This window comes from Pristis pectinata, chromosome 3 (assembly GCF_009764475.1).
Source record: "Pristis pectinata isolate sPriPec2 chromosome 3, sPriPec2.1.pri, whole genome shotgun sequence".
In the NCBI taxonomy this organism is placed as follows: domain Eukaryota; kingdom Metazoa; phylum Chordata; class Chondrichthyes; order Rhinopristiformes; family Pristidae; genus Pristis; species Pristis pectinata.
In genome coordinates, this window is record NC_067407.1 from 57843130 (window position 1) to 58054206 (window position 211077).

A 211077-nucleotide genomic window follows, 5' to 3' on the forward strand; every position below is an offset into this window, starting at 1 on the left:
TACATCTGCTGCTCCTGTGACAACGCAGCAATTGCTGTTTTACTGTAAGAATCATCTTTCAGCTTTAGGTTCCATGCGATCTTTCTTCTATCCTTGTTCATCTAACCTGTCTAAAGATGAACAAGTGTAGAAGAACAAGGAACATAAATGTTGTCTGATTATCATATTTCCATACCGTTGATTTTGTGGAACAGAATGTAAAAGGACAATTGCACACAGTTTCTCCAAAGTTGAATTGATAATTGTGCACATCGTGCTTCACTGATTCATAAGTACTGTACCAATAAAGCCTATACAGCTCATCTTGAGCTTGCTGATATCGAACATCAGCAAGAAGGACAGAACCAGAAATAGTGGGAACAATGTTCTTCTCTCATATTCCAGGCAAGAAATCCACAGGATCAGAAATAAGGTTAGACCATAGGACCATAAGGATATAGGAGCAGAATCAGGCCATTTGGCCCACTGAGTCTGCTCCGCCATTTGATCATGACTAATTTATTTTTCCCTCTCAACCCCATTCTCCTGCCTTCTCCGCATAACCTTTGATGCCCTTACTAATCAAGAACCTATTAACCTCCCCTTTAAATATACCCAATGACTTGGCCTCCACAGCCGTCTGTGGGCAATGAATTCCACAGGTTCACCATCCACTGGCTAAAGAAATTCCTCCTCACCTCTGCTCTAAAGGGATGTCCTTCTATTCTGAGGCTGTGCTTTCTGGTCCTGGACGCTCCCACTACTGGAAACGTTCTCTCCACGTCCACTCTATCCAGGCCTTTCAGTATCCAGTAGGTTTCAATGAGATCCCCCCTCGTCCTTCTAAACTCCAGCAAGTACAGGCCCAGAGCCATCAAACGCTCCTCATACGTTAACCCTTTCATTCCCGGGATCATTCTTGTAAACTTCCTCTGGACCGTCTCCAATGCCACCACATCCTTCCTTAGATATGGGGCCCAAAACTGCTCACAATATTCCAAATGTGTTTTGACCAACGCCTTATAAAGCCTCAGCATTACATCCTTGCTTATATATTCTAGTCCTCTCAAAATGAATCCTAACATTGCATTTGCCTTCCTTAATACCTACACAACCTGCAAGTTAACCTTTGGGGAATCCTGCACCAGGACTCCAAATCCCTTTGCACCTCCAATTTATGAATTTGCTCCCTGTTTAGAAAATAGTCTGCACCTTTAGTCCTTGTACCAAAGTGCATGACCATGCATTTCCCTACCCTGTATTCCATCTGCCACTTCTTTGTCCATTCTCCCAACCTGTCCAAGTCCTTCTGCAGACTCCTTGCTTCCTCAACACTATCTTCCCCTCCACCTATCTTTGCTTCATCCGCAAACTTGGCTATAAAGCCATCAATTACGTCATCCAAATCATTGACATATAATGTGAAAAGTAGAGCACCCAACACCAATCCCTGAGGAACACCACTAGTCACTGGCAGCCAACCAGAAAAGGCCCTCTTTATTCCCACTCTGCCTTCTGCCAGTCAGCCAATCTTCCATCCATGCTAGTATCTTTCCTGTAATACCATGGGCTCCTATCTTGTTTAGCAGCCTCATTTGTGGCACCTTGTCAAAGGTTTTCTGAAAATCCAAGTTAAAAAGCATCCACTGATTCTCCTTTGTCTACCGTCCCTGTTACTTCCTCAAAGAATTTCAACAGATTTGTCAGGCAAGATTTCTCCTTAAGGAAACCATGCTGACTTCAGCCTATTTTATCATGTGCTTCCAAGTACCCCGTAACCTCATCCTTAATAATGGACTCTAAAATCTGACCAACCACTGAAGTCAGGTTAACCAGCCTATAATTTCCTGTCTTTTGCCTCCCTCTTTTCTTAAAGTGTGGAGTGATATTAGTGATTTTCCAGTCCTCCGGAACCATTCCTGATTCTAGTGATTCTTGAAAGATCACTTCTAATGCCTCCACAATCTCTTCAGCTTCCTCTTTCAGAACCCTGGGGTGTAGTCCATCCAGTCTAGCTGACTTATTCACCTTCAGACCTTTCAGCTTCCCTAGCACCTTCTCCTTAATAATAGTGACTACACTCACTTCTGGCCCCTGACTCTTTCAAATTTCTAGCATGTTTGCTGGTGTCTTCCACAGTGAAGACTGACGCAAAATATTTACTCAGTTCGTTCGCTATTTCTTTGTTCCCCATTACTACCTCTCCAGCATCATTTTCCAGTGGTCCGATGTTCACTCTTGCCTCTCTTTTACTCTTTATATATCTGAAAAAAACTTTTGGTATCCTCTTTTGTATTATTACCTAGCTTACCTTCATATTTCATCTTTTCTCCCTTTATTGCTTTCTTGGTTGCCTTCTGTTGGTTTTTAAAATCTTCCCAATCCTCTAGCTTCCCACTAATTTTTGCAATATTGTATGGCCTCTCTTTTGCTTTTATGCTGTCTTTGACTTCCCTTGTCAGCCACGGTTGCCTCATCCTCCCTTTAGAATGCTTCTTCTTCTTTGGGATGAACTGATCCTGCATCTTCCGAATTACTCCCAGAAACACATGCCATTGGTGCTCTATTGTCGTCCCTGCTAGGGTCCCCATCCAATCAACTTTGGCCAGCTCCTCTCTCATGCCTCTGTAGTTACCTTTACTCAACTGTAGTATCGATACACCCAATTTTAGCTTCTCCCTCTCAAACTGCAGGGTGAATTCTATTATATTATGATCATTGCCTCCAAAGGGTTCCTTTACCCTAAGCTCCCTAATCAAATCTGGTTCATTGCTCAATACCAAATTCAGAATTGCCTTTTCCCTAGTGAGCTTGACCACAAGCTGTTCTAAAAAGCCATCTAGTAGGCATTCTACAAATTCTCTCTCTTGGGATCCAGTGCCAACCTGATTTTCCAGATCTACCTGAATATTGAAATCCCTCATGACCACCATAACATCGCCTTTTTCCATGCCTTTTCTATCTCCTGTTGCTAATATTACTCCATTCCAAACTAAATTCTCCATTGACAGAAGAAACAACATTCATTCTTTTCTCATGTATTTACCCAAAGTCAAATCAAATCGTTGAGTTTATTGTCATGTGCACAAGTACGGTGAGGCACAGGTATAATGAAAAACTCACTTATATAGGTTAAGTTTGGTCCAGTGACATCCCACTAGAAAAAAAATGGAATAATTATCCAAATTTCTCATGCCAGAGCATAATTAAAGAATCATATGAATATTTGACAAGCATAAGAGTGGACACAATGGGTTAAATAACCATGATTAAACATGGGGGAAATTCTGGTTGCATACAGGTGATCTTATACTGAAAGAAATAATTCCTATTTTGGTCAGTGTATCTTAACTTTTCAATAAGTGCTACTGTGATGAAGAATAGAACATTCCTCAACCTTATGCACTTGCTCTCAATCAGCATCAAGGAGAACTAAGTTAAGAGAAGCAAAGTTTAAAGACAAGAGACACTACGTTGAATTGATTTTCAGAAAGATCTCATGCTACACCAGCCACTCAGACAAGACTTCAAATTTAGAGACCAGATCAAAGTAGTTTTCTGCTGTCAGGCTAAAGCACACAGGATATGATATTCTAACTTATCCAGCTTCTTTCATATAGAAAGCTTACAGCCAACAATAAAAGACTCCAGTTAAATCATTCTGAGCTGTTTATAAATTATGTATGTAAAAGTCCAGTTGCCATTTCCCAACACATTATATATACAATCAAATCATATACTCTGAGTCTGTGCTTATGTCAAATGTAACTTTATTACAGTTACAAATGAGAACTCTTTGTGCACAAAAGGGATGAATAAAGAAAGAAAGACATACATAGTCTCTTCGTGACCAGAGGACTTCCGAAGTACCTTACAGCCAATTACTTTTGAAATGGAAAAGTCACTGGTGCAGGGTGGAAACTATGACAGAGAATGTGCACACAGTTTGTACCCCCAAACAGTGATGAGACAATAGCCTTTTCATTTGTGACGTAAGGTAAGTATTGAACAGGACACTAAGGAAAGCTTCCAGCTCTTCCTTAGAGCACTACCTCAGGATCTTTTACATTCACAGATGGGGCCTCAGTTCAATGCCTTATTTAAAAGACAGCAGCTTCAGCAGTGCAGCGTATCCTCCACACTGTACCAGAATGTCACCATGATTGTGTGGTCAAGTCTCCAGTACACTTGAGACCACACCCTACTGACTGAAAGATAAGAATATTACATACTGAGCTACACTAACACCCAATTAAACATGAACAATGCACTTTCCTACAGCCAAGTAAAGCAAGTCTGAGGTGCACTTAAAGGAAGTAGCTTACATTACCATTGAAGCTGTAGTTATCTTATCATTCATGGTTGCATTGAGGATTAATATTTACTCAACCATCATACGCTCAGGATCACTATAATAAAGATATGGTGTTATTTCAGTAATACTTTTCAACCCGCCATGGTAGTCTATGCAGGGTCAAGACCAGCTATAATTTAAGCCAAGAAGAATTTTTGAAATGGATGTTACACCAGGATGAGCAAATGTAATTCAGTTGACATTTTAGTCATATATTATGTTCTTACCATTATATTTCTAACATGAATCCCAATGTTTGAATGTATTGAAGGAGAAGAGAATTAAGAGTGACATGAGGAAAATCTATTTTATACAACATGTGGTTGAAATCTGGAATGCACTGCCTGCAGATGTGATGGAGGCAGGTTCCATTATGGCCTTCAAGTGGAAATTGTATATATTCATGTACATATATATATCTATAGAAACATAGAAAAAACTACAGTACAATTCAAGCCCTTCGGCCCACAAAGCTGTGTCGAACATGTCCCTACCCTAGAAATTACTAGGCTTACCCATAGCCCTCTATTTTTCTCAGCTCCAATAACTTTAAGTGGCTATTAGCCAGCAGAGGAAACGCTGATTCCAACTGAAAGAAGTCAATGTGCATCTGCTGGAAGGGATGAACTGGCCAGCTCCACGTCTGCTGTGTGAGGTTGTGACCCGCAGTCCTGACACATCGAGCTGGACTTCATCAGAACAATGTCCAGATCAATCCCAGGCCAATACGTCTCTGGCCACCTTTATGTGACAATTCCCAAATGCTGAGTATGGATGTCACTTGGTATCCCCATTTGTAGTGCCTGCAGAGTCAACACTTCAGGTAACCTTGACTCACTGGCAACTTATGCCAACTTTTCCAGAGGAAACTATCTCCTCCCATCTTCAATTCACTCCAAACTGACAAGGTTTATTTTTATATTTCTTCACCTTTGTTGCCAAGTCCCACCTTGCTCTCATTTTCAATGGTCCATCTCTGACTCTTTCCTTTCTCAACTTCTCAATCTCTGTCTCAGGAATAGCTCAGCAACTAATTTCCATGACAAGACCACAGATTCCCACAATTGCCTTGAGTACACCTTCTCCCACTCTGCTTCCTGGAAGGATTCTATTCCATTCTCCCGGTTTCTCTAATTCCTTGTATTTGTTCTGAAAATGAAACTTTTCACACCCATCCTTCTGAGCTGGTTTCTTTTTTCCTTAACTGTGGCTTCTCCTCCAACATACTTGACAGGATTCCTAAACATGTCTGCTCCATCTAACATGTTCACCCTCAGCCTCGCCAGCCTCCACATTCAATGGATCATCCTTCATAATTTCTCCTATGATCAATCTGAGATCATATCAGCCCCTTCCCTTTCAACATTCCAAAGGAGCCAATCCTTCTGTCACTCCCTGGTTAATTTTTTCCATCTCCATTGACATCCATTCCCATTCTTGGCACTGCAGGAAATGGAATGCTTGGCCTTTTGGTATTGGTATTGGTATTGGTTTATTATTGTCACTTGTACCGAGGTACAGTGAAAAGCTCATCTTACACCTCTTACCTTCCCACTATCTAAGGACCAAACAGTCCCTCCAGGTGAAGCAGGGATTCACTTTACATTTTCCAGATTAGCATCCTGTGCTCGTGATGGGTCACCTCTAAATTGAAGAAACCAAATGCAGATTGGGTGACCTTTTTGTAGAGGACTTCAGTCCTCAAGCATGACCTGAAGAGCAAGCACAGCACAAGCTTCCAGTTCCCTGTCACTTTAATTCTCCATTCCACTCCTGCTCTCTCTTTGCCCTTTTACATTGTTTAGACAAAACCCAATGTAAGTTTGAGGAAAACCACCACATCTTCCCACCAGGAGTGTTACAGCCAATAAGACACAGCAATAAGTTCAATAGTTTCAGACAATCAGAGGAACAGCACCTCATATTCTGCCAGGGCAGTTTCCAACCTAGCAGCATAAACATCAAATTCTCAGACCTCCGGTAACTGCTCCCCCTCTGTCCCTTTTTCCTTTTTCTATTTTCTCTCTCTTCCTGATCTACCTGGCCTCTATCACCCTCTCTCTTTCCCCTCCACCATCCTCTCCATCTGCCCATTACCCACACACTCCTCTCACTGGTTCCCCTCCCCACCTTCCTCCCTTTATTCCATCCTCCGCTGTTCTGTCCTATCAGATTCCGTTATTTTCAGCCTTTTCTCATTTCCACTTATCACCTCCCAGCTTCTGACATCATTCCCACTCTCCACCTCACTCACCTGCCTATCATCCCCCTCTTACCTGTATCCACTTATCACCTGCCAGCTCTTGCTCCACCCCTTCCCTCCACTTTTTTTATAATGGCTATCTCCCCTTTTCCTTTCAGTCCGAATGAAGGGTCTTAACCTGAAACGTCGACTGTCCATTTCCCTCCATAGATGCTTCCCGATCTGCAAGGTTCCTCCAGCATTGTGCGTGTTGAATCAGCCCTTCTGGTTTGTATTGAAAATGGCCAGTTCTGCAAATGGTCATCAATCTGTAACATTAACTTGGTTTTTATCTCCTCATGAATATTGCCTCTGACCTGCCGGGTTTGAATATTCTCCATGTGATCACGTGGGAGTTTCCTCAGGGTGCTCTGGTTTCCTCCCATATCCCAAATACCTGCAGGTTGGTAGAACGTAGAGCATAGAACGTAGAAAAACTACAGCACAATTCAGGCCCTTCGGCCCACAAAGCTGTGCCGAACATGTCCCTACCCTAGAAATTACTAGGCTTACCCATAGCCCTCTATTTTACTCGGCTCCATGTACCTATCTAACAGTCTCTTGAAAGACCCTATCGTATCAGCCTCCACCACCGTTTCCGGCAGCCCATTCCACACATATATAATATGTGTGTGTGTGTGTGTGTGTGTGTGTGTGTGTGTGTGTGTGTGTGTGTGTGTGTGTGTGTGTGTGTGTGTGTGTGTGTGTGTGTGTGTGTGCGCGTGTGTGTGTGTGCGTGTGGTGGAGAAAATATTTCAAGGCTACAGAGTAAGAGCTGGTGGATGGAACTGCTCTGATAGAGTGTTGGCATGAATACAATGGACTGAATGGCTTTCTTCTGCACTGTAAGCAGTCTATGACTCCATGATAAAGGCAACAGTTTGTATAAACTCATCATAGTGTTTTTCTTTTCATTATTTATCCATAGGATACTGGTGTCATTGGCAATGCCAGCATTTATTGCCTATCACTGATTAGTTTTAGAAGATGGTACTGAACCATCTTCTGAAAAGTGGGTTGAAAAGTATGACTGAAATAACACCATATCTTTTTTATGGTAATCCTGAGCATATGATGGTTGGGTAAATATTAATCCCCAATGCAACCATGAATGATAAGATAACTACGGTTTCAATAATAATGTTCCACTGATGTCTGTGTGGTAAAGTTACTCCCATGGTATTATTGACTGTGGAATTCTGGGATTTTGACCAAACAATGATAAAGGAAAGGCAACATATTTCCAAGTTGGGATTGTATGCGACCTGAACAGATTTGGAAGTTCTAGTCGCGCTATGTGTCTTCAACCATAGTCCTTCCTGGTGGCAGATGTTGTGGGTTTGTGAGATACTTTTGAAAAAATCTTGGTAAAATTCTGCAGTGCATCTTGCAGATGCTATAGACTGCAGCCACAGTACAAGGGTCATGGATGGAGTGAATTTTTGCGATGGAGCAATGATTAAAAGGGCTGTTTTGTCCTGGTTGCTGTTGAGCATTTTGAATGTCATTGATGCAACTGAAGAGTTACTTCCACCAATTATTCCCTTCTCGACTACTGGTATCCCAATGGGGCAGATGTACCATTGCCTTGAGATCACCTGCCATCTGTGCACTGGACCATCACTGTTTCTTCCACTATTGACAATGCTTAAACTAATTTAGGTATATAAAAATAAAGCTATACTTACCTTTCTCTTGACAGATGAGTTGTGCCAGTTAACTTGGCACAGGTATCTTGCAAGCTGGGAGATCCACAGGAGTTAGCAGTGTCCTTGTGGTATCCCCCAGCACAGTGGAGGTGTCCCATGACCAGCGCTTTGCTAGGCAAGAAGTTATGCCAGAGCTTCCACTCTGGGATAACCCTGTTATTTCAGTCAACACATTCAGCAGAAGATTTTTCTATTATAAACTTGATTACAGGAACTCATAATGGAAAAGATAGATTTTAAATGTAGTTATAGAGCATTTAACACACATATATTACGGTTATTACATTGCCATCACAACTTTTTGCCGACTTCTGACAAGCAACGGATAAAACAACGCACACAACTAGTTGCATTATGGAAACTTTGAACTCCCTTTTACTATTGTTCTCACCAACAAAATACAGTTGGATATTACTCAATTTCCAAACTTTCTCTGTGACACCATACATTCTCAGGGGAACTTCTTTTCAATTCATGAATCTACTTGTCAGCAGTACAAATAGGGTGCCACTTTCCACTCATAGGAATACGCTGTGCTAAAACATCCAGAATATATTTCATCCAACCTTTCAGATTTACAAAATTTCACTTAATAAAACATTTTCTGCAAACTTTTTGTTTATTGAGGAATGGCTTTATTTCTAGAAAAAGGCAGTTGGTAAAAATTTAAAAGATTAATTCTGATTACATTTAGTGAAGTACTAGTGAATTCATATCAACAAGAATGACTCAAGCAAAGTACTGCAGATGCTGGAAATCTGAAATAAAAGCAGGAAGTCTCAGCAGGTTAGGCAGCACCTGTGGAGAGAGAAAAATATTCACTTTTCAGGTTAATAATCTTTTGTCTGATGTGGGGAGAGTTTGTCAACCTGAAATATTAATTCTGTTTTTCCCTCCATGATTTTATTGTCTTACCAGGGGAGATTTTTCCAGCATTTCCTGTTTTGATACAGGATTGTCATACGATTATGGTGGGGAAACAGGACCAAAGGGAATGGGGATCATAGAATGTCGCTGAAGAAGAAAGGCATTCTCAGTCTCTATTCTATCTCATTTAGGTGGCACAGCGGGTCTGTGCATTGCATCAAACCATGGCAACTGAGGATAAGGAATACGTGTCAACAATGCCCACATCCCATGAATGAACAGATAACCAATGGCAGTGAGTGAGTGAATTCCTTCCTGTCCTCTCAAATAGGAAGCAACCCAGGAAGAAAACTTACTCTATCACCTATAGCAGAACAAGGGAGATATATTTCACGGATTTCCCTAAAAGGTGGAATGCTGGGATCTAAAGGATGAGTGCTGGGACCACACTCATTCATTATTTACACAAATGAGTTGAAAGCAAAATTTGCAAGTGATACCAAATGATGTGGGTTATAGGCATTGAAGTATAGGTTGCACCAAGGATGAATGAAACATGATGCAAAAAACTCTGGAAAACATGCAACACTTAGCAGGTTTGTGGAACATGAATTGAACATGAATAAATGGGAAAAGTAAAACAACATGACTGATACACAAAGATCGGAGAGGAACAGCAACAGGATCTGTGGGCACAGCTGAACAAGTCCTTCAAAGCAGCAACATATATCAATAATGTAAAGAGGTAACCAACAGAGGTATTTAAGATTATGAATGGGCTGGGCAGGGTAGATATGAGGAGAGCTTTTCCCCTTGTGGAAGAAGCCAAAACTCAGGCCCAATGATATAAATGAGAACTAATGAATGCAACAGGGAAATAGGAGACATTTCTTTAGAGAATGATTAGAATGAGGGACTTGCGACCACAAGATGTAGTTGAGGCAAGTAACCTAGTTGCTTTCATTAGGAAGCTTGATGACTACATGAGAGGAAGGGTTTTCAGATGAGGTAGATCGAATGTGAAGACAGTATAAACACCTTGTTGGCTGGAATGAGCTGCTTTTGTTTTGTATATTTTTCAAATTCACTGGCAGGATAAACAAACCAAAGCCAGTGTCCTCTCCCAGACCAACAGTCCCAGTATTAAGGCCCTAAATACGCTCCATCAGCTCCATTGAGCAAGCCATCTCCCATATCCAGCACTAGATTCACAAAACAGATAATCTATTCCAAGCTCTGTCATGGGATGAGATTACAGAGTGGACAGATGGAAAGGTTTAAGGATGATCTCCAAGCCTAGCTGAAAAAGTGAAGCATCCTCACCGACTCGTGGGAATCCCTGACCCGTAACTGCACAAGAGAAGATGAGGATTCAGGTTGGCATTGAGAACCTTGAGCCTTTGTTACAGGAGCACAGAGAAACATGGAGAAAACAGTGGAAGGATCACTCCACCTCCCACAGTAACCACCTGTTGCCCAGTTCCTGCCCACCTGTGACAGTCTGTGGCTCCCTCATTGGCCTTATCTGCCACCTCAGAACCCACAGCCCTGGAGTGGAAGCAGATCACTGTCAATTCTGAGGGAGTATCCATGAAGAAAATATTTTGTGTATCCAACATCCATGAAAATAACTCAGAGAAATTAAAGCCATCATATTTAAACTTTGTAATCTATGGAGGGAATTTTAAAATGTAGTGAGAACTGGAAATCCCTGGATAATTTCAGCATTTCTGTGGCTGTTTCCATTTTTACAAGGCAATTCACTTGAAAAACAACAATTCCCACTGGAGAATTGGAGAGCAATGCTCGGACTGACCAACAGTGTCACTACTGTGCAGAAAATCGCAACTAGGTTCAAGGCTTGTTTTCGAAAGCAGATGGAAGTAAGTATATCAAGGTCTTTAATTTCCAGAATTGTTTCATAATTAAAATCTGATGACAAATCAGATTTACATTGGCTTTAAAGGTTTGCAGAAAAACTGCAATACTGCAGGGTGGCTAGTGGTGGCGATCCTGAACTGTTACATCATTGTTACCACCAGAAAGTTGAAAGCAAAACTCCTGGTCAATATGTTTTTGTTTTAATTCCTCCCACTTTCCTGCCTGTCTTCAAAATACAGTAAACATTTGATAATCCGCTATCTGACTTTTTTGGAAATTCCAATGGTTTGGCATCCAGCTCACCAGCTGATGTTTGCTGTGCTCCCCACCCACTCACTGGGGCCCTATTCCCACTCTTGCTTCCACTCAATGGAGCCCAGGTTCCCACCCTCCCTTTCAACTTAACTTGTTCTGTTTGCTGTGCTCCCTTTAAGAGTACTGGGGCCCTGTTTCTCACGCTCCCTTTAAACTCACTGGGTTCACTGGAAAAAATACTATTCTACTGTGTAACATTTTAAAGAAAAGGTGAATTAAATGTATGTTAGAGCTCAATAGTACAACAATAGTCCAGAAACAATTTGTAGGTTTGCACCATCAAAGTTCTGAGTGTGCAGGATTAACAGAGTTCTACCTATCTTGATTTAATGAATAACTGGCGTGTACATTTCTTCCATTTGAATCTAGAACTAGGGGTTACTGTTCAAAGATTAGACAGAGATGAGGTAAAGTTTTTATTTACTCTCAGAGGGTTGTGAGTCTTTGGAACTCTCTTCCTCAAAGGGCAGTGGGAGCAAAGCCCTTGAATAATTTTAAGTTTGAGGTGGACAGAAAGGTGTGAAAGGTTAGAGGGGTAGCCGGGAATACAGGGTTGAGGTTGTAGTCAGATCTGCCATGACTTTATTAAATGCCAGAGCAGTTTCAAGTAACCAAGTGGTCTAATTCTGTTCCTGAATTATATATTTGTATGATTGCATGATTTTTTGGGACCCAAAAATCCATAGGAATAATTATCTCCGGGCATGCTGGTTGGTCCAGTGTGTATCTGAATCCTAATGGTTTCCTTGACATCTTCACAACAACAACTTGCATTTATGTGGCACCTTTAGCAAAACAACATGTTCCATTGCTCTCCACTGCAATATTCTCAATCCCACTTTGTCACTGAGGCACTTTAGGAGACATTTGTATCAGAAGCATTGGCAAACTGGTAGGTTTTAAGGAGCATCTTGAAGCAAGCTAGAGGTAGAAAGATTTAAGAAGGGACGGCAGATTTTAGTGAAAATCAAAGAAAATTGTAGGTGCTGGAAATCTGCAAAAAAAAAAGCCACGAACTACTGGAAACACAAAGCAGGTCAGGCCCATTCTCTGGAAAGAGAAACAGAGTAAATATTTCAGGTCTGAGACCCTTTGTCATACATTCAGATAAAGGGTCATGGATTTGAAATGGTAAGCAACAAGATGCTGGAGGAACTCAATAGGTCAGGCAACATCTGGGGAGGGAAATGGACAGTTGATGTTTCGAGTCCAGTCTGGACTGGGTTTCAGGAAGTTAACATTTGAAATGTTAACTGTTTCTTTTTCCATAGATGCTGCCTGACTTGCTGAGCATTTCCTGTTTTTAATGCCAGATTTTAATGTCCAGAATGTCCAGACAACAGAAGGTACATCCAACAATGGACAAAGTAAATTGGGGATGCTCAAGAGACCATAATGTCTATAGAAATATCCATCTCTAAACAAAATTTCTGTTCAAAATACAAGTTCAGGGCATTTGAGACTGTGTCCTCTGCTGTATTGCTCTCCTGAAGAATCTAACACTTGATTCAAGTTTTGAGCATTAAGTTCAGGGCATCTTTGATATCTACTCACTTGGTGAGCTGAGGCAACTAATGCAAACCAATAGCGTTGAACATATTCTCTAAGCCAGTTGGAAAGTGTATGCCATGGTTCATACGAATAATAAACTGCAACTAAAATTGCAATTACAATGGGTAAACCATCTCTCTTAACCAAATAATTGCCACACTGAAGGATCACAATTAAGGGCATCTTGAAGGAACCAATGCTGCAATTAGTCCAAGAGGTTCATCTTGGCTGCTGTTGTTCCGCAAATTGGACCATTCAGCTTTCTTATTTGTATTGTTGACAGCTATGCGTTGGCAGCCAGCGGCATCAAAGAGATTTATGTAACATGCCCTGCTTGTTGTCTCAAAGGAAGATATGGGGGTGGAATTGAAGTGATGTTAGTAGTTGGAATATTATCCCCTCTTTTTAAAAAAAAAGCAGCTGTAGCCGAGCAAATGTTAATTTGGTTGCGGGCTCCAGTAAGTTCTGGCTTTGTCTCCATGGTTGCACGGCATTGCCCTTGCTGTGATTGGTAGCTGTGCTGTCGACTGCTCGGCTTTGGCGCTGGTCTGCCGCCCGTCGCTGCCGTGAGCGAGGCTCAGAGCAAGCGAGACAGCCTGGGACGGCTCACGGCACCCAAACCCACTCAGCTGCTGCTTCTTCCTCCTCCTCCCTGCCACACTGCAGCAGCGCTGCCCAGCTCCCTCTTGCAAAAGAATAAAAGCAGCGAACGGTGAGTGCTCGTTCTGTTTTGTGTGTGTGTGTTTAATATTAAACTCCTTTGTCCTCGTGTCTCGTGTGCTTTTTGCAGCCGGGGGCTGGGTGAGTTAAGGCGTTTGCGCTCAGATTTTCCTTGTAAATGTCTGGTTGCATTCTCGACAATTAATTTGCAATACTTTATCGCTGGTGTTTGTGTATTTTCTTCTTCTTTTCATTCTCTCCTCAATCTAATTCAGATCCGTCTTCAAAACGTGCACAAAAAAAATCTGCTTGAATGGCACACTAAGTGATTTCTTTTAAATTGCAGTTTTTTTTTCAAACCGTTTCCTGCTGGAGCAACAACAAAAAAAAAGAGAATGGTTTATTTGCTACCAAAAAAGAACCGTGGTTAATGACTTATTTGCACGCAGCGTTAACACAATATCGGAAGTGTGTTGAGAAATTATCTCTGAAATTAAGCGCGTTAATGCACAGGTCAGAACGTTTTCATGCAGTGTTTATGTGGGAGAATATGATTCTTTGGAGAGTGGTTTCCTGTGGGTCAGTCTTTCGCAGGCCTCTGGGAGTCGATTGCCTTGTAGTTGGTGAGAATCCAAGCAAAATGAACGCACAATCAGAAAACTACAGGAGCTTGGTCTAAAGAGGGAGGTACGCCCAACTCATGTTAACGTGGGGGGGGAGAACAAAGTGGGAAATGCACGTGTAAATATTCGTAAAAAAACATTATTTCCACTTGGCAGGTTTCTCATTTTTACTCAATCGTGTGCCAGGGTTTTAGGAGAATCTGTCTTCACTCCCTGAAACACAAACTACTGTAAGAATGAGATGAGTGATGTGTTACAGTTGAATATGGTTGTGTAGGTAGGTCTTCATGAGAATTAATGTATGCCTGAGAGAGTGGGGGACTAACTTAAATTCAGTGGATGAGTGGGTTATGCGTGCCTTGCTCATTGCAAGTTCTGGCTAGATTTATGACATCATCTTGCCCGTGTATTCCGTGGGTAAATATAACCAATGCATCCGATGTGTCTGCAAGTTTATTAGTAATGTTTGAAACTGCCCTGCTTATTATTCGGCAGCTGTTAATAATGTAACTCACCCAATGGATTGCACTACTGATCTGCAATTGTTTGCCGACAGGAAACAGTCTGATCTGGGAAAACTACTGAGTTACAGAAAGCATACTGTTGCCAAGTTTTTTTTTAATCCAGTTGCAATTTACAAAGTTCCCCCATTAATATATTAATGTTTTTGTGGCAATTTAACAAAATCCATTTTGTTGGTTGTGCTGCAGCATTTCATTAAGTAAAGGTTTATTCATCATACAAATATGTTTGTGGGATGATTTATGGTTTCTGCCTAAACTCTCTTTAGAGATTTAGAGAAATTACAGAAAGTAGTTAAAGCATATTTGTTTTCCTGTGTTTGGGGAGGGGAGGAGGATCTTTGAATTTGTCTGAGATTAAAATCAGTTGTTTTTCTGTTATGTATATTGAAATTTTTCCTACAGGCTTTATAGATACAGAAGTGTTTTGCAAACGTTGATTTGTTTACAAATCTAGCAGAATGCAAGAGTACATGGTGTCATAAGATCTTGCTGTCATTGCTGTGTGATGGAGAGAGGTGGCCAGACCTGTTTTTTTTCTGCTCATGCTGTTTGTTCTCTTATCTCTGTTTAAGAGCCCTCAATTTGACTGACTTTTTTGTAGCCAAAGCGTTGTTGTCATCTACACAGCTCAAAACCCGCAGTGACTTGTTGACTCCTGATCCAGCATGCTGCCTACAATCTTCACTCTTATAGTGGGGCTTTGGAATGGTTTGTTCTAGATTAACTTTTTAGAACTTCCATGCAGCGTTTCTTGTTTTGCTCTTTAATTATGTTCTGATGAACACCTTAACTGTTCAATTCCTGCAAGCTCGTGGTGGTCAAAATTGCTAACATTGAACATAATTTTAAAATGAACTGGGTGGAATGAAAGCATCTGATTTTTTTCCCCTTTCTCATAAGACAACCCAGGAATTCTGGATTCATGCCCAGATAGTGACTGACAACGTGCTTGTATACCTCTTCTATTTTCTTCCTCTTTTCCCATTCAGCATTTATTCTGCCCACTCGTGCCCTGTTACCACCTCTTCGGTTTTGCCTTCCTTTCTGCTTTTCCTCCTATGCACTGAAATGTATTTCTCCATTTGAAGTGCCAGGACTTGTCATTGCTGCCATAGCAACAAGCATCACCGATCCTTAGCAAGTTGCAGTGTAGGAGGAGCTCATTGAGCTAGTTGCATCTGGCCAGGTTTTTTTTGAAAGAACGCTCGTGCTTGGTCCCTCCACCTCTGTTTTTTGTCTGCACTCTGTAGTTTCCGGTAGTGTGGGGGCAGGCATAGTAGTGTAGTGGTTAGTGTAACGCTATTACAGCGCCAGCGAGCCAGGTTCAATTCTGGCCGCTTTCTGTAAGGAGTTTGTACGTTCTCCTTGTGACTGTGTGGGTTTCCTCCCACATTCCAAAGACGCACAGGTTAGGAAGTTGTGGGCATGGTATGTTGGCGCCAGAAGCGTGGTGACACTTGTGGGCTGCCCCCAGAACACTCTATGCAAAAGATGCATTTCGTTGTGTGTTTCGATGTACATGTGACTAATAAAGGTATCATCATCATCATCATCATCCAGGAGGACCTTTGAGCACCCCACCACCACCCCTCTGATCCTTTTTCCCCTCAAACCTCCTCCCACCTGGAGGATCTGTCTGGCATTCCTCAACTGGAGGACCTCTCCAATCTTTTCCCTGACCTGCCCCCATCCCAGAGGACCTGCCTGACATCCCCCTCCTGGAGGATCAGTCCAACCAATAACCCTCTCTTCTCCTCCCCAGCCCTCCTTAAAATTATGTAAGGAATCAGCTCCTACCACAGTCTCTGGTAAGGTATTTCGTATCCTTATAAATGGCAGAAAGCCCATGGGAAAAGGAACTAAACTGTGCTGGTCTATCGAGGGTGTTTTGGACACCTTGTACTTTAGAGTTATATTGTTTCTGTTGTGGCCTGTGCCTGCCTCAAACTTCAGATATTGTTTACCATACAAATGGGAGGGGAACCCATGGCCGCTTTTACTGGCTTTTTTTTTGACCCCTCTTCTACTTTTAAGTGCAGCTGCCAGCGGAGAAGGTGGGCAGGGAGCAACTCCGTGTCAGCTCTGCACCCGGCAGTCGTGAGGTGTGGCTGGGTTGGGGGTGGTGTGGTTGTCCTGCTCTCAGAGGGAAGGGGTCTAGCCCACGTTTGGCATCTCTCTCTGTCCTGGCACTGAAGCAAGCACAGCATCACCGCTGTGTGGTGACGCAGCATCTTGCTGTGGTAGCTTGGCAGGCAAGACTATTGTGTACACGTACATAGCGGTGTGAGCATGTGTCTGCATGACTGCTAATCTCAGTGCATTGTCTCATTCCACTGAAACTGGGAAATGATCCACAGTCTGCCAGCAGACTGTAGAGTGAGGATAAGGACAACGTAACAAGAAATTGTTTTTGTTCCATGTGTTTTCTTCATGTTATTTCTATGGTTATTTTCTGTTTAGAGTCATAACACTGCTTTGCTATCTACTGGTTTACTCTGGTATCTTTTTTTCTTTTGATCTTGTAACTGTTTGGTCTATTATTTGTTATGGTCCGTCTTGCTCATTGTCAGTGAATAATTGTGATCCTTTTATATACCAGATGGTAGCAGTGATCCCACAAAAATCACTTTGCAGACTCAACTCGCGAGTAAACCTGGGGTTAGCGACAGGAGTTGGCCATTCAGCCCCTCGAGTCTGGTTGGCCCTAGACCATGTCTGGGTGGTATCTTAACTCCATTTTGCTCTGTTGTTTCTATAATCCTTAACACACTTGGCTAACAAAAATATTTCTATTTCCGTTTTAAAATATTTATTAGACCCAGCCTTGACAATGTTTTGGATAAGGGTATTTAAAGAGAAAGTTGATAAAGTTTTGAAAGATCAAGGAACAGAAGAGGCATTGAGGTCTGTGACAGATCAGCTGTAATCATATTGAATGGCGGAGCAGGTTCGAGGGGCCAAGTGGCTGACTGCTTCCAATTGTGTTCGTATTTCAGATTCTTGACACTTTGGAAAATACCTCTAAACAACTTAGCCCTAATTCTGAGGCTGTGGCCCTTGATCCGAGCTCCCCTACCAGAGCTGAGCTTTTTCTTCTCCAACTACCTAACCAAATCCTTTAATGCATCTCATTCAGACCTCTAATTGAATATAAGAACACGAGAAACAGAGCCATGGGAGAGATTATCCTGTGTTGCACTGTCTTCAAGGGAAGTCAGTCCTTCCTTGAAGACCAGAGTTGGCACAGTCCTTTACCTCTATTCTTGCTGATGCCTTATGCAATTACAGCAAGACTTACTCCAACCTTTCACAGTAATGCTTGCTGTACCTCTATGTGAACTTCCAGTGTTTTGTGAACCAACACACTCTCTCCCTACACAGGTGTTTACTAGTTTATTATCATTTCAAATATTGTTTTTTCTCTTCCTACCAAAGTGAATAAACTCTCTTTTCTCCACATTGTACTCCATTAGCCATCTTGACCTGCTTCTATCCCTTTGCAGACTCCCTTGTGTTGCAACTCACTTTCCCAGCTGTCTCTGTATTGGCAACTCTGGGTAGGCTACACTTAGCAAATTCATTGTGGTACATTGTAAAAGGAAATAAAGGCTGGCTGATCATGATGACTCATTATTTAACTTTTTTTCATCCCAGTGTTGTGGCTGCCAACACAATCTTCCTGAAGTTCAGTCCCCAGAGAGTATCAAACTAAAACTTTTTTGATAAGTCTAACATACCTTCCACCCCTGTCTCCAGCATATTGGGGTTAAAAAAAAATCAATGTTTTGTTATCCTGTCTCTTTTTGTACCTGTCCACCAGCATTATATATTTTGTTCCCTAAACCTCTCTGCTTCTCCACCGTTCATAGTCTCTCAAAGCCCTCAATTCCATGATTATTTTTTTCAAAACTTTATCTACCTTTTTTTTTGAAAGTACTGATTTTTTTTTATTAAGGGGAACCTTGCATGGCCTGCTTTACCCATTTAAAGGAAGACATCCATTTATTAGAGCAGCTTTTACAAACTCAAGACCTTGCTGCGATCATTACAGCCAAAGAAATACTTCAGAAGTACAGTCATCACTGTTAAACAGGAATCTATCAATGTGGCTTTGCCACTTTTTGCTCCCATTTGCTCTAATTCCATGCCTGATAGAGCTTTGCCAGCAAACCTGGATGGGCTGCATTCTGTTTCTTCTGAGCCATGTGATAAATCCTAGGCTCCAATTTAGTGGGACATATAGAGCCAATTGGAGTATGCATTCTTTATTCTCTCCTGCTTCCTCACTAATTCCATGCCAGTGATTTAGACCTCTGTTTTCATATGCTTTTCATTCTTAGTTTCTGAGAATAGGTTTGCTTTCTGAAAGTTCACACCAGTATGCCATCTTTGGACACTCCCTTATCAACCACGCTGACGATCTCTTCTAAGGGTTGTCTTGGTGAATTTGATGTTACCTTAACAAATCCACACTAGCTCTCTGATAAGATTCTATTTGTTCAAATATGTAGTCTCTGATAACAGATGCAAGGAGGTTCCATGCACAGACATTAGACTACCAGATTGTTTAATTTTCTGGTTTGTCTCTCATTCTTACTAAATAATGAAATGACATGGTAGTTTCCCAGTCTAGTTGTTCCTATATCAAGGGAGCTTTGATGCTTTAGTCTTCACCTTCCAATTTCCTCACTATCCTACAACCCCTAGGGTAAAAGCTATCAGATGCTATTGATTTGTCTGTTTTTAGTTCCATTTTTTTTTTGCTCCTACAATTTTATAGATTAAATCTTCCATATTCTGCCATTTGATTTATTTTTTTAAATTTTTCTTTTACATTTCTGGTCGTGCATCATTTTACTTTACACAAATGGAGCTTCCCTTTCGAGAGCATGAACATACTGACTGTTGACATAAAAATTTGAATGGGAAATGTTGCTGAAGCAATTTACAGTCACTAATCCATAATTATAACAAGGTACATGGCCTTTGCAAGATTTTAAATATATGTGGAGGTGTTAACCTTCCTTGGTGTTGTAACTCATTGACAAAGATCTGAAATGAAACTTTTTTTCCTGGAGCAAGATCTATTTTTTGCCTTGTAGTCTGTAATGTATTCTGCTTTATATTTGTTTTATCGCCCTATCTGTTTCTGCTGCCTGTACCTCTCATTCTTTCTCCCTAACAAAAGCAGCCAGATACAAGGCAGGGATCCATCAGAGAATTGGCATAAAACAGATTGGCCTTCTGTTGTATGCAGTGCCTAATTCCTACTTCCACTGCACTCAATAAAAATAACATTGGGCATTGCATTTAATCTGCTACTGATCTGTTATCACTGTTTTGTCCACACCCTGGGCCATAATTTTTCAATTAAATTTTTTTTTTCTTAAGGTCGTTCAGTCGTGCTTTGCTTTTGTGAAAGATACTTTAGTCATATGGAGACACGAGAAACTGCAGATGCAGGAATCTGGAACAAAAAAATAAACTGCTGGAAGAACTCACCACGTGAAGGCGAAGGGATGGTTGATATTTCTGAGACAGCAGCTGGCAGATAATGGCTGGAACCAATGAGTGGGTGGGAATGAAGAGCTGAGGTGGGTGGGGGGGGAGGAGAAGGGATGGAGAAGGTGAACAAAGGGAGAGAGAGAAACCAGATGGACTGGGGAAAAAATAGAGGTGTGGGTTACCTGAAATTGGAAAATTCAATGTTCATACCATTGGATTGTAGGCTACCCAAGCAGAATATGAAGTGTTGTTTCCCTCATTTCTGCTTGGCCTCACTGTGGCATTAGAGGAGGCCGAGGACAGACCAGTCAGAATGGGAATGGGAAGGGGAGTTGAGAAGATGTGCAACCAGAAGCTCAAGGTGACTGTTGCGGATGGAACACAGGTGCTCTGTAAAACGGTCGCCTAGGTTCTGCTTGGTCTCGCTGACGTAGAGGAGGCCAAATGTAAACTAGAAGAACAATACCTCATATTCCACTTGGATAGCCTACAACCCAATGGTATGAATATTCAACTTTCCAACTTCAATTAATTCACTCCCCCTGTGTTCCTTTTTTCCTCCCACCAGTCCACCCAGGTTCTTGCTCCCTTTGTTCACCTCTTCCATCCCTTCCTCCCTCTGTATCCTCCTGTTACCTTGACACTACCCTCCCCCACCTGTTTCCATCTGCCCATCAACCCTCCCTGATCTGGTTCCACCTATTACCTTCCAGCTCATTCCACCCCCCCCCCCCCCCCCCCCACATCTATATACCGGCTATCTTCCCTTTGCACACTCAGTCCTGTTGCAGTGTCCCGACCAGAAACGTCAACCAACCCTTTGCTTCTACTTCTGCTGCTTTACCCGTTGAATTCTCCCAGCAGTTTTTTGAGCCATATTCCTGACCTGCCATTTGCATTTGTTTTTCCCTTCTGTTCAGTGTCCCTCTGCTCTACCCTCTTTCATGTTGAGAATTAGATTTTTGACCCTGAAGAAATTGTCTGTATGAGTTCATTATTTGGGGAGACAACTGAGGAAGGTGGTCTGTACTTGCGAAAGTACAGGTGAATCTCTTTTTTATTCTCTTGATTAACTACTAGAATTCTACCAGTCATACAAGTCTTGTGCAAGTTGGTTTTGTTTGGCTTTCACTTTCTTTTTTTTGAATGGAACTGTGTAAAGTTTTGATTATCCGTTTGTTATGAAAGCTGTATTCATAGTCCCACTACACTAAGTGAACAAAGTCAAAATGACCTCCTGTCTTGCCTTATTCATTTGGTGGGAGTTTCTTTCATTACCAAGAGGGTTCTAATGAAAGTGGAAATTTCCAACTAAAGGTACAAAGAAGTGACAGTGCCGGATTTTAAATTTCTTACTTTCAATAATTTTTCCCAAAATAGGTGCCAATTGGCACTAAAGCCAATTTTCCTCTTTTTTTTGGAAAGGTGTAACCTTGTTGAGTGACCAAAATATCTCACCCAAGCATATATGGAAACAGGATGACCACAAGTTTCATCTTGCTTCATAAACTTAATCGTCTGCACTGCAAAGTCATTTTTGGAAGGAGGTCTGTAAATTTGTAATTTTGCTCTCTTCTTAAAGCAACTCTGTCCAAGTTAAATTGTCCAGTAACTTCAGCAGTGTTGGGGTTTTAAAAGAGGGCCCTCTGCCAGAGTGCAAACTCTCTCATGGTTACTTCGACCTGAACCTTTTGGCCATGATTTGGCAAGTGGCATTTTTGCATCTTGGTTAGCATGGTGTTTCGAGACCCACGCGCAGAATCTGGGCTGATGCTCTTGTGGCTTTGAAGGAGTGCAGAACTGATGGAATTGCCCTCTTTTGACATTAGACTGAGGCCCCAGATGCCTGATGGGGTTGATGTAATATGCAACTTGAAGTTCTACCAGAACTGGTTATCTACTATTATTGGGCCTTTGTTGGAATGTAACAGTCACAGTCACAGTTACACTCCCTCAGTAATTGACTGTGCAATGCTTTGGGGTGTCCTGAGGTTGTGATAGTAACCATTGAGAACTATTTTTATGTTGCAGCAGCTCAAACCTGTTTATTGCAGAACTCTTTTTAAAAAAAAATACATTACATATTTCATTGTGCAAGGAAAATAAAAAGTATAGAACAATTTAAATGACCATGTAAGTTTGTGCTAGATCGGTGTGTAGGAGTAGCTTCTGCTGGTTTGTTGCAGATTGTTACTGGATTTATTTCTATTTTGTAAATTTTAAAACATGCGATCTGCAGGTGGGAGCCATAATTTCTGTAGGAAACATTGTCATTGAGCTGCTAGCATTTTTTCTCCTCCCACACAACCTGCGGTGTTCAGGTATGCTCTAGGTTTTGCCATGTGTCATTCAGATTACCTGTGTGCCTTTTCTGAGGAAGCAATGGGAATTTCAAAAACTGGTTTGTCATATAAGTAGTGGGTGGTCCTTGGCCAACTAGATTTCTCGGTTAATGTAGATTACCAACCAGAGAGTGACAAAGAGGGAGACCAGGAAGTGATGATGAAATTCTTCAGTATGTGAGGCAAGCAATTTTGTTTTTAAATATTGCATTGATTGTCTCCTGGTGTGAATCCCTCTTGATCCATACTTGGTTACTTCCTCAAGTCAGGGAAACTGACAAACTCTGTCATTGCTAATCTAGAGGTGGCCAATGTGACCCCCTGTTGTACCAGTGACTACTTGTCAAAGGTGCTTTCTTGGCCATAAATTACCTTGGGGCATTCTGTATGGGGGAGGGGGGGTAATTGGTTTTAATAAATTTTTTGTGTGACGGAAAGTGCAAGAACTTGGACTTTTGTTGTGACTTTCAAAGTCCCTAGGATGGCTGAAAGGCTGCAGGACCCAGTGAATGCCTTTTGAAGACTGTTGCAGACAATGGTAGCAGCAAGCTTGCATGAAACTCAGGCAGCAGATTGGTGAAGGACTAGTTAAAAGCCTTTTGGTGGTGGTTGAGTGGGTTACCTTTCCCAGAATATTAAGCGGGTCCTTCCAGTACTGCTGTGTATTCTTTTGTTTCCAACTGGGAATGCAGATAGGGTCTTGGTTTGAAAAGCTATACCTGTGACAGTGCAAGATGTCCGTAAACAATGCCTACCTGGGTTTGGCTATGCGTGTGAGCTCTGTAGGACAGTCTCTGTGATTAGGCTCTGTTTTCCTTTCCATGAATATGGCTGAGATTGGTATCTTGGCAGTATGATCGAGTCTTGCATTTCTCCAAAGCCCAGCATGGGGAAAGATTGAGCATTGATTAATCCGGTGCTGAAAGAGGGAGCCATGCCAACAGTTCAAGGAGTTACCTTTACTGTATTTAAACTATCCATGCTGATTGAGAATTCAGTGATGGACCCTCAACGAAAGCTTTGTTGTTCATGTGATTTTTGTTTTTAAATAGAATAAGTAGCCACTCAGGGACATGGTGGGGCAGGTGCATCACTGAGATTGTAAATGAGATAAACAGAGCTGGATTGCGGCAATGTGGGATAACTATAGAACTATAGTAAATTTGGGCAACCGGAATGAAAAGTGGTCCTAGGTTCCTGCTCCTGATGGCCAGCCTACTTGTGTACATGTGGTAGCATCAAAACCAGTACCATAGTGATCCCTTGCAGCCTTCAATTTCTTCTGTTTGGTTAGGGAAGTAGATGTTGCTTGGAAGGTCAACATTTATTGCCTATTCCTAATTGCCCTTATAAGGGAACAGAAAGAGACCATTTGGCTCTTGAAATGAGTATCCTGCAAATCCATCTCCGAGGGTGGGTAAGAGTCTGATATGGGCAACACATCAGCAGAGCTAGAAGAGCCGCTGTCTGACAGCACCAGAGACCCGGGTTCAATCCCGGCCTCGGATGCTGTCTGTGTAGAGTTTGCACATTCTCGCTGTGACCTGTGTGGCTTTCCTCTGGGTGCTCCAGTTTCCTCCCATATCCCAAAGAATTGCAATTCAGGAGGTTGATGGGCCTTTGGAAGTTGCCTCTAGTGTTAGTAAATGGTAGAATCAAGTGGGGGTGTTGATAGAATGTAGGGAGAATGGGCTTAATGTAAGATCAGTGTAAATGGGTTGTTGATGGTCAGTGAGGACTTGTTGGGCTGAAGGACTTTTCTGTGCTGTTTCTCTCTTGTGATTTAATGGCGTTGCTGTGGGTCTGGAGTTGCATAACTGTCAGACTGTGTAAGCACAGTAGATGTCCTTCCTTGTAGGACTTGAGTGAACCCAGATTGGAGTTAATAAAATTTGGATTACTCTATGGTCACCATTAGCTAAGTTCTAAATATCCGGGCTGAAATTGTAGGGTTTGAACTTCTGCCTTCACATCACTATTCTTGGCTGGCCTCTGTTTTACTAGTTCATTACAATAACTACAATGCTATTGTAACCTGTCAGAGTCTTCTGTAGAACATAGAACAGTACAGCACAGGAACAGGCCCTTCAGCCCACGATGTTGTTTCAAACTAATTAAGCTAATAATGCCTAGTTACACTAATTCCTTCTGCCTGCAAATGGTCTGTATTCCTTCATCCTCTGCATATTCATGTGTCTATCTAAGAGCCTCTTAAACACTTCTACCATATCTGCCTCCACCACCACCTCTACAGTGCATTTCAGGCACCCACACTCTCTAAATTTAAAAAAAACATCTTGTCCCACACATCTCCTTTGAACTTTCCCGCCTCATCTTAAATTAATGTCCTCTAGTAGTAGACATTTCGACTCGGTGTGGGGGAAGATACCAGCTGTCTACTATATCTATGCCATTCATAATTTTATGAAGTTCCATCAGGTCCCCCCTCAGCCTCCGCTGCTCCAGAGAAAACAACCCAAGTTTGTCCAACCTCTCCTTACAGTTCATCCCAGGATGCTACCTGGATTAGCGGGTAAACCTCTTATGTACCCTCTCCAAAGCCTCCACATCCTACATATAATGGGGTGACCAGAATTGAATGCAATCCTCCAGATGTGGCCTAGTCAGAGTTTTATAAAGCTGCAAAATAACTTTCTGACCCTTGAACTCATTGCCTCGATTAATAAAAGCAAGTATTTTGAAGAGAAGGAGGGTGAGGGGAGACATGATAGAGGTGTACAAAATATTAAGAGGAATAGATAGAGTAGACAGTCAGCGCCTCTTTTCCAGGGCACCAATGCTCAATACAAGAGGACATAGCTTTAAGGTAATGGGTGGGAGGTTCAAGGGAGATATCAGAGGGAGGTTTTTCACTCGGAGAGTGGTTGGTGCATGGAATGCGCTGCCTAGGGTAGTGGTGGAGGCAGGTACTCTGGTCAAGTTCAAAAGATTGTTAGATAAGCATATGGAGGAATTTAAAATAGGGGGATGTGTGGGAGGAAGGGGTTAGGTAGTCTTAAGTGAGGTTTAAAGGTCGGCACAACATGGTGGGCCGAAGGGCCTCTATTGTGCTGTATTGTTCTATGGTATGCCATATGCAGCCTTTCCCACCCTGTCAATTTGTGTGGGTACTTTCAGGGAGCTATGGACTTGGACCCCAAGATCCCTCTGTACTGTCTTGAAGCTCAGCTGAAAAATGAACTCTCAGTTGGCACACTGAGGGCAGCAGGAAGGAATTAATACCTTTCACAAACACAGTATCTTGCCAAGGTATCACAGCCAATGAAGTGCAAGTGAAAGTCTAATAATATTAGAATTGCCAAGGTCGGTTTTGGTCTCAGTGAAGAAGTTCCAGAAACAGCACTGAGATGTGTCAGCAGATGATTCTTCTCAATGATGAGTTGAAGAATAAACATCTGCCAAGGGGACAATGTGAAGTTTGCATTCTTTCATTTCAAGTGGCGCCCTGGTATCTGGGAGCATGGAATTTGACCTTCTCATCTGAGAAATGTACTATTAACTGGTGGCATTCTCTGCATGGATATTGAAACTGTCCTGCTCGATCAAGAGATGAGGTTGATAGGGTGGAGGGAAGAACTTGGGAAAACAAGAATCATTCCTTACAGCGGCTTTTATTGTGAGTGGTTATCCTTTTAATTTTGTGGTGTATCCTGTATATTCCTTCGGTCAAGGATGTATTTCACTTTGTGTTTAAATGTAGGTTAGCAACCTTGCTGTTTTAACTTGATTTTTGCAGCTGCTTTCATTATAGTGTCATTATGTGAAATGTATGAATGGAGGAAGAAAAGACTTCCTTGCCTTTTATCAGTTAAAAGTGCATTCCAGTCGGATTACCATTGTGCACAGAATATTCATAATTTTTGACCCAAGTCGATTAAAAAGGACAACTGCTGGATAAGTGCCTAGCTTCAGATGCTGCTGTTGGAATGTTACAGTTATGAAAAGCTGGTTTGAAATTACCACAGATGTCCTTAAATGAAAGAGACTTCTGTTAAGGAAGCAGTTGTTTTGCATTTGTCACTGTCGTGTCCTACTCACTCAATCTAGTTGCTTTCCCACTGTTGAGGAGCCTGGGGAAATGTGGAGGATGGGGAGCTCCCAAGAAATGGAAATTTTAAATAATGCACCTATCAAGTTTAAATTTTGTGTGTGTCTAACATGTGGATAGATGTGGTCTTTTGCATTTGCTAAATCACAGTGGTAACTACACTATGCGAAGGATTTAATTGACTGTAAAATGATTTGTGATGACCTGCATTCAAATCCACACTTATCCTCATTTACTTCCTTTTTCTGTCTCTCTAAATGTGCTGTGTAAGATGCCCACATGATTTCTTGCATCATCTGCCGCAGTTAAAAGTAGTTTGTGTAATGTGCTTGCCAATGTTGCTGAGAGATGGGATAAGGTGCTGTAGAGATATTGTTTATTCTTTTTAGTCCAGTCCTTCCAGTCTGATGACCTCACTTTGAACAATCAGTGAGGCTGGATCATCAGACCTAACAAATAGAAGCTGGCAAAGGTCATTCAGTCCCCCTCCTGTCGATAAGATCACAGCTGATTTTTGTTTTGCCTCCATATCACTTTCTTGCACCGACCCCACATCCCCTGATTCCCTTGATATTTAAAGATCTATCAAACTCTGCCTTGAATATGTTATACAAGTGAGCTCTGCATCCTTGGGATTTGAAAATTCCATAGGTTCACTGCTCTCTGGATGAAGAAACTTGTCATCTTTGTTTTACTTTGAGGCTGTTACTACTTCTAGATACTCCAGCCTAGGGGAAACATCAACACCCTACCTACTCTGTCAAGCCCAGTGAGAATTTTGTACATTTGAACGAGAGCCTCATTCCTCTTGACTCTACAGAGTACAGGCCCAGTCTGTATAATCTCTGGTGTCACAACCCTTCCATCCCAGGAATCACACTAATGAACCTTTTGATATATTCCATCTGTTGCAAGTCCGTCCGTCCTTGGGTCGAACAAACCTGTACACAATATTCCAGATGTGGTCTCGCCAGGCTCTTTATAATTGAAGCATGTCTCCTGTACTCGGTTCTTCTTGCAATAAGGACCAATGTACTGTTGATTTCTTAATTGTTTGCTGCACTTGTATAATAACTTGACTCGGGTTCTGGTGAGCACCACACCTTTCTATCTCAAGTAAGTATATGTCTTTCTATTTATTCTACTGAAGAGGATGAGCTCTCAGTTTTCCATCTGCCATGTCTTTGCTCAGTCATCTAGCCTCTGCATCTCCCTCACAACCCACGCTGCCTCCTAGCTTTGTATCATGTGCAAACTTGGTTGTATTGTGCTTGATCCCCTCTTCAATGTTATTGCTATGGATGTGAACAGCTGAGTTCCCAGCACCAATCTCTACACCACACCCTGGTCAGCCTCGCAATCCTAAAATGGCCAGTTTATTTAGAATCTCTGTTTTCTGTCTCTTAACCAGTCCTCATTCCAAGTCAGTATGTTGCCCCCAAAACCTGTACACTTGAATTTTGTTTGTAATCTCTCCTGTGGCAAGCAATCAACGATCTTCTGAAAGTCCAAATGTACCCAAAATGGCACGCCCTTGTACATCCTGCTGGATATAGAACTGTCAGTTTGTCAAAATGATTTCCTTTCATAAATCCACGTTGACTCTTCCCAATCCTATTGCAGGCTGAAACTCTCTAGTCTGATAATATGTAGTCCGGAAACTCCCGTGGTCCGACATGTTTTGAATCTGGCACTGTAAGTTTGCAGAGTGGCCATCAGGGCGGCTGTATTAGCAGTGCAAAGCCAAGCTTTGTTTATATTTATTTTCTCTGTTTCTACAGCATTAAGTATAAATGTAAGTACAGTACACCTTTTCAATTGTATTGGTTTATTATTGTCACTTGTACAGAGGTACAGTGAACAATGTCTTGCATACCGTTCATACAGATGAATTCATCACAGTTAGTAGAGTAGATAAATTGAGTTAGTACAGAGTGCATTGAGGTAGTACAGGTAAAAACAATAACAATACAGAGTAAAGTGTCACAGCTACAGGGAAGTGTATTTCAGGTAGACAATAAGGTGCAAGGTCATAACAAGGTAGATTGTGAGGTCAAGAGTCCATCTCATGGTATAGGGAAACCGTTTGGTAGTCTTATCACAGTGGGTTAGAAGCTATCCTTGAGCCTGGTGGTATGTGCCCTCAGGTTCCTGTATCTTCTGTAAGCTTCATACTGTATTTCATGAAACAAAAACTATTTCTGGTGAAATTAATAGTTTTATTTCCTGTTTTAAGCCTTATTCCACTTACAAAATCGTATTAAATATGCAGAGTGAATTGGCAAGCCCAGGGTAAGGCAGTGTTTACGTGAGGGGTTCTTGGGGCAATTTCTGTGTCTGGATTTTCTGTGGTCTGGCACCAGTGAGGTCCCAAGGGTGCCGGACTAAAGAGTTTCAAACTGTATTGTTTTCTAAGTGCTCTATTACTACTTCCTTCATTATAGATTCCAACATCGTTACCTCCAATTCCTTTGATTAGGCTGCTGATGTTTGGTGTAAAACTTGTCATTTGTGTAGCATTAAACCTTCCATGTACTTCATGCAAGCTGCTTAACCTAAAGTTGACAGCTAACCATCTCTAGACACAGTTTGGCAAGTTGAATTTTGTGTGTGTGTGTGCACGTGCACTTGAGCTACAGGGCACCAGTCAGTGTACGGTGCCACCACTACAATATACTATAGCAAGTGTGCATGTAAGGAAGGACTTGGGCTTCAAACACTGTATGCCTGTTGGGAAATGAGCTCTGGGATCTTCACAGGTGATCCCAATGTCCTCTGCCTCAGTTGTACACTCCTCTCTCTTCTATTGCTCTGGTTTATCACTTCTGACGGCCTGATGCCCCATCACAAGTGGTTGGCCCCAACTCCCATTACCCATCTACTGCCCTTGGCACACCAACCAAGTGTTCCCAATGTGACAGGAGACTGTGCTGTAGTGTTATTCCCTGGTGACTTTGCAACTAATTCATGGGATTTGCAGATCTAACACATTTTAGGCATTGCATGTCATTAGAAAATTGCCCCCTCGCTGTCTCGCACAAAACTAGTTTGGCCCCCTGCAGTGTGTGCTTCATTACATCTTTTACAAGCTTGGGAGAATTGCTAGTGTGCTTTGTTCAGCGTTGCATTTAGGAACGTACGTTCTTAAATGAGGTATTGGAGGTCAATTACTGTAGTCTTGCAGTCCATCAGTGCTTAGGAGATAAGTAGAAGGTGGGAGAGCTAAGTGGGGCTGCAAATTAATTTTCTTAACTGTAGTAATAAAACAACTTTCCATCAAATTTTACTGAGCTTCCTTTGGGAGTTATTTAAGATGCTGGAGTGGCTGGTCTAGACCAGTGGAATTGGTCACCATTTGCTTTGCCAGTTTGACATTATTGATACATTATCCTCAACTGCACATGCCAGCAAGGTATTGGACCACCGTTGTGATTGAACAGTTGTTTCCAGAAAGAGGGTAATGGGTAACAATTATCAAAGCCAACCCTGAATGGTTTTCTTCTCCTCTCCTAACCCTCAGACACAAATCACTTCTAGCACACAGAACTGGACTAAACATGAGTAACAGACCAAGAGTCAAACCCTTAAAGCTACTGGACTCCGTAGCTGCAACAATGACCAGGAAGTTTCTCCCCCACATGAACCAATTGAGAACCTCAAACTAAACTGATGACTGAAATACTTGCTCTCTGCCATTGCACCTTATAGGAAAATAGTTTTTTCCAATGTTTACCTGAGAATGAAAAAGAGAAATATTTTGACAAAATGTTTTGCTTAATGTTAACAGTTGGATAGATATATCCTTGAATGTTCTGATAATTGACTGGTGATAGTCGTAACTGAGGAAATTAGTTTAGTGCAGTATTTCTCTATTTAATTAAGCACTGAGCTGATTTTGCTTAAGTATATTTTGATAGGATCATGAGGAACAGGATGATGATCTAATGAAGGAAGGAAAGCTTTTTTTTGTTGGCACCTTTCACAAGCTTGGAACATTTCAAAGCACTTTGCAGTGATTGAGGTGCTAACATAATGTTGAAAAATGTCTCTATTGTGCATAGCCGGGTTGCACAACCTTGCGTTTATGACCAGGTAATCTGCTTCGGTAATTTTGGTTAAGATGCACAGTAATAAATAATGGAAAATGCTGGAAATACTTAGCAAGTCAGGCAGCATCAGTGGAAAAAGAAAGATAACGTTTTGGGTCTGCACCCTTCATTAGAACTGGATAAAGGAGAAAAAAGCTTGGAAGATATCTGGTGTTTGTCAGTACATTGGGGCACACTCCCCTACTGTAATGCCTATTTAAGAGGGCAAAGGTTGAATGGCTTGGTTTAATGTCACATCTAAAAGATGCGTCTTCAGCATTGCATCACTCCCTTCAGTATTGCACAGGACTATCAGCCTTTACTCTGTACTCCAGACTCTGCAGTGAGATTTGAACCCTTGGCCATCTGAATTAGGTGAGAGTGCCATCAACGGAGCTGTGGCTGACTGGAAGCTCGATGTGAGTGTCCTTTAACCTGCTCTGAATGTATATGTGATTATAGGATGTGTGTTCACTACGAGTACCCGTGGGGATGTAGACTGAGGAGCAGAAGCAATGGGCTGTCCTCATTGGGCTTCAGTTGTGGCATCCAGCAGGAATAGAGATGAATGGAGCTCTGGATGCAGATAGCTTCCATTCCTGATTCTGCTTGTGATATGGTGATACCTCATGAGTGGCTTTAAAAAGAAATTGGATGCTTGCTGATTATTGCAAGGCAAATATCCTTTGAAAGAAAGGAGAGTGCTTTAACATGAATATCCCTGTGGCATCCCTCAAAACAAGGGGAGTCATTGACTTGAGTGGTTCACAAGTAGTGGTTAGCTGTTTAGGGAAAATAAGAACTGTCTTTGCTCATTGAGTTATACATTTTGAAAATATCCCTGAAGAATTATGGATGAACAGTAAATGTGTACATTCAGGAATCGTCAATAGAATCTTGGCAGTGTGTGGGACACAGATGCAGGGATGTGGTGGGAATGTGTATTTAAGGTAAAGTTCAGTCATGATATTAAATAGCAAAGTAGGCTCATAGTGCTACCTGGTTTATTCCTACTCATTTTTTTTAGTTATTCGTATTGTAATCTGTAGAAAACTGTTTCCTTTTTAAATGTTTGAGGAGAAACTACTGGAGACACGAGACTGCAGATGCTGGAATCTGGAGCAAAAAAAACAAGATGCTGGAAGAACTCAGCGAGTCAGGCAGCATCTGTAGAGGGAAATGGACATCTGACGTTTTGGGTTGAGACCCTTCGTCTGGACCTGTCTATCTGACCCACTGAGTTCCTTTAGCATTTCGTTCTTTGCTTGAGAGAAACCCCTGATTTTAGAAAATCCTGCCATAATAGGCCAGACTGTTTGAAAAAACAGTTTTGTAATTTTCTTTCAGTAAATTGGCCAAGGCAGCAAGTTCAGAGACGTTTGTCAGCACTGCAGCTATACGGAGATGCACAAAGTTCTGCCGATTCTGGAATCTGGAGCAATACACAAAAAGTGCTGGAGGAACCCAGCAGGTCAGGCAGCATCCACGGAGGGAAATAAGCAGTAGATGCTTCGGGCCAAGACCCTTCATCAGGACTGGAAAGGAAGAGGACAGAAGCCAGAATAAGGTGGTGGGGGGAGGGGAGGAGCGCACACAGGCAGGTGACAGGTGAGTCCAGGTGAGAGGGGGATAGTAGGTAGGTGGGTGGAGGAGGTGGAGAACATGTACTTCTCCCCCTCCCCACTGATCAATTGTGAAATTTATTAAAGACTCCAGTTCATATTTTGAGGATCACTGCAGGTGAAAAGGAAAATTATACAGACTAATCATTGTCAATACTCTGTGATCAAATTACTCCTGTTGTAGGAGGTGTATTTCATTTTGCTCCTGGAGTTTGTTGAACTCTTTTTTTGTTTTTAAAATTCTGTTGAATTTAAGTTTTTATTTTACGATTTTAAAAGCTGTCCCGCCAGCTTCACTTGCTAGTGTGCTTCCATATCTCTTCATTCCAAACTCTTGTCCTGTTCAGCCCACCATTATTGCCTGACTGGACTCCACTTTGGGATCAACAACAACCACCCCCCCCCCCCCCCCCCCCCGAAAGGAGGATCATCTATTCACACGTGGGATTTAGCCAGCTTTGACACAGGTGTTGGTAATTACATTGCTGTCCTGACTTCGGAAGAAATTTGGATAACAGGACGATGGTTTGGAATCACTTCAGAGTTGCTGCTGCTACAACTTTTCCAGCATTGAGGCGGAACCCCACCTCGTGTGTGACTAACTTCCTCTTTGATGTTCATCCAAGTCTGTTCAAATTAGATGGCAGTGTGGCTGCCTGCAGTGTGATATAAACTCTCGGCCTTATGCATTTCATGAGAGTGCTGTAAATTCATGGCTGACTTAAGTGTTGAGAGTATCCTGTAATGTGTGTGCTCACGCTGTATGCTCCTCTGAGAATGTAGATTGAGGCAGAAATCATGCACTGAAGTCATTGGGTCTCAACTGTGGCATCCAACAGGAGAAGAGCTCTGGAAGTAGATAGCTTTCCTTCCCTACTCTGCTTGTGATGTGGTGGTATGTTAAGACTGGTTTAAAAAAGGAATGAGATGTTTGCCGATTTATTGCAAAGCAAGTGTAGGTAATCCCCATGTTGAGGAGGGGTGGGGGTGATTGCATTCCCAGAAAATGGTCCGTGTCGCGATGTTCCATAACGTGAATCCATGTCGTCTGTGCGTGCTGTTACGGACTCAGTGAAAGTCCCTTTAAGATAGAGAGTGTGTGTGTATGTGTGTGTGGGGCGTGCTTACGTCAATAGAAGATAAAGGACGTAATGACGTTGAAGAAGAAGAAGAAGAAGGAGAGAGAGAGAAGGGAGAGAGACACCAGCCTGCTTGTTTTCTCTATCGATGGATGAGAAACAATAACTGTGTTTACCACTGAAATCCATGTATGGAAGTTGGAAGTAATCCGGTGGAGTTCACTTTGTTGCTGACCTGTAGAAGGAAACAGGTATTTGTATGTGGACGACCACGGTTCGGATGCTTTTCGGGGTGAGGAAGTCACTACCGAGTAAACACTGAAGTGTCGTTTGGGTTCCATCGTGGAACATTTGGATTTCGTATTTACTCTCTCTCTGTTTTTCTACATCTACATCTTATCTTCAGACAACGGTGGTTGTTGAAGAAGCCCTTGCTCATGTTTCACCTTATGGCTTGCGGAACTGAACTTTAAGAACCATTCCGGAACTGGGAGTTTTGGACTTTGTCACACACACACACACGAAGAGTTTAGTTTTGGGGTTAACGTTCGAGGTTTAACATTTTTGAATTCTAACATACTAACATTTTTACTTTTATTTTATGTATTATCATAAGTAGTGATTAATAAAATAGTTTTTAACACTGAATCATGCTCAGTGTGTTTCTTTTGTTGCTGGTTTGTGACAGTGCCTCAAGAAATGTGGGTCAAAAGGAAGTTAATTTTACATTAATTTTTTTTGCATATGTTCTGTAAGGGAGAATTTTATTCTGTACATCAAACTTTTGGGTCATGATTTATGAATTCCCTAAGTGTGGATTTCTGTAACTCGAAAAGCAGGGGTCACCTGGGTCCTTTGAAAGAATGGAAAGTACTTTAGTGTGAGTATCCCTTCAACTTCCTTCAACAAAGGGTGTCATTGACTAAAGTGATCACAAGGTGAGGCTGGTTTGGCTTCTCTCTCTGGTGCTCTCCCTTCCTTTCTGACCTCTGTACTTCATCCTCCTTTCCTATCCCGTCAAATTCCTATTATTTTCTTGAGCTGCAGCCTGAGTTTCTCACTTAAGGTTTTGTTTTCCCCCTTATTCCTGATGACAACTGATGCAGAGTCACAACCCAAGATGTCAACTATCCCTTTGCCTCCACAGATGCTGCCTGACTCACTGACTTCCTCCAGCATTTTATTCTTTGCTCCAGATTCCAGCATCTGCAGTCTCTTTTGTGTTTCTGCTTTCAATCTATGCTGTTGGTTTTGACCCCTTAGTTAAAGTAAATGGGGACTTCCTGTTTTCTAACCAGGACTCTTGTAATGTTATTCACTTCGGTTATCTCTCCTCTGCTCTGAAGGAAATAACCCCAGCTCATCCAGCTGTTCTTCAGAGCCACAATTTTCCAGTCTTGGCAATGTCCCAGTAAACTCCTCTGCACCCTCTTGAAAGCAGTCAAATTTGTAACTTGGTGGTCAGAAATATACTCGGTGTTAATGTACACCCACCAACACCATCTCTTCAAAACTCTCAATTCACTGGAATGAAAAGCAAACCCACATCAGAGGCCCTACCAAGCCAGCACTTCCCCAGAATTGAGGCCCCATTTATATTCTGTAGGCTGCATTAGGTAGGCCACATTGTTTGCACGTTGCACGCCATACTCTAGAAACAGGATACTCTGCAGCTCTGCCGTGGAAAGAAATTACCAGGCAGAATGGGGGAAAAGATTCAAGGATGCGTTCAACATTTTCTTGAAGAAATGTAACCTCCCCACTGACCCCTGCTCAAAGTGGCGAAGGAGCTTTGGGAATGGCATTGAGAACCTCGAGGCCATGCATCAGAATCACATGGGAGCCCTGCATACATTCTGGAAGGAGTGAGCCACCTCGCAAACTGCCCACCTCCCCTCTTGTTGGGCACCTCCTGCCCCATCCGTAGAAAAGTCTGTGGTTTCCACAGTGGTCTCCTCAGTGACCTCAGAACCCCCAAAACCGGAGTGGAAGCAAATCATCCTCAATCCCGAGGAGCTGCCTGAGGAAAAAGATGCAGTACTCAACCCGTGGGCTAACCAGTGTTGTATACAGTTGTAGCATAACCTTACCACTTGTGTATTCTATCCCTTGGCATATAAAAGAAACTGTCTTGTCTGCTTTTGTTACCACCTTATTGAATTTTCCTCTAAGCATCTGAAGACACAAATTTCAAAGTCACCTGTTCCTCCACACCACTTAACATCCTCCCATTTAATGGAAATTCTCTAGCCTTGTTCCACTTTCCCAAAAATATTACTGAACGTTGCTCTGGATTGAGACGCAAGAGAGACTGCAGATGCTGGAAGTCTGGAGCAACACACAAAATACTGGAGGAACTCAGCAGACCAGGCAACATCTGTGGAGGGAAATGGACAGTCGACATTTTGGGTCAAGACCCTTCGGCCCGGATGACCCGAAACGTCAACTGTCCATTTCCCTCCACAGATGCTGCCTGATCCACTGAGTTCCTCTAGTGCTTTTGTGTATTGCTCCTCTGGATTCAATTCCATTTGATACTCTTCAGTAAAGCTTTCCTCCTCGCTGTCAACTGCACTGCCGATTTCTGTATCATTTGCAAAATTCTTTTCTGGTTGACATTCACCAATGTTGTCTAAATCATTAATATGTCCTGCTGCAAACAGCAAGAGACTGAGCTGTGTGGAACCCCATGGATAAAAACTTTCCAGTTATTAATTATTCCTCTGCTTCCTGCCACTGAGACAATTTTGGATCCAATTTGCTGCTCTCTCTTGGATCCCATGGGCTGCTGTTTTAACCACCCTGCCAGGTGGGGCAAGAGAAAATCTTTTGCTAAAATCCACATAGAGGAATCAAATCCACTGCCCTCATTGGGCAATTTTTAATACCACCTCATTTAAAAAAAAATCCATTGAGTTAGTTACCCACGACGAGAATCAAAAAGCAGCAGATCCTGAAATTTTAACAGAAAATGTTGGAAACATTCAATAGGCCAGGCAGCAACTGTGAACAGAGGAAATGTTTCTTCCTTCTGAAATGTTAACTGTTCTTCTTTCCACAGATGCTGCCTGACCTGAGTGATTCCAGCATTTTCTGTTCTAGTTTGCCGTGACTTTTCCTTAAGAAACATGCTCACTGGCCCCTTATATAATTTTCTACCCTACTAAAATGGAAGTTGATACTGGATTCCAATCATTTGACAACTACTAACATTAATCTAACCGATTTGTAATTACTTGCTTTATCCTTTCTCCTTTTTCTCCTCTCTATCCTCTACTCTCTGCCCTTTTCTTTGCCCTTTTCTCCCCCCCTCCCCCACCCCAAGTTTCCTCACCACAGCACAACATTAGTAGTCCTTCACTCTGGCTCGGCTTCTGTTGGCAGAGATGGTTGGGGAAAAACTGTCGTCGGATCCTCTGCCATTTCACTCTTGCTTTCATCCAGGCCTGCTAACTTACCCACTTTCAAAGATGATAAACATCTTGATACTTGTTCTTTACTGTGTTTGTCCCATCAATATTTCATACTCCTTCCCTTTAACTGGAACATTGAGCATTGAACCATTCTTCAGTTAAGCTATTTGCAAAGTATGACTCAAATCCTTTGCCTTTTCTTTGTAATCCCATCTCTTTCCTTAGTTGTCATAGAGTACTACAGCACAGAAACCATCTGGTCCATGCCGTCCTGATCTTCTACCTAGTCCCATCTACCTGCACCCGGACCATATCCCTTCAATCTCCTCCCATCCATATACCTATCCAAACTTCTCTTAAATGTTACAATTGAACCCGCATCTACCATTTCCACTGGCAGCTCGTTCCACACTTGCACCAGTCTCTGAGTGAAGAAGTTTCCCCTCAGATTTCCCCTTAAATATTTCACCTTTCACCCTAAACCTATGTCCTCCAGGTCTAGTGTCACCCAACCTGAGGGGAAAAAGCCTGCATGCATTTACCCTATTTATACCCCTCATAATTTTGTATACTTCTGTAAGATCTCCCCTCATTTTCCTGTGCTCCAGGGAATAAAGTCCTAACCTATTCAACTTTTCCCTATAACTCAGGTCCTCAAGTCCTGGCAACATGCTTGTAAATTTTCTCTGCACTCTTTCAAGCTCATTGATACCTTTCCTGTAGGTAGTTGACCAGAACTGCACACACAACTGAATTATGAGCACTGCCACGAAAAGTACTCTGCGAGAGACTATCCTTCCACCTGCCCAGCTTCATTCTGAGAAGTAAATCCGGAATTGCCCCACGTCCTCCTCTTTTTGGGCATGCTGCATACAGTTTTGGAATTCTGCAAACTCTATATCTTTTAAACTCACTGGATCCCAGTTAACATTGGGGGCAATTGAAATCTCTAACTAGTATTGCCCTCTTGCTTTTATGCTATTCCACTATGGATTGTTTAAAGATTTTATGGTACAATCCCAATGGTGTGGTTGCTTTTTTAATATTGTCAGTCTTCACCATCAATAAGTGTCTGTTCAGCTTTTTAAAAACTGCTAAATTCACTGACAACAGAGGGAAGGCCCTGCCCTCAGATTTGCGTCTGCATTGCATCACTTGTTGCCAAGCTGCTGTTTGGATCTTGTTACTCAACTCCTGGGTGTGAAGGGCCAGCAACTTGGGGCCTCCACACTGAGCTTGGGTATATTGGAGAATATTGGGACAGTGGGCTGTGTGCCTCGTCCTGACTGGCCCAGTATCATCTTCAATGACTTGATTTTGTATAATAACTTTCCTGTCAAGAGCCTTGAGCTGTTTCATAACAAGAAAGACAATGTATGTTATTGGTGCCATATTAGATCAGTCCTTTTGTATTGCTAAACCAACAATATAAATGCTTCCCTCATTGGTACTCTCCCACTCCCTTTCAGAACCATCTATATCAGCTACTTCTTTAAAATGCTCTTTCTTTGATCCTTCTCCAATAATTCTTCACTGCCCAAAGTCTCTGAGGGTATTGTTGTGTTGGAAATACCTATCAGTTTTTCCCATAACTACATTGGATTCGTTGCAATTGGGTTTCCATCATATTGAAGTGGCCCAAATTAATGTTACAAATTGTGAATGGTGGTGTATCATTTCTCTGTCCATATCAGCATCTCTTCCAGCTGCCAACACATTTGGGCCACATCTTGTCATCTTCTGGTGCCTTTTTTCTTTGTGATATTCTCAATGAATAATTGAGGATTGTGGTTGCAGTGTTGTAATTGTTTCCTCATTGAGTAATCACTCTGCAAATTAGTATTGGTAGTTTTGATACTCCAGGTGTAGCTGTTCATAACTTATTCACAATGTGGCTGTTTACAAATTTGTTAGTCTTGCTCATTCATGTCTATCTTATCCGGCAGCTGTTAGTGTGTGCTTTTTCTTTCCCGATTGCTCACGTTCATACTGGGGCAAAAGCCATGTGAATTATGTCTGCATCCCCTTCACTTTACACCAGACCGTTTTATTCTAACTTGTTCTTCTAGCAATTTGTTGTTAAATGAACGGTGTAGGACACAAGTAGTTTTATGTCTAAACCCATGTTTTTATTTAAACTGGAGTTACTGGATCGATCTTACTTTCCTGCACAAAATGCTACTTCAAATTAATGCTCAGTGGTTTATTTTGTGAAGTATGCTGCTTCCTGCAATATTTCATGTGGGGAGGGGGGGAAATGGTGTTTGTACTTTTTTTAAAAAAGATACAGCATTTAGAGAGGGTGGTGGAAGTTGATTCAATAGCGTCTTTTAAAAGGGAATTGGATTAAAGCTTGGATTTGTTGACTGATACAGCACAAAGGGAGGCATTCAGCCCATTCTACCTGTGCTAGGGCCAATCAGTCCCCCTGCCCTTTCTCCAAAGCCCAGTAAATGTTTACCCTTCATGTACTTGTCCAATTCCCTTTTGAATGTTCCCATTGAATCTGCTTCTGTTTCTTTTGCCAATCACCCCAACTTTATGGTTATGGACCCTACTTGGAACAGTTTCTCTTTATTTACTCTATCAAACCTGTCCATAATTTGCACACCTCTATTAAATATTTTTAAACCCTTTATGCAAAGGGACCATCCCATTTTCTCCAGTCTTACAACATCCCTTGGACTATTCTAGTAAAACTCTTCTGCAAGCTTTCCAAAGCCTCTGTCTTTCCCATAATTGCTCTTGAAAGAGAAAAAAAATTCTTTTTACACCTATGTAGTAGGAGTTTGGGAGCAAAGGTGAGGGTGTAGAGTTGAGAATCACATCAACTATTGAGGGAGCTTAAGAATGGACTTAGGAGAGCTAGAAGGGGCCATGAGAAGTCCTTGACGAGTAGGATCAAGGAAACCCCCAAGGCATTCTACACATTGTGAAGCATAACTAGAGTGAGGGCAGGACTAATCAAGGATAAAAGAGGAAACGTGCCTGGAGTCAGAAGAGGTAGGGGAGGTCCTTAATGAATACATTGCTTTGGTATTTAGCAGAGAGAGAGACCTTGACGTTTGTGAGGATGGTGTACGACAGACTGATATACTAGGGCATGTCGATGTGAGGAAAGGATGGCTGGAACTATTGAAAAACATTAGGATAGATAAGTCACCGGGGCCAGACGGGATATATCCAAGGTTATTTCGGGAAGCTAGGGAAGAGATTGCTGCGCCTTTGGCAACGACCTTTGCGTCCTCACTGGGTACAAGAGTAGTACCAGATGATTGGTGGGTGGAAAATGTTATTCCTTTGTTTAAGAAAGGAAGTAGGGATAACCCTGGGAATTGCAGAACAGTGAGCCTTCCTTCAGTGGTGGGCAAATTACTGGAGGAGATTCTTAGAGACAGGATTTATGGGCATTTGGAGAAGCATAGGCTAATTAGGGACAGTCAGCATGGCTTTGTGAGGGGCAGGTCATGCCTCACGAGACTGATTGAATTCTTTGAGGATGTGACAAAGCACATTGATGAAGGTAGAGCAGTGGATGCGGTGTACATGGATTTTAGTAAAGCATTTGATAAGGTTCCTCATGGAAGGCTGATTCAGAAAGTTAGGAGGCATGGGATCCAGAGGAACTTGGCTGTGTGCATTCAGAATTGGCTCGCCCATAGAAGACAGAGGATGGTGGTAGATGGAGTATATTCTGCCTGGAGGTCGGTGACCAGTGGTGTTCTGCAAGGATCTGTCCTGGGACCCCTGCTCTTTGTGATTTTTATAAATGACTTGGATGAAGATGTGGAAGGGTGGGTTTGTAGGTTTGCTGCTGATACCAAGGTTGGTGTTGTCGTGGATAGTGTAGAAGGTTGCTGTAGATTACAACAGGATATTGATAGAATGCAGAGCTGGGCTGAGAAGTGGCAGTTGGAGTTCAACCCGGTTAAGTGTGAAGTGATACACCTCGGGAGATTGAATTCGAAGGCAGATTACAAGGTTGATAGCAGGACTATTAGCAGTGTGGAGGAACAGAGGGATCTTGTGGTCCACGTCCATAGATCCCTTAAGGTTGCCACATAGGTCGATAAGGTTGTTAAGAAGCCGTATGGAGTGTTGGCCTTCATTAGTCGGGGTATTGAGTTCAAGAGCTGCGAGGTGATGTTGCAGCTCTATAGAACTCTGGTCAGTCCACACTTGGAATATTGTGTTCAGTTCTGGTCACCTCATTATAGAAAGGATGTGGAAGCTTTAGAGAGGGTGCAGAGGAGATTTACCAGGATGTTGCCTGGATTGGAGAACATGTCTTATGAGGATAGGTTGAGCGAGCTTTTCTCTTTGGAGAGAAGGAGGATGAGAGGTGCCTTGATAGAGGTGCACAAGATGATAAGAGGCATAGATCGAGTGGACAGTCAGAGACTTTTTCCCAGGGCGACAATGGCTAACATGAGGGGGCATAATTTTAAGGTGATTGGAGGAAGGTGTAAGGGGATGTCAGGGGTAAGTTTTTTTTTACACAGAGAGTGGTGGGTGTGTGGAACGCACTGCTGGCAGAGGTTATGGGGGCAGATACATTAGGGACATTTAAGAGAGTCTTAGATAGACATATGAATGATAGAAGAATGGAGGGCTATGTGGGAGGGAAGGGTTAGCTAGATCTTAGAGCAGGATAAGATGTCGGCACAACATTGTGGGCCGAAGGGTGTGTACTGTGCTGTAGTGTTCTATGTTCTATTGTTTTGAATGTTGGGAGAGGTTTAAGGGGCAGAATAACCTCCTATTGTACTTAGTTCAACAGGGAACAGTATGACTTGCATTGGTGCCCCTTGGGTTGAGATCCTGGAAACTATGTGGATAAGTGAATTGTAATGATCTCTATATCACAACAGTGACTGCAAAGCAAAAGTACTTAATTAACTGCTGAAGTGCTTAAGGGCATTTTGAGATAATGAACACTGCTAAATAAGAGAATGTTTACTTTTTCCATTCCTATAATAGATTTTGGTGAAGAGCAAGTCAAGAAGGTTGAATGGCTCACTCACGTTTCAGGTTCTTAATGCCTGTGGGCCCTCTATCTATCTTGGATGCTTTTTAGCGCATGGATGCACATTCTAGCCCTTGGTACTTGTGCCAATTGGTCATTGTTTATGACCTCCATGTACTATTGCAGTGTTATTGAGCTGCGGAAGGTATTAATATAAGCCTATAAGTCATGGAAGATAGTAACATATGCCTTTTTAAGTCGAGGATCAAAACTGTAGATCAGTGTTTTATTTAAGCATGTCCTTTACCGCAGTCAACTTGGAATTGGTATATTCCAGTCGGGACTTGTAATTGCTGGTTTTAATTCCTCTTTCCAAAACCGCAAGTTGTCGACACTGGTAGCAGAGAGGTACTTGTAAAGACATGTCCTCCATCAGAATAAGCAGTAGAATTGCATCAGGCTTTCAGGGTGGCCAAATGCAATACCACTGCTTATTCAACTTCCCAGATCTCCATCCCTTATTCCCAGAAGGAAATACGTGCATGGCACAACTTTAAAATGATTCCAAAGTGAGACTTGGTGGATAGATATGCACAGGTTTGAACAAAGTGTTAAAACAAATCTATAAGGCACTTTTTTTTCAAAAATTATGTTCGAGTTTCTTGGTGTAATAAACTGGTAGAGTCCAAAGGCATAAAAGAGTTGTGTTAATCCTGCTGCAAATCACTGGTTAGGTCTTGGTGAGGTCAGCACCATATTTTTGGAGGGATGTTGATGACTTGGAAGATTTATTGGAATTATCTGGAAAGAGAAGCTACTTTTATGTGGGGAGAGAGTAGAGGAAAGGGAGCAAAGGTATTTCACAGATGTGTTAAGATTTGATTTTTGACAAGAAAAAAATACGGTGAAACTGTTTCTGGCAGTAGAACAGTTGGCATTGAAATTATAGTATAATTGGCAAAAGTCAGGGAGGAAATGAGTTTGTTTTTAATTGCAGTAGAAGGCTGTAGGAGCAAATTCGGTAATGACTTTCAAGGGGAAGATGTATGGATACTTTGAAGGAAAATTCTTAGAGTAGGACTAATTAGAGTTGGCAAGGCTCAATGGGCTGAATAGCCTTTTTGTGTTTTATGATTTCATGAGATAAATATGTTATCCAATGATGGCCTTTGGGGGAAAAATATGTCTAGACTTGACCATGGGCAGTTTTTAGTATTTTTAACAATCTTGACACAAACATGGATGTTTATTTTTTTGGTATTTTGACATTTATGAATGAATTTTCAGGCTTACACAGTGCTTGGAATATAGGGCAGACAATATCAGAAAAGCGGACATTACATAACCGCCTATCGAAATGTATGTAAATAAATACTATAGATCTTGCCTGCTTTAAATGATTGATCTCATTTCACGCTTGTGTCATGTTCATAAGAAATAATTGAAAAGCACAAATATGACCTTGGGCTGTCAGCTCTATTTTAAAAGATTTGGGTAATGGTCAATTTGTTAATATACATTCTGATTATCAACAGTGAAAATATTTCTTTCATCGATCTGCGACTGCGGGTGAAATGGACATTTATCGACGTTGGCTGCTGTTTTTTTTAAACAAGTGCATTCTGCTCAGCTGAGGCATGTGCTGTCTTTTTGAGGTGCTCAAAGGCCGTGAATTTGTGTGCTTAAATAATCCAATTTGCATGGAGCAGTCTTGTCACATGCAATTCTCAATGCCAAGGTCACCGTGAACATAGCCACAGAAATCTTCTTGGCTTTTGCCAAAGCCAAGTGTGCACGAGAGCTGTATGGGTGATTCTTTGGATGGATGAGAACTTAATGGTGTAGCACTGAACCAAACACACCAGGTGGGTTCCACGTTTGATCCATATCTTGTGCCCAGGTATCCTGACGACTTAACTAAGTTCACGTCATCTTTCCTGACCTGTTTGCTACCCTATCATGTGCGTGCATGGGGCTGGTTTAGCGTCGCTTTCTGGTGTGTAAGGACAGAAAAGCCTCAGCATCCTTCACTAGTGCTCAAACATCAAGAAATAGTGATTGGAATGGGCAGTGTACTGTTGTTAGGGTTTGTGGAGCTGTATTCTTGCACGCGAGGAAGAGGGAGGAAGAAAAAAATGAGCAAGAGAATCAGTTCTTTTAATCCAGGAGGAGACCATTCACCAGGTCGAGTCTGTGCTGGCTCATATAAGATCAGACTTGTTCGTTCCACTTCCTTCCTCCTTCCCCATGGCCCTGCAAGTTATTCTCTCTCAAATTCCTGTTTGGTTTTTTTTTGAACGAACTGATTCTGTTTCCATCGTCCTTGCAAACAGTAAATTCCAGATCACAGTTACTTTCTACAGAAAGTAAGTTTATCTTCACATCCCCTTGTATTTAACCGAAATTTTAAATCTGTATTCCTCGATCCTTGAACCATCCAAGGTTGGTTGAGCCTATTGAACCAATTGAGAGGTGTAGGTAGGTGGTATCATTTTCCCAGCGTAGAAATATCTAATACCAGAGGGCATGCATTTAAGGTGAGGGGGAAAGTTCAAAGGAGATTGGTGGGGCAGTTTTTTTACACAGGGGATGTGGGTGCCTGGAATGTGCTGCTAGGGGTGGTAAAGGAGGCAGATATGGTAGAGGTGTTTAAGAGGCTCTTAGATAGGCATGTGAATATGCAGAGAATGGAGGGATATGGACCACGTGCAGACAGAAGAGATTAGGTGTCATTAGCTTAATTAGTTTGGTACAACATCATGGGCCGAAGGGCCTGTTCCTGTGCTGTATTGTTCTGTGAATAGGAACAGCATGTCTCTCTTGACCTTGGCCAAACTGGTTCATAAACCTCCATCAAATCTGTTTTACTCCACTGTCCTCAAAACTTTACTTTCATTTAAGTGGTGACCAGGTAAAATGTTCAATGCACTGGCAGCCTGCAACAACGGGTTGCATTTATTTATCATGGAAGCATCTGTTAATGAGAGAAGCATTAATTCTTGTGGCTATGCATTGTATACCTGCGAGAGTATGATGTCTTTAAAAATTTTTGGAAAAAGAAAAAGATACTCTTGGATGAATTCTCCAGTGCTAGATAGTTGTCCTAAAATTCTTTTTCTTTCCTTGTTTCTGGATTAAGGAAAGCCTTGAATAATCTTGAAGGCAATGAGTTTTGTAATAGTGTTTGGAATGCATGTCCCTTTTCAAAGCACTGTGGTTAATATCATAAGGCAGTACTGGTTTTCTTTTGTTATTCGCAGCCTGAATATGGCTTTTGAAATATAAAATTAGAATATTTTCAAAACTTGAGCTGTATATTGAAGGATCCTATGAAAGATCTCCAATAGAATCATGTTAGTTACCGTGCTGTAACTACACTCTTATTAAATCCATAAAATGTGCTGAGAGATTTAACTTTTTCATTACCACATCACACATCAAGTTGAAGAAGTAGTCTTCTCAAAATGTTTTAAAGATTTGTCTTTTGCCACTGCAGCCAACTGGGTTAGAGTTGGCATTTTTTAAAATCTTAATAATATTAAGAAGATTCAATTTCTTCAACTTAAATATGTGGTTGTGGTATGGAATGGTTAAAACGCTCGGTACATTTCAGTGACCTAAAAATGTGCAGTTACAGCATGGTAACAAACATGATTTTGTGGTAGGTATGAATAAATCATAAACTGAACAGTAAAGCTGTTGTTCCCTTTTCATTCTAAACAGTCGCATAGGCCAGGGTCAGTGAATTGGTTTGAAATAAGCTACTGTGTAACTTCAAGTCGAGTTGCCAAATGAGGACATTGGGTAGTTTAAAACTTCTTCGGCGTGGAAGCTCTTGACTGATGTTGCCACTCGTGGCTTCGAGTTTGCTAAATCCAACTTCAGGTTCGTGCATTGTAGTCAGCCCAGTTTTGAGCCTGTTGAACTATTGCTCTACAGGTTTTGTTTTCACTTGCTCAGTCTTCCATCCGGTTGTTGCATTATGATTCAGTATGGAGTTGTCATCTTGTGTTTGCTGATCTGAACTCCCACTGTTGCCGAGCTCCATGTTTCTTCAGATTTTACTATCATTAAGTGGTGACCAGTGAAAGTGTTCGGTCCACTCGCGGCCGGCAACAACAGCTTGCATTTACTTCGCACATTTAACATGGCAAAATCGTCTAAAAGCAGTTCACGTGGACTTTATTAATAAAAACTTAGCATTAGGCTGCCAAGCTAAAAGGATGGGTGACTAAAAGCTGTAGCCACATCATAAAGGTAGAGGTTTAGAGAGGGGGTAACAGGGACTGACCCACCGAGGCAGGGCTGCAAAAGTGAGATGAATAACTTGAGACACAAAAGACTGCAGATGCTCGAAATCCGGAGCAACACACAAAGGAGCTGGAGGAACTCGGTGGGCCTCCCACTCCTCCCCCCCCCCCCCCCCCCCCCCCCCCGCCCCCCACCTCACCTGCATCCTACCTTCTGTTGTCATTCCCACTTTTTTTTTTCCCCCCCTTCCTCGCCTGCCTATCAGCCCCCTCACCTAGATCCACTTATCACCTGCCTTCCACCTCTCGCTCCACCTCGTACCCCCCCTCACCTAGATCCACTTATCACCTGCCTTCCACCTCCCACTCCACCCCGTACCCCCCCTCACCTAGATCCACTTATCACCTGCCTTCCACCTCCCGCTCCACCCCGTACCCCCCCTCACCTAGATCCACTTATCACCTGCCTTCCACCTCCCGCTCCACCCCGTACCCCCCCTCACCTAGATCCACTTATCACCTGCCTTCCACCTCCCGCTCCACCCCGTACCCCTCTTCCCCCCCCCCCCAACCTTTTTGTACTGGCTATCTTCCCTCTTTCCAGTCCAGATGAAGGTCTCAACCTAAAGCGTTGACTGTCCATTTCCCTCCATAGATGCTGCCTGACCTGCTGAACTCCTCCAGCTCCTTTTGTGTGTTGCTCTGAATGTATAAATGATTCAATACAAAGTGGTGCAGCTCGTAGAGCCGCTGGCTTAGAGTGACCCTGGTTCAGTCTGTGTGCTGCCTGTGTGGAGTTTGCACATTCTCCCTGTGACCGCATGGGTTTGCTCTGGTTTCCTTCACATGCCAAAGACATGCAGGTTGGTAGGTTAATTGGCCACTGTAGATTCCCCCCCCCCCCCCCCCCCCCCCCCCTTAGTGTGTAGGGGAGTGGTAGAATCTGGAAGAAGTTGATGAGAATAAAATAATGGGTTTAATGTCAGATTAGTGCAAGTGGATGTTTGATGGTTGGCGTAGTCTCAATGTAGTATCTCTCTATGACTCTACTTTTGGTTAAGGTATTTTGGTCTGGATTCGGGTATGTGCCTGATATATCCTACAGCAATACAAAATATGTTTTCTAATGTGGAGCTTTTCCTTTTGAAGTTGATCTAAAAGGTGGTTTATAGTGTTGTAAAACTGAGTTGAATTAAAATCTGAGTCCATAAAAAAAAAATCCATGAAAAACGATCCCTTCCCTCTGCTGTTAAGAGCATATACGCTTTCAAAGCCTGAAGAGTTTTGCTTCTCATTAAATACTCTCAACAGCTTAACTTTGGAAGAGTAAAATGTTTTCTAAATATAGGGTTGGATGAACAAAGTCTCAATCTGTGTCTGTTTAAGTTTGTAGTTTGAAGTCTTCACTCAGCCAGCTGAGCTTTCAATATGCCCATCAAAAAACATCTTTTAAATGGCTGCACTATTTAAAAATGGAATGGGGGAAAGGGATCTTTTTAGAATCTGTTGACTCCAATCCATACATGGATTTGGTATGCTCTGTCTCACTCAAGGTTTTCCATATCTTGAATTGTATATCAGTTTCTTCAAAAAAAAAAGTCAGTGCTTCAGTTCATAACAAATGAGTTATTCATTAGTTACGCAGGTTTAGTAATAGTTATTGATGCACTTTCTCCTGTTGGAGAAAGTATTGGTTTTGCATTTTTTAATTCCACTTAAGAAATCCATTTTGAGAAATCTTTAAAAAGTCATTGTTAGAAGTTCCTTTTGAAAGGCTCTTGTAAAGCATGGAAGATATAAACGGCAAAAGCAGACGTTACAAGAAGAGGTATCATCACCACCACTACCATCCTCTTGGCTGACTCAAATTTTAATGAAATGGGAGCTTCCTGATGGTGTATGTTTGGCCATTTGTGGGAACTTGCTTATGCATAAGCTGTATGTTGTGGGTTTATGAAAAACAGAATTTGTTTCTAGGGATATGGATGAGCCCATGGATCTTTAAATTCTGCATTTTCATGAATCTCTACAGACTGAGATCAGTTGATGCTTTTGTTTTATAGCTAACATTCCAGAATGACGTACCACCACTGGTTATGGTTAAGGTATCTCAGATAGTTAACTACATTGGGATATTATTTGTCCATTGTTTTTTTTGGTGTGAAAAATATTTATAAGGTTTTACATGGTGCTCTTCATATCCTTCTGCTGCCCTAGACACCATTATGGCTGCTGCAGTAACTTCTGAAGTGAACATGTCAGAATGAATTGGTAATTGGTTTATTATGGTTATGTGTACTGAGATACAGTGAGAAGCTTTTGTTTGCATGCCATCCAGACATCATTCCATAGGTAAGTACATTGAGGTAGTACAAAAGAAAAACAAAAAGGAATGCAGAATATAGTGTTACAGTTACAGAGAAAGTGCAGTGCAGGTAGACAAGTGCAAGGGATATGACAAAGTAGATTGAGCGATCAAGAGTTCATCCTTATCATACAAGAGATCCATTCAGTAGTTTTGTAACAGTAGGATAGAAGCTGTCCTAAAACCTGATGGTACGTGTACACCGATGTACATATCTTCTCCCTGATAGAAGGGGGGAGGAGAAGAGAGAATGACTGGAGGAAGGGATGTGGGAGGGGTCCATGATTACATTGGCTGCTTTCCTGTGGCAGCAGGAAATGTAGGCAGCCAGTGGAGGGGAGACTAGTTTTCATGGGCTGCATTCCCAACTCTGCAATTTCTTGCAGTCTTGGGCAGAGTAGTTGCCATACCAAGCTCTAATGGATCTGAATAGGATGCTTTCTAGAGTGCTTCCGTAAAATTAGTGAGGTTCATCAGGGACATGTGAACTTCCTTAGCCTTCTGAGGAAGTGGAGGTGCTGGTGTGCTGTCGTGGCCACGGCATCTACATGCTGGACCAGGACAAGTTGTTGGTGATACTTACACCTAGGAACTTGAAGTTCTCAACCATCTCCACCTCAGCACCACCTCACCACTCCACCCCACTTCCTGAAGTCAATGACCAGCTCTTTTGTTTTGTTGATATTGAGGAATAGGTCGTTGTCTTGACACCATGCCACTAGACTCTCTATCTCCTTTCTGTACTCCGTCTTGTCGTTCTTTGTTTGATATTCAGCCCACTACAGACTTCCAAATGGAGTTGGAGCAGAATCTGACCACACAGTCATGAGTTTATAGGGAGTAAAGGGCTGAGGACACAGCCTAGCGGGCACCAGCGTTGAGGATAATCATGGTGGAGGTGTTGCGTCCTATCCTGATTGCGATCCCTTGGTCAGGAAGTCAAGGATCCAGTTGCAGAGAGAGGTGCTGAGTCCTAGGTCTGGGAGCTTGGAGATGAGTTTGTTTGGAATTATGGTATTAAAGGTGGAGCTGTAGTCAATAAATAGGAGTCTGATGCAGGTGTTTTTGTTATCCACATGTTTCAGAGACGAGTATAGGGCCAGGGAGATGGCATCTGCCATGGGCCTGTTTTGGCGGTAGGTGAATTGCAGTGGGGTGAGGTTGTCTGGGAGGCTAGCATTGATGTGTGCCACAACCAGCATCTTGAAGCACTTCAAGATAATGGATGTCAGAGCCACTGGGTGGTAGTGATTAAGACGCATTACCTAATTTTTCTTTGGCACCAGGATGAAGGTCTTCTTAAAGCAAATGAGAACCTCTGGTTGGAGTAGGGAGAGGTTAAAAATGTATGCAAATACTCCCGCCAGCTGATCTAAGCAAGATTGGTGGATACGGCTGGGGCCTCCATCCGGGCCATTCGCTAACTGTCCACACTTACCACAGATGTGGAAAGTATGAATTTACTTTCTGTGGATCCCCCTGTTGTGAATTCATTCTTTGAAACCAAAAAATTCCCTGAAGCCATCCTGACACTGATCGCAAGAGCTGAAACTGACTGTTTAGCTCAAAATAACATTAACAGGTGAACAAAACATTTGTGATAGCAGGCTAAGCCACACCCTTGCTTAGCCAGCTGCAAAAGCTGCCCGAAACATTCAAAAACAATTGAACAGACACTCGAGTAATTGACAGTTTTTATATTAAAAAAACATTCAAGGTGAAAAGCTAGAAACACAAACTTCAGAATGCAAAAAATAATTTAAAATATTGAAGAAACCAATTAGTTCTTACTTGTTTAAAAAAAACAAAATTCCACTAACCATCCCATGTAGCTGTTTCTTTCTATTTTGATTGAGTGGACTTGCTTTTCCTACTTGAGGTCAAACATGGAGCAGATTCCAACGTTTCTAAGTGGATGGTTAAACATAGTAATTGAAAACTTGTTTTCCAAGTTCACCTGTTTTTCCTTCACTATAATTGTATTTCACTGAGGGACTTGGCATTGAAACAGATGGAAGGGTGTGAAGCGTCTATACTTGAGTGATGTGTAACTGCTAACTTATAATTAAAATAATTAATACCATGTACATCTGTAATTACTGCCAAATAAACTTGATGCTCAAAATTAGCTTTACAAGTGTGGAGTCTCTTCTATCTGTGCCTTTGAATTATAGTTGTAACTCTGAAATAATTTCAGTTTGTTTTACATTATCCTCTGTCAGACCATTCTACCTGACATTCTAGTCCAAGTACTGCTAGTCTTTCTGGTTCTCCAATGTGGTTTTGGAAACAAAGATCCTAGTCCCCCAACAAAGGTATCTCGCAAGTTTAGTATTTTTGCTAACTTGTGTTCCAGTGCGGGAAAAAAAACACAGAAGACCCGTGGCTAAGTGTGTTGAATGGCTAGCTCTGTTCACTTACTGCTGACTGCAAAATCTGAACCCTTCTCTTGCATGTACGTGCATAAATCCAACAAGCTTAAGCAGAGAAGCCCTTTATCATTTCATACCTTCCCCTTTCTGGGTCCTTGTCTTTTCATGTTTTCTGGATTAAGTTGAAATATGAAGAAAGAAGTTGAGTTCTTAAGAGTATTGCAGTTTTATATAAATTAGATATAAAATTATATAATATATTCAATCTATAATTTTATAATATATGCAGGATTTCTGGTTTCTGATTTGCCACTCAGCAAACATTTTTTTTGCATTGAAACTTGGTTCTTGCAATAGCTGTTACTTTGAATTTCCTCAATGAGGGTTTTGCCAGGAGGGCATTGTGAAGTGTGTTTAGTAGAGGAACAGTATAGGTATGAGATACTTAAAACATAATCATTTTCTCAGATCAAGTGAATATGCTTGCACCGCCTCCCACATGCAACTCCTCGCTCTCTATCTCTTGCATAAGGCTGGAAGCTCAACATTGAAGAGCTGCAAAGAATTGCTAAAATCATTGTTGTCCTTTCTATTGCAGGGTCGGTTAAGAACTGCTGTTTTATCTTTCTGGCTTAAATTATAGGATTTTAACCATTGGAAGGATGTGGTTGTGCTGAAGAGTGTGGAAGAGATTCTGTCTGAATTGGAGGACTTTAGTTATGGAGAAAAATTAGATAGCCTGGGTTTGTTTTCGCTGGAGCGAAGGAGGCTAAGAGGTGACCTGATAGAAGTATATAAGATTATGAGAGGTAGTAGAAGGTCAGAATTTTTTTTTTCCATGGTAGCCTATCAAAAACAAGAGGGTATAGGTTTAAGGTGAGAGTAAGGAGTTTTAAAGGGGAAAAGTTTTTTAAGATATCTTTATTAGTCACATGTACATTGAAACACACGGTGAAATACTTCTTTTGTGTAGAGTGTTCTGGGGACAGCCCGCAAGTGTTGCCACGCTTCCGGCGCCAACATAGCATGCCCACAACTTCCTAACCCATACGTCTTTGGAATGTGGGAGGAAACCAGAGCACCTGGAGGAAACCCACGCAGACACAGGGAGAATGTACAAACTCCTTACAGACAGTGGCTGGAATTGAACCCAGGTCGCTGGCGCTGTAAAGCGTTATGCTAACCGCTACACCACTGTGCCTGCCTAAACAGAGTGGTTAATATCTGGAACTCATTGTTTCCGATTCCATCCCCATCTCTGACAATTAATACGTTTAAGGTACATTTAGACAGACACTCAAATAGGCCAGGCATAGAAGGATACAAACCTAATGCGGGCAAATGGGATGTAGATGGGCAAAAAGGTCAACATGGACATGGTGGCCTGAAGGGCCTGTTCCTGTGCTGTACAATCTGTGACTCTCTATGGAAGTTTATGTGATGTCTCAACACAGTAATCTCCTGGTTTGGTTTAGCAGATAATAAAACAATTGCAATGATGCTAAATGTCATGCAATGAAATCTATTTAAATATTTAACAGCCTCAGATTAATTGAAAAGACTTGGAGTACAAAATTGTTGCTTTAGCACTGAGGAAGCAGGGGGGTCATCATGCTCCATAGAAGCTGTTCAGTAAGCCTCTCTCTTTAGGGCCTTGTTTTTTCATTCTTCTGCAAGTTAAATTAAGAAATAACACAAAAGCCTTAAAAAAAAATTGTTGGTTACTTTGGATTCTCAAACCTTTGCAGTTTGCTTTTACTATTGTAACAAGAGGGGGGAAACAAAAATCAATGCTAGCCAACCTATTAATGTGATCTCAAGGAATAGTCTGGATTTTAATTGTAGGCAGGGCTATAATCTGATCTAATGCCAATGGGCATTCTTCTTTGTTTTGAATCAGTTCAGTAATTATTATTTTTAAAAAGTTTTCTGTACATGTGTGAATAATATTGTATATTCTAGTTATTTTTTCACAGTATATGGAGGTTGCTAGCAGGGGCCTGCATTTATTGCCCATAAGTTTTCACTGAATAATTTGCTGAGTCATTTCAGATAAGAGTTAAGAGCCAAGCACATTGCTGTGTGTCTGGAGTCACCTATAGATTAGATGGAGCAGAGATAGCAGATTTGCTTCTCCAAATTGAGTCAGACAAGATTTTAACAACAACATGACTAATTGATTCAGAGTAACCTTGATGGATACAAAATTGTGATTGCCCTATCTAAATATGCAAAACCTTAATGTTTAAACAATTACCATCCACTGATAATGTGATTATAGCTCTTCAAAAAAAAACCGAATGCAATGAAAGAGTAGCCTAATTCACCCGGCCCTGGTCAGAAATTATTCGGCAATTTTTTTTCCATTAGGTCTAATTCAGTATAAAAACAATCAAAACAATGGAAGCAAAGTCTACATTTAAATAAAGATAAGAAATCAAACTGCATTTGATCTATATTTGGAACTCCTCAGCACCACCAAGTACGAACAAGGAGGTAACCGTTCATATCACTGTTACAATAGCATTACAGAACAAAAACAAACATTTTGCTCAAAGACAGCAAGGATAAATCACTACTCCATTACCAAAGTACATTTATTTGATCTTATGGCAGTAGACTGTGTATAATTAAATCAGGTAATTAAGATTGTGCAGCAGAAATGAGTTTGCTCAAGAATGTTAATGCTTGGTGGTGGATTTTTGAGACTTGAGTAACATTTACAGGCTTAAGGCAGTCCTGTCAAAACATTCTGGAGGAACTGCTGCCAGTTCCAAGTCCAGAGATGAGACAAAAATCACTTGTACACCGATATGTAGACAGATTACGGAAAGGGGTAAAAGTAACAGGGTTATCGTAATGGGTGACTTTAACTTCCTCAATATTGACTGGGACTTCCTTTTGTGCAAGAGGCTTAAATTGGGCATCCAAGAGGGTTTCTTGAAACAGTATGTGAATAGTTCAACTGGAGGAGGGACCATGTTTCCCAATGGGCCTTCTATTGGGAAACCAGCTGAGCCAGATAACTGGTATTTCAGTGGGAGAGCATTTTTGGAACAATGATCACGGCTCCTTAAGTTTTAAGATGGTTATGGATAAGTCTGGACCTTGAGGGAAGGCACTGAATTAGGGGGAAGGCAAATTACAATGTGATTAGACAGGAGCCAGGGGGAATTAATTGGGAGCAGCTGTTATCGGGCAAGTCCACATCTGACAGGTGGGAGTTGATTAAAGATTAGCTGCTCAGAGTTCAGGACCGACGTGTTCTGGTAAGGGGGAAGGGCAAGGATGACAAGGTAAGGGAACCTTGGATGATGAGAGAGGTTCTGAATTTAGTCAAGAAGAAAAAGGAATCGTGTGAGGTATAGGAAACCAAAATCAGACGGGGCCCTTGAGTAATATGAAGAAAGCAGGAAGGAACTCAAGCAGGGAATTAGGAGGGCCAAAAGGGACCATGAAATGTCCTTGGCAAGTTGGATTAAAGAGGCATTTTATACATATTAAAAACAAGAGGATAACTAGGGAGAGAGGGTAGGGCCACTCAAGTATAAAGCAGGGAATTTATGCTTGGAGCCAGAGGATGTGGGTGAGGTAGTAAATGAGTACTTTGCTTTGGTATTCACCAAAGAGAAGGATATGGAAGTTAGTGAGAGCAGTGTGGGGTAAACAAATATGCCAGGGCATTTGGAAATGAAAAAGGAGGTGGTGCTGTGTCTCTTGAAGAGCATTAAGGTGGATAAACTCCCAGGGCATGATGGCATATATCCCAGGTTACTGAAAGAGGCAAGAGAGGAGATTGTTGGGGCCTGTGTATCCTCACGAGCAACAAGTGAGGTCTTGGAGGACTGAAGAGTAGCCAATGTTTTTCCTTGGTTCAAGAAGGGAAATGGGGATAATCCAGGGAGCCTCACATCAGTGGTCGGGAAGCTATTAGAGAAGATTTTTAGAGTTAGGATTTGCACGCATTTGGAAAGGCGTGGCCTGATTAGAGACGGGCAGCGTGGCTTTGTGCAGGGCAGATCATGTTTTAGTAACATGATTGAGTTTTTTTTTGAGGAGGAGTTGAGGGTGGAGTAGTGGATGTCATCTACATGGACTTTAGTAAGGCATTTGACAAAGTCCCTCATGGTAGACTGATCTGGGAGATTAAGCTGCATGGGATCCATGGTGATTTGGTAGTTTGGATTCAGAATTGGCTTGCCCATAGAAGACAGGATAATGGTGTTATTCTGGTTGGAGGTCTGTGACCAGAGGTGTTTCTCAGGGATCAGAACTAGGACCTCTGTTTGTGATATATGTGAATGACTTGGATGAAAATGTGGATGGGTGGGTTAGTAAGTTTACAGACAACACAAAAATTGGTGGAGTTGTGCACAGTGAAGACGTTTGTCAAAGGATACAGCAGGATATAGATCAGTTACAGATGTGGGCATTTAATCCGGGAAAGTGTGAGGTGTTGCACTTTGGGAGGTCAAATGTAAGGGGAAATTATACAGTTAATGGCAGAACCTTGAACAGCATTGCTGCACAGAGCGATCTTGGGGTCCAAGTCCATACCTCCCTGAAAGTGGCCACGGAAGTCGATCTGGTGGTAAAGAAGGCATGCTTGCCTTCATTGGTCGGGGCACAGAGTATAAGAATAAGGAAGTCGTGTTGCAGCTATGTAAAACTTTGGTGAGGCCGCACTTGGAGTATCGTGTAATTCTGGTTGCCCCATTACAGGAAAGATGTGGAAGCTTTGTAGGCCTCTTCTGTACACTTTCCAAAGATGCTGCTGAGATTAGAGGGTATGAAGTTATAAGGAGAGGTTGGACAAACTTGGGTTGTTTTCTGTGGAGCGTCGGAGGCTGGGGGGAGACCTGATAGAAGTTTATAAAATAATGAGAGCCATAGATAGGGTAGGCAGTCAGAATTTTTTTCCCCGGAGTAGAAACGTCAAATATAAGAGGATGTTCATTTAAGGTGAGAGGGGGAAAGTTTATTTTTATGCAGAAAATGGTAGGTTCCTGGAACAGTCTGCCAGGCATAGTGGTGGAAGCAAATACAATAGTGGTGTTTAAGAGGCATTTACACAGTCACATGAATATACAGGGAATGGAGATATATGGATCTTGTACAGGTAAAAGCGATTCGGTTTCATTTGGCATGGTGTTTTGCACAGACATCATGGGCCAAAGGGCCTGTTCCTGTGCTGTACTGTTCTATGTGTTTTGTTCTTTATGACCGTTTGGAATACACTTCTACCCATTGCCAAAGAGCTCTGACACTGACTCCTGTGATTATCAAGGTAAAATGATAGATGTTGATGGTGGTTAGGACTTCATTGCTGAACAACTCCTAAGGTTGTTTGGGAAATCCTTGGTCTTCACTTAAATACAAAGAAGAAAGTACACAGGAAGCTGCTTTTGCATTGTTGTGTGTTCAAAGGAAATCCAGAAACAAATAGTCAGTTAGCACAGATTGTATCTTACTGAAAAATTTCTGCTATAACAGGAGTTGTGATAAGTTGCTGGATACCATGGGGGATTGGATGCCATAATGAATGTTAGTTAACACATTGTCCTTGTAACTTCCAGGGCCTGAGTGTGGATACTGTCCAATCTCATGGAACAAATGTCTGCTCTGTGTCAGCTGTGAAGGCCTAGGAGCTTAACCAGTTCTGAGCAGGTATGGATTGTTTGATTCTGGCTCTGTGCTCCAGTATAAAAGTGACTAGCACTGCCAATTCTTCATGTCAAAATCAAAAAAAAACTGCAAATGCTGGAAATCTGAATTTAAAAACAGAAAATGCTGGAAACACTGAGTAGGTGGGCTGCATCTGTTGTGAGAGGAACAGTTAACATTTCAGGTTGAAGACTCAGAGCTGGGAAAGAGGAAACCAGCTAGTTACAGATAAGGTGGGGAAGGGATGGAAAAGACAAAGGGTGCATCTGATAGGCTGAGGCAGGGTTGCTCTGGGTATCAGTTACTGAGGTCATCCAGTTGATTGGTTAATGATGCAGTTAGAAAAGAGTGAGAAGGTGGAGCAACAGCTATAAGAGGAGGGCAGTAAAGGAACGAGAATACGGACAAAGAAATGTTTAAAAAAATTGCAAAATGCAGAGCTGTAGGACATGCCCAACAGGTCAGGCTGTGCTAACAGAGAGAGAAGAACTGAGCAAGTACCACAGATGGATGACTTGCAGCAGAAATAGACAGTTCTGACACAAACAGAGAAAACAAATGACCCAAAGTTGTAGAATTCAATAATGAGTACAGAAGACTGCCCAGATGGAAAATGAGCTGCTGTTCCTCAAGCTTACATTGGGCCTCATTATTGCAGTGTAGGAAGCCACGGACTGATACATCAGTGAGAGATGAGATATTAAAGTGGCAGGCAACAGGGAGCTCTGAGTTCAGGTGCTCCATTAGGCAATCACTCTGGTTTCTCCAGTGTAAATGAGACCACATTGTGAAACTGATTGTGTCCACTAGATTGGAAGAAGTATAAGTGAATTATTGCTGCACTTTGGTGCAAAATTCTTCCCACTGAATGGGTGAAAGCAAAGTCTTTAGATGTGTTCTGATAGAGATGGAGCAGTTTGGTAGCATCCTTGTGTAGCATTTGCATACATCTTGCTCTGCTGCCTCATTTTTTCCCACTGCAAGAGGTGTTTTGGTCCATTGTTAATACTTGAAATTGGGGAAGATGGTGTATTTCCATTAGTAAAATCTTTGAAAGAAACATTGACATTTATAATTCACTATAAGTGAAATATAGTGATATTTGGAGGCCACTTTTAAAGCCTGTTTTCACTTGGTGGTCTGGATATCTTGTATGAAGATTATAATACCCTAATTATCACCACAATAAACACCTTCAAGATTTTTGTTAAAATTATATGACATAGACTTTAATGGTTATTACATAATACTGGCCAAGTAGTTATCATGCATTACTTAGTAACTGAGGTGGACCAAGAGCAGGCAATGTAATGTCCATTATTCTATGATCCACAACTGAAGTTTCACTGGGATATAAAGGAAGGGTTCACTAAACGAAGACCTCTCCTGTTTCCTCTCCAAGATGAGCTTCTCCAACTAACTTGCTTCTTACCTACTGGGCTGAGATTACCATGGCCAAAGGCACCAGCAAGATACAACTCTGAATGACTCTAATGCAGGGAATCACATCATATCAGTTTAGGTGGGAGAAGATAGTCTACCAGAACAGAGTTCAAACTCTTCACTTTTCCAATATAGTGAATATTAACAGACACAGGTAATTCCCAGCTTATGAGCGCCTGACTTGCATACAGCGCATACATATGAGCAAGCTTTCGGGAGACTGGCTGCTGCAGGGCTGCCGGTATATTGTGCCGTTTGGGAACTTGGTTCGCAGCCACATTTCTGGCTTGCAAACTGTTCGGGAACCCTACGATAACCTGGGGAGTACCTGTAGTAATGGACTTCACTCACTTTCTTTACAGTGATTGCAAGCAATATAAAATAATTCTTGCTTCAGAGTCCTGGTTTGTTTCTCAATGTAATTATAAATTGCTGGGTCCAGTGAATAGCGGACCATGATTCACTACTTTGCGTTGCTGATTCTGACTCATTGCCAATGGTTGTCGCATCAATAGAGGGATATAATTTGGAGTTTCTTTAATGCTATCTTAACCTAAAATAACAATAATTGAATTTGTTTTCTATTTTATATAAGGATGGCCCAGAGGTGCAACTTGTAGCACTGCTACCTCTTTTCTCTGGCAATCCAGGTTCAATTGTGACCTCCAGTGCTGTCTGTGTGGAGTTTGCAAGTTCTCCCTGTGACTGTGTGGTGTTTCACCTGGGTGTCAAAGATGTCCTGGTTGGTAGGTTAATTGCCCCTAGTATAAGCGAGTGGTAGAATCTGGGAGGAGTTGACGAGAATGTGGGGAGAATAAAATAGGACTCGTGTAGAATTAGTATAAAATGGGTGCTTGATGGTCAGTGTGGAATCAGTGTGTTGAAGGTCTTGTTTTAGTGCTGTGTGACTGACTCTATGACAGCCATTCACAAAAGAGCCAACTTCGTTTCCTTGCTCAAGTGAAAATGTGAAAGAAACCCGAAGAGTCAACATTCCAAAAGGATTCTGGTGATTGAGTAGAACATCCTCAGCAATTAATCACATCCAAATACTTTGACAGGCATCTATTCATGTAAGGATATTGGCAACGATTTATCCATATATGCCAAGGTCTTCCTGAACTAAGCTTTCTTTTCAATATTTTGGTCTGTGTATATATAATCAGCTGCATTGGAATGTGTGGACTAGAGAAACTGTGGGCAAATTTAAAAGTGAATTTGAAAAGTTCTTATGAACATGGAAAACTATAATAAGCTCAGTAAAAGATGTTTGACTGACAGAACTTGCAAAAGTGTAAAGGGTTTAGTATGCAAATTGTTACTTGGATATTCTGAAAGCTTCAGCTGAAGTTAAGTACTGATTGTCAATAGCAACATTAACAATGGTTTGCAGTGAATTCATTAGCTTGGGTGTGGGGAAAGGAGATGTCTATAGTTGAGCAAGTTTTGGTTGGATGATGTTATTAGTAGGACAGTCTAGTGGGCAGTTTTTAGGAGGAGGTGAAAAGGAGTTTTTGGGGAAGTTGCTGTTTTATGCAACATAAGAAACACACTGTTCATATAATATAAGAAATAGCAGCAGGGAAGCTCATAATGGTCTGGTCTGCTGTTCAATAAGATCACTGATCTGGTCACAATGACAGGTTACAATAACAATCAGTGGATTACAATAACAACTTTGTAAAAGGCAGTTGGGCAGGTACATGGACAGGAAAGGTTTTGAAGGTTGTCGGCCAAATGCAGGCAAAGGGGACTAGCTTGGATGGGCTTCTTGGTCGAAATGGAAGAGTTGAGCCAGAAGGCCTGTTTCCGTGCTGTATGACTCTATGGTCTTTGGCCTCAAGATCATTTTCATGCTTTGATTTTTCTGTAGTCCAAAATTCTTTCCATTCTCACCTGAAATGTACCTAATGACTTGGCACCGCCCATCTCTCGATTAAGGGATTAAAAAAAATGCATAACCCTCTGAAATAATAAATCCCTCCTCATCTAAATGGCTGACCTCTTATCCTAGGACTCCTTTTCCTCCTCCTCCTCCTACACTTTTCACAGCAAGGAAATATCCGACTCTCATCTACACCGTGAAGCTCCCTCAGAAGTTGCTGTTTTGTTAAATTATTTATTCATTTTCTGGGGATCGAGGCATTGGAGGGGGAACTTGCTAATGTCTTGAAACCCCTGTCCTTAATTGTATGGTTGAGAAGGTGCTGTTGGCAAAGCTGAGGGAAGTAACAACAGTGCATTTAGAAGGTGATTTCACTGTGCGTCAGTGGTGAAGGGAATGAATGTTTAGGGCAGTGGATTCAATACCCACCAAGTGAGATTTTTTTTTGTCTTGTATAGCCCCAAGTCTTGTTGGGGTTGCACAGATCCAGGCGTGGAGAATATTCAACTGATGTCCCCTGTAGATGGTGGAACGGTGGTGAGTCAGTTGCAACAGGATACCCAGTGTCTGACCTGCTCCTATATCCATAGTATTTGTATGTGTGGTCATTGTTGATCCCTGCAATGTTGATAATGGGGGTTCACATTGATATCAAGCGTAGGTAATTAGGCTCTCTTGTTGGACGTGGTCATTGCATTAAACATGAGAACAATACAGCACAGGAACAGGCCTTTGGCCCATAGTGTTGTGCCAAACTAATTAAGCTAATGACATCTAATCAGTTCTGCCTGCCCATGGTCCATATTCCTTTGTGTTCTGCATATTCATGTATTTATCTAAAAGCCTCTTAAATGCCTCTGTTGTATCTACCTCCATCACCACCCCTGGCAGTGCATTCCAGGCACCTACCACTCTGTGTGTAAAAATAAATAAATAGATTTGCCCTGCACATTTCCTTTGAACTATCCCCCTCTCACCTGAAATGCATGCCCTCTGGTATTAGACATTTCAACCTTGGGGGAAAAAGATACCATCTGTCTAATCTATCGATGCCTCTCATCATTTTATAAACTTCTATCAAGTCTCCCCTCAGCCTCCACCGCTGCAGAGAAAACAATCCCTAGTTGTTCAACCTTTCCTTGTAGCACATGCCCTCTAATCCAGGCAGCATCCTGGTAAACCTCTTCTGAACCCATTGCCTGGCACTTCCCTGCTGTGAATATTCATTGCTACTTGAGTCCATGCCTGAATGTTGTTTGGATCTTGAACAAGTCAGGTATGGACTTGTTCATTTGCTGAAGAATTGGAATTGAACATTGTGCAATCATCAGGGAACATTCTTACTTTTGATCTTATGGAAGGAAGGTAGTTGATGAAGCAGCTGAAAATGCTTGGGCTAGGTTACCACTCCAAGGAACATCCTGCAGTGATGTCCTGGTATTGGGATGATTGACCTCCAACAACCACAGTCATCTATCTCTTTGCAAGATATGATTCCAGCCATTGGATTACTTCCCCGTTGATGTTCATTGACGTCAATTTCTCTGATGCTACAGTCAGTGATGTGCTGCCTTGATGTCAAGGACAGTCACTCATCTCGCCACTGGAATTCCACTCTTTGGTCCATATTTGGAGCTGTGATAAGGTATGGAATTTAGTGGATCTGGCTAAATCTGAACTGGCCATTGATGAACAGGTTATGAGAGAACAAGTGTCCCTTGATAACACACTGACACTTCTGATCACTTTGCTAATGTTTGAGAGTTAGCTCATTGGCTGCTAATTAGCCAGATTGGACTTGTCCTGCTTTTTTTTTTGTGAACAGGTCGTACCTGGGCAATTTTCCATAGCTTGACTTGAGCACAGCTCATTTTAGAACACAGGTCTTAACTACAACAGCTGGGAAGTGTCCACCCTCTTCTGTATCTGGTACTCTTAACTGTAACTTGATTTCACATGGAGTGAATCAAACAGACAGGAGGCTGTCTTCTGTGATGGTGCAGATTTTGGGGGGCAAAGCTGTGATGGATAACTACTTGGCATTTCTGGCTGAACATGGTTGCAAATGCTTCAGCCTTTAGCACTCGCTAGCTAGGCTCTGTATTGGGGATGAACAAGTCCTTCGAACTTCCTCCTCCCTCGTTTGTTTAATTATCCATGACTAGATGCAGTGGAACTGCAGAGCTCTGATCTGATCTATTAATTGTAGGATTGCTTGGCTTTGTCTCTTGCATGCTGCTTTTGTTGTTTAGAACAGGTGCAGTCCAGTTTTGCACCTCAGTTTTGGGTAATCCTGGTATTGATTCCACATTGTGGCATCAGAGTTAATCTCCTGACTTTATAGTAACAGTAGAGTGAGGGATGTGGTGAGCCATGAGAGTACAGATTGTGGTGCTGTACATTTCTGTTGCTGATGACCACCACCCCCCCCCCCCCCCCACATCCCTCTCAGTATCTCAGTGTTGTCCAGTTATGAGCTGCTAGATCTACTTTAAGTCTCTCCCATTTAGCTCACCATCATAGAAACGTACATTGTAGAAATAGGCCCTTTCAGCCTCCCTCATCAATGCCAACCGTGATACCTATCTGTGCTAATCCCATTTACCCATATTAGGCCTGTATCCCTTTCTTATCTATGTATCTGTCCAAATGCCTTTTTTGTTAAAACATCGTAATTGTATCAGCTTCCTACACCTTCTCTTGGAGCTCGTTCCATACAACCACCACTGTTTGTGTGAGAAAACTTGATCCTCCTTTAAACTTCTCCCCTTTCACCATAATCCTGTATCCTCTGCCCTGGGAAAAAGATTCTCTATTTATCCTATCTATGCCCCTGATAATTTTATAAACCTCCAGTTGTGCCTCACAATGTAGTGGAGGATGTTCTTCATGTGAATATCCTCCATTCTCTGCATATCCATGTACCTATCTAAGAGCATCTTAAATGCCTCTGTTGTATTTGCCTCCATCACTACCCCTGGCAGTGCATTCCAGGCACCACCACTCTCTGTGTAAAATAAAAACTTGCCCCGCATGTCTCCTTTGAACTTGCTCCCTATCACCTTTAAATGTATGCCCTCTAGTATTAGACATTTCAATCCTGGGGTAAAGATATTGGCTGACTACTCCAACTATGCCTCTCATAATCTTATAAACTTCTATCAGGTCTCCCCTCAGTTTCCACTGCTCCAGAGAAAACAACCTAAATTTGTCTAACCTCTCCTTCTAGCACATGCCTTCTAATCCAGGCAGCATCCTGGTAAATCTCATCTGCACCCTCTCCAAAGCCTCCACATCCTTCCTATAAATGGGGCGACCAGAAGATAGATAGGGTAGACAGTCTTTTTCCAAGCATAGAAATGTCAAAAGCTAGAGGGCATGCATTTAAGGTGAGAGGGGGAAAGTTGAAAGGACGTGCGGGGTGTTATGAACCAGCAACAAAAGAAACACACTGAGTCATGTTTCAGTGTTAAAAACTATTTTATTAATGACAACTTACGATAACAAGAAAAATAAAAGTAAAAATGTTAGTATGTTGGAAGTAAAAATGTTAAACCTTGAACATTAACCTCAAAACTAAACTCTTCGCGCGCGTGTGTGTGTGTGGCAAAGTCCTAAACTCCAAGTCTAGGAATAGTTCTTAAAGTTCAGTTCAGCAAGCCATAAGGTGAAACATGAGCAAAGGCTTCTTCAACAACCACCGTTGTCTGAAGATAAGATGTAGATGTAGAGAACAGAGAGAGTAATTACGAAATCCAAATGTTCCACGATGGAACCCAAACGACACCTCAGTGTTTACTCGGTAGTGACTTCCTCACCCCGAAAAGCATCTGACTCATGGTCGTCCACAGAAATACTTATTTCCTTCTACAGGTCAGCAACAAAGTGAACTCCACTGGATTACTTCCAATTTCCATACGTGGATTGCAGTGACAGACACAGTTATTGTTTCTCATCCATCGATAGAGAAATGAGCAGGCTGGTGTCTCTCTCCCTTTTTTCTCTCTCTCTCTCGCTGACCTCAACTGACTTCTTCAACAACATCATTACGTCCTTTATCTTCTGTTGATGTAAGCACGCCACACTCTCTCTCTCTCTCTCTCTCTCTCTCTCTCTCTCTCTCTCTCTCTCTCTCTCTCTCTCTCTTACTCTATCTTAAAGGGACATTCACTGAGTCCGTAACAGGGGCAAGTTTTTTTTTTACACAGAGTGGTAGGTGCCTGGAACTGACTGGTGGGGAGAGTGGTGGAAGCAGATACGATAGCAGCATTTAATAGGCTTTTCGATAGGCACGTGAATATGCAGGGAATGGAGGGATATGGATCACGCACAGGCAGAAATTGAGAAGGCAGGGTAGGTGATGTGTAGGAACTGATGGAAACCATTGCAATCCACGATGAATGTGTCAGCAGTAAATGTGAGCACCTTGAAGAAATTTGGATCAAAGTTGATGAGCTGGAGTCTGAGATTCCTCCATGACACCTGTCAGTGTCTTGAGAAATTATCTGGACATGCTGTTCCAAGAGGTATTTATACCCACTAGAATAATTACTGCAGAGTTGCTTAATTAGGAGGTGTGACTACAAGTGAGGCAGGTATAAGAGTCCTGTCAAAAGCAATGGAGGAGCCTCGGCCCATGTACTTGTTCGAGAGGTGTACTATTCTTTCAACTTGTGTGGATGACAGCAGACACTTTGGGGGAGATGCGCAACTGACCACAGTGCCATGATAACAAGAGCTATTCAAGTTGAAGGAGTGAAAAAGAATGTAGCAGTGATAAATGACAGTACAGTAAGGGGAAAGTTACAATTCTTTGCAGCCACAAGCCTGGATTTCAAAGTTTGTTTCGTCTGCACGGTGCTGGGTTTAGTGACATTGCATTGATCGTGAGGAACTGGAATGAGATGAGAAAGATCCAGTTGTTGCCCATGTGGGAACCAATGAAGTAGGACAGAGGTTCTTTAGAGGAGCTTGTGGCTAAATTGGAAAGCAGAACCGCAAAATTAATCCCAGGATTATTTACCTTTTGAGCCAAATGCAAATTAATATAGGGTCAGTAAAATCAAAGTTGAAAGCAATCTTACAGCCATACAGAGACGAGGTTGCAAAGGGACCATGGCTGAGAATTAAATAGTCGAGGATACTTCCCCTTTAGAAGAGTGAGTCACAGTGTAAATGGAAGAGGGTAATCAGTGATGATAAAGAGCGTGAGAAGGGTTCATAGCTTCATCCCAACTGATTCAACTTAATTTTCTGAGCGAAGGAAGAGCAAGGGACTCCCAAACAGTCATGGTAATATTGGGCATTGTATAAATCAGGAAACTAGAGCTGCATATAACAAAGATAATATGACAATCATGGGGAACCGGTGTATGTGGCAAACCAAATTTGCAATAATAGCATGAAGGACAAAATCATGGAGTGCATAGAAATGGCTTTCCAGGTCAGTCTGTTGAGCCACTGAGTGACCAGGGTATTTTAGAACTTGTATTGTGTAAAGAGAAGATTAATTCATAATTTGGTAAAGTTAGGGAAGAATAATCACAATTTGGTTATTAAGATCAAAAATGATTTAGTTTGATGCAAAATCATGATCTCTGTGTACAATAAAGGTATGAGTTGCGAGTTGGCAATGGTAGATTGGGAATCTACCCAGGAAGACTGTGAATTCTCAGTTGTCGAGTGCATTCAGGACAGATCGTTAGTTTTTAGATACTGAGACGATTGATGAAAATGGGGTTAGTGCTGGAAAATGATAGAGGTAAAGGATCATCTGTGATCTTATTTGAATATTAATGCATGTAGAAGGGATTGAATGGCTTACTCCTGCCCAATTTCTTATTGTCCTGAAGATAAAGGGGGAAACTCTTTGTGACCCAAAAGAAATAATATGACTGTGAGGAAAATGTTCAAACACTGGAATTTTGCTATTTCTAATTCACATGTAGAGAGATTGAGTTTCTCATTAGTAAGATCTCAACTGCTGTTTTGAAACTTTTAAAAAATCATAACGCTGTCGGATGAAGAGTGGATGTGATCCCATTCCCACCAGTCGAGGAAAGTAAAGTACTGATATGTTTGGATGGGGCAGGGGGACGTTATCCTGGTTAGTGTTGGATTAATTTGGTTAGTGTTGGATTAATTGGAATTGTGCCTTGGATTGAAAGGGAATTGATTACAAATTTTGCTGTTAAGTATTTTCCAGTTCCTGAGTGAAAATATGCTCTTACAGTTTTCCCTTTGAAGAAAGATTGGGCTTGAGAGTGCAGGGAGTTTATGGTTAGTAGCAGTGTGCCTTCCCCTCTTCATCCTTCCTTCCTGTCTTTCTTCCTTCTCTTTTCTTCCCCCACCCACCCCACGCCCCCCCCAACCCACTCAAGACCTTTCACCCAAGCCAAGGGGTCAGTTTCCCTATCAGCATTCTGTATGCTGACGTGCTGAAGTGACTATTTGAGAGGGATACTCGGATGCAGTGATTGTTTTCGAAATCTTAATTCTGGGTGTGTTGTTTCATGAGTGAGTATAATCTTAGCATACAAAGTATTGGTGAAATATGGTCCTTTATAGCCTTTTCTTAATCCTTCAGAAATAAAATTTACTGTAATCATTATATTTCTGTTGAAGTTGTAAGGAACAATGTAGACTTGTTAGGTAGGCCTCCAATTCAATATCAATACGGTAGATTAGATTAGGTACTGGATTGAGTGTAAACCAGTTACAAGAATTTGTGTTAATATATGTTGAGATAAGGGCTATATGTGCAGGTTAAAATCTCAAATATCAAGCAAATATTGCCGTTTACCTAATATAAACTTAAGCTGTGTTACAAAACTGAAGTTGAAACGATGAAATAATAAAGTTTTTAAAAAAAATGCTGGAAATCTGAAATAAAAATAGACAATACTGGAAATACTCAGCAAGTTGGGCATCATCAGCGGGGAGAGGGAAAAGAGTTAATAGTTCAGATCAGAGCTGATGGAAGGTCATCAACTTGAAGCATTGGTTCTGTTTTACACTCCATGGATGCTGCCTGACTTGCTGAGAATTCCCAGCATTCTCTTTGTATTGTAATGAGGGAATTTTGTTTTCTGCTGTTTTGAATTATAAATCTGTTCCTTTCCTTATCAAAAATGAATGATCAATTATTAGTGATCAATTATTATGTACTTTTTTAAGAAGTTCTATATTAGACAACAGTCTGGTTCTAAGATTTTCAAGTAAATCTTATTATTCTGTTATTATTATACTAGTGTATCACTGGTGAAACTACAGCATCAATGTAGTTTGTGTGTAATTTTGAAAATATCTAAGTGCTATTAATGATGCCTGAAGTTGTTTCACTGGTGCAATAGGAATACATAGAAGCAATAATAAAATCATTCATTCTGGTATTCACCCATAAATCGAAATGCCAGCTGGCTAGCAGCAGGGCAGCAGTGAGCTACTTGTACAGCCTTGTTGGTCAGACACACAAGTAAAACCCACTTGTCATTTGCTGGTTGTTTTACATAAAATGTCCTTTAAGTTCTTGGCTATTTGCATCTCAGTACAACAGTAGAAATGAAATATCTGTAGATGCTTTATCTGTTACTTTTATGGCATCTTTAATTATTGCCTTGTTCCACAATTGAGTTTTTCTTCTTCATTTGTGTCCTTATTTCTCTGCACTGTATTTGAAGTGTTAGATCTTGGTGGAACACACTGCTCATAATTACTAGCTGTCACTGCCCTGGGCTTGGACATTGGATCAATGGGAGTCAGGATTTCTCATTTGCTTTCTGTCTGTTTCAGGAGATCTGTGTGCTGTTTGAGGTGGCATTTTCATTTACAGTGTCCAAAGCGATGGCAGCAGTGACTGCAATGTCCACCGTCTTTTCCAGCGGAGAGAAGAGAGTGAATATGTTTAACGTGGAGATTTTAAGACTGTTTAATTCATTTATCCACAGGTTGCAACCATCTTACGGGGAGGGAGGAGATTTCATCTTAGAGATGATCTGTGGGCAGTGCACATTGAAGCCATTTGCGTAGAACTATGGGCTGTGCCTCAGCCAAGCATGTGTCTACTGTTCAAAACGAGGAGGAAGCGCAGAAGGGAAAGAACTACCAAAATGGCGATGTCATTGGGGGTATGTACCGAGGATGACTTCAGGGACATTTAACAGCTGCCTTGACTGTGTTAACCGTTGACAGTTTAGGACTTGATTAGAACTGTTTACAGCAAGAGCAGAATTAAAATGAGAACTAAAATACCTGTGGGCAATTTAATGCAGAATTCTCTTTGGAGATGTTTTATTTTACTAATATTATTGCTCTGATTTGTATTTGAAATGTTTCCCATGTCTTTATTGTCACTTTCAAGAATGTTAGACTTGACTTCTAAGGTTTGCAAACCTTTTAAATGATCTGCTTTAACAAGACATGTATAATATAAAAAACATGTTTCTTTGTGGCTTCTCTGGTAAAAGAGAGCAGCTAATCATCATCTGCAACAGTGAGGGCTGCTGTGTAATATTTGAAATGAAAAATTAAACTTTCTCAAGAGATATTGGAGCAAAATTGAAATATTTTATCCTTCTGTTGCTGGCAGTTTTTAAGCATCCATTGCTCATCTTAATTTGTTAGGAGGTGGCATTTGATTTTATTGTTTAAACTGCGTAATGCCCTGTGAAATCTTATCCAGTTGAGACAGAGTAATCCTGGAGACTGAGCACTGGTAATGCAGTCTTCATTAGTGTACACTGAATGAGGTTGCTATCAGTGACTTGCAAAATATTCACACTTTCATTGAAAATCAGTGGTTACCTGTTGAATGGGTGTGGGTTATTTATACTGAATGTGAAAGAAGTGTATGCTTGGTTCTGGGGATTTGTTGATAGCATGAATCTTTTATTTGTTAGAGAATAATATTCCATATGTAATGCTCCAGCTTCTCCTGTGAAACAACCAGATAACGCTCAGGTTAAATCTGTTTAACTTTCACATTTGCATTATGCTGCTGAACCTACTGTGATCTTAAAATTCATCTTCACTGGAGGGGGATAAAAAGGTTTTGAGTTCATGAAAGTCTATCAAAAGTGATTCCAACAATTCAAAACATGAAGTCATGGAAACATAGAAAACCTACAGCACAATTCAGGCCCTTCGGCCCACAAAGCTGTGCCGAACATGTCCCTACCTTAGAAATTACTAGGCTTACCCATAGCCCTCTATTTTTCTCAGCTCCATGTACCTATCCAAAAGTCTCTTAAAAGACCCTATCGTATCCGCTTCCACCACTGTTGCCGGCAGCCCATTCCACACACTCACCACTGAGTAAAAAAAACTTACTCCTGACATCTTCTCTATATCTACTCCCCAGGACCTTAAACCTCTGTCCTCTTGTGGCAACCATTTCAGCCCTGGGGAAAAAGCCTCTGACTATCTACACGATCAATGCCTCTCATCATCTTATATACCTCTATCAGGTCCCCCCTCATCCGCCGTCGTTCCAAGGAGAAAAGGCTGAGTTCCCTCAACCTACTTTCATAAGGCATGCTCCCCAATCCAGGCAGCATCCTTGTAAATCTCCTTTGCACCCTTTCTAGTCCTTTATTACTTTAATTGTGTGAGTTCCTAAATGCTTATTTTTTCATTACATTTAGTTCCCATTAACTTTCGATCATGCTGGTGCAGATACCTACTGCTGTTCCATATGCCTTTTGAAGTGACATTTGGATCATTCCAAAACTTCAATTACAAAGCAAGAAAATGTACTTAAATTTACTGCATACATTATCCTTTGTAGACCAGAATAAGTTGGATGTGAACTGGATAACATAAAATTGCATGGAGCTCAGAAAACCATCAGGTTAATTCAGTGACAAGAAGGTGCTTTTTATTTTCTCACATGCAGTTTTCATCTTCATGTTGTTTATTGTAAATGGTGTGCTTCCAATTTGTTTGTGCTTGGTGCAGTGAAGTTTGTATGAAGTACATTTAGGAAGCTTGAGGGGAGTTCCTAGTGCTCACGCATGTGAATGGCAACACAGTTGGTAAATCAGCTTCCTGTTTTTACCAGATTTGGATTGTTTGACATGTTGCGTTGTCTTCACTGTAGACTAACCTAAAGGTCCATAGTAAAATAGAATGTCTGTGTCCCCCACGCATTGTCCAGTACAAAACAACCTAGTACTGTGAAATTTTCCATGCAAGTTAGGTTTAGGATAAAGATGTCCACTGCACTCTTTAGTTTTTCTAAAAGCACCATAGGAGACCTTCCATAGCCCAAGAAGGGTCTAATTTTAATTTTCGCCTTTGAAAATTGATGAGATTTATTTCAAGATCCCTTTTTTGAGGTGCTAAACATTTGGATGGACCTGACTGAAGTACTTTTGGTTTACCTGAACCACAGAAGTGAAATTGAAAATTTGTGCACTGAGTTTCTGTGGGAGACCAGTTATGATTTGAACCAGTTAGACAAATACTGTATATCTGAAAGAGAACCAAGTTTAGTGAGATACCAAAGAAATGCCTTGGATACTATTACAGAGGCTGCTTACAGTGATGAAGGAATCATTTTGTTCTGCATGCTTCTGCTAGAAGGGGACTATCCTTATTTATGTACTTTTGGCAAAAGTTCGAAGGTGGACAAAACCTTGGCCATTGGCATTATCAGGCATTGCTTCAACACTTTTGATGGGAGAAAACCCCATTCAAGTTTGACAAATGTGGAGACTTCAACATGTAGCATTGGTCAGGGACCTGCAAAGCAAAATATTCTAATAGATTGAAAACATTGTCTGGGATGAATGCACAATAGCTCACAAAGCAGCCACTGAAGCATTAGATTGTATGTTACAAGATCTTGGACATAGTAATAAATTAATGGGAGGTTTTTTTTTAGTGCTAGCTGGAGATTTTGTCAAACACATGTACTAATTCCATGAGGTACTAAAGCAGATGAATTAAAAGCCTGTATTAAAGCATCATATTTGGGAAGAAGTTAAACAATTACACCTGAAAACCGATACATAAGTGCGTTTGACAGGTGATCCATTTGCGACAGAGTTTGCTTCGAATTTATTCAAATTAGGAAATGGGGAAATTTCAACACAGAGACTCAACAGGAAAGATTTTGGATGAAAAACTTGGGCTGAGTTGTCACATCGTGATCTGATGCAAGCTGATATTCCCAAAATGTCACTCAACACTATTTGAATTACCAGTGATTGCGCGGCAGAGCAATTTTAGCATCAACACACACAAAATGCTGGAGGAACGCGGCAGAGCAATTTTAGCATCAACACACACAAAATGCTGGAGGAACTCCTGATGAAGGGTCTCGACCCGAAACATCGACTGTTTATTTCTCTCCATAGATGCTGCCTGACCTGCTGAGTTCAATCAACATTTTGTGTGTGTTGCTCCAGATTCCAGCATCTGCAGAATCTCTTGTGTCTTGATTTTAGCATCAGGACATGATGCAGCTCAGGCCATGAATAAAGACCTTCTTTCAAAGCTTCCCAGACCACCTGTACAATACAAGTCTATTAACAGTGGAACAGACGTTGAGGCTGTACGTTTTCGTCTTGAACTTCTAAATACTCTGACACCACCTGGTGTGCCATCGTGTAATCTTGAACTAAAAGGAGGAGCACCAATTCGTGTTATTCGGGAATTTGGATCCATCAATACTATGCAACAGCACAAGTTTATCAGTTCAAAAATTACTACCACATTATAATTGAGGCAATAATAATTACTGGCAGTGCTGTTGGGGAAAATTGCTTCATCCCTTGGATACCAGCTATCCCATCTGATCTACCTTTTTCAATTCGAGCAACTTCACTTCCCTGTTCAACTTAGTTTTGGTCTGAGCATTAACAAGGTGCAAGGACAATTCACTAGAAGTTGTTGGCCTTGATTTCAAACTCAGTGCTTTTCCCATGGTCAGCTATATGTTGGTTGCTTCAGAGCTGGATAGAAAAATAATCTGCACGTTTTTATACCGAATTCAAAAGACATGTAGTGTAAATCAAGTAAATTTTTACATTAAGCATAGTGTACACATTTATTTTCAGTGTGTATGTTTTTATTGGTGACTTCAGTTAAACTATGGAATTCATGGAATTTAAGTTAGATTTTGTTTCATTTACAGGAAGCGTTATACATGCCTGATTGCATGGTAGTAATTGCAAACATTATGATTGCCAGCATAATAACCCAAGCAACACTGTTGTCCATGTGTTAAGCACGTGGCAACACAACCTAGGCAATTTACCACATGAAGCCCAGCTAACTCTATAAAGTAACTCTTTATTGTGTAAGGGCAAAGTAATCTTAACATTACTGATGTTAATGTCTCTCTGTCGTACCACTACCTACTTGACTTGCCACTCCAGTTTGCACTAGTTGTTCAACTGAGGGGATCTCCCATTGGCCAGATGATTGATCCTTCTCTCAGCTTCGGGCTTGAGGGTCGTCTTCGCAATTATTCTTCTCTGGAGTTATTGCTGCTTATTGGGATTCTTCATCTACTCGTATACTGGTTTTCGCAATCATTCATCCATGTGGTGAACAAGAAACAAAGTGCTGCTTTACTCTCCTTTCACACAACAGCCTGTGCTTGTTCCATACTCATTGCCTTTGACTGAATCCAGTTAACTGCAGATTTAACATAGTTATTGTCTTTGACCCACAGACTTAACTCTACTGGCCAACAATGGTATAGTGGCTAGTTTTGAATGAAACTGGTTTATAACTTAAATCACAGTGTAATGATGTTTGAAAATGGTTGGGGGGGGAGGTGGAAAGAACTGCAGATACTGGAAATTAGAAATAAAAACAGAAAACGTTTGAAACATTCGGGTCAGGTAATGGGCATTTGGGACAAGTAGCAGTAGGCACCCAACATCTGGAGCAGAACTGGACAAAAGGGGAAAACTGGCATTCCTTAAGGGTAAATATGAACAAAATTAACCAGCATAAAGAGTAGCAGAGTTTAATTTCTATCTGAAGCTGCTTTAAAAGTCTATCCTTTGCAACTCTCTTCCGGTGAATGATGCAAGCACAAATAGATGGTGTAGTGATGGAGGCCAATTGTAGTGATGTCTCTCTTGGTATGCAAGTGTGTGGGCACTTGACTGATAGTGATGAGCTGGAATGAAACAATACAGTTCTTCTCCTCAAGCAATGAAAACATTACTTGTGGTGAAAATTATTTTTATACATGGAAGACTTAAGGAATCTACAGTAGAGGAACATTCAGAAGAGTAGTCCTATGTTAATATTCATGACTCTCATGAGCTTATTCTGATCTGTTTCATCTAACCTCTGTATATGCATCTCAGATATAGTTTCTTCTTAAAGGCTAACATGCCCCTTGTTTCAACTTCAGCAGTTTTGCTTGGGTCCTGGGGAATGGATTACAAATTAGAAAACTTATCATGCTTTGTTCATTTAAACTTGCCTTTTTGCTCCTGTTACGTTAAAATGCTGTGTTCTGATACCAGGCTCCACTGGTGCATTTAGTCTACTGTAACTGTACGTTCCCGTAGGTCAACTGCATGGTACAGAACACTGGTTTTACGATGCTATTTACCAGGATTATTTCTGATTTGCTGCCAAATCATAAATAGTGCTTTGCAAGTCATCAATCAAGTAGGATTGCCAGCATGTTTTGCAGCCAATGTGGGTAACTCTTGGAGTGTGGGTGCAATTGTAAAGCAGGAAACACTGCTCAAGGGGTAATGTGGTAATGACCAGATAATCCCTTTCAGAAAAATAGATGGAAGATTGTTGTAAAAAGCCGATGTGGTGGATAATTAGTGCCTCAGCAACTTGCTTTCCAGCATATTGAAGGAAACTGTTATTTGCTGAAATTCTTTCTACTTCTTTGCCTCGTGGAGTGTCTGCTGAAGCAGATGTTCTTGTAATGACTTGTGTTGTATTTTGCCTGATGTAATTGAAACAGGGTCTTTAAGAATTTGCAGTGGACATTCAAGCTTTATTACTGAGTGATTAACGGTGTCAGGTACTTAACAGACTTTTCATGTCTCTTTATATTACTTGTTATTGCATACATATGTTATAGAAGTAATGTTTACATATCAAATTTTAAGAATGACATGTCCAAGAATTTATTTAGAAAAACGTATTTGTTTACAATGACAGGGCAGCGTGACATTAAACTAGTTAACAAATAATGGTATATTGAACATGAGTGTTTGTTAGCTGAGAGCATTTGCTTATTCATGATCCAAATAGGCTTTCTGCAGAAACTACTGACTTGAGTGGTAAAGCTTCATTCAAGTAAAACCATGAGGGAAACAAGAATAAAATGTTTGCAGCTATCATCTGGTTACGTTCACGGTCACTTGACTGATGAGAATCGCTTTTCAGATGGAACACGCTGCTAATTGACTAGAAGTTTTTTTTTCCCACGGCTAAAAACATAAGCAATTTGTTAATCTGTCTTGGTAATCAGTGAGCACCTTGCGCTCATTATGTTGGGAGTCCTGTAAGGTTGACAGGGATTGCTTGGCAAGCCATCTCTTCTTGTAATGAATACAAAGGTGAAACGTGCAAGGGTCAGGTTTTAAATGGAAAGCTACAAAGTTGAGCTTTGTCTGGACTCTAAGGCAGAATAAACAAGATTAGTTATGATTTATTTGGTTTTGAAGTCGAGCTAACAGACCAGCTGATATCCATGTCCACTCCTGATAGTTGTCATATACCTACTTCAAATCCCAAACCCTCATCTGTCGGATTGGTATGTATCCCAGGTAAGAGATAAAAATTATAAGGTGAAATAATGCTTAATAGTCAATGGCACAGATTGGCATTTTCATTTTCTAAAAAAATGTGAATTTGATTTTCAAAGTACTGGTAATATCCTAGAATTTGCTGTCGTCATGGTGAAAGCAATGATGCATTGAGTGTTGCAAGATTCAAAGCTCCCAGTTGTTTCCTGTGTTCTGTTCCCTCAGAGTTATAGTATGGGAGCTCCCTTGTAGATTAAAATTTAGTGCTTTTGTGCACACTGTCAGTCACATCTTAGATGTTGGCTAGGCAAATAATTATTATAAAGTTCTTTAGAAACATTGATTATACTTTGTTTTTGTTTTGAAAACGAAAATCTGATCTGATACAGAGTTATTGGGAAAATCTGCTGGCTCATTGAAAGTAGAGGCTCAACTAATCAAATCACTCAAAACTAGCAAAATCTTGAGCCATTGTGAAATAACACAAAATACATTTAAAATAAGGCTTATACCAAATGAGTAATCAAGGATTCGGCACTTAGTACAATAACTTAATTAATATAACACTACTGAATTGCTGAGAGTTGAATTAATATTCTTTCCAGATTTAGCATTGTTTAGTTCTGAACTTTTGTCAGCTGATTTAGTGCATATAATTCCCAAAATACTGCAGTGTGTATGTTTTAATTCTGGAGAAGTTGCAGTATTTGTCAGTAGGATTCTCACTGGAATAATGTCACTTTAACTGCACAGGTGCAATAAATTGGAGACACAGAAAGGATGAATTGATGGAGAGGAGTTGCACGTAAAGGTGAATGAACCTGATATGGTACAGTTCACATTGAGTAGATGTGTTCCCTACTGAGAAGCAAAACGTGGCTTAAAAGCAGTAGGTTTTATGTGAGAGGGAGGAGTTTTAAAGGGGATCTGAGGGGTGAGCTTTTAAACATAAAGCATGGTTGATATCTGGAACTTGCTGCAATCACTACATTTAAGAGGCATTTAGATGGATATTTAAGTTGGCAAGGTATAGAAGGATACAGATGTAATGTTGGCAAATGGCTTTCGTGCAGATGGGCATGGATGTGGAGGGCCAGAGGGCCTATTTCTGTGCTGTACAACTCTATGACACCCAGTTAGAATGCAAATGTGTTCACATTTTAAGCCATCTGCGTTCCTAATGGTGGTCAAGTGCAGGTAAACTGCAAGACAAAACCTTAGTTAATTTGATAGTCAAAAGGCAAGTTAGAGAGAGAGAGAGAGAGAGAGTAAAGCATGGCATTTTAGGAATACTTTGCATCTGTAAGAGAGAGAGCTGATCAGAGGCTGTCAAGCTGGAAATTATCTTAATGCATAAGAGTCTATGGAGATGATGTTAAATCAACTTGTCTGATGGGGAAACGGGCAATTCTCAATATTCATGCTAAGGTCAGACTGTAAATTGTCATTTGGTTTGTTTGGATTTAGTTGGTCACTGTTGAGGAAGCAAAGGCCAATTATTAGGAGCCAAACCAGAATTGATCAGTTGAAGATGGATAAAATAAGTAGTGAAAGAAGGCTCAATAGTTAGGGGGACAGATGGGAGATTCTGTGGCCTCAAAAGAGATGCCAGGTTGGTGTGTTGCCTCCCAGTTGCCAGGGTCAGGGATGTCTCGGAGTGGCTGCAGAACATTCTCAATGGGTAGGGTGAACAGCCAGAGGTCATGGTTTGTGTTGGTACCAACAATGTAGGTAGAAAGAACGATGAGGTCCTGCGCAGTGAACATAAGGAGTTAGGAGAGAACCTAAAAAGCAGGACCTCAAGGTTAGTAAATTCTGGATTACTCCCAGTGCCACACGCTAGTGAGGGTAGAAATAGAAAGATAACTCTGATGAATGTATGACTGAGGAATGGGGGCAGGGATCATCAGTTCTTGGATCATTGGGATCTCTTCTGGGGTAGGGGTGACCTGTACAAGAGAGCTGTGTTGCACCTGAACTGGAGGGAGACCAATATCCTGGCTGGAAGATTTGCTAGTGCTACTCAGGAGTGTTTAAACTCAAGTGGAAAGGGGGTGGGGATCTGAGCAGTAGAGTGGCTGATGAGAAATCAAGGAATAATGCTGTAGCCAATGAGAGCAAATTTAGTCTTCAGGAGCACCGTAAAGGGAGGGGAAAGACCATTGGTTTCAACTGCATTTAGTTCAATGCAAGTGGTTTGACAGGCAAGTTGGATGAACTCAGGGCGTGGATTGGCTCTGGGAACTGGGATATCGTATCCATAACAGAAATATGGCTGAGGGAAGGGCAGGACTGGCGGCTCAGTGTTCCAGGATACATACCAGAGGAGTGACAGAGATGCAGGTAAGAGAGGATGGGGAATTGCCCTCTTGATAAAAGAGGACATAACAACGGTCCTTAGAGAGAACATTCTTGGTGGATCATCTAGTGAGGCCATATGGGTAGAACTTAGAAATACAAAGAGGATGGTCACTCTGATTGGATTGTATTAAAGGCACCCCCCCCCCCCCCCCAAAATTTAGCAAGAATTCAAGGATCAGATATGTAGAGAGATTACAGCTAGTTGTAAATGTAGTTGGGTAGTGTTAGTGGGAGATTTTAATTTCCCTAATATTGACTGCACTAACCATAGTGTAAAAGGCTTGGACAGAGTGGAATTTGTGAAATGTGTCCAAGAAAGCTTTCTTGATCAATATGTAGAAGGATCTACTAGAGAGGCTGCAACGCTTGAGCTTCTTCCTGGGGAATGAAATAGGGCAAGTGGCAGAGGTGTCGGTCAGCGAGCACTTTAGGTCCAGTGACCATAATTCTATTAGTTCTAAAGTAGTTATGGAGAAGGATACGGTTTATTCACAGGTAAACGTCCTGAACTGGGGCAGAGCAAATTTTGGAGCCATTAGGTGGGATCTTGCAGTGAATGATTGGGTGAGATTGTTTGTAGGGAAAGGAGTGTCAGCCAAGTGGGAGCCCTGTAAAAGTGTGATGTCAAGAGTTCAGGGCCTGCATGTTCCTGTAGGGATGAAGGGCAAGGCTGGCAGGTTTGGGAATTCTGGTTGAGAGATATTTAGGCTCTGGTTAAGAAAAAGAGGGAGGTATACACTGTGTATAAGTAATTGGGAACTAGTGAATCCCTTGATGACTACACGAAGTGCAGGAGTGCACAAGAGAGAAGTTAGGAGGGCAAAAAGAGGATGTGAGAAGGATCTGGTAGGCAAGGTGAAGCAAAATCCCAAGAGATTCTATAGGTATATTAAGAATAAAAGGGTGGCTAGGGAGAGAATAGGTCCCCTTAAAGGTGTGAGTGGAACCAAAGGAAATGGATGAGGTTTTTAATGAATGTTTCTCTTCAGTTTTTACTGTGGAGAAAATGATGGAAGTTAAGGAAATGGGGGAAATGAGTGGTATTGTCTTGGACCACATACAAGTTAGCAGGGAGGAGGTATCAGAGGCCTTAAACTGCATTAAGATGGATAAATCCCCAGAGCCTGCCCTGGTGCATTCTCGGACCTTGTGGGAAGCTAGAGAAGAAATTGCGGAGGCCTTTGCAGAGATAGTTACTTCAACTCTGGCCACAGGTGAGGTTCTGGAGAACTGGAGAGTGGCTAATGTGGTACCATTGTTTAAAAAGGGTAGCAAAAACAAGCCAGGAAACTACAGGCCAGTGAGTCTGACATCGATGGTGGGTAAATTGCTGGAGGGGGTTCTGAGGGACAGGATCTACCAACATTTGGAGAGACAGGGTCAGATTTGAGATGGACAGCATAGCTTTGTGCGTGGGAAGTCATGTCTGACAAATCTATTGAAGCCCTTTGAGGAGGTAACCAAGAGGATAGATGAGGGTAGGGCAATGAATGTTGTCTATTTAAACTTTAGCAAGGTGTTTGAAGTCCCTCGTGGCAGGTTACTGTGGAAGGTTAGATTGTGTGGGATCCAGGGAGAGATAATGGATTGGATTCATAATTGGCTCAGTGGTAGGAAGCAGAAGGGTGATGGTCAAGGATCGTTTCTCAGACTGGAGGCCTGTGTCTAGTTGTGTGCCACAGGGGTTGGTGTTGGGACTTTTGTTGTTTGTAATTTATGTAAACTACTTGGATGTGAATGTACAAGGCATGGATGGTAAGTTTGGAGATGATACTAAAGTAGGTGGTGTTGTAGATAGTGTAGAAGGTTATGAAAAATTACAGGGGGAAAAAGTCAGCTAGTTATGTGGGCTGAGGATTGGCAAATGACTTTCAATCCAGATAAATGTGAGGTATTGAATTTTGGGAGATCAAACCAGGGTAGGACTTGTACAGTGAATGGTAGGGCCCTGGGCAGTGTTATGGAACAGAGGAACCTTGGAGCGTAAGTGCATAGTTTGCTGAAGGCGCGATCACAGGTAGGTAGGGTGGTGAAGAAAGCACTTGGCACGCTGGTCTTCATCATCCATCAGGGCATTTGATTATAGGAGTTGGGAAGTTGTGATGCAGTTATATAAGATGTTGGTGAGGCCTCCCTTGGAGTATTGTGTACAGTTTTGGTCACCCTATTATAGGAAAAATGTTATTAAACTAGAAAGAGTGCAGAAAGGATTTACCAGGATGTTGCCTGGACTTGGGGGCCTGAGTTACAAGGAGAGGTTGCATAGATGGGGACTTTATTCCCTGGAACATAGAAGATTGAGGGGTGACCTGATAGAGGTATACAAGATCATGAGGGGAATAGACAGGGTGAAAGCACACAGTCTTTCCCTCAGGGAGGGGGTGCTAAAAACAAGATTGTATAGGTTTAATATCAGCAGTGAGAGATTTAAGAGGGACATCAGGGACAGCTTCTTCATGCAAAGGGTGGTGTGTATTTGGAATGAGCTGCCAGAGATAGTGGTTGAGGTGGGCACATTAGCAACATTTAAAAGCCATCTAGGTAAGTATATGGATAAGAGGGGTTTAGAGGGCTATGGGCCAAAAATGGACAGACGGGAGTAGCTCGCTGGTCAACACAGCATGGACGAGTTGGTCCGAAGGGCCTGTTTCCATGCTCTATGACTCTGACTCTAACTGTGTATTTTAGAATATATTGTTATGGATTCATTGGGGGGATTTGTGGAAACACATGATGATGAATAAATGACTAAACCTTCAATCAACACTGAAGTAGACCTCAAATTTCCACTTGTGGTCTCCATCACAGATGACCAACTCTATCTACAGGTTCTCAGATGCACAAAGTATTTAGCGTTGGTGATGTGAAGACAAGCATTGCATGCAGTTTGGCATCGGTGTGCATGCCCAGTGACCTGTGTTTGCGGTTCACACACACTGAGACCCCAGGAGCAAAGTTCCATAAGCACGCAGCCCATGCACAAAAGACCTGGTAGTGTTTAGTTAGTGGTCTGAGATTAAATCCCTTCAAGTGGGGGTCAGAAACATTGTGCTCTGCTGCCAGATTTCAAACCCAGTTCTATTAACGTGTTGGAATGCAGCACTTCTGCTTGACATTAATTGGAAAGTAACGTGGAAGTGGGGGGAAAATTAAATCGAGAAATGGATTTTATCCCTCCTTTATGTTAGAAAGAAGTGTATTGATTTTTAAGTGGTGTGTGTGTGTGTTTTTTCTTTCTACAGCAATCTTGCTGACCTTGTTGAGAAGGCAGGGAGCAGTTCTGCTGCCATGTGGAATTGCCAGCTGTTCTGCTCCAGTTACTGATACGCAACATGTTTCTATTTAAAATCAGAAATATAGTGGCCTGTTCTGATCCCCTTGCCAAACTACTGCTTGCCTTGTGAGCAAATTCACTGAGATTTAGTGAAATATAATGTGGGTTTTCTGAAATTCCTGACTGTTGTTGGTTGAAGGCAATTATCTAAGCTTGATAAACAATGAAATCAAAATTGGCTTTCACTTCAAAACCAGTTTGAGCTGCTGCACCAGTTTTTCAGATCAATTACCATTTGGAGATGCATTTAAAGGTAAATTGTTATGTAGTCAACAAAATATTCATCAGCAGTGAAGGAACCCACCTAAAATGTCCATTTACTCAAATACTCAGCTCTGAAGAGTCTTTGACTTGAAGCATTGACTCTTGTCTTTCTACAGATGTTGCCTGACCTGCTGCATATTTTCATTGAGATTTCTGTAGTTCTTTTTTCATTTTTATTTACTCCTATCATAGCAGGCATGATCCAATTGATCTACTGACTTTTGCAGTTCTGATTAGTGATCTTACCTTTGCTTCTGTTTGTTTTCTGATGCTAAGGTTGCCAAATCCACGGAGCTTACTGGAGAGCATCATTTGCACACCACTTAAATGTCATTTTTGTAAGAGTGTTTTCAAGTTTCTGATTGAATAATCAAATAAGCTGTGGTGTGCTGAAGGTTGTCAGCTTTCATCTGCATATCATAAAAAATCTAAATGAGTAAGTAAACTCAACTTTGACTAAGTATCACAATCCTGACAAGCTCTTTTGGCAATCTCTTGAGAGGCTGATCAGTCTACATTATGTGAAACAACATCTATCGAAACAGAAATGAAAAGTAGATGAAAAGCATAAATGAAACAAAACTATAGATTAAACAGTGTATCTTGGATACTGTTTGATTGCTTTCACAAAATGGATAACTTTTCTGCAATTATACACCAGGTCAGTCCACCATATGAAAAATTAAGATAAATTAAATTTAATGGGTGTGATCCACTCTTGGCTTTCTGACGGAGTAACACAACTTCCTTATTTGGAGGCCAATTCAGATTCTCTATATTTGTAGAATTATCCGCTGCTACCTTGATGAAAGTACCACAATTAACCTGTTTCTTAAGAACCCAGTTAAGTACCAGCCCACACTGATCATCCTTATTCAGCAAAGGTAATTTAGGCAACTAAATGTGATATTGGCTCAGAGGCCTCTGCTTAACCAGTCTAATTACCACACTACCCAAATAAGAGGGTTCTCGGGAGACTAACACACAAACACACACGTACATGCATAATACAATAGCACCTTTCATTTTTATTGAAGCCGCAGATAAAATGCCTCAGGGTGACTTATGTTTTTATATTTTAAAATATCCACTTTGTTAAATACTTCATTATTTCTCCAATAATTTTAGTAAAGTACTGCATTCTTCACTAAGTGACGTGAAAGTTGAAATATGTGAATACAGGTTACTGACCCATCTTAATCTCCAACTCTCTTTCCATTTTCAAGAGGTATTTGCTGCTGCTCTCATTATATTCTATTTATTTTGGTGTCGGCAGAGAGAGGAATATCGCGAGCAAACAGGAGAAAGTCCTCATCCAATTGTGTTTCACATCTGCACTGGCGATTCTGGGTGCATTTAACACATGATGGTGTAAAATGTGATGCAATATCTTCCCTCCAAATTTGCGACATATGCTCGTTCCATTATGGGGCTTTAACCTTCTAACCCAAAGGTTAACACTCCCTACTGAACCAGGATCTCTCAAAAATATGATTGAATGTGTGTATTTGGAGACTGAGTAAGGGAGGGATGGGTAGTATTGGTTTATTATTGTCAGTTGTACCGAGGTAAAACTTATCTTGCATACCGATCGTACAGGTCAATTCATTACACTGCATTACACAGTACAGTTATATTGAGTTAGTACAGAGTGCATTGAGGTAAAAACATTAACAGTACAGAGTGAAGTGTCACAGCTACAGAGAGAGTGCAGCGCAATAAGGTGTGAAGTCACAACAAGGTAGATCGTGAGATCATAGTCGATCTCATTGTATAAGGGAACCATTTAATAGTCTTATCACAGTGGGGTAGAAGCTGTCCTTAAGCCTGGTGGTACGTGCCCTCAGGCTTCTGTATCTTCTGCCTGATGGACGAGAAGAGAGATGACCTGAGTGGGTGGGGTCTTTAATTATGCTGGCTGCTTTGCCAAGACAACGAGAGGTAAAGACCGAGTCCGAGGGGAGGCTGGTTTTTGTGATGCTCTGGGCTCTGTTCACAACTCTCTGCAGTTTCTTGTGGTCCTGGGCAGAGCAGTTGCTGTGCCAAGCCATGATGCATCCAGATAGGATGCTTTCTGTGGTGCATCGATAAAAGTTGGTGAGTGTCAAAGGGGACATACTGAATTTCTTTAGCTTCCTGAAGAAGTAGAGGTGCTGGTGAGCTTTCTTGGCCATGACATCTATGTGATTTGGCCAGTATAGGCTATTGGTGATGTTCACTACCAGGAACTTGAAGCTGTCAACCCTCTCAACCTCAGCACTGTTGATGTAGACAGGTGCATGTACACCGCCCCCTTTCCTGAAGTCAATGACCAGCTAGTTTGTTGACATTGAGGGAAAGGTCATTATCATGACACCATTCCACTAAGCTCTCTATCGCATTCGTGTACCCCGACTCATCACTGTTTGAGATACGACCTACTATGGTGGTATCATCTGCAAACTTGTAGATGGAGTTAGAGCAGAATCTGGCCACACAGTCATGAGTATGTAGGGAGTAGAGTAGAGGGCTGAGGATGCAGCCTTGTAGTGAGGAAAGAGAGAATGAATGAAGTTAAGAGCGCAATAAATCAAGGTGGGGGATGAGATCACATAGTAAGGTATGGGATAGACATTGTGTCCCGAACTCTTCACAGGAAAGGATAACCGGACAGGCAGAGGAAAAGATTCAAGGATGTGCTCAAAGTCTCCTTGAAAAAATGCAACATCTCAATTAACTCCTGGGAATCTCTGGCTACTGACCCATTGGGCAGGCGTATTCAGGATAGTTTTGAGAACCTTGAACCCTTGTGTTGGGAATACACCCAAGCCCTGCGTGCAGTAGTAGTAGTACACCACCCACCCACTCCTATGGACACTCATGACCACCATCTGTTGAAGAGTCTGTGCTTCCCACATTGGCCCCAGAATACAGGACACAGCCCCAGAATAAAGGGACATCCCTTCAAAACTGAGATGTGAAGGAATTTCTTCAGCAAGAGGCTGGTGAATCTGTGGAATTTGTTGCTATAGGGCTGTGGAGGCCAAGTCATTGGATGTATTTAAGGCAGAGGTTGACAGGTTCTTGACTGGTTAAGGGTCACAGGAGAAGGTGGTTGGAAAAAAATCAGCCACTCTTGACTTCTGTGGGCCTAATAGTCTAATTCTACTCCTATGTCTTATGGCCTCATTAGCCACCACCAAATCCATAAGACGAGTGGAAGCAAGTCATCTTTATTCCCAAGGGGCTGCCTAAGAAGAAGAGGAAGAAAGCCAAGAGAAAGCTATTCTGGTAAAGATTTGAAGGAAAGGAGTACAGAACATGTGTTGCTTAGCATCTTATCATTAGCACTTCAAACTTTGCAACCGCTGAGAAACTTCGAAGTTGAATTTCTTATTGTGTAAGCAAAGCACTGTAGAGTTGAATGAACAGCACAAGAGTGAATGGCTAATTTGTTGTTGGTTCTTGCTAGAAGAATGTCATACAGAACTGAGAGAATTACGTGCTGCAATTAAAAGTAATATTTTAAGCATCTTATTTGGGCAGTTGTTGACCAGTGTAAAATCTCCCTTAAAGGACAACTCTGCAGTCTCTGAATACTACACTAGAGTATTGGTTGAAATTAAATATTCGTCCACAGTGCATCTTAAACCCAAGTAATCAATGATATAAAGGAACTGCCGCAAACTAAATCAAATGGACTCTGAAATAGTGGGTGAAGTAATTAACGATGACAAGTAACTGTTGCAAAGATGTATTGAAGTTATAAATTAGCCATTAAACAAGCACAGTCCATTCATGATGACATAAGGATCTGACCCATTGTTCTAACCTCTACCTTGCAGAAGGTAGGCAGGACAAATGCGGAAATCTGGGTAGAGCAGAAAGAAAGAATAATTGTTCACTGCCTTAAAGTGAAGTGGATTGCGATCAGTCCTATGGTTGATACTGATTATTGCACGTCTACAAAATTTATATTTGGTACCCGAAGTTAACAAATTTCCAAAATATTCTGCTGAATACAAGTTTGCATGCTGCTGTAGCAGTTTGAGGTTTTTGCAAATGCCTTCAGTCCCATTGCTGACTGTGTTGTTAATGTTGAAAATTGGAAAGCTAAGATCGACAAGGATTTTTGATAGATTACGAAGCCTCCAGCTAAGTTTAATTTTCCCCATTATACAAGGCTGTGCTACTGTAACTGCATACTCATTCTGTCATGAGAGTCTAATTCAAAATAAGCGAGTTAAAATTTTCTCATTGCTAAATGCTTTTCTGTTGCCACAACCAGTTGAGAACTGATTGTGCAAGAGGCCGAAATTGGAGGAGTGCAGAGATGACAAGGAGTTATAGGTAATACAAGGAGATGTGAGGGCCTGGAGGGGTCTGCAAACATAGATGAGAACTTTAAAACAAAGGTGATGCTGAATTAGGAGTCCATACAGGTTAGTTTGCCACAGAGCTGATGAGTGAATAGGATTTGGTGTGAAGTGGGATAAAGTAGCAGAGTTTGTGATGAGCTTGCATTTATGGAGTGTGCAATATTGGCTAAGAGGGCATTCGAGTAATTGAAACAGGAATTAGTAAAGGCATGGACAAGAATGAGCTTCAGGTATATTTGGAGGCAGAAGTAGGTGGTGGTGGAATGTAGATGAGTTCACCTGTGGGTTAGGTGTGGCACCAAGTGATATGGGTGTTGGAGAAGATACGGCATCAGAAACACAGCTCAGGATAAGAGGGGGTGCTGAGGTTGTGAACTATTTTACCTTAGCCACAAGGCAGACTGAGATCGGCAGCTGGCAAACAGAAATTTTGGCAGTTCTGAAAGCTGGTGGCTTCAACTTTTCTGATATCTGATTAAAGGCAAAGCATGCACTGAATCTTAAAGTTCCCTATTCTTGGATGACCACATGCCCCTATCCTCATGTTGCTGTGTCTGCTCATGTCCGTAATCTTTTAATTAATTATCGGGGAGGGCCTTGCCTCTGCTTTCCCAATAACCCACTTCTCCTCTGTGGTTGTGAGCTTAAAAATAACTGTCACTGACATTGAATTGAGGTTGAAGCTTGGGCACGAGTAATTCTTACCCTGCTCTGTAAATGAGCATTTGCCTCATTTCCCCAGTGGTGAATAAGATGTACTTTTGTAAGGATTGGACCATGCTCAACAAATGAAGCAGTTCACTATTTCCAGTCCTTTAAATTTTATTCAGAGATATCATAAGGGATAAGTTTTATTGAAAAGGATCTTGTGTTATTTTTCTTTTAATCATGAGGCCATTCTTCAATGGATGTTTATCTGACACATGGATTAATGACTTGTACTATACTGTTGACCTGTGTATTAACACTGTCATCCAGCAAAACAAAAACACAAAATGCTGAAAACGCTCAGCAGGTCGGGCAGTATCTGTGGAAGGAGAAACAGAGTTAACGTTTTAGATAGAAACACATCGTCAGACCTGACACTGATCCTGAAATAGAAACAGACAATACTGGAAACACTCAGCAGGTCAGGCAAAATCTGTTTTTCAAAAAAAAACAGAAACAGTTAATGTTTTATATCTGGAATCTTTCATCCCAGTCCCAAAATATTGACTCTGCTTCTGATTTTATAGCTGCTGCCTGATCTGCTGAGTGTTTCTAACATTGTCTGTTTCTATTTCAGATTTGCAGCATCTGCAGTTCCTTGGTTTTGCATTGAGTGCCATCCACCACCCTTTCCCCAGATCCTTCATCTTTTTAGAACAATTGCACCAACCTTATTTGGAGCTGGCATCTTGCTGCAAGATCTGTGGCAATCCAACTTCAGGACTACCACCCCTGCTAATTGAGCACTGCTGTGCTGCCAACTTGACCAGCTAGTTTCCAGGGTGGGAGGCTGGTGTGTGCCCTTAGACTAGCCTGAACTTCTGGTGCACAATGCAGTGAATGAAAGCCAGCCTGTCCCATAATGTGTCACAGCAAGTGTAGTTTGGCAGGAACTTGTACTGCCAGCTGATCGATGCTTTGCTTTCTTTCCCTGAGGCTGGAAAACAAGTCATTGCTGAAAGTTGGTGAGTGAAACTTTGCAGACCCTTTTCCCTTGAACGAGTGCCCGAACTTCGGATAATTGGTGAGAAAGTCGAGGCATGAATGCAGTTTGTATATCCTTCACTTTGGAATGCACTGCCTTAAAGTGTGGTGGTGTTGGTTTCAAATTGGAATTGGATAATACATACTTGAAAAGGAAGCAGAGAAGGCAAGGCTATGAGAGTGTAGGGGACTAATTGATGCGTTGTGATTTCATGATTTTTATTGTTTGGGCAGTCACTGTGGAGGCAAAGAATAAAAAACACTATGCTTTCTAATTTGGTCTGAAAACGATTCTGGAAATACTCAGCAGGTCTGATAGCATCTATGGAGGAAGAAACAGTTTACACTTTGGGTCAATGAATTTTCATTGGAACTGAGAAAAATTAGAAATCAAATGTTTTTGAATTGCAGAGTACGGTGGGGGGAGGTATACTGGTTGATCTATCTGGAAGAGATATAAATGAAGCAAACAAATGAGGATAGAGGAGGGGAGGAAGCCTGTGGGGAAGACAAAACACTGCAGGAGGAGGACTTGCACCTGCTGGAAACCTGAAATAAAAACAGAAAATGCTGGAGATTCCTAGCTAGCTGGGCAGCAGCTGTGAAGAGAGAAACAGTTCATCTTTCGGGCTGATGACCTTCCATGAGAGCTGGCCAGCCTTGATGCACACTGGGGAAAATTTGGTATTATTCCCTCTTTGGAGCAGATTTAGGCCATTCAGTCATCGATTCTGCTCTGCTGTTCAATCACAGCTGACTTTTGTTTTCTCAACCCCATTCTCCCACCTTCTCCCCATAACCCTTAACCCCCCTTACCAATACCAATCAAGATTCTATCGATCTCTACCTTAAAGTACACCCAATGACTTGGCCCCCACAGCCCTCTGTGGCAAAGAATTCCACAGATTCACCACCCTATGCCTGAAGAAATTCCTCCTCATCTGAGTTCTAAAGAGACATCCCTTTATTCTGAGGCTGTGCCCTTGGATCCTAGGCTATCCACGTCCACTCTGTCCAGGCCTTTTGGTATTTGGTACGTTTCAATGAGATTCCCCCCACCCCCCATTCCTTCAAAAGGCTGGTTATTGGAAGTTGTTGAATTATTGGAACTACTTGAATTCCATATTCAGTCCCGAGCACTCTAAGATGAGAAGAAGGTGAGGTGCCGTTCCTCAGGCCTATCTTTGACCTCTTGTACTGTTCCAATGATCCAAGATGCAGGTTGGAGAAGTAGTGGGATGGAGAATTGGAGTGACAGTCAACTGGGGGCTCAGCATCACCCTTGAATACTGAAAGACATGTTTTGCAAAGCAGTCACCCAATCTGCATGTATTCTCCACTGTAGAGAATATGATATTGGTATAAACTACCTCTTATGGTCAAGGTGTTTTTATCAGTGAAATCCCTTTTCCTGATATAGGGACAAAGAGGGAATAATACCAAATTTGAATTCCTGGTACTAAGCCTTGACTGAGAAATTGAACTGTGAAATATCTGTGTATTGTGACACGTTGAAGTATGTTCCCTGAGTCCAACACAGTCTCAAGTTGCTTGCCAAATGTCATGATTTTGAGGTTTGTTTTTATTGTCTGCTATATTATCCAGAGGCTTTTTGTATCCTGATTAATGCACTCCCAGCTGTTTGTTTTCCATTTTGATGCATCTGCCTCAACATGGTGCAGTGTACCCTGTCAAAGCCCAGGATGAGTGTACACCCACATATGTTATTGAATTAATGACTGTTTCTGGCATGCAAAACTGCATTTGAAAATTACATTAACTCCAGTTAAATTGAGGTTTCAGATATTTTACTTTTTAATGCTGATTATTTTTATTCATTTATTAAAACATTTTGCAGACTGTGCATATGAAGTTCAGTGGATAACTGCTAGTTAATGGATCCCTACAGAATTTAGTTAGATGGTGGACCATAAACAGTACTGAGGAATGCAGTTTCTTCAAGGCATTTTGAGATTGGATATCATTACTGTATGACAATGATATAATTAATAATATCGTGCACATCAAGACTAAGTAGCTCAGCCATTGCATTTTTATTATTAGCAAGCAAGGGCTGCTCCCAGAAAGAAGAAATAGGGTTGTTAGATGGAAATTTTTCCCTATAACGAGGGTGTCTATGATTGGAGGTATGGTAAAGGGAAAGAGATTTAGAGGGGACCTGATGAAGAACCTTTTCATCCAGAGGTTGGTTGCAATCTGGATGCACTTTTTGAGTGGGTCATGGAGACAGGTACTGGTTGAAACTCTCTGGTCCAGCAAATCCTGTGGCCCAGCATGTTTTAAATCTGTAGTACAGATCTATACTGATTAACTAATTCTAACTAAGGTCTAAAATTAACTGAGATCAGTACTAATCTGTAGCTAATTAACCTACGAGTGCAACTTTTACAATCTTAGCCAACGGTGTTTCCGACTTAAGGAAATTTGGGGTTCCAGACAGATCTTGGAAACTGTGCCCTACCCCAGTGCAGCCTATCTTTTAAAAAGAACAGTTCTCCTGCTCAGAGGAAGATGATAGAGAATTTCTGCAGTCCATGTTTTCTGTGGTCTGGTACCAGTCAAATCTCAAAGGTGCCAGACCAGAGTTTCGACCTGTACTCTTACAATCAAGAAGTATCTAGCTAAGTAGTTGAAGCACCTGTGGGCAAAGTGCTGGTAAGTGGGATTAGTGTTGATATTTATTTGATAATTGTCATGAACGTGGTGGGCTGAAGGGCTCTTACTGTGTCACGTGACTCTGGTTCTTCATCTCTATAAATCAGAAAATGGCGCTTTTAACACGTGTCTTTGGCCTGGAATCTTTTTTGCATTTCATTTAGATCAAAGCTGATCTGTACCTCAGCATCATTTATTCACTTTTGTTCCATACCCCTTAAATAGATTGAAGTGATCCAGCATTTGCCTTCAGTTGAGGCTGGTCTTTCCCTCCACTTCTTCCCTTCCCCCCCCCCACCCCCCACCCCACCACCAAAGGGAAGTGTTCCTCCTTTATTTTCAATTGTTCCTCTTCGAGAATTTCTTAAACATTTTTACTCTTGATTTCGTTTTTAAACTCAAAGCCCTAAAAATCCAAATTCATGCAGCCAATCCTCTCAAGCTCCAGTACCATTTATAGATCATTCTTTTGAATTTGCTGTATACTGCTGACAGGGCCAATATATCTTTCCACTGGGTCAATCCTTGAAATTGTGTCTTTCGAGTACTCCGTAAATTCAAAGTACCATTACCTCACTTCCAAATCCCTTGCAATAAAAGGTCAAAATCGTATCAGCTTTCATGATTGGATAAGTATGTGCACATTAACTTTCAAGACTTGTGTCCCTGAAGGTCTAAATCTTTTCTCCTCTCTGCATCTAGTCTTTCAATCTCACAAAACGTCCCGGTCATCTTTCTGTAATACAAAGCAGGTGATTTCACAATTCCCCACGTTGACTGTGATCTGCACAATCATTTCAACTCTGCTTGGCCATCCCGTATCATCTATTCAACCACACCAGTAAATGGGTCTTCCTACCTGTTATCCGCAAACTTGGGTATGTAGCTTGCATTGAATCAAATCAGTTTATTGTACAGAAAGGGGCCATGTTTCCCCAAAATGGATTGTTTAGATTAATCTCACTTTTCCTTCAATTAAATACTCAGTGTATATAGATTTTAGATATCTTTATTAGTCACACATACATTGAAACACACAGTGAAATGCATCTTATGCGTAGAGTGTTCTGGGGGTAGCCCACAAGTGTCGCCGCCCTTCCGGCATCAACATAGCATGCCCACATCTTCCTAACCTGTACGCCTTTGGAATGTGGGAGGAAACCAGGGTACCTGGAGGAAACCCATTCAGACACGGGGAGAATGTGCAAACTCCTTACAGACAGTGGAGCAAACATCCAATTTGGATTTCTGAAGAAAAATATTTATCCTTGTTATTTAGCTTAGGTAACTCCTGCTTTTGTCTTTTGCATCCAGTCCAGTTGTGAATTCTTGTCTCAAGGTTATCTCCAATTCTATTTCCTTGAATTTTCATTGCTGCCTCTTATGCAGTATTGTAAGTGACTTGTGAAAGTATTTGTCGTCAACACCCATTGACAGATGGAAAAAAATAATGAACTGGCTTATTCAGATTTGACCTGTGTTTCCAAATCCCATGCTGACTTTGTTGGATCAGCTGGATACATGTAGTTCTGCCTCTTAGCTTCAAGTAAAATCCTGTGAGTTTGGTTCAACTAATGGGGTTTTTCTTTCACGTTCATCTTAAATGGTTTTAAATGCAAATACCACAATGAGAATCTTGAGAGTTCTGAAAAATTATGATTACTATATCTCTACTTTCTTCACCTACTGCTTTTGGTACCTTTGGGTACAGAGCACAGAATCCTGGAACTCTGGCTATCTTGTTTCCTGTCATTTTCACCATTGCCATCCATAAACACATTAAGACAACAGAGTCCATCCATTTCTACCATTTAGTTTTGACCGTCTTCCTGCATTATGTGTGGATGGGGTGCAGGCGGTCGGTGGGAAGCAAATGGTAAATACTCAGTAAGTGGACCATTTATTCTCTTTCATGGTCATGTTAGTGATACCTTTCCATGACCAGTCTGGGAGTATCACTTGCTGAGATAAAGTAATTTGTTTGTTGTTGATGGGAATACCTAAAGTGAAGAGCAGTTAGAAAGGCAGAAATACTTTTAAAGAAGCTCCTTCTGTCTTTTGCAGCTTGAGTTGCTCTGCTTGTTTTTGCTAATCCATTGTCATTTTTCAGCCTACATGTCATGTTTCATTATTTTAATTGATTCCCAAGGATTTTCCAGATGGTCCAGTCATCTGGATAAAACACAGCAATGTTCTTCCCTTCAGATTCATGGAAGCCGCAAAATGGATTTTTAAGTTATAAAACATACCTTACATTTCCTGAAAAATGTTGTTTGTGTCCACAGCTGGCCGAATAGAAACAAATCTGATGCTTAAAATTTGCCGTCATTTCAACTGAACTGTGATGTTCTTTCCTCTGTTTCCAGAGTGGGAGGCTGCAAGGGTTAAATTCTCAACAATTTGCTAATCCTTCCAAAGGCACTTGAACGTATTCCAAGCTCATCTATTTAAAGAAAATTAGGTAATAATTTTCTGGATTGTTCTTCGCATAGGAGTGATTTCACTCTTCATTTCAAGTAAAACATCCTCAGATTTTAGGCTTGCAAATGTACTTGCAGCAGTGAAATATTTCAGGCCTCAACATGCAGACTCATTGGTTTGCTTTATCTTGTTCTTTTGCACTTTTGACTCTTCCTCATTTCCACTCACCCCCCCCCCCCCACCCCAAACACACACCACTTCCCTCAACACACCACTTCCCTCAACATCTGGTAATGTTATTATAGTGAACTAGCTTGGTTTCCAGCTTTCTAAGTTTTGCAAAATAACTTCTTTTGGTTGCCTAAAATTTGTTCAAGGAAAGATCGGATTGCTATGTCCATGTCATCTGTGTGCTGCAAAGCCTTGCTATGTTGAGACAGGCCAATTTTTGTTTTTTAAAACACATATGACAATTTAATTATGAAAGTGCTTTGAGCTTGATTATGTCATGATTGGATTGTTAAGTGTATACCTGGGCGGGCAAGGTTACCTTCATGTCTCAACATCAAAAAATATGAAGTAACTATTCAGCCAGCCTTGTTTAGTCCCTGATTCCCCACTGCACACCCTTCCTCCACGACACACCCTAATTCAATGTATTTGTTTTTGCTTCCTTTTCTACATGGGTCATTGGAAGAATGAGTCACAAATCAACAAATGCTGATGAACATATTTTTAATGCTTCAGCTTTGGCAAGCATGCTTTGAGTTGATCATGCCTCAGTACACTAGTATTGAGTCAATACTAGAGGTCACCTTAAACGGGTGACCTCTAATATTGACCATTACTGCTCTGGGGAAAAGATACTGGCTGTCCACTCTGTCTATGTCTCTCAATCTTATTTACCTGTATCAAATCTCCCTTCATCCTCCGTCATTCCAAAGAGAAAAACCCTAAATCACTCAACCTCTCCTCATAAGATGTGCTCTCCAATCCAGGCAGTAACTTTGTAAATCTCCTCTGCACCCTCTCCAAAGCTTCCACATCTTTCCTGTAATGTGGTGACAGGAACTGAGCACAATATTCCAAGTGTGGTCTAACCAGAGTTTTACCCCTCGGCTCTTGAACTCAGTCCCCCAGCTAATGAAGGCCAGCACACCATATGCCACCTTAACAGTCCTAGCAACTTGTGCAGCAGCTTTGGGGATCTATGTACTTGGACCCCAAGATCCCTCTGTTCCTCCACACTGCTAAGAATCCTGCCATTTACCATTTGCTCTGCCTTCAAATTCGTTCTTTCAATCCTCAGGATTGAATTCTATCTGCCACTTCAACGCGCAGCTCTGCATCCTGTACAGATCACATTGCAACCTTCTGCACTATCTACTACACCACCAACCTTCGTGTCATCTGCAGGCTTGTCAACCCATCCTTCCACTTCATCAAAGTCATTTATAAAAATCACAGAGAGCAGGGGTTCCAGAACAGATCCTTGTGGAACACCACTTATCACTGACCTCCAGGTTGAATACTCCCCTTCTACAACCATCTACCTTCTGTGGGCAAGCCAGTTTCAAATCCACACAACCAATGTTCCATGGATCCCATACCTCATGGCTTTCTGAATGAGCTTACCATGGAAACCTTGTCAAACACCTTGCTAAAATCGATATATACAACATCCAGCGCACTACCTTCATCAATTTGTCTTGTCACTTCCTCAAAAAAAAACTCTATTGGGCTCGTGAGGCATGACCTGCCCTTCAGAAAGCCATGTTGACTATCCCTAAATAACTCTATGCTTCTCCAAATGCTCAATCTGGGCACCAGTCTTCGATATTTGCACCCCAAAAACAAAACCATTTAATTATAATCTTTGAAGATCTAACACATCTATCTCTAAGTTCAAATACCACAACAATATCAACAAAGTAACCATGAGGGATGTTTATTTGAGTTTACAAACTAAGTGTATTGATCTGCAGACACATGATTTGATCAGAAGCTAGAAACAAGTTTCTTCCTCCTGATCGATCTGCAAATGAAGCAGTATGCACCATCAAAATTTGGAATGCGAATAGACAGTTTTGTATAATAGGCACTCTCTTAATACTAAAACACAGTAATTCCTTCAGAGCTACAATTGTTCAATGCCAACATTTAATTTTCCTTATATCTATCTAATGTAATAAGAAAGTCCATGAAATTGATGCGAAAATTGCTTCCACTGCCATCAATACTGCATTAAACTGCATTTTTCAAATGCAATAAGTCTTTAATAAAAATGTACGTTTTTTTTAAATATTAACGCATTAGTAACCTTTAAACCTAGGTACAAAGGAGCAGGAAGAAAGACACTTAGCCCCTCAAACCTGTTCTGCCAGTCACTGAGATCTTGTCTGGTATGTGACCTAACTTCGCTCTCTGCTTTTGCCCCCATTTCCCTTCATACCTCTGGCTGACTCTGTCTCAGATTTAAAATTAACAATTGGCCTCACATCAATTACTGTTTGCGGAAGAAAGTTCCGAACCTCGACCATCCTTAGCCTGTAGATGTGGTACAAATGCTATTTCTGAAAAGCCTGGCTCTGATTTCTAGACCAGGCTATCTGGGGAGTGTAGAATTCAGTTTCTCTCTACCTGCCTTCTCTATTCCTCTTAATATTTTGAAAGCCTCAACCAAATCATTCCCTAATCAAAAATCCAGAGGATGCAGCAAAATATCTCTCCTAATTGATCCCTTGACATCCAGGTGTCATCCCAGGGAACCTACACTGTTCACTGAAGGCAAAGATAATCTTCTGAATGCGTAGTGCCCAGAACTCTTCACCTTGTTCCAGGTATGGTCCAAGCTGGACCTTGTATAACTGCTGCAGAATTCCTCACCCCAATTATCCTAATACTTCAGACATGAAGTCCAGAGTTTTTAATTGTGTTTTATCCTTGTCCCTGATGGATGCTCATGAGCCAATAGGTATATCCCTCTGTCTTTCCACTGTTTTCAACATTTTGCTGATCATAAACTACTCTGCTTTATCATTGTATGATCCAAAGTGGAAGGACTCATGTTTTATTTTTGAAATCCACGCCACAGTTTTCTCCATTTGTTTAATCTTTTAGACTTTATTGTAGACACCAACCAATCGATCTCAAAGAAAGCAGGCACGATCACCAGAACTACCCCCCTTTCTGATGTCTATCTGGTATCTGCTCCAGTGGTATGCTTGTGTCCAGTAGTACTGGTACCATCAAGCTGATGCAGTGTAAAGATTTGGGCATAGACAAAATATTGCTGTAGTTTAAAATGTAGAAAAACTTTTCAGAAAGTGAAATATTTTAAAATATTATGAGAGCATTAAATTGACAATCCCTTGTCAGAGCATGGGGTTTTTCATAAATCCACTGGCTTGCTAATATTACACAGGAGGAGGCTGCAAGATTTCACACACCTTGTGGAGGAACAGGAAGCCATTGACAGTGGCTTCTGGATTTCTGCATCTCACAAGGCGTGTGCATGGACTGAAGGTTACTCTGGCATTTATGGTGCAGTGACTGAGTCATTGTCATTACAACCACAGCATCTGCTTTGTAGTTAAATGCTTCTACCCGCATTGCCATCTACGTTTGTGTTTTTGGCAAATTTCAATGTGGATTTTTATCCTAGTTTAAGTGACTTAAAAGCCATAGTGAATAGTTGAGGCGCCAACACTTTTCCTCGTGGAAAACTACCTATCCATTTATACCAACGGATTACTGCTGCTCAGCCGATTTCATAATTTAGTCATTAATCTTCAGCTCCACAAGCTTCAAATGGCTGCTGGAAGTCCCTGATACCGTAGTCACAGAAAATGCTGGAAATGCTCAGTAGGTCAGGCAGCATCTGTGGAAGAAGAAATAATGTTAACGTTTCAGATCTGAGACCTGTTGTCAGAACTGGAACTACTTGGGTCATGTTTTCTCTTAAATAAAAGTTTTATTAGTTTTTTTCGGCAGTACACTGTGTTTACACATCCAAAATCCATGCTGGCTAACTCTAAACAACTGAAAGAATTCAAAGTTTTATAATGTTCTATCAATAATGTTCTATCAATAGATTATAATATATTTATAGTTCGCTGGGTTCCCTCTCAACCTTGTTAAATGGTAGAGTGATATGCATCATTTTCCAATCTAAAGGGAATAGCACTCACATTGGGAAAGCATTGGTTATAGAGTATACTTCATAGTCACTCTTGTACTTTGTGTTAAGAGCAAGCCAAGATCTCACTTGCTTTTCTTGAGAACATTACATAAGAAATGGGACATGGGTAGATCCCTGTTGACTTGCTCACACCTGCTTATCCATTCTATTAAATCATAGTTGACCTCTCCTCTCCCTTGATTCCTTAAGTGTCTATAAATCGACCTTTGTACTGTCAGGGAGTTTTGATATACTGCAATATGTTATTAATATAAGTAGTAGTTACCTGAAGTCTTTTTATTATTCCTTGGGACACCCCAGAAGTAGCAGTAGCCAACCTGATTTTTGACCTGCTTATTCCTGTTCTGTCACCTGCCTTTTAATTATTGAGGTTGTGTATTTGTGCAGCTATTCGAACTGCTGCCACATAGTTCCAGTGAACTGGGTTCAATCCTGACCTTGGATGCTGTCTGTACAGAGTTTGCATGTTCTCCCAGTGCTCAGGTTTCCTCCCACATCCCAAAGAACATGTGGTTTGGTAGATTAATTGGCCACTGTAAATTACCCCTGGATATGTAGGTGAGTGGTAGAATCTAGGGGACAGTTGATGGGAATGTTGGCAGAACAAAATGGGTGGGGTAGAATTGGTGTAGAAATGGATGGTTGATGGTCAGCACAGATTTGATGGGTTGATAAGCCTTTTTATTTTGTTCTGTATGACTCTCTTCCTCCATCTGTACTGAAAATGTCACCCTTTCTCTGTGAGTGCATATCATTTTGTTGCAACCTTTCGTACCTTATCCACCTGCCAATTACATCCTCTTAAAACAGTCTTAGAGTTTTTTCAAAGAAAATCCAGGAAGTGTGGACGCTGGAAATCTGAAATAAAAATAGAAAATACTGGAAAAAGAATCAGTTAACCTTTTGGGTTTGGCATCCTTACTCAGATCTTAAAAACCAACTTGTACATCTTTTCTAAATAGGAAAGAAGGTGGGAAGGGATGTGTAGAACAGGGAATATCTCTGATAGGGCAAGTCCAAATGGGTTGATGGGGACAGTTACCAGCACATTAAATTTATTTTTCTGTTTAATGTGTTGTGAATGGTGATGCTGTGGAACATCCCCTGCAGGCCAGACTATATGAATAGTATAAGAATAAAACAAGAATCAGTTTCTCTTATTCTATTCGAACACCATTTCCCTTTCATTGAACCACGTGAACGGCTTAATTGTGATGCAATTTTCTAAGTACCCTGGTAACACATTTTTCACAAAGGATTCTCATTTTATTCCAACAACTGTTATCCGGTCTCTGGTTCCCTGTTTTCTGTCTTCCTCCTTTTTTGAATCATGATGTTAAATTTGTCTTCCTGTCCACTGGGACTGATGCAAAGTTTCAGTAAATTGCCACTTGTGTATCTACCATCTCTGCAGTTACTTTGTTTAGAACCCTTGTGTGTAAGCCATCAGGTCCAGTGGATTTTTCAGCTTTCACCAACATTAGTCTGTCCAGTACACTGACGTCAATTACTCAAGACCTTCTCCATCATTAGATCAGTGATTTCCTATTATTTCTTCAACTGTGAAGGCGCATTGAAAATAACTGTTTGTTATCCCAATGATTTTCTCATTGTCCATTATAACTTCTCCTGCCTCTGTCTTCTTTGCAGCAGAATGCATCAGTGTTACAATTCTACTCCAACAGCCACAGTGTAGGCATAGAGTGGCATTGTAGTTTTCAGAAGACGTTTTGTAACCAGGATTTACTATCTTCAGTACCACCTTCTGTTTTACTGACCTACCTTAGGTGTATATGATGTATTTTTCTTATATACAGTATGTTACCAGTTTAATATTCTTCATTTTTTGGTTTTCTGCTGCTGGTTCCTATCTCAATCCAAGAACTTGTCTTTTGGCAACATTACAATCCATTCTTTAATGAGAATTAAGAACAACTTTAGATTGTTAGCATTGATGGATCACTTTTCCTCAGGAGATTTTATTTCCAAAGGAATGTACACTCTTTGGAAATTTAAAAAAAAGTGTTGCTATTTTTATTCTGTCAGACTTTAAAATCTAATTTTCCAATCTATTTTAGCGACCTTGCTTCTAATGTAATTAGCATTATTTAACTTCAAGACTTTATTTTCAGACTTAAGTATGTCAGTTGTGAACTCAATGTAAGATGCATTTTATTCTGATCAGTTTTCTCCAAAGGGTCACCTACTATGAAATAACTATTTAAACCCTCTTCTGTCTCTCAAGGCAAAAGCCTGTTCCCTGCTTGGTTGCATTCTCTGAACATTCTTCATGCTACTTCAGCCAGTTTAATTTGCCCAGCCCAAATGGTTCCCGCCCTCCTCCCCCTATGAAGATTAAATTCCCCTAATGCCCCAGATCATCATTTTTCCTATTTTGTCTCTCCTTTCTAGATATCAGAATTTATTTCCCAACTTCAGCCACGGCTGTAGAATGGTGATTGGATCAAACCCATTTATTTCTATTTGTGCCGTAAATTTTGTCTGTATCTTAACTGTGTTGCTTCTTCCCTGACACCAGGGGATAGCCAGTTTCAAGCACTGGGTTGCTGTGGCCTGCCTTCAGGTACACATTGTGGATTTGGTTGTATACTATCTTGGCATTATGCCATCTAGTAAACTCAGTCCTGAAGAACTGGGTCTGTTTCATTTTAATAACTTTGTTAAGTGTCATAATGTATGTCATCTGTTTGTGGCGCAGTGTATCAATATGAACCAGTAGTGTCATGCCACTTTTGTCACAATCCTACTTCAGCTAACTCAGAACAGGAATAGAATGGCACTGTGTTCTCAGTGCATTCTGTGACTACTTTTAGAAGCATTTAGATTGAAAAGCTGACAGTAAAATGTACAGCAGTCTCTAATGTGTGAAACTCCTCACCTTTTCTAATGACTAAGTGTTCAATCTGCTCACTAACAATGATACACTACAGTATTTTCTTGCTTGACATTATTAGGAACTGAAGTTACAGTTCTGATTTAAGTAACCACAAGGGTAAATTAGTCTGGAAATGGCATGTTACATCAGTGGATTTTTTTTTAGGTTGTTGGGGCAAAGCGAAGGCAAAGTGTCCTGTATTAATTCCAGATGTGGCCATTAATGTCCATGAACTGAATCTTCAGATTGAGAGAAGAATTATAGACCCTTATTCAACTTGGTAACCACATAGAGAACAAAAAAAATACCCCAACTGTCTGCTTGTAAACCACAGACTGACCACATTATGTCATGAATCTTTCACTTTGGCATAAAGACACAGGAAGATGGGATGGAGGAAATGTGACTTTACCTTGCTAAAAATCAGTAATGTAACAAATTATTGAAGATTGATGGTTCTAAAAATGGGTGGTTCTTTGTCTTGATTTACTTTACCAACCCAGCATTCTCTCTCTGACGGTAGCTGGAGGCTTAGCACATACAGTTCCATGCCAGAAAAACATTTATATTCCTTCCCTAAAATAAAATGCATAAGCTGATTAATCATGTCGGATTGACAAAGCCTTTGTACCTATACTGCACAGTGATTTGTACCAATGTAATTATACTAAATCAGGAGGGAGTAGCATGATTAAATAAAACAGTTTGTAATGAAAGGTTTCTGCTCTTGAAAATTTTCCTCCTGTATTTAATGTTCCAAGAGAGAAATAACAGAGTTTGGGGACTTTTTTATTAGGGCACAAATTGGTTAACAAGCTGTAATTTGGCTTGCCTTATCAAATAATACTTGGACGAGATATCTTTTTGATGGATTCTTCTGCAGAGTGGACCAGATTGACAATCCAAAACACCTTTCAAGCACTACTCAGCAAAAATATATTATTTTATCCCTACATAAATACAGATAATTTATATTCATGCTCATAAAAACACACAAATACAATAGTTTAAGTAGTGGATTGTTAAATTTAAAATAATTGTAGCTTTATTATTTAAATTGAATCATAATACCAGAAGTAATGCAGTATTTCTGCACTGCTAACCTACTTCAGCCCCATCCCACCACTCCCCCTCTCTGATCCCTCTGAGTTTGCTGGTAAACGCTATGTCTTATGCTTCTTCTATAAGTATGTAAGCCTCCCTCCGATTGAGTGGTAGGATATTTAATGGAATGGTCCAATGAAAAATTAACAAGCAAGAAGTCTTGGATTCTGTGGAACCTTGAGGCTAGCCATTGGCTGTGAAACACAATTTCCTTGTGTTGGAGTCTCTTTCTGATTTAACTATTCAATTGAAACCACTTTTCCGAACCAGAATGCCAGAATGTGATTGCAACAAGCATTGGGACCTGGGAGGCAGTGAGAACTGGCAGGCTGGATAGAAGCATCCTGTCAGCTGGATGTAGTGTATCACTGTTGTATAATTATCACCAACACTTATTCAAAGCTTTGCGGTGATTGAGTGAGACAACTGATTAATCACTTGAATTACTGTTAAACCTGTTCATTTACTCGGTTTCATTTATAAATATGTATAGCATGTGTCTCTGCTTCTGAATTTTGAGAAACTGCTTGGTATTTTAAGAAAAAAAGAACTAATCACCATTTTCCCCTTGTGTTGCCTTTGCAGGTTCTCAGAATTCTTTTTTTTCCCTTGTGTTTATGAAATATTCAACTTGTTATTTTCTGTGTTTGTGAGTTGTTAGCACAGTTAACTTGGGCAAATGTCTCCGTGGGTCATGAAGGCCAGGGACTCTGCCCTCAGCTAGGGATGTTGGTCACTTTGAACTACAATGGGTAACATAGCCAAAAGCAAGCAATTTGGTTCAGCTTGGGGATTAAGTGGAACGTGGATTGGTTTGGATGAGTGACCTGTTTGTGTACTCTCTCTTTTTAAGGTCTATTGATCTGCACCCCTTCCAGACATGTTCAGCACATGGTTTTGTCCCAGCGACATTGTATTTACCTTGAAAACCATTGGTGTTTTCACTATTCCATTTCATTTCTCCAGTCCTGATGAAGGATCAATGACCTGAAATGTTGACTCTCTCTCTACTGATGCTGTCTAACCTGCTGAATATTCCTAGTATTTTCTGTTTTACTTTTCATAAGCTGCTTTTCTATTATATTTACCTGCTAGTGTTTGGGTGACTCTAACTTTTGTCACGAGCACGTTGGGTTTTGTTTATCCAATTACTAAGGCCATCCGTCCACACAAACTTTGGTCTGGATGTTTGACTATTATATGCACTGTTGAATATCAACATTGGATGATTTGATGTATATTTGTAGATGCCTGTAGCATGGAGAGAAGTCCTGAAAATTGGGATCGCTGGTGTAGCCTTGATTGTTACTGTGGATTGTCACCATTTGTTTCATATAACAGATAATTCACTATCCCGAAATGCTGGACCAAGCCTGAATCACTCGCACTTGAACTGTCCTTTGATGTAATCACATAATGTTGGGACTTCTAATTACAAGGCCAACAATGTAGCCCTGAAACTAGTATGTGCAACCAGTGATAAGGATGATTGATTGACAAAGCTTGGGATTTTTTTCCAAAGGCATTTATTAAGACGGCACATCAAAGATCATTGCTGAAAATAAAGCTCATGGTATAGGAAATAATACTGTGGTATGAATAGAAGATTGCCTGGTTAACAGGAAACAAAAAGCAGACATAAATGTCTTTTTCTGGTTGGTAGGATGTGGCGAGTGGTGTGTCATAGGAACAGATGGAGGGGATTCAACTTTTTAATATAAATGACTTGATCTAAAAGGCACCAAAGGTATGGGTGCTGAATTTGCTGGTGACCGAAAGATGTAAGTTGTGAGGAAGACACAAGGAGCCTAGAAATGGATATAGATAGGTTAATTGAATGGGTAAGGATTGGACAAATGGAATGTAATGTAGAAAAATATGAAATTCTCCACTTTGGCAAGCAATTTAAAAAAAACTAATCTAAATGGTGATTCACAGAAGATTGAAGTTAAGTTGCTGATAGCATTTAAGAAGTATCCAGATGAGCACAAATCGCTGAGGCTGAGAAGGCTCTGGACCGAGTGCTGGGAGATGGCAGTAATACGAATGGTTGTCCACTGGTCAGTGTGGATGAGTTGGGCTGAATGACCTGTTTCCATCCTGTACAATTCTATGACTCTATGGCACTAAGGATTTGGGTGTCCCAGTGCATTATTCACAATAGGGTAGCATTCAGGCACATTTAGGAAAGTTAACAGAATGTTATTATTTATCACAATGGGAATTTAATAGAAGTAGAGAGGCTATATTTCAATTATTGAGGATATTGGTGAGACCACATTTGGAGTACTGTGCAATATTAGCCTCCTTATATGTTAATGCTTTGGAAGCAAACTCCAGAGAAGATTTTCCAGGTTAATATCTGGAATGGATCTTCTGAGGGAAAAGTTGAACAGGTGAGCCTTGTAGTCCCTGGTGAGGGTTGTGCAGGTCAGTTCAAGAACCTGATGGTTGTAGGAAAGTAGCCATTCCTGAACCTGGTGGTGTGGGCCTTCAGACTTCTGTATCTCCTGCCCTGATGATAATGGTGACAAGTGGGCATGATCCAATGGTGGGGATCCTTGATTGTAGTCGCTGCCACCTTGAGGCAGCACCTCCTATATATTCGATCTGAGTCCCTAAAAAAAATTCTCCTCCTCAAAAGGTGGTGAAAAGAGTCTTTGAATGTTTTTAAAGAAGACGTATACAGATACTTTTGATAAGCAAAGGAGTGAAAGTTTACTGTAGGTAGATGGAAATGTGAAATAAAGGTTACAGTTACATCAGCCCTAATAAATAGTATTAGATGGGCGAGCAGGCTCACTGGACTAAGTGGCCAACTCCAGCTCCTAATTCATATGCATGTTCATTTGTAATTGTATTTATCTGATGCTATTTGGGGAAACGTTTGTCACAGACTTGTTCAGTTTTGTTTTTCTAGTAACTAAACCCATCTATGATACAACGTGCCACATAACCAGGCTTTGATGATTGACAGATATGTGCACTCTTGTCTTGAATACCTACTTTGGAGCATTTCGTGCATCGTAGTGAGTATGCCTGCCTCTGAGAGAGGTTCAGAAAATTGGCACGTCTGATGTAGACATGAGCTGTCACTGGTTAGTATCACCGCTAAGTATCAATTAACAAATAATTTATTATCCTAAAACTGCATGAGGAAATATTGGAGCAGACCCAAGCAATGGCACTTGAGATGTTTAGTCCTTTGGTCTGATCCAAGATTAAATAATGGTTGCACTTCTTTGAGTACAATACAAGGATACAGTGTAGATCTGAGCAATAAATCGCATCTGTGGAGGAAAGGATGGTCAAGACCCTGCAACAGGAATGAGGATATAGAGGGAAGGTGGCCAGTATATAGAAGTGAAAGGGAGGCATAAGACAGAGGGTTCCAGGTGTTGTTTTTTATTGCACTAATGTCTTGTTTTGCAAAGTCTTTTTTCTTTGCTGTCTGGTATAATTTATGTTTGGTGTGTTGTCTGAATCTACGTGCCTGTGATGCTGCTGCAAGCAAGTTTTTCATTGTACCCGTACCTCACTGTACTTGTACACATGACAATAAACTTAACTCGACTTCCCCTTTCACCCTTCTAAACTCCAGGGACTACAAGGCTCACCTGTTCAACTTTTCCCTCAGAAGATCCATTCCAGATATTAACCTGGAAAATCTTCTCTGGAGTTTGCTTCCAAAGCATTAACATATAAGGAGGCTAATATTGCACAGTCTATGCCTGGTCTCGCCAATGTAGAGGAGGCCACATTGCGAGCAACAAATGCAATGGACCAGGTTGGAGGAAGTGCACATGCATCTGTGCCTCATCTGGAAGGGTTGTTTTGGTCCCTGGATGGTGACGAGGGAGAAGGTGAAGTTCCTACCGTTGCAGGGGAAAGTGTGAGTGGACAGGGAGGAGGAGGTGGGAAAGGAAGAGGGGACCAGCGAATCTCAGTGAGTGGTTCCTGTGGGGAAACGGGGAGTGGGGAAGGTGTGGTTGGTGGTGGGATCTGTTGTAGCAAAGGATGACATGCTGGATGTGGTAACTAGTGGGGTGAAAGGTGAGCAACGTGGGAATCCTCTCTCTGTTCTTTCTGGGGGAGAGAGTGGGGGTAAGGACAGATGCATAGGAAATGTGGGTGAGGGCTCCATCAAATATGGCAGGGGGAAGCGTGTTCCCTGAAGGAGGACATTTTAGAAATCCCAGCGTGGAAAGCCTCATCTTGAAAACGATACAGTGGAGGCGGAGAAACTGAGAGAAAGGGATGGTGTCTTTGCAGGGGACAGGTTGATACTGGTTAACGCGATGATTTGGAAGAAAAATTGAAGCTTGACCTTTTTAAACATGTAAATTTGCAAATTACGGAAGCAAGTTAAATTTTAGAGTTACATTAAATTAAATGTGTGAAGCGGAAGACTGGGACTGGACGTGCTCTTCCAGTGCGGTTAATGTATCCCATGGTATTCTTCAAAAAAGAGCAGAAGGGTTCTTGTGTCTAATGCAGTGCTTATCCCACAACCAACATCTCAAAATCATGTTATTTTTAAGAATATTGTTGTACTGGGACCTTGCGTGTGAAACACCTGCTGCGTGTCCGACTAAAGAGACTGCACTTCAAGCTACTCTGGGTTATAGACTAGTTTGAAGTGCGGTCTCTTCAGCAGGATATGCAGCAGGTATTTCACACGCAAGGTCCCACAACAACAGTGGGAAACACTGAGGCCATGGAAGTTCCTTTCTTTGAAGTGCACGCCAGTAGAATGTAGGTTCAATGAAGATCAAACTTCGTGTCACTAAATTGATGGATATGTAAGATGGGCTTCTGGGTAGATTAATGAGATGAAAACCAACTAATTAAAGACACACTGAGCACCCATGACTAGGGAAGCTTGATTCTTTTTTTATGAGCAGACAAATGACTGTCAGTAACTGTTTAGCTTCTAGAAAAAGTTGGTGGTCTCTTGTTTAATCACCTTTACATATTTAGTTCCATGCTTTAAATGCAACATTGCTTGAATGGACAAAAGTTCTTTTTAACTTATCTGCTGTCTGTGAAGAATTTAAGTAGAAAAGGTTTGACCGTTTAGAGACTAGTTTTGGGGCCAACCGTCCAAAACTTCCTGAAGCTGGTAATGTTATTCAGAGCAGTGTCAGAGTGAGCTGGAGAGAACTCCTGGAGAAATTATGCAAACAAGCTCGACATTGCATATGTCAAGCCAAATTAGTATGAGACTGACTTGTTCAAATAAGTTCTGTACTGTTGGTTTATGGAAATTTGCTAGGCCATTATCCAGAGTTAAATTTCAGCTCAAAATTGATGCAAAATAAAAATCATTCTGAAACCACTCTAAAGTTGCAGTGTAAGCAGACCCAGAAGAGCCAAACTGCAGGTTGCAATCCTGTATTTAGACGTGGGTAATTAAAAGCTCTCTTAAATAAAGCACTATGTTTTGTTGGAGACCATTGCAATTAGTATACATGGGAAGGAACGACTTGGGTTCAAATAATGTAGATTGTAATTTTGGATTGAAGCGTTGGTGTTCACTGGATTATCTTTGGAAGTCACTCTCTACATTTTGTGATTTATTGTGGGTTTTGTATGTATATTTATATCCATGATTGAGCAAATAGCACATGGTCAATATACAGGTGTCAGCTTGATGAAACAAGTTTTATTTTCTGGTTTCTCCTTTATGCATTGTAAAAGTGCTGTAACTGGTGAGCTTTGGTGAGGGATAAAGCAGCCAAAAAGCTGGTGCTCCGCCATTGTGAAGAAACTAATTATTTATTACTTATGAAAGCTTCAAGTCATTTTACATACCTAAAGCAAATTAAACCTTGTGTTGAGTCTGAGACTTCCATCGTCAGTACTACCCAAAGAACATAAAACAATCATTTATGAAGGTGTATTTCATAAACATGCAACGTTTTTTCAAGTTGTGTACACCACGTTTGTGCAGCACCAACCTGCAACTTGTTTTCATATAATCTTAAAAAATGGCCTAAACCTTCAGAGGTGTAATCAAAGCTGAAAGCTAGAAGTTTATTGCACTTGAAAAGACAGATGGTTGATGAAGAACAACTTTTCTTAGGTTGTAAATGGACCTTATTGCCAACAATATGTACAGTTGGACATCAACTTGTGGGAGCAACTCGACTGGCTACTGAATACTCTGAGACAGAGACGGTCTGTATGGATTTCGTGGGTGCATTGCTTATTAGTTATAAACTTGGTGGGGGGGGTGTGGGTGGAGGAAGTAGCTATAATGTGAAAGCAATCCAAGAGTCGAACTTTGGCAAAGGTTGTTAAGTTTACTATTTTTACAAAGGCCATTCATTCCTGGGGGTGAGCTGAAAACCCATGTTCAGATACTTCTCCTTTGGAAGATTCACCAAGAGGCTATAGAACATAGAACATTATAGCACAGTACATGCCCTTCGGCCCATGATGTTGTCCTGACATTTTATCCTGCTCTAAGATCTATCTAACCATTCCCTCCCACGTAGCCCTCCATTTTTCTAGCCTTCATGTGACTATCAGCATGGCTTTGTCAAGGGCAGGTCCTGCCTTACAAGCCTGATTTGAATTTTTTGAGGATGTGACTAAATATATCGATGAAAGGAGAGTAATAGATGTAGTGTATATGGATATCAGCAAGGCATTTGATAAGGTAACGCATGCAAGGTTTATTCAGAAAGTAAGGAGGCATGGGATCCAAGGGGACATTGCTTTCTGTGGGCCAGCCAGTTCTGGATCCACAGTGCAAAGAGTGGTTGTTGAAGGGTCATTCTGCATGGAGGTCGGTGACCAGTGGTGTACCTCAGGGATCTGTTCTGGGACCCTTACTCTTTGTGATTTTTATAAACGACCTGGATGAGGAAGTGGAGGGATGGGTTAGTAAGTTTGTGGACGACACAAAGGTTGGATGTGTTGTGGATAGTATAGAAGGCTGTCAGAGGTTACAGCGGGACATATATAGGATGCAAAGCTGGGCTGAGAAGTGGCAGATGCAGTTCAACCCAGATAAGTGTGAAGTGGTTCAATTTGGTAGGTCAAATATGATGGCAGAGTATAGTATTAATGGTAAGACTCTTGGCAGTGTGGAGGATCAGAGGGATCTTGGGGTCTGAGTCCATAGGACGTTCAAAGCAGCTGCACAGGTTGACTCTGTGGTTAAGGAGGCATATGGTGTATTGTCCTTCCTCAATCGTGGAATTGAATTTAGGAGTCGAGAGGTATTGTTGCAGCTATATAGGACCCTGGTCAGACCCCACTTGGAGTACTGTGCTCAGGTCTGGTCGCCTCACTACAGGAAGGATGTGGAAGCCATAGAAAGGGTGCAGAGGAGATTTACAAGGATGCTGCCTGAAATGCGGAGCATGCCTTATGAATGCAGGTTGAGGGAACTCGGCCTTTTCTCCTTGGAGCGACGAAGGATGAGGGGGGGCCTGATAGAGGTATATAAGATGATGAGAGGCATTGATCGGGTAGATAGAGGCTTTTCCCCAGGGCTGAAATGGTTGCCACAAGAGGACATGGGTTTAAGGTGCTGGGGAGTAGGTATAGGGGAGATGTCGGGTAAGTTTTTTACTCAGAGTGGTGAGTGCATGGAATGGGCTACCAGCGGATACGATAGGGTCTTTTAAGAGACTTTTGGATAGGTACATGGAGCTGAGAACAATGGAGGGCTATGGGTAAGCCTAGTAATTTCTAAGGTAGGGACATGTTCGGCACAGCTTTGTGGCCCGAAGGGCCTGAATTGTGCTGCAGGTTTTCTATGTTTCTATCTAAGAGTCTCTTAAATGTCCCTAATATATCTGCCTCCACTACCTCTGCCGGCAGTGCATTCCGCGCACCCACCACTCTCTATGTAAATAAAAACTTGCCTCTGACACCCCCTATACCTTCCTTCAATCACCTTAAAATTATGCCCCCTCGTGTTAGCCATTTTCACCCTGGGAGAAAGTCTGACTGTCCACTTGGTCTATGCCTCTTATCATCTTGTACACCTCTATCAAGTCACCTTCCATCCTCCTCTGCTCCAAAGAGAAAAACCCTAGCTCGCTCAATCTATCCTCATAAGACAAGCTCTCCAGTCCAGGCAGCATTCTGATAAATCTCCTCTGCACCCTCTCTAAAGCTTCCACATCCTGGGTTGAACTCCATCTGCCACTTCTCAGCCCAACTCTGCATCCTATCAATGTCCTGTTGTTAACCTGCAACAACCTTCTACACTATCCACAACACCACCAACCTTTGTGTCATCTGCAAGCTTACTAACCCACCCTTCCACATCCTCATCCAAGTGATTTATAAAAATCACAAAGAGCAGGGGTCCCAGAACAGATCCCTGCGGACCTCCAAGCAGAATACACTCCATCTACAACCACCTTCTGTCTTCTATGGGCGAGCCAATTCTGAATCCACACAGTTCCCATGGATCCCATGCCTCCTAACTTTCTGAATAAGCTTTCCATGAGGAACCTTATCAAACCTCTTACGGAAATCTATGTACACGACATCCACTGCTCTACCTTCATCAATGTGCTTTGTCACATCCTCAAAGAATTCAATCAGGTTCGTGAGACATGACCTGCCCCTCTCAAAGCCCTGTTGACTGTCTCTAATTAGCCTATGCTTCTCCAAATGCCCATAGATCTTGTCTCTAAGAATCTTCTCCAGTAATTTGCCCACCACTGAAGTAAGACTCACTGGCCTGTAATTCCCAGGGTTATCCCTACTCCCTTTCTTGAACAAAGGAACAACATTTGCCACCCTCCAATCATCTGGCACTTCTCCTGTGCAAGGATGAGGATGCAAAGATCATCGCCAAAGGCGCAGCAATCTCTTCTATCGCTTCCAGTAATAACCTTGGATATATCCTATCCAGCCCCGGTGACTTATCTATCCTAATGTTTTTCAAAAGTTTCAGCACATCCTCTTTCCTCACGTCAATGTGCCCTAGCATATCAGCCTGTTCTATGCCATCCTCACAATCTTCAAGATCTCTCACTGGTGAATACTGAAGCAAAGTATTCATTAAGGACCTCCCCTACCTCTTCTGACTCCAGACATGTTTCCACTTTTATCCCTGATTGGTCCTACCCTCACTCTAGTCATCCTCCTATTCTTCACGTACTTGTAGAACACCTTGGGGTTTTCCTTAATCCTACTTGTCAAAGCTTTCTCATGCCCCTTTCTAGCTCTCCTAACTCCTTTCTTAAGCTTCCTCCTGGCTACCTTTTAACTCTCCAGAGCCCTGTTTGATCCTTGCTTTCTAAACCTTAGGTAAACTTCTTTCTTCCTCTTGACAAGATATTCTATGTTTCTTGTCAACCACAGTTCCTTCACTCTACTATCCTTGCACCACCTCAATGGGACAAACCTATCCAGAACCCCATGCAAGTACTCCCTAAACAACCTCCACATTTCCACTGTGCACTTCCCCAAGAACATCTGTTCCCAATTTACGCTCCCAAGTTCCTGCCCAATAGCATCATAATTCCACCCCCCCCCCCAATTAAATACTTTCCCATATCATCTGCTCCTATCCCTCTCCAAGGCTATGGTAAAGGTCAAGGAGTTATGATCACTGTCTCCAAAATGCTCTCCCACCGAGAGATCTGAAACCTGATCAGGCTCATTGCCTAGTACCAGGTCCAGAATGGCCTCTCCTCTTGTCGGCCTGTCCACATACTGTGTCAGGAATCCTTCAAACTCTGTCCAATCTGTTCCCTTTACACTAAGGAGGTGCCAATCAATATTAGGGAAGTTGAAATCACCCATGACAGCAACCCTGTTATTTTTGTGCACCTCCAAATCTGCTGCTATGGAGGAGGGGGGGCAGTCTGTAGAATACTCCCAATGGAGTGATAGCTCCTTATCTGTTTCAGACTTCCACCCACACTGACTCAGTGGACGAACCCTCCAGGACGTCCTCCCTTTCTACAGCTATGATACTGTCCCTAATCAGCAAAGCCACTCCCCCACCTCTTTTACCTCACTCCCTGTCCCTTTTGAAACATCTAAACCCCAGAATATCCACAAGCACACGCCCAGAGAGTTCAGAAATCCTGCTGTTCATTAGACCTGCCATTGTGGAGGAGAAAAATAATACAATTTGAATCTGGCTGCTCTGGTGTTTTTAATTAATGTCAAGGAGTGGTTTGCAACAAAGTTCTTTCTGTGGAGGTTGTTAGAACATGGGATATTTGCGACAAAGCAATGTATACACAGATTACTTCTGTACTCCTTACACCACAGTAAAACAACAAGCATTGCAATTTTAAGGAATAAATGTATGAAGCAGTGACAATGCAGACCTATGGTGAAAGTGTGCGGCATTGGGATGGGTTTTGGATTGTTCTTATAAAGATTTAGCATAGAATCAGGCGAGTTGGACAGTTGGTTCCTGTGCTGCAGGGGTTTTGGATGTTTTATTGAAGTTTCAGATAATTGGTGTAAGGATAGATTTTATCCCTGATTCAATTGGGTCAGTATATTGGTAACAATATGGGATTCCTGCGGTCTGAGCTTTTAGTTTATCCATTGCTGCTCTGCTTGTATGCTACCAGCCTTTCTTTGTAAATTGTATGTTAAGTAAATCTGATAGTTGCATCCTAATGGGATTTATTTTTTTTAAACTGGCTTCTCACTATTAGCAGCTTATGTTTGCAGGCAAGAACTATGATATTTGAATGTCATTCAGGAAAAAAGCCTTTCTCAAGACTCCAGTTTCCGACAAAAGCTCTGTTACTCTTTAGTGTGGCTGAAGAAAGGAAACAATGGAAATTTTGAAATAAAAATCAATGCTGCCTGTGTATTTCCAGTATCCTCTATAGGGAGAGGAGCAGAACTAAGGTTTCAGGTTGATGGCTGTTTTTCAGGGAAATAAGTAAATTCAGAAGAGGAGCACAGAGACAATTTGTGTACGTGGCACTGTGTGAGACTTTTAAAAATCTTTGCTAGGTGAGTTGGATTGTTTTCAAGTTACAAGAGCTAAACCGTAGCTTTTATCTATTTTCTCTTTGTGGAAAAGTCACCCATGAACATATTTGTGGACGTTTTGGTTTTTGGAAATTTCAAAATGCCAAAGTCTGGCATTGGTTTACAAGGAAGGTATCGGGGGTCAATAAAAGACTGATTTTTTTTTAAACTGATAGCTTTTTGGTCAGTGATGAACCGATAATGCTCACTGTGCAACCTCGAAGGGAAAAAAAGTGATCTGCAACAATATAATCGTTTCGAGGATGTGCATTTCTCCTTTCCCAACATCTGTTGCAGTTAGTGGAGCAGCAGTAGTGTGTTCATTAAGCAGTCTACTAAGCTTTGAAGAGTTCTCAGACAGAAAAACAGGAAGTAAATAGTGCAATTTAAAAAATGTACGTCTTTTTAAACAACTTATGAATAATTAAATAAATTGGAGAAATTAATTAAGCATGGAAACATGGAAGCTGAAATATTATAAACTTGAAAATGAACACTTTTTAAAAAAAATAAAAACAAGGAATTTATTTGAGGAATATCACTCCACATGTTTAAAAAAAAATTTTTTTTTAGAGCTGTTGTTAAGCAGTATTCTGGCTTGGCAGAACATAAAATAGTATAGCACAGGAACAGGCCCCTCAGCCCACAATTTCTGCACCAATCACAATGCCAATCTAATCCCATCTGCCTGCATGTGGTCTGTATCCCTCTATTCCCTGCATGTTTGTGTGTTTGTCTAAACGCATCGTAAATGTTGCTGTCATATCTGCTTCCACCACTTCTCCTTGCTGGCAGCTACCTCTCTGTTTTTAAAAATAAACTTGCATTGCAAATCTCCTTTAAACTTTCCCTCCTCACCTTAAACTTATGCGCTAGTATTTGACATTTCCACCCTAGCAAACAGACTCTGACCATCTATGTCTATACTTCTGATAACTTTATATATTTCTATCAGGTCTCCCCTCAGTGTCCAGCATTCCAGAGAAAACAATCCAAGTTTGTCCAACCTCTCCTTATCACTAATAACCTCTTCTGTACCCTCTCCAAAGCCCCCACATCTTTGCTGTAGTGTGGCACCCAGAACAGCACACAATACTCCAAATATAGCCCAACCAAAGTTTTATACAGCTGCAGCATGACTTCCTGACTTTTATACTCAATAACCTGACTGATGAAGGCAAGTATGCCATATGCCTTCTCTGTCACCCTATCTACTTGTGTTGCCACTTTCAGGGAGTTTTGGACTTGCACCTCTTGATCCCTCTGTACGTCACTGCTCCTAAGGGTCCTGCCATTTACTCTGTACTTTCCTCTTGCAGTTGACCTCCCAAAATGCAACACTTTGTACTTGTCCAGATTAAGCTTCATCTGCCATTTCTCCACCCAAATTTCAACATATTGCAATGTTAGTTAAAATCTCATGCAACAAAGTATAGTGTTTTCAAGATTTGTGTGGCAGCAAGAATAGTTAGTAAATGTCTGTGGTTTTAACCAGATCACCACTTTTTACCAGAGAAGGCTGCAAATATCGTGCCATGTAGAGTTGCAGGAAATGTATGACGTTACGGGAACTCCTGGATCTGTGTTTTACTGTACATCTATGTACTCCATAAATTGTCAGGTTTCCTCCGTTGCAACAATGAGCACTGATAGCTTTAGTTGCATTCATCATTGCAAATCCAAGGTCCTAATGCTATTGAGAATTGAATGTAAAAACTGAACCAGTGAACCACACCTCGCCAGCTAGTTGCTTTCATCCAGACTTCTGAAGAATGATTATTGCAACATAGAGTACTTGAATATTTTATTGGATGTTCTTGTGTTTTTTATGTATTAATATCTTTATTCAGTGAAAACTCTGATCTGTGATCCAAAGTGGATGAAGTGTGCAATAGAGTCATGTTAATCCAGTTAACGTATTACCAAAAGGCAAATATTCACTAATTCTCAAATCAGTTTAGTTTATCACGAAGAACATAGCTTCTGGATAATATCTTACAGGAATTACTGCTGAGTAGAACACAGTGTGTAATGAAATAGCCAAAGTTGGTTTAACATTTAGTGAAAGGTTTACTTCGCTGGGCAGCTTGGGTGATCATAGTGTGTTACGATTTTTGGAGTATTGTAGGTTCACTCATGGGTTCAGTGGCACCAATCAATCCCAAAAGTGATGTGATTATTTTTTTTGTAGTAGTTCAACTAACCATGTGCTGCAACAACTTTTAGATTGACACATCCCAGGGCTGTAACCATAATGTACACTCCTTGTGACTTGTATCCCTTTTAATCTCTCTGAAGGCAGAAAATTAACATTTAAAGCAAATTTTATAGCAGTTTTATTTTGCAGCATGTGAACTTAAAGGCAACAGTTGTATTCCGACTCTATGCAACTTTCCTGACGATGAAGTGACAGACAGAATGTGCCAAATTTGTCCAGTGTTATGGACATGCATAACAACTCCTCTGTCATTGAATCAAAGAGGGCATTCATCCCGTTGTGTCTCTACTGTCATCTTGACCTTTGGCCAAAGCCATGCAGATTTATCTCTCTCAACTTCGTATCCGGTTCTCTTTCTCATTTATTACCTTACAGAAGGAGGCTTTCAGATCTATGGCAGCTCCCAACAGAGCAGCCCCATCAGCCATGTTTCACTCTTATTGTCTTGCAACCTATTCTCTCTCACATGCCCATAAACTCCCCTTTGATTCTTTCACCACATATCTAAAATGAGGAATAATTTACAGTGGTTGGTTTAACCTACCAGCATATCTTTGGGATGCGGGAGGAAACTGGAACATCCAGGGGAAACCCACACAGTCACAATAAGTATGTGCAAATTCCACAGAGACAGCACCAAATGTCAGGATGGACTCCAGATCCCTGGAGTTATGAGATAGCAACATGAATTGCTTCCGCACATGATGTCTCTTTCAGAAGATCTTGCTCAATCTTCGTTTTGTCAACATTTTAGCATGTTTGCACAAGTTTTTATAGCTTGCGTTTAAGCCGGCTTGATGGTCTACCCAGCACCCCTTGTTCTATATGATATTTCTATCCCAGGTCAGATTTTGATCAAATAAGCCATCCTTCAAACGAAGAGTGGAATCCAGTGACCTTGCTGCTCAGTCACCCACACCAACGTCAGACAGTTGTTGCAACTGCAGTGAGCATGGATGACCATTAGAATGTTATACCATCTTTCTGTAGTATGTGGTGTCAAACATGCTGTATCTCACACTGTGGCCCATTTACAGCACTTTTAACATTTCACATCAAGGTCAGCTGTGTTGGCATGGTAATTCTGAAACATGCGATCAATAGCAGGCCTTTAATTGAACTGCACAAACTGATGTTTTCACTGTAGAACCGAATTGATTACTGGCAGTTTGTCAATGTTTATTTCCTTAAGTACAATGTCATTCAGGAAAATAAATCCTGCTATTTTGATAAACCATTGTTTTGCACATATCACTGTCCGGTCCCAGCTTGCTTTTGTTTAAACCCATCATTGATTTTTCTTACTAATTTTGCTGTTACCATTTTACAGAGGAGTTCAGGATTAGAACAGTTGAAGAGGTGAAATACATGAAGAATGTTAGCCAGGATGAATCCGAATGGTCTGAGAAGCGCCATACAGGTCATGAAGATGAACAAAAGGTTGCTGCCAGGAACCAGGAGAATCTGGTAAGAAGTATTTCCCATTTGAAACTAGGGCCAGTGTTCCTATGACTCCAAATCTTAAGCAGAAAACCAATCTAGGATGGACAGTAATTCATTTCTGTATTTGATGCTGACGCCATATCACGTCTTGGACTAACTTTGAATAATTGTGAAACATCACTGCATTTAAACAGCAGAATCCTGAAGTAAATCTTGTAACACAGCAGATTACATAGTTAAGATTTCCAATTCCTTTTTGCCATAATTATTCCTATTGATGATCACCAAGATTTAATGATCTGCTAAATCCATAAAACATGAGATCAGTTTAGCATTTTGTAAAGTGTTCATAGATACATATGACACATTCACTTGTCATTATTAAGTTTAATACATGGAACCTGTTTTATATAAGTAGTCATGTTCTTTGGACAAACATTTTTTATGTCATTCAGATGTGGTTTATCTTGCATTCTACAAACTTTTACACAACTGAAAGCCAAAAGCAACCTGTGTTACAATACTAAAAATAAATACCATCTAGCTTCAAATGTGAAATGACAATTTCTACTTCCAAATTAAGTTGCAAGACACCTCCTTGTATCCTTTCTTTGGAAAATCTATAATTTTTAGGGCAAATTGTAATGAATGGAAAGTTGTTATTATACAGGGTGTTTTGGAGAAAAAAGGACGAGTTAGAATAGTGGCTTTGATGAAATGGGAATACTGATTGCAGAGAGGGTTTACAGTAGGATAAAAATAGTTGCAAATAGATCAAAATTATTAAATTAGAAAGCGTCCTAAATTAGAAATAGGAGATGGAAGGGGAAGTCTGAAATGAGATTAGAGATGAGTTAGAGTAGCAATTATTGTTCTGAGCGATTTTTGTTATCTACATTAATTAATATGGGGAACAAAGATTTCCTCGACCTGCATTGCGCTTTCCTCCCATAGTATACTAAAGTGGCAGAAGAACAGAATCAATGAATTGAATGTGAATAAGCATGTTGTATTAGTAAAGCACAACAAAGTAGGGTTTAAGGCAATGTAACTATGGGGGAGAGGAGGTTGGGGAAGAACAGGGGATGTTCTTGAGACAGAGTTGCTAACTGAAGGGACATGGAAGGAGAGTAGGTCAAAAGTATGGAATAAATGTACTCCATTACAAAGAAGAAAACTACTCCTTGAAGTCGGAGGTTAGACCCCAGTTAAAATTGGGGATGGAGCTTTGAGCACCATGAAAGTCATAAAATATGAATAATGAAAATAAGCGAATAACCTTAAAGAGAATTTCTTTAAAAGTGATCAATTAATAGTACTTGTGGAAGTAAATGGGTTTGATCTAATAGCAGTTATAAAGCTGTAGTTGTTGAATGACCAAGTGTAGGTACAAAGTATTCAAAGATTTTCTATCTTTGGAAGGAACAGGATAAATAGAGGATAAGGAGTTGGATGAGAACCTGATAAATAATGTAATAGAAAGGATCTTGGCCTGGAAAATTAAGATAGAGGATCAGTGCTCTAAAAACAAAGGTGGATGCATGTAGCTTAAAACTCTGTTAACAATAGTTATGGTGTTGCACAGCATGTAATTCTGCAAATTAAAACTGTAAAACAAGAGTAATAAAGTGCTCTTGAGACTGTAAGTATCTGGCTGGACTAAATTTGCAAAATAATAAGGTGTGTGGAGGAAGAATTTTTGGGTAAATTCAAGACCATTTGTTGATCTTTATATCAAGGAATTTACTAAAATGCTTTGTGCTATTGTCGTTTAAAGGGTCTCCAAGGAAGAGTGATCATATCAAAGAATCTTAGTTTGATTTTAAGTGGTTTAGAGCTGAAGTGGGGACCTTAAATATGAACAAAACGATAAAGGAATATACTGTGTTGGTTAATGTAGATGTGGAAATTAGATTAGAAGATATAAATAGTGTCAAGCAATTTAAGTAAAAATAAGCATAGAATTTCCTGGAAGTGGACAGCTCCCCACACTCACCACTGTTACCTTGAGTGGTTTCTCTCAGTAGAAACTTCCTGGATGAAGTCCGCTCCATCTTGATGCACAGTTTGCAACTTTCTGACTGTAAGTAGCACAGAAGTGCTTGGACAGCCATTCAAACTGCGCTCCCGTGGTGAAGTGGCTGTCAAAGCCATCAGATGTCTTGAATGGTTGTTAATATCTCTGACAATGCAAAATCTACCCAAAAAAAACTTTAAAAAAAAAATTACATTGCTGAAAATTGGTATTTCATTCGTTATTGTCACTTGTACCAAGGTACAGTGGGAAAATCTGTCTTGCATACCATTCATACAGATCAGTTCATTACACAGTGCGTTGAGGTACGTTAAGTATATGAAGTTTCCTTTCCATTGAAATGAATAGAGATGCTGAAGCAACACTAAATCTAACTTGACACTGATTAGGCAGGTGCATTTCGTGGTGTAACTGCTGGGAAACTGCATGCATTTGGTACCAGGAGTGCAGTTGGTTCAAGGAAATATCTGGGTGTCTTTGTGACTACACCACTGAAAGATACCATAGCTCAAACAAAGGAGAAAATTGGAAGGGCCTTTGTTTTAATGAAACAATTAGGATACAAAATAACTACTACAATTATGTTGGGCCTGGATCAGACCATTCAAGAGTGTTTTATGAACTTTAAGTCATCTTAACTGAGGAAGTAAGGACTTGCATTGGAAGGGTGTGCAACGAATATTCACCATTTGGATTTCTGGGTTGAGGGTACTGTAAAAAAGAGCTTGAGTAGTTTAACTATACAATCTCTACTGAGTTTAGAAGTCTGAGGAGTGATCTCGACAATATTATTAAGGGGCTTGACTGTATAGTATTTGGAAGGGTGATTGCGCTGCCTGGGAACTTTGGAACTAGGAGCCATAGCTTGGAATAAGAGGTTGATCTTTGGATTGACATGCAAAATTTATTATTCAAAGATGAGTAGAGTTTTGTACTTCACTGCCATACAGTCAAAGATCAAAACATGTTTCCACAAACCATTGGAATCCAGGAAAGTGTATTGGGATAGATGACGCTGAATGAGTGTGCAGCCTAGCTTAACTGTTCCTATTGTATCTAATAATCAGAAAATGTGACACCTTTAAGTTTCAAAGGGTGTAGGAGATGAAATCTGAAATGGTTGAGATGAATTAAAGGGAAGTCTTGGATAAAGTGGTTAGATTGAACAAAGGTGGTGCCAGGACCTGACTGGATAAGTAGAGATATAAAGGCAATGAAAAGAGAAATCGGATGTCTTACAAAAATTGTTATGGGTTTCTAGTTTCTGAGGATATGTGGCAAGGAAATAGAGACTGATAAGGTAATTCCCGTTTTGAGCTAAGCTTGATGACCATGAGCTAGTTAGATTAATTTCCAGGGCAAAGTAAAGTTTAGGCTTTCAGGATAAGCGTGTTTATTTTGGGAGTGAGGGAAGGAATATGTGCACGACACTGGCAAAATCTGAGAAACATTGCTTCTGTTAGCTCTTCTTGCCAACCCACCTCCATCCTCTCCCACCCAATACCCCTTGCCCAGCCACACAGCATCTATCACAACAGCTACACAATTTGCATTTATGTGGTGCCTTAACATGGGGGGGAGAAAAATCACAAGGTGCTTCACAACATTGTTATTGGTGAGAACTGGTGAACAAAGACTTGGTCATTGTTGTGTGTGAGAAAACAGATTTGATGGATCTCAAAAGCAAGGACTCCGAACACAGTCTGGCAGTAAATGATTTTATTTACAAAAGACGAGCGTGGGAAAATGGTAACGGGAATAACACGCGCACAGTTTATAGCGAGTGTGGGAAAATCGTACTGGGGATAAAATACACACACACATACACAACGAACTAGGTACATACAATCAAGGAAAAACAATCCAATACCTGCCACCCCTTGACTCAGTGCAGGCATGGCTCTATGCTACTAGCGACACTAACTAAAATGCTCCCAACCCTTTAACAGTGCACAGCTCACCAACGATTTCTCCAGCACCGTTCCACGGTACTTGGCCTGGAGTGAAACAGGATGGTCCTTCGAAGATGGCAAAGAGAATGAGCTGAGCAAACGTGGTGCCTTTTATAGTGCTGGAGGACTGGGGGTCCAGCCCAGGTAATTTACAGGGGGCCAATGGTCAGGTGTGTGCTGATGGGTGGGGCGGAGCCAAACTTTGATTGGCAGTTGTGTGTCTTCTGACGAGGTAGTGGGCAATGCTGTCATGTGACAGCCACGACCCTCCACAATACAGTCATGGAAGTAGATTTGAAGGAGCAACTCCAAAGAAGAGTGCTAGGGAGGTTGAGGAAAGAAATCCCAGAGTTTAGATCATTGGCACTTGAGGGCAGAGGTGCATTAATGGGGCAAAGGGATCAGTGGAAAGACTTGACTTGCACAGATTGTATGAACTTAATGATGTAGAAGGTTCAGTTGGAGGAATCTAAACGGTGAAGTTGCTTGGTCAATAATAACTGACGGGCTGCACATTTATTGAGTAAAAACATTTGGGGATAAGCATTTGGATTGTACAAGAGCACGGATCAGAGAGAAAGACGTGATGCAGGACACTTTTTAGAGCTCTTCAGATTTGATGCATCTCTTTTTGTGGTTTGAAGTCAACTTTGGTATCTTCTATCTTACTTTTGTCATCATTTATGTTCAAATTCTAGTAAAGTATGAATTGGCAGCATCTTGATGAAAGCATTATTCTCCTGACTTGGGGTGTTAAACCTTAATTGCACTGTTAAACTTGCTGCCATACTTACCTGTGTGTGCCAGGGCCAAACACAATAGTGATCTTATGCTTGGGTGCTGTAGTACAATTCATGCACAATTACAAGCTTGCAACAACTTGTTTAAAGATTTCAGTGAATTAGAACCACCCTACGTTTGGTGAGATAAATATTTTATGTTTTGAAAGCTGCAAAGAGTTGACAATTTCTGTTTAATAAACCAAGAAAATTGGTTTGAAATTCCTTTCGGAACTAATTTTTATCTGTTAATAATTTGTTACTGAGTTAGCTGTTTGTTGTCAAAAAGCTATTTTAACACTTAAGTACTTAACACTTAAGTTTAACACTTAACACTAAGTAAAATTCCATTAATTGGCACACTCGAGACTGGATTTTCCCGACTTTTGGATGTAGTTCGAATTAATACTCCAACACTGTAGTTAACTTTTTTTTAAAGATGTTACCTAGTACAGTAGTACATTACATTTTCCAGTGAACCTGCTAAGTTTCAAGGGAGCATGGGAAAGAGAACCAGATGGGGTTCAAGCAGGCACGAGAACCAGAGCCCCGATGAGGTTAAAGAGATGACAGAAATCAGCACACATTGAACTACGTGTGCCATTGACAGGATTTATGAACAATTGGGTGCCAAATTGTTGGAGCTTTACTGCATGTAGAGGATTTTAGCATTCAAATTTAGTTTTTCTGTAACCAAGTTTTAAAACATGTGCCTAAGACAAAAGATTTCTGTTTAGAATAGTAGAGCAGGTGATCATTTTCATGGAATATCCTTTTCCTATCCACATGCAGTATGGACATTTTCTTTGAGACCTAGCGATTTCCCCATGAGGTCATAAACTTTTCTCTTCCGTCAATCCATTTGTTGTCAAATGTCACAGATCTTGCATTCTAAAAGTGATGGGGAAAATATGTTATACTTTTTGTTGTCTCACATTATTACTGGCTGCCAGGAGTTAAACAATATGACAGCACTATCTCTTGATGTTAACTGTAATGACTGTCTTTTTGGATGTTCCAATCAACTGTTTAAATGCTAATATTTTAGTTTTGGAATAAAACAAAAATTCTGCCTGATCACAACAAAGGAGCAGAAGTAGGCCATTCGGCCCATCGAGTCTGCTCCATAAGCTAAACTAAAAACTATTCCTATCTAGCCCCAAATTCCGGCCTTATCCCCATATTCCTTGATACCGTGACTAATTAGATACCTATCAATCTCTTCCTTAAACGCCCCCAATGATTGGGCCTCCACAGCTGTACATGGCAAAGAATTCCATAATTTCACTACCCTCTGGCTAAAGAAATTTCTCCTCATTTCTGTTTTAAACCGGTACCCTCTAATTCTAAGATTGTGCCCTCTGGTCCTGGACTCAGCCACCAAGGGAAACAGCTTGGCCACATCTACTCTGTCCAGTCCTTTCAACATTCTAAATGTTTCTATGAGGTCCCCTCTCATTCTTCTGTACTCCAGTGAGTACAGTCCAAGAGCTGACAAACGTTCATCATAAGTAAGCCCTTTCATTCCGGGAATCATCCTCGTAAATCTCTTCTGAACCCTCTCCAACATCAGTATATCCTTCCTAAGATAAGGGGCCCAAAACTGGACACAGTATTCCAAATGAGGCCTCACCAGTGCTCCATAGACCCTCATCTTTTATGCACCATATTTTTATACTTTTATACACTATACCTCTCGAAATGAATGCCAACATAGCATTCGCTTTCTTTACCGCCGATCTGACCTGGTGGTTAACCTTTAGGGTATCCTGCATGAGTACTCCCAAGTCCCTTTGTATCTGTTCTTTGAATTTTCTCCTGGTCTTACTTTCAAATGATTGTCAAAATTTCAGGTGATCAGAACTCGAGAGAGTAACTGAAGGCCATTGCCTAGAGTCCAGTTAACATTCAGCTGAAGCTATGGCAAGAAATGAGGAGAACTAAGGAATTTCTTTTGTCCAGGATCTTAATTTGGTTGGGAAAGTACAGTATCTACAATTACTCCAGTGTATTGCTGAAGGCTTTGGGCATCCAGAGGGGTTTTACAAGTACAGAAAAGGCAAGTGGTTTGCTCTGCTCAATTATGAGGAACAACATTCTTAAGGAATTGAATAAAGCATTCTTGCATCAGTTAAAATATGAAATGTCCTTTCAGTGGAGTGGAATTCCTCTCTCTTATTGTTACAGAAGCAGGTCAAGGTGAAAGTAGAAAGCCATTGCCTAATTTTATTAAAATGAGGATGGCTTCTCTTTAAATGATCTGTCACGTGCTTTTATCCAATGTAATTGCATGTTTCCTGTCTGCTGTATGATATTGTTTGTGAACTACATTCATTTCACAATTTAGAGATTGAATCAAAATAAATGTTTCACATTTCATTTTTTTAATCTCTTATTCCAGTTTATCACTAGTTACTGATTAATGATCAGACTTTGTTTGTTGGGCAAACCTCCTGAGTGGGTCTCTGGGATAATGCCTTCCTTGAATATGTATTTGTGATATATTGCAATAATAACAAACCATTACCCCAGTATTCTGGCCCTTTTATTTCAACATTCTTCCCCCAGATCGCCTGCTGCTTCCCAAATCCCCAATGCCACACATGTTCTGCTTTGCTATATTTCACCACTAATTAGAGTAGGTCTGTAGACTTGAAGTAAAACATGAGCCACCTTATTAAACACCATTCAAACTGCAAGAGAAAACATGCAGCAGCACAGTTAAAGCCTTTGTCCTTTGCAACCTCTATTGTATTTAGAGAGAACAAGTGAAAACTCTGAGGTCAAGTACCTCTTATTAGAAGGCTTTTACTGGTGGTGGCAGCAACCTGAGCTGAAGAACTAAGAGTGCCATGCAACATTAGAGGGTATTGGCATAATTCCATTTTTTTAAATAGCAAACAGAAAATGAGCTGAACAATCTCAGGAGGTGTTGGAAGTATATATCTATTGCTCAGCATCTTACCATAGCTTCCCTAAACTGGTTATATTTAGTTAAGCTTATCTGTCTCTATTTTGGGTGGTTTGACCCGCCATCATAGTTTCTGTCCTACTTATGCTTAGAGATTGTCCTATTCAAATTTGCCCAATTATAACAGAGTGTAACCTCGTGATGTTTAAAGCCTGGTTTCTATGCGTGCTTTACCAGCTTGATATGTGTATAATAGTTCTACTTAAAGATAGAATGCAATAAACAAGCTTCTAAAATGGTACTGGTTAGATCATTGTGGTTCAACTTCCAATTTACAGATGGATTTTAATTGGTACATAGAGTCTCTCCTTCAGATATAAAGCAGAGGAAACTATTTGTGTTCTCAATTTGACAAAATGAACTTTTTTCATTTCGTTTTAATGCAGTGTGAGCCATTAAGTTCACTGATCTGTTCAGTATTCTTTATCCTTTAGATCTGGCCATGTCATTTGGCTTCACCGGCAGTAGACCTTAGTGCAGTCTCATTTACCACATTTAATTATCAGGTCTCAAAAAGTTTTTTTTAAGAAGGACCAAGGATGTAATATGAGACGGAAGAGAAATTGAAATACATTTGAAGAGAAAGAACATAGAAGCAAAACACTTAAGCCAATGGAATCAAACTTCAGTAGTGGAATCCAACCCCCAGCCACTACCCCATGTTATACATTTAGAGCAGATGTCTGAGAACTAATTTCTGGCACGTAGGAATCATGTTACAGAAAAGGTTAGTTCCAGTCTATTTATGTGCTTTTCAGATGATGGACAGGGCTAGGGGTTCCAAATCCAAATGGCATTGTACCTACCGTGCATGAGATTAATTTTAAGGACTGTATCCCTTAAATACCGAAGGGTTGAATGTTTCCAGTGGGAATACATTATTCAGCATTTATATAACAGAGGTGTCTATAACCAGAGGATATGGGTTAAGGTAAGGGGCAGGGGATTTGAGGAAGAATGTTTTCGGCGAGAGCACAGTTGGAATTAGGAACTCGCTGCCCAAGCGGGTGGTGGAGGCAGTTATTCTTGCAATATTTAGGAAGCATTTAGATGAGCATTTGAAACACTATGATGTGGAAGGCTGTAGGCTGAGTGTTGAAAAATGGAATCGGTCTCCATAGATGTTTGATGGCCAGCATGGACACAGTGGGCTGAAGGGCCTGTTTCTGTGCTGTATGACTCTGACTCTATAACATATCAAAATCTACTGATCAGAAGCATGACACATTTCTTTCTTTCGCATACAGAACCTTTCTGTAGTATTCTATAATGTCATATTTCCTGCTTGAAAATGCTTGGCCTGGTAAGAGCTCAAAGCTCTTTGATCTAATAATATATTCTGTGGAATAGGATTTGTGGAATTGAACGTGAACTATGTAATTAGTTATTGTGACTTAAGATGCTCAGGGATTGAGGCATCAACCCAAGATTCAGCCCATGGAGAAGGTTGAACATTGAGAGCTGTGAATACAGCATCACTTTGTTAAAAATGGTTGGCTTTTGGCAAGTTTTGATCCATGCCTGGATTGCAGTCGGTTATTATTTTGGTAGTGTTGCATGTCATTTATGTTCAAAGATAAAAGTTTGATATGTGCCCTTCTTGGGAGATGCGATTCATCAAGTAGAAGATCTAAAAATTGGATTATTGCTGATGATACCATAGGGGAGCATAGATATCTTTCTTGGGAAATTTATGTTTTAATATCAATGACATTGTAATAAAGAAAAGATTCTGTATAGATGTGTAACAATTTATACATCCAACTTCAAAAACAAAATTCTCTTGGCAATTCTTCATCTTGGGGGGGGAAAAAAGACTAAAGCACATAAATATTTTAAATTCTTGTCGATTTAAAACTAGCAAATTGTGGATCCAGCTACTCCTACCTTGCTGATTTGTTCATAATAGTCAAAAAATTATTAAAGAAACATGCAATTTTATAAAGCTCTTAAGTTCTCAAAGATGATTCTTGATTTTTGTGAGGAAAAAAATAAGTTTTAGGCTGAGATGTCATGGATAATTAATGTTCACTTTCTTTAGGCTACTCATAAAGAAAAACTTAGCATTGCTACAGACCCTCCAGGTGTCCCCAAGTACAGTACAGCATAACCCATAAAGTACTTTTAAATTATTATTTTTCCTTGAATGAAAGAAGTATAGCAGTCATTTTGCCCATAACGTGTTACTGAGAATAGCACTGAGATAAATGCCCAGACAATCTATTTCAGCTGTTGGGCAAGTGAAAGATATTAGGCAAGAAATTTCTTCCTCAAATCCCTGCTAAATCTCCCCTTACCTTAACCTATGCCATCTTGTTATAGGCACCTCCTGTTATTTAATGCTGTTTAATGTATTCCCATTGGAAGCATTCAATCATTAAGAGATCAGGTCCTTCAGATTAAGTATGTGCAATAAGATTTGGAATCCCTTGCTTCTGCATTAAATAGTGCCTGAATATTTTTGTTTCCCTCTGAGGTTCAGTGGGGCTCTGGATTAAAGTCTGAACCATAAAATTAAATCTCCTAAGAGCAGACTGCCCCCGCAGTTGCGTTGCAGAAGGTCAATCTGAATTTTGTAGTCATTATTCTGGGCTGGCATTTGAACTCGCTTGAGAGGATTGCTCCCATGTGAAACTTGTGCCATTTGACTACAGGAACGTGATACCAAGGTACCCTTCCTCCTGCATTTTAAGTACTGTTAGTACAGGATGTGCTTTAATCCTGTTTGCCAAGTACCTGCTACATGATAAACTGCAGGTATAAACCTTCAACAGTGTTACAGGATTCAGTGTGTTGAATCTATAGTTGGGAAGTTGCAAATATAATCTTTTTACTTTGTTACCAAACACTAAATAAGCTTTTTTTCTATATACATCATACTACATGATTATCCAGTCAAATCTCATTTTAAATATCACTGCACGTCTTCCAACTTGTGTTTTTATCCCTCGGGCATTTTAATCCAAGGTGGCCTGTGCATTTTAACAAAATGTAGATGTGTAATTAAATTGGATAGATTTAGAATGAGATGTAAGTGGGTGGCATTGGATGCAAAGGCAGATTTAAATATTGAGCTGTTGAAATAGAACATAATATGTGCAAAGTAAAATGTTGATATTCTTCAGCACATTTGCAGGTGTTGAATCATGTAAATATTGTGCAACAAAAAAAGTTTTCTATTGGATGCTGAAAGGAGAGAAAAAAGAGCTTTGGTCCGTGTTATTAATTGTGCGAAGGGACAAGGCTTGTCACTGGGATGTAGATCCATGTACGTTGGTGCCGAGAGGAAAATCCTGAGGTAGTTTGCATGTATTGCTGGGATAGGTTCCACAAATAGCACAGGCAGGTGTCTAAATATCTAATGGTGTAAACTGAGGGACTGAACATTGGCCAGGACACTGGGAGAATCTATTCGACCTGAGAGGGTATGTGAGTTGTGCATCCCCTCTGAGACACAGCACCTTTTGTTAGTGTAACACCCCCTTAGTACTGAGCAGAAAAGTAGGTCTAGATTTTCAGCACAAGTTCCTTGAGTTCACTGGATTTCAACAGTGGGGTGAGTCAAACTTAGCTCAGGGGTGAAGTATTTTATCAAATGTCACTGTCTTTTTTTTATATATAAAAAAAAACGATGCCTCTGATTTTGTTGCTTATTAAGCAGTGTTCTTGTGTGATGACAATGAACCCACCTAGTTGTTTACTCTATACAAGTGTCCAAGCATTACTGAGCACTCCAAAAGCAAAATACTGCAGATGGTGGAAGTCTGAGAGAGAGTTCAGACTGCTGCACATACTCAGCATGTTGGGCAATGTGTACAGAAAAAAAAGGGTAACCTTTCGCATTGATGACGTTGCATTTGGAAGCAAATTTTCCTTTCTAGAGGGCAAGTATAAAATGATGTATCAGAATGAATTTCACAGCACCACATCAGCTAAAATCTAAGGTGCAGAATGCTAATAATAAAATAATTTATGTTTTTGAAAATAATAGGAAATGCTGGAAGCACTCAGCAGGTCATGCAGCATTCACAGGGAGAAAAATTGAGTCAACGTTTTGGGCCTCAACTTGAGTGTAATTTGTTTTTCTTGCTTCTTCCAGTTTTAGGCCAAATATGATTAGTATAGCAAACAAAAGGTTTCGGATGCTAAGAAATTTATGCCATGTTTCTTGAGTTTGACTCCCAATATATCGACTTAGTATTTTTATTCATTGGAATCAAAATCATTACACGGTTGTGTAGCCAGATGATGCACATGGTACCTTGAACTGGACATGAATGATTTGAGCACATTTGGATATCTGGCGTACATATTTTTGACGGCTGCCCCCTCGGGTTACAAAGTTGTGAATTGTTGTCGTGCTGAATGCGAATCATAAATAATAAAAGAAAATATAGCATTGCAGCTTTTTACCATGTAAGGCTACAGAACCAATTCTCCGCAGGTTGCCGTCTCTATTAACACATCCTGTTATGGTAACACATTCACAGGGCAGAGGAGGAGGGTGTTTGTAAGGGAGGATGGTGGAATCGGGGACAGAGGGAGCTGGTTTATCTGGGTTGAAATGTATTCTCCTGCTGCATTCATTAATCTACTTTGTTGTTCTGCATATTGTAATTCCAACAAGAGTCATTCTCAATTTAGAATCATTCCTCGCAATATCTGATGGGACGGGTGTGGGGGTGAAGGCAGCTTTTGACAAGTGGCTGCCAACAATATCACACACCAATGGTGAGTGCTAGAACAGGGTTAAGTAGACCTGAGATGAACTAGCCATCCAGGCTATATTTGCATCAGACATGACACATTTACAGCTATCTCCTGACAAGCTGCATTGTCTACCGTGTGTCTAGCCTGACTTGTCCAATCCACAGCTTGTTTTCCACCATCTGCTCTTTGCACAACAACTATCTGTAAGGAATTTTCAAATGAAATAATGTTTAATGAATGGTTTGGCTCACGGACTGAGCTATGACCCCACCCGGCTTTACTAGCCTGAGGCCGTCACCCATCCCATGTACGTTTTTGGCCCCTCTGATCTCAACGAGTTGCTCACCGGGGTCTTGTCTTGCCCTGTTGCCAGTCCAGCTCTGGGCCTTCCTGTCTGAGTATTTTGCTATCTCTTGTGAGGTTAGATAGATCTTAGAGCAGGATAAAATGTCGGCACAACATTGTGGGCCGAAGGGGCTGTACTGTGCTGTAGTGTTCTGTGTTCTATTCTGATCGTGCTGAAGCAGCAGTGCACAGCTTGTTTGCTGGATTTACAGCCAGACCACTCCTCAGGGGCACCCCAAGTTTTGTTTTATCCAGGCTTTTCCAAAAGATAGGTCGGGTATTTTAAATCCTACCTGTTTGCCTCTTCCACGAGCAACAATTTCCATTTTTTTTATCAGCCAGGAAGCTGGACACCTTCCCTTTCTGTCCACCTTAAACAATGTACTTTGAGTTCATGTACATGCTCGTCTCTAACAAAAGTCAGGGAGGGAGGCTGTGGCAGAGATAATACTTCAAAGAATCTCTCGCTGGTGAGCTATTTGAACTTTGATTGCTGCAGCACCACCTGACAAAGTTCACTCTGAAATGTTGGGCTGGATTTTGCACTCGAGTCCCTGGAATGAGCCTTGAACATGTGGCCGTGAGACATGGGGACGACGACACCATCGTGACCAAAGGAACAGAGACTGCTGGGAACCCTCAGGTCGGACAGCATCTGTGAAAGGAGAGAAGTTATTACGTTGGTACCAGGGATTAATGAAAAGACGGTCATTTAACTTTAATCAAGTCGCATGATCTTCCCCCTTGCTATCTCTGTAACCTCCTCCAGCCACACAAACAGCATTGTTTCTTTTTAAAAGTATTGATTCCCCAGTAACTAAGTTGAGAAGGATAGCATCTTGCATTGTGGTCTGTACCAGCGTTAACCTGGTGGGAATCAGACCAAAGTCTGTGTAGCACTGGTATTACACCTTGCTCAATTTTGCTGTTTATTGAATGTATGCTAAGCCATTGTTGGACCCATTCTGTGGGGTTTCTCTCTCATCAAGAAGGTTAGATGAAAATTCATCTGAGTTTATTACTCTAGCTTAGCTGGCATGCAGAGAGTTTTTGAAGGGGGTGGGGGGGGGGATTGAGGCAAGAAATTGGGGTGAGAGTTAGGCGGTAACGATGAGTAGAGGGTAGGGTAAGTGAGGAATTCAGCCTTGAATTGCGCTCCTGATAGCGGCCAAATGACATTTGCTAAATCAGTGGTACTCATCATGAGGAAGCTACTTGGCAGCACATCTGGGCAGAATTGAAGATTATCTGGCAATGATGGCGTCAGTTGATAGTGTATCTGACCAAAGCTGGTATTGTTGCAATTGGAAAGATGAAAATAGTCAAGCATTTTCCACCCCTGATGGTCTGGACTCTGGAATAGTTTTAAGGCATGAATTTGAAGGATGTAGATACTTGTTGGAAACCACATAATGGATCTTGCAACAAATTCCAGATATCTCTTGTTCTCTGTTTGTAAATGCATTTTTAAGGGAATTTCATTCTGTTAATAATACCATGTAAATGCAAAGTTAGATTATAACTGTGCAGAAAATAGGCAGGTAGATGACTAACAAATCATTTATAGTTTCAGGAAAACCATGTCAGAAGGCAGTGGTTCATTGGACCAAAATACATTGATGTAACTTAATCATTTTTTGATGTCAAACTTGCAGTCCCAGTTCTAATATCGTTCCATCAGAAATTCCCATGTTTGCATTAACAATACAGAATGCCTTTCTTTAAAAAAAAATGTCAGTGAACAAACAATTACACCTCTGCTACCAGGTGGGTGTAATTGCAACATCATGTTTCCTTGGGCAGTTTCCATTATAAAAATGAGCAGAAGAGTTCTATAGCACAAAAACAGGCCCTTTGGCCCAACTTGTCTATGCCATCCAAGGTGTCTACCTAAGCTAGTCCCACCTGCCTGCATTTGGCCCATGTCCCTCTTAACCTTTCCTATCCATGCACCTGCCCAAATGTCTTTTAAACCTTGTAATTGTATCTTCCTCCACCACTTCATCTGGCAGCTTGTTCCATATATGCATCATCCTCTGTGTGGGGAAAAACTTGCCCCTCAGATCCCTTTTGAATCTTTCCTCTCTCACGTTAAAACGATGCCCTCTAGTTTTAGACTCCCCTACCCTGGGAAAAAGACTATGACCATCTACCCTTATAATTTTATAGTCCTTGATAAGGTCACCCTTCATCCCTCTTCACTCGGGGAAAACAGTCCCAGCCTATCCAAGCTCTCCAGTCCAGGCAACATTCCTGTGAATCTTTTCTGCACCCTATCTAGCTTAATAACATCCTTCCCATAGTGTGGTGACCAGAACTGCACACTGCAGTCCAAATGTGACCTAACCAACAATTTCTACAGATGTAACATGCTGTCCAACTTCTAAACTCAATACCTCAGCCAATGCAGGCAAGCATACCATATATTTTCTTCACCACTGTTTACCAGTACCACCACTTTTACGGGAACTATGTACTTGTACCTCGAGGTCTTGATGTTCAATAACACTCCCTAGGGCCCTACCATTCAGTGCCATTGAATTTGCAATGTACATAGCAATGGGGAAAGCACAAATTAAATGATATTCATATTACTCTGGAAGTATAAATCATAGATTTGTAAATGTGTGCTGGCTGCAGATGCATTCAAAGGCTGTATTGCAGTAGCTTGTTTCTGATACCACATTGCCTGTAGCTCCGAAGTTCCTCTGTGCTGCTTTGTCTTGTTAACGTAGAATATGGAACAGTTCACACAGGAACACCTTTTATGTAACCAGTGTCTTCTGTTGTTACTGGAGTTCCCAGAATTGGCCTAGGTGCCGGATTTAACTGTGACAAAGGCACACCTATCCAACTCAACTTTGCAAAGTCTGGAATTATGTGCCAAAAATAGCAAGCTAACCTCTAGATAGTGTAGCAACAGCCTGACATAGGTTTTCTTACAGAATCATACTCTTTGGGCAATATCCTGACTCTACCAATGCCAAGCCTGGATAAGTTCTAACCCATTGATTGGGCCAACAACCAGAGCTGTCAGCATTATAGTACAGAGTCAGGAGGGAATGTCCCTTGGAGACTTCGACGTTGCCCCATGAAGTCAAGTGCCATCAAGCCAAAATGTCAAGTAAAACCTTCTGCTGATTACCACCTCCTGCCCTTCCTCCGCTGATAAATCAGCGGTCCTTACTGTCACTTGAAGCAGTCTGCAAAGGCGCAAATTATTCCGATTGGGGGATGTTTCTGATCACCGAGAGATGCATGGTGACACCACTCTTGACTCTGCTAGCTGAGTCCGGCCAAACTGACTGCTGGCAGGTTGTGAGGAAAACCATCCGGAAGGGGAATAAATGTACTTACGGACAAATCTGTTGCATCTACATCGTGTTGTGCGGCACTCCCAGTGTGCTGAAAGGAATGGAAACAAGTCAGATTTTTGAGGCTCGTAACTGGATATCCATGTAATTGAGCAGGGCATCAGTGGCAGCGGCAGAATTGTGGATGGCACTGTGACGCAGCAGGTAGTGCTGCTGCCTCTCAGCTCCAGTGACCTGGGTTTGATCCTGACCACCGATATTCCATGGAGGGAACTGATGGAAATGTTGGGAGAATAAAGAAGAAATTAAGATCGGATTGCTGTGTGGGTGATGGCACAGACTCAATGAGCCAAAAGGCCTGTTTCTGTGCTGTCTCTGTAACACTGCATCTTTTGTCTATAATCTTAAAATCTGTTCCCTAGAACTATTTTGCTTTGGTCTTCAATTTTGTTAAATATTTTTCAAATTATAAATCTGTTTAGAGTGAGTGTAATTTATTCAAGTCAATTGGTAATAGTTATATGCAGACAATGCTGTAGGGATGATAAAACGCGATGAACTGTCACCTTAAGGCAGACATCAGTCTTGTTATCAGCTTGTGTACACAGCTAGTATGGGAATTGGTTTTTAACTGTAGCCTTTAAATATCATTATTGTGAATTTCCCTTCAATTTTGATTTGCAACTGACTGTTAAGTAATGAATATGGACAATTTATACAAAGTAAATCAACTACCTGCAGCTACAACAAGGAATTTATTAATATGATGCATAAAAATATACACCTTGCATAAATATTTCATATTTTAAAATCTGACGCATGATGCAGTGAAGGAGTGGATACTCCTAGTATTTGATCAAACTCCTAGTTAGCTGTTGTAGACATTCACAATAATTAATTTTAAAGACTACATTTGTAGCCAATTCCCATACTAGCTGTGCATGCAAGCTGATAACAACACTGATTCTTGCCTGATGATGGAAGGTTTATCTTGTTTTATCATCCCTAAAGCAGTGTCTGCATGTGACTGTTACCAGTTGACTTGAGTACTTAATGCATAATCTAAAAGGATTGATAATTTGAGAAAAATATTTAATAAAAGTGAATAGCAAAATATTGAGTGAGGTGCAGCATGATGTCTAACCTGGACTTGGAGCTACTGTATTTACATGTTTAGTGCAGTAGATTTGCAGCACATTCTCCCTGTGACAGTGTGGGTTTCCTCTAGGTGCCCTGGATTCCTGCCATATGCCAAAGATATGCAGATTGGTAAATTAATTGGCTACTGTAAATTACCCTGAGTGTGCAAGTGAGCAGTAGAATCTGGGAGGAGGAAGTTGAGTGGAGAATAAAATCTGAAAATGGGATCAGGGCAAGTATGTGCTTGATTGTCAGGGCAGTTTTGATGGGTCAAAAGGTCTGTTTTCATGCTGTATGACTACAATCATCAGGGATATGGTACATGGAGAATCCAACACGTTATGGCACCTTTTAGTTGTGCCTGCAGCCTGTTACTTCTGTTCAGCAAATGGACTGTACTCACTGAGCTGGTGTTGTTCCCTGGCTTGATAGTAATGGGAGATTGAAGGATATGCTGGGTTATGATGTAGTTACTTGTACTTCCTCATGTCAAAGAAGGTGGCCATTCAGCTCATCAAGTTTACACTGCCTCTCAGAACAATCCCATTCTCCCATTTATTCCCCAGCAACATCTTCTCTCTCACCTACCCACTAACTTCTCTGATTCTTTATAATATCCACCTGCACTTGGGGCACTTTACAGTTGCAAACTGACCTACCAACCAGATTGTCTTTGGAATACAGGAGGAAACCAGTGTACGTGGAGGAAAACCATGCAGCCACAGAGAAAACATGCGAAGTCCACATAGACTTCATCAGAGGTCAGGATTGAACCAAGGTCTGTGGATCTGTAAGGCAGCGGCTCCACTACTTGCATCACTGTGCCGCCCACAAATACGCGGGTTTTTGTGGAGAAGAATGTGTTTATACAGTGATTGTAAATGGGCTGAAAAATGGCAGATGGTACTTAATCAGACAAGTGTGAGGTGCTCCACTTTGGGAGGACAAACTTTGGGAACACTTGCACAGTGAATGGTAGGGCTCTGAGGTGTGCGGTAGAACAGAGGGACGTGGGAACGCAGGTCTATACTTCCTTGAAAGTGGCACCACAGGTAGATAGGGTCGTAAAGGGAGTTTTTAGCACTTTGGCCTTCGTAAATCAGGGTACTGAGTACAGGAGATGGGATGCATTGTTGAAGTTGTACAAGATGTTGGTGAGGCCGAATTTAGAGTATTGTGTGCAGTTCTGGTTACCTACATACAGGAAAGGTATCAATAAGCTTGAAGGAGTGCAGAGAAAATTTACAAGGATGTTGCCAGGACTTGAGGACCTGAGTTATAGGGAAAGGTTGAATAGGTTAGTACTTTATTCCCTGGAGCACAGGAGAATGAGGGGAGATCTTATAGAGGTATACAAAATTATGAAGGGTATAGATAGGGCGAATGCATCCAGGCTTTTGCCTTTAAGGTTGGGTGATACTAGAACTAGAAGACATAGGTTTATGGTGAAAAGTGAAATATATAAGGGGAATCTGAGGGGAAACTTCTTCAGAGGGTGCTGCGAGTGTGGAACGAGCTGCTAGTAGAAGTGGTAGATGCAGGTTCACTTGTAACATTTAAGAGAAGTTTGGATCAGTGCATCAACGGGAGGGGTTTAGAGGGATATTGTCCAGGTGCAGGTAGGTGGGACTAGGCAGAAGATCTAGTCATCATGGACTAGATGGGCCGAAGGGCCTGTTTCTGTGTACTCTATGACTGTATTGATAATGATCTTGAACTTTCTGCCTGTGAGGTTGGTGGTAGCACAGATGATCAATGATTTTAAAAGAAAATTGGGTCAGTGTTCAAGGGAAATAAACTTGCAGGACTTGGAGATAGAGAAAGGGAATGTGGCCCAGGACATCAGCATGGTTTCAGTGGGCCGAATGGCCTCCTTTTGCTATAATGACTCTGTGACTGCTGGAAATCTGAAATGAGAACATTAAAATGGTGGAACTGATGAGGCAGTATACGTACAGAGTTAATATCTCAGGTCAATGAGCTTTCATCAGAAAGTGCAGATTATCCACACTAATTACTGCAGACAACATTCTAGCTCTGTCACTTCCAAGTCAACAATGGGTGTATTCTGTCACAGGCAGTCTTAAGTAGAATTCCTCAAAATTCTTGAATGGTGTTGAAAGGAATTTTCCCTGGATGGGCTTTTAAAGAGCATTTTCCATGTGCCTTGTGGGTGCATGCTAATTGGTCACTGTTTGAAAGAAGTTGATCGTGTCAAACTTGAACAGTTTTTCCTCACTCTGCTGTGGCCTTTGTGGAACGTGGAAGCTGTGTTGTTGCTACCTCGCAGCATAAGTAAATTTGCAGAAGGATTTGGGACAAAACAAAATTGGGACTTGAGACTTTTTTCCCCAAAACTTCCCTCTCCAAGGTTGGCTGGGGTTGTAGTAAATCTCAAGTACTCTTTTTGAATACCTGAATTTAAAACATTTTGCGTGGGTTTCCTCAGGGTGCTCCGGTTTCCTCCCACATTCCAACGACTTACGGGTTAGGAAGTTGTGGACATGCTATGTTGGCGCTGGAAGCGTGGCAACACTTGCAGGCTGCCCCAGAACACACTACGCGAAAGATGCATTTCATAGTGTGTTTCAATGTACATGTGACTAATAAAGATACCTTAACATTTATTGGTGGGTTGACTAAACCATTAATGCTTTAGAAGGTAAGCTAGGAACTGAAGGTGTGGTGATTTTTGACAGCTCTGGAAAATGTGCCAACATCCTCTCACTGCTCCCCCTCTGATTTCTACTGCTTTCCTTCACTTCAACCACGTTCTCACCCAGACTTGCTACTCCCTTCCATCCCCCACCTGACTCCATCTGTCAATCAACCCTTCCTCACCTGGATCCACCTATTGCTTGCCAGCTCCTGCCCCACCTCTTCCCCCTCACCTCTTTTATACTGCCTATTTCCCCTCTTCTCTTTCTGTCTCAACTCGAAATGTCAATTGTCCATTTCCCTTTCGAGATACTGCCTGATCTGCTGAGTTCCCCCAGCAGTTAGTTTTTTGCTCCAGGTTCCAGCATTAGCTGTATCTTGTGTCTGCAAACACAAGGGCGGCACAGTAGTGTAGCAGTCAGCGTACCGCTATTACAGCGCCAGCGATTGGGGTTCAATGCCCGCCGCAGTCTGTAAGGAGTTTGTATGTTCTCCCCGTTTCCTCCGGGTGCTCCGGTTTCCTCCCACATTCCAAAGACCTACGGGTTAGTAGGTTAACATGGGTGTAATTGGGCAGAGTGGGCTCGTTAGGCTGGAAGGGCCTGTTACCGTGCTGTATAAATTTTAAAATGTCATTGCTGATCTGCATGCTGTAGACCTTGTACTGGCTGTTCCAGTGCAGACCATGTCCTGTGTGAGATTGGAGCATGGACTTGGGCCAGAACATAGAACAATACACTATGATCGGTATTTGCATGTGCTTTTAAATGCTTATTGTGATTTAGCTTTTCATGCGTGTTTGAGCACTGAAACAAATTGTTAAAACCAATTGAACCTGAATTTGGCCAATTCCAGGTACGTCAATTATGTAGAATCATGTGTGGCGATGGAGGGGTGTGGTTTGAGAAGAGTCATTAAATTTTAATCAAGTTGCACTTACAGAATATTTTGGAGAGATTATAATTTTTTTTCGTTTCTAGTGTGTACGGATATTCTTCCGACCTCGAAGACTTGTAGATTTCCAAACTCCTGATAGGTCCATAGTCCAGCCACCACACATGGTCCTAGCAGAAGCCTTAGTTCCATGCAAAGGTAAAGAATGATTTCCCCCATTGTAGCTTAATAAGGACCAAGTTATAATATCAGCCCAGTAAAACTTCATTAATCCGGCACACTCCAGACTTTGGTGCCAGACTGTCAGATGTTATTCTAATAACACTGCAGTACACTTTTAATTTACTTTTCAGTTGTTATGCTGTGGAGCAATGAATGTTTCCTGTGATCCTGATAAGTTTCAAGGAAGCTTTGGAACTAGCCCTGGTAAGGGGAGAGGGAGTGTGGGAAATCAGTTGGTCCCACTGCAGTTTAAGGGCCTAGGGAAGGATAGGGAGCGGGTGATCAACAGGCAGAGCAGTAGCAGGAAGGTAGTGCAGGAGTCCCCTGTGGTCATCTCCCTCCAAAACCGATATAGAGCCTTGGATTCTGTTTGGGGAGATGGGTCATCAGGGAAAGGCAGCAGTAGCCAGGATCCTGGCACCGTGAGTGGCTCTGCTGCACAGGAGGGCAAGGAAAAGCATGGCAGAGCTATAGTGGTAGGGGATTCCATGGTAAGGGGAATAGATGAGATCTTCTGTGGCCGCAAATGGGACTCCCAGTTGGTGTGTAGTCTCCTGGGTGCAATGGTCAGGGATGTCTTGGAGCGGCTGCAGGGCATTCTGGAAGGGGAGGGTGAACAGCCAGTTGTCATGGTGCATGTAGGTACCAATGCTATAGGAGTGGGATGAGGTCCTACAAGCTGAATTTGGGGAGCTAGGAGATAGATTAAAAAGAAGGACCTCAAAGGTAATGTCAGGATTACTACCTGTGCCACGTGCTAGTCACAGTAGGAAGAGCAGCATAGTTAGGATGAATATGTGGCTTAAGCAGTGGTGCAAGAGGGAGGGCTTCAGATTCCTGGGGCATTGGAACCAGTTCTGGGGGAGATGGGACCAGTACAAACCAGATGGTCTACACCTGGGCAGGACTGGGACCAATGTCCCAGGGGAATAGTTTGCTGGTGCTGTTGGGGAAGGTTTAAACTATGGCAGGGGGATGGGAATCCATGCAGAAAGACAGAGGGAAGCAAAGCAAAAGTTAGAAAAGAGAATAGTAAGAATGGATTATAGAGTACAGAAAAATCGAACGCAAAAGACACAAAGGTTACTGAATTCTAAAAGGACAATGAGTGTAAGGGTACTTTATCTGAATGCCCGTAGCATTGGAAGCAAGGTCAGTGAACTTGTGGCACAAATCAGTACAAAGGGATATGATTTAATGGCCATTACAAAAACATGGTTTGCAGGGTGGAGATAATTGGGAATTAAATATCCAAGGGTATCAGGTAATACGGAAGGATAGACAGGAAGGTAAGGGAGGTGGGGTAGTGCTCCTAATTAAGAATGAGATCAGGGCGACAGTGAGAGACGATATAAGATCCAAGGAGCAGAATGTTGAGTCCATCTGGGTAGAGATTAGGAACAGTAAAGGGAAAAAGTCACTGGTGGGAGTTGTCCATAGGTCACTGAATAATAACATTACAGTGGCACAGGCAGTAAACTAAGCAATATTTGATGCATGTAAGACTCGAACGGCAGTTGTCGTGGGGGACTTTTACTTCCACGTTGGGTGAATCAAGTTGGTCAAAGCAGTCTTGAGGAGGATTTCATAGAATGCATCCATGATAGCTTTCTTAAACAGCATGTTTGTGGACCTACAAGGGAAAATGCTATCTTAGATCTCGTCCTGTGCAATGAGACAGATAAAGTTAACGATCTTGTAGTTAGGGATGTGCTTGGAAAGAGTGATCATAATATGATTTTTTTTCATACAAATGGATATCTAAAACCAGTGTGCTATGCCTAAACAAAGGAAACTACAACGGGATGAGGGAGGAGTTGACTAGCATAGACTGGGAACACAGGCTATATGGTGGGACAGTTGAGGAACAGTGGAAGACTTTCAAAGAGATTTTTCACGGTGCTCAACAAAAGTATATTCCAGTCAAAAGCAAGGACAGTAAGGGTGGGGAGAGCCAGCCTTGGATAACTAAGGAAATAAAAGAAGGCATCAGGCTAAAAGCTCATGCATACAAAGTCGCTAAGTAGTGGGAAACTGGAAGATTGGGAAAACTTTAAAAAGCAACAGAGAACCACTAAGGAAGCAATAAGGAAAAGGGAAGATACTTTATGAAAGTAAATTAGCATAAAATATAAGAACAGATAATTATAAAAACTTTTACTATATAAAACGGAAAGGGGTGACTAAGGTGAACGTAGGTCCCTTGGAAGATGAGAAGGGGCAATTAATATTGGGTAATATGGAAATGGCCGAAGCCTTGAATGACTATTTTGTGTTGGTCTTCACGATGGAGGACATGCCTAACATGCCAAATCGAGATGGGAGGTGAGGACCTCAATACAATCGCTGTCACTAAAGAGGTAGTGATGAGCAAACTAGTGGGTCTAAAGGTAGACAAGTCCCCTGGTCCTGATGGGATGCATTCCAGAGTACTGAAAGAAATGGTGGAGGTTATAGTCGACCTACTTGCGATAATTTACCAAAATTCTCTGGACTCTGGGCAGGTCCTGGCTGATTAGAAGACAGTAAATATCACGCCACTATTTCCAAAAGGATGTAGGCAAAAGGCAGGTAACTTAACGTCTAGTCGTGGAAAATGCTTGAAGCTATCATTAAGGAAGAGATAGTGGTACATCTGGATAGAAATTGTTCCATCAGGCAGACACAGCATGGATTCAGGAAGGGCAGGTCCTGTTTGTCAAACTTGCTGGAGTTCTTTGAGGATATAATGAGCACATTGGATAGAGGAGAATGGGTGGATATTGTATACTTGGATTTCCAGAAGGCGTTCGATAAGGTGCTGCATAAAAGACATATCCATAAGATAAGGATGCATAGAGTTGGGGGTGATGAATCAGCATGGATAGAGGATTGGTTAACCAATAAAAGGCAGAGGGTTGGGATAAATGGGTGTTTCTCTGGTTGGCAATCGATGGAGAGCGAGGTGCTGCAGGGGTCAGTGCTGGACCTGCAATTGTTCACGATATGCATTAACGATTTGGAAGAGGGGACTGAGTGTAGAGTATCTTAAGTTTGCTGATGACACTAAATTGAGTAGAAAAGCAAATTGTGCAGAGGATGTGGAGAGTCTGCAGAGAGGTATGGATAGGTTAGGTGAGTGGGCAAGGGTCTGGCAGATTTGGTAAATGTTGGTAAATTTACCAACAATGTTGGTAAATCAAGGTCATCCACTTTGGAAGGAAAAATAGAAGATCAGATTATTATTTAAATGCTGGAAGATTGCAGCATGCTGTTGTGCAGAGGGACTTGAGAGTCCTTGTGCATGAATCACAAAAGGCTGGTCTGCAGCTGCAACAGGTTATCAAGAAGGCAAATGGAATGTTGGCCTTCATTGCTCGAGGAATTGAATTTAAGGGCAGGGAGATTATGTTGCAATTGTAAAGGGTACTGGTGAGGCCACACCTTGAGTACTCCATGCAGTTCTAGCCTCCTTACTTGAGGAAGGATATATTGGCTTTGGAGGCGATGGAGAGGAGGTTCACCAGGTTGATTCTGGAGATGAGGGGATTAGCCTATGAGGAGAGATTGAGTCATCTGGGACGATACTCACTGAAATTCAGAAGAATGAGAGGGGATCTTATAGAAACTACAAAATAATGAAAGGGATAGGTAAGAGAGAGGCAGGAAGGTTGTTTCCAATGGTAGGTGAGACTAGAACTAGGGGACATAGCCTCAGGATTCAGGGGAGTAGATTTAGGACGGAGATGAGGAGAAACTGTTTTTCCCAGAGCAATGAATCTGTGGAATTCTCTGCCCAGGAAAGCAGTGGAGGCTACCTCATTAAGTATATTTAAGATACAATTAGATAGATTTTTGCATAGTTGGGGAATTAAGTGTTATGGAGAAATGGCAGGTAGGTGGATCTGAGTCCACAACCACATCAGCCATGATCTTATTGAATGGCGGAGCAGACTTGACAGGCAGATGGCCTACTCCTGCTCATGTTTCTTATGTTCTTATGAAAGCAGAGTGGAATAAATGAAGGGAATACCTGTGATAGTTATCAGGGTAATATTTACTTTATAAGTGGCAGTCAGAGATAAAAGAAAAAGAAATAAATTGAAGCAAAGGTTCTGACACATGTGGAGGAAGAGAAGAAAGAAACCAGATACCTGAAATTGTCTTCCCAAGGGCTGTGATGTGCCCATAGTTGACAGGGTTATCTTCTTTATCCCACACTTCTGCTTTCACCCCTCTCCCAGCCAGAACAAGGATGGGTTCCTCTTGTCCTTGCCTTGCCTCCTGCCAGTCTCTACATTCAATGGATCATTCAACAATATCCACCAACTCCAATGGGATTCCATAGCCAGACACATCTTCCCCTGCCCTATTACTACTTCAAAGGGTTTGTTGCCTCCACAATTCCCTGGTCCACTCTTCTGTCCACACCAAAATACTCCTTGGTTACGGCACCGCAGGGAACAGCAGTGCATTTCACAGCAGCAGTCAATGGTGTGTTAGTGATCTTTATTGACACACTTGCGTCCACCTGCAATTTCATTTGTTGCTTATTACTAACATTAAGAATTGTTCATTAGAGCAAGAAATGTTTTGGAAGTGGAGGACACAGTCCCTCCAGTGTCAAATGCATGTTCTTAAATCAAGTGATATCGGTACGTTGGAAAATTTCGTAGCACGCAGTGACCAGCCATTCAGTGTTTATACACTGTACAAGCTTTTTCCCAATTCGTGCTTTTTCTTGAATATGCAACGCTGGCAGTGCAATTACGTGAGCAGTGGCTGTTCATATCCTATGATTCCCTCTGTGCAATTTCCAGTCACCTTGATGCACATACACGATTCTTTTGCATGCTATTATTTTCTAAATTACAAGTTCAGGTTACCTGCCAATGCAACGATGGAATCATAATTATGTTAAAATGTAATGGAGAGTCCTTGTAGGGGACGTTGTAGTCTGAATTTGATTAAGGCTTACAGGATCATTGTTAATTTCAGGAAAATAAATTAAAAACTGTTGCCAGTTTACCCTCCAATTTTTAATTACATATAGTATTTGCAATGAATTAATTCCAGAAAAGATGGTTGTTATTACATGTTGAACTGTTAGTATTCTCTTATTGATCTGATGGACACTGTGTGTTAGCCAAGATCAATTAATCTGTATGACATGCTGTCTTCGGTCAATGAAATATTGTGTCTATGCTTGACTGGGTGTGCTTCAGTTTACATTTAAATGAATAAAATAGTTTTAAAATGATGATGATGTTACAAAGCTGAGAGCAGGCCTTTAGATAGCTGGTTTGAGGTGCCATATTCTTGCTCTGACTTCACTCCTGTTTATTGAGGGGAAAGAGTGCGTAAAGTGAAAGTCTGGTTAGGAAATACAGGACACATACCCTATCAGTTAAAGCCTGGTTTTTTTTTGGAATAAAACTGGGAAATGTTAATATATGTAAAAGATGGCAGTAGATTCCTTTTTATAATAACAATGCTTTCCTATTTTACCAGAGGCTTGCAATGTTTTGAATTGGAAGAGATCTGACAGTTTGCCTCTCGTTGTCACTACGTAGGACAGAGTAACAATTAAAGCTGCCTCCAGCTGTTACTCCTCTGCAGGAGTCATTCTGTTTCTTCAAGGATGTCTTGCAGAGAAGTGTAGGTGACTCTTGTCAGCGTATTATCACAAGGTTAAACATTCCAGGCACTTCTTTAGCAAGGCTGTTTCTCATAATAGCAGTTCATTTTAAATCGAAGATTGTTAGACATTTTTTTTAAACCGAAGTTTATGGGATATTGATCAATCATAATCCCATTGGAAGACAGAATGGGCTTGAAGGTTCTACATTGCCATAATGGGAAGTGTCACCTTTGCTGTGTCATATCGGTGGATACCAGTATGTTGACATATGTTGGTATAAGCTTGTAATGTTCATTGCAACTGTTAATATTGCCTGCACTGCTATTGAAGTTACAGTCAGCTGTTTGCTCAGTGTTCAGGCTATGAAAGACAGAATGGAACAGGATATTCTTACCCAGTTCATGAGCTTGTGTGGATTTGGACTGCATTGTGCCCTATAGTGATAGATGTTAAATGGAGGTGCAGTTGTTGAAGGACATGCACTTAAAAGAAAGCTGCTGTAGCTAATGGTGAGCAGAAAGCCTAAACTTCCTCCAATTCTGAGCCATCATTACTACACATCTGTCTGCTGAATGTTGGTTGAAAGGGGCCAATCTTCCTGATGCTTCCAAGTAAGTATATGGTACAAAGGAAACATTAATTTCAGGGGCACTAATGTGTAGATGCATAATAGGGGAAAGATTTGTGTGATATAATATACCACCCACTACGTAGCAGGAACCTGCAATACTAGTTGGTCCCAAGGATCCAACGCCCAACCCCTTACATGCAGGTGATCCTTGGTGTTTGCATTCCCCTCATTCACCAATCAAGTCAGGGGTACAATACTGGCAGTGCCTAAAAAGTTGCAGTGTAATGGTATTTTGCAAAATCAGGTGTATTAAAATCAGGATTGGAGATGTGATTCATCTCTGTTCTCCAAATGAGAATGTTGTGCAGACATTGCTGCCTCCACCTTCCTTTGTTCTGAAAGGCTTTTGTTTAACGTGAGGATGGATAATCCCTTTCATGACAATAATGCTTCCTCACTTTGCCATTCTACATGGAAAGAGATTGAGCCCTTTTGTCAGCCGTTCTTGTTGGGTGAGACAGTGACAGTTGAAGTTGCCATCAGCTGTCATGCCTCTGTGGATGTCATTTTGATTTATTGTGCAACTGCAGAAGAGTGGATGACTTCTGGTCATGAATCGTTACAAGGTTAATGTACTATGACACAGCAGGAGGCCATTTGGCCCATTAGGTCCATGCCAGCTCCCAGTCAAGGAAATCCAATCAGCTCCTTTCTCGATTTTATTTCTGTTTAGCTCCCCGACTTTATTCTCTCTCACAAGCTCAGCAACTCCATTTGATTCTTTTGCCATTTGCATGGGTTAGATTACAGTAGACAATTAACCTAGACACATTTCTTTGGGATGTTTGAGAATACCAGGGCACTCAATGGAAACCCACACAGGCACAGAGGAAAAAGTCTAAGTTCTGCGCAGACAGCACCCGAGGTCAGAATCAATCCCTGGTCCCTGAAGCTGTGAGGTAGCAACACTACCTGCTGCGTCACTGTAAGCTTGTTCCATGCACTCTGCTCTTTAAGACAGAGCTCATCGAGAACATTGTTTATCTTCCTTCCTATTGTGGTACTTATCTTCTTGGAGTTTAATATCCCTTGTGTGCACTCTCTCATGTATTTTTAGCCTGCCCTGTCACAGCTCCAGAAGAACAACAAGCAGTTCATTTCAACCATAAACCGTGACAGTCTCTTCCATATGGATTTAACTGCCAAACACTTAAGCAAACAAGTCTGGAATTATCTGTACTTTTAATGCCTAGCTTTGGTCCTGTTTTCAATCTCCTTGGTGCTTTTTATAGTTATTCTATGAATAAATCACCGTACAGTGATGGTACATCTGATACAACCAAATATTCCGACAGAAAATGAAAATCAAAACGCAAATGTTGGAAATCAGGATGTATTCAGCAGATCGGGTGATATTCTGTGGAGAGAGAAATACAGAGTTAATCTTTCAGGACAGTGACTTGTCATTCGTAGGCAATGATAAGGGATCTGTCCTAAAACATTATCTCTATTCCTCTGTCCACAAAGTGCTGCCTGACTTGCTAAGTATTTTCTGCACTTTCTGTTTTCATTCTAGCAAACTAGTTGATGAGTCTCTTATGTTGCTTGTATGAATGTTCTTTTTTTTCTTCTCGTTGTAGTTGTGATACATTTACTGGTCTTGTTTCTTTACTAATACTATCAGAAACACAGTAGTGAAGGATCTGTTATTCCACAGCAGAATTCATGAGCTTTGTTTCCTCATGTAGAGTTATCCACGGTAAACTCAATAGAAGATGTACAAATTTGTTGATTCGTTTTCTTGTTTATTATTGAATCAGCCCCTTGTGTACGTGCTCCTTTTTCAGAAAGTACTATGGCTTTTGGTAATGTGCTCGTGACCAAAGCAGCTGCTTTCAGTCAATTCAGACTTACGTGTATTTTTATTTCGAAGATACAGCATGGTGTTTTCCATCTCCAGTGTGCAAGTTAATTAAGAGTGAAACCTCACACATTCCTTCAGCTTGTCTGCTTTAAATATATCATATGAGCCTTTTGTCAAATCCAGTCATTGATGGTTTTGACTTATCTGGTAATTACTTAGGATCTTGCTTGGATTTGTGACAGCATAAGGCAGGAGTTCACCAGTGTTAGTTGTTGGCAGCTGCAACCCCTAATATTTCAATGGCAGCACAAAGTCTGGTGGCAGCCTAGGATGTTGGTTGGGCTCATTCTATAAAAGAAGCCGATTGGGATCTTGTTGACAATAAATGATGTGCATTAAGAGGTTTAGAACTCCATTGTTCTCAACACAGAGCAGAGACAGTGAGGAAAAGGACAGGCATGCATTTATATTGAGCCTTTCATTGCTCGATATCCTGAAGTGCTTCACAACCAATGAAATATTTCTGTAGGAAAGTGGTAGTCAATTTGTACACAGCAGAGAGGCATAGATAGGGTAGACAGTCAGAATCTTTTCCTCAGGGTAGAAATGTACTTGCAATGTCCAGAGAGATCATGATCCTGTGTAATGGGGTTACACTATTGTCCACAAACCCTCCATTAGTTTGGAGTCATCCTTCTGCAATAGTGGAAGCAGAGACAATAGTGACATTCAAGAAGCTGTTAGGCACATGAATATGCTGGGAATGGAGGGATATGGATCAAATACAGGCAGAAGGATCTAGTCTAATTTGGCATCAAGATCGGCATAACATTGGGCCGAATGGCCTGTCCAGTGCTGTACTGTTCCATGTTCTACGCTCCTGCAAATGGCCTTGATGGTCAGGTGAACAAATATCGTGATGCTGTTTAAGGGACATATATTTGCAAGGTCACTGGGGATAACTCCCCTGCTCCTCTTTGTAAAAGTGCTGTGGGATCTTTTAACTTGAGAGATTTAGACAGGCCTTTGGATTGACATCATATCTGAAAGAAGACGTCTCCAACGTCTCTACTGGTCTGTCCAAGTTACTGTAGTTTCTCATTCAAGACTTGGGTGTAGAGATGCAGGTGTGTGGTGCATTTTTTTTTTAGCTCTGTACATTTGAAAATCAGTTACTTCTAATCATCCAGGATCAAATCTTGCCACAAAAATTAGATGGGGCACGTTTATAAGTGAATCGTATTTGTTCCTTTTGTATTTTACAGGTGAAATTAGTTCCTATTGTTCAGATATGTGCATTTCATTGGGCATACTTAGGAAAATAAGGTTTAAAATCACTACTGTCTCTGCAGCTGTGCGATTTAATAGGGAGCTTTCCTGAGTGGGTTCCTGTCCAGTCCTGCTAATGCTGTATTGGTAGGTCCCCATGATTCCTTTGTGCTCCTTGCCCCCTTAAACAGACTTCATTCGCAGACACGGCTGCTACCTTTTGCAGTGGTTATCCAACATCTTCGGGCATTGGACCACTGCTGGTTTGTTAATGAATGTAATATCGTAGTCACTGCTAAAGGTTCTAGGCAGCCAGAGTACATAGTTATAAGCTTACTGCAGTTTATAATGATAGGCCCTAGGTTTGTGCAAATCATGATTAACATGGATTATTGATAGTCTTCGTGATGTTGGGTGATTGGACCAGGCAGCATTTCTGGTCCTGTCATGTAGAATGGAGGAAAACTGCTGGTCAGGTGTAGAAGGTGAGAGAATCCCAACTTGATTCAGTAGTATCTATCAATAGTTCTTTTAAGGACGTTGGGGAGGAATAAATTATTAATGGATTTGTTTGAACTCCATATGGAGTTCTCTTGCAGAGTTTCTTGGGTGTCCTCAGCTTGAAAAGGTGACCCTTCCCCCCTCCTCTATACGTCATTGCTGGTACTATCACTGTGTGGTTAGTGTACCGGTGGTGCTAGCATCTGTTCTTCATCCGTGCATTCATCTGATTATAAGAAACGAGGTAATCAACATAATTACACAAAGTAACTGCTTCCTAATTTAAATCCTGTAATTGCTGAGAAATGCATCCGACAAAATACTGTTGAAATGCTTTCTTTTTCTGTATGGGGACAGGTAAAGACTGCTTTTATTTAATAGCAGCCCTTGTGACACAAGTCATGGGGCATCACAGCTTTTGGTGGCATTGGGATTAATTATTGCAGCAGAGGATCATAGGTTCATCCCCAGTCTTTCCTAAGTCGGCTGCTCTCAGTACGGCAGAAGAACTGGCAGCATAATTGCTCAAAATCTCCATGGACTGGGAGGAGGGAAAATCAGCCATCCTGAAAGATGTGCAACTTTTCTCTTTGTATAGTGTGCAGGATTGCATCCATTACCATCGTCTGCATGGGTGTGACTGTTGCCTTAGACTCAGAAAGTTGCAGGTTCAAGTCCCACTTGAGAGACTTATTAAGGTTGGCACTTCCAATTTCATTGTCCCTTGTGCAGGGAATATGCTACTGTCAAGGTTACCATATTTCCTTGTGAGGCTATTTCGCTCATTAAGTCTATGTCAGCTCACTGAGCAATCCCATCCCCCTACTAATTTTTCCCTGTAATGTATTCTTTCCACCATCCCCATTCCCATCATCTCCCCACAATTTCTACCACCCACCAACACCAGAGGCAATTTACAGTAACGAGTTAACCTGCCCAACCCATGCTGTGAGTGCTGGCAACTAGGATGTAGGAGGAAACCAGAGCACCTCTCAGTTAAGGTGTTAAACAAGCCCTGAAGTCCCCATCAGGTGGATGTAAAAGAGCCCATGAAATCGTTTTGCAAAAAAGAGGAGTTCTCCCTACTGTTTACTCTGCAACCATACTTAATGCAGATTTTCTGGTAATTATCACATTACTGTTCATGGGATTGTGCTGTGCACACATTACACTGTGTTTTCTCCATTACAGGACTTCACTATGTATGGTTGTAAAACACTTCAGAATATCATTTGGATGTGGAAGGGTGCCCTGTGGATACAAGAGTTTTTTTTTGAAATGTTATTTTCCAAAACTTCAATTTTTGTTCTTGGGTCAGGTTTATGTGTATATTTAGCTATTGCAGACTCAATTTCTGGTCTTAAAGCAAGTACAATTGTGTGAATATGATAGGATTCAGCTCAGAATCCAAAGCTGAATGTAGTTTCACAAGGTTTCTGCCCATTTTAATCATGAGTTCTCAAATACCATCAGAACTGAAGCAAATATACTTGATCACACTTGAACCAATCGTATTTACCTGACTTGCATGCAGTCAGGTACTTTTTCTAGCTTAATGATGGGTACTGCTGCATCTTACCCAGTTGTTTTTCTGATCGTATTTTTGGGATTGAGTGAATGCTTTAAAATGTGAAGATGACACAGTATTTTGATTTCACAGGTGCTTTATATTGCATTGTCAACAACTGGTGTACCTTGTAATACAGGTTTATTTGCCCTTGTGGCTTTCTGCACCAACATAGGCTGTTATTTGTCTATAATTAAGAGGGATCCATGGTGCTCTTTTTCAAACTTTAACTCATGATGATTTAGACAGAAGGCAAATCCCTTTTTGCCATTTTGAATGTTTCCCTTTTTTCATTATTTTGAAACTGTGTTATGCTTTTGTGAACACCCTGGACTGTATAAAAGGAGACAAAATTTTAATCCTCTAGGCAGAGATTTTGGTATTTTACAGGAACAAAAATCAAAAAATGTGAAATATGTTTTGTGTACTGAACATTAGGAAATTATGCATCAGTTTTAAGATGTTGGATGCTCATGTTTTTATGATGTGAATTTTGTGTTTCAGGACAGAAGTGCATTGTCAAACACGAAAGCTAAACTTGGTAAAGAGGCACCAATTCTAACACACGCGCCTCGAGCAAAGTAAGTAGCATGTTTTAATGCATTTGATGGGCTTTGTTGTTTCAAAGCTCACAAACCATCTAATGCTATTCCTGTTGCACAATTCTGAAATTGAAAATTAATTATTTTATGAAGGAGTAAAGCTCTTCTTAATCCATGTCATTTAATTCAAGGTGCTTGCTTTTCTTCTATTTAGCTGCTCAACTTCCTCTTTTATTTAATAACTGTATTCTAGGAACATCAAGCTCATGACCTCAGTTTTAGCAGCCTATAAGGAAATCAGGAATGATGCTGAAAAAAAATTCCACAATGATTCAATTTTGATATGTTAAGAAATAAAAGTCACCAGTTGCAATTGTTATTTCACCTGAACCAGTGCATTTCCTATATGACCACATGTAAGATCAATATTCAAGAGAGTGGTGGCAACTGGGATGTGGGAGGAAACTGGAGCACCTTTCAGTTAGTCTTAAACAGAAGTGCTGATGTGAATGTAGAAGAGCCCATGACACTGTTTTGCAAAGAACAGAGGAGTTCTCCTTGCAGAGCTAACATTGGCCAACATAGTAACCATCATAGTAACCATCTTAATACAGATTTTCTAGTAATTATCACATTGCTGTTTATGGGATTGTGCTGTGCACACATTATGCTGTGTTTTCTCCATTACAGGACTTCACTATGTACTGTTGCAGAGCACTTTAGAAATATCATTAGGGTGTGGAAGGGTGCCCTATAGACACAAGAGCTTTCTTGAATTTTTATTTTCAAAAACTTAAATGTTTGTTAGATCAGTTTCAAGTGTATATTCAGCAATAATAAGCTCAATTTCTGGACTTAAAGCAAGTACAGTTGTGTGAGTATGATTAAAATCCAGTTTAGGATGCAAAACTGGATCTGGTTTCATAAGGTCTCTGCCCACTTTAATTATGTGCTCCCAATTGCCATCAGATGTACTTGCTCACACCCCTGCCCATTATATTTAACTGACTTACATGCAGTCAGGTGATTTTTTTTTTCTAGCTTAATGATGGGTACTGCTGCATTTTGCCCAGTTGTTTTTTTCCTCTGATCATGACCTTAATTTTAGCAGCTGATTGAGGAAACCAGGAATGAAATTAAAAAAATAATTCCACAAACATTCAATTTTGATTCGTTAAGAAATAAAAATCACCAGTTCTAATTGTTATTTAACTGAGCCAGTGCATTTCCTACACCACCACACGCAAAATCAATATTCAAGAGTTCTACTTAACCCTCTCCCGTGCAAGCAACTGCATTGTACATTTGTTCAGGAGAGAATCATTTAACTTCACTAACATTTTGCAATCATTTCAATTTTACATAATTTTTAAGTACTGATAATGTTGCTAACCATTGGCCACAGTGTTTGCCTATTAAAAGAGAATATTTGATCTAGCAATATTGAATGAAAGTACACAAATAACGCTGTTTGAATTACTTTGCTATCATGGGGGCTTCCCCATCAATTTTGAGGTACTGTGCAAAATATATTCTCAAAATTTAACAAGCCTGGTCATATTTTTCTGTTAGTGGATTGCATTTTATTTCAGCTAAACCTTTTGGTTTTGCCCCAATCATTACATTATTCCTGATCTCTGTATCAAAACATAGACATTCCCCTACCCAGCTGATTTTCTTTTAAATCTTCCCCTCTCCACAACATCATTGATGCATTCCAGTGTTATCTTCCTTTTACCAGAATTCACCGCAATGGACCAAAAATGAATCCTGTGTGTTGGCTTGCTGCAACTTATTGACATTATTTCCCTTCCTTTGTCCAGGCCACTCACCTTGAAATCTGGAGTCACAATCTAATTCTTGCCTCCATAACTATTGCTTGCAGCACTTCTATTTCTGCCTTTGGATCCAACTTAACTCATTTTTGATGTTCTCAATCTCCTTTCAAGGTTTTCCTCCAGTACCGCAATATCCTTTGCCTTGACGTAGCTCTTCAGATTGCTGACTTGTTTCTTGCCATGTCTGTACATTAATAGAGTGGTGCAATGTATCTGTGCCACCTAGAGATGTTGAAGTAACATTTTGCGCAGTATTTGGACTTTTAGCATTGTAGAATTATATTAACCGAAGACTAGATATTGAGCCAACATGGGAGTTAGTTTTCATCATCATAAAAAGACCCTTCTCAGGATATGGGTATCACCAATAAGGAAGGCAATTGTTGCCTTTGAAACTTGGCAATCCATGTTCTCCCACAGTGGGAATTCCAGGATTTTGGCCCTGCACCATTGAAGTGACAGAATTCCAAGTTGGTTGTGAAAAAACCATTGAGTCTTGTGTCTGTGTTGATTCTTATCTTTAGGGGTAAGGGGGCAATCCTTTAATTTCTGTTATATTTTCTCAGTGTTGAATATAGAAATTCAATTGATATTCTCACTATTCAATAACGTGGGGTTACCAAAATTAATTTTTCCCCAAAATTTCAAGTCTACTATGAAAGATCAGCTTTTAGTTGTTTTAATCAGCAAGGTCAAGATGAAGCCTGGGAAAAGGACGCCTAATGAGGAAGCTTCCTCTTTTGAAATTAGTGAACATGTTGCTGTTTTAATCAGCATGTCTGAATTTCTGCATTTTTCTGTGCCCAATCCTTCTCAAGCTGGAGGTGGGCTGGTTGTGGCAAGTTAATTACTTCGTCACTTGGACCTACTCCAAGCATCTATTCATCATGTGAGTGCTTGCGGTTGTTTAATTGAATCCTGATTCAATGGCCAGTTAATATTTACAAGTTCAACTTTTTTCAGAGATTTACCCAATTCATGAAGTGACGATAGGTACCAGAGAAAGTAAATTATTTAACGTCTTTCTAGTTAAGACGCCAACTGAATCGCACCTGTTGCTACAGGGCTTAAAGTTAGATAGCTCAGCATGAATTGGGCTTTGTACCAGCCAGTGTTCAAGTCTCTATCAGTGTTACATTATAATTGTGCTATGGGGGAGACCATTCCAAGATATAGTCATCTGCTTAGTGGATGTGGTTATGGTTTAGTGGTACTTGTGCATGGAAGGAGGCCATTCAGTCCATCGAGTCTATGCCAGTTTACAATCCCATCTCCCCCACTAATTTTTCCTACTCTCTGCACATTCCTATCCCACCTACACTGGGGACAATTTACAGTGGCCAATTAACATACTAGCCCACACACTATTGGGATGTGGAAGGAGGGGGAAAAACTGGAGCACCTGGGGAAACCCACGCAGTCACTGAGTCTCTGCTAATTCCATACAGCATTGGAGGTCAAGATCAAACCCAGGTTGCCAGAACTGTCTGGGATTTGAACTGAATGTCTCTTGCACTTTAACCCATATGACTCCCTAAGTGAGAATCATGCAACTGGATCGATGATCTGGACATTTCCAGTCCCCTTTTGGACTTGGGTGTCAGCAACATTACTCACCTGCGTTGCAAAGCTTCAAAATATCTCTTTGTTCTCTCTGTCATGTGCTCCCTCTCTAATTGCCCTCATTAACCATCAGGGCCATCCAAACCTTCCCCCAATGGAGATATTCCCTTTTTTCCCCATCCATCCCTCCCCAAATTTCTCTGCAACTTTCTTTCCCAGTTCTGACATTTAGAAGCATGGGTAAATACTGATTTAAAGGAATCTGAACAAACAGCTATACAGTATATTGTTTTAAGATTTAAAAAAAAATCCTTAATATAGTCTCATTGGTTTGCTCCATAGTCTTCTGCATTGGCCAAGTTTAGGTGTGGAAGGGTTTGTGGAGTGTTACTGATGGCCTCTATTTGGGCTTTCCTTGGGAAGAATTAGCCCGGATTCCAACATCCAATGACTCTTGTTTGTAGCATTTGTTGAGAAGACTGACTCTAGTGCTGGAACCCCATAGCACTGCAGCTGATGAATGCTTCTGTCTGGATTAGCAGTAGGGGAAGAGCAGACTTGACTAGGTGCTGCATGGCTTTGTGTGTGAACAGAACACCTGGTTTTCTTTGTGCCTTAGCCTCATGAACGACAAAGTTTTGTTTTTGCAGTGTAGAGGCAATACTTTTAAAGCTAGCATCCATAAATTGCTTTTCACCAAATTCTCTTCAAATGCAAGAAATTGCTTGCATTGTGAATGGGAGAGCCGCTTTGTGCACTTATCATCATTGAAATGAAGGAACAGTTTGTTTCTATTTCACTAGAGTTGGATTGGGTTCGGTAGTTGGGATCTCAGTTTAATATTATCTGAATGGTGCACTTCTGATGGCATTCAGTTCCTCTAGTATTGCATTGGATTTCAGTCTGCTGCACAGGAAGGAGCCATTTATTGAAGCCATTGAGCCCACATTGCTTTTTGTGAGACAAAAACACAAATGCTGGAAGAGCTCAGCCAGTCAGAGCAGCTGCAGAAAAAGAAACCAGCTAACATTTAAGGTCAGTGACCCTTATTAGGAACTGGGGAAGAGTGGAGGGTTTACAGTTTTTATAGTGGGGCTAGAGGAGGAGTAAGATGTATGATAGAAGCCCATATGGAGAATGTTTTTGAACCTATCTGCTGGAGGAACTCAGTAGGTCCAACAGTGTGTGTGTGGGGGGGGGGGGGGGGGGGGAAAGAGGTGCAGTGGGGGCCAGTGGGTGATAGGTGGACTAAGTTGGGAGGGGCAGGGGAGGGTGAAGGTGGAATCAGAGGCTAGTTGATGACGAGCAGGGACACAAAGGCAACAAGTGCTGGAATTTGATAAGCAAGGACGGTAATAATGGGAGCCATTAAGGGAGAGATCAAGGGCAAATGGAACCAGAGAGGGGATTCAATGGGTGAAGTGCATGGGTAGTAGATGGATCCAAAGGGAGAGGGGAACAAAATGGGTGTTGGGAGAGGGTGTATGGAAAAGGGGACATAAATGGGAGGACCAGAGGTGGATCAGAAGGAGAGAGGCAGGAACACAGGAGGGAACAGTTAGCTGAAATATGAGAATTCAGTGTTCAAGCCATTGGGCTGTAGACTACCCAGGCAGAATATGAGGTGTTGTTTCTCTAGTTTGCATTGAGCTTTACCATGGCAGTGTAGAAGGCCGAGGACAGACAGGTCGGTGTGGGAAGGGGAGTTGATATGGCTTGGAACTGGGAGCTCGGGGTGGCCATTGTGGATAGATTGTAGGTGCTCAACAAACCGATGGCATAGTCTGCACTTGGTCTCACCGATGTAGAGGCGGCCACATCGGGAGCACCGAATGCATTCGACCAGGTCTGAGGAGGTGCAAGTGAATCTTTGCCTCACCTGGAAGGGCTGTTTACGTTCCTGGATGGTGGTGAAGGAACAAGCGTTACACCTCCTGTGGTTGCAGGGGAGAGTGGCAGGAGTAAGGGAGGGATTAGTAGACCAGAGAGAGAGAGAGAGCGAGAGAGACAAAAACAGTGTCCCCTCTAAATAACTTGGATGATGCAATCAAATTGCCTGTATATACTTGTTTAAAATCTTGGTACGGTTTTGTTTATTATTACTCTTTCTTGTTTAAGTCCCAGACAAGCTGGATTCAGGGGTTTCAGTATCCAAGCCTTTGTTTACATCCCTCTAGTAGGAGTCATAAAAATGTACTGTGGGCTTTCTAGGTTTGGCATGGGAATATTCTCTGTTCTTTTTGTACGAGAGGTTGGATGCTCTGTTTGCATGACTCAAAATTGTTCTGAAGTCACATAACAATAGTCATTGATGTTAATATTTAGTTACTCCTGGGATTTTTTTCATGGTACTTGGTAAGTTATGAGAAGTCTCAGCAGGAATCAACTTATGCAGAATGAAAGTCCATTTAAAATTCTGGTTGTCCCTCCTGCACTCACATGGCATCCTCATTCCCACCACCTCCAAGTGGGGCTCCCCTCTGCACACCTACTCTGTATCTGCCCTGCAAGTCTCCCAAACCAAGGAAGTGGGGAGACCCCACCTGCCATTTACTATGAATACTCTCTCCAAAAATGTAGCTTCCTGCTGATCGATGCAAGAAGAATGAAAAGTAACCCTAATTAAGGTTGCTGTGTTCCCAGGAAATGGACTATTTGATAAAAAGGGAGATGGTGCAGAGAAGGGGGTACAAGTGCTATGGATGGAAAGTTTTTTTTCTTGAAGTTTCTTATCCTTTTAATTTCCTCAGGAGCTTTAACCATTAGCATTCTGCATTTAACAGTGCATTTGTATAATTTCCTGCCGTTACAAGGTTTTATTAAGCACTATATAATCTAGCACTCTACTGGTTAGGGCAAATGCTTAGTCATAGAGTTATACAGCACAGAAACAGGCTCTTTAACACAATTTGTCCATGCCGACCAAGGAGCCTGTCTAAGGTAGTCCCAGTTGCCTGCATTTGGCCCATATCCTTCTAAATCTTTCCTATCCAAGTATCTGTCCAAATGTCTTTTGAAACTTGTAATTGTACCCACCTCTACCACTTCTCCTGGCAACTCATTCCATATACCCACCACCCCCTCTGTGAGAAAGTTGCCCTTCAGATCCTCTTCAAATCTTTCCCCTCTCATTTTGTTTTAGGCTCCCCTGCCATGGGTAACAGACTGTGACTATCTACCCTACCTAAGCCCCTTATGATTTTATAACCCCCGTTAAGGTCATCCCTCAATTCCCTTTGCTCCAGGGAAAACAGTCCCAGCCAATCCAGTCTCTCCTTATTACTCAAGTCCTCTAGTCCAAGTAACATTCTTGTGAACCTTCTCTGCACCCTCTCTAGCTTTAAATCACATCCTTCCTATAGTGTGGCTATCAGAATTGCACAGAACACACCAGGTGCAGTTACCCAACATTCTGTACAACTTTTCCACAGGCTTTTTTCTCCTCCACATTCCTTCCCTCCTTCCCCCCCCCCCCCCCCCCCCCGCCCCAAACCTCATTGATCTGCTACATTTATCTCTCCCCAAGACAGATCACTCCCCCTATTCTGCAACTTAAAAACATGGAGTTTAGTTCCAAAGAAAATTCATTGACCCAAAGTGTTAACTCTGTTACTTCCTCCACAGATCCTGTCTGACCTGGTGAGTATTTCCAGTTCTGCTTTCTGAGTATGAATTTCAGACCAAATTAGAAGGCATAAAATGTTTTATTTCTTTCACTCCACGGTGACCGCCCAAACAATGAAAATCATGAAATCACAACACATGAAGTAGTCTTGCACATTCTCATAGCCTTGCCATTTTTTAACCATTTCAAGTATGTATCCAATCCCAATTTGAAACCAGCACAACCAAACCTTAAGGCAGTGCATTCCAAAATGGAGAATATATAAACTGCATTCGTGTCTTGACTTTCTCACCAATTATCCTAAATCTGTGCACTCATTCAAAGGGAAAAGGCTCTGTGAAATTTCACTCACCAATTTTCAGCAACGATTTGTTTTCCAGCCTCAGGGAAGGAAGCAAAACAAGGCATTGATCAGCTGGCAGTACAAGTTCCTGCCAAACTACTCTTGCTGTGACGCATTATGGGGACAGGCTGGGTTTCATTGATTGCATTGTGAACCAGAAATTCAGGCTAGTCTAAGGGCACACACCAGCCTCCTGCCCTGGAAACTGGTCAGTCAAGCTAACAGCACAGCAGTGCTCAGTTAGCAGGGGTGGTAGTCCTGAAGTCAGATTGATGTAGCTCTTGCTCCAAGATGCCTGCTCCAAATAAGGTTGTTCTGAAAAGATGAAGGAGGGTGGGGGGGGGGGAAGGAGCTGGGGAAGGGGTGGTGGATGGCAGCAACTGCAAAAACAAGAAACTGCAGATCTAAAATAAATAGACAGTGCTAGAAACACTCAGCAGGTCGGGCAGTATCTGTAAAAACAAATATTTCAGGTCTGTGAAAAAAGGTCTCGGAGATAAAACATTAACCCTGTTTCTCCTCCTACAGATACTGCCTGACCCGCTGAGTGTTTCCAGCATTTTGTGTTTTTGTTTTGCTGGATGGCAGTGTTAATACACAGATCAACAGTACAGTACAAGTCATTAATCAATGCTTCGGATAACCATCCATTGAAGAATAGCTTCATGCTTTTAAAAAAAATGAATAATATCCTTTTCAATAAACCTTGTCCCTTTCAATATCCCTGAATAAAAGTTAAAGGATAGGAAATAGTGAACTGCTTCATTTGCTGAGCATAGCCCAATCCCTGCCAAAGTTTGTCTTATTCACCACTGGGAAAATTTTGTGCCGTGCTAGAATGTTCAATGTCAGCTGCAATTAAACATTCTTTTCCCCATTGGCCCTGCAGATTACTTGCTCCCACGTGTAAACAGAGCTGAACAACTCTGGTCAAGCAAAGAATTAGGCACTGCCAATTTGGCTGTTAGAGTGACAGTTATTTTTAGCTCTCGACCCTTCTACTGTATCAGATTTGTCTGTCTGCTTGGCCAGGCAGAAACTTTCTCCAACTCCGGTGGGTAGAAGGGAACTGGTTTATGGGGAAAACAGAGGCAAGGTCCTCCCCAGTAATCATTTAAAAGATTGTGGACATGTGCAGACCCAATAACATCAGGACAGGTGGATGTGATCCTCTGAGAACAGGCAACTTGAAGGTTCAGTGCTTGTTTTGCCTTCAACCAGATATCGGAAAGGTTGAAGCCACCAGCTTTCACAACTGCCAAAATCTGTTTGCCAGCTGCCAATCTCAATCTGCCCTGTGGCTAAGGTAAAATAGTTCACGAACTTGGCACCCTCTTTTATCCTGAGCTGTACTTCTGATGCCATATTTTCTCCATCACCGTTATCACTTGGTGTCACACCTAACCCACAACCAAACTCTGAACCTCATCTACATTCCAATACCACCTACGTCTGCCTCTAAAAATGCCTCCAGCTCATCCTTATCCATGCCTTTACCACTTCCTGTCTCAATTACTCAAATGCCCTCTTAGCCAACCGTGTACACTCCAGAACTGCAAGCTCGTCGCAAATTCTGCTGCTTTATCCCACTTTGCACCAAATCCAATTCACTCAGCAGCTCTCTGGCAAACTAACCTGTATGGACTCCTAATTCAGCATCAACCAGGTTTTAAAGTTTTCGTCTATGATTGCAGAACTCTCCTGTATTGGTCTCATTAAACTTTTTAGGTTGAGCTGCTATTTATAAAAGTGATTGCATTTTAACAGCTGTGTTGATCTTGCTTTAACTGTTGCTATAATGCTAATTTACCAAATGGAGCACTTCTATTTATTCTGTAGAATTTGAGCTATTTTTTATGGAGTCCAGAAGTCAATATAAATCCACCCACCATGAATGCGGAGAGATGTTGTGGGGCAAGGAAAATAAAAATTAAAAATAGTGAGGCACCTCCCTGACTTATCAGACACCAGCTTCTGCTTTTGCTGAATTTCCTGGTGTACCTATTTTTAGGAGGGGCACAATATCTCGTACTACTTGAGCTACCACATTGCAGCTAGGAGCTTGATTTACATTTTATAGTCAGCTTTCCTAAGGTTCAGCAAATGGTCAGTGGAATGCAGATGAGAGACACAGATAGCATGTAATGCTTCTGAAGGTGCATCAGCTGGAGAGAATTCTGGGCCACCCCAAGGTTATGAAAGATGCAATATAAATGCAACCTTTTCGTTCATAAAGAGCAGGGAAAGACTTCATCGTGATTCACCAGTCAACTCTCAGCTCCCTTCTCTTGGCCATTGCTTCTCCTTGCACTTTAATTGGTTGAACCCACTCCCTGGCCCAGTTCTTAAGCTCCAATCCTCCCTGCCCACCACAAAACCAGATCTTGCACCAGTGCTCCCACCCATCTCTAATAGTCCCATGACTGGACCCCTGATGATGACTTTCTCTCCTGGTCAGTTAAGCCATATAAAAGCAGTAAAGAGGTCCTGCTTAGTTCGGTAGGACCACTGCTCCTTGGGATTCCCTGAAAATGCTCTTCCTACTTGCTACCCACCTTCCCTGTCACAAACAGGATTGTGATAGGATTTTGGCAATTAGGGGCAAATCTTAAACTGCCCTGGGTACTCGTGACAGGCAGGCACTCATCATGACTGGGCCATCCTTGGTGTGTTATAAAGGTGCAAGATTTTATTGTTACAAAATACAAGGAATGATTTAGTAATTCCATATCAAGTGTTAAGCGAAACTAAGATTTAACCCTATCTAAGTCTTATTCTTAATTTAACAAAAATGGTAGTAATTCTAATTGTGAGCAGGTACTATGCTCTTTCCCTCCCCACCCTCCATTCCACCCAAAACAAATTCAAATTGTACGTGAATATTTTCATACCTTTAGAATATTTACAAAGTAGTGATGATAACTCTTTGTTTGGCTGCTGTTGTTCGCTATTCTTGGAATTTATGGTTACAAGGTCATGGGCTTGTATTTGGCTCAGTTATTCTGTTCTCTGGTTGACTTGTGAAGCACGTATTTTCCTTGCTGAAGTATTCCAGTTTAACATATTGCACTACCGATGAGCTTTATCTTGATTAATAAATGTGCACTAACATTGTGGCAGCTTTCAGGCCCAGTAATATTTGATAGTATACTAGCTTTGAGACTGTGTGAGGCGTTTCTTTATAGTGGGCGTTGGGGGAAAAGCAATAGCATAAATTTAAGAAAAGTAAAAATAAGAATGCCAAAATGCTGTAATCAGCACGTCACACAAAATCTGTGGGAGATAATGGTTCAGTAGAATTCTTCATAAGGACTCCAAGCTATTTATAATGGAGAATCCCACCTGAAATGTTAATCCATCTCTTCCACATTGTTGTTTCTCATTCATTCCTTGGGAATTGGGTGTTCTGGCAGGGCCATCATTTGTTGCCCATGCCTAGTTACCCTTGAAAAGGTGGAGGGGAGCCATCACCTTGAACCGCTGCATTCCTGTTCCCACAATGCTGCTGGGTCTGAACTTCCAGGATGTGGACCCAGTGACAAAGAAGGACTGGCAAGATAGTTCCAAGTCAAGTTGATAAGTGACTTGAAACATATCTACAGGTGATGGTGTTTCCATGCACATGTTGCCATTGTCCCTTTTGGTGGTTGTAGTATGAAAGTACATGGCTTTCAAGTGACAGTGACAACACTGACCCCTCTGGTCGGAGGACAGCATTGCTTATCGGATCAGAAGTGACACACTGTGAATCAAGGTTCGACTCCACCCCACCTGTGGGCATAGGGATTGGCCTTGGAGAGCACCTTTGTTCCTGGGCCTGCCTGACCATTGGCCTTGGTAAACACCTTTGTCCTTGACCCCCAAGCTATTGGCCTGTCTAACTTACCTGGCCGGGTTCTACCCAGCCTTCCATCACTATAAAGAGTGCTGCACACTCCTGGATCTTCCTCTTTCGACTGCCCCGGGAATAGTGAGACAACACTGCAGAGACCACTGGTAAGAGGGTGCACCACCACGAGGTTTGGGAGCGTCTTAATCAGATTCCAGGGAGTGTTAGAGCCAATGCTTGTCTAGGTCGAGGTGTTCAGGCATTGAAGTGTTTATCCCTTGATAACTTGTAACTTGTTTATTGTGTGTGTGTGTGCGCGCGTGTGTGTGGGTATCTCACCCTCATTGCGATTTCCCTTACTTTCGCAATCTCCTATCTGTGTGTGTGTGCGCGCGCGTGCGCGAGTGTACATTCATTCCCATTCATTCTGTTCCCACGTTTGCCTTTACGATTAAACTATTTTTAAGATCCAAAGCCTGTGTCCAGAGTCCTCCATCTTTAAGATCCCAAAAGAACCTTCACACAACAGTGGTTGAGGTTATGGATTTGAGAGGTGGTGCCAATGTACTTAGATGAGTAACTTCAGCACATTTTACAATGACTAGTTATTGTGAAGGTATAGTTTACAGTTTACAGAAAGTGCAGATGCTGGAAACCTGGAGCAACACAGAGAAAATGGAGGAACTCAGCAGGAAAGACAGCATATATGGAGGGAAATGAACAGTCGAAGTTTCGGGCCAAGATACTTCATCAGGACTGGAAAGGAAGAGGGCAGAAACCAGAATAAAAGGATTGGAGTGGGTGGGAGGGGGGAGAGGAGCATGAGCTGGTGGATCATAGGTGAATCTAGGTGAGACGGGGAAGTATAAGCAGGGTTGAGGTTAAGGTTGCAAGAGCTGGTGGGATGTTAAGTTTGAAACGTGGAGCAGAATGGGACATCAAGGCATCGGGGTCCATTACTATAACAATGACCCCCAGTCCCATTGCTGGATTAAGGAATTTTCATTCCTTAGCCAGTCTGGGTACATAACAGCCTTGCTCCTACAAACAAATACAGGAATGTGTTCACTCCAGCGAGACCCTAAACAGAAGAAAAAACTTGTAGGAGATGCAGGAGTTTCAGGGATTAATATCTGCTGTGATCCTTTAGTTGTAATTTGTGCAAGATATTGTGCAGTCGTTAATTGATACCAAATGGCTGTTGAGCCAGAAGTCGACTTGCATTTGTTTCCTCAAGACTTAAACAATCTATCTAGGGTGTAAAGCAGCAACTGCAGAATGAAGAGGACTAATCCTACCTCCTTTTGATTAAATCAAAGAGATCTTCATTCAGACCTTGTAAGACAGTGAGTTAGGTTATGTTGGATTGCAGTACCCAAGTATCAGTGGCAAGAACTTTGTCAAGTTTTAGAGCCTTCCACTATCCATAAAATATGTGCAAATTATCACCATAGTATATGGATGGTACCTGAATTTCGTCTTCGATCGCCCAAGAGAAAAACGCCTGTCATCTAGGGCTGTGCGCAGACGAAATACCAAAGGTAGCAGTTGAGTTAATTAATGTGTTTCTAAAGCAATAAAAAAAAATTGTTAACATTGATCAAAAACAAGTGATTGACATTTAGTTCAGACGGGCCAGCATTTGGAAGCGATGAACTGAAGTTTTAGACAGGACTCTCCGTCAAAACTGGATCAGAATCATTTGCCTATCGATCCCTCACAGATGTCAGAGAAAGCACACTGGTTGCAAGGTTTTCACGTTATTATTTTTACATTTCCCAAACTTCTGGTGCTTGTTTCCACCCCCACAAACAAAAACTTCAAGGCTAATACCAAAGGGCGTGCCATCAAATATTAATGGCTCTGAAAGAAACCCTTTCTTTCATTTGCAGGGAAAGGGAATATTAACTATTTTGTTTGTCAAGGCCCAGTCAGCTGCTAGTCTCATGAATGTTAATTGAGCAATGTTGCAAAAAAGAATGCTAGTAATGAACTAATACTTTTGAAATGATGATAAGATTATTCTGTATTTGATCTGTATTGAATCTACATAATCTCTGTAGTTTGTTACTTTTAATCAAATGTTTTTCATGCTTAAATAAAGGTAGGACATTGAGGATCAGATGGTGATCTAATATGCAATCAGATGCTTTGGTTCAAATCCATGCAGTAGCCGCTTGATCTAATAATATTATGGTGCAAGGCTTTATATCCTCTATGTTTATTGTTAATGTTTTATACATGGCTCAGTGGTCTGATTGAATTACTAAATGAAGCAAGAAGTGAAGAAATTCCATGGTTAGCTAAGAAGGTCGTGATCAGGATCTGTGTAAATACAATACCCAGCAAGTACAAATGATATAGAGTAAAATGTTGTAGATCTGTGGGGGAGAAAGGAGGTTGAACATTGATCATTAACACTGTTTATCATGGAGTATGGTTTACTGTGTTAGACAAGTACCACAACTTGTTTCAGCTGCACTTATATTTGCTAAAATAAAAGTGACTTTTCAAAAGATTGTCAATCTATATTGTTGCTATTTATTGCTTTCCACCCATGTGGCAAGCACACATGAGCAAGTTTCAGCTTTTCTCAGATTATTGTCCATTTTGGATCAGTCCTATATTTTCATTACATTAATGGTGACTATTGTCTAATTCCCTCCATAGTTAAAAAAAAGTATTTAAAAAATTACAATATTTTGTTCATAAAATAATTTTTAAAAAAATCAGTTTCTGACTTTTAATCTTGCAAACTTGCATTGTAGCTAAGGAGGCCATTTTGAATTGTATGAAGTACTGTTTGTTGTAGGACACTAGTTGAGATGACAATTTCTGACAAAGAATTAAGAGTGTTGAGAATTAAGAAATGAATAATGAGAATTGGTTTAAGTCTGAATTTTCTTGTGTATATTTTAATGGAGTGATACATTTGGATTCATTTAACAAATTGTAGGCTACATTATGAGCAGTTGAGGTTGAGTGATCTGGACAAACATTCAGTTTCGTACCTTTCCTTGTACCTTGTTACCTGGAAGAGGCCGCCAACCCTGAACTAGTTTAATAACATAACCCTATGTTTTGTACAACGCTATGAGAGTATATATACAGTACATCATAGACTCGTACCTGAGAAAAGCATGAACATTAAGTACCAGTGAATATCATTGGCAAGTTCTTTTAACTGTGCAGAATATTTTTTAAACATTTGTTTTTAAATATTCCTTTTAGTATTCACACTTCAGACAGTCAGCAAGAATTCTTCAAGATGCTGGATGAAAAGATTGAAAGGGTAAGTTTGGCATTTAATGCTTTTCTGACTAATTCCAGCATATAATTTACCTTTTTTTTGAATATATAACTGCTTCCCATTTCCCATTCTTCCTTTATCATATAAAGATTGGCAATTATGTAAATAATTGCCAAACCTTTTTCCTTACAGTAAAATGATGCACTTAAATTGAGGATGTAATTTTAATATATTTATTATCTGTTCTCTAAAATGGCATGCTGTGTTGTAAGGTTGGAGACTTCTTACCACCATGCATACAAGTGCAGTCAGTGATTAGTTAATCAAACCCCAACAATACAACTCTATCTGCCAATAAATTTCATCTTCATTTTGCCAGTTAATGAAAATACTAAAACACCAGCTTAAAAGAAGCTTCTAATGATAAATTGCTAAGTTTTATGAACTAAGGAAATGAAATTAAGGTTGTCATGAACACGTCTGTACTTTTCAAAGCTTTGTGTAATCAAAAATTAACAAGTGAAGCATTGTCCAAATAAACCCAATAACAGTTTTAAGACTGTTCTTTGTGTGTTCTACGGAGCACTCCCAGTGGACAGATGGTGAACTTAAATCACTACACACACACAACATATGATCAAGTCATGCAAAAATAAAACTCTTGAGATCCTTGTGTCTTGTTTTGATGGAGTCTGCAATGAGTGCATTCTTCATCTGTGGACTTTGATGTTAAATTCCCATAGCTGGGTTTGCCAAATATTCTCAAGGCTACGAAAAACAAAATGCTAAGTACATTGAACAAGCTGGGCAGTATATGCCAATAAACCAGGCGGGTTTCTGTTTGTATGTCCATCATGTACAAACTTAGTTTCTTGGAGGGGGGGAGGAATAAGAGGTGTTGAATGTAAAATTAACATGAAACAAAATGACCATGTTTCATTTAATCACAGGTGTTTGCACATTCCAACCCTTCCCCCTTTCCTTCATTTTATTCCTTTTTATAAATGCAGTTTCTTTTCCACTTTTGGCAAAGTACTCACATCCAGTTTGTCAAGTTATCTGGTATTGGTTTATTATTATCACATGTACGGAGATACAGAGAAAAGCTTTTTGCTTTGCATGCCATCCAGTCAGATCGTGCCATATATATTCATATTAAGGTATTAAAAAAACATTGTGGATGTTGTCAGGCCATTTCGATCTGGGTTTCAACACCTGCAGTGTTCTGCTTTTTGTTTGTATTGCAAGTTGACTCAGTACCCAGCTGTTAGTCATATGCATATGGCAATCCAGCTTCCAATGTTTACCACATTTCTTACTCCTGATGCAAATGACCTCAATGGGATGGATTTTGCTCAGATTTATATTCCATGATAAGTACTGCATTGTTCTGTTTAGCGCACAAATGTCATTTACACCCAAGAGGCAGTTTTAACCTCAGTGTTTGATGCTTGTTACCATACACTGCCTGTGTCAAACCCTACTCATTCAAACCACAAGGCTAGATCATTTTATTGATCAGAGAGGATTTATATTGTTTGGTGTTGAATCCAACCTTTGTCTGATGACCTGTGGTCATTGCCATTTTTACTTGTAATTTTTGTAGCTTAAGATTAGAAATGTGATGCGTGCAAGTTCCAGATGATGGATTTTCTCTGGTGTTTATCTGTTTGTAGTTGATATCAGGTAACAGTGAAATCTGTCTTTCTTGACATTCCCCCTTCCCCCCCCCCCCCATTAATAATCTACTGCCAAGAGTATGCCATTGAAAAGCAATAAAAGATTTGTACATTGGTGACATTGTTCATGTTCTGTAGCATGATAATTATTGTAGCATTATAATAGTAGCAAACATAAAAAGAGTGAGCAAAAAATGGACAAAAAAGTCCTGATGAAGGGTCTCGGCCCAAAATATCGAGCAAAATGTAGGGTTCCACGGTCAAGCTGAGATGTCTGAATGTCAGTAATCCAAAGTTATCTCAGTGGAGTCATTTGGGAACAGTGAGCCTTACTGCACTTCGGCCAAGATTCCAGCCATTTCCGTTTGTTTGTAGGATGGTTACCCATAATCGTGGCTTGTCCTTCCATAAGGAGCCTAAAGTTCCCCCGAATCCTGTTGCTATGTCTGGAATTAAATTCAGAAAATTAATTCTATCCACTTAAATATTTTGTCAACTCATTTTATAATCTCCAGTCTAACTCTACCGATTCCATTGTGACGCCTTGGATACTAACCACAAATTCCATCTGATTGAACCTAAGTCACTTGCATTCTATCTAGCAACCCCATCATTGATTGGCACCTTACCCAGCACATCCTCACTCCCCTCCATCCCGTTCCTTCCCATCTCTCATTCAACAGAAAATTACTACTTGTACAAATATTAATTTTGCACCCTTAGTCCTTTTTTAAATTGGTTTATTATTGTCACGTGTACTGAGATACAGTGGGGGGAAAAACTTCGTTTTGCATGCCATCCATACAGATCACCTCAAAACATAAGTGCATCGAGGTAGTACAAAGGGAAAAGCAATTGCAGAATGTAGTGTTACAGTTACAGAGAAAGTGCAGGCAGACAATAAGGTGCAAGAGCTATAACAAGGTAGATTGTGAGGTCAAGAGTTCATCTGAAAAGGCTCCCCATTATGAGGGTTTGCTCTAAATGCTTGAGCTAAGTTATAGCATTTGATGAAATGTTGACAGATACCTTTTAGGATGTATGGGTATATCATGTTGAGGATTTCCACAGTTCATTTGGAAAACGGTATGGAGATTAACCGGACACAGTCTGCTGCTTCTGAATAGTATTTGCTATATTAATATTGTACAGATTATCAAATTTACTCCTGATAATTACTGTCACAGCACAGAATGGCATTACACTTGATGAATCATTCCTTGTGTATCCCCATTAATATTCAATTCAAAATTTTATTGTATAAAATCTTCCAATTGATGCACAGTATAGTTTAGTTATCATTTGCAAGAAATACAATGCAATGAAGCATAATTAAAAACATGAACATTTCAAGGTGTTAGGTCTGCTCTGTAACTCCCGTCAGTCGCACTCGAAACACAGACTCGTGCCCAGGAATTACAAAAGGGCACAGCGGAAATGTATGAGAGTCCTAATGCAGGCAAATGGGATTAGTGTTGATGGCAAAAAAGGTCAGCATGGACATAGTGGGCCAAAAGGCCCATTTCTGTGTTGTACTCTATGACACTACACAGATCCAAACAGCAAATGTTACAGATAAGGTGGAAATAATTTCAACCAAATCCTGCAAGGGAGAAATGCTCTTTTTTCCAGATTGTAGGACCAGGTTTGCCTGGTTTCTCATTCTATACATAGCCTCCACTCTCCAGTGACACACTCTAATGATCATCAGTGGTTTATAAATCTTGGACTTCCGATTTTTTTTTTACTGTACTTGAGGAAGGCGAGTTGCTGAATATGTTCTTTTACCTCATCTCATACAACTGTTTCATATGTTTTAAATTTTTTAATTACATCTTGCTTTCCTTTGCTTGGGCCCTATTAACTTGTTCTCCATTCTAAATATTTCAAGGAAATACTCATTCCAAAAATGTATTCCCTTGTTCTCATTTGATCTGTTTCAGTGATTTCAGCCTTCCTTTGACTGCATTCCTACAAAGCAACAACTTTAGCGCCTGTTCCTTGAGATTTCTCTGCACATTTCCAATCACCTTAAACATTTCTGCATTCTCATCAACACATTTCCCCCTTTCTTCCTGCAGAATTTAGGTGAAGTTATTGTCCTCTATTTTCATTTTACCCCTGATTGAGGGCAGCATGATGGTGCTGCAGTTAGTCCTGCTGCCTCACAGTTCCAGGGACCAAGGTTGGATCTTCATCTTGGATGCCGCCTCAGTGAAATTTGTTCATTCCCTCCATGACTGCCTGTGTCTATCCCCTGGGTGCTCCAGTTTTTACCTGCGTCCCATAGATGTTCTGGTAGGTTAATTAATGTAAAATGCCCTTTTTTGTAGGTTAATTGCAGAAAGTATCAAAGGGAAGTTGATGGGCATGTGTGAGGGAGACTAAATTGCATGGATGCAGGGAAGTGTGAACAGGAGCAATGGTACTAGTGGGATTGTTCCCCTAGGAGTTGGCATGGAAGTGATGGGCCAAGTGGCCACCTCTTGTGTGTTGTAAGTACAAAATAAGGTGAGATTTGCTTTCAATGTATGTTGCTGTGTCCTTAGTGTGTAGTTTTGAGTAGGCATGACTGGAGTGAAAGAGTATCTCTCAGGGCTTGAACTGTCTACCCAAAGTTAATGCAAATAAAAAAAAAAGGAAAAACGCTAAACAAAATTAACATTTTGCATTGAGCTGTAGAAGCAGTTTATGGTATTAATTAACTATATCTAGTTGCAATATTTTCCTTTAATGCAAATGATAATCTGACTGTACCATGCATCTGTTAGAAAATTACCAATTGTTTCCTTTTACAAAGTAGGTCAAGTTGTAAGAACTTGAACTAACTGTTGATTTCATATGCCATTCTATGTTTTCAGGTAAAGTAACTGGGGGACAAAACTGTCAATACTGGAAATCTGAAATTTCCAAAGTTGTTCCCTGATCTGTGTATCACCCGCAATTTTTTTTGAAATTTCAGATAATGGAATTGTTGGAAAGTTAATCCACCTTACTCGTCCCTTTTCTTTCCAGTTACCAAACTGCAACAAAGTCCTTGGCCTCTAGTTTCATGACAATATACAATAAAGGGAACAGACCAGTTGTGCATGTTGGGAAATCCTCTTCCCGGTTCTGAACATCTGTAATAATAGATATTTGTATGTTAGCTGACAGAATCTATATCAGACACACAAGCCAATGTTTGTCCATCATTCCATATCACTCCCCATTTCCTTGCATCTCTCCTGCCTTTTGTTTTAATTAAAGGAGGAAAGTCATTTTAAATGAGATGCTCAGGTAATTGAAAAGAAAGATAGTGGACTGGATTAACACCATATTAACAACCAGCTATTATTAAACCCCGCTTAATACTGTGTTATGTACATTGGCGACAATACGAGAGCATCTTCCTTGCTGAATGCACGATGGGTTTATAGAAATAAGAAGGCACTGATCCTACCCACTAATGAAAAAGAAATAGTCCACTGGTTTTTCGTAGCTTTAAAAAAAAATTGCAGTGTTAAAACAAACATTGCTCTTTGCAGCTGCTATTCTGTACGTTAAAATATTGCAATTCCTGATCTCAATATATGTATTTGCATGGCCTGAAATACTTTGTTGATACGTCTTGACTTAGTTTTTTTCCCTCTCAACAATTGAATTTAAATGGCTTTCTGATTAAAGATTACAACAATTGGTGGCTGACAATGGATCTTTATTTGTGTTTAGATTTCCACCGAAGTTCAAGGAAGAGATGTTAAAAGATTACTCGAAAGTCTTAGTATGAATAAAGTGGAAGTCACACAACAAAAAATCCTGCAAATGTTGTAAAGGCCATTTCTTAGGATCAGGAAACAAAACTTGATTAGGCAACAGAGCATCTAGAACAGAGAGTAAAGAATGGGGTGTGAGATTTCTAAAGGCTGTTTTCCTAATGCTCCTGTTAGTCAAAGAGATATAAACTATTCAAATGGATTTTTAAAAATTAATAAACTTTTTTAAAAAAAATAATTAAAACTAATTTAAGTATTTCCAAATAATTGAAGCCTTGAAGCTAAATCATTCTTGCATTTTCTTGCACTTAGCTATTTCCAGTCCTCCCTCTCCCCAGCACATCATTGCTCTGCTAATGGGTTCAACGCACCAGCTTCTGAACTCCAAGCTCATCTCAAGTTTCCGTGTATGACTGAGACCTGCTAAATGGTTGACGGCCATAGGTTCCCTACAGAACTGCCAGCTGTTGGTCAGATCAGTTCAGCCTGGATTTGGCCTTCATCCATCACAGCAGTTTTATTACCTTGAACGTGGCAGCATCGGCTGTAGGAAGAATAAACACTATGAACTTTCCAGTGGTGCAAAATGGCTTAAAATAACAGAACTTTCAATAGTTTTTGTGAAATGGTTCTACTCTGTAGGGTCCAGCTCATTTAAAGGAGCATTCTTGAGACTTTTTGGGGCCTGTTGTACTGGATTATGTCTGGGAGTGATTACATTTATCTACACGTGCTAATGACTTGATGGGTTCTAAAAGTGTCAATTGCCATAATTGGAAAGGTGAAATAGAAGGAGGCATCTGCAAAATCTAGCTAATCTTAAAACCTAATTTGGGTGCTCATTTAGTTGAAAAATACATTTTAGCAGAAACATTGAGATTAGGATGTTGCTGGAGGTCTGATATTTTTTTCTCTCTCTCTGATGTTTCTTCTAACATTTGTTAGTTTGATTAATGTTATGCAGAGTGAACTTGTCCTTGGCCAGATCTGAAGCAGTTTGTTTGATCAGTACGGAGTTATGAAACAATGTGTTAAATTAACCAATGCAACATACCTTAAAATTTAAAAAAAAATGTTTGACATTGTTGCTGCCAACATTGACCGAGCACACACAGACTGGGATTCTCTCCCATTAATCACCCTCAATGTCATCAGATCTGATGAGGAAATTATTTTGAAACACTTGCAAGCCAGAACATAGTTGTAATTATATCTGATGTCATATAACTGCAAGAGTTTTGTTTTATTCCCAATCACCTCAGCTGATTTAATTTTTAAGCATGTGTAAGTGGGTTGTGAGGGCAGGAATATGGTGTAGTGAATCTTTTTACCTCTGGTAAACTGGTAACAGCAATCATTAAGTAACCACTTACATTTATCCCATGTGTTCAACAAAGAGGAAGATGCCAAGGCACATCGCAAAGGCAAAAATAACATTTGTTTGTGGGAGGTATGGGAGATGTGATTGGCAGCTGAGAGGAAGAGATGTGCCTTATTAATGATAAAATGTAGTAGCAGTAGAGGTAATATGCTCTCATCAATATCCTGGGGTTCACTGCTGATCAGAAGCTTAAATGGAATAGCCACAAGAATAGATTAGTGGCTGGATATCTTGTTGCAAATGATGCACCTTCTAACTCCCTTTCCACCATCTACAAGTCGGGAATGGAATGTAAAAGAATGCAATGCTCTCCACGACTGGATAAATAGAACTTCAACAGCACTCAGCATCATCCAGAACAATGCAACCTGTTTGGTTAGCGCACAGTGCTCCACTTGTTAAATACCTCCATTCTGAGCATGGCTGCAGTGTGTACTATGTACAAAAGATAATACAGCAATGTACTATAGTTTCTCCCAAAACTGCACCCTTACCACATTGCAGATACTTGAGAATGCCACCACACTTGCAAGTTCCTCTCCCTGAAAATATGTTGCCTTTTCTTATCATTGCTGGGTCTAAACACTGAAACTTCCAACCTGACATTACATGTGGGAGTAGCTGGACATAGCTCACCATTACTTTCTCAAAGGAGACTTGCGATGGGAGATAAATGCTGGCCTTGCCACCAATACATGGGTCCTGTAATTTTTTAAAATTAGCTTGCTGCCCTCAGTGAGATCCAATGTGTGTTCACAAGGATGCAGTTGGAAGGGAATGTGATATTTCGTTTGGAATCACAGAATAACTTAGCACAGGATGCAGCTATTCAGAAAGACAAGCTATGAACCAGAGTCTTGGCTGACTTGCTGCTTGTGGAAGTCGGGGCTGGTGATGGTAAATTGGAAGGGGATAAAAGCCTTGTTCAAATCCAGACCAGGCTATTTGGGGTGTGTCCTTTTCCATTGGATCCCAATCGAAGTGAGTTTTGTCGTGTTCAGCCATAAATCATTGTTTACACTGGCGTTCCAGAGTTGCTGCTGCAAAGCTGGCATTCAGACAGGCTTTTGGCAATAGAAAAGATCTTTAGTTGACTTCTGGCACCTGCTGCTGCTGACCCTGGAGTGCCTGATGCTTTTTCATTCTCAACCTCACAATGTTAGAAAGTTAAGATCTGGCATCTGCTTTCACTGTGTCCTTATTCTAGATAATTTGCTGCTGCTTTGTTTGGGTAATATGGATATTTTATGGCCATCTTTGTTCCACCTGTTATTTTCTGACTTCATGACTTTTAATTCCTGTTAATGATTTGCAGCATTTCTTGCCAAAATTTAGCATGTTTTTTTGCATTAAGTTATGTTAATTTAAGGAACAGGTGCAACTTGAGTAGTTGCTGCCTCACAGCTCCAGTGACCCTGACTTGAACTGTCTGTGTGGAGTTTGCATGTTCTCCCTGTCAACCCCAGGTGCTCTGGTTTACTCCCACAGCCCAAAGAGTAAGAGTTGGTGGTTAATTGGCCATTGTAAATTGCCCCTGTTGTGTAGATGAATGGTAGAAGATGGGGAAGGAGTTGGTGGGGATGTGGGGAAAAATGCGTACCGAGGAAAATTAGTGTGGAATCGGATTGATCAGCGCGCTTACGTTTACTCGATGGACCGAATGCCTTATTCCTGTGTCAAAAGGATAAATGAGAAAAATTGGTTGCAATAGAATTTCAAATTCAAGTATGTTTTCCAAAAATTTGCAACCTTATAGCAAAATTTTTAATCAAATTTGTTTGATTTAATTTTATGAAATGCAGCACGCAATATGAATCGAAGAAAAATTAAGTCTGAAAAATAACAATTTTATGTCAGATAGCATGACGTTAGTGAATTGCCACCAATTCCATTTGTAATAAGTGACTTAATTGAAGAATATGCATTAATCAGATTTTAAATTAATAGCATTTATTTTTTTTTAGGGGCGTGACTACTGTTCAGAAGAAGAGGATATTACATAGTGCCAATCCTTTCACACAATGTATGACTACCACTGTGTATATAGACTAAAGCCAGATCAGTATGTTCAAGTTACCACTGCGAATAAAACTGCATTGGAGGTGGAAGCCTGTTTGCTATGGTGTGCTACATTATGGGACTAATGTTTCCTCGCAAACGGCGATGCAAGCATCCTTGAGGACTATCAATGCTCTTTGCTGCTAATAATTTCCTTTCTGCATTCTTTCTTCTCGTGCCCACAAGAATGGCAACTTTGAGCGTTGCCTCAAACTCCAAGGAAGAAAACTGGTGATATAAACAAGACGTCAGAAGTCTGCTTGGACCTGCATGGATCCAGTTGCATCTGGAAACGCAAGTTTTCTCTGATGAACTTTCGAAATCTGTGAAAGACCTCTGTCAATGTGACCATGGGTGGACGTCCTCCTGTTGATTCCTTCAATTGTGTCTGCGGTCAGTTGTTGAAATGTGCAACAAGCAGTGAAAGACCTGTACTTTCTACAGGAACACAACCTAATAAGCCAACCAGTAGGCACACACAATTGGATATAAAACTTCTATTCTCTCTGGAACTGATGAGCACCTGTCCTATCCAAAAAAAATATATATATAATGCTTTCTGTCTCAGTGCTGGATAATATGGTTGCTTTTAGCAGATAATGGTGTTCCCAGCGATATTTTGATTTTTTTTCTATTAATAAAAACATTGTAGTTTCTTTCTGTGATTTGCTATTGCTTTTTCATTGCGGGATGGAGGAATTGATGTTGATGAGAGAAGCAGGATTATGAATAGTTTCCTTTTCTATGTCATTCCTGTAACACTGACTTTTTGGGACCTTAGCGCACAGATCAACCTTTAGAACAGAAATTAATTGCAACTTCAGTTAACCCTTGGTAGTCATCTTTTATTTTTAAAGAAAAGCACAGATGTATTAATCCAATACCAAACTGTAAAACTCCAAAGAAGTAAAGATGAAAAGGAATAAAATGAGACAGGGAAAATCAGTACATGTTATTACATCCTGTTCTAGCCAACATTAGGTAAATCTTGAGTATGATTCAGTTAATACCAGCCAGGAAATGAAGGACTGGAGGTGTTGAGCCAGGGAAAGTATCAGGCGTCAGGGAATATGATGCTGGCAGTGGGAAAATTGTTTATTTAAAGTAAAGAACAGAATTATATGTGCTAACCTGGATGCATGAGGAGTAGGTAAAGAGAAGATAAGAAGAAGCCTGTAGGAATCCAGTTTTACTTTGGGAAGGTGGAGGATGAGGGAAGTGATGTGGTGAGTGCCATTGGAGCATTGGAGGCAGTACAACTTTGAAAGAGCAGGGAACAAAACAAAGTCTGAAAAGTACCAAGAAAAAAATTGCAAAATGGCAAATTATTTAATGAGGAACCAAGGTCTTGGACGCAGCTTCTCTCCGGAAATGAGTAAGGTTCTGGGATTGGTTGATATGTCCATTTTCAGGTGCGACTTTGGTAAGCTATATTACAAAAGGAAATTTTAACATGGTGTGGGTGTAATGGCACAAAACCTGAATAAGGAGTGCAGCACACCAAGAAAAATTGATGCCTTGTATGTAGACATAAAAATGTTAATGAATTTGAAAAGCTTCATTGTTCTCAGTGGCAGTGAAACTGCGCACTAATCTTAATATAGTCCTCAAAATTAAATTTAAGCTACTTCCCATTTGTTGTGAATTGAGATTTGTTGTAAGGAGGTATAATGAGAAGAATTTATCAGAAATGTACCAGTATGTCACTCACTGCATCTAGGGCTGTCTCTGTGGAGGTGTCTAGATGTCAGGTTCAATCCTGACATCTAGTGCTGTCTCTGTGGAGTTTGCACGTTCTCCCTGTGATTACATAGGTTCGCTTCGGGTGCTCCAGTTTCCTTTCGCATTCCAAAGATTTCAAGTTGGTAGGTTGATTGGCCACTGTAAATTGACCCTGCTGTAGATAAGTGGTAAAACCTGGAGGAGAGAGAAATGTGGGGGGAATGAGGGGGGAGAAAATGGATTAATTTGGTGGTTGGAGCAGAATTGGTGGGCCAAATGACCTGTTTCCATGCTGCATGACTCTCTGCAGCTTAACAATGTGTGTCCTTGTGAAGAAAGCAACACAACAGGTAGGAAAATACCCATTTGAAACATCAGTGGATATGGCTTCCTTTTAGAACTTGACACAGTGTGAAGAGCACAATAATTTATAGCTTTCAATTGTATTCAGGGTTTCAGTGTTTAATCATAAAGGTAAAACTTCACTTAAAATTTTAAGTAACTTCCAGATTGTATTATTTTTTTAAATAAAGAATTATGATTCAAGTTTCAGGAAAGGAATAGGCAGAGAATCCAAGTGAGAAATCGTACAGAGACTGCACATGCCACTTGCATTGAAGTTAGAAGTGTAAGTTGAGAACAGTAATTTCATTAGGTACTTCAGCCGCTTTCAAATCGTTTAAGAGGCATCTAGACAGAGACTTATATAGATAAGGCATAGAAGTATACGGTCCTAATTTGGGCAAATGGGATTTGTGTAGGTGGGCCAATAGGTCGGCCTGGATGTGGTAGGCCGTTTGTGATGTACAACTAACTCTATGAGAAGCCATGACCATTTAAATGGCTTTCTCGCTCTCCATCCAGGCAATGTCATTCATTGTAGGTTCCTCTAACACCTAAAACTGTTGACCCAGTGAAACAGCAAGTTTTTATTCAATACACAAGTGGTTGCACAAGGAGTGATGGGACCAGTTGCTTTTGGAAAACTTCCAGGCAGCTTGCAAAATACTTAAGTTTTATTTATGTGCATATTACCCACTAATGAAACATTTACTTCCTGTCATAATTTTGTCGTACAGAAACAGTTGTTCCCCTTTTACTACACTGAGCTGAACGGCCGCCTTCTCAAGAGCAATTAAGGATGGACAAAATAAATGCCCAGCAACTCGATCTCAAAAATGAATTTGAAAGGAAGTCCTCGAGTCCCCCTGTCAGTCGCTGCTCTCATTCAGATCTGTTGATTTCTGTCCACATCGGCAGCCCTTCAAGTTGCGATGTGATTGCCCTCATTTGCCATCACCTCTGCGCACACTTCATTTTCTCCTGCTCATCCCCCTATCTTACCACTTAAATCAAACAGAATTGGGGCTTGAGTCTTAGCATCTCATTGGACCTCTCATCAGCAGTGTTGTTTTGGGGAATTGACATCAAGTTAATTTTAAACACTAAAGCACTGTGAGTGTATTAATCAAAAATACGACCAGTGAATAATTTATTCAGAGGGTGGTAGAAGGATATTGAGGGTGATGGTAGACGGGGAAAGATTGGAAGAAGTACTAGAGAGGAAGGGAACTAAGTATCCCCTCACAACCTACATCCACCGTCCCCTCTTCACCACACCTGCCTGCCTGCTGAGTTATCTTTCCAAGTGCTGTAGGGTGGGGTGGAGAGTTGGTGATAGGGAAATGTGGAGATAATGGAGAGATTTAAACATGCAAATGTGAACTTGAAGTTTGACGAGTTGGGAGCCAGTGAATGTTAGTAAGGGAAGGAGAGAATGAGTGGGATGTGATGGGAATACATCAGTAGAGATTTTGTGCTGGCACAGCTAGGAGATCAGCTGCCTTGCAACTCCTGCAACCCAGGTTCAATCCTGACCTCCAGTGCACATTGTACACTCTCCCTGTGACTGCATGGGTTTCCTCGAGATACTGCAGTTTCATCCCATGTCCAAAAATGTGTGGATTGGTAGGTTAATTCGCCACTGCCCCTAGCGTGCAGATGTGATAGAATCTTGGTGGTGATGGTGTTTTGATGGGAATGTGGGGAGGGCAGAATGGGTCAGGATTAATGTAGAAGTGGGTGCTTGATAGTCGGTGTAGTGTAGAAGATGGAGCCTGGAGATCATCTTGAGTGTGGAGGCACCAATGATGCAGATGACTTTGACCAAACTTGTCTTGCTAAAATCCATATAGACCAGATCAGTTCTGATGAAGGGTCTTTGACCTGAAGCATAAACTGGTTTCCCTTTTCACAGCTGCTGCTGTTTCCAGCATTTCTGATTTTATAATAACCCTTTTTATTACCTTCTTGAAAAGCTCAGTCAAGTTACTCAGGCGTGACCTTGCCTTGACAAATCCATGCTCACTGTCCTTGTTTGATCTGTCTTTCTGAGTGATGATTTATAATGTCCCTTGGAATTGATTCCAATAAATTGTCTACTACCACAGTTAAACTAATTCTGTACATCCTTTCCTCCCTTTTTAAACAGCACCACAGTGTTGAGAGTCTTCCAGTCCTGCAGTGAGAAAAGATTGATGGTCAGAGCATTTGCTGTTTCTTCCCTTGCCCTTTTTTTAATAGAATGAGCTATATTTTATCCAGAGACTTATCCACTTTGAAAGATGCTAAACCAATTAATATTTCATCATTCCATATGTTTATCCCAACCGATGTTTCTTGCTCTTCCCCATTCAACATCAACCCCTCCTTTGGTGAAGAGCATCACTAATTATTCATCAAGAGTTGTCCACATGCTCTGTCTCTGCACACAGGTTACCTGGATCATGATGGATCCCAGTTTTCCTAAGTTATCCTCTTGCTGTTTATGTACTTATAGAATAGATTTGGATTTTGATTATACTTGCTAGTATTTTTTCAAGCTCTCCTTGCTTTCCTAATTTCCTTTAATTTCAACTCCACGCTGTCTAGAGTCATGCAGCACGGCAACAGGCCCTTCAGCCCACTGAGTTTGTGCTTGCTCTCATCCTAAACTAATCCCTTCTTTATTTTCTGACATAAATTTGCTCTTTCTGCCTTAGCCTGGCAGCTCCTGATTTGGCTGAATTCTGTTATATAGGAACACGCATACTTGGAGGAACATGCATACTTGGGCCAGCTGAATCTCATTCATGAGTACCTCCCATTGCTCAAAGAGTGATTTATCTTCAAATTGTTTTTTTTTTCTGGTCCACTTTTGCCAATGAAGTTGGCCTTGCCCCACTGTAGAACAGTTTTTGTCCTTTTCCATAAACGATGCTAAATCTAATCGGACTACAATCACAAAGTTTCTCCCACTAATGCCCTGTCCATCTTCATTCCCAAAAAGAAATCCAGAATTGTGCCTCCATTGCACCTGATGTGCACAAATAACATTATTGAGTGCCACGGGAGGGGCTGCATCATCTGATTAAAGCGATTATAGATGTATGACAGCTCCATGTGGACTTAGAATGCAGCGACCCACTCAAGGATTGGGAAGTTTGAGGTGGGCAGAGTGGTCAAGGATGAGTCATTGAAGGGAATATTTTGAAAGAACAGGGAACAGCACCCGAGGGGAAAGCATTATGCACAATCTCATGAAGTGTTGCCAAGTAAACAGGATGATCAGAACTTTATTTGGTACAGGGACCTGGTTACAATAGGAGACACTGTGCAAATTATATTGAATGTCTGCCTTAGCAGTACGCAGCAAACAGATTACATTAAACCCACAAAAGCTCCAGTTTTAAAAGGAGATGAGCAACACAAACTAGTGCATCTAAGAACACGAGCGTCGACAACAGAATGTGTAATAAGAAATAGAGGCAGGAGAAAACCATTCAACCACTTTCCTTCTGCTCTGCCATTCTATTAAATCATGGATGATGTTTTAGACCGTAAGACAAAGGAGCAGAAGTCAGACATTTGGCCCATCGAGTCTGCTCCACCATTCTATCATGAGCTGATCCATTCTCCCATTTAGCCCCACTGCCCCGCCTTCTCACCATAACCTTTGATGCCCTGGCAACTCAGATACCTATCAATCTTGCCTTAAATACACCCAATGACTTTGACTCTACAGCCGCCCGTGGCAACAAATTTTACCTCAGCTTCACTTCCCTGGACTAATCACATATCCCTTGATTCCTTTACTACCCAAAACTGTTAATATTAGAAATGGAGGCTGAGGCTGGGAGGTAGTTAGATACAACAGAAGGACTGATCAAGGTTCCAGAAGTAGCAACAACAATAACTGGCTTTCAGATTTTTGTTTAAAATGAAGTGTTTTCTGAGCACAACCACTTGTGCTTACACTACTTTTCGAAGGTGGTTTCTTGTCTGTGATGATTTCTTAACAAAAAGTAATTGTTAATTTACTTTTAAATGTCAGAGTTTGCCTGAAAATGTTTTTGAGAATTAAGTTTCCAAGCTTTTCTTCTGGATAATGCCAGAATGCCCTCTGAAAGCCCTCAATGTATGAGAAGACGCTCCTTTCTATTTGAACTTGACTCCTGTTGATGCCAGATGATGCTTGCTCCGACTCCAATGAGCAGAGACTGGCAAAAGTTTCAAATGGCTGAGAATGCTTAAATGTGATTGAATGCTCTGGGCAACTGCATTGAGGTAATAAGCAATGTAACTATATGAGAGGAGTGAGATCTTGAGGTTCCGAGTTTATTGTTGTCATAGGCATACATGTACAGGGTACAAATGAAATGAAAATGAGTTTTTTGCAGCTGCAGCACAGTACATTACAAGATGAGGACAAACAAGTTAACAAACTTAAATTTACATAAATTATACATACGTGTGTGCAGAATAAACATGACTAGTGCAAGATAGAGAGGAAAAAAAATGTCTATGTGTTAAAGTTTCTCAGGTCAGTTCAAAATCTTGAAATTAAAGTGCTAATGAAGGTACTAATATCTTGGGTAAATTTAATCATATTATTGTGAAGTATTTAAATATCCTTTTAAATCTTGTTTAAAACCCAATTTTGTATATTACAGATTCCAGCTGTTGCTCAGCAGGGTTGCAGCAACTGTTTAGGAGAGCTCAGAAGAAGCAGAAGGCTGCTCCAGAGCTGGAAGAGACCTTCAGATTGGAGCAAGTGTGTTTGAGTCCCCTCACCCCAGCACACGCTTACACCAGAGCTGTTTGTTTTCTTCCCCTCTCCAGCTGGCGAGTGGAAGTGGGGCGTCTGTCTGTCACCAAAAGTACATCAGTGGCATTTAATTAAGGCCTGACTCCAAGCAGTGCTTAGCCCAGATCAAAGTCCAGTGATACTCCCCTGCTGTCTCCCAACCCCTTCTTAGGTGCAGTTGAGTTGTGTCTCCACTGTGTACTTCGCGAAATAAGCATTGACGTTCCCTAATTTATTTATAATAAAATACAAGTTGGCTTAATAGAAAAGAGAGAAATTGCATTTAGAACAGATCCTTAAGATGCTCTAAATTTCCCGGATACTGAATTACTTCAGCAATGTAATCTTTTTACACTGGCAAATCTTTGTGTATGCACACGTGTGACAATAAATGTTCCAAATTCCACTCAGTTTCCAATTTACCATTCAGGTTTGCTCTGCACACAAGATTGTGCCACTTTTTGTTTGCAAATCATTCTGCCAAAATTTTTTAAGCATTTGTTCAATTTTTCTGCCTCAGTAACTGAAGTTTCCATGTGCAAAATGGTCCCAAGCAAAGCGATTAATAAATACATATTTCAAAAGAACATCAAATTTCGTATGGCCTTTTGTGATGTTTAATCTGTTTATTAAAAATTGGCTTGATGGTCTCTGCATTTCCCAAAAGCTTGAATGTGGTGTCTAGATTTTTCTCCTGAGGAATATAGATTGTAGATAGCACTCAATTTACTTTGATGCATTAGTGATAGCTCTACACAAACTGCAGTGCAGCTCAGTAACTGATTTCAGATTATTTGAATAGTTTTGAAGAAAATTTTTGAACACTTTTTATTCAGAAAAAAAGGTAATCTGGGTGTTAAAGAGAAAGCAGTCTGTATGCGAGAATGAAAATATATGCTGACTTGGCTGCAGAAACATTCTTGCTTTGAGTTCCCAACTTCAGTGCACTAAGGCCAGAACTCGATTTGAGTTTGATTTCCTTTTAAGGTAAAAGTAGATTGTTTGAAAATATTTTCTGTTCTCCTTCTTATCTATTTGTCAGGTTTTTTTTACTCCAAAAATGTACTTTCTTCATGATATTTGCAAATATATAATACGATGCATTCATATATCCTCAGACATAGTACATACTGATTATTGGCATTCTCTGTGGTATTTGGTACACTAGAGTGCCCTATTCCACTAATGAGTATGACACATTACTTGCATGTATTTCACTGCAAACAGTCCAAGGACATACAGCCCTCAGTGTAACACAGGAGTCAGACATTAAACTGTGGCCTTTCCCCATGGAGACTTTGGATAGCCTACACCAAACTTCAGCACGTCCCTCAGCATGTTGTCCCGGACTTTGGAATGTATCAGCTTGCAGTTACAGACAGCTCTCTGCACAGGAAGACTGCACTATGTCTTTCACTGTGTTTATTATCTTACAGGGAACAGGTGGCATTTGTCATGATGCGAACAGCTGATAGAGCAGAGTATAAGGCAGCTGCTCAGGATGAACCTTGATAAAAGGCCTTCAGGACCTTTCTGGCAAATGCACATTTTGGAAGGAGATTGATGATGGTCTCCTCCCAACTGTGTCGAAATCAGTGTGTGATGATGCTAGATAACCACAAAGGATCTGGCTCTTTCTTGCTGCCAGCCAAGCAAGGTTTAGGTGCTTGAAGGTCCTGTTTGTATTCCTTAACTCAGATCTGTCAACGCCCTCTGTCCAATGTTCTTCTCTGACTACTGCGTCCTGCCAGTAGTCACCTACAGGAAGTATGGCAGAAGGATATGGAAGATTAATGAGCAACTGGTAACCCCAGAAAGTTTTAACGGGAATACACAGATTGGATAACCCATCTAGTTCCGCATCGTATTGCTTGGAAGTAATCAAGCTGAATGCGAGGTTTCTCATCCTCAGATGTGTTTGGGAGAAAGGGAGTAGGAAATGTGCTAATTCCAGGAAAAGATGCAGAAAGTGCTCCTGTTGCAATTGATTGGGGGGAGGGGAAGGGAGGGGAGGGCGATGTTGTTGATAAGCTCCAAGAGGTAAAGAGCTGGCAAACTTCCCTCTCTGCTGCAGAGGTCTCCAATTTCCAGTCTTCCCAGTGGAAAAGGATGAGGGGTGCTTGCACTTCTTCCACTTCAGAGATGGAGCCTGGAGATCAGTAGACAATGGAATGACATGTTGAAGGTCTGCAACACCTTTTACGGCAGGGTGCACAGTTTTAAAGCCACGGGCACAACTTCTGAGAACACCTGGACCTCTCGGAATAAGCAACCCACTAAATCTGGAAGAACTGACAAGGTGTATCCATTCCTTGCATATGAATAAATTGTCCAGAAGAGATGGCTTACTGGCTGTGCTGTGTTTGACTCTGTGGGACTGGACCAGCCCAGAGCTGCAAGATAATTGGAGCCACTCACAGATACTGATCAGACTGCAGACAGAAAGTGGATCTGCAAGCAGAAGGCAAAGAGGGAAGCGATCAGAATTTGGCGTCTCACAGCTAAATATGGATTACAAGGATCAGCTGAGGTCATTACCAATGAAATCACATCTGCTCCAGAGCTAGTGCTCCTCTCAGGCCAGAGCTGTGCTCTATTGAGCAGGAAGATGACTGAAGCTTTGCCTACACAGGAATACAATCGCCTACAGGTGAAACATTGGGCAGATACTTGATTAATCATCTTGAACCAGGAGAAGACTGAATTTTGCACTCCAGTAGTGCAGTCCAAACCATAGATGGGAAATAGAATGTTTATAATCAAATCTGGAATTAGGCGAGGCTGCTCTTTCTCCCCCGTCTTGCTTGTGTGTGTATATCAACCCTTTTCCCAAGTTCATCAGGAAGAATGCCAGTGTAAGGGGTGATGATGCCAGGCAGTGGAGGCACTTGGGTCCAAGCCTCCTCAATGTGGATGACATTGCCATCTTCTACCCAGATCCACTATCGGTGCTCAGGTTGATGAGCATGGTAGTGCAACGGTTAGCGTAACGCTATTACAGCATCAGCAACCCAGGTTCAATTGCTGCTGCTGTCTGTAAGGAGTTTGTACGTTCTCCCCGTGTCTGTGTGGGTTTCCTCTGGGTGCTCCGGTTTCCTCCCACATTCCAAAGACATACGGGTTAGGAAGTTGTGGGCATGCTACGTTGGTGCCGGAAGCGTGGTGGCACTTGTGGGCTACCCCCAGAACACTCTACACAAAAGATGTATTTCACTGTGTGTTTTGATGTAAATGTGACTAATAAAGATATCTCTTATCCTACCTGTGACAAATTCAAAACAGCCTTGGAGGCCAGAATAGATAGTAGTAACAGAAAGGCCGTGTTCTTTGGCAACTGGGCCAATTGATGGTTTGTTGCCTTCACGGGGAAGAAGTTTATATTTGGTATCATTGAAAGAGTGCAACAAAGAGAGCTGGCACATCTTTCCTTGGCCATCTCATATGCATGTGATGTTCATCATCTGAATGCCATTTAGTTTTTGTAAAACATAGCTGACTTTTACCTCTGGTCACCTGTGTCCTGATTTGTAACCTAAACAGTAGAAAGGAAAAGAAGTAAGAACAATAGTTGCTGTCAGTCTGGATCAATAACAACATCTCCACTTCACTGACAATCAACACAGGTGCACCTCAAGGATGTGTGCTTAGCCCACTGCTCTACACTCTCTACATTCATGACTGTGTGGCTAAGCACAGCTCAAACACCATCTATGCATTCTCCAAAGACACCACTGTTGTTGGTAGAATCTCAGATGGTGATGAGGAGGCGTACAGGAGTGAGATAGATCGGCTGATTGAGCGGTGTCGCAACAGCAACCTCGCACTCAACGTCAGCAAGACCAAGGAACTGATTGTGGACTTCAGGAAGGGGAAGTCAGGAGAACACACACCAGTCCTCATTGAGGGGTTGGCAGTGGAAAGTGTGAGCAGCTTCAAGTTCCTGGGTGTCAACTTCTCAGAGGATCTATCCTGGACCCAACATATTGATGCAATCATGAAGAAGGCTCGCCAGTGGCTCTACTTCATTAAGACTTTGAGGAGATTTGGTATGTCACCAAAGACTTGCAAATTTCAATAGATGAACAGTGGAGAGCATTCTGACTGGTTACATCACAGCCTGGTATGGAGGCTCCAATGCACAGGATAGAAAAAGGCCACAGAGGGTTGTAGACTCAGCCAGCTCCTTCATGGGCACAACCCTCCCCACCATCAAGGACATTTTCAAGAGGTGGTGCCTCAAGAAGGTAGCATCCATCACTAAGGACCTCACCATCCGGGACATGCCCTCTTCACGTTACTACCATCAGAGAGGAGGTACAGGAGCCTGAAGACCCACACTCAATGATTTTGGAACAGCATCTTCCCCTCCGCCATCAGAGTTCTGAAAGGTCCATGAACGCTACTTAGTTATTCCCCTTTTTTTGCACTATTTATATTGTAATTTTATGTCTTTCCACTGCACTGCTGCCACAAAACAACAAATTTCATGACATTTAAGTCAGTGATAATAAACCTGATTCTGATTATGATTTCCTCCCTGCCTTTCTCTCACCCCTCATTTAAGGCATTCCTTAAACCCTGCCTCCTTCAAACTTTCAAGCATCTTCCATAATATCTCTTCATGTGTCTTGGAATTATGTTGGGCTACAGATGTACTTCTGCAGCATTATATTTTTTATGAAACCTAAGATAATTCCATAAAATATACATTGTCATTTGATGGAATTTGACTTTCTATTTTCTTTAATGAGTCATTAATTTTGAAATTCCCAATTTTTATTATAAATGTGATGAAATTTAGAACCAACTTGAAAAGTCAACTCTTTCTGTCCGCCCAGATGCTGCCTGACTTGCCTGTTTTTATTTCAGATTTCTAGCATCTGCAGTTTTTTTTATCATTACTTTGTTATTTAGATAGTCTTGCACTTGAACGTTCTTGTGTTTCTTTGATGTTTTTAATTGAATGTGACAACAGAAGCTGCAGGTAAAACAACCCATCAACTTTATCCCTGTGCCTTCCACTTCTCCCCTTCAAAAAAGGTCCCTGCTCTAGCTTTTCTCTTCAGTTGTTGCTGTGTATTTCCAGCATCATTTGTTTTTAAGTTTGGCTGCTTTATCTTGACCTGTGCATGTGGGTGTTCAAAGTTCCATGGACAGGAGGAAGGGCCAACCAGTCGAGCAGGGAACAAAATACTTGCTTTTTCCCTTGAGACCAGGGCACCCAAGCAGGGAACTGACATATTCTGGGCACACGATGCAGGCAAACGATAAAATGAACTATTTGGCAAAGTGGAGAAGGTCTGGTGACTGAAGAAAAAGATAACAAACAAGGTGGATGGGTGGGATCAAAGAAACTTTCTAGTATTTCACTGCAGCAACTTTGGCAGTTGACAGCTCGACTTGGGGAGAGCTCATCCATCAGGTCACTGGCTCCTTTTCATTTGACTGACGGATCGTATGTGTGCGTGTTTCATCATGTGTGTGTGCTCGTTCAAACGTGTGCTCCTGCTTTAGCACAAATATCTGCTCTGTCGTGTGTGAACATCTGTGTGTGTGAATCTGAATTCCGCAGAGGAATCTGCAATCCGCTTGGAAAGAAATCCTGTTTAGTGAAGAGAGTGGGGAAGATCAGAAGAACCACATCAAAGGATTGTTTGCACCTCCCACTCCCACATTAACCAGGGTCAATTGGAACTGTTCACTGATCCTAAGCCTAAATTACTCACTCTAAAATGCACAACATGAAGTAAAGCACCACACTGTTGAAGCACAGTGAAGCGAGAGCCCGAACTCAGCAAAAGAATTGCAAATAAGAATGGCATTTTAAATTAACATCAGGTTCCTTTGTTGTTTAAGGAAAAACTGAGTTTACAGTGTAAACTGCTAATTGGTTTGACAAAGGATATTTATCATCTGGAATTTCTACCCTGCTTCCCCCACCCACCCTCACCCCATCAGTCCAGGGACATGGAGGCTAATTATAGAATGGCCCTGTACAGGGCCAGCAGAGATCAACTACCTCAACATAGATGCTTGTTCTGGTCTCAGTGGTTCAGTCCATTCAAAACCTGACCAGGGTAAACTGATCATCTGGAGTTTCTGGGTGCCAGCCAAAATCTGCCATTAAGAAACCAAGTAGGTAATAAAATGACTTCCCAGCTTTCAAGAGTACCAAAGAAGTGAAAGCTTTTTATGCAAAGCTTATTCATTCATAGGTCGTTGAAATGAAAATTATCTTTTTGTCAAGACCGCTGAGATGTACTCTCCTGTCTTATTTATAAAATGGCAGATGTATGCATGCACCAGCCTAGTCCATCATGGGCACAGTCCACCTCACCATGACACCATCTACAGGAGGTGCTGCCTCAAGAAGGCGGCATCTATCATCAAGGGTCCCCACGATCCGGGTCATGCCTCTTCTCACTGTTACAGTCAGGCAGGAGGTGCAGAAGCTTGAAGTCCCACGCCACCAGGTTCAGGAACAGCTACTTTCCTGCAACCATCAGGTTCTTGAACCGACCTGCACAGCCCTCACCCTACCTCAGAAATGGAACACTACAGACCACTTCTTGCACTACCATGGATTTGTCTCTGATTGTGTCTTTTTTCGCACTAATGTCTTGTTTTTGCACAGTCTTTTTCTCGGTCTTGCATAATTTATGTATAGTTTATATTCTGTATGTTGTCTGTACCTACAAGCCTGTGATGCTGCTGCAAGCAAGTTTTTCGTTGTACCTGTACCTCACCGTACTTGTGCACGTGACAATAAACTTGTTTTGGCTCCTTTCACAGGTCAGCAGATGTAGGCAGCTATCCCCAATTACAAACCACCTGAGTCATACAGTCATAAGTATAAGTCATAAGTACAGTTGACACTCTAGTCCCTGCTATCAAACATACATACCTGTTCCCATTTATAAACTGGCAGATGTGTGCCGCTGCCCTTGTTTATAAACCAACAGATGCGCCTGTTAATCATTGACTGGCAGATAGGCACACATGTATCAGTTGAAAACAGTCAAATGTGCATACTGTTACAAACTAGGTTACTATTGGTGAGTGTCCCTTTAAGATAGAGCATAGTGTTGTGTGTGTGTGTGTGTGTGTGTGTGTGTGGAGTGATTACGACAACAGAAGATAAAGGACATAATGACGCTTTTGAAGCAGACAGTCGGAATCAGTCAGAGGAGAGAGAGAGACACGGGCCTGCTAGTTTCTCTATCGATGGATGAGAAACAATAACTGTGCCTGTCACTACAATCCACGTGTGGATTTTTGGAGTAATCCAGTGGAGTCCACTTTGTTGTTAACCTGTAGAGGGAAACAGGTATTTGTGTGGACGGCCACATCTCGGATGCCTTTCGGGGTGAGGCAGATGCGGTGGAGTAGTCACTGCTGAGTGGATACAGGTGTCATTTGGGTTCCCAAGTGGAACATTTGGATTTCGTAATTACTTTCTATTTTCTCTCTACATCTATGTTTTGTCTTCAGTCAATGGTGGTTATTGAAGAAGCCTTTGCTCATGTTTCACCTTATGGCTTGCTGAAATGAACTGAACTGAACTGAACGCACACACTTTGAGTTTAGTTTTTGGGGTTAATGTTTAAGATTTAATATTTTTACTTCTAACATTCTAACCTTTTTACTTTTATTTTCCTTATTATCATAAGTAGTTATTAATAAAATAGTTTTTAACACTTATACATGACTCGGTGTGTTTCTTTTGTTGCTGGTTCATAACAATACAAATCTCCTTTTAATGTTCTAGTTATAAACTAGTGTAAATGTATTTATGAGTGGGGAAAAGTCTAGGGGTTGTTGATAGGAATGTGGGAAGGGGAGTAGTGTAGATGGGTGGTTGATGGTCAGCGTCAACTGAAGGGCTTTTTTTTCATGTTGTATCTCTCTATGACTTTCCCCATCTTAATAATGTGAGATGGGCAACATTGCCCTGAATTGTTCTGGTAGTAAAGGTGCTGTGTCTGCCCTGAGAGAGAAGGATTGTTCAAGCTTTTTGAGAAAATGGTGAGATTGAACACCTTTGTGTAGATTGATATGTTTTCCTTCTGAGGAAACACATTTGCAATTTAAATCTTGTTTCGAATGAGATGGACATAAATGCTTTATTTGCTAGAAGATGTGTCATTGTGATCACTTTATTCAATTCTGTGGTGATATGATTAAAAGCCACTAAGAACTGAACTGATTCTGATTTCCAGCAAATTGTTTTTCTTATAGCCTTAGCAAGACCATAGGAAAATGAAACTTGGCACACTGGCCTTTGTCAGTCGGGGCATTGAGCATAGAAGTTGGGATGTTATGTTGCAGTTGTACAAGATGTTGGTGCAGCCACATCTGGAATATTGGGTTCAGTTTTGTTCACCCTATAGGAAAGCTGATATTTTAATCTGGAAAGAGTGCAGCGGAGATTTATGAAGATGTTACCGGGACTCGAGGGACTGGGTTATGGAGAGAGGTTGAGCAAATTGGGACTGTTTTCATTGGATCATAGGAGAATGAGAGAGAATCTTATAGAGGTGTATAAGATCATGAGGGGCATAGCGTTGGGGAATCAAGAACTGGAGGGCATAGGTTTAAGGTGAGAGGGGAGAGATTTAATAGAAACCTGAAGGGCACCTTTTTTCACCCTGAGGGTTGTGAGTATATGGCAAGTTTAGGCAGGTACATCAACAACATTTAAAAGTTACTGGGACAAATACATGGATAGGAAAGGTTTAGAGGGATGTGGGCCAAGCATGTGCAAATGGGACTAGCTTAGATGGGAATCTTGGTCGGCATGGACCAGTTGGGCTGAAGAGCCTATTTCCGTGATGTATGACTCTATGACTCTGTGGTCATCATAGTTAAAATCTGATTACTTCCAATTTGGAGCAAAATTGTTTTGAAAACATTACAAATAAAGCAGTTTTGTATTGATAGAGAATATACAGAAGCAGGTGTTAATGTGGACCTACTAATTTGTTCACTTACCAACAGCTGGTTAGTAAAGTGTATTCTTGCTTTCAGTGAGGAGAGTTAATGACATACCATCTGCCAGTTAGCTAAACTTCATCAAATCCTGTTTTGCTAACAACCTTTGAAATGCTAGAAATTAATTGTTTAGACATTCTAGGCCCAAATAATACAACAATAAAGAACTGTTAGCGCCAGTGAGGGATGCAAGGTTTCTTTCACCAATGGAATACTAATTTATTTCAATATTACCTGACATTACTCCTGTGTACAGTATCTCTGTGTTAATCTCTTTCAAGTATTACCTTACAAAATAGTTTTATTTTTATAAGATGCTCCTGTCACAGACGCACAATTATTTGGTGCCTTTCAAAATGTGTCATGCCCAAATAAACACTTGAGTGTGGAAAAAAATTGCATTTTTGATTCATGGAAAAATGTGCATATATGATGAATGGATTGCTAGTGCTTGGCTATGTGTAGATAACTTTAAATTCACATTGATTCTTCAAGCATCGTGCCTCTACTGAAATCAATGTTATTTTAAATTGCACTGCCAGATTTTGCTTTGGGCTGTGCAAATATGGAATTGTCAACTCAAAATATGTTTGAAAAGGTTTGTACTAAAATAAATAATTTATACAATTCTGTCTTTTGAAAATAACACATACAGACTGAATATCTGGCACAAAATAAGTCCAGGAGTCACAAAACATGAACCAGACCACTTCAATTCCATGGGAGAAAAAGTTCTCTCAGGATGATAACTATAAATCAGACAAGCCCATGATTTATTGTTATTTTTCCAACCCAGTTTTCTCCCTCCATCACTGGGCCAAAACTTCCTCAGTTATAGGTAGCCTGTTAAGATCTCATCACAAGGAGTCAATTTGCCATTGCAGCTGGCTAGTTGACTGCAGAAGGCATCATAACAATAATCTGTGTACATGTGAAAACGCTTCTTACAGATGGGTCAGTCAGGATACATTAATCAGAAGGAAAGATTCCCAGCTGATGATGTTTATTTTGCAACCTCCTCCGGTTCATGTAATCTCACTCAGGAACTGGCTATCAGGCAAGTGCATTTGCTAATCATTCTTTCTTATTTGATCAAGAGAGAAGGCCAAACATTCCATCCTCTGCACCTGTTCCTTGGTATTGCATAACTCAGTTTTCCTGTGAATGGACATACCTTGAAAAGGTGCCTCCACTTTGGGGATAGCACTGCTTAAATTTTGGTGAAATAGAACATAAGATAATCATCTTACTTAGCCGCAACAATTGCACTTATAACCTGAAAAAAAGAAAGTAACCCAGTATTCTATTTAGAAATTATTGTGATCGGAGAGATGTAACTTATATTGTGAAAGTTAACCCAAAATTAATTTAAATGGACACTAAGGTTTGTTCTGACTGTAGTAATAGTTTCCAATCAGGGCTGCTTCTTGCTGACTGATTTGCTTGCTTTCTGCGGGTGAAGTCCAGCCTCCTTTCCAAAGCTGCACTTTACCACAATACAGCTTCAACCTGCCCATGGATTGAGAGTGACAGACACAAGTTTTATTGAGGAAGTATCAAGGAGGCTATGAAATCTTAACGTTATTCAGGAGTAAATCTGCAACATCCAGCATCTGCATGTGTACAGTTAACAGTGGAAATCAGAAAGTTGTTCTCTGAGATCTGCTCCACACGATACTCAAATTTGGTGCGAAAAACATATATTTGGGATACTTACCCATTAAATGCAGCTGCAATTTTTATTGATGCGGTGAGTCTTAATTACTGTCAAACTGTATCTTGTGGGCTTAAATTTATCTTTATAATTTTGGGGCCTCAGTCCTTCAGATATTCATTATTGCCAATGATTTGATTTTGTTTTACTTCCTATAATTTTTAATTTCACAATCTCGGGAGAGGTTTCTGTCCGTGATTTTACATTAAATTGAATATTCTAACTTACATTTTTCTGGTTTGTGCTCTGTGCCCATGAGATTAATCCCTGTAACATCATTTTTTGTTCAGTGATATGGTCGCCTGTTTGCTTCCAATTTTGTTTGCAGTTCAAGCGGACATTTTTAGCATGACTCGATCCACTAGGTAAATTGGACAGCACAATCCTCTATCCATTTGCACACGTGCTCAGGTTGAAGTCTCCGCTGCAAGCATGGGTTCAAATTCTGCTCCTGGCATTCCGTTCTTTATATTAAAAAATTCCTATCTGCTGAAATATGCCAGCAAACAGCTGGTGCCATTATGAAACATAGGTACCAGTCTGGCCAAATCAAACCACCAGCAAATCAGCTTAGTACCAGGTGTTAATCACACACAAGAGATCTGGTGTTTAGCAGCAGGAGGCCTTCCTCACCTAATGTCCAGTCCTTCATCTGCACTACTTAAAGCAATCCTCAACAGCTCTCATAACTTCAGTTGGTGAGTGAGTTTGAAGACATCATTAAACTGGAAAGAGTGCAGAGAATATTTACGAGGATGCCACCAGGACTCAAGGGTCTGAGTTATCAGGAGAGGAGGTTGGGCAGGCTAGGACTTTATTCCTTGGAACGTAGGAGACTGAGGGGTGATCTTTTAGAGGTGTATAAAATCATGAGGAGTATAGATAGGGTGAAAGCACATAGTCTTTTTCCCAGGAAGGCAAACTAAAAACCAGAGGACATAGATTTAAGGTAAGAGGTGGAAGATTTAAAAGAGATCTGAGGGCCAATTTCTTCACACATAGGGTGGTACATATATGGAATGAGCTGTGGTTGAGGCAAGTACAATAACAACATTTAAAAGACATTTGAATAAGTACATGGATAGGAGGGGTTTAGAGGGATATGGGCCAAATGTGGGCAAATGGGACTAGCTTGGGGGGGCACCATGCTCAGCATGAATGAGTTGGGCATATCAAATCTATGTGCAAAGAAAGTCATAGTGGATTGGGTTTGTTCATACAAGAACAAGGTCACTGGTAGAGGTCACTTTGTTGAAAGGAACTGAAGTAAGTTACACAATAGCCCACCCTGTGACCCTGTGTTGGTTTGATCATTGCCAAGTGCCATTAGATTCCCATCAATGTGGATTGGGTCAGGTTTAAAAGGTCTCATTTGGAAGCTATCTCTATCTCAAGCAAAGCATAAAAAAGGTTGCATTTTAAATCAAACTGCTTAGTGGTGTTTTATTAGGGCAGAATTGATATGTTTATCTTTTTGCGTGTGTCCTGCAAGTGTTGTAACAGTGGGGAAGGAGATGGAAATATGACAAAATGCAAAGCTCTGATAATTGAATGCTAATCTTCCATAGAAGTTGTAAGGAGTCATCACTGAAAAAAGCAAGAAAACTAGAGTGAAAAAACAAAAATGTGAAAATAACTACATATTTCTAAAAAAGGTGGAAAAGGGTTAGTCAACTCATTATCCAATCTCTATGGCAACACAGGCTAATTGTCGCAGTGGTGGCTGTTGGTTAATTAAGGGCATAAAGAGCACAGTCAGTGCTTCCTCTGACTTGATCTTTAAGGCACTAATATCTGTTTTTGGAGATTGTCCTGGGCCAGTGGAAGATCACTGCTTGAAATGATGTGGCCTTTCTGAATCATTTGATTCCTTGCATCTGTCACAGTGAATGGTGCCATATGAAGTGGGTGGGGGTGTTGTGTGAGGGGGTGGCACCCGTGCTCCAGTTTGGTCCATTGCGTGGTGTGGCAGAAGCGGCAGGTCTTCTTGTTGCTTTGGTAACGGGAGCACAATGCAGTTGTGCAGCTCCTTATCCTTATTTTCTTTGATTTGTTGGCTCATTATCTGACTGAGAGGTTTTGTGATGTGAATATTCACATGGCGATAGTTCCCTGGGGCTTTTCTTGTGTAGTGGGTAACTTCACTTCATCATATGGTATCCAGCTGTACAGTCAAGGTCTCTCTGTCTCTCTTTCTGCCTTACACATTCTTATACTCTTGCTCTCATTCTCTTCCTTTTGCAATCTCACTCTACTTTGAACTCCCACACTCTGAAACCAGAGATGGGAAGCTCCCAATTTCCCTCTGGGTGGCTGAGCCAGGGACAGAGGGCAATCAGTTGAGAGCTTTGCTGATCGCCCTCCCTGCCGAACTGTACAACTACCAATAGAAGCCCATACATGTACACACCCCCTGTGGAGAGGGATCTGGGCTTCCACATTACTGGCACTAGTGGAAAATAGCTGAGGAAGATATGATAGGTCAGTCAGCATCAGTTGGACTAAACACCATCCTAAGTCCTTCAGCATTGGACAGGACCAGTTCCCAGCTGGGTTTCCCATGTTGAACATTCAATTAAACCAAGCAATGAAATGGTATTCAGCTGAGGGTGAATGTGAGGGTTCTCTGTATTCTGGGTTTCTCTTTTGTCAGGAGATAGATAAACATGGTTTTATTCCCTCCTTCTGGATAAATACTTTGAGATAAGAATGCTGAAAATACTCAGCAGGTCAGGCCACATCTGTGTGGAGAGAAACATAGCTAACATTTCAGGTTGAAGACCTTTCGTCAGAACTGGGAAGGAGACAAAAGAAGCTCATTAAACTGCAGGGAGTTTGGCAGAGGCGGATGTCTCTGATAGAGTAAAACTGGGGTGACTATGGGGATAAGCTGTAAAAAAGACTACATGATCAATGAGTGAATGGGAACAGCTAGAGAGTGAGAACATTGACAAAAAATATCGACAGAAAAATGTAGGAGTTGCAAAATGCAGAGCAGTGAAGATATGCTGATCAGGCTGGGCATGTCCTCCACTCCCCTGAGGCATATTTTGAGATATAGTCAGATTGTTCAACCCAGCATATCAATTGATCTAAAGCCTTGACCAATTTTCTTTGCCCAAATATTTAAAAAACCTAGAGGTTGGCAACCATCGATAATGCATTTTTATGAGTAATTTATTAAATATTTAACTGTACGAGTACATGAAAATTTTGGATTTCTCTCTCAAACCTTCCCACTTCCTTATCTCTTCTTTCTGTCAGTTAGATGCTCTCTTAATCTTCCTTTTTCAACCAGACCTTTACTCGTCTGTCCTTTGTGACTCATAATCACTTTTATTTGTTAATGCTCTTTTGATATCCCTTAGGACATTTTGCTATGTTGAAAATGCTACATAAATGGAATTGTTTTTGTTGAAGCAATTATCCATTTAAAATTACAATACTTTAAATTTAGCTGTCTTTTGAATTATTGATTATCTTCAGCTATCTGGATGAGACTGTAATTGGCATGGTTAGTAAGTCTGCAGATGACACCAAAATAGGTGGTATAGTGGACAGTGAAAAGAGTATCTAAGATTACAACAGGACCTCGATCAACTGGGGAAGTGGGCCAAAGAATGGCAGATGGAATTTAACTTGGACAAGTGTGGGGTGTTGCACTTTGGTAAGTTAAACCAGGGCAGGACTACACAGTAAATGGTAGAGCCCTGGAGAATGCTGTTGAACAAGAGACATAGGAGTACAGGTACATAGTGCCCTGAGAGTGGAGACACAGGTAGACAGGGTGGTGAAGGAGGTGTTTGGCATGCTTGCTTTCGTTGGTCAGGGCACTGAGTACAAGAATTGGGATGCCATGTTACAACAGTACAAGTTGTTGGTGAGACCAGATTTGGAGTATTGCATGCAGTTTTAGTTGCCCAGCCATAGAAGAATGTCATTAAGGTGCAGAAAAGATTCACGAGGATGTTGCCTGGACCAGAGAGCTTGAGTTATAAGAAGATGGATAGGCTGCAACTGTTTTCCCTGGAGCGTAGAAGGCTAAGGGGTGATCTTATAGAGGTATATAAAATCATGAAGGGGCATCGATGAGGTCAGTGTTCTTAGTCTTTTTCCCAGAGTAGAGGAGTCTAAAACTAGAGGGCATGGATTTAAGGTGAGAGGGAAAATATGTAAAAGGGACCTTAAGGGCAACTTTTTCCACAGAGAGGGTGGTGGGTATGTGGAACGGACTGCCAGATGAAGCTGTAGAGGTGGGTGTAAAGTAGAACATTTAAAAGACATTTAGACAAGTACAGGAACAGGGAAGGTTTAGAGGGATATTGACCAAATGCAGGCAAGTGGGACGAGGCAAATGGTCGGCATGGGTGAATTGGGTCAAATAGCCTTTTTCTGTGTTGTATAACTCTGTGACTCTTTCTCAGTGATCTTCAATCACTGTTAATACATCAGATGATATGTTGTGTATTGAAAACCTTATGAAAGTATTCACAAATTGAAGTATTTCTGAAAGAGGTGGTTCAGGTGAGATTAAGTTGGGATGTTCTTTTTTGGCTAGCAAAGACATGATGAACCATGTGGCATCCTTCTGTGTCATAAATCTTTGTGCATCAGCTTGTGTAGAGCAATATGAGTGTTGCACGTGTCAAGGAATTTGAATTCATGGAATTGCACCCTTGTGGATGGTTGTTAGTAAAGCATATTGGTGCACGAGGCAGAGGATTGGGCAGAAAAATAGATGAGGTAGAGATCAAAAATCCAAACACCTGCAGATGCTGGAAATTCTGAAATAAAATCAGAAAATGCTAGAAATGCTTACAAGGTCAGGAGAGAGAAACAGAGTTAACACTTCATGTTGAAGACCCTTTGTCATAACTTGGAAAGAGTAATGTTTTAAAAAGGTAGTTTTTAGTTGCACACAAGGTGGCGGGAGGGATGAAATATCTGTGATAGGGTGAGGCCAGAGTTGTCATGGAGATGAGTTATAGGGGTTGTCTGGGAAAATGAATTAATGGGGGTGTTAATACAGACAAAGAAATGTAATATGTTGTTAATAGTAGAACTGTAGAACATGCCCAACAGCTCAGGCTGTACAAATGGAGAGAGATAAACTGAGTCAATATCACAGATGGATGACTTACAGCAGAACTGGCCAGTTCTGATACAGATGGAGAAAGCGAGTTACCTGAAGTTGGAGAGTTTGATATTGTATGGATGGCTGCAATGTGCCCAGGCAAAAGAAGAGGTGTTGTTCCTCAAGCTTGCATTGCGTCTTGTTGCTACAGACAGGTAGGTCAGGAGGTGAGTGGATGGTGAATTAAAGTGGCAGGCAACATGAAGCTTGGGATCCCTACTGCAGACTAACCACATGTGCTCCACAAAGAAATCACTGGATCTGTGTTTGATTTCTCCACCACATTTATGAACATCAAATGCATTGCACTAGATTGGAAGAAGTGCAAGAGAATCATTGCTTCATCTGGAAAAAAAACTATTTGGATCCCTGGTGGGAAAGGAAGAGGTTTAAGGACAAGTGTTGCACCTCCTGCAGTTGCATAGGAAAGTGCTGTAAGATGGAGAGTGGTTGGGGAACATTGGCTATGATATCAAAAGGCTGAAGAAGTCCAAGTCAAGCACTTAAACTTCTTGCCTTCTTGCAGCAGATCCTCTGCACTTACTCCTGGGTGTCAATGAGAAAAGTGGACAATGTGTCAGTAGTGAGCTTGCCTTTAGGAGCTGTAAATATTGCTGGAAGAAGGATTCCTTTTGCTCTCAGATGGGCTGTTATTTCTATGAATGCTGGTGTTGGTTGAAGGAAAGAAGTTCATTATCCTGCTGCTGCAATGGGGAATCATGGAAGAGAAGGAATTCTAGTTGGTAATGATGAAGTGAAAAGCTTTCTTCTGCTATAAATTACTGCCTCTCTTTATTGTATCTTCAACCTGCAGCAAAATCAACTTATCATTTATATAGTATCTTCAATGTAGTAAGGTGTCTCAAAGTGCTTAATAAGGTACAAAAGCCTGCATTTTATTGTCTGGTTGCACTGTACTTTCTCTGTAACACTTCATTCTGCATTCTGTTATTGCTTTTCCCTTGTACTACCTCAATGTAATTATCTTTTCAAATGATCTGTATGGATAGCATGCAAACAAAGTTTTTCCCCGTACCTCAGTACATGTGACAATAATAAACCAATAAATCAGACAAAAGTTGACGACGAGGTTCACAAAGATATGAAGACACTCGGCCAAAAGTTTTTTCAAAGAGGTGTGTTTTGAGCAGCATCTTAAAGAAAGCAGAAAGGTTGAAGGGTGGGATTTTAGAGCTCGGGGCCTGGGCAGTTCAAGGCAGGACATCATTGAGAACATAGAATCATACTGTACAGAAAGAGGCCCTTCGGCCCACTAAGCCTGTGCTGACCACCAACCACCCATCTATGCTAATGCTAAACTAATCTTGTTTTATTCTCCCACCACTCCCATCAACCTCACCCCTAGATTCAACCACTCACCTACACACGAGGGTCAGTTTACAGTAACCAATCAATGTGGGAAGAGACCAGAGCACCCTGAGGAAACCCATGAGATCACCGGCAGATCTGGAGGCCAGAGCTGATTCCCGGTCACCAGAGCTGTGAAGCAGCAGCTCTGCTAATTGTGCTACTGTGCCACCATCCTTGCTGGATCAAGTAAAATTCAGGAATGCTGAGATGTCAGAGAGCTGAGGAATATTATAAAAGTAAAGAGAGGTGGAAACCAACAACAGGCTAAGAATTTTAAAATTAAGGCTTTGCCAGACCAGGAGCCAAAATGAATCAGTGAGCACAGGGGTATTGTATGAAGTTGTCACAAGTTTAGGATATGGGCATCAGCGGGATGCAAAAAAAGGATGCAAAGATGCACTAGAAAGGATGCAAAGTGAGAGAGTGGGCAACAGAGCATTGCAATATTCAAGCTTACAAGTAAGAGCGTATGGAATTAGGCAGAGGGTCCTCACTGTAGAGCAGTGCCTGAGTCAGTGCAAGGTGACCATTCATAAGTCCACATGGAGGGATTTTGAAGCTTCTTTCCATAGAACATAGAATTCCCAAAGAAGAGAAACGCACTGCCTGCCCAGGATGATCAAGAGCTTCTATGACCTATAGGGTCTCAAGTTCATCCCGGATGCTGAGAGCAAAATTTTCAATTTTTAAACTAAAGTTAATATGAAAAAGCCATCCCTTGGACTGTTGGTCTGAGTTGGCTTTGTGCATATAAACCAATGTCTGGATGAGCGTTTCAGCAGCAGAGGAGCTGAAGCAGAGTTGAAGAGAAACAACACTATGGGTGTTGTATTTTCAGCTTAGTTACTCTTTCTGAAAGTGGAATTTAGATCCTGGCATTAGTGCAGCCTCAACCCCATTCACAAGGTGAACTGGAACTCACTAAACCAAGAACCTGCTTCCAGAGATGACCCCTTTAAAACCTTGGACCTGGGCTGCTGCCTCACAGCTCTAATGACCCGTGTTTGATCTTGACCTCAGGTTAAGTGTGCATGGACTTTGTATGTTCTCCTGTGATTGCTTGGGTTTCCCAATTTCCTTCCTCATTCCCAAGAGGTGCGAGTTGGCAGGTTAATTGGCCACTGTAAATTACCTCTGGTGTGTAGGTGAGTTGTAGAATCTGGGAGGGGGTGAACTGATGGGAATGTAGGGAGAACAAAATAAGTGTTGGATTAGTATAAATGGGTGCTTGATGGTCAATGTGGACTCAGTGTGGGCCATAGGGCCTGTTTCCATGCTGAATATCTCAATGGCCAGTATTTGTTTTACAGATATTTTCACTATCATCTCTGGTTTCCAATTGTGTGACTTGTAAATAGATCAGGCCGATTACGGTTCTCAAGGAATCTTGTATTTGCTGCTTTTCGGAGGATGAAGGACAATATAATAGGCATCCCGCATTGTCTTCACTGCTGCACTATGATTTAAAGGTAATTGTTCATCCTGTAGCCTGCTGCCCCCGAACGGAGCACAGAGATCAGGAGACAGTTTCAGTTCATGACTCATTGGGTCTGATAATGCAAGCTGCATTCCATGAAGCAAAGTTAATTGCTTGATTTAAATAGGTCTGACTCACGACAGGAGATGTAGGTTTAGAGGAGTACTTGGGAAAGTGAGAATAACTTGGTGTAAAATGCTAATGATTTTATTTTGCAAAGGATAGTTTTTGCACATTCGCCAGAGAACTACAGTGACCACAAACTCTCTGTATCTTGCTGCCTTTCACTTGAGAAGGCATTTTGTGAAATTTGCACATTTGATAAGTCTAAAAGTGCATGCCATGAATCTAGTGGCCGAGACCTCACTGGGAGATGTCAGCAGTCCAAAGAGAATTGTTGATATTTACCTGTTCAAACAGAAGCAGGGTTGGGATTTTTGCGCCTTTAATTGTCAATCACAGAAGCCTGGGTCTGATTGACAGGTTTGGTGTTGTGATCCAGCTTTCAAATGCTGTGCCTCTAGCTATACAACCCAGCTCAAAGTTAACTGGTTTAACTTTCTCCAGTAGATAATCCAGTATACTTGGGATTTGTAGTGCCAGACTGGCAGATTTTCCAAACTATTGGATGTTATTCCTATTAATACCTAAATACAGGTTCCTGATGCAGGGTTTCAACCTGAAACATTGACAGTTCCTTTCCTACCACAGATGCTGCTTGACCCACTGAGGTTCTCTGGCAAATTGTTTGTTGCTACCTAAACACACTCCTATTTCACTTTTTTTGACATATTACCCTGTTGCATAATAAGTTTTCCAGTGATCCCACTGAGCTTGAGCAGGAAGTATACAAGCCCTCTGGACCTTGGTTATGGCTGTGGAACTACCCATGTTCCTGACTCCTCATTCGAGACTAATGAGTGAGCCAGATACTAAACCATCAGGATTTCTGAACGATTGGATGCTGGATTATAGGAGCTTTACTGCAGTCCTAGTTTTACACCTACATTTTCCATCACCCTAGTGCATATATATGATACCTTCTCCATTGACATAATGAGCGAACCAATAAAGGCAAAGGGGGCGAAAGCTAACAAGTGGAGTTGAGTAGGACACAGCCAGCTTGGTGCAATGGGTTGAACAGGCTCCTCCTATGCTGTGAGATTCTATATTTTTGTACTTTCTGAAGACAGAGGTTTTAAATAATCCAATGACACCCAGACGCTGAGTCTTGCTGCATTTACTTGTGTAATGGGTGGGAAAAGTCAGAGGTGAAAATAAGGCGGTACGGAATGGTACAGTGTATTGATAATAAAGTGCTGGTGGGAGCAGTAAAATGGGTTGAATCGGCAATGTAGGTGATATGACTGCACTGGTAAGAAAGCTGTTACTTTCACCCCAGGTTGAGTTGAGGAGGTGAAGAGTGAGTTTATCCTAGGAGGAGGTTATGGTCATATTGTCAAGAATGGCAAACTTCAATGCTGTAGAATCAGAGCAATTCTATACAAGGAGTACAAAAGCCTGCTCATGGGAAGGCCTTAGTCATGGCATTCAAGAAAATGTCTCCTGTTGAAATGGATAACAGTATGCTAATCCACTGAATGACCTTCTGTGGGGAAAGGGAGAGAGACTTGGACACTTCTGCTTTGGCCAAATGTAGTCAAAATTCAATCTATACCATCTGTTTTGAAGTGAAGGCTTAGTAATTTTAATGCATTTTGTGTTTGTGCATTCGGATGGCGTTAGTGCATCATATCCTAAATAGAATCTTAATGAGTACTGACTAAAGTTAAAGCTGAAAATTTTGGTACTCTCAGGCAGAATGCAAAAAAAGGGATTTTTCAGGAGAATGTACAATAAAAAGGTTCACATTATGTCCATGTTGCTAATGAAATTTGTGCAGTCAAAATTATTTACAGTTATCAAATGCACAAACATGTACAGTCATCTAAATTACTTTAACAGAACTATGCTTCACAGCTATGCATTTTACTTGCACGGTGTGTGCACATCATTTTTCAGAGGGACCCTACACTGTAACAGCTGCTATGTAAACTCTACGCACACTCAACATCTGATTTTATGCAGAAATATGACAATTGTACTGAAGGTAGATGCTCAATCCAGAAGCTGAATCTGAAGTTAGTTTAAATTAAAGTCTCTTGCAAAATTTAAACAAGTGCACCCATCCTTTTTGTTTGATGGGGATAAACTTCGTTTCATCAGATGGAACAGTTTTACATGTTAAATATCTTTTCTGTTAAGGTCAGACTGACATTTCTTTCCACTCTATTCTCAACCATTCAGTTTCCATGATCTGCTTCTGCACTCTGCATTGCAAGTGATAAATCTGAAGGCAGCACCACCTACTGACTTCTGACATCAATTCATCCACCAAGTAAATTATTTAAATAATTAATTTAAAAGTCCAGTGAAGTTCTCATGAATTGAGCTTTTATAATCATTGAGCATCCTCCTAAAGCTTGTTTCTTCATGAAAATGATGGTAAAGTTAACTTACAGCTGCTTAATAATTGCTTAATGTAAGAAATCAAAGGGGAAATTGATTAATGTTGGTGCTTCTGTAGATACAATGAGGGACAGAACCGCACAGTCATACTGCTTGACGTTAATATCAGACAACTGAATAGCAGGAGCCAAATTGTGCATTTATTCATTCTTTCCATCAAGTAAAATTAGAAAAAAGCAAGAAACTGCCTCTGCTGGAAAGTAGAAATAAAAACAGAAAATGTTGGGGATACCCAACAATTCAGGCAGCATCTGTGGAGCGAGAAAGAGTGTCAATAGTGTGATGAAGATGTCAAATGTCAACAACCTTTCATCTGAACATTGACATGAAACATTAACTCTCCACAGATGCTACCTGATCTGCTGAGAATCCCCAACAGTCTCTGTTTTTGTTTCAAATAAAATGAAGTTTACTCTCTAAATATGTCACTATCATAAGCTACTCAGCAACTAAATTATGTCAAATACATTTCTTACAGAAACTAGACTGTATAGAAACAGAATTTTTAAAAAATTATTTTTTTTAGAAGTTTATTTTCTATTAGGATATTTTGGTCAGCAAATTAAAAATTGTTTGTACCTTATGGACATTGAATGGATCTCAAGCAAGATTACTAAAATATATTACCTGGCCATTATCACATTGTTTTGGGAATTTGTGTATACAAACTGCCTACTGCGACTTCAACGTTACAATAGCAACTAGACTTTATTAAATGTTGAATACCTTGGAACACCCTGAGACCATGAGAGATGCCAGGAGATATTTTCAGTGAATCTACTTCAAATTATGATGAAATTGTAGAACAAAACAACCATTACCTCAATCATAATGCAAACCCATTTCAAATAGTGGTCCAGAATTTAAGGTTATCAGTGAAGCAATGGGCTTGCTGCTGATCTTGAAGAAACTTTGCCGTAAAGATCTTGGGAACTTTGTGCTGAGAAGTTCCCTTATTCTCAGGGCTGCTGGTAGGCACCAGGTCAGAAGACATGATGTCAAGTAATTGTGATGTCATCAAGCTGGCTGACCAAGCAGCCACATCAAAGCATTCTTACAGATAGCAAACTAGAGGCAAACTTTCGTCAACATTTTAAACATCATACAATATGCTAAATAAGGGTTGGAACACTGGTTTTTGATTAAATTGGAAGCTGGAATATCATAAACGTTTCTCTAAAACAAGGAAATCTAGAATAGGGCTGAATAATTTACTTTGCGGCGGGTATGGTACACCATTAAAAACTCATCTGATATCACATAATTAAGTGATAGATACTGAAAATCATATCAGTTTCCCTGGAGACATTGGAGAAATTTGCAATGTGTGGGGCAATGGCTGGATCATACTGTGTACAAAGTAAGTCAAATCATCTTCTCTCCAGGACATCAGAGTTAGTGTCCTGGACTTAAGCACTATTAGCTACTTCATCAATGATCTACCTTCTGTCTTGGGGTCAGAAGAGAAGATCGCTCAATATTCAATTCCATTTGTAACTCATTATTAAATGAGTAAGTCTATGCTTGCATGTAACAAGACTGAGATGACATTCAGGCATGGACGGAGACATGGTGAGTAAAATTCATGCCACAGAAGTCAAAAGTGCTAAACAATGGTCATCTCCAACACAGGAGAGATGGCATTACCATCAACATCCTTGGGAGGGAGAGGGGGCAGTCACCATTCACAAGAAACTCAACTGGATCAGATACATATTGTAAGTACTGTGACTACAAGAGCAAGTCAGATGCTGAGTATTCTGTGGTGAATGACTCACTTCCAGACATCGCAAATCCTTTCTACCATTGGCAATGCATGTCAGAAGTGTGATGGGGGTATTCTCCACTTGAGTGCAGCTCCAACAACACTCAAGAACCTACTTGATCCATACATCATTCACCATGCTAAACATTAATACATTAATTCCCCCTATTGCTGATGCACAGTGATTGCAGTGTGTACCATCCACAAAATAGACTGCACTTTCTCACCCGGGCTGCTCCAAAAGCATGTCCCAAACCTGTGACCTTTACCACCAAGAAAGACAAGGATAGCAGGTGCACAGAAACACCACCACCTGCAAGTTCTTCTCCAAGTTGTGCACCATCCTGACTTGGAAATATATTGCATGTCCTTTATTGTTACTGGGTTTAAATCCTGGAACTCCTTCCCAACAACACTGTGTGAGTACCTTCACCAGAAGGATAGGAGCCATTCACCACCATCTTCTCAAGAACCGTTAGTAATGGGAGATAAATGTTGGCATTGCTGGCGATACCCAGATCTTGGAAAATGAATTAAAAAAATCAATGCATTTCATGGAGAAGAGCCAAATTACTGACAGCAACTTTGGATTTTCCATGTTGAACCAGTAAGCACTCCAGAAGTTGCTGTCCATTTTGCAGTGTAATAAAAGTGAACGCTATCATTATTCCTGCAAAATCAGGGGCAACATTAAGCTAAGGTTGGAGCAACTGTTTCCTGAGATTCTAACAAGATGATACTAATGGGTTAAACTGTAATTAAATGCCTAACTAAACCAATGCCTTGCGCCTACATAATGTCCATGTCCCTCCATTCTCTGTACATTCATGTACCTGTCCAAGGGCCTCTTAAATGCATCTATTGTATTTGCCTCTTCTACCATCCCTGGCAGTGCATTCCAGGAACCCACCACTCTCTGTGTAAAATGCCCTGCACATTTCCTCTGAACCTACCCCCTCTCACCTTAAATGCATACTCTCTAGTATTAGATTTTTTGACCCTGGGAAAAAGGTCCCAGCGGTCTGCTTAATCTATGCCTCTCATAATCTTATAAACCTCTATCAGGACTCCCCTCAGCCTCTGCTGCTCCAGAGAAAACAACCCAAGTTTGTCCAGCCTCTCCTTATAGCACATGCCCTCTAAACCTTCTCTGCACCATCTCCAAAAGCCTCTATATCCTTTCTATAATGGGGCCACCAGATACTTGAGTTAAAGTTCACACAGCCTCCATCATTCCCCATGCTGATTTTATGATCAAGTACATAATGCCCACACAGTCCACAATATAACAAAATAATAAACATCGAAGGCCTAACATTACCATTTTCACACCTTATAATCTTAAAATAAAATTGAGAGCTAAGCACTTTCTCCCATTTCAAAACATTGCAGGTGAAAGCGCTTTAATTTGTAGAGATTTTCTGCAAAATGGAGTGAAATGCCCTTATCAGCCTGGCAACTGATGTACCGTTCAGATGACTGAAAATCCTAAACTACTTGTGCCGGATGGTATAGGGTACAAAATGCAAAGAGAAACAAAGGAAGTGAGATTCACAGGGCCCTATGACCTACTCCTGCTCCTATTTCTTATATGCTCATGATAGTAAAGTTATGATTGGACAAAAGGATATGCAGATCAAATTCAGAAGAGATTTTTTAACCCTTGCTGCTTTCTTGTTGGGAGTAAAGTTCTACAAATGCTGATGGCTGTCAGTGACTGTATTTCACAGGAGCTTGGGTAGCCAGGAATTCATGCCTTGTCCTAATGACCATTCTTCACAGGTATCCAGGTGGTGAATGCCAGAAAACCATGTCTGCGTGGGTTTCCTCCGGGTGCTCCGGTTTCCTCCCACATTCCAAAGACGTACGGGTTAGGAAGTTGTGGGCGCGCTATGTTGGCGCCGGAAGCGTGGCAGCACTTGTGGGCTGCCCCCAGAACACTCTACGCAAAACAGGTACTTCACTGTGTGTTTCGATGTACGTGTGACCGATAAAGAAATCTTAATCTTAAAAGAGCATCAATTTGTCTCAGTGCCCCTGGTCTAACGTTACTCAAGGTGGGTTCCTGCTGGCTTCAACCAAGCATTGACCTCACCCTACATGAGGCTACGAGCAAGGCCGTGGGTGACTGTATTTCCTTTCCCGGGTCTGGTGACACTGAAGCCAATTACAGCTGAGTTCAGCCAGGACAGCACTGATAGAATCAGCCCTACGTGATAAAGCAGCCTATCTGCAAACTTTGTGTTTCTGTGTAATGACGCAGAACAACAGATGTCTGTTCAGTGCCGATGCGTCCTGTGGAAAAAAAAACATAAGATATCCAAGCACGCTCATCGTTTAATAGTTTCCAGCTCCACAGCAGACCGCACTCATAATTCAAAGGATTATTTAAGTTAGTGTCACTGAATTATTTATTTCACTGCAGAGTGTCCCACAGCAGTTAGTGTGGAACTGTGGTGTGATAGTTAATGGTGTTCCATTGTATCAGCTACAGAGAAAATAAAACAAAATGTTTTAATGGGTTTGCTCTAAATCCTATAGTACAGTAAATGCTACTTAAACATTAAATTATGCATTCAGCATGGATCCATTTAAGCACACAAGGCAGAAAGGAATGGTAGGATATGTTGAGACAGTGAAATTAATTTGAGTGGAACAAAAGACTGGACAGGCATCAGTTGGGCTGAATGGTCTGTTCCCATGCTGTTCATTCTGTAGGGACTTTCAGTAGGTAAAAAGAAGTGGATGATTCCTGTTGTTTCAAGCTGGAAAAGAAGTGCTAAGTTTCCACAGCTTATTCATCTTTCCACAGTGAAGAATGCTCAGAAGCATTTCTAATCAAAGAAAAATGTTACGCTGTGGTGTAAAACCCTCTCGGAGTAGCTGTCTAAAATACTTAACCACCTTATTTTTAGCTCTTTGCGTATGCATATATTTACATAGCTCATTTAGTATTTATTTACAGAAAAATACCTTTGCTTTTGCAAGGTTGTCACTTTACATAAGTGAGCCTATTGCTAACTTCTCAACAAAACAGCCCAACTAATGTGCGAAGAAGCTGGTTTCCCGTCCAGCATTACAATTTTGTGTGTAGTACACGAGTTTCAGCAGTGTGGTGATGATACACCTGGTGGTCAGAAGCAATAACAGGATGAATTAATCTACCTACTAACATTGGAACCAGAGAACACAGATAACCATAAGAACGTAACATAAGAAATAGGAGCAGAAATAGCCCACCTGACTCTTCAAGCCTGCTCCACCATTCAATAAGAATGTGGCTGATCTTCTATCCTGATGTCATTTTCCAGCACCATCCTTATCCCCCAATGATTCTCTTAATGTCGAGAAATCTATCGATCTCTGTTTTCAATGAACTCAGCAACTAAGCCTCCACATCATCCAGGGAAGAGAAATGCAAAGGTTCACCACTGTGTAGAAAGTTTTCCTCATGTCAATGCTAAAAGGCCAACTCTTTATGACCAAACTAGAACAAAGAACATAGAACATTACAGCACAGTACAGGCCCTTCGGCCCACGATGTTGTGCTGACGTTTTATCTTACTCTAAGATCCATCCAATCCTTCCCTCCCACATAGCCCTTCATTTTTCTATCATTCATGTGCCTATCTAAAAGTCTCTTAAATGTCCCTAATGTATTCGCCCCCACCACCTCTGCCGGCAGTGCATTCCACGTACCCACCACTCTCTGTAAAAATCTTACCTCTGACATCTCCCCTATACCTTCCTCCAATCACCTTAAAATTATGCCCCCTCATGTTAGCCATTTTTACCCTGGGAAGAAGTCTCTGACTGTCCGCTTGATCTATGCCTCTTATCATCTTGTATACCTCCATCAAGTCACCTCTCATCCTCGTTCGCTCCAAAGAGAACAGACCTAGCTCGCTCAGCCTATCCTCATAAGACATGCTCTCCAATCCAGGCAGCATCCTGGTAAATCCTTCCTATAATGAGGCGACCAGAACTGAACACAATACTTCAAGTGTGGTCTAACGAGAGTTCTATAGACCTGCAACATTACCTTGCAGCTCTTGAACTCAATACCCGACTAATGAAGGCCAACATACCATATGCCTGAACAATCCTATCAACCTGCAGGGCAACCTTTGGATGTGGACTTCAAGATCCTTCTGTTCCTCCACACTGCTAAGAGTCCTACCATTACCCTTGTATTCTGCCTTCAAATTTGATCTTCCAAAGTGTATCACTTCACACTTTTCTGGGTTGAATTCCATCTGCCACTTCTCAGCCCAGCTCTGCATCCTATCAATGTCCTGTTGTAACCTACAGTAACCTTCTACACTATCCACAACACCACCAACCTTCATGTCATCTGCAAACTTACTAACCCACCCTTCCACGTCCTCATCCAAGTCATTTATAAAAATCACAAAGAGCAGGGGTCCCAGAACAGATCCTTGCAGAACACCACTGGTCACCGACCTCCAGGCAGAATATACTCCACCTACCACCATCCTCTGTCTTCTATGGGCAAGCCAATTCTGAATCCACACAGCCAAGTTTCCCTGGATCCCATGCCTCCTGACTTTCTGAATCAGCCTTCCATGAGGAACCTTATCAAATGCCTTACTAAAATCCATGTACAGCACATCCACTGCTCTACCTTCATCAACGTGCTTTGTCACATCCTCAAAGAATTCAGTCAGGCTCGTGAGGCACGACCTGCCCCTCAGAAAGCCATGCTGACTGTCCCTAATCGGCCTATGCTCCTCCAAATGCTCATAAGTCCTGTCTGTAAGAATCTTCTCCATTAATTTGCCCACCACTGAAGTAAGACTCACTGGTCTGTAATTCCCAGGGTTATTCCCACTCCCTTTCCTGAACAAAGGAACAAAATATGCTACCCGCCAATCATCTGGCACTACTCCTGTGGCCAGTGAGGACGCAAAGATCATCGCCAAAGGCGCAGCAAATCTCTTCCCTTGCTTCCCGTAATAACCTTGGATATATTCTGTCCGTCCCCAGTGACTTATCTATCCTAATGTTTTTCAATAGTTCCAGCACATCCTCTTTCCTCATGTCAACATGCCCTGGCGTATCAGCCTGTTCTATGCCATCCTCACAAACATCAAGGTCTCTCTCACTAGTGAATACTGAAGGAAAGTATTCATTGAGGACATCCCCTACCTCTTCCGGCACATGTTTCCTCTTTTATCCCTGATCAGTCCTACCCTCACTCTAGTCATCCTCCTGTTCTTCACATACTTGTAGAATGCCTTGGGTTTTCCTTAATCCTACTCGCCAAGGCCTTCTCATGCCCCTTCTAGCTCTCCTAAGTCCATTCTTAAGCTCCCTCCTGGCTACCTTGTAATTCTCCAGAGCCCTGTCTGATCCTTGCTTTCTAAACCTTTGGTAAGCTTCTTTCTTCCTCTTGACAAGATATTCTACGCCCCTTTTTAACCATGGTTCCTTCACTCTACCATCCTTACCTTGCCTCAATGGGACAAACCTATCCAGAACCCCATGTGAGTACTCCCTAAACAACCTCCACATTTCCGCTGTGCACTTCCCCAAGAACATCTGTTCGCAATTTATGCTCCCAAGTTCCTGCCTAATAGCAACATAATTCCCCCTCCCCCAGTTAAATACTTTCCCATATCGTCTGCTCCTATCCCTCTCCAAGGCTATGGTAAAGGTCAACGAGTTATGGTCACTGTCTCCAAAATGTTCTCTCACCGAGAGGACTGAAACCTGATCAGGCTCATTGCCTAGTACCAGGTCCAGTATGGCCTCTCCTCTTGTCGGCCTGTCCACATACTGTGTCAGGAATCCTTCCTGGACACACCTAACCAACTCTGTCCCCATCTATTCCCTTTCCATTAAGGAGGTGCCAATAAATATTCAGGAAGTTGCAATCACCAATGACAACAACCCTATTACTTTTGCACCTTTCCAAAATCTGCCTCCCAATCTGCTCCTCAGTGTCTCTGCTGCTATTGGGGATCTTTAGTCTGTTTCAGATTTCCATGCACACTGACTCAGTAGATGATCCGTCCAGGACGTCCTCCCTTTCTACAGCTGTGATACTATTCCTGATCAGCAAAGCAACTCCCCCACCTCTTTTACCTCTGTCTCTGTCCCTTTTGAAACATCTAAACCCTGGAATATCCAGCAGCCATTCCTGCCCTTGTGACAGCCAAGTCTCTGTAATGGCCACAACGTCGTAGTTCCACGTACTTACCCATGCTCTAAGTTCATCAGCCTTGTTCCTGATACTTCTTGCATTAAAGTCGACAAACTTCAGCCCATCCAACTGACTGCAATTTTGCCCTTTCAACTGCCTATCCTTCCTCACAGTCTTTCTACACGCTGCATCTACTTGTACAGTAAATGCACCAACCTCTAACCATCACTTGGCAATGGACCCAGAATAGAATTATTCAGATAACTCATGGTATAGATGTTCTGCCAGAGAGACAGATTTCTGTTCATTATATTGTCAGAACATGTGCAAGGTGTAATCTCTAGCTCCGTAATTATGACCCTGTGCTTAATTTCAGATGTAACTAGAAGATAACCATCTCAGGAATGAAGGATCAAGCTGAATCTGTTATCATGCGATAATTGAAAATAGAGTCAAGTGTTAATTTTTTTGTCAAAAATTCCAAATCGCAGTTTCACTGTACTAATTCCCTATAATATTCCATCTTCTATCAAACTAACTGGGATATTACAGGTATCTCTTGCTCATATGAGTATTCCATCTTTATCAAAAAAAATATTTTAAGTGCTTCCCCAGGAAAAGTAGAGTTAAAAATCATTGTGAGATTTTTTGTTTAAGATTATATCTGTCTGAGTAACTATATGTGAAGTTAAGGCAGCACATGTTTAAGATATCTTTATTAGTCACATGTACATTGAAACACACAGTGAAATACCTGTTTTGCATAGAGTGTTCAAGGGGCAGCCCACAAGTGTTGCCACGCTTCCGGCGCCAACATAGCATGCCCACAACCTCCTAACCTGTATGTCTTTGGAATGTGGGAGGAAACCGGAGCACCCGGAGGAAACCCACGCATTAATAAATGGATAAAATATTAAGGAAAAAGGTTCATGCTTGAATTCATAGATGGCTAGGCCCCAGTAGGAAAAATTTTGGTGATTCTGAGCCCCATATTTCAGGAAAATATGCTCAGGCCGAAAAGAGACTTAGAGGATGTTAACAGGAATGAGGAACTTCAGTTATGAGGCAAGATTGTGAAGGTAACAGTGTTATTGAAGCAACAAAGACTAAGAGGCGCTCTATTAAAAGTTTTTAAGAGGATAAGGGCTATAGATAAGAAGGAACTGGGACCTGCTGAGTGGTAAGCAATATCAGTCATGGAAGTGTATTAGCAGAGAAAGATTTAGAGAGTGGAAGTGAAGTGTTGCATTCAGACTGTTACTGGGATCTGGAATACTCTGCCTGAAGAGATGTAGGAATTGATCCTGTAAGTAATTTAAAAAAGTTAGGCAGATCTTAAAGTTTGACAGGGTTAGGGACAAATAATGGTGATTCTGGTTTAAACATGATGGCTCTGTTAAGATAGACCAATAATCAACAGTGATAGGTTTAAACAATGGGGCAAAAACCAATGGTCATAGACTTAAAAATGGCCCAGCTGTTAGCACCACTCTTTTGATAAGGGTTGGGAAATGGTGTCCATTGTGCTGCTGGGTGGATGATTTAATCACTTCCTTTATAAAATTCAGGACTTTATTAGCTGACTGACCCAAAGGAAAATACATTGCACGTTCATGCTTGTATCCAATCACCCTTGCACATAATGGGTATTAGCCATTTTGTTATTCTGACTTCTGTTTTCATCTTCTGATGAAGGTGCTGTTCTGGCTGTAATGCTTAACTAATAGTTTGGGAGCCCATTATTGTTCTTCTGCATTTAGGTGTTCGTTAGTCTCTGCATTTACCCTCCTTTCTAGGCATGAAATTTTGGTGTTGAACAGAATAAAGGGGTACTTATGATAGATTGACTGAGAAAAATTGTGATTGCAAGGAGCAGTAGAGGCAAAAAAACATAGATGCTTTTAAGGGGAAGCTGTATAAGTGCACGGAAGAGGAGAGAAGATAAGGATATGCTGATGGGCATGGCTCAAGTGGAGAATAAATGCTAATGAAGATCTGTCTGGCTAAATAATCTCTTACTTTGGATTAAGATGGACTTTGTTTTTTTTGTTTTAATTGTGTACTTTCTTGTAAAAATTGTGTAAAATTTATGTTTAATTTATACTTTTGCTTGTGAATGCTGCTGATATGATGCCTGTGATGCTGCTGCAGGTAAGTTTTTCATTGCACCTGTGCACGCATGTACTTGTGCACATGACAATAAACTCAATTTTGACTTCCTATTTACACTTTGTTATTCTATTTCCTTTATATGTTGCCTCAGACTGCCAGGCAAGAAAGTCCCAACTTTCTACGAATGAAATCCATTTAAAACCTTCTTTGTATATTATTGCACAACTTTTTAACAATTCATTATACAGACACACTGACATACAAGCTCTTTGTTGTGGATATTATGATGTGCAAAGAACAGTTGGGGGCTACCATATGACTCTGTGGTTCTTTTGCATTTTCTTTCTTCACTTCAATTTTTGTCTCTTTCCGCAGCTGACAGATTGTGAATTGTGCCATCTCTTCTTAACCTGAAAGTCGTTTCATTGAGGTCCAGAGGGAGGTGAAATAACTGCAAGCAAATGGTGTGCTGATGACGTAAATATAATTTTAGAGTCATAGGGAGATACAACATGGAAACAAGTCATTCAGCTCACTGACTCTGCACCAACTATCAACCTCCCATGTACATTAATCTTATATTAATCCCATTTTTTATTCTCCCTTCATTCTCATCAACTCTCCCACTTGTCTACACACTAGGGGCAACTTACACTGTCCAATTAACCTATCAACGCCCTATGTTTTTGGGATGTGAGAGGAAATCAGAGACCCCAGAAGAAATCCACATGGTCACAATGAGAACGTGCAAACTCCACAGAAACAGTGCCTGAGATCAGGACTGAACCCAGGTCTCTGGCGCCGTGCCTCTGTGCCACCCTTATGGGTGGTCAAGCACTATGGGGACATCAAAGCCCTAGCTTTTCCACATGTACATTTTTCTCCTGTCACCTTTGATTCAATTCATTGATCATTCCAGGAAATTAAGGACACATTCCAAGTTCAAGTTTATTGTTGTCATAGGAATACATAGACAGGGTATTAATGCCCTGAATGTTAGCTTTTTGCAGCAGCAGCACAGTACATTACAAGATGAGCAGAAACATAACCTAAACTTAAATTAACATAAACTATACATAACTTACACATACTATATCTGTGTCTTTACAGCCCAATATTTAGGTCAATGTAGCAAAAGCTAGGGAATTTATGCTTGGAGTCAGAGGATCTGGGTGAGGTACTAAATGAGTACTTTCCATTGGTATTCACTAAGCATGCTAATGTGCTAGGGGATATTGAGATCAAGAAGGAAGTGGTGCTGGGTCTCTTGAAGAGCAGCAGGGTGGATAAGTCCCCAGAGCCTGATGGGATACATCCCAAGTCAATTAAAGATGCAACAGAGGAGATTGCTGGGGCCTTGATGAAGATTTCTGAGTCCTCACTAGCATCAGGCGAGGTCCTGGAAGACTGGAGAGTAGTCAATGTTGTTCCTTTATTCAAGGGAAATACAGATAATGCAGGAAATCATAGGCCAGTTAGCCTCACACCAGTGGTTGGGAAGGTATTTGAGATAATCCTCAAAGATAGGATTTATGCACATTTGGAAAAACATGGACTGATAGAGGACAGTCACTCTGGATTTGTGCAGGGCAGGTCATGTCTTACAAACATGTTTGAGGTTTTTGAGGAGGCAACAAAGTTGGTTGAGGCTAGGACAATGGATGTTGTCTACCTGGATTTCAGTAAGGCATTTGACACTGTCCTTCATGGTAGGCTGATATAGAAGATTAAGATGCATGGTTTCCATGGTGAATTGGTTGTTTGGATTCAGAATTGGCTTGCCCAGAGAAGACAGAGCGAAGTGATGGAAGAGTTTTATTCTGGCTGGAGGTCTTTGACCAGTGATGTTACGCAGGGATCATTGCCATGGCCTCTGTTGATTGTGTTATATATATATAAATGATTTGGATGAAAATATAAATTGGTAGAATAGTAAGTTTTCAGATAACACATTCATTGGTGGAATTGTGGATAGCACAGAGGGCTGTGAAAGAATACAGCAGAGTATAGAACAGTTACAGATCTGGACAGAGAAAAGGCAGATGGAGTTTAATTCGAGCAAGTGTGAGGTGCTGCACCTTGGGATGTCAAAAGTAAGGGGAAAATTTACAATTAATGGCAATAACCTTAACAACATTGATGTACAGAAGGATTTTGGAGTCCAAGTCCTTAGCTCCATGAAAGTTGCCATGCAAGTCGGTAGAGTGATAAAGAAGACGTATAGCATGCTTGCCTTCAT

The 211077-nt window shown here is 41.1% G+C and overlaps 1 protein-coding gene across 9 annotated transcripts; it reads left to right on the forward strand.

Moving 5' to 3' along the window:
• The first annotated feature begins 13187 nt into the window (after nt 1-13187).
• LOC127568345 (uncharacterized protein C1orf21-like) lies at nt 13188-178127 on the forward strand. Of its 9 annotated transcripts, none has more exons than XM_052011972.1 (7): nt 13200-13610; nt 56353-56443; nt 67715-67894; nt 114345-114481; nt 147374-147450; nt 161841-161901; nt 177446-178127. In XM_052011972.1, the coding sequence occupies exons 3-7, from the start codon at nt 67801-67803 to the stop codon at nt 177554-177556; spliced, it is 480 nt and encodes a 159-aa protein (XP_051867932.1). In that variant the 5' UTR covers nt 13200-13610; nt 56353-56443; nt 67715-67800; the 3' UTR covers nt 177557-178127. The 9 variants fall into 9 exon arrangements, with proteins under 9 accessions (XP_051867940.1, XP_051867937.1, XP_051867935.1 ...); XM_052011976.1 differs by lacking the exon at nt 177446-178127 and adding an exon at nt 170639-171388 and having other exon boundaries at nt 13221-13610; XM_052011974.1 differs by lacking the exon at nt 13200-13610 and adding an exon at nt 13682-13699.
• The last annotated feature ends 32950 nt before the right edge of the window (nt 178128-211077 follow it).

Coding starts and splice junctions, on each gene's coding strand:
- LOC127568345 (XM_052011975.1), top strand. CDS start 67,801: ATGGGCTGTGCCTCAGCCAAGCATGTGTCTACTGTTCAAAACGAGGAG. Junction 67,895..114,344: donor AAATGGCGATGTCATTGGGG/GTATGTACCGAG, acceptor ACCATTTTACAG/AGGAGTTCAGGATTAGAACA. Junction 147,451..161,840: donor ACACACGCGCCTCGAGCAAA/GTAAGTAGCATG, acceptor TATTCCTTTTAG/TATTCACACTTCAGACAGTC.